This window comes from Panthera onca, chromosome C1, assembly GCF_046562875.1.
Source record: "Panthera onca isolate mPanOnc1 chromosome C1, mPanOnc1 haplotype 2, whole genome shotgun sequence".
NCBI classification, from domain to species: domain Eukaryota; kingdom Metazoa; phylum Chordata; class Mammalia; order Carnivora; family Felidae; genus Panthera; species Panthera onca.
The window spans coordinates 205,396,605-205,651,543 of NC_138346.1; the positions used below are offsets into that span (position 1 = coordinate 205,396,605).

General features: G+C 50.1%; 3 protein-coding genes across 17 annotated transcripts; 2 read left to right on the plus strand and 1 right to left on the minus strand.

The window, feature by feature from the left end:
- The first annotated feature begins 9,795 nt into the window (after nt 1-9,795).
- HSPG2 (heparan sulfate proteoglycan 2) lies at nt 9,796-109,846 on the plus strand. 8 transcript variants are annotated; one of them, XM_060622246.3, is made up of 102 exons: nt 9,796-9,962; nt 43,775-43,910; nt 44,502-44,546; nt 50,549-50,658; nt 50,755-50,813; nt 51,105-51,265; nt 52,601-52,651; nt 53,066-53,194; nt 53,424-53,678; nt 53,756-53,875; nt 55,609-55,740; nt 55,899-56,043; nt 56,137-56,288; nt 56,384-56,530; nt 58,932-59,095; nt 59,394-59,573; nt 59,673-59,869; nt 59,964-60,111; nt 60,774-60,901; nt 61,628-61,714; nt 61,805-61,863; nt 62,019-62,086; nt 62,941-63,102; nt 63,216-63,392; nt 63,546-63,725; nt 63,817-63,935; nt 64,563-64,674; nt 64,847-64,960; nt 65,044-65,171; nt 65,524-65,610; nt 66,058-66,107; nt 66,431-66,525; nt 66,844-66,984; nt 67,404-67,595; nt 68,653-68,691; nt 69,219-69,320; nt 69,845-70,084; nt 70,764-70,847; nt 72,758-72,850; nt 73,190-73,270; nt 73,478-73,708; nt 75,881-75,994; nt 76,562-76,689; nt 76,815-76,901; nt 77,886-77,944; nt 78,119-78,286; nt 78,438-78,548; nt 80,461-80,561; nt 80,666-80,846; nt 82,205-82,330; nt 82,471-82,623; nt 82,704-82,846; nt 83,165-83,300; nt 83,387-83,535; nt 83,782-83,932; nt 84,676-84,845; nt 84,929-85,076; nt 85,486-85,637; nt 85,816-85,951; nt 86,048-86,199; nt 87,094-87,229; nt 87,373-87,524; nt 87,956-88,094; nt 88,184-88,335; nt 88,922-89,057; nt 89,176-89,327; nt 89,582-89,720; nt 90,269-90,420; nt 90,653-90,800; nt 92,114-92,265; nt 92,678-92,819; nt 93,157-93,308; nt 93,688-93,829; nt 93,946-94,086; nt 94,463-94,597; nt 94,849-95,030; nt 95,641-95,836; nt 96,091-96,270; nt 96,573-96,833; nt 97,003-97,207; nt 97,732-97,829; nt 98,919-99,185; nt 99,707-99,816; nt 100,016-100,163; nt 100,246-100,362; nt 101,017-101,128; nt 101,795-101,939; nt 102,028-102,127; nt 102,268-102,377; nt 102,505-102,613; nt 103,216-103,314; nt 103,669-103,890; nt 104,154-104,398; nt 104,747-104,918; nt 105,010-105,132; nt 105,238-105,294; nt 107,289-107,364; nt 107,451-107,529; nt 107,676-107,746; nt 107,922-108,005; nt 108,357-108,460; nt 108,604-109,846. In XM_060622246.3, the coding sequence occupies exons 1-102, from the start codon at nt 9,900-9,902 to the stop codon at nt 108,774-108,776; spliced, it is 13,743 nt and encodes a 4,580-aa protein (XP_060478229.3). In that variant the 5' UTR covers nt 9,796-9,899; the 3' UTR covers nt 108,777-109,846. The 8 variants fall into 8 exon arrangements, with proteins under 8 accessions (XP_060478229.3, XP_060478230.3, XP_060478231.3 ...); XM_060622247.3 differs by having other exon boundaries at nt 78,122-78,286; XM_060622248.3 differs by having other exon boundaries at nt 62,962-63,102.
- A 620-nt stretch (nt 109,847-110,466) lies between these two features.
- Nucleotides 110,467-120,286, minus strand: LDLRAD2 (low density lipoprotein receptor class A domain containing 2). The gene is made up of 4 exons (XM_078452237.2): nt 120,205-120,286; nt 117,572-118,015; nt 113,840-113,971; nt 110,467-110,715 (listed from the first exon to the last, which is right to left on the minus strand). Exons 1-4 carry the CDS (start codon nt 120,284-120,286, stop codon nt 110,522-110,524), a joined length of 852 nt encoding a protein of 283 aa, XP_078308363.2. The 3' UTR covers nt 110,467-110,521.
- USP48 (ubiquitin specific peptidase 48) lies at nt 117,657-233,090 on the plus strand. 8 transcript variants are annotated; one of them, XM_060621767.2, is made up of 28 exons: nt 143,531-143,547; nt 143,834-144,052; nt 170,204-170,324; nt 171,286-171,442; nt 175,376-175,503; nt 176,172-176,296; nt 176,798-176,906; nt 179,391-179,524; nt 180,233-180,315; nt 187,182-187,361; nt 190,768-190,896; nt 192,390-192,539; nt 196,747-196,944; nt 198,563-198,677; nt 199,611-199,741; nt 200,903-200,974; nt 206,995-207,119; nt 207,283-207,405; nt 207,684-207,745; nt 208,381-208,491; nt 210,303-210,433; nt 210,774-210,880; nt 217,622-217,726; nt 222,487-222,642; nt 227,434-227,559; nt 228,940-228,988; nt 231,430-231,456; nt 232,543-233,090. In XM_060621767.2, exons 2-28 carry the CDS (start codon nt 143,919-143,921, stop codon nt 232,563-232,565), a joined length of 3,111 nt encoding a protein of 1,036 aa, XP_060477750.2. In that variant the 5' UTR covers nt 143,531-143,547; nt 143,834-143,918; the 3' UTR covers nt 232,566-233,090. The 8 variants fall into 8 exon arrangements, 7 of the variants coding, with proteins under 7 accessions (XP_060477756.2, XP_060477750.2, XP_060477751.2 ...); XM_060621773.3 differs by lacking the exons at nt 143,531-143,547; nt 143,834-144,052 and adding an exon at nt 117,657-118,086; XM_060621768.3 differs by lacking the exon at nt 143,531-143,547 and having other exon boundaries at nt 190,771-190,896.
- The last annotated feature ends 21,849 nt before the right edge of the window (nt 233,091-254,939 follow it).

Here is a 254,939-nt window from a genome sequence, read left to right on the forward strand (position 1 = left end):
AAGTTTCTTGCTGGAAATGTCCGAGAAAATGTTCCCTGAGCCACCAAGGGCTCCCTCCAAACCTTCAGAGACTCAACTGATTTGAGTGCTGAGAAGTGAGACCCCACAAGGCATCCAGGGACTGAGGGATCGTAGAGACTGGGATTCCAGCCTCGTTCTGCCACTAGCCTGCCCTGGGACTTTGGGTACACATCACTTTGTCTCCCCAGACCTGTTTCCCCTTCTGTAAATGATTAGGGTAGCTTCGATGGCCCCTAAAGGCCCCCGATTCTGATATTTCCAAATCTGTCTTCCTAGTCCCAAGCCAGGCCTGGGCTGAGAATTGAGAGTGCCCCCCTCCCCCCACTTGCCCCTCAACTCAGGCCTCCAGAGTTCTGAGCCAACTTCCCATTTTTGGCCTTGGGACCATTTCTGTGTGACTCTGAACTTCAGGCCCAGGCCCTTCTTGCTGGAGCTTTCCTGTCTCCTTGGAAATACAAGGGCCAGTGGCAGGTCAGCGTGTGGAATGGGGCTGACCTTAAAATAATGCAGAACCTGCAGTTCTACAAGATTCCATGACTCTTGGAGGGAGTGGCCTGCTCTGGCCTACCTAGCTGCATGGTCAAACAGAGAATGGCCAAGCCTGAATATCCCTATCATGAGGGCTCCATGATGGTGTCGGGATAGGAGGAAGGATAGGGGGAAGGATAGGAGGAGGGAAGGGCGTACCAGACCCCAGTTTACTGAATTCACCCCCACTTCTATTTCATCTCTGAGAAACAAGGGATATCCTCCCTGGGTCTAAAGCTCAGCAGTCCAGCACACTCCTTTCCTTGTCTCTGGGATCCTTTCCCTCCTGAGGGAGAAGACTCAATTGTCCAGTGACCCATTCCCCAGGTGGACATTTGTAGGAATACAGCTTATTAGAATCCATTTTGGCACAACTCGAGATAGTTCAAGATGTCCTGATTCCCAAATCCTCTGTCTGGCCACTCAAAGCCATCCCCTTCCTGCCCTAGGTCCATATTTGCATAAGATTTGTCCCTGATTCTCCTGGAGATGCCTGACTCCAAATCGGTTTAATTTCCCCTAAGCAGAATGTAAGACCCTTGCCTACGACACTGCCCTTGAGGCCTCCAGTGTCTAGCCCAGTTCTGGCTCACAATAGGGGCTCAGTTATTTTTTATTTTTTATTTTTTTTAATGTTTATTTTTGACAGAGACAGAGACAGAATGCGAGTGGGTTAGGGGCAGAGAGAGAGGGAGACACAGAATCCGAAGCAGGCTCCAGGCTCTGAGCTGTCAGCACAGAGCCCAGCGCGGTGCTCGAACTCACAAACCATGAGATCATGACCTGAGCTGAAGTCGGATGCTCAACCGACTGAGCCGCCCAGGCACCCCAATAGGGGCTCAGTTATTAATATCGATTACAGATCAGTGTGCCCAATAGGCGCTCAGCAATGGTAATTACTATTGTCTGGAGAATAGAGTGTCTTATATGCAATGGATGTTCAATAACTATTAATTATGCCCAACATTTATTAAGCTCTTAGCTATATACCAGGCATTGTTTTAAGAGCTTTATACATAATAACTCATTTAATCCCCATATCAGTCCTTCGAGGATGTTACTATTGTCCCTATTGTATGGATGAGGAAACTGAGGCACAGAGAGGTCAGGCATAAATGATTATGATAAAGATGATTACAGTGCATACAACACAGCGGCTCTTCAAAAACTGGTTGGCATTGTCATTATAGAGTATTATGTGCACAGTAGGTGTTCAATCATAATAACAATTATCTTCATGATTATGACATCTTGCAGATAGTAGGTGCCCTGCAAACGTACACAGTGGATGCCCAATGAAAGGCAAATATCATTACAGAGCCCAATACATAGTAGGTGCTCAAATGAAGTTTGACCACTGGTGGCGGATTGGATTATATGTTAAAGGGACAGGATCTCTGTGCTTGGCCCGACTGCTGCTCGGATACTCACTGCTCACGAATCCCTTTTCACCAGGCACTTAGCCCAAGTGCAGAGAAAATAAGGCTCTTAGCTAGAGAAGGCTGGCTGTTCCATGTGGCCAAGCAGAGACCACAGGAAGTCTTCTGTGTCCACCGTTCAAGCCATGGATCTGCAAGGTCTATGTAAACAGGAAGCAGCATGCTGGCTATAGAACAATGCCACAGCCTGGTGTGCTGCCCAGCTTGTATACGGAAGAAGCTAGGTGTCACCACAGCTGGGCGGGGGGGGTTGGGGGGGGGTCAGGGAAAGCCCTTCACGCCTGTAGAAGTAACCTCAACATTTATTGAGCACCCACACTGTTCCAGGCATGTGTCCGATGCCTGAAACATAGGGTCTCAGCCCTCTGTACTCTCAACGAGGCTAAGTTTTAGTACCTCATTTTGCAGAGGGGGAAACTGAGGCTCAGAGAGAAAAAGTGCCATCCCTAAGCTCCTGCAGCTGGAATGGAGCAGAGCTGGGATTCCAACCCAGCGCTCTGACCCTCAGCCATTGCCCTTTCCATCCAAATTGCAGGGGTTTTTCCTTCGTATTTATTGAATAGATCCCAAGAGAAAGAGGGGTAAATCTTGGTATCCAAAATATGCAGTAAACTAGACAAAGCAAGATGGTGTTTAACTCTAGGGGTCTGGGACGCGCCTCAACACCAGTGTTCTGAACAGGGCTGTGTTAACCTGAAATATGCTGTTTCTGGGAAACAGGAAACAAAGAGAGAAATTTCCTCGGAGGTCACCTGTGGTCTCAGTTGCCCAATTCACCGGTCCCTGCATCATTGGGTAACACTGGGGATAGGTGCATGACATTAGAATTATTTTTGTATATTAACAAAATCTGACATAGCCCTTTTCAAACAAATAATGTGATATCACCGTTCTATGATTCTAGAAAGTAAATGCCACTTTTTGTATTGACCAGGCGCACGTTGGAGCGACACATCATCCTATTCCCAACCCTCCCTGTCCCACCAGCCTTTCCTCGTTTCTGAACCTAAGTCTCTAAACCTTAGCCCACCACGCCCCCCAACCCCATTCCCGAGGCCCACCTTACCCCTCACTGTCTTTTCTGTCTGCACACGGCTGGTTCTGCTTACTCTACACACAAAGCAGAAAACTAGGAGTGGGGGTACCCTGTCCTCACCCCAACTGCATGCACGTAGCCCTCTTTTCAGTTGAAATCTCAGTAGAAGCAAAGAGCCTCAGACATGAGCCATGTCTGAGTTGGTACCACCATTTTTGGCAAACTTAACAGCCTCCTGGGCCCCTCCCAACAGGGCAGGAATTTATCGTGAACAATTGAACAAAGCCGGGAACTCGGAGGGAGAAGGCACAGGACATTCCAAAAGGATTTCTCTCAAGCTCCAAAAGACAACATGTGGGAACACTGCAGAAACCTCATAACCTAGCAAAGAAAAGCAGGAAAGGGACGGAAAATCTGCCCAGTGGGAAGGGAAGTGCGGGCTGGAGGAAGGAACAAGGGGCCTCAGGTCAGGAGGCCAGGGTGGGAGGCCTGCCTCTGCCATTCATGACCCCTCAGAGGCCACTCCACCTTTCTGGCCTCAGATTCGTGGCCCTTAAACACTGAGGGAACTGGAGAAGCAAACACACGGATGCATACGTATGCGTTCACGGCAATGCTTTATTAATCACAACGACGCGGAAACAGCCCGAATATCCACCGACAGGACAGGGTTGATGAACTGTGGCGTGTTGATGAGACACAATACCAAATCGTGATCACAAGTGTCGTGTGCAAAGCCAATACAAGTGCCGTGCAAAGAAGCTGGCCCACAGATTCCTAACAGGTGACATTTGCAGCAAGGAGCAGATGAATGGTATGCACATCCGGGTGCTGCTTGCGATACGGAGCAAGTATGGCAGGAAAAGATCGTCAGCTGAGTTAAACAGAGTGCTCACCAGTACGGTTGATTTACACTCTGTGCGAGTTTCTTATCTCAGACCGGTCATACACAGTCTGGGGACTGGCACCGATCCACGGAGCCATTTTTAAGTAGCGCTGGCCTTTGCTGGACACGCAGAACTGTGTTTAGGAGGAGACCGGTAGGCAAGAAAAGCGAACGTGAAACTACGCACATGCGCTGATGACATAACGTAAAATGCGTGCGTGCACAGTAACAGAGGAAGGGACGTGAGCATTTATGGGGCTCCGAATACGGGCCCTGCACAGAAGTCTTCTCCTGCTGAAGCAGGAGTGCGTGGGCAGGAATGTGAGGGAGTGTATGGAAGCCATAAGAATTCCAACCGGGCTGGAGGGGAGGGGGGGGGGCGGGGGCGGGCATGAGTGACAAATTCAAATTATAGAGACCATTTATGGTCAGCTCAGGAGCCAGGCTCTGCCGCAGTATTTGCAAAGCGTGTTCTGAGAAACGGCAGTCTTGTGAAATGTTAAAAGATTTTCTCACAAAAACAAATGGGCTCCTTTCTCGAGTATCTTGAGGAATGCTGGATTCGATAGAGTTGGGCAGGCGACTTTACTGGAGGCCTGCTCAGAAACGTTCCTGTGTCGGTGTCCCTCGAGATGGCCAAAGTGTAGGAAAGAACGCAGAGTTCCCAAACTTTGTGAGCAGGGAACCGCTTCGTGAAGGAGCATCTCAGAGGGCAGGTGCTCCGTGAGGCACAGGCTGGGAACCTGGCCCCAGGCCTGGGACCCAGAATGGGAGCTCAGCAAGAAAGTGATTGGTAAGGACGGGGGTGGGGAGATTTCTGGAGGGGGCAGAAGGGTCAAATCCACTCTATTTTCAGAAAAGTCACACTTCTACCTAGGCAGAGTTGGGAACAACCCAGAGAGAGGCAGAATTGGATGTGGTAGAGAATGTGGGTTCTAGAGTCAGACAGATGTGGCTGTGAATCCTGGCCCTACCTCATACTGACCATGTGCGATCTGGGCAAGCCACTCCGTGCTTTGGAGCCTCAGTTTCCTTGTCTGGAAAAGGGCAGTAATAAAATACACTGTCATGGGGCACCCGGGTGAGCGTCCGACTTCGGTTCAGGTCATGATCTCGCGGTTTATGAGTTCAAGCCCCACGTCCGGCTCTGTGCTGACAGCTCAGAGCCTGGAGCCTGCTTCAGATTCTGTGTCTTCCTCTCTCTCTGCCCCTCCGTTGCTTGCACTCTGTCTCTCTCTCTCCTTCAAAAATAAATAAACATTAAAAAAAACTTCTAAAATAAATAAAATAAAATAAAATAAAATAAAATACACTGTCATGCCAACTACCCAGAACTGTGGTAATAATTAAATGAGATCCAGTGGGGTTTTTGGTTTTGTTTTTGTTTTTTGAGAGGGAGGGAGAGAGAGAGAGAATCCCAAGCAGGCTCCACGCTGAGCCCCAATGTGGGGCTTGATCCCATGACACTGGGATCAATCAATGGAGCCACCCGGGCACCTGAGATTCCGTGTTAATCAAACAGTGAGGGGAATGTATCTGCTCCAAGTACAGACTAGAACGGGGACATTTACCAATTTGTTCCTTCATTCAAGTGAAATCATCCAAGTGCCAGCTCCCTGCCAGGCACTGTGCCCTTCACAGGGGATACAGTTGGGAACAAGACAGAAATCAGACCATCACGCTCCCTGCCTTTATTATGCCTCATAATATTAAACGATCTTCCAAATTATTGCAACTGTAAAAATGTTGAGAGAGAAGCTTGGGGGAGGCAGGTTGTGGGAAAGTACAGCAGGGGACATGACCTAGCCTGGGAGGTCAGGCAAGGCTTCGATGGTGGCACGATCTTCAAGCTAAACGCTAAAAGAGAGTAGGATGAAGAGGAGGGGGTATTGGGTGGGAAATGCACTCGGGGAGAGGGAAAAGCATGCGTAGAGACCATGTTGGGGGAAGGAGGTAGCTAGAGAAATGGGCAGGACTGTATCTTGCCAGGCCTTGTAGGGTCCTCTCCTTCTCATGGGAACTTTTACTGCCTGCTTAGAACTGTGTCCTCTGTCCGCCTCCTCCTCTTCTTCACATCACCCCCAGGTTTCCTCTCCTCCATCTCCACTCCCTTTTAATATCAATTTTCCTGTTCTATGTTATCACCCAAGGACATATCCTTACCCTGCCAGCATCTGTTTTCCCACACAGGTACTGGAACCTTTGCACAAAATAGGTATTCATTTCATTATTGAATGAATGCAGGTCCACAGTTAGCCCATACGGTGCTTTTGCTCATATGAACAAAAGGTACCCTCTCTGGGCAGATCTAGCCCCCAAGCAGGGCCCACTTGGCTGCATACTCTTGTTCGGTGAACAACCTGCCCCACCATTCACTGTAGCTCTGAATGAATGAACGAATAAAGGATTGTGAAACAAGTGAGAAGCTCCGAGGCAGAGAAAAGATTTGGAGTGGAAGTGCAAGCCAAAAAAAGCTGAGTCCTGTCAATTTTGGAGTGGCAGACAGGTCACCCACAAACTCTGGCTGCTGGTTCCAGAAGGCACCCAACTCCTCTTTCTCAGAAGCCAGATTGTTTGGCTACTATTACCTATCCAAACTCTCAGAGTCTCTCCTTATCTAAGGCACCTTGTGCAAGACTTGAATTGTTTCTCTCCAAGAGTATGACGAGCACCCTGAGCTATGAGTGCACATGGTGCGATTACAGGCGCCTCCCGGACTCAGCAAAGCCCCAAAGTTCTGCCTCTGCTTCCCTTTTAAGCCATATGAGGAGATAGCCAGGCCCTAGACAAAGCAACTTGAGAACATTTACTAAAGATATCAAGGACTGCAAAGGAAAACAGAGCTGGCCAGATCCTTTAGTGGGAAGGAAAGGATACAGAATAAATCGGTGGATGACCAATCCTCAGGGTGGGTGGAGTTATTCTGGAAGACTTTCCGGACAGGCCGTATTTTCCTGCCCTCTGCGTCAGCCCTGCTCCTTCCAGCCTCCAGTCGGCTTTACCGTCTCTAGCACGACCCCTCTGAGCCAGCAAGACTTATAGCTCGGGTTTAGTCTTAACCACACATCTACAAAGGGTTGCTTGTTCCGCCCATGAGCAAATCATCCAAGAAGCCAAAGCTCCGGGACTTAAGGGGCCCGAGATGGGGAAAAGACACCGGGGCAGTTCACAAAATGTGATTTGTCACAGACGCTGACCCTCCACAGACAGCAAAGGCCTTGGAAAAATCCCGCCACCAAGGCTGGCCACCTGCCAACTCTGAAGTCAGTGGAGTTTTGTAACTTTCTTCATCAGAGAGGGAGTGCTCCAATGCAAGGCTGTGCTCATCCATCATGCCGGAGGTCCTGGGGGTGAAGGCTATACCTAGTTTTCAGATTAGGAGCAACACACTGGGTGCAACACTGCTCCTCCATCAGACTAGAGCCCCTGAGGGCGGAATTGTGTCTCCCTCTTCGGATTGGGAGCTCATCCAGAGACAGCGATCAGAGAAAGAGTTACCATTTATTTAGTGCTTACTATGTGCCTGAAGCTGTTCTTTTTTAAGAAATAGATTCATTCATTCATTTTGACCCCCAACAGCACTGTGAGAGAGGTCTTAGTATTAGTCTCCTTTTCCTAATTTCTTTTTTTTAATTTTTAAAAAATATTTTTAAAGTGTATTTATTTTGATAGAGTGAGTGGGGGAGGGGCAGAGAGAGAGAGAGGGAGAGAGAGAATTCCAAGCAGGCTCTGCACTGTCAGTGTGGAGCCCAGCACGGGGCTCGAACTCATCAACGGTGAGATCATGACCTGAGATGAAACCAAGAGTCAGATGCTCAACCAACAGAGCCATCCAGGTGCCCCCTTTCCCTATTTTCTAGATGATGAAACTGAGGCCTCAAAAGGTTGACTAATTTGCTCAGGATTGCACAGTGAGGCGGGAGGGGTGGGATTCTCTATCAGACTGAGAACAGCATGAGGACAGGGGACTATATCCTCTTGCTTCCTGCCACCAGATTAGGGATTCACCAAGGGCCAAGATCAGACATCCCTCCTCGGTCTACCTGTATCTCCCTGTTTGGAGCAGTAACAGTCCTTCCTCGGTGTTGTGCCTGGCATCTGGGTTGGGGCCAGGGAGTTGACCAAAGCACTGCAGATGTAGTGTTTGTCCTTTACAGCTCTGAGCTGGTCCCCCAGAAATAGGCCCCACAGGGTGAAGAACCCAATCTTTTGGGGATGGAGCATCTGTCTGGGATGGGGGTCGGGACGCCAGCATTTTCTCAATCCCCCAGGCGCCTAGATGGGAGGCCACAGAGTGACCGGGAGCCTGCAGGCCCCTATCACAGGGAACATGCCTTCCGGAGCCAGGCCTGGTGCCGCCCGGTTAGCTGGGCATTTCCTTCTGTCCACAGCTCACCTCACTCCTGGCTGCAAACCCAGCCATGAGTCTCTGGAACCTAGCAACTCTCACAGGAAACAATGGAAACTTCAGTTTTTATTCTCCTCCCTCTATCATTACTCAAAAGGTTTTCCTCTACGCTACATGCTCACACGCACACACAGGTCGGTTTTCTCTCCACCCATGAGCCTGGGTTGCCCTGGAAATTTTCAGGCAGAAAGGAGACCCGAGCCAGGCAGAGAGGCCCAGTGGCATGGCCGAGTGTGCTGTCTGTGGGTCTGTGTCAGAGGTGGATCATCGGGGACTGGGACTTACCACCCAAGCATCTGTGACTAGGGCTTTGACAGGGTCTGTGTCTGGGCCTGCGTGTGGGACTCGGGGGTCTGTGGCGCCGGGGGCTGAGATTTACGTCCACGCAAGTGGGTCTGTGAGTGGTTGGTGGGGAAAATGGTGCGTGCGAGGGGCAATTCAGTTCGCTCTCTAGGGCGCACTGTAAAGCGCTGCGGTTAGGGGCGCCTGGGTGGCTCAGTCTAAGCAACCGACTTCGGCTTGGGACGTGATCTCGCGGTTTGTGGGTTCGAGCCCCGCGTCCGGCTCTGTGCTGACAGCTCAGAGCCTGGAGCCTGCTTCCTATTCTGTGTCTCCCTCTGTCTCTGTTCCTCCCCTGCTCATTCTCGGTCTCTCCCTGTCTCCCAAAAATAAATAAACGTTAAAAAAAATTAATAAATCGCTGCAGTTAGCGTAGGAGAAAAGGTAAAAAAGACGGGCCAGCATGTGTGCGAGCAAAAGGCCTGTGTGGCATTTGTGTACGAAAACACGTCCTTACACTTCGGGTCTGGGGATTCCCTTGTGAGTCCGTGTAAATGTGTGAATAGGGACGTGAGCGGCTGAGTGTGTGAAAGTCGTGTCCGCTATGTCACCTGCAGAGGTGACAGTTCTGAAAAGACCATGTGTGCGTCTGAGCGCGTGAAGATAGTCGGCCGGGGGGCCAGGGCGTGAACGTGCGCGAGTGTGAAAGGTGGGGGGGGAGGCCAGCTTGGCGTGTGTGTGAACGTGCCCGGGTGCGCGTGTGCAGGCGGCGTGTGTGAGAGCGCGCGGACTTCTGGGCGCGCGAGTGAGGAGTCCCGGCGCCGGGTGCGAAAGGGGGGTGTGTGGTCCGTGCTGGGGTCGCGTGCGCGAGGAGCCGCGGCCGGTGTCGGCGCGCAGGGCCCCGTCCCATCCCGCACTCCAGGCCGGGTTTGGCGGGGAGCCGGGCTGGGCCGCGGCTCGCGCCGAGGGGGCTGGGGGCCCAGACAAAGGCCCAGTTGGCTGCGCCGGGGGCTCGGGCTCCAGCGAGCGGCGCCCGCAGTCCGGGGGCGGTCCGGGGGCGGTCCGGGGGCGGTCCGGGGGCGGTCCGGGGGCGGGGCCTGGAGCGGCGGGGCGGGGCGGTCCGGGGTGGGGCCTGGCGCCCGGGGGCGGGGCGGCCGGCCGCGGGGCGGGGCGGGGCGGGCGAGCGGCGGGAGGGGTGGGGGCGGCGGGAGCGGGCCGCGCCGTCCCGAGGACTCCGCAGGCTGGAGAGCGGGCGGCTTCGGGCGGGCGCCGAGCGAGAGAGCGAGCGGAGCCGGCCGGGCCATGGGACAGCGGGCGGCGGGCGCGCTGTTGCTGGCGCTGCTGCTGCACGGGCGGCTGCTCGCGGTGAGTGTGCGGGGCGGGGGGCGCCCCGGGCCCCGCTCGCCGCGCCCGCCAACTTGGCTGGGACTCTGGCTCGGGATTGCGGCGCCCGCCAGGGACCCCGGGCAGGCACAGGCCGGCGCCACCCTCCGCGGTGGGGCAGTCCCGAGGGGCGTCCAGGGAACCTTGCGTGGGGTCGGGGGCGGGGCCGGCCCGCGGGAGAGCCCATGGGTCGCCCGGCCACGTTGCCGAGTCTCCCAGTCGCTCTAGGCATGGCCCGGCCTGCCATTCCTGAGGACCAGGCGGAGAAACTTCGAGCAGGGCGGGAACTTGGCAGGGCAAGGGCACCCCTCTCTGTGCCAACTTGGAAAGGGGGCACTCTCTGGTGATGGGGAGCCTATCAATCCTCACTGGAACTTTACCAGGCCGTCTGGCCCGTTGGGGAGCTAGTAACCAGGCAGGCACAAGTAAAGAACCACTTCGGACACAGCTGAGGTTTGTGTGAAACACCCACAGGCCTTGGAGTCCTGCAGCCCAGGGCTTGAATCCATCCCTGTCCTTTTCTGGAGTAGCTGTGTGACCTCCGGCAAGCTAGTTAACCTTTCTGAGACCAGCCTACAAGGCCAAAGGGAACTCAAAATGCATGACTGGCAGGACTGGATGGAAGGCGCATGAAAGTGCCTGGTGCTTGGCCTGTTAACTGGCGGATATTCAGTGGGTCTGTTTCCCACTGTCCTCTTCCTGGGTCCTCAGGTGCAGGGGAGGCCTGCCATTACAGCCCGGTTCCCGGCTCTGAGCTTGGATGGGCCCATGCAGAGGGAAAGAATGCTTGGCCAGAAGACGCTCTGAGGACCTGAGTGAACTCGAGAAGGGTGGGGCAGGGGCAGTGGGCAGGCCGCTGGTGGCAGATGTGGGTGGGGGCACTTTTGGGGAACTGGGCCTGCCCTGGTGAACCACAGAGCCACCCCCACCCTCTTTGAGGTGATCTTAGGTGGTCCCTGTCCCTGCCACTGCCCTCTTCCCTCCCCTTCTCAGAGCCAAGAGAGGGGCTTTTCTAAGCCGGTGTTCACCCAGTGACTGTATCCCTGCCACCTCTATCTCATGTCTGTGCTCAGCCCTCACCCCAGACCTGACCCCTCAGCTCTCTTGCCCTGCCCACCTAGCAACTCTCCTCCCCCACTCCCTGTCTGCAGGGCTTCCTTAATCCCCTCTCTCAGCCTCTCACCCCTGCACATCCAGCAGGGCCCGACCAGTTGCTTCCCAGTCCCCATCTGAACTTGATCTTTACTTTTCCAAAAAAGTAGGCACCAACCTAGCACATGGGGTGTCTTCCTTTTCTGAAACTCCCCCAGCTCTGCCTCTGCGGAGGGGCTCCTGAATGCTGGGTTCTACAGTGGTCAGAGTGAGGAGGAGGGTGGAGCTATTTGCTGTGTGGGGGAGGAATTTCAACAGAAATTCCAGATTGCAGCCAATCATCTCATTCACTTGTTCATTCAACATATCTTCATTGAGCAGCGTTCCATGACAGTCAGTGGGGGTTCAAGGGTTCATTCATTCGGCAGATATTGCTAAGCACCTACTGCATACCAGCGCATCTGGCTGGGGTTTACGGGTGAGCAAGAATAGGTCCTGTCTTTGCTTTCCCAGAACTGAGATGGGTAAATAGGCAGTTCCAATCCTGTGGGATTATGGTCTTGTCAGCAACCACACCGAGGTCTTCAGTGTCCCACCCCCCGGCTGATGGTGGAGAGCTGGAAAGATCTTGGCTTCTGGAGTCTCATGGACCCACAAAAGCTGAATCCCAGCTCTGTCATTTTCTAGCCTGTGATCTGAGGCAGTTTCTTCTTCCTGAGCATTCAGTTTCCGCATCTGTAAAATGGGGTAAGGAGTTCGTGGTACATTTTTTAAATGACATCAGGCTCCTGACCCAGTGCCCCAGCAAACCTTGGGCTCTTCTTCGCCCACTGCCCTTTATCTTTTCCGCCCTTTGGTTCACATCCACAAGCCAACAGTGCATGGGTGAGGATAGGACACAAGCGAAGGTAAGGTGGTCCTTAGGGAGCTCAAGACCTCCCTGGGGGCAGGAGACAGGAAGCGGTGGTCTGTGATTAAGTGTGGGAGTAATTTCAGTTCAGAGGAGGTGGAGAGGCTTGCTGGGGGTGGGGGCCAGGCCCGGGTGACTCAGCGCCTGCCTTGGCCTGCTGACCCCTTTTCTTCCTGCTGGGACCTTAGCCTTTCCTTTCTTGGGGCCAGTCCTGCCAGGAGACCGGAATCTTGAGGGGGCTGCCGTGATTACGGTGTTTTCCAGGGCTGCGGAGGGAAGTCACTGAGATACCTGTTTCCTGCCTCGCCTGGGTTTCCTCACCAGGGAGACTGTGGGCGGGCAGGAAATGGAGGAGCCTCCCCTTCCCTCAGGGGTAGCACCATCTCAGACTCCCCTGGACATAACTGGCATGCTCTGCATGCCCCCTCCCCTTGCCCCAGACTTGCTGGTGGGAAGGGGTTGTAACGAGTGTGCCTTGGGGATTTCCAGAGGGAGGGCTATAGGTCATAGAGGGAGGCGGAGGCTGGAAGGGGCAGAGATGGCCCCGCTCCCTGTGTGTGGGGAGTAGTGGCCCCCGCCTGGCTTGGCCCGGGCCTGTTCTCAGGCTGAACACAGGCAAGTTGGGATCCGTGGGTCTGAGGCGCAGCCTGGAAGACAGGGTGAAAGGAAGGTGGCAGAAGGTGACTGGGTTGAGGGCTTGAGGTGGTAGGGAGGGAGGTGCTAGGGTGCCAGGTCATATGATAACAAAATAATATGGATAGTTAACACTTGTCGAGTGCCTACGGTTTGCCAGGCACAAAGTTTCTCAACAAATTCTCCCATGTCATTCCCCTGCTCAGAATCTCCCAGCATTCCCCGCGTTGCTCACCATCAGACCCACGCCCCTGACCTGATATAGTCCACAAGGCCCTTTGGGATCTGGCCTCCCCCACTCCCTCTACAATCTCTCCTCTTGCCAACTTTCCCCTTGCTTACTCACTCTAGTGACACTGGTCTTTGTTTCCCGAATATGCCAAACACACTGCCACCTCAGGGCCTTTGCATCTGCTGTTCCTTCTACCTAGAACATTTGTCCCTCAAATATTTACATGACCCTCTGCCTGTCTTCCTTCAAGTCTCTGACTATTCTGCCCAACATACTCTGTCCCCTTACACTGCTTTTTCTTTCTTGTCACTATCTGACATGTATTTGTTTACTTAGTTCTCTCTCTCCTCCCTGCCCCCCATCACCAATTTAAGCTCCATGACAGCAGGACCTTGTGCGTTTTTGTTCTGCTGCTCTGTCTTTAGCACCTGGCAGGTAGTAAGTGCTCAGTCAATATATCTGTTGAATGCATTAAACCATAGCTAGTAGTGTGGTCCCCATTCTCTAAGCAGAGGACATCGAGGCACAGAGAGGTTGCATAACTTGCCCAGTGGCTCACAGTACACACATACTCAGTGGTACCATGAGCCAGGCTTTGACGCCAGACAAAGCTCTCCTCGCCACTCTGAGTCCTATCTCACTTGTTTGTAGCAGGCAGTAGTTGTGAATCAAACCGTTGTCACCGATGTTGATAAAAGTAAGAACTCAGGTCTGAGGTAGTGCAGAGTCTCCCTCAGACAAGGAGTATTCAGGTCTGGCTTTGGGGACAGAGGTACTCAGGATGAGCATGCCTCAGTATCCTGGGGCCTCCTGGGGATGCCTATCCTGGCAGGAGCCTAGAGAGACTTAACTCCAGGGCAGTCATTTATGGGACTACCCGTTCGTTTGTAGGTTTCTTAATTAGTCTCCTCGTCAAGTTTTCCCTGAGATCCTATAAACTGTCGAATTACTCCCAAAGCTTGAAGGCCCAAGTGGGCCAGGCTGGGCCCTACCCTGTGTGGGGAGTGAGGGGGAAGAAGGCTAGGTGCCTTGCATGGAGCCCTCACTGGGTTCCCTGGTTGGCGCCTGGGGGCCCAAGGTTTAGGGCGAGTCTGCAGAGGTTCCCAGGCTGCTTGGCCTTGGGGCGAGAATCTCAGGAGAGTCAGAAAGGCTGCCCAAGATGTGGAAAGATACAGAGCCATGATTCAGAGGCCACTTGGAAGCCAGACGTAGATTCTGGACCCTCAAGCCACTTGGGAGGTGCAGGAAGGGCTCTCAGCTCTGGCCTTTTGCCCCCCACCCCAGTCCATCCCAGATGTGAGAGGTCAGGCTAGAAGAAGAATGGGCGAACTTGACCCCATCCCCCAGCAGCTTCCCAAGGATATGGTGAGCACAATGCCCCCTCCCCCCAGGGCCGACCCTGGTCTTGCCCCCATCTCCCTCCTGCCGGGAAGAGGGAGGCTGGGCTGAGGATCCTACCCAGCTGGCATGTTGCCCCAATCCAGGCCTTGGCCCCTTTGGCCCTGCTGCCCCCTCCTGCTCCCAGGGCCTGGCCCTGGCCTGCTGGCCGCCCCAGCGCCCAGAGCTGGCTGACTGAAACCTAGAAGAATGTGTGGAACTCGCTTTGCGGGGAGACGCCAGCCTCACTGCTGGTGTTGGGTCCGTGTCAATAGTGGCCTTGAGAGGGGAGCGGCTCGTGGCTGCTGGGGGTGGCTGGGCTAGGGGCACCATCACGTAAGCCCTGGGAACAAGGCGGCTCTTTGAGGCCTGGGAATGTGAGGCTTTCAAGTGTCGGCGGCCCCCAGAACCCACCCTCCCCACCTTTCCCCACGCCCACCTGTGCCAGAGTCGCAGGGACCTAGGAACATCCCTGTGGCCTCCCTGACGTGTCCTTAGGACCAGCTCCCGACTACCTCCCGGAGCCCTTTCCCTGAGGTGTGGGGGAGGGCACCCTGCTTCTCTGTTCTCTGGATTTTAGGGGGGCGTCTATCTGGTGCACAAAGGCTTGCAGTGTGTGTTGAATGAATGAACGGACCGCTGATGTATGTGATTAAATATCCCATGAACTAAAGTCCCCTACAGGTGTGTGGTAGATGTAGAATGTATTCAACAAGGATTATCGAGTATCTTCTAAGTACCTGATGGGGTTCTAGGCGCCGAGGTTACAGCAGAGAACAAAAAGTCAAATTCCCTCCCCTCGTGTTACTTGCATTATAGCTCGTGTGGGAAGACAGATAATAAATATAATATGTCGGAGGGCAGTAAGCGCTCAGATGAAAAAAATAAAGCCGGGAAGAGGGTACAGAGTGATGAGGGATCAGGAAAAGCCTCTGATAAGATGACGCTTGAACAGAAGCATGCAGGTACCTAGGGAAAGGGCCGAGGGAATAGCTGATGGAAAGGCCTGGATGCGTCCAGCATACCTGCGGAAAACAAGGAGGCCGATGTGGCATGGGTCGGGGGGAGCGTGGCTGATGTGCCGAGCCCGGGCCACGAGAAGGCCTTTGCTTCTGAGTGAGATGAGGGGTCACTCTAGTTGCCGCGCAGAGAAGAGAATGCGGAGGGTCAAGGGCAAAAGCAAACAAGCCGAGATCCAGGCCAGAGACCATGGGAACTCCTACCAGAGCGATGGAGTTGGGACGAGGCGGCCGAATCCCGAGTGTATCTGGAAGGTAGGGCTGACAGGAAATTGCTGATGGATTGGGGAAGGGGCGGGACAGAAAGAGAGGAGTCTGGGAAGTCTCCACGGTCTTTGGCGTGAGCATCTCCAGAAGGAGCAGCCACTAATTGAGATGGGAAAACTCCAGGGTGTGTTGGAGGGGGCGGGCATAGGGATGGGGGCAGCAGGGGGCGGACTCAGAGCGGGGGCAGTCAGCAGCACCCCACGCACACCCAGCCCAAGCTGGGGCCTCTGCACTGGCCTGTGGGGCAGGTGTGTGTGTGTGGTGGGGGGGGGGGCGTCTTGCTGAGGATGCATCTAAGGAGCTGCCGGCTGGTTCCTTAGAACCCCACGGCCTGAGCTCATGCTTAGGTATTTGTCCGTTTATTTAGAATTTACCGCCTTCCCCCCAGTTTAGCATGGACGCTCCATGAGGACATAGACTCAGATTTTATTCAGTGCAATTTGCCCAGTGCCCGGCAATAGTAGGTGAACATTTATCCAGTGAATAAATCAATGGCCTTGGGAGAAGCCGGCCAGTCAATAAGGCCCAGGCTCCTTGCAGAGGATTGAGAAGGGGCTGCTTTGGCCCATGGGCACAGGGCAGCTGTCCTTCCCTGCCACTGCACTGTGCTGAGACCCGGAGCATGTGGGGCAGGCTGGGGTGCCCACACTGCCATCTTCCACCTGTCTGTGTCCTCACTGGACTTGGAACCCCTTTCTCTTGGGTCCTATGATCGAGGGAAAGTGTGGGCTCAAAGGGCCCTGCCTTCAAGTCTTAGTGCGGCCCAACTGGCTGTGTGACCTTGGGCAAGTTCCTTCATCTCTCTGAGCCTCGGGTCAGAAGTAGGGATCATGATGCTTGTTTCCCTGGTGGACACGAGACCCTGCAGACGCCCCTGGCTTGCTGTGCGCAGTGGAATTGGTGTTTGACAAATGGAGCTGTTGTGTTAGTATCGTTCCTGCTGAGGGCTAAGCCGGAGCGACATTTGACTGCGGGTTCCCGGTGCCCAGCAGGGCACACTTTTCCTGATCAGAACTGCTGCCAGCTGTTGACCCAGACCCCGCACTGACCAAGCAGATGGAAGCCATTGCTCCTCTCCTCTTTCTCAGTCCAGGAGCCCTGGATGGAACTGCATCTGATCTGTCACTGCCCCCCTTCCCCCACTGAGGCCGCAGCTGCAGGACAGAGTCCACCCTTCCACCCTGATTGTTCCTTCCTGGTGGGGGAGCAGGAGGGGGGCACACCCCGGGGTGTGGCCTGGGAAAGGCTGGGGCCTGTGGACGCGTTGTCCCCTTCCCAGATGTGTGCAGTTGGGCTCTGAGCAACCAGAGGCGTGGCCGTGTGGCTCCCATGGGTGCAGAGAGGATGTCCATGCATCTTAAAGGGAGTGGCCAGGGGGCTTCCCGGGACCCTGTCCCAGCCCCACTCTCCTTTGGGCCCGCACTCGAGGAGATAAGACCTTGCCCGGGGAGCCCCGAGGGAGCCTGCAGCAGGTCACTTGCCAGGGTTGTGGGGCTGCACAGCCCTAGTTCTGACCCCTTTGGGCTAAGGGAAAGAGACTCACAAGTGCATGGTGACCTCTCCCTCCACCCTGTGCCTTGGGCTGCTGAGACCTGCCCCTTCCCCACTAGGGTGCCTCACGTCCAGGTGTCTCATTTTGTCACGTCTGGCGTCTTTCCCCATCTTTTCCCCAGTCCCAGTTTGGGGAGGGGGAAGCAGCCTGGGGCTGGGCAGGGGGAGGACTTGAGAGGTGGCCTCGGGTGACCCCACAGATGGTCTCCTGGCACGGGGCTGGGAATTCCCAGCTGCCTCTGGCCCCTTCCCAGCCCACCTCTGGGTCTCTGCCCCCGCCTCTCCCTTCCCTGCCTTCCCCATGCTCACCCCCAAGGAGCCAGCTCTGGCCCCACATCCTGCTGCCGCTGGCTTCCCCCCCCCTCACCCCAGCTGACTCATCCCCTCTCCTTGTTTGGCGGTTCCAGTTTTCAAATAGTTGCGAACTGGGATCATGCCTCTTCTTGGATGCCTCACTGGGCTGGATGGATTGAAATTCTGGCTTCATAAATCCTAGCCCCAGTGGCCTCTGTCACTTAACAGGCTTTTCTCCCTCCTCTGCTGTTTGCTTTCCTGTGACCCTTGGGCCAGAAGAACAGAGACCTAGGAGTTTCCTGAGGACAGACCAGTGTCTACTCTGCCCTGGGTCCTCCAAGTTCTCCTCCCCAGTGACCTCAGGCACCTAGATTGTCAGCTAGTGCTCAGTGAGCACACATGCCTTCTCTTGATTAAAAACCGCCACCCTCTCTGGGTGCTTGGGTGGCTCAGTCGGTTAAGCGTCCGACTTTGGCTCAGGTCATGATCTCGCGGCTCATGAGTTCGAGCCCTGTTTTGGGCTCTGTGCTGACAGCTCAGAGCTTGGAGCCTGCTTCAAGTTCTGTGTGTGTCTCTCAGCCCTTCCCCCACTTGCACTCTCTCTCTGTCTCTCAAAAATAAATAAACACTAAAAAAAAAAAAAAAGCCATCCTCTCTTGAAACAAGCCACACACGGAGCTCTCTCCCTCCAGGCATTGTTGCGTATGATGCTCCCAGCAATCTTGAGGTTGGCCTTCTTATCTCCATTTTGCAGAGGGAGAAACTGAGGCACAGCAGGGGAACGGCTGGCTCAATTCATCCATCTAGTACGTGTCACAGCTGGGAGGGGAGCCCAGGTTGTCTGCCTCCAAAGTCGTCATCCCTCTCCCAGTGGATCCAGCCTGTTGGGTCTAGAGAAGGGGCAGTCTGGGAGGGCTAGTGTAGTCACGACAGGCTACATGGAGGAGGTGAACCGGGCTGGTCTTGGCGGAGGGTACAGAAAACCACGTATCTGCCATGTGGGCTTATCCAGCTCCTACTTCACAGATTTGGGTGCCTTTTGCCCCTTGGCCTCCATCCCAACTTAATGATAACATTCCGTCGGGAAATGGATTTGGCTTTCCCTGGGATTGAGACCCTTGAGAACCTGGATCCTTCTCAGTCACATCCCAAGCTCCTTATGGGGCCTGCAGGTTTTGCCATTTGGAGTTAAGTGAATTTTTGCCAAGTGGGGCCTGCTCTGAGCCATCCGTGTGCCCTCCTCAGTCCTGGTGAAACACAGGGCACAGAACCTCGTGCCCCGGCTGGGAGCGTAATCTACGTGTGAGTCCCAAACTGTGTCGTTTGAGCATCCTTGTGCAGTGGAAGAGTCAGGAATTCATTCATTCATTCATTCATTCATTCATTCATTGCCTGAGGACCTACTGTGTGCTAGACATTGTGTTATAGGTGTTTTATCTGCATTGTCTACTCTCCCATGTAGTTGGGATCTACTCTCCCATGTAGTTGGGAATATACCTCCATTTCTCATGGGAAACAGCTCAGTAGAGAGCAGTGACTTGCCCAAGATCACACAGCCATGTACAGAGGAAGGTAGGAGCTGAATCCACCTCTGTCCGTCCTCCTGCAAGAAATTAGAGGCAGGGTCCCTTCTCTCCAGGATCTCTAGGTCTTGGGGAGGCAGGACCCATGAACCATAAGCACCCAGTGCAACTCGCAGTGCAGGCAGGAGCAGACTGCCAGGGAAGGGGAAGATCAGTTCGGCCTGAGGTATCTGGAAGGCTTTCTGGAGGAAGCGGGGCTCGCAGAGCAAGCAGAGGATTTGGCTGGTGGAGCAAGAAGGCGTCTGGGGCAAGGGTCCAGAAGTCGTGCGTCCCCGTCGTCTCTAGATTCGCATTGTTGTCAAGTGTGTGGGCAGGAAGGCCCTGGCCTGCTGCTGGAGTCATTAACACGGAGGAAAAGAATGAGAGGAAGCCACCGAGATAGCTGATATCCATCCCAGTCCCCCACCCTTTACCTGGCCAGACCAGGAGGCAGGAGGTCAGGGCCTGGGCCTCCACTTAGCTGCCAGCCAACTACTGACCATCTTTCCTGGGCTTTGATTTTTCTACCCACAAAATGGACTCTGCTCTTTCTCTTCGGCCTCCTGCCAACTCAGAGGAACAGAACGTCGAGTTCTTGGAGAAAGCTGGTAGCTTCCCCTCAAGAGATGGTGGCATTCCATTCTTTGGAGCCTGGGGAGGTAGCCACCTTGCACAGCCTACCATGTTGCCAATCCCATGCCTTCCTTCATGGTTGCTACCAGCCCACGGGTGCCAGGCCCTGCAGCGGGGAGCCAGATGGAGGACATGGCTGCCTGCTCCCTTACACCTCCTAACCTGTCCTCTCCTGTGGGCCCGGGATCACACCTGCAGGGGTTTGTCCGCATCGGTTCACCCCTGTGCCCCTTGGGTACCTGCTGCTGAGCTAACATCTGGGGTGCTGTCCACATTTAGTGAATGGGCATTAGGTTCAGGGCCACAGATTCCTGGACCCCTCCTGGCCCTGCCTGTGTGATCCGGGGCAAGTCCTGTAACTTCCCTGAGCTTAATTTTCTCCAGATGCAAAAGGGGACCATTCACTGATTCGTTCATTCAGCAAACATTTATGGAGTGTCAGCTCTGCGCCAGGCCCTGGGTTAGGTATAACCAGCCACGGATTCATGGAGCTTATAGTCTGACAGGGAGACCAGCTGGGTGGTGGCCTAGTCGATAAAAGGCATGGGTTGTGGGGGAGGAGGCTACAAGAGCAGGTTTTCAGGGCCACTCAATCTCTGGGAGATAGCTGGACTCTTTGTGACTCTGTCTTAGCCCCCATCTGTTATTCCAGTTACTTCAGTCTGTTCCCCTTGAAATTAGCTTGTGGGAAGAGGGGACTGGGGGACACAGCTCCCCCTGGACTGGGGCAGGTGAGAAGACCCACAGGGCTGGAGAGGAGAGCAGGCCAGTTTTGTCGTGAGCCTCAGATGAGCTCATGGATGTGGAAAAGCACAGGGGCTATTTATGCTGTGTCTGGTGACTTTTTTTTTTAACTTAAAAAAAAATTTTTTTTTTAATGTTTTTATTTATTTTTGAGACAGAGAGAGACAGAGCCTGAGCAGGGGAGGGGCAGAGAGAGAGGGAGACACAGAATCTGAAGCAGGCTCCAGGCTCCGAGCTGTCAGCACAGAGCCCGACACGGGGCTCGAACTCACGGAGCGTGAGATCGTGACCCGAGCTGAAGTCAGAGATGCTTAACCGACTGAGCCACCCAGGTGCCCCTGGTGATTTTAATTTAGGAGAAATGAGAGCTGCACACAGAGTTCAGGTTTGGGGCTCTGTGACATTGAATGAGGAGGGTGGGTCTGAAGCTCCTGCTTTCCTCCTTGGTCCTCTTTTGCCCCTCCCGGGAGAGAGGAAGGGAGGCAGAGACCAGCTCTGGCCTGGATTTGGTTTTAGGAAGTGGGATGAAAGAGTTAAGTCAGCCTGGTTTTCCACCTCCTGGATGGGGGGTGGGGGTGGGGGGAGGTGGGGAGAAGGGAAGGGGTGGCTGGGGCAGGAATGTGTGATAAGATCAAAGCTTTCAGCCTGCCTGGGCCTCACCTTCGTTTCACCTGAGCAACTGAAGGGAATTCTCTAAACAGAGGAGGATGGAGAACAACTGGGGGAGGGGGGTGCAGGTTCCACCCCTCCCCCTTCACTGCTCCAGAGCCTCCTCACCACCCCCCACCATCCCGCCTCCTGCTGGCCTCAGGTACCTTGTCCAGATCCCATCTTCCAGAAGGCTCAGCTCTTGCCCTGGCAGGACTCACGGCTATGCTATGCCTCCTGCCCTAGTTCCATCGCTGACTGCTCTATGATGCTGGGCCGGTGGCTTAACCTCTCTGAGCCTCATCTGTCAGCTGGGATTGGTAATACCGTCTTCCACAGGGTTTTGGTGAAGACTAGAGATCATATAACTCTCCTGCAGCCAGAAGAGACAGTTGACAAATGACAGGAACCATTAGTTTGAAAATTGCCTCTGGTCCTTGGTACTAGGTAAACCTGGGGGCTCCATTTTGTTCCGCCCCCACCCTTTCAGAAGGCCCCAAGCCCCAGGGTCCATCCTCCCGTCTACAGCTCTTCACTTAGGGGTCTTCATACTGTTGGGAGGGGAGCGGGGCAGGACAGGCTGTGAGTGAAGAGAGACCTCGGGCTTCTGTAAGTGCCCCCACGGCACTGGCTGGACTGCCTGCCCTGGTGATACCAGGTTGAGCTTTCGTGGCCAGCTGAGGAAGTCAGGTGGTCCAAGCCACCCCCTCGAGCACCAGGGGCCTCAGCACCCCAGCCGCCGCCTGGGCTCCTGCCTCGGCTCTGTCACGGTTAATGATTATTCTGGGCAGCCGGGGACGGGGAGGCCCGCCCTTGCAGCTCGTTAACCACCGGTTGCGCCCAAGGTATGTCAGCTTGGGTGTTCCCTGCTTTAATGTGGTAGCCCAGCTCAAAGGCACACGGCGGCACATGGCGGGACGGGTGGGGAGCAGGAGGCAGGGTCCCGGAGACAGATTGACAGGCAAGCCTGTGCCCCTGGGGCCCTGGGGACAGACTTAGGGCCCATAGGATCTGGGTGAAATGTGAACTAGGCATAATAGGCCCCCGTGGTTTGGTGTCAGCCACGTAAGCAGACCCTACAGTAATATACCGGGTGAGCAAGCTCCTTCTGGCACGTAAGAACACGTGTGCTCCTTCTCTCCGAGGCTCGGACCCTGCAGGGGAGTCCCAGCTAGAAGGTAGTATGATGGCTGGGCCTTCGGGGCCGCCGGGCTTGGCTTCTCACCCCAACTCTGGCACTTTTGGGCTGTGTGACCCTGGGCGAGTCGCTTCACCTTTCTGAGCACCCCTTTCGTGACCTGAAACAAAAGAACGCTAATCCCAGCTTCCCGGGTGTCAGCAGGCCAACGTGCGAAAAGTAGGTGAATACCCGGTAATGAATACCCGGGGAATGGAAGAAATGGTTACTATTGTAGTTTTTGTTATTAGGAGAAAGTGAAAGTTGAATCCCAGTCTTGGGCAAAACCAGGGCAGCAACGACCCATGGATTTTGGGCCCATGACTGGGGGATATGAGGGGAGGCGGGGCATGGGGAGATCCCAGGAACATGTTTGAAGAGGGCATACGAGAGAGCTGGGTGGATGGAGAGAACAGGGCTTTGGCAGGCTCTCTGGGTCTCCCCCCGGCCCCCTCAGTCTCCGAGCCGCTGGTTCCCCACTCCCAGGGGCTGGGTCCTGAGGTTGGTGCAGACTAAGTGGGGGAGGAGGGAGAATTGTTTATTTTGATAACATTAGGGCGTATTCCCCGCTGGCAGCTGCTATTTTGAGAGTCCCGGAGAGCAGGGGCTATGGTTAAATTAGGTAATGTTGCTCCAGAAGGAATGTGTGAAGCAATGAGGCTAAGGGTGCAGCGAGATGACAGTGGATTCAGTCCATATAAAATTAACTGCAACTTGGAGAGGAGCAGCTCTGGCCACTTTATAAGGCGATGGAGGGGGTGACTGCTGGAAGTTGTCTGGGGTTGGGGGGAGGGAAAGTGATGGCCCGGGGCCTCTTTTGGGGGAGCCTGGGGCCCTGCCCGGAAGCCTGGCTGGCCCAGCAGGGGCTGGCGATGCGGCTGAGGGGCAGGGCTGCTGTGTCCTCAGCTCTGTGTGTCTGGCCACTGCTTATGGGTGGGGCTTGGGATGGCGTGATGCCTGGGAAAGATGGATCCCCGGACTTGATTTCTGCCTCTTTCTTGCCTCGTGAGGTGAGTCACTCAGTCTCAATGGACCTCAGTGTCATCAGTGGCAAAATAACGGTCCCAGCTCCCTAGAGATGTTTCTTAAGGATTAAATCTCTAGAAGAAAGAGCAGAGCTAACTTTTATCATAACCTATGCAAGGTGCTGTTCTCACTCAAAGAATGGTGCATGCTCCAGCAGTCGGGGCCTCGCCCAAACCTTCTGAATCGGAGCGTGTGTGTAAACAGGATCGCCAAGAGATCCTTGAGGAGATCCTTGGGGACAGTAAAGCTGGAGAACCTCTGCTTTACACACGTGGTCTCACCTGATCTTGAGAACCACCCCTGCGATGTGAGAATTACTGTCATTTGACAGTTGTGAAAATTGAGGCACAGAGAGAGAGCCAGCGTGGAAACTCCATCCGTGTTCATTCCCTTCCCAAATTCTATTCCTTCTTGCCCTCTTTTGGGCTGGGCTGGAGCTGGGGAGAGGAATGTCAAAGCCCCTGGCAGGACTGGAGGAAGTCAAGAGTATTCTGTGCCCTTGAGACTTAATCAGACTCTCTTATCTCCATTCACCCATGGGATTAGCACAGCTAGACAGAGGTCACTCCAAAGTCATTACCTACTTCCCATCCTTGGAGAAAGAAAGGGGCGGGAAAGGGGTTCTCTGAGCACGGATGTGCTCTGATGGTAAAGACAGTGGCCACTGCCTGACAGGTCAAGGGCTTTAGTTAGGGTCGTCCTGACCATTATTGGTACATTTGAGACTGAGTTCATCTAAGCAGCAAATATTTATTTATTTTATTTTTTAATTTTTTTTAAATTTTTTTTTTTAACATTTATTTATTTTTGAGACAGAGAGAGACAGAGCATGAACAGGGGAGGGGCAGAGAGAGAGGGAGACACAGAATCGGAAGCAGGCTCCAGGCTTTGAGCCGTCAGCCCAGAGCCCGACGCAGGGCTCTAACTCACGGACCGCGAGATCGTGACCTGAGCCGAAGTCGGACGCTCAACCGACTGAGCCACCCAGGCGCCCCAAGCAGCAAATATTTAGAGGAACACTTACTATGTGCCTGGCCCTGAGGAAATACCCTACATTTCCCCTGATTCTGTAGACCCTTTATTATACAGAAATGAACGTGTTACTGCCATATATTTAGCACGTACCCTGGGCCACACGCTTGCATTATCTCTTTTATCTATTAAATTCTCCTGCCCGTTTCTTCCTCTTCTATGAAACAGAGATAGTAATTATAATACCTATCTCATGGGGTTGTTACGAAGATGATATTTGTCCAGTGCCTGGCACATAGTGTTTGTTAAATAAATATAAGAAGTTCAAATAATCCCCCAATGAAACAGATACTATCACTGCCTTCCATTTTACAGATGTGAAAATCGAGGTCCAGAGTAAGAAAGGGACTTGCCTGTGGGGATCACAGGAGATGAGGGCCGAGCCATAAGAAATTGAGTCCCCAGACTTCTAAGCCACTATTATAATTCAATATATTTTAGTAAATGTCTAATTAATATCCTAGCTGCTGCTCAGCATTGGGACGTGTCTAAAGGTTAAAATATACATAAGGGGGGGAAACTCAGGCTGGTTTTTGTCCTGAAGGAGCTTTGGTTCAAGCAGGAGAGTAGAGACATTTACTCTCTTGGCTATAATTAAGACCAAATCTCTAGTCCTCTACAAGGTAGAAATTAAGTCGTATGAATGTGTGGGAGAGAAAGATGTCTTCGTGGGGGGTCCCGGAAGACTTCAAAGCGGAGGTGGTAATTTAGCCTGGCCTTGAAGGATGGATGCGTAGATTAGACTGGGAGGCATAGGAACAGCATCCTAGGAGGAGGGAACAGCATTTATGAAGGCCTAGAGACAGGAAATGTGCCCTGAGAGAGGGAGTGGCATTCAGGAGCCTGGGGCTGCTGGGGTCTGTGGTGATAAGGTCAGGGAGGCCAAGCCCAGCTTTCTTGTCATTGAAGGTTCCCAGTTTTCTCAAAGACTGGCTCCTCAACCGGCTGGGATTATTCTGTCATCGTTTTGCCTTTCCTTCATGTCAAGAAATCAAGGACTTTTATAAATGGCCTGTCTGAGCTTCTGGTCAACGTGTGATAACGGGGATAGCTGACAGAATTCGGGCCAAAAGCAAGAGACTTGGTGTCCTGATTAATTGGGCAGCCTTATCGCCCACACATGTACAATTTCCGCGAGTCCCTTCCAGCGTTGACAATAATAGCCCTGGGTGGGGAGTGTCATGAAAGGGCCAGGCCTCGGTTCTGATTTCCCCTCTGCCGCTTGCCAGCCGTGTGGCCTTGAGCAGGCCTCAGTTTCCTCCTTTGTAGAGTGGAGACAGCTGTACCTCCAGCCTTGCGTTAAGGATTGGTTGGGGTGCCTGGGTGGCTCAGTCGGTTAAGCATCTGACTCTTGATTTTGGCTCAAGTCATGATCTCACTTCGTGAGATCGAGCCCCACGTCAGTCTCTGCACTGACATCACAGAACCTGCTTGGGGTTCTGTCTCTCTCTCTGCCCCTCCCCTGCTTCTGCGCCCTTTCTCTCCCTCAAAATAAATAAATAAACATTTTTAAAGAAAATTTATGGGTTGATGATGGTGTAACCTGCACTATCCAGTATGATAGCTCTGGCCACCAGTGACTATGTAGTAAATTTAAGATTTAATTAAACATAATAAAAGTTAAAGTTTTGAATAACAATTTAGCTTCTCAGTTGCCTCAGCCACACTGCAAGTGCTCAGTAGCCACAAGTGGCCAGTGGCTACCTTATTGGACGGCTGTAAACAGAACATTTCCATCCCTGCACAAAGTTCTGCTGGGTGGCCTTGCACACTCAGTAAGGGGTGGCTGCTGTCATTGTTACCGGTTCCCCTGTCCCAGTTTGGAACCCGTGTGGTGCTGTGCCTTCCCCACTTTTCCCTCAGCCCCTGGGGGGCTCCGACTCTCCCTCCCCGACTCCGCCCATAATGTTAAAAAGGCCTCCCTTCCCCCCTTAATTTCCCACCCACTCCCCTCAGCTGTCTCTGCAGCTTTGCCTGCTCAGCTGCTGCATCTGGAATCTCCATGTCCAGCCTCTGAGATTCCCACTGCCCATTCCTGGGGCGTGGGGGTGGGGGAGGAGGCCTCCCTGGCAGTCCCCTGCTCCCAGCGGAGGTGCCTGGGCCCCTCGCGGCAGGACGGAGGTGATGGCTTGTTGTGACGGGGGCAGTGGGCAGCCTGCCCGCTCTAACGCTCCCGTATCTGGGCGCCAAGCATGTTGTTTGCACTTGGCCGGGCCTCAGGGTCTGGCCCGGTGCCCTCACCGGCTGGCCTACTTTGGCACCCCTGGTTACAAAGGCTGATCACGGGCCTCTGCCTGGTCGGGACGCCGGGAGCTGAGGGTGAGGGGCATGTCTGACACCTGGGGCTGGAGTGCAGGACGGGTTCCCGGCTGTGGTTGGGCCCCAGGTGCTGAGTGGGGACCAGGCCCCGGGCAGGCATAGGCAGGGTGCACGCTCTTGGGGGCCAGGCAGGAGGTCACCCTGGGCGGTCCAAGTTGGTAGGGGCTGCATGCAACATTCATACCTGTCTGGTGAGGAGCCTTGGGTCTGAGATGCCAGAGAAGCTCAGGGTCACCTCTGAGCATCATGTTTTCCCCTCCTCCTCCCTTTGGCCCCCTCCCTCATTAACTGGGAGGTGGACAAACAGGCATTTCAGGTCCATGAGTGCTGAGGCCACTGAGGCCCAGCAAGGAGATGTGACACCTGAGACCACACAGCCAGTCGGAAGGAGTCAGAACTCCACCTCGGACACTTGGGTACTTTTCCCCATCCTGCCCCTCCCCGTGGGAGCTCTGGGGACAGTCGCCCCTGGACATCTTGCTGAGAAGGAGGGAGCTCTGGGGACGGTCTCCCCTGGACATCTTGCTGAGAAGGACGGTTGGAATACTGGCCCTGCCACTTTTTCCGTGACCTTGGGCAAGCCTCTCTGAGCCTCGTGAGCCTTTGCTGGTGAATGGGGATAATTATACCTCACTCTCAGGGCAGTTAGTTGTGAGGTTAGGTAACTGGCCTCCTAGCTGTTTTCGGAACATTCTAAGGATATTCCTGCCTTGGGGCCTTTACAGCTGCTATTCCCTGTGCCCAGGGTGCCGTTCCTCCCCGCATGCCCCAGCTTCCTTCCCATCTCTGCCCCCTTCCCTAATCGACCTGTGTAAAATGGCAGCTCCCCTCCCCAAAACAGCCCCTGTCCCCCTCACCCTGCCCTGTTTTCTCTATAATGCTCTCACCGTTTGGCAAGTATTAGTTTGTGGTCCAGCTGACTCCAAGGCTCATGTCGGCTCCGTGAGTGCAGAAAACCTACATGTTACCTGCATACCTGCGCACGTTAACAATTACTGGTTATTTCCCCTTTTCTTCCCAGTACTTCTGATGACCACCGTTTATTGGGTCCTGGCTCTGTGCCCAGCCGTGTGCTAAGCAACTCACTGTCAGCTCCGTGAATTTCACAGGGTCCCCGTCACAGCTTTGTCACTGGTCAGAGATGAGCGGCCAGAGGTGCAGTGAGTTCCCCAAAGCCACCCTGCTGGAATGTGGCAGAGCCAGGCTTCCAACCAGGTTAGTCCTGTCGCAAGGCTCCCACGTGCTACCTCCTGTGTTTGGGCCAATGAGAGCAGAATGTTCACCCAAATTTGGGGTTCAGAATCTACATTTGACAAGAGTGAATGGGTGGCTTTCAATCTTCTGGGGGTGTCCCTTCCAACCGTCTCTTCTATGATCGGTCAATTACAACCATCCCCACTGCCTCAGAATGACAGGTACGCTTTGGCTGGGGAGCCCCACAGGTCAACCGGAGACCCCAGGAGTAGGGTGGGGATCACAGGGTGGGCCCAGGTCCTGGGCTGTCCCTTGGCTCTCTGGGGGCAAGTGGACAGGATGTTCCCTCAGGCAGCAGACATTCCTGGTCGGAGGTAGCAGGCAGTGGGAGATTTACCATTTCCGGTAACCCGAGCCCCTGGGAGATTGAGTTCTCCCTGCCAAGGACACGCACCCCTGGCTTGCCAGCCCTTCCTGCCCCATCCTCAGCCTTGGTCTGCCTGGAGCTTAGGACCCGCTGGAGGGACTAGCCTTAAGTCCCAGAGGTGGAGACTGGGGTCTCAGGCCCTGATCAGTCCCTGACAAAGACCCAGCCTAAATGCCACCCTCCCAGAGTCCTCATCTGTGTAGTCCCACACCCCGTACCCCAGCCATGGGGAAGGAGGGGAAGGAGGTGACGTGATGGCAGGAGAAGGAGCCTGTGTTAGGAGCCAGAGACCCGGGTCCTGCGTCTGCCTCCACCATCTGCTTGCTAGGACTTCTCTTCGTGGAGCGGCCATGACCTCTCTGAGTCCCTGGTGCTACTCTGCACACACGATCCATCTCATCCATCTCATCTCATAAAGGATGTAAATCCTTTATGTACATGATCCAGCTGGTCCTTACAACAACACTCGGGGGCAGGGGAGGGTCACTAAAATGAAGCTCCAAGTGGGAAAGTCACCCAGTGGGCAGTGTCACAGAATGGGATTTGAACTCTGGCTCTTCAACCCTGATGGATCTTCCTTGATGGCTTCCTTTTCCCCTCTCTGGGCTTTTTTTTGTTGGCTTCCCCTTCTGATAAGTGAGGGCTTCCCTGATAGCCCAGGACCCAGGGATCTGTTGGAGACCTCTCAGGCAGCTTTGTCTTATCTCACTTGTGGGGGGGGGGGGGTGGCGGGTGGCGCATAGCAGGAATTATTCTCCCCGGGGAAGGGGGGGCCTTCTGGAGAGCTCGCTCTCTTGGCACGTGAACTCTTGGGTGGGTGGAGGTGGGAGGGGAAGAAAGTGAAGAAGTGACAGGTTGTCTTGTTGAATCTCCATAGCAGCCTTGGGAGGTGGCCATTTTTGTTCCTGTTTTACAGATTAGGACACAGGGGCTCATTGCCCTTCCCCCGATCACGCTCTGTGTCTCTCTCTCTCAAAAATAAACATGGTGGGGGGGAAGGGACGGGGCAGCGCCTGCGTAGTCAGTCGGTTAAGCGTCTGACTTCAGCTCAGGTCACCATCTCGCAGTTCGTGGGTTCAAGCCCCGCGTCGGGCTCTGTGCTGACAGCTCAGAGCCTGGAGCCTGCTTCGGATTCTGTGTCTCCCTCGCTCTCTGCCCCTCCCCTACTCGCGCTCTGTCTCTCAAAAATAAATAAACATTTTTTAAAAAAAGGAAAGAAAAAGGGAGAAAGAGGCTCAGAGGGGTCAAGTGATTTATCCAGGGATGTGGACTGGCATGTGACCAACACATATTTCCTAGGATGGCTTTGATTTATTAATAAAATAGAATAGTTGTCTTCCTGAAAAACTGTGAACATGCCCCAGACTTAATACCTCTTCGTCCAGACTACATCTCCCAGGCTGCCTCTGACCCCTGGAAGCGGCCCAGGGATCCTTTGTTAAACCGTTTCTCCACATTTGCCTCGGAAAATATGGCTAGTCGTAATTATAGGCGTGCAAGAGTTCAGAGGAGCAAGAGCCGCGTGGGCTGGAACGGACTGGTTTGGCACTGAACTTGGAGCAGGACTGTGGGGCCGAGAGGAGCCTGGGGTGGGTCCGGGCAAGGCCAGGTTCACAGGCTCCAAGGAGGCTCCGTGAAGGGCTTGCAACCCCGGCCATCTGCCAGGAACACCGCAAGGCCTCTCCCAAGACCCCTGCCCTCTCGACCCTGCCCATCCACCACCCTCCCGGGGTCTCCGGGGCGCCCAGGCTCCAGGCAAGGCGTCTTGGGCCCACAGACCTTTGCTCCAGCCCCACCCCCTCCCCCTAGAGTTCCCCAGAAACTGGGTAAAGGGCTGCAGCAGTGAGGCCAGGGAACCCTGGGATTTGAGCAGTTGGCAGCACAAGGACTGAGATGACCCCAGCCAGCCTGCTCCCACCCACCTCCTGCGGTGGGGCCCTTGGCCCTGAGGCCCCAGCAGCTGTCAGCAGGAAAGGGTGACAGAGGAGGGCCAGAGGTGACTTCTCAGCTCGCCCCTTCTCGCCGTGCTTGGACCAGACCCAGAATTCTTACCAGCTGTTGTCAGCAGCTGCTGAGCTCTGTTCCAGAGCCAGCAGCAGGCACCCCCCCTCCTCCCCAAGGACATCTTCCCACCGTCCTTCATGGCCGCTGCCCCTGGGGAGAGGTTGGGGCTAATATGGAGAGCGCAGTCACATTCCCAAGTTCCTTTGATCCCACAACACCACGAAGGAATAGGAACTAATGCCCCCATCTGTATGGACGAGAAAACCGATCCAGAGAGGTCAAGTGACTTGCTTGAAATCGCACAGCTACTGAGTGGCTGCATCCAGATTCCTGGCTCCTGGTTCAGTGTCCATCCCGCTGCCTTTCTTCAGAGTGTGCTGTGCGGGACGACAGAGACTTTGAGGTTCCTGAGTTCGACTGCCACCGTAGCCACTTAGTAGTTTTAGGACCCCAGGCGAACCTTTTTATTTTTTTTATTTAAGTAATCTTTACACCCAGCATGGGGCTCAAACTCACAACCCCGAGATCACAAGTCACACACCCTACAAACTGAGCCAGCCAAGTGCCCCCTCTACCCGCCCCCCCCCCCCCCCAGACAAGCTCCTCAACCACTTGGAGGAGAACTCTCATTTTCTTGCTTATAAAAGGAGATTAGTGCCCACCTCTTGGGATTGTTGAGCAAATTAAATGAGAGAATCAGTGTTAAGTACTCTACATAAGGCCTGGAGTGTTCTAAGTACCCAAAATGAGATCTGGCGATGTTACCGTCAAAGAGTATTCGTATTAGCCACCTGTGCACCCAGAACAGTGGATGGCTCTATGGGGGTTATAGCCACGTTCCACAAATATATGTATCAATCAGTGAATATTTATTTGGTACCTACTGTGTGCCAGGTGCTAGAAAAAGAGCAGTGACAAAGCAGACAAAATTCCCGTCCCTGCTTACATTCTACCCCACATGGTGACTGGAGAGACACAACTTCATCCTTTTTTTTTTTTTTTTTTTAACATTTATTCATTTTTGAGGGACAGAGCACGAGTAGGGGAGGGGCAGAGAGAGAGGGAGACACAGAATCCCAAACAGGCTCCAGGCTCTGAGCTGACGGCGCAGAGCCCAATGAGGGGCTCGAACCCACAAACCATGAGATCATGACCTGAGCTGAAGTCGGACACTTAACCGACTGAGCCACCCAGGCACCCCAAGATACAACTTCATCTTAACCACAGAAGCTGCCAAGCACTTTTACACACACTGCTGTACTATCCACGTTTTCAGATGAGAAAACTCCAGTGACGGAGCAGAGCCCAGGACCCAGCTCTTCTGAGGGTTTTAGGCCCTGAGGGCTTCCTAGAGGAGGTGACACTCCAGGCCTCAAGACCTGGCAGGAGAGGTTGGGAAGCAGCTACCACAGTCTGGGCAGCAACAATTTCAGGAAGGTCTTGCCCAGGTCAAGGCCTCTTGTTCCCCAGGGAGGAGGCCCAGCCAGAGCTTTAAATACCCCATGCAGCCCAGAATAGCCCCCATTGTCTTGGCCTGCAGCTGGGGGACCTGGGAGGATGCTGAGGGAGGTCGATGCTGGAGCGGGAGGAGGTCTTCCCTGTATGGAATGGGTGGTTTTCTGCGAAGACTTTTCCATTTGGCTCCTGCAAGAAAGCCTGCCCGTGGCAGAAGGGCGGAGCCCTGCCTGGTTCTTCGTGAGCGTGAGCGTCGTGCTGGCTGAAGCGGGGAGCTCTGTGGGTGGGGGACTCCCAGGGAGGGCTGTGTGCCTGAGTTGAAGGTGCTCCTTTGTGTGCCAGGGATGTGTGTGCATTGGCCTGCTGGGCCCTGCACCGTGGGCAGGCCTAGCCATGTCCCCTCCCCGAGGCCTCCTGGCACCCTCTGGTGCTCTGGCTATTTTGGGCACTGGCTGTGTTCAGGTTTGTGGAGGGATGGGTAATCCTGTCCGTGCCAGGGATGCTGGGGGCACACTCTGGATGGCCATTCCAGCCCCCTGGATCTTTGATGGCTTTAGCCTCTGCCCATGACTTCAGCCTCAAGGGGTCATGGTCAGTGGACTCCTAGGGGAGGCCAGTCCCACTAGCAAGGGCAAAGAAGGGCGCCAGACAAGCCTTGCCCTTGGGACATTCCCTGCTCTCAGTATCAGGAATAGTTGTGCTTCCTCTAAGCAACGAGTTTGTTTTGACCTCATTGGGTCACAGAATCCAGGGACTGGTCAGGTTTCCTTCCTCCCATTGGCCACTGGAAAGCTCAGAGCCAAACGAATTGTTGCTTTCCCGGACCTCCAGAATTCGGCATGTATTTCTATCTACTCACCTCACTCCAGGCTGTCCGTCTGCTTCTGTGAGCTTTTCTTATGTACGTTCAGTTAGTTTTCTCTCGCTATCATGCGTGCATCTTTCTTTTTTAATGTTTATTTTTGAGAAACAGAGAGGGAGAGAACGAGTAGGAGAGGGGCAGAGAGAGAGAGGATCAGAGGGTCCAGAGTGGGCTCTGCATTGACAGCAGAGAGCCGGATGTGGGGCTCAAACTCACAAACCGTGAGATCATCACCTGAGCCAAAGTTAGATGCTCAACCCACTGAGCCTCCCAGGCGCCCCTACGTGTGCACCGTTGTAAACTGCTTTGAGTTTTTCTGGGAGAAGGTGGCAGGGGAAGTATAAATAGATGATGATGATGATGATGATGATGATGGTGGTGGTGGTGACCCTGTGCTGGGCAGTCCCCCGCAGTCTTGAGGCTTGGTCCTCACTTTGTGATGACCTCTGCCAGCCCCTCCCTCTTTGCCGGTGGGAGTCATGGCCTAGAATTCTAGAATCTTCAGGTTGCAGGGTTTCAGTGTCCTAAAATGTCAAAGCCAGAAGGAACCTTTGGGATCTTCTAAGTTGAGAGCTTTCAAACTTACTGTTCAGCAGTGAAACCCTTATGTCAATCAAAAAAATAGTAGTTTGGTTAAATCCTACACTATTTTGATAAGGGACAGCAAACACAGACCATTCACCACGGGTTAGTGCTGTTTGTAACATTTTACACTTTTATTTAATCCTTACGACAATCCTGTGAGGCAGATACTATTAATGTGAACTACATGCCCATTTTGCAGAAACGGAACAGAAAGGCACAGAGGGGTAAAGCGAGCTGCTCATGGCCTCTCAGCTAACCTGGGGCTGCACCAGATGTATGATGTAGGTCATACAATGGGAAAAGGTGGATTTGTTTTCAGTGAAGCAAGTATTTGGGGGAGGGGGCCCAACATCTATTCATCCCCCCCCCCCACTCTCTCACCCACTCTCCCAAGTGGCCCCCGAGGCTGCTGAGGACAGACTGGAAACCAGTGATCTAGGCCTGTTTCATCATTTGACAGAGGGAGCCTGAGGCTAGAGAGGGGAAGGGGCTTCCCCAAGACAGTGGGGGAGCTAGAAACCTTTCTCAGTCCCTTGGCCCGCCAGCCTCCTGGAACAGCAAACAGCTCGACCTCCCCCTTGGAACGCTCAGCTCCCTCCATCTCGTGGGCGCTGGGACCCTCTGACCTTCTGCATGGTCCTAGGGGACCAGGAGCAACCAGGCGCTGGGCCACCCTCTCTGTCCCCTCTGACGGGACTCCTCACCTAAGAGGACAGGCTAGTGACCAGGGAGGAAAGAAAGGGGCAGCTTCCTTCTGGGTTTTCTCAGACTCTGGCGGCGTTTCCCCCCCGGGGAGAGAACGTGCCCCTCGTGTCACCCAGCCTGCCTTTCCTCCACAACGCCTTCATTGCATGGGGCCTTGGGGCTTTCTGTCTTCAAGAGCTCCCTCTTCAGAACCCCAGTGGTGCTGCTGGGCCATATCTTACCTCCAAAGCCCCGCCAAGGGAGAGCTAGCTGGCGGCCAGCCGAGGGAAAGGGGTAGGTTTGTTGTGGGTGTTCCCGGTATGTGCTCTATGAAGCTCTAATCTTATGAGGTCTGCATGAAGAAAGGGTTCCCAGTTAAGCAAGTTTGGGAAATACTAAATAGTTGCTCCCTTCCCCGATCATGGTGTTCAAGACGTCTAGGACTTAGGGAACCAGCTCAGCTTTGTGCCACCAGCCTTTCCCAGATGTGTTTGTTTGCAGGACACCCACCCTGTCCAGAGCTGCTGTGCCCAGGATATTACTCATGAGCAAAGGGGAGAGGGGCACTTCAAGAGGAAGGGGCCCTTCCTTTTATTTCCAGCTCTGTTACCTCCCCTTTGGTCCTGGGTTCGGCCCTGCCTGCCCCTTCCTCCCCCTCCAGGAAGCAGATGAGGAAAGCCCTGGGGGCAGGGGGGGAGCTGGCCTCCTTGGCCGCAGCTGTTGGACTGTCATCCCAGCCTGTTTTTTCCTGTTGCCGATGCCCACGGGAGCAAGCAGGAGCAGAGTGACCGCGGCCTGGTGGCCTGGCCGCCTTAAGCAAGGCCCTGGAGCCGGAGCTGCGGCCCTGCTCGCTGCTGAGACCCCCACCCACTCCCTGAGATGCCAGTCCGCGCAGGGAGCAGGTGACCAAGGGCAGCTTCTTGTCCCCTCAGAGACGGGGCTCCCTGGCCGAAAAGCCCCATTTCTGCCATCAGAAATGGCAGGAGGAGGCCTCAGGTAGTACGGAGTTCCTGGTTGGAAACCAAGGGTCTGGCTCCCAGTCTCAGCTCTTCCAGCTCTGTGACTCTGGGCAAGCCGTCTTTCTGAGACTCGATCTCTTCATTTGTAAACTCCTTCCATTCATTAACTTAAAAAGTGTTATCGAGCTGCTGCCACATAATTTGTAGGTATTGGGGGTACAGCAGTGAGCACAATGGACAAAGTCTCTATCTTTGCGGAGCTGATGCTCCAGTGGGGGCGACAGATGATAAACAGATGAGCACGTAAACATAAGGTAGAGTGTAGATGGTGAGATGCTATGAAGCAGGGTAAGGGAGGTGACAGAGAGCCAACTAAGAGATTCTGGACCTGGGATGTGGTCAGGGTGGGTCTCTGTAAAGGTGACACTTGAGCAGAAACGAGAGGAAGAGGAGGGGTGGGCACATCCCACCTGGGGCGGTGTCCCAGGCAGAGGATGCAGCAAGTACAAAGGTCCTGAGGTAGGCGAGAGCTAGGTGTATTTGAGAACTATTGAGATAAATGTGGCAGGGAGTGGGGAGAGCACGGTAGGAGAGGAGGATAGAGAATTGCGTGTGTGTGTGTGTGTGTGTGTGTGTGTGTGTGTGTGTAGGTATGTAGGTCACATAGGACTGGTTACCCATAATAAGGGCTTTTCTTTGCATCCTTTGGTGAGTCAAGAGTAGTGGAAAGGCCTAACCCAGTAGGTTCAGGCGGTGGTCATTGTTGTAAGTGATGTCTCACTTCAACAAAAATTTGTAGAACGTTCCCCCACACCCCCGTAAGCCCGGCACTGTGCTAGGGGCTTCATTCCTGAAATCTAGGGGCAGCGACCCCAGAGGGCATGGGCAGGCCCAGCCGGGTTGGTGGGGGCCATGAAAGCCCACAGATGCTCCAGCACTCCATGGTAGCGGGGCCACCTGGGCGCCAGAGAATCCGAGAACCAAGCCGGGCTGCGGGCAGGAGGCAGGCACGTGAACACCGCCGGTGCTGTTGGCATGAACAGTGTTTGGCAGCTAATATTCAAGCCCTGGGGACCTTCTTGCCGGGCGGCCCAGCCCGGAAGCCATGCCCACTTGGCCACCCCTGCCGCCTTGGCGTCACCTGGCACGTGGGTGGGGCAGAGGCATTTCCCAGTGACTTCCTGCTTCTTCCCTCTGAGCTGGCGGACAGCTCATTGAACGCCAGGGGAGGCCCATTCTTGGGGTGTCTGTGGGGCAGGGACTCTGGGGGAGCTGGGCAAACTGGGGCTCTGTGACCAGCACAGCCAAGAGAGACTGCTCTTTTGGTGAAGAAGCCCACTCGGGGCTGTGCACAATCCCACCTCTGGGCCTAACCACGTGCCCTCCCTTCTGCCCGGTGCAAGCACTTTGCCCCTTCTCCACCCAAGACCGTCTTTCAGACCCAGCTGAATTGTCCTTTCTGCCGGGAAGCCTTCGCCAAGCTCGGTTAGTGAGGGGACCCTCCCCTGGGCCCTCCCAGCCCCTTGCCCTTCCTCTGCAGAGTGCTCCATGCACTGTGCTCTCATCACTCGGTTTAATAGTCTGTCTCCCCTAGGAAGACAGAGCTCTGTGTCTACTTCCCAGTTTTATCCTCAGGACCCAGCGCATAGTAGGTGCTCAGTAAGTAAAGGTCAAAGCGGCTTGAATTGAACCTTTTATGGCAGGTCAGATTGATTATCCCCTTTTTACAGGTGAGGAAGCTGAGGCTACCCATCGGGAAGGTGGCCACGGTGGCCTGAAATCAGGAATCTCTGAGCAGAGTCCACCTTCTGCCCCACTGGCCACATCTCTGAGACCCATAAGGTGCTCTTAGGTGGCTATGCTGGTAAAAGACCCATTCAGGTGCAACCCAGCTACCTGTATAGACAGAGACCATGTCAGGCCCACCCGAGAAAGGGCCACGCCTCCCAGAACAAGCCAGCCCCCACTCCCCTTGCCTCTCCCAACAGCCCTGGGAAAGAGTCGAACAAAGCAGGATGTTTCTGCGCCTACATTATCATTGCGGAAACTGAGGCCTGGAGGGATCATTAACCATGTCAGTGATCATGTGATTCGGTAACGTTTTCCCCTGGGATGAGGTATTAGTGGCCTCAATTTTAATGATGGGAAACCGAGGTTCAGAGATCATTCTGGCACTTTCTTGCTCTGTGATCTTGAGCAAGTCTCTACTTTCTCTTTCTGAACTTCACTTTCTTCTTGTGTCAGATGGCCTAATTCCCACCTCAGGGTTGTTGGGCAAGTTCACTTGTTTATTCATTCATTCATTCATTCATTCATTCAGTTGGTCATTCAGTCGGTCTGTGTCAGCAGATATTAATTGAGCACCTAGTCTGTGTTTTCTGTTTTGAAGATGCAGCAACGATAAAAACAGGAAAATCACTGCCCTCCTGGTACTTTTGTTCACAGCAGAGATGGCTGGTGTGCGGAAGGGGAGCGCACGTAGTGGGGATTTGCTGCAGTTTGCGAGAAGGGAAGGGTGTCAAGGGGCTTCGGCCACATGGTGAGTTCTGGGGCAGAGCTGGGACGAGGGACCCCAGACGTCAGGTTCTCGCTCCGCTGTTCTCTGTTGAACACGGCCCTGGCTGGAATGCAGACTTTCCAGGTCACAGGACTTGGGGTCAGAAGCAGGGGCCTGCAGGCTGCTACGCCTCTAAGGTAGCAGAGTACAGAAGAGGGAGTCCTGCTGTCAAACTGGATCTCCACTGCCTTAGCTGTGTGACCTCGGGTAGGTGACTTCACGTCTCTGAACTTCCCTTATCTGTAAACTGGCGGGGGTGGGGGTGTGGGGAAGCACCAGTATCTGCCTTCTGGAGCTGTGGTCTTGCACGAGATAAGCCTTGTAAAAACCTTATCTTGGCACCTGCGTGCAGTGAGCTCTTGATGTGCCTCCAGCATTCTCCTTATCTGGGGCATCTGGCCAACTCAGGCTGGAGAAGGTCCTGCACCTTGGGAGCCTGAGTGTGGGAAGCTGGCAGGCCTCCCGAGTGGCACGGGCAGTGTAGGCATGCCAGAGGAGGCTGTGGCCACCTCCTTTCCGGCCCGGCGCCCCTCTTAGCCTGCCAGGGGATTAAAGGCCTTTTGGCCTTTGTGTCAGGCTCACCCGCCCCTGGCAGTTTGCACAACAAAGTGCTGCCCCGACAGATTCCTTCCCTGTTGCCGTCTGCTGCCCATGGACAGGGCACTGGGCAGCCTGGGGGTGGGGCAGGGCACCTTGACCCTGTGTCTGGGGCCTAGGGTGTAGCAGAGCTGGGAGCATGTGTTATGGGGTTACGTGGGAGCCTGTATCATAACAGAGTAGGAGCGTGTCCTTCCCTGGAGATTCGGGGGCCATGGGTGGGGGAGGGGGCCCTGAGGCAGTCTGTGCCGGCAGGAGGCAGGTGGGCAGGCAGGGGCTCGTTCGTCCCCCGCCCCCACGCAGGCTCTGGATTTTGATGGAGTGAGCTCACTCCGGCCCAGATGCCTGGAGCCTTGCCCTGGGCAGCTGCAGCCCCCCTGGGGACTGCGGTGCTCAGACCTTCCTGCCCAGCTGCGTGGGTTGTGGTGGGCTCGGCCCAGCCCTGGTCACGGGGAGGGGGTGATGGGCTGGCTTCCCACGTCGCGGGAATAATGGCTCTGGAGCAGCCCCGAGTCCCCCTGTCAGCCCTGAGTCAGCCTCGGAGGAGGCAGATAACTCGAGCCTCGGCACCAAGCTCTGCCATCACCTCGAGCCTGGGCGCCACCCCTCCAGCAAGCCCAGAGCTGAGGCAGCAGGGCCGGGCCCTGTCCTTCTTCCCAGACCTGGAGGCTGACCCTGGGCCTGAGCCCATGCCCCCCCCCCCACCCCATGCATCACCTCTTGCCCATACCCACCCCTCACCTCTACTCTGTGCCCCAAGCATGGGACTAACTCTAACTGACGCTCAGTGAGCACTTACTGTATACAAGCCTTCAAGCGGAGCGCGCCATGTGCTTTTAATTTCATTTACACCGGTGACCCTCGGTGAGCCTCAGTTTTCTCATCTGCAAAATGGAAATAAAACCCGGGAGTGAAATGTGCATCGGCTTTCAGAAGTTTTCAGATTCGAGAAGGGTGCCATCGAACGTGTGAGGGCACAACTCAGAGGAGTCTGGAGCAACACCCCGTAATGAAACACACTAACATTTGCTGGGGCAAAACACTCCCGCTCACCCTAGGTGAAGTAAATAGGATACTGACCGCTTCCTGTCAGTTCAGGTCAAGACTTGGCACCAAATGAGCTTGTTGTAAACTTATTTTAAAAAACAAAGAAGAGGAAACACTCTTAGTTTTCAGAGCTCTTTGCGTTTCCCCTGCTGCAGATGAGGAATAGCGGCCCAGTAGCGCCGGCCCTCCCACGGTGGCTGCGAGGGTTATTGGAGGGGGTCCCCACAGCGTCGAGGAGAGGGCCTGGTGCGGAGACAGCCGCCGATGGAGTCTTCCAGCTCCTATTGTCATCCCTTCGCCGTGCCGTCGTCCTCCTGCAGCTTTGCTTTTAGCAGAAAACGCCAATCCTTTGAAACCCCCAAACCCTGTATCCTGTATCTGTTTCTGCACCTTCCCCTGCACCTCAGACTTTCTCTGCCTTCTCTACCCCTCTCGAATGGCTCGACCTTTCACCTCCAGCCTGGGTTCTTCTCAGCTAGCCTTGGATCCCTCGGCATCCACACCCAGGCCGGGAAAGGAGGTTTCTGGCCTCTGTCCCTTGTCCCAGAGGATCTCTGCGGGACTTGAACCTGGAGCCTCATGTGCATGCTCACGCCTACCAGGAAGGCCTGGACGCATGCAGCCTCAGGGAGCTGTCTCGCAAAAGTTCCCCGCCTGTCTGGGTTCCCCCACCTCCTGCCACCCGTTGGGGGGCCATTATGCCCACACCCCTGCCCTAGCAATTGTTCCCAGCACACTAGAACAGTCCTCTGGCCTTGGCCTGTATGAGTCAGCTGCCTCCACTTCCCCCACCAGGAACCTGTTGTGTCTGGAAAATCCCCCTGTCTGCTTGACTCTTTCCTCTCTGGCCCAGGTCTGCCTTCTGGACCCCTCCTTTCCAGTCCCGCCATCCGGCTCCAATGCCTGCCTGAATACTGGGTTCCTCTGGGAGGAAGCCAAGCTTTCTTATAGCCGGAGATGGGCTGGAGGGCAGGAAACCTGAGTTCTATTTCTGCTTTTGACCTTGGAGCCACCGATGGCTCTCCTTGAGGTGTTAGGCATATACTGCATGGGCTCAGGCCGCTGGCAGCTCAGGTGTCCTGTGGGCCATCCTGGGAGCTGGTTGGGTTGGGGATGGGAACCGGCCAGCCCTGGGTGTCCTGGCCCTGCCCCCTGTGTAGGCCTCAAGGCCAGCCTGGAGGCCCAGCCTCAGCCCTGCCTCTTTTCCTGGTCAGCAGGTACAGAACCCAGAGGTCCCCTGTGATCTTGGGCAAGTTACTTGGGCGGGGGAGAGGGGGCTGCTGTTACCTCCTCTGTGAAAGGGGGCCATTCATACCTGCTCAGCCACCTCAGGCAGTCATTGTCAGGGTCTAATGACCCCAAGTTTGAGGAAATGCTCTGTAAACTGTAAAATAGCACTGTGGTTGAAAGGTTTTGTGGGAGTGACTCTCAGTGACCTCGGTCAGTTCTGGCTCAGTGGCAAAAGCTTAGACATTGGAACCAAACCACCAGAGGTCAAGTCCCAGCTCTGCCACCTGCTAGATCTTCAAGCAGATGATCCGACTGCCCCATTTTCCCATCCCTACAGTGGCCTATTGAACACCTGTAACCTGGGTTAACATTTATAAAAATCCTCAAAGAAGTGCCTGGTATGTAGTAGGTGCTCAATAAATGTTAGGTCTTTCTATTCTCAAGTAAAGCCCAGACTTCCCAGATCTGAATCCAAGTTCTCTTCTATGGTCAAGTCTCAGGCTCCTTTGGGCTCTTTCCGGGAGCCTCATTCCGGTCTGGTTCCATCTCCCCTCCCAGATGTGAAATACAGCTGCTAGAACCTTTTGATCTTCAGCTTTACACAAATGAAGTCTCTGCTCTTGTTGGCTCAGCCCTTGCTACAGGCCCTGATCTGACCCCAGAGCCTCGGGCCCTGGGGAGGGGGCTGAAAGCAAGGGCAGGCTGGCATGTGGAAGGGCCCATTCCCTGGAGTCCCTGGGGTGGGAGGGCTTCTCTCCAGGCCCCGACATGCTCTGGATTCTCTCACCCCTCTCACTGCAGATGTGTGTTCCTGGCATTTTTTCCAAGTTGAGTCTCACTTTGCTATTTCCTGTCCGGTCTCAAGTCACCTCCCCCCCACCACCCCCGCCCTGGCCTGGGAGAAGCTTTGGACCTTGCTCACCACCAGAGTTTTCCTTTCCAGACAGCAGTGTCTAGGGGATGCTGGGAATCTCTGTGCCCCGTGCATGCCCCCCCTCCCATGGCCTGGCTTGCATGGGGAGGGGAAGGGTGTGGCAATGACACAGAGAGAGAGATAGCCCTCCCCAGGTGGGGAGGATCCAAGCCTGCCCCCTCTAACCTCTTCTGCCCAGTGTCTGTGCCCCTATGCCAGCCTTAGCCTCACACTCCCCTGAAGTCAGTCAGGGCCTGCTCTGGACCCATCTCCCACCTGGTGGGAACATTACCTTCTACCCATAGCCAGGGAAGGAGGGGGAAGCCTTTCACGGACTGATCTTGTGGTTCTTAGCCAGTGAGTGCTAGAGTTCTCTAAGCACATGCCAGTTCATCCCTCCCACCTGGCTGAGAAGGGGCCCAGGAATCTGAATTTCTCACCAGCTCCTGGAGATTGTGAAGCTCATTCCTGGATGCAGACCCTGTGGGCATGGTCTAGAGGTCTCCTGGCCGCCTAGGACTGGGATGGGCATTTGTCTAGAGAGAAGGTAGGGAAGGAAGAGGAACAGGAGGAGGTGTTTGCCCATGGGTTGGAGGGGAAGGGGCATTGGGCCATGGCAGAGAGTAAGGTGTGGGCAACGTAGACCTTATACTACGCTTCGTGGCGCTGCAGACGTGAAGGTGACCAAATGGCAACCAGTCGAGGAGGGAGCTGCCAGCCTAGGAAGGGAGATTGCATATAGACTCTGTGGGGGCAGGTGGTACGTCCAAAGCGAGTCAAGTTCAGGAAGCAGCTAGAGTTAATAGGTGATGACATTTTTGACCATTCGCTCATCCGTTCATTCATTTATTACTTCAGGTAGGTATCGAACATGGGGTGCTGAGAAGGTAGAGGTGAATTCATCACAGTCCCTGCCTCCATTCCAATGGAGGTACAGATGATCACAGCGTGAGCCCAGAAGCACCCAGAACCCAGCCTGGGTGGGGACAGAGGTGACCGTAAAGGGCAAGAGTGAGGAAAAAGTCTCCCAGAGGAGATTTTCTTTGTCTTTTTAATTTTAATTTAATCTTATTGAGATTTTCTTTTTAGGCATCTCTATTGAGGTATAAGTTATATACAGTAAAATGCACCCATTTTAAGGGTACCATTCAATAATGATAAGATGTATATACCCAGGGAACAGTCACTCCAAAAGTTTCCCTTGTGTCCCTTCCCAGTCAGCCTACCCCATCCCCGGTCCCAGGCAACTAGTGACATTTCTGTAACTGTAGATTAGAATCTCCCCCCCCCCCCTAGAGTTTCCTATAAATGAGGTCACGCGGTATGTAGACTTTTGTGTCTGGCCTCTTTCGCTCACTGTACTGTGACTGAGTTTCATCCGTGTGGCTGTGAATATCAGTTATTTGTTCCTTTTTCTCATTGATCAGTTGGAGGAGGTGATGTTTACGCGAATTTTGGAGGATGACTTAGCCAGATAAACAAAGCAAGGAAGGGCATTCCAGCAGAGGGACTAGCGTGAGAAAAGGCCAAGAGCTCCAGGACACGGGCTGGGTAAAGTTGGGGGGTGTAGGGAGGGAGAGAGACTGACCGTCTCTTTGTTTTTCTTCTCCTCCTTGGGCCTCTCTCCTGCTGCCATCACCTTGTCTAGCCAGTGAAGGCTGGGTTTTGTTTTCAAAAGCGAGACCGTTTCCTTCTGGCTGGGCTGGGCTCTCCAGAGAGAGCTGAGGCCAGACAGGGCCTGAGACTCTCAGGCCAGGCCATCTGGGGCTGGACGTGCATTACAGGGCCACAGCAAATCCATGCACACTTGTGCTTAGGGGCTCTGGGGTTTCCTTGGTCTCCTCCGGGTTTGTTTTTTCTCTACGGTAGCTGATAAAACTCCTTTGGCAACATTTCCATCTTGTCTAAGAGGAAAGAGGCATTCACTGCCCGTAGCCCGCCCTGAGAAAGGCAGGTGTTGTGGCCACTGGGGCCCTGCTATTCTGGCCTGCAAGGTGCAGGGTCTCAGCAGGCCCTCTGTGGAATGGGAGCTCGGGGTAGAACTTGTGCTGGGCTCAGCATCAGCCTGAGGTCATACAGAGTTGACACCACGCCTGTCCTGCCCCCCATTCAGCCCAGCTGTTGGGTCCACCCCATCGGCTGTGTGCACAGATGAGCTTGTCCGTGTGGCCACAGATGCCAGAGCCAGCTCTCCAACATGGCTGGAATGTGTTCCCCGTGGCTTGGAGCTTTGGAAGCCAGGCGGAGGCAGAGAGAAGTGGTTGAGATCGTGTGCGAGGGAGCGGCTATCACAGACGGCAGCTTCAGTGGACTCACCTGTGATTACTGCCTCTGTCCCCCACCCGTGCTTCCTCCTGCCTCTGTCCCCCTCTTTGCTGCTCCAGGCCACCCTTTACCTGTCTGTGTCCCCCCGTCTACTGCTGCGTATTCCGGATGACCCTTGCCTTCTCCAAAGGAAGAGAGGAGTCAGTCATCAGTTACCAAAGTGATTGTAACTTTATCATCTGTTTGAGGATTCATTCAGACTCAGTGAATGCGCATGGTTGGGCGCCGAGGCCTCCGGGGGCGAATGGAGCTTTCTTTGGCAAAACTGAGTCAAAAATAGTGGTTCAGCCCCAGCCTGACTCTCACGGCCAAACCACATCTGACTTAACCACTACAGGGCTTCGGGGTAGGACTCTGGGTCCCCCTTGAAGTGAGGGGAGGGATCCTTTGCATGGTGGAGGCTGGAGAATGTGACGGTCGGCTGTGTGATCTCCCACAGGTGACTCATGGGCTGCGGGCGTATGATGGCTTATCTCTGCCCGAGGACTCAGAGACAGTCACGGTGGGCCGGGCCGGCAGGAGCTACTCAGACATCTCTGATGACGAAGACTTGCTGGCTGACGATGCCTCTGGAGGTGAGCAGAGGGTTCTGGTGGTGCGGAGTGGAGGAGGTCAGGGGTGGAGCCAGGGTTCTCCCCCCACCCCCATCCCCTTAAAGAGGCCCCAGGAAGCTTGCCCAAGGGGGTGCCTCAAGAGATGGGATGAGAGCTGTGTGCATCCTACGCCCTGGTCCCAGTGACCCCAAGATCCTCCACTTAGAACCTGTGTGACCCTGGTGGCTCACAGGGCCGGTGGCTGCTCCTCTGCCACTGCTGTGTCCTCGTAGCACAGGATGATCGGGACTCGCAGGGAGGCGGGAGACGAGGCACAGTAGAGGACAGTTCCCGCCTCCCCTTACCGCACCTCCTCCTGGCCCCGTGGCGAAGGCCAGTGTGACGGGGCCCCTTCCATCCCAGCACAGACAGACCGTCAAGGCCCCGCACCGTGCAGCCTTGACCCACACCCTCTCTGATGGAGGCTTCCATGCTGACTTTCACAAGCCAGCATCCCTGGGCAGTGGGGAGGACGCAACAGCTCTGTGCTTCCATGCCCTTCCGCACGGCATGCGAGGTGCCCCAAACGGTGCCAAGAACTTGTTGCTGCATAAGTCTCTCTTCTGCTTGCAGATGGCCTGGGTAGTGGGGAACCAGGCAGCGGGGACTTTCAGATGGGTAAGTTGCTGAGGGCCCCCATCCTGCCCCCTGGGCAAGGCCTTCCCCGCCGCAGGGGTCCCGTCTCTGGGGCTGAGGGCCTCGAGGGCTTCGTGGGCCTGCCGTGCAGGTGGTTTTATACTTGCTGAGCAACAGTCGTGTGGACTGGTTGGCAGGTCCCTGCAAGGTTGGGGACAGCCAAGCTCTGTGGTCGTCTGCGCCACAGGGACAGGGCTGAGCGCAGCAGGCAGGAAGCGCCCACGTGTAACAGGTACCCAGAATAGCAAAATTCCCGTCTCCCAGCACAGCTCAGCTGTGGGGTCCCTTCCTAGATCCCTTCTTGGGGGTGTTGAGCTGGGGACCCCAGGCAGGGGTGGGCAGATGGAGGCACTCTGTGGCATAGGACATGTGGGCAGGCCGACGGAGCTGGCAGAGGGTGGAAGTATAGCCTCACCTTGGACCTGGGAGGGACCCTGCCTTCAGGTTGGGTCACCTCTGGGAAGCCAAGGGTTCCTGGGTTGGGGAAGAGGGCTGGGCTTTGTGGACAGAAAGAACCAGGCCTCCAACAGCTGCTCCTTCCATTAGCACTTGGTGCACAGTGGAGCCGGGGCCAGGCCAGCACTGGGACTCAGTCCCTGCCTCCTCCCAGCCCAGGATTCTGGGTAGAGAAGGAACTACCCAGTGACAAGTCCCCGAAGCTCCATATGGTTCCTGCTGCCTTCTCTGGAAGCCAGCGCTGAGCACTCTGCCGTCAGGGCCAAGGATGGAGCTCGGCTCAGGAGGACCACTGGGTGGCCTCACTGCATCCAGGGCCGCCTACGGTGACGCGCCTGTACTTCTGCAGGGGTGGGGGTCGCCTCCCTGTGTGACTGGTGCATCAGGGGCATCCAAATGCGAGGGGGTCGTGTCCTTCCTGCCAACGTGCAGACAGGAGGGTTGGCCCCTAGGTGTCCTGGTCCTGACTGTGACCTCCCAGCACCCGGGACTCAGAGGCTGCCTGAAGCTTTTCCACATGTAGGTCTTTCCAGAGCTGCAGGATGCCTGGGAGCTGGGCGGGGCCTGTGCACACATCCCACACCCTAGAATGGACTGTGCTGATGCATCGCTGGGAGCTGCCTCTTGCTAAGCCAGGCCTGTCTGCTGAGGCCCTGGTCCGGTCCGTACTGTCCATTTGGAAACATCCACGGCCCCTCCCCTGTCCACCAAGGCAGCTCTGCCCTCTCTGAGGGGTTCTTGCCAGCCCGCCTCCCCTGTGAGATGCAGCTGTGAGGACGGGGGGGTCAGAGGTAGGGGAAGGGGTAGGGATGGGGGAGCAGCAGCTGGGAAGGGCCCGTGCTTGCGAGTGGGGCCTCTCCGTGGGAAGACACAGGGCCTTAGACCCTCCAGGCCCAGCCCTGGCGCTGGCCTGCTGCCCTTGGGGCAGGTCCAGGCAGCTGGGCTGAGTCTAAGCCCTGGAGACAGCAAGTGAGTTTCCCAGCCTCTCCATGTGCCCACTTTGGCCTTGCCCAAGGGTAGTGCCTTCCCTGCGCTGGGAAGCAAGGGCCATCCTGACCGAGATGGGGCCACACCTGGCTATGCCCCTTGCCTGGGCTCTGGCCCAGCCCCACACCCTGGATCCCAGCCTCTGAGATAGTACCCCCCCGCCACTTCCCTCACGTAAGGCTGTGGCTGCTGCAGGCTCGCCCCAGCCCTGCCCCATCACCCCCCTTTTGTGTGCCGGTACCCCCACCCGAAAGACAAGCCCCTGGCTCTGACTCCTCCCTGCGACCCCTGCCCACCTCCCCTCTCCCAGTTTTTTCCATCTTCTGACCCATCTCTCTGTTTCCACTCTTGTCTGGCCTATCTCCTCGTCTCCTGCTCCCCTCCTCCCCTGCCTTGGGCTATCTCTCTCCTCTTTGTATCTCTCTCATCTGTGCATCATCCTGTCTCATTCTGTATCTCTCTCTCTCTCTTTCCCTCTCTCCGTTCTGCCTCTGTTTCACCCTTGCCCTCGTTCTTCCTCTGCTTCCTCTCTGCTTCTCTGTCATTTTCTTCCTCTGTCTCTTTCTGTCTCTTCATGTCTCCGTCTCTCCCTTTGGTTCCCTCCACCTCCCTTGCAGTCTCTGTCCCTCCTGGCCCCTCTCACTGTGGCTCTGCTCTGCAGGCCCCGGCCAGGCCACCCTCCTGTGGCTGGTGAGGAATCTCCTCCCAGTAAGTGAGGCCAGACAGCCTGGGGGGAGGCTCCCTCTGCCCCCCCTCCCCCCCCATTCCCTCTCCCGGCTCTCACTGCGCTGTCCTTTCTCCCTCTCCTCTTCCTCCTTAGCTTGCACTTTGTCATACGTGAGGCTCAGAGGCAACTTTCTTTTTGGGAGTGGGGACCTGGTCGGCCCCCGCCCAGGACACAGCCAGGCCCCATCTGGGCTTCCAGGCCTAAACACGATGGGCGGGGACCCTGGGATTCTCCACCTCCCGCCCCACCAGGCACTGCTTGGGCTGGGACGGGTACAGCAACCCCTCAGGGAGCAAGGCCCTAGAGGCTGGAGGTGACGGGTACCCGCCTCAGGACTGGCTGATGCTGGGCCCACCCAAGGGACCCAGGGCTCCCGGGCGTGGGGTTCAGGGGCCTGGGTGTATGGCGGACGAGTTCCATTGAGCAGGGAGTTGGTGAGATAGTCTGCCGCGGGGCTGGCGTGGTCAGGTGTGCGTTCCTCACCCCCACCTGGGTGCAGGCACTTCCTGGCCCCCTGCCCCTCCAGCCTGTGGCTCCAAGCGGGCTGTCTGGATGAGGTCAGAATGAGGGCCAGGAGGGAGAGTGCTGGCCGGGGCAGGCACCCAGAGCACACCCATCCCCAGGCAGCTTCACTCACTGACGGTACCTTCGGTTCTGGGGGCTGTTCCTAGAACAGAGCGGGCTTTACCTTCTGCCCCAACCCTCAGGCTCTGGCCACAGGGAGGCAGTTCAGGGTGGAAGAGGGAGGGTGCTCGCCCTGACCCACCCCTGGTCTTGGAGAAGGCGGGGGTGGGGTCAGGCAGGAGGGTCCGAGCCCTTCCCAGGGCCTAGGAGAAAGGGGCTTTGTGGCATCCCGGCCCCCTCCCCCAGGAACGGGCACATTCCTGGGCAGAGGCCCGGCCTCCTCGCCCGCGCTGGGCCATGGGGCTGAGGCCAGGGGCTGGGCTGGGGGACTCTCAATGGGCCTCTGTGCCTGCTCACAAGGGGCCTCTGTGGCTGAGCCCTCGGCCTCCACGCTCGGGCCCACAGAGCCCCACCCACCCGGCACCCAGGAGCCCAGCCCAGCACAGGGCAGCGCTGCCTTCACAAGCACCCTCTCTCGGTGTAGGAGCCCACTCCTGCCCCTTGCTCAACACCCCACCCCGACCCCGCAGGGCTTGCTTAGCCCAAGCCACAGAGGGAGAACATTCTTGCTGGGGGGTGGGGGTCGTGTACCCACATGCACCCAAGAGAGTGAAGTGGGAGGAGGACAGGCCTTGTAGTCTTGCACGAGGTCACAGGGCTGTGAATGGCAATTTTACTCCAGAAGCTAAGCTTTTAACCACTAAGCCACACTGCCTCTCATATAGTAATGGCTCGTGTTTTATTACACACCTACTATGTGCCAAGCTCTGTTCTAAAGCACTTACATATTTAACTCATTTGTAACTCATTATCTTGGCGCTTATAATTACCACCTAAGTTCATGAACGTTATTAAGATTTAATGCGTTAAAAATCTCGTACAGGGTTCAAATCTTGGCTCAGTCGGTTAAGCGTCCGACTTCGGTTCAGGTCATGATCTCACGGTTCGTGGGTTCAAGCCCCATGTCGGGCTGTGTGCTGACAGCTCAGAGCCTGGAGCCTGCTCTGGATTCTGTGTCTTGTTCTCTCTCTGCCCCTCCCTGGCTCGCACTCTGTCTCTCTCTCTCTCTCTCTCTCTCAAAATTAAACACTAAAAAAATAACGATAACAGGGGCGCCTGGGTGGCTCAATCTGTTAAGCGTCTGACTTCGGCTCAGGTCATGATCTCGCGGCTTGTGAGTTTGAGCCCCGCGTCGGGCTCTGTGCTGACAGCCCGGAGCCTGGAGCCCAACTTCAGATTCTGTCTCTCGCTCTATCTCTCCCCTGCTCACGCTCTGTCTCTCTCAAAAATAAACATTAAAAAAATTTTTTTTTTTAAATCTTGTATATAATGCTCAGGAAACTGTGTGTGCACGTGTGTGTGTTTGTGCGTGTACACACTAGTCTGTTTGTATCATAAGCATATGATGTGGATTGATTCAGCCATCATTGGTTCCATATCTACCACATGCCAGGCTTTGTTCTAAGTAGTGTGTGTGTGTGTGTGTGTGTGTGTGTGTGTGTGACTCATTTGCAGCTTGCATTAACTTGTACAACTTCCATATGAACTCACGAACGTGGGATTTAATACATATAAAACATCTTTGTACGGTAGGTGCTTAAGAAACAGTTGTATGTGTATGCTCACACCAATCTGATATGTGTTTATTGTCTGTCATTTAATAGGCACCTGCTATGTGCCAGACTCTGTTCTAAACACTTATACATATTTAAACTTATTTGTAACTCATTAACTTGGCATTTATAATTAATACCTAAGTTCATGAATGTTCTAAAATTTAATACATTAAAAATCTTGTACAGGGTGCCGGGGTGGCTCAGTCGGTTAAGCATCTGACTCTTTTTTTTTTTTTTTTAAGCATCTGACTCTTGATTTTGGCTCAGGTCATGATCTCGTGGTTTGTAGGATCGAGCCCCGTGTCAGGCTCTGCGCTGAGAGCATGGAGCCTGCTTGGGATTCTCTGTCTCCCTCTCTCCCTGCCCCTCCCCTGCTCACACTCTCTCTCTCTCTTTCTCAAAATAAATATTTTTTTAAAAATCTTGTACATAATAGGTGCTCAAGAAACAGTTTCTTTGTGTACGTGTAGCACACTAGTCTATGTGTACCATAGGCATATGATATGAATTGAACTCGTGTTCATATGAACTCATGAACATTATGAGATTTAATGTGAATAAAATGTCTTGTATATAGTGGGTTCTTAAGAACAGTTGTGTGTGTATGCTCACATCAATCTGCTATCCATCCCTCGTTTATTAGGCACCCACTGTGGGCCAAGCACTAACTCTGGGGATACAGAGGTGAATGAGATGCAGGTTGCCCTCTCATCAGGTTTATTCTAGGGGGTAGCGGAAGCGACCACAGCTTCTGATTCTCCGGCACTTGCCCTGTGCCAGGTGTCGCAACACTGTGCATGGGGAGATGTGCGTGTAAGCACGATGTCATTTATTCCCTACAGCCACCCGGGGTGGTAAATGTAATTAGCATCCTCATTTGACCGAGGAGGAAACAGAAGCTCAGAGAGGTGAGGTCAGTGCCTGTGGTGTGGCTGACCTCAGAACCCCTGGTTTTCACATGATACTCTACAGTCCGTGCGTGACCAGGCAGGATCGACGCGATGCAGGAGGGAAGGTGTTCTGATGGAGGAAGCACGGGGTGGGGGGTGGGGGGCGGTGGTCCTGAGCAGGGGTCTCTAACCCAGCCGGGGTTGGAGGGTGGAGGCCAGTTCAAGTGCTCTTCTTGGAGGAGGTGATGGCTGAGCTGAGAGCCCTGAGGGATGACTAGAACCAGCCAGGGAGGAGTGGGAGACATGTCTCGGTCCCTTGTGGGTGACCCCTGTGCCAGGCCAGCCTCCTCTGGAAGCCAGTTCTTCTTGTCCAACCTTCCTCTGTGCCGCCGGGAGTCTCTTCTGCACCATCACTTAGTTTCTGCGTCAGGCTACTTTCCCGTTGGTTGAGGCCCCTCACTTATGGGTGGGGCCTCGGCTTTGACCCTGGGCAGGCCTGCCACAGCCACTGTGACCGGTGCTCGTATGGGCAGTGCTGGGCATGGCTGTGGGCCCACGGGCGCGGGCTGGGCCAGAGGCCGCTGGAGACCATCCCCAAATCTCCACCCCCTGGCCCAGCGGCCCGGGGCCGCCATATGCCAGGCCGGACCCCTCCTGGTGACGACAGCCCGCTCCTCTCTGCAGTTTATTTCCGGGCCCTGGTAAACTTCACTCGCTCCATCCGCTACAGCCCTCAGCTGGAGGATGCGGGCTCCGAGGAGTTCCGGGAAGTGTCCGAGGCTGTGGTCGACACGGTGAGGTGAAGGGGCTTGGGCGCTCCCCGAGGGTGGGGGGCGGGACAGGATGGGGTGAACGTATCTGGAGGCTGACGGTGCCGTGTCACTCTGCAGCTTGAGTCGGAGTACTTGAAGATTCCCGGAGACCAGGTTGTCAGTGTGGTGTTCATCAAGTGAGAAGGGTCCCCTGGGGGGCCGGTCAGGGAAGCGGGGGGCGGGGGGGTGGCCTGGAGGGAGGTGACAAGGAGGGGAAGTAAGAGAGGCCTAATGAGGTAGATCTCGGTCGGTGGAAGGTCAGGAATTTGGGGAGATGGTTGAGACCTTAAATTGCCCCGCTTGGGTTCCAGGCTGTCTGGGAACAGAGTCAGGAGATCGGGCCTGAGCCTCAGGCAGGGGGCGGAGGGAGGAGCCGAGGCTGCAGGTGTCTTTCTCATCCTGCTCCCCTGCCCCATCCCCATCCCTAGGGAGCTGGACGGCTGGGTCTTCGTGGAGCTGGACGTGGGCTCCGAAGGGAACGCAGACGGGGCTCAGATTCAGGAAGTGCTTCATACCGTCATTTCCAGCGGCTCTGTTGCCTCCTACATCACCTCTCCCCAGGGATTCCAGTTCCGGCGCCTGGGCACAGGTAAGCCCATCCTGGGACCCAGAGCGCTTCTTCGTTCCTCCCAGTGTCCCCTCCGTGGGCTCTTCTGGCTTGGGGCCTGTATACCACTAGGGACAGGGAGCTCACTACCTGAGTCCGCCCCATCAGTCTCTGTGCAGTCCTGGCTTGGGTTGAGTATAACCTGTTTGTCCTCTAGCGTGTACCAAATTATGTTTTTTAATTAAAAAAAAATATGTTTTAAGTTTATTTATTTATTTTGAGAGAGAGCGAGCGAGAGCACAGGCAGGTGAGGGGCAGAGAGAGAGAGGGAGAGAGAGAGAATCCCAAGCAGGCTCCGTGCTGTCAGCGCAGAGCCTGATGGCACAGGGCTCGATCTCACAAACCGTGAGGTCATGACCTGAGCCGAGATCAAGAGTCGGGTGCTTAACCAACTGTGCCACCCAGGCGCCCCTAACACGTACCCGGTTAGATTTAATCTCCGCTCACTCTCTCTGTCTCTAGACCTCTGTACACTGACAATAGGTAATGATTCCTTTCTGCATATAGAACTTTCAGATCCAAACGCGTTTGCATTTAATAATAACCAACAAATGTTTACCGAGAGCTGACTATGTGCTGGGCGCTCAGTAAAGCCCTTGTATCCAGCCTCCGTCCAGCCTTCATAATTCCTGGGAAGTAGATATTCCTCTTATTTTAGACGTGAGGGGGCTGAGGCCCAGGAAGGACAAGTGGCTTGTCCCAATTCACATAGACATTGGTGGAAAAGCCAGAACTTCCACAAAGCCCCATGTCTGTGCCAGTCTTGCCAGAACCCATGATGACATGAGATGAGCACAGCACCTGAGGCTCAGCGAGAACAAGAGAACAGCCCCCAGTCACACAGCTATCGGATGCAAAGGCCTGGCCTTTGAGCTCTCGGTCAGCTCAGGTTTCTTTGCACGGCACCCCCCTGCCCCCAGGCTCCTACTTTGACTCCCTGAGCCTTGGCTTCTCCAAGCCAGGCAGGCCCCATTCATTCCCCCACAGGCTCCGTTTCTCAGAGCCGTCACCATCCCTGAGTCAGGAGACCCAGAGCTGAACAAGCGCTTTCCCTGTCATGGTGTAGCCAGATCGGAAGAAGACAGTGTAGCCATCGCCTCTGTCATTCGGCACATAAATCCCCAAAGAACGCACCCAGAGATCAAGTTTGCTCTTCCCCGGGCCCAGACCGGAAGATGGCTGGGGGCCCAGCCCTCTCCTCCCCACTTTTCAGTGAGCCTTCCTGGTTAGGGATGGTGGGATGGGCCTGGCTCAGCCCTGCAGCCCACGGCTCCCAGGTCCCAGACGGGACGGTGCTGATCACACCTTCCTTTCCAGCACAGACACCCCCGCCCCCTCCGGCCGCCGTGGCGGCCGCAGTGACACCAGGTGAGAGTGTAAGCCAGACCTGGGCCCGGCCAGGTACCTGGAGAAGTTCATGGACGGAGGGAAAGGAAGGATGAGGGCGAGATGGCTGGGCGTGGCCCACAAGCCGCCCTCTCTCCCCTTCCCCTCTGTCCTCACTGGGCCAGGCTGTGGCCTGCACGTGTGTGATGTGGTGGTTGCATGCGTGTGGCTTGCTAACCGTGTGTGGGGTTTATGGAAGGGATGGCTGAGGCCACCGCCACCCGTCCCCTGTCCCACGTGTGCCGTGACGTGTCCACCGTGTGCCCTCTGCCTCACTCGAGTCTGCCGGACACAGGGCGCTGAAGCCCCCTGCCAGCCACGCGGTGCCTGTGCTGCCCACGACACCTCCCGCCCCCCTTCCCACCCTGCCCCTCTGACACCCTCCAACCCCCACAGTGCCCCAGTTCTCAAGAGTCTGCACAGAGGCCGAGTTCGCCTGCCACAGCCATAACGAGTGTGTGGCTCTGGAGTATCGCTGTGACCAGAGGCCCGACTGCAGGGACATGTCTGACGAGCTCAATTGCGGTGAGGGGCAGGCCGGGGCCACAAGTGGCCTGAGACACCGGGCAGGGCCGGGGTACCCCTGGGCTTCCGTGTCAACCGTGAGGGTTTGGTGCAGGAGGGGGCACTGAGGGAGGTGGGTGGGAGGACAGGGTGGGGGCACCGTGTGTGGCAGGGAGGTACAGGGAGGGCCTGGGCGGTGTGGGGGCCGGGGCCGAGGACCGTGCCAACACCAGGAGGGCTCTGTCCACAGAGGAGGCGGTCCCAGCGGTCAGCTCCGTGTCCCCCACTCTGGTGGAGACCCCACCGCCGGTGCCCTGGCTGGAGGCAACCACCATTCAGCAGCTGCCGGGCACCCCCGCTCCGCAGCCTCTGCTCCCCGGGATAGCCAGGCCTGTGCCCTGCGGGCCCCACGAGGCCATGTGCCACGACGGGCAGTGCGTCCCCAAGGACTACATCTGCGACGGGCAGGAGGACTGCAAGAACGGCAGCGATGAGCTGAACTGCGGTGAGGACCCAGGGTGTGGGAGTCGGGGGGCTGGCGGGGGGGCAGGGCCGCTAGCTGAACCCGGCTTGGTCCCCCAGGTCCCCCCCCGCCATGCGAGCCCAATGAGTTCGCCTGTGGGAACGGGCACTGCGCCCTGAAGCTGTGGCACTGTGACGGCGACTTTGACTGTGAGGACCGCACCGATGAGGCCAACTGCCGTGAGTGTCCTGGGGTCCATCCGGGCCCTATTCCCCCTGCTCTCTCTGGCTGAGTGTGAAGGCCCTGGGGACAGACTGGAGGGTTTTTCTCTCTCTGACCCCAGCAGTGAGGGGTCTCGGCTCTGAGCTGAGCTTGGTAGGGAATCACTGTGGCCAGACTGCCTGTGGCTGATGGCTCCTTGTTTCTTTTCTTTAGTTCAGTACCATTAATCTTCTCTTGGTTATTTATGCTTGGGTATAGGTCAGACAAGTGGCTGAGAGGGCTTCATACCCCAATGTCCCCTGATGATCGGACTCTTGGCAGGTGAGGGAGTCAAAGCCTTTCCCGGACAAGTATAGGGATTCTTCACATAGAGCTAGTTCTGAGTTTTTTGGACATCCATCTGCCCAGCTCTCTGTCATCTCCCCATTCAGCCATCCATCCATCGTTCATTGGTCCATCCATCCATTCCCCCAACTGTCTGTCCCATCGGCTGTCTGTTCTCATAGCTCTTCATCCACCTGTCCGCCCGTCGACCCAACATCCTTCCTTTCTCTTATCCATCCGTCCAACCAACTGTCGGACACCCAACTATCCACCCAGCTGACGTCCATCCACCTAGTCAATGTTAAGGACATTATAACAGCTGATGGGTGAAGCTGGAGAGACAAGCACCCTATCGGGTAGCATCTGAGCGTCCTGTCCTGCTGGAGATTGTTAGTCTGAGATTGACGATAATCTTCAAACCATTTCTCTGTGATCCCGGATCGCATGTGGACATTCCTACGGTCCTGTCCACTGGTAGCTCCTCGCCTTCCTCTCTACCTTCCCTGCCCCACAGTCCGCGCTGGAAAGAAGCGGCAGCAGGCCACTTGTTAGGATGTCCTTCCTGTGGCTCGAAGCGTGTCTGACGAGACAGCCCCTTGGGAAAGAGAAGTAATTGAGGGCTTTAGTTGAAAAGCACTTCTCACCTGGGGAAAAGTCCCAGGAGACCCAAGTCCTGATTGTCAGAGCCCCGAACAGAGAACGTGAAAGCTAAGTGGCCTTGGGGGCTCAGAGAGCGTTGGGACAGAAACCCCAAGGTGGTCGGTAGATAGCTGCCTCCTGGCCTTCTCTCACTTCCTTCTCTGCAGATGTGTGGCCTCCTCTCTTACGCCACTCTGCCTTCTCTGTCCCCGTCCGTGTGTCTATCTTAAGGTCAGTCTCCCTGAGGAAGAGTGTCAGTCCCCCCCTACTACAGATGCCTCGGGCCCAGCCCTGGTGCCAGGCCGACTTCAGGCCAATGGCCAGTCCACAGGTGGCCGCCTCAGGTCAGGGGCCACCCAGGGCCAATCAGAGGGGACAGAGCAGTGAGGTTCGGGCTGTGGCAGGGTCCCTTGCCAGGCCTTTCTGATAGAACTGCACCAGGTCTCACCTGGTGTCTGGGGATCCGGCCACTTTGCCTGTGCCTTTGACAGAGGTCTTGTGCTTGTGAGGGTGGCTGGATGTGGGAGTTGCTGAATGACTCCAACGTGCCAGGTATGTCTCTGTTTTGGGGAATGCAGGTGGAGTGAGTGGTGAGGACAGGGAACCGTGATGAGCCATTTGATGGCCGACTAGTGACGGTGGGCAGTGTCAGGGCAGCTGTGTGTCACGAGGATGAGATGAGGGAGTGACCCTGGGGACACCAGGGAAGGTGGGCAGGTAGGGAGTGGGAGTGGTCCCCCCCTGAGGGCGGGGCCTGCTGCCCACACCCCCTGGCTCTGTCCCCTAGCTGCCAAGCGCCCCGAGGATGTGTGCGGGCCCACGCAGTTCCGCTGTGTCTCCACAAACACGTGCATCCCAGCCAGCTTCCACTGTGATGAGGAGAGTGACTGTCCCGACCGCAGTGATGAATTTGGCTGCAGTGAGCAGGGGCAGGGGGGTGGAGCCGTGGGGGGGCGGGGGTTGTTGGTGAACCAACGGCCCCAGCGCCCGCCGTCCACAGTCTCAGCCCTTCTCTCCTCCCCCACTCCTCCTCCCTGTGCCCTTCATTACCCCTCACTCCTGCTCTGGTCTCCCCAGTGCCCCCACAGGTGGTGACCCCTCCCCAGGAGTCCATCCAGGCTTCCCGGGGCCAGACAGTGACCTTCACCTGTGTGGCCATTGGCGTCCCCACCCCCATCATCAACTGGAGGCTTAACTGGGGCCACATCCCCTCTCATCCCAGGTATGCCTCTGAGCCCGGGCAGGCGCTGGAGATGTGGGGGGCGCTGGGCCAGTGGCCCCGGCCTGACCCCACCTCTGTCTCGGGGCCCTCCAGGGTGACAGTGACCAGCGAAGGAGGCCGTGGCACACTGACCATCCGTGATGTGAAGGAGGCAGACCAGGGCGCCTATACCTGTGAGGCCATGAATGCCCGGGGCATGGTGTTCGGCATTCCCGACGGGGTCCTGGAGCTCATTCCAAAGCGAGGTATGGCCAGCGGGCACACGGGCCCTGGGGGGGCTGGTGGGGCCAGGGCTGCTTGCTGGTGACCAGCCGCAGCCGATTACCATGCCGCCCGGCAGGGCCCTGCCCCGACGGGCACTTCTACCTGGAGCCCAGCGCCTCCTGCCTGCCCTGCTTCTGCTTTGGGGTCACCAGCATTTGCCAGAGCAGCCGCCGCTTCCGAGACCAGATCCGGCTCCGCTTTGACCAGCCCAATGACTTCAAGGGTGCGTTGGCGGGCACTGTGGTGGGCTTGGGGCGGGAGGCAAGAGGGCGGATATGGGAGCACAGCACGTGCGGGCAGATGGGGCCGGGTTCACGGAGGGGCGCAGGGTCTCTGAAGAAAGGCTGAGGCCTGTAAGAACAGCACTTGAGGGAAAACAAACGTTTTAGGAAAAGCCACACCCACACTTGACGTCTGCCCGCTTTGGGTTATGAAGAGGATGGGCTCTGGGGCCAGATTCCTTGTTTAAATTCTGATACTCCCTTACGAGCCGTGTGCCTGTGGTCAAGTTGCTGTCTCGTGTCTCAATGTTCTCATCTACGAAACGGGGATAAAATAAGGACTATCTACACCGCGTTGCTGTAAGGACTTAACGGGTTGATACAGACAAGCCATGCTCATCCATGGTCAGTGCCCCGTCCATGTGCCCTGGTGTCATCGTCACTATCCTCGTCATCCTCACCCTGAGAGACTGAGAGGTGCCGGTGTCCCCAGAGCCGAAGAACCAGGCTTTGGCATCTTCTTAGCCTGGGGCTGACCTCCAGCTGCCCCAATTACTGTCTGTGTGACTGTTGGCTTCTCTAGGCCTGTTTTCCCAAACATAAAGGCAGGAACGCAGTTGGCCTGTGTTCTCTCTGGCAGAATGGCCCGGGCCCAGAAATCACAAGGACCTGGGTTCAAGTCCCAGCCCTCATTTACCGCCTGACATCAGGCTGCCTCCCATATCATTAATCACAAAGGATTAAATGCAAGGAGGGGCTTAGATGCCCACCTAGTAAGCACTCGGTCAGTGCTGTGGCTTGACAGTCATTGGACAGCCACTAGCCCTTGCGTGGTCAGAGCTGTTCTCACTCTCCTAAGATGACGACCCTGAGGTCCTCTGAGAGACGGTGGGACCTCCCTAGGGTTACACACAGCTGTTTAGAGGAGAACCGGAACCCAGGCCTGTCTGACTGGAATCAGAATGGTCAGGGTGGGCAGGGATTCCAGCGTGAGCAGGTTGGCCTGTGCGTGGATGGTGACTAGAGGGCAGGAGCTCTGAAAACATCCCTGGAAGGGAGAGAGGAAAGCAGGCCAGGGGGAAATGTGGTCTGGTCTTGAGGGTTATGTATGGTCATTCTGCAGGTAAGGGTCTGGATTCATCCGTGGGTACAGGGAGTTCATTTGTGATCGAGGGGAGAAGCTGCTTCCAGACAGATGTAGAGTTAGCACAAGGAAGGAATTTCTTTTCTTTTTTTTTAATTTTTTTTTTAACGTTTATTCATTGTCTGATAGAGAGAGAGAGAGAGAGAGACAGAGCGTGGGTGGGGGAGGGACAGAGAGAGAGAGAGACCCAGAATCCGAAGCAGGCTCCAGGCCCCGAGCTGTCAGCACAGAGCCCATCGCGGGGCTCGAACTCACGGACCGTGAGATCATGACCTGAGCCGAAGTTGGACGCCTGACCGACTGCGTCACCCAGGCGCCCCACAAGGAAGGGATTTCTAAGAGTCAGAACTGTCCAGGGTTGGGAGGGACTGCCTGTGGAGGTAATGAGCCCCCCATCCATTAGAGCTGCTCAATGTGGTAGTCACTAACAACATGTGGCTCTTTAAATTAAAATTAATTAATTCGCTTTCTCGGCCACACTCGCCACATTTCAAGTGCCCACAATGTACCATATTGGAGAATACAAGTGTAGAACATTTCTGTCCTCACAAAAATTTCTCTTGGATAGTTAGTGCTGCACTAGAGATCTGGAAGGATGCTGTAGAGAGAAATCGCACGTGTGTGTGTGGGGGGGGGGGGCAGGGGGGCAATTGGACTAGATGACCCATCATAATAGTAACAATAACAACAGCTAATTGTTTTTGAGAACTTCTTTTGTGCCACACTCTGTTTTATAAGCATTTCATATCAATTTGCTCAGTTTCTCTTCCTAATAACCTTATGAAGCAAACCAGTATTATGTCCATTTTACACATAAGGAAACTGAGGCCTTTTTTCAAACTCCTACATCTGGGGAGGGTGGTTGAACCAGGACTTGGCATCTGTTCTTCAGCCCCGGGTAACTCTCTACTGCCCCCTGAGGGCCGTTCCAACGCTGACAGTCCACGGATCTGTCCTCAAAACCAAAGGCTCTGAGAAGTCCTGCTACAAAGAATCCATTCCCTTGACCTTTTTCTGACCCTGTGGTTCCCAGCTGTCATTCTTCAGCATTGACTTTCCCCAGAGCATGCTTTAGGAAGCACTGCTCCAAAACTGTAGGGAAGAGAAAAACATTTTTAACTTGGCGAAAGCAACCGAAGTTCTCTTTAAATCAGCTCTCTCCCAGAACCTTCCCGTCTTTCTGGCTAACTGCCTTTCAGGGTGGGTATCGCTGGCAGGCATGTGCTGCAGCCCTCAGCCCTCCCTCTTGCCGCCCGCAGGCGTGAACGTAACAATGCCCGCACAGCCCGGCATGCCGCCCCTCTCCTCCACCCAGCTGCAGATCGACCCCGCTGTGCAGGAGTTCCAGCTGGTCGACCTGTCCCGACGCTTCCTGGTGCATGACTCTTTCTGGGCTCTGCCCGAGCAGTTCCTGGGCAACAAGGTGAGGGACCGGCCTGCTGCTCCGGATGGGGAAACGGCCAAGCCTCCCTCACAGGCCCACAACCTGCCTGGGCTCCGCTCCCTCTGAAGCCGGTGGGCAGCAGGACAGACTCAGCTCTGGAGACCGAGCGTCCCAAAGGCAGAGCCGAGCCCCACCCAGCTCTGCCTCCCTGTGCCCAGCTCTGTGCCAGGCATACGGCGAGCACTAGACACGGAGGGGCGGAGGAAGGGGTGACTGGACACGCAGCAGGCAGCAGGCGTGCCCCCTTCCCTGCCCTGACCGGCCCTGTATCGGCCAGGTGGACTCCTACGGTGGCTCCCTGCGCTACAAGGTGCACTACGAGCTGGCCCGAGGCATGCTGGAGCCAGTGCAGCGGCCAGACGTGGTCCTCGTGGGAGCCGGATATCGCCTCCTCTCCCGAGGGCACGTGCCCACCCAGCCTGGCACGCTGAACCAGCGCCAGGTTCAGTTCTCGGAGGTAGGTGGTGCCCGAGCTCTCGGGGCTGGGCGTGAAGGGGCCGCGGGCTGGGCAGGTGCTAATGCGTGATGCCCCCCACGCACCTCTGTTCGTATCTAGGAGCACTGGGTCCATGAGTCTGGCCGGCCAGTGCAGCGGGCCGAGATGTTGCAGGTGCTGCAGAGCCTGGAGGCTGTGCTCATCCAGACAGTGTACAATGCCAAGATGGCCAGCGTGGGACTGAGTGACATTGCCATGGATACCACCGTCAGCCACGCCACCAGCCACGGCCGGGCCCACAGCGTGGAGGAGTGCAGGTGCCTGAGCTGGCAGAGTCCCCAGCCAGGATAGGGGGGAAGCGGCAGGGCCCTCACGGTTCCTGTGACCACTCTCTTGGTCCTGTCCCCACAGATGCCCCATTGGCTACTCTGGCTTATCCTGCGAGAGCTGTGATGCCCATTTCACCCGGGTGCCTGGTGGGCCCTACCTGGGCACCTGCTCTGGCTGCAACTGCAACGGGCATGCCAGCTCTTGTGACCCTGTGTATGGCCACTGCCTGGTGAGTGGGGCCAGTTGACACTCGGATGCTGGCTAGGGCCAGGGAGCATAGATAGGTGGGAGGCCCAAGCTGAAGCCTTTTTGGGCCCATAAGCTTAGCATGAGCCTCTAGAATGGCTGTCTTGGCTGCTAGCTAAACTATCGTGACCTCTGGTTGCATTAACAGAGATAAAATGTCCAGATAAGGGAGGTGAAAGTCCTACTCTCTTCCACCCTGCTCAGAGCATTCCTGGAGAGTACTGTGTTAAAGATCATCCTTAGCAGGGCAGCCCTAAGGGGAAGAAGCCTGGAAATCATATGCATTCCTAAGGAATAGTGGAGGGGGCTGGGATTTTGGAGCTGACCGAAGAGAAGGCTCAAGCTACCATCTTCAGATACCTCAGGAGGTCCGCAAGATAGAAGAAACCGATTCCAGAGGGTTGAAATAGCCAGTGGGTGCAGATTAGAAGAGGGAGGCGGATTTAGGTCAGTATAAAGCAGGCGCTTAGAACCTTCTATGGAACAGGCTGCCCGTGTGAAGTGATGAATTCCCCATGAGGATGCATGCTGGATGCTCCAGCACGATGGAGGAGGCTAGGCCAGCCTCAAAGGGCGACCCTCAGAATCCAGGGTGGGACAGAGGGACTGCTCTGTAGAACCTGAACCACTTCCCCTTCCTCCCAGAATTGCCAGCACAACACAGAGGGGCCACAGTGCGACAAGTGCAAGGCTGGTTTCTTCGGGGACGCCACAAAGGCCACAGCCACTGCCTGCCGACCCTGCCCTTGCCCATACATTGACGCCTCCCGCAGGTCAGACCCAGCTCAGGGTGGGGCAGATATGGTGGGGGGAGTGGGCAGTACAGCAGGCCAGGGGCATATTCTGGGCGGGGAGGTGGGATACCCGGGTTCAAATCCTCACCTCGTCACTGACTTCTTCCATGCCCCTTGACCTCTCTGGGCCTCAGCTTCCTTCCCTATATTACGGGCCCATCTGTCTTTCTAGTATCGCTATGAGGCTGCAGATCGAGAATAGGTGGACAGGGCACCTAGGTGGCTCAGTCGGTAGAGCATGTGAGTCTTGATCCGAGGGTTGTACGTTCAAGCCCCGTGTTAGGTGTAGAGATGACGTAAAAATAAAAAATTTTTAAAAATCTAGGGGCGCCTGGGTGGCTTCGTCAGCTAAGCGGCTGACTTCCGCTCAGGTCATGATCTCAAGGTTCGTGGGTTCAAGCCCCGCATCGGGTTCTGTGCTGACAGCTCGGAGCCTGGAGCCTGCTTTGGGTTCTGTGTCTCCCCCTCTCTCTGCTCCTCCCCTGCTCGTGCTCTGTTTCTCTGTCTCTCAAAAATACATAAACGCTAAAAAAAAAAAAAAAAAAGAAAAAAATTAAACGGGCAGGGAAATGGTGGGCAGGGAGATGACCTCACGTCTCATGGCATACTGTGCCATGTGGGTAGCAATCATTTCTTGGGGTGGGAGTGTCAACCCCAGCCCATTGTTGCAGCCCTGCCCCATGTCCTGCCGCCGGATACCCACAGGTTCTCAGACACCTGCTTCCTGGACACGGATGGCCAAGCCACATGTGATGCGTGTGCCCCAGGCTACACGGGCCGCCGCTGTGAGAGGTGAGGGAGAGCCGACCGGGACCGGGGGGAGCAGGCTGTACGGGGTGGGAACATAGAAGTGCCACTGAGGACCCTCCCTCCCTCCACCAGCTGTGCCCCTGGATATGAGGGCAACCCCATCCAGCCAGGCGGGAAGTGCAGGCCCACCAGTGAGTATCACGGCCATCCCCTGGCACTCCCCCAGGCTGCCCACCAGCCCAAACCCCACGATCCCTGGGAAGGCATCCCACCCTGCCACCTGCCTGGCCAGACTGGGTCCATCCCATTCCCACCCGCCTTGCCAACACCCACTTTGTGCTTCCAGACCAGGAGATCGTGCGCTGTGACGAGCGAGGCAGCGTGGGGAGCTCTGGGGAGGCCTGCCGCTGTAAGGTACGCGTGCCCTCCCCTCCCCCACCCCAGGGGACTCCGGCGGGCACCCAGCTGGGAGGGGGGGTGGCCCCCACAGCCCCTTGGCTGCTGGGGGGTGGCCTAGCCAGAGGCTGATGGGCCTCGCTGACAAGTCTTCCCCTTGTGAGAGGTGGCCTGGCATCGGGAAGGAGCCTTGGCTGGAGAGTCGGGTAACCTGGGTTCAAGTCCCGGATCTTTTGCCAGTCCTTCTTCATGCGACTGTTGTATCTGTGTTTGTTTTTGCATTCTCACACTGACATGACGATGGGGGTATTAGCATCCCCAATTTGCAGATGAGCAAATGGAGGCTCAGAGGAGGGGCATTATTTGCATTAAGACCGGGAGAATCGAGTGGCAGTGGAAAGAAGAGCTGGACAAACTTTGGAGTTAAGCACTCCTGGTCTTAAGTCCCAGAGGAGATTAGCAAGCTGAGTGACCTTGCGTAAATCATTTCCCGTTTCTGAGCCTCCGTTTCCTCGTGTGAAGCATGGAGGTATCACATACTTCTCAAAGTACTTAGAAGGATTAAATGAGATGATGGCTGCACAGGAACTAGCACAGTGCATGAAACACTCCATAAAGAGCAGCAGTGACAGTTTTAACCAAGTTGCTATATTTCAAACCTAAATGTATTTGTGAGCCCCCTAGCACCCAAAAAGAAAAGGGAAAAAAGATTGGTTGCGTACGCTCCCATTAATTGAGGATCATGGTTCACATGGTGGCAACCCTGCTTACCTGTGCTCTTTCCATGGCTCTGCCAGCCTCGGGTCCCCTTTAGAATGTGGGCAGATTAGGCTGGAAGCTCCAGGCAGCCCCTCCCGTGGGCCATCCTGCAGCTCCCAGCTCTGTGCCTGCAGAACAACGTGGTGGGGCGTCTGTGCAATGAGTGTGTCGCCGGCTCTTTCCACCTGAGTGCCCGCAACCCTGACGGCTGCCTCAAGTGCTTCTGCATGGGCGTCAGTCGCCAGTGCACCAGCTCCTCCTGGAGCCGCGCCCAGGTACCTACGCAGGGTGGCTGGGCAGGGAGACCGGTGGGTCCGCTGAGTCCAGGGTGGGCCACGTGCCGGTCCCAGACCTCAGCCCCCGTTCCGGCCTCTTCTCCCCCTCCCAGGTGCGTGGGGCTTCCGAGGAGCCCACTCAGTTCAGCCTGACCAACGCCGCAGGCACCCACACCACCAGCGAGGGCATCTCATCACCCACATCCGGAGAACTGGTCTTCTCCTCCTTCCACAACCTCCTCTCCGGACCCTACTTCTGGAGCCTCCCCTCACGCTTTCGCGGGGACAAGGTGGGCAGCGGGGGGAGGAAGAGAAAAGGAATTCCAGGCTTGGAAGCAAGAATGTCCTGGTGCCCTTGGAGGAAAGGTGGGAGACGCGGCTGGAGCAGTGGCATGTCAGGACTGTGGGGCCTCGGCTGAGCACCTGTCCCCCTTGTGTCCCAGGTGACCTCCTATGGGGGAGAGCTGCGCTTCACGGTGACCCAGCGGCCCCAGCCTGGCTCCACACCTCTGCACGGGCAGCCGATGGTTGTATTGCAGGGCAATGGCATCGTCTTAGAGCATCACACTTCCCAGCAGCCCAGCCCCGGCCAGCCCAGCACCTTCACGGTGCCCTTCCGGGAGGTGAGCAGCACTCCCTGAAGCCTTGCGTGGGGAGGGGCGTCGATACCCCGAGATGTCAGGGCTTGCAGCACACGTGTCCTTTCCTTGGCAGCAAGCATGGCAACGGCCTGATGGGCAGCCGGCCACACGGGAACACCTGCTGATGGCCCTGGCGGGCATCGACACCCTCCTGATCCAGGCGTCCTTCAGCCAGCGGCCAGCTGAGAGCAGGTGTGTGGGGCCAGGGCTGGAGGACAGAGGGGCCAGCTCTACCACATACAGGCTGGGTGGCCTTTTGTGCCTCAGTTTCCCCATCTGTAAAATGGAAATTATAACAGCGACTCTCTCATGGGGCTTGTTCTCAGGTTGGATTCCTTAGAAGCCAAACGTGAGATGGAGATTGGAGTGCACACGATTCACAGTGAAAACCTGGGAGGGAGGCAGAGGGGAGGGCAGACGGACAAAGGAAAGGAAGTGGCCAGGCCAGGAAGTGGTTTCAGATGAAAACTAGCCTCAGCCTCACCCCCCCGGGAGCTCTGCAGAGCCATTCTGCTTTGAGGCAAAGGGGCTTTTGTACCCTAGGTCCATCTGTCATTGGTCACCCTGGGGGAGCAGGGTGGTATGTTCGATCCAGGAACGGAAGGCTCATTCTCTGGAGAAGGTTGCAGGTAGAAGCCATCCGCCACAGCTCTTGCACCAGCTGGGGGGCGGACACCCAGCTGGGGATCCAGACGGGGCCCCAACAACATCAGCAGCAGGGCTGTTGGGAGGGTTGTAATCGACATGATCCCACTCGGGACTCCGGGCATGCCTGGCACAGAATGTGTGCTCATTTATAGCGGGTCTTGTCATTTCCAGGGTCTCTGGTATCAGCATGGACGTGGCTGTGCCCGAGGACACCGGCCAGGACCCCGCGCTGGAAGTAGAACAGTGTACCTGCCCACCCGGGTACCGCGGCCCATCCTGCCAGGTGAGTGCCAGGCTCCACCTCCTTGTCCTCCTTGGTGCTTCCTGGCTCCTCCTCCTTTAGCTCTCCCTTCCTCCCCAGGCCCCCTCCCCCAGCCCCACCACCACTCAGTGGGCGCTGCCCTGAATGGGTGGTGCCGAGGACTCCCCTCCCACTCCCGTCTTCTTGCCCCCAGGACTGTGACACGGGCTACACACGCATGCCCAGCGGACTCTACCTGGGCACCTGTGAACGTTGCAGCTGCCACGGCCACTCGGAGATCTGTGAGCCCGAAACAGGTGCCTGCCAGGTGAGTCCCGCCCTCCTTCCTACCTACCCCAGGGGTCTGCGGCCTCCAGGGGCTCAGCCTCAGCCCACGCTTTGCCTCTCCAGGGCTGCCAACACCACACGGAGGGCCCTCAGTGCGAGCGGTGCCAACCAGGATACTATGGGGACGCCCAGCGGGGGACGTCACAGGACTGCCAGCCGTGCCCATGCTATGGAGCCCCCGCTGGTGGCCAGTGCGTCCATTTCCTGCCTGTACCTGCCCTTTCCTGAAATGTCCATTGCCCCCTTCCGGACTCTCTTCCTCCCGGGCCCTCCTGAGAGGCAGCGGTTAGATCCTGGCCTTGCCGCTTCCTCACTGTGTCACTTTGTATAAGCTACGTTTCCCTCTCTGGGCCTCAGCTTCCCTGTCTGTGAGATGGGGATAAGACAACGATACACCCCACCTTGACCACTCGTGTGAGAGGTGGCTGAGAACCCTTAGCGCGGTGCCTGGCACATGGTTCACATGCCCACTCTTCCTCTCCCTGCTGCCCTGGTCCTCAAGGAAGGGCTGCTGACCTAACTGTTTGCCCCCCACACCGTCAGGGCTACCCATACTTGCTTTCTGGACACGGACGGCCACCCCACCTGTGATGCGTGCTCCCCAGGCCACAGCGGGCGTCACTGTGAGAGGTGAGGCGGGTGGTGGGCAGGAGGGGGACGGTGCAGGAGGGCTGCCCCAGAAGCCTCCCGCTGTCCCCTCACACAGGCCCCAAGGAGACCACCAGCTCTCCTTCCTGTGTGATCTAGGCCTGCAGTTCACCTCCAACTGCCAGCACCCCCTACCCCAGCCAGGCCAGTGACTTCCCAGAAAGCCCCTCGTTCTTGCTAAAGGTCCTGGGTTCAAGGCCTGATGATGCTCACTCACTGGCTCTGTGGCCTAGGGCATGTCCCTGCTCTTCTTGTCCCACCTGTTTCCCTGTCTGTAAAATGGGTGAGTTAGGCTGATTCCTTCCAACACCATGAGGTCTGGTTCCACTCTGAGTCCGACACAGGGCCCCCGGCACAGTCCTGGGCTCACAGCAGGCTCTCCAGGATTCTGTGGTTCTGCCCTCCCTTCCTCTAATGCTTTCTCCCTAGGTGTGCCCCAGGTTACTATGGCAACCCCAGCCAGGGCCAGCCGTGCCAAAGTGAGTAGGGTTGGGGAGGCCTTTGGGGTCGGGCTACCCTGTCTCCCCCAGGGGTGGAGCTAGGACAGAGCCTTTGTTCTCCTTCGACTTGCGGCAAGTGACTTTTTCTGAGCCTCAGCTTCTTGATCTGTAAAATGGGCATAGTAAAAAGCCCACCCACTCCAGAGGGCTGGTATAAATGCCTATGATGCCTACATATGGTGGGTGTTCAGAAATTAACACTCTCTCCCTCTCTTGGTGGTGAGTGAGATGGCCAGAGGGTGGGAAGTGAGGGCGCATGGAGGCGGGTTTGGGCCTCCAGCTGCGGCTTCCCTCCATCTCAGGAGACGGCCAACTGCCAGAGCCGATCGGCTGTGGCTGTGACCCCAAGGGCAGCATCGGTAGCCAGTGTGACGCCGCTGGCCAGTGCTATTGCAAGGTCAGTCCCAACCCCTGCTCTCTGTGAGGCCCGACATCACGGCCGTACTTGTTGCCTGGCATTCCTTCTCACTGTACCCTTGGGGCTGTCCCCGAGCCCCCACCACCCTTCCCCTGAGGGACCGCCTCTGCCCCGCTGCCCAGAGCCTGGTGGGAAATCAGGCAACACCCGATGGGAGCCGGGCCTCGGCATGGGGGCTGTGGGATCTTCCCCGGGACTGCCAGAAGTGGCTGGGAGGCCGGCCTCAAAGGCTGCTGGAGGTACAAGAGACCGCCCCCCACAGTCTCCCCACACCCTCCCTTCCATCTGTCCTCCCAGGCCCAGGTGGAAGGCCTCACCTGCAGTCACTGCCGGCCCCACCACTTCTACCTGAGCGCCAGCAACCCCGACGGCTGCGTGCCTTGCTTCTGCATGGGTGTCACCCAGCAGTGTGCCAGCTCCTCCTACAGCCGCCACCTGGTAAGTGCCCGGGCACAGCCCCTCTGAGTCATCACTGGGGCAAGTCAGGAACCCAGCCCGGCGGCGTCCCCTCTGCCTGTGAGGACACCCACCCCCGTGACCTGGTTATTGCTCATAGAAGCACAGATGCGAGCAACCCTCGCCCCTACCCTAACACTCGCCCCTACCCTAACACCCTCCCCGTGGCCCCATTATCGCCTGTGTCAGCACTGAGCCCAGCACCCCTTTCCTTTCCCAAGTGTCCTTCCCGCTCCCCCCACTCCCGCCGCTGCTTCTGTCCTAGTCCTGCTCTCAGAAACCCCCCATAACCCACCCAAATGCCTTCCCACACCCCTCCCCAACCGAGGTGCCTGCCCCTGCCCCCCCCCTCTCGCCCAGCCCTCGCCCAAGCTGACATCCCGTCTTCTTTCTGCTGCCAGATCTCCACCCACTTTGCCCCTGGGGACTTCCAAGGCTTTGCCCTGGTGAACCCGCAACGGAACAGCCGCCTGACAGGAGGCTTCACCGTGGAGCCCGTGCCTGAGGGTGCCCAGCTCTCTTTCGGCACCTTCGCCCAGCTTGGCCATGAGTCCTTCTACTGGCAGCTTCCGGAGGCGTACCAGGGAGACAAGGTGTGATGTGCAGGGACGGCTGGCAGGCCCTCCCTAGTCACCGGTTCTGAGCCAGCCCCTGCGGAGCCCTGGGGCCAGTGGGGCTCAGACACAAGGTGGCCTCAGGGCAGGCGTCAGCCGCTCAGCGGTTAAGCGTGCAGCCTTTGGGGTCAGATAGGCCTCGGCCTGAGCCCAGTTCTGCCATTTCCCAGATGACTGCCTTTTGATAAACTTCAGCCCCAGGCTGGCTGGCAGGATGAGAAGTCGTGCCTGGCACATAAGCACTCTCCTGTTAGTGGTTTTCAGCTTTCATGCAACAAATAGGTCCTAGGAGAGGCTCTAGAAACTCAAGGACAGATGTGACAGTTTCAGTTTCATCCCTTTGCTTATTCAGAGTTCCCTCATCTGTGCGGTGCTCTGTGCTCGGTGTCAGGCATGAGACTAACTCTGATTGTAAGTCACGTTTACGGAGCTCGCGCCGTGCTGGGCACTGTTCCAAGCACTTGTATGTGTCATAAATCGCCAGTACTGCCCCATTTCCTTCGAGGGAACAGAGATGACACCCAGAAGGTGGCAGTGCTGGCATTCAGCCCCGGGTCAGAGGCTTCCCTTGAATCCTACACTGGTCAGATGAGCCATGGTTTGCTGGGGTGGTGATGGTCATGCTGATGGTGGTGGCGTGGGGTGCAGGGTCTTAGGGGTGGACTGCAGAGCAGCCTGCCCAGACGTGTTCCTCAAGGAGTCAGTGCCATCTAATGACACCCAAGGAAAGATGGTCTTGGTACAGGAGTCCCCTGCTGGCTGAGGTCAGTGAGCGAGCAGGTGTGTCCCCTCACGCAGGATCTCAGGGAGGTCAGGGACACAGAAGGGGGAGTGCCCAAGCTGCCATGTCCTTCTTCCTTGGACAGACCCAAGTATCCCAGGCTCCTCCCAAGGCTGACCTTCCGGTCCCTTCCCCCTTCTCTGGGTTCCACTTCTTCCACTCCTGGCTTCCCTGTCTTCCTCCCTACTGCCCTGGCCCGCAGTTCTCAGACTTCTCTCTCTGCTCCCTCTTTTGGCGTTTCCTGGCGCCCCACAGAGGGAGGCGTATTTTGCACGGATGCGCCGGGCTCACCAGGTAGGCCCGTGATCTGAGTGGTGTGAAATGGATGTGACACAGCCGTGGTGTTTTCCGATGCCATCAGTCCCGCATGGGGAAATGCCCAGTGCCCAAGGAAATGTGGTCCGCATGAACCCCGGCAGGTGCCCGATGGCCCCGCCCTGCAGTACCAGGAATTGGAGTTGGGACGACCTGTGCCCCATCTGCTCTGTGGTCTGGTCCTGCTGCCTGCTGTCTGTGGCCAGAATGGTGGCCGAGGTGGCAGGGAAACTAACTCGATGCTAAACCACATGACTATACCCAGCCCACCGGGTTACCCTAGCACTGCCTTCCGAGCAACCTCCACTAACCCTCTGTGTGCGTATGCCCCTTCAGCAGCCTGGCGCTAACCCCCGGGTGCCAGCCTGGAGGGCGGAGTATGCATCTTCCTCCCCAGTCAGCATGGGCCTTTCTGGCCACCATATCCACGGGGAGAGGACACTCCCCAGGGCTCCAATGCTGGGGCCCTGGGAGGTCTGAGCTGGGCTCTGCCCTCCACCCATCAGAACCGCACGTCCCTCTCAGAGGAGCAGTTGAGGGCAGCTGTGACAGCTGAGAGGACCATGGGGCCCCCAGAGGGCAGGGGCCGGGCACAGCGGCTATCGGAGGTAACTCAGCACTTGGCTGGGACAGGCTGTATCTGGGGCCCCATGCAGAGCAGAGAGTATAGTTCAAGCAAGAGCCTTGAGCTGAGGCCCTGGCCTTCCTGGGCCATTTTCCCCCAAGCTAGGCCCCAGTCTCACACCCAGTCCACTCCAGTGTTGCCCATGGGAAACATTCCAGAGCCATCAATGTTTTGGGCTGGCACCATGGGCATGCATGGTAAGTGAGGCCCAAGGAACGGCCTCCCCTACCACAAGTGCCCCGGGGACCTGAGCTCAACAGAGAGGTGTCTTCTGTATGGGCTTCTGCCCATAGTCATCTGGGCCCATCCCAGGATCGCCCCACCAGGGTCATGAGGAGCAAGAGGACATCGGGTGCGAGGGCCAGAAGGTCAAGCACTTGTGAACAGATAGCACAGAAGTAGGTGGCTCGTGGGGCCTCTTGCCGCCTGATTGGAGGCAGAGCCTCACGGCGTCTTTTCTGTCCCTCTCTGCTCCTTTCCTCTGTCCTCCCTCTCCCGGTCCCCCAGGTGGATGAGGCCCAGAGGCGGATGGATGCCGAGATCTGGCAGCTCCTTTCCAGCTTTGCTGCCCACCCCCATCCCCCTGCCCCGGGGCTCTTGCCCCATCCCCAGCCTGCAGCTGCCCTGCAAGCAGCTCTCCCTTCCTCCTCCTCCCCCTCCTCCCCCTCCTCCTCCTCCTCCTCCCCCTCCTCCTCCCCTTCTTCCTCCTCCTCTTCAGCTTCTGCACCTTCCTCAGCAGGCTCTCAGGTATGTGCCAAGGCACCTGCCAAGAGACCCCACCACCACCATGTTTTCCAGACTTTAGCTGTTTGTGAACCAACTTCACAAATTCTGCCATTTCTGCACACTACCTGGGCTATGATTTACTTCAAATTTCCCTTGATTTTATTATTATTTTTAGACGTTTTTAAGTAATCTTTACACCCAACATGGGGCTCAAACCCACAAGCCCAAGATCAAGAGTTGCCCGCTCCGCCGACTGAGCCAGCCAGGCGCCCCTCAAAGTTCCCTTTAAGTCTATCACACAGCAGCTCATTTGCGCTGGTAATACATTTTCCAGTACATGTTAAAATACCTACTAAATTTCAAAATGTTTTCTGGTGTGCTGCATAAGTCATCGTGGGGTCCTCAAGAGGCACACACCAGACATGAGGAGACACCAACCCAACCACGCCCAGTGAGAACAGTTGGGGTCTCTGGATCCAGGGATGGGGCACAAGTTGTCCCAAGAGCAGGGCTAGGACTTGAGCTTTGGGCTAGGGGCTTCTATCCCTCCACAGCCCCCACCCCAGCCTTCCCTCCAGGGTTTGCGTGTGTGTGCGCGTGTGCATGCGTGCAAATGTGTCCCCGCTGGGACTGTAGCTGTGCTCTGGATCCCCCACCCCCGACCCCCCAGCAGCTCTCATCGCCTGTCCTTCTGTCCTAGTTCTCTCTCTCCTACGAAGGCTTCTCTCTACTTCCTGGGAGCCTCTATTATTGGCAGCTGCCCCAAGCCTTCCTGGGGAACAAGGTAACAAGGAGTTGGGGGTTAACAGGGTGTCATCAAAACCTAAAATATTCCAGAGCCCTTTGTCAAAGTCCTTTATGACACAGATGGGTAGGTAGATCAAGGCCCGGAGAGGGGAAGGGACTTGCCTGGTGTCCCATCAGTGGCTACAGGCCCTGGCGGGGAGCTGTCTCACCCAGGAGGCTTTACCCCATATCCAGCTCACTCACCTAGCTTTTGGCTCTGCATTCGTTCCTTCAGGAAGCATTATTTTAGCACTTCCTGTGTGCTGCGTTGTATCTGGGCAGAGGACGACCCTGGCCCTGGTCGTTCCTGTCATTGCCAGCATCATCAACGTCATCATCACCGTTGGCATTACTGTTAGGATTGACGTCAGCTCCGTCTTGTTCCAAAAACTATTTAGAATGCCTCTTAAGAATATGCATAATATGCCATGAAATAGCATTCAGAGAGGCAGCTGGGACGGAATTGGCATGGTCCAGGGGGAATAGGGACAAGAAAGATCTGCCGAAGCCGAGAGCACAGCCAGGTGTGTGAGGAGCTGGCAGGCAAGGAGGCCGTGCACTCTGGGGGCACTCTGCTCAGGGCAGTATTTTACAGAGCCTTTGTTACTTAATCTTTGTGCTACCCTTCAAGGTACATATTATTTTTATTGCTATTTCCGTAAGAGGAAAGTAAGACTCAGGTTAGGTGCCTTGTCCGGGGCTGTCCAGCCAGTACAGTTGGACTTGAACTCCAGTCTTAGACTGCAGAGTCTGCTCCCTGAGCAGACTCCCTGAGCCACCCTGCTGCACACGGCCTGCAGCTTGATCTGGAAGCGGTGATGAACCTGCTGGCATCCAAAGCAAGCAGGAAACTAAGTTGTTTCATGGTTATCCAGTTATGCCTTGGAGTTCCTTCCCTCACCCTGAGCTTGTGGAAAACATCCTCAGGACGGTATAGCTCAATTCCAGCATGTAGTCAGTAGGCATTGAATCAATGCTCACCAGCTGAATGAACACAAAAACGAACAGATGGGCTAGGCCTGATGCAGTGTGGTATTGATCCGAACATCTGCTGTGGGGGCAGAGGAGAGAAAGGAAAGTCCTGGGACAGAGCTGGGGCCTTGGCTGCCCCCGTGAAAGCCCCCAGCAGGAAGCCTAAGGACTCTCTCAGTTGTGAGCGATGGAAAACCCAAGTACAGCCAGCTCCTACAACTACAAAGTCCGAGGAAGCTGGTGTCAGGCATGGCTGGGTTCAGGGGCTCATTAGGACTTTTATCTCCATTGGCATCGTTCTCCGGCTTCCAATCTGACTAGTAAAGGGGGTATCTCTGTTCGTGGAAGGAGCAGAAGTGCCAGGTTTACGTGTCCATCCCCGACAGAGTGGAAGAGAATGGTGGAAAATGCACATTGGCCAGACCTGGCTCACGTCTGTCCTCAAACCACCTGGCCCGCACGTAGGACATAGTTTCCTTTAAAGGAAACCAGGGCCGTAGTTTGCAAAAAACCAGGGAAATGGATTCTAAGCAGACAAAAACCACCTGCCCAAGGGACAAGGCCTCTGAAGGCGCACCCTCAGCCCTACCCCCACGGCCGGGAACTTGTAAACCTTCTGGGGCTCGTGATGATCACCGTCAGTACCCCTGTCTACTTTATGGGAAATTTCTTCAAAGGGAAAGGGACTTGAAGCTTGTTTGCTGAGCTGTCAAGGCTGCTCAGGGTCACCACCAGCAGGTCCAAGACAACAAAGGAACTGACAGGTGCCTGTCTCCTTGGCAACCAGGGGCCAAGCGCACTGGCCTCCGGTTGAACGGAGGGGACAGCGCGGGTACAGAAAAGCCTTGAGAAGCTCCGCCCACTCACCGGTAGGGTCACACGCACCGTGGAGGAAGGCAGAGTCGGGCCGTGACTGCAGGGCTTGCCTCTTTGCAGGTGGCAGCCTATGGCGGGAAGCTGCGATATACCCTTTCCTACACGGCGGGGGCTCATGGCAGTCCGCTCTCTGACCCTGACGTCCAGATCACGGTGAGCACGTGACTTCCAGCTGGGCGGGCAGAAGGGGAGGGTGGAAACCAGCAGCCACCCTCGGTGTCCTTGTCCTATCGGCGCAGGGCTCAGCTGGCCTGGCACGAGCTGGGGTCCCGAGGCCCATGGCCCCCCACCCAGTCAGGTTAGACACTAGCCAGGCAGAGGCCCAGCTGCTGAGAAAGAGGCAGTGAGCGTGGACCTGATTCCTTTGGGCACATGAGCCTGGGCAATCAGAGACTGGAGGCTGGTGTCACAGAGAGGCCGGGACTGGTGGAGGACTCCTCTGTCCCCGAGGGCCCCTTGATTCCCCTCCCAATCCTGCCGGTGTCTCTCCAGGGCAACAACATCATGCTGGTGGCCTCCCAGCCGGCGCTGCAGGGCCCAGAGAGGAAGAGCTTCGAGATCATTTTCCGAGAGGTGAGATCACACTGTGTCTGACCCTCCCCCACTACCCACCCTGCTCTGGAGCCTGGCCTCGACGGTGCTTCCCCTGCCCATCCCCCATCCTCACCTCACGGTCCTCGGCCAGTGCCTGGAGGCCAGGGGCTGGGGTAGCGGTGCTGCAGGACTAGCACACGGGGCCTCACACCCCTCACCCACACTTGCTGTTGTCCCCCCACCCAGGAATTCTGGCGCCGGCCTGATGGGCAGCCGGCCACGCGCGAGCACCTCCTGATGGCGCTGGCCGACCTGGATGAGCTCCTGGTCCGGGCCACGTTCTCCTCCATGCCACGGGCAGCCAGCATCAGCTCCGTCAGCCTGGAGGTCGCCCAGCCTGGGCCCTCAGAGGGACCCCGGGCCATGGAGGTGGAGGAATGCCGCTGTCCCCCGGGCTACGTTGGCTTGTCATGCCAGGTGAGTGTGGCCAGCCCAGACACATCTGCTCTGGTACAGCTGGTCAGCAAGCTGTTCAACTGCCATGTCCATGGCCTGTCATTACTGCCGTAACTTTAATTTTTTAAAAGCCTTTCTTGCATCTGAATAGCAACTTTCTTTTTTTTTTTTTAAGTTTATTTTGAGAGAGAGAGAGAGAGAGAGAGAGAGAGCGTGGGGGAGGGTCAGAGAGAAAGGGAAAGAAAGAATCCCAAGCAGACTCCACACTGCCGGCCTGGAGCCCTACACAGATTTGAACTCATGAACCGTGAGATCGTGACCTGAGGCAAAATCAGGAGTCGCATGCCCAACAGAGCTACCCAGTTGCCCCTGCCATAACTTTAATGTACTGTGCAGTATCTGATTTATTCTTCCTAACACCCGTGAAAGATGTGTAATTATCCCCTCTTAACAGATTTTTAAAAAATATTTATTTACTTTTGAGAGAGGGAGACACTAAGTGTGAGCAGGGGAGGGGCAGAGAGAGAGGGAGATAAAGAATCCGAAGCAGGTTCCAGGCTCTGAGCTGTTAGCACAGAGCCTGATGTGGGGCTCGAACTCATGAACTGTGAGATCATAACCTGAGCCAAAGTCGAAGTTGGAGGCTTAACCGACTGAGCCACCCAGGCACCCCTAACAGATTTTTTTTAATAGAGGCTCTGAAGGCTAAGTGGCTTTCCCAAGGGGATACAACTATGGTCTCCCAAGACTAAGACCCAGCTCGTGCTCCCAGGGTGCCCCCTAGAGACAGGGAGGCAATACGGATACACGTATTTTTCTGGGCCAAAGCAGAACATAGAAATGCCTCGGAGAGGTAAACAGCGCGGAGCAGGGTAGGATTCTGGGCAGCTCACAAGGAGGACTGTATGGGGAAATAGCCCATGATGCAGAAGGGTCACCCCGGAAAGCTGAGGGGGCAGGGGCCACTTCCTTAGGCCTGGAACGAGGTTCTGCTCAGTAGGGAATGCCAAGCCGTGAAGGGAGTGTTGTGGTCTGCGCTGGGCGTCAGGAAAAGTCCTCTCTGCCCTGGTGAATGAGACAGGTCGGGGAGAGACGGGGACCCCTATTTACAGGGAGGGCACTGGGGGTGGAACAGAGGGCTGGCCGTTGCAGAGAACCCAAGAGCATCCGGAGGGTTTGGCTGGAGACCGTGAACTCCCTGAGGGCAGCGCCTGAGCTGACTGTCCACCACTGAGTCTCCAGACACGTTGGCAGGCCGCCAGTCAACACTGGACGAACTTGGAACTGAGGAAGGGGGAGGATGAAGGAAGGGGAGGGGGCAGAGCTGCAATGCCAGGTGGGCGGCAGGGAGGTCAAGTGTGGGAACAGCCAGCACCCAGATGCAGGAACTCCCCTGTGCAAAGTGCACATCTCCGCAATTTTACATCCGTGCACCTTTGCTATGGCCACAGACTTTCAAATCCAAACACATGAACTTCACCTCCTTTGAAGTTATCAAATTTAATAACACATTTTGAAGGAGAAGCCCTGGGGAGGGCAGAATAATCCTGTGTGCGCGCTTTCTGCAGTGAAGCAAAACAGATTTGTAAACATCCCTTTGAAATGGTTGGGGGGCAGGAGGGGCCTGGAGAAGTTTCAAAGGAGGGGTAGTGAATAGAAACTCTTTGTTTTCCAAACCCATGATTACTCACTCAGAATGTGTAAAAACATCCTCGATTGTGTGTGAGATGCCTGCCTCTTTCACTTTATTTAGTGACTGTGAGGTAGTTGTAAAGATCTCCAAGGGCTCATTCCAAATCTGGGTCTCCTGAACCTTGTTTTTCCGTCTAGGAATTCAGTTTTTCAATAGAGACCCTACCAGAAGAATTTTCAGGAACGAAAATGGGAAATGGAGAAGCGTTCTCCTCCATTAAGGGTGAACTATGATTTCAGTAAATTCAGAGTGGCTGGAGATGCCAGGCAGGATGGGGACAGACACTGTCCCAGCTTCCACAGTATTGAGAAACTGAGCACAAAGACAGGGAGGAAGGTTCCAAGAGAGGATGCTGGGGAGGAGGGCCGGGCCTGGGATTTCCCAACCAAGAGCCAGTGGGAGTCTAGATTGTGGAGAGAGGCTGGAGAGAGAGGGTTCTGGTCTATTGGCTCCAGATGGGACCACTTTAGAGATAGAAACCAGCCCTCCTCTCTCCCCAGGACTGTGCCCCAGGCTATACACGCACTGGCAGTGGGCTCTACCTCGGCCACTGTGAGCTGTGTGAATGCAACGGCCACTCAGACCTGTGCCACCCAGAGACCGGGGCCTGCTCGGTAAGACGCAAACAGGGCAGGGTCAGGGGTCAATTTCTCGGGGCCTGGGTGGGGCACCGGGGCTGCCTGGGAGGCAGGGAGAGGTGGGCTTGGTAAGGTGGGCCTAGGTCCAGGGGCAAGGTGGCAGGGCACGGACTGTGGGACAAAGTGCCTGAACCAGCAGTGGGCACTGTAGGCATTGTGGGATGGCCAGAACGGTAGAATAACATCCTTCTCTTTTTATTAAGTTTATTGGTTTGGGGAGAGAGAGAGAGAGAGAGAGAGAGAGAGAGCGCGTGCCAGTGGGGGAGGAACAGAGAGAGCGAGGGAGAGAGAGAATCCCAAGCAGACTCCATACAGTCAGCTCAGAGCCCCATTCAGGTCTCGAACCTACAAATCATGAGATCATGACCTGAGCCGGAATCAAGAGTCGGATGCTTACCCAACGGAGCCACCCAGACGCCCCTTCTACAATTATTTAAGATAGGCTCACAGATACAGAATTTCCAGCTCAAGGGATTACAAAACCGTACAGTTTGGGGTAGATTTTGCCAAATGGCGGGTGGCTGACATCCTTGTGCCCCACAGCACTGCCAGCACAACGCCGCTGGGGAATTCTGTGAGCTGTGTGCCCCTGGCTATTATGGAGATGCTACTGCCGGGACACCTGAGGACTGCCAGCCCTGTGCCTGCCCCCTGACCAACCCGGAGAACATGTGGGTGTCCCCGTTCGGGGCCCAAGGAAGAAGTCCCACTTGGGAGTGGAGGGCACTGCAGAAGTGGAGGGCACCGGGTGGAGGGTGGGCGTCCCCCGGCCTGACCTCTGCCTCCCCCATCCCAGGTTCTCCCGCACCTGTGAGAGCCTGGGAGCTGGCGGGTACCGATGCACAGCCTGTGAACCTGGCTACACTGGCCAGTACTGTGAGCAGTAAGTTTGCAAACAGGATGGGGGGGAGGAAGGGGGCATATGGCAGACTCCTAGGTGAGAGTCCGGGGGGGGTGTTGCTCAGAAAGGTCTCTGCCAGGATCACATCTTTCCCCTGCCCAAAACCCTTCCCAGATTCCCCGTTGCCCTTGGGCCAAGCCCAAGCTCGTTCCCCTTTTAACACCCGAATCTACCATAGCCGGGCCTAACCTCTTGACTTCTTGACGTTCTGGTCTTTGCACACGCTGTTCCCTCTACATGGAACATTCTTCACCCCCAAACCTCCCCTTTCTCGCTGACTCCTGTTTAGCCTTCAAAGCTCAGCTTCATTCGCTCCTTCAGCACGTTTTCCTTGAGCACCTACTGTGCGCCATGTGGTGCGCCAAGGTGTTGGAGATAAAGGGGTGAACGAAACAGATTCAGTCTCAGCCCTTAGGGAGTCTACCACCTGTCATGGGAGACGGGGCAGCAAGTAATCGTACAAACACATAATTATGAAGAGTGGTGAGTTCTCTAGAGTACAATCCGCTCCAAGGGAATATAACAAGCCAGCAGTGCGGTCCTCTGGGGAGCTTCTTGACTCTCAGGCCTGGGTTAGTGCCCCTCATGTGCGTCCCTCTCGTTTACGTAGTTCCTCGTTGGTTTCCCGACAAGCCAGGTCTGTAAGGGCGAGAGCTGCGTCATGCTCACTGTCACGATTCCACAAGCTAACGTAGTAGTTGCTTAATAAATGCTTGTTGAATGAATGTTTCCCTGGAGACTAAAGACCTTATTACCCCCGTTGTCCAATCTGCTAACATCGCCGTTCTTAGCTCCGTGAGGCCGTGTTGAGGCCTCTTTGGTCTCCAAAGGCCTTCCAGAGTTGTGAGCCTCCTCACCCCGCACTGAGCCCACCCCCGCTGGACTTCTGGCTCCGCAAGTCCACCATGAGGCACCGAGTCCCCTGGGGCCTGGGTCCTGACAGAGCTGGTCTGTTCCTCCTTACAGATGTGCCCCAGGCTACGTGGGTAACCCCAATGTGCGGGGGGGCCGGTGCCTGCCCCAAGGTAAGTGGGATCGTGGCGGGTCAGGGTGATGGAGAAGGCAGTGAGCCTAGGGAGTTTGAGAGTCACTACATCCGGGGGGCAGGGCACACCAGGGTTTGGGAAGACAGAGATACCTGAGACAGTGCTGCATGCTGGGAGCTCCTGCCTGAATGGCCTCTCCTGTCGTTCCTCCAGCAGATGCAGCCCCACTGGTGGTCCAGGTGCATCCGGCTCGGAGCGTAGTACCCCAAGGTGGCTCCCACTCCCTGTGGTGCCAGGTCAGTGGGAGCCCACCCCACTACTTTTACTGGTCTCGTGAGGATGGGCGTCCCTTGCCTAGCAGCACCCAGCAGCGACATCAAGGTACCCATGACCCCGGGCCCCTCAGCCCCATGAGCCACCCCAGAGGGAGGGGAATCACAGGCCTGTTTGCTGCAATCCTGTCCTTACACGCAGGGCCGGGTGGGAGACGGGGTGCATCTGCGCTGACGAGCTCCTGTCCGCTTCCCACCAGGCTCTGAGCTCCACTTCCCTAGCGTCCAGCCATCAGATGCTGGCGTCTATATCTGCACCTGTCGTAATCTCCATCGCGCCAATACCAGCCGGGCAGAGCTGCTGGTCACTGGTGAGTCCCTGCTCCACTCCGTCCCCAGCCCGTCTGTGCTGGGCTGGACTGTGGACGCAGGCAGTGGGCACGTCCCTCCGCTGGAGAGGGTGGTGGGGCACGGGGATGCTGGCCACGGAGATGGAGAGATAGTGGGGTCAAGGCTAGTTTTAGAGGCAAAATTGGCAGGTCTTGATTGTGGTCACTGAGAGAGAAAGAAAGGCTAAAATAATGCCCACGGGTCTGGACCCCAGCAGGCAGGCAAATGAGGCGCCATTTACCGAGGTGAGCAGGCTCAGCAGGCGGGTGTTTTCATTGGGAACCCCCACCCCTGAAGCTGAGTCTGGGATGAGGATTTTCATGCCAGCGGTTTCTGTAGGAAGTGAAGTGAGGCAGGAAAGAGAAGACATCCCATAGAGGGCGTGTTACCGAGCACATTCCCACCGGGGACAGTTGTTCACCGCAGCCAAAGAAATTCTGGGAAACTCTAGATTAAAATGTGCACCTCGGAGTCCCCCATCCCAGGGCCAGTTGATTGAGGCCTGTGCTCTAGGATCACCAGGGCCCCTGCGTTATATACCACCTCGGGCGCAGGCACGGCAGTCCCCAGTGGCCCGAGAAGGACCTCAGGCACAGAAATGCGGCGGCTGGCAGAAGTCAGGCAGGCGGGCTCTGAAGTGACAGGGGAAGGGGATGCGGGCGGGGCACCCACAGCACCTGCTACACACAGGTCAGGGGGCATCACGAGTCTGTAGCTCCAGCTTGAACATGTCAAGGTGAAGAGGGAAGACAGCATGAGGGACTAAGTGAGGACAGCCATTGAGATAGGAGGAGAGCAGGAGAGCAGGTGTGTTGGGGGTCATGTGGGGAGGGGGCTTCCTGGAAGGAGTGGTTGGCCTCACCACATGCCCCGGGGTAGTCAGATACGGGCAGAGAAGGGACCCGTGGAGGTCATCATCTTTGATGAGAGCCATACAGTGGAGAGAAGGGGTAGAAACCAGACTGGAGAGAGGCAAAGAATGGAGGGGAAGGCCAGGCGTAGACAGCAAGGACAGACAGCTCTTTCAAAAGTCTTGGCTCTAGGGTGGCTGCCTGGCTCAGTTGGTAGAGCACGTGACTCTTAATCTCAGGGTCATGAGTTCGAGCCCCACGTTGGATGCGGAGCCTCCTTAAAATAAATAAATAAAGAGTCTTGGCTCTGAAGGAAGGCCGATACATGTAGCAATAGCTGGGGGGAGTATAAGGTCAAGGGGGTGTTTTTGAAGGTAGAAAATTCTAGAACACATTTGTCTGTGGAGTAGAATGATCCGTGCAGAGGGAGAGGAGGGACTGATGTAGCAAGCTAATGCACGGCCCTGGGAGGAAGTCCTTGGGAGGGGTGGGGCAGGGCAGGGCAGGGCTGCGGTGATGGGTTGTGGGGGAAGGGTCTCGTCCTGTGAGACCAGGAAGGAGGGAGGGCAGGTGGGTGGATTTGGGAAGATGGGCAAAGTCCTGACTGGTAGTCTCGATTTCTTCAGCAAGCGTGAGCTGAAGCCCTCGGCTGTGGAAACGGAAGTGGGGTGCGGGTGGGTGGAGAGGCTGGGAGGTGTGAAACTGTTGGGGAGGATGGAGACCCAAACCAGACAGAGAAGCCCAGTGGAGTGAAGTGCAAAGTGTTAAGGGCAATTTCGTGGTCTGTGACCATGAATGGACGCCAGGTGGACTCGTGGCAGCGTGATGCTCTTTGATTGCAGCCTGTGGCTCTCGGTGCCAGCAGGAAGAAGCCGTGGGGTTGAGCCAGCGTGAGGGAGGGAGGCACCAGGGCACGCAGTGGAATCTAAGCTAGCCTGGGAAGGAAGTGACACCCAGACAGGACGATGGAGAGAGAGAGAAAGTGGCCCCAGGACGGGGCCTGGCCAGCACCTGGCTCAGGGGGTGCCTCCTGTCACCACAGAGGCTCCAAGCAAGCCCATCACGGTGACCGTGGAGGAGCAGCGGAGCCAGAGCGTGCGCCCCGGGGCTGATGTCACCTTCATCTGCACAGCCAAGAGCAAGGTGGGCAGAGCCGTGCGCGGACATCAGGGGAGGGCAGCTCTGGCTTCTAGTGTCTCTGAAGTTCGCCTCTGACCGCCATCCCACCCTCCTTACCCCGCCTGCAGTCTCCCGCTTACACCCTGGTTTGGACCCGCCTGCACAATGGGAAACTGCCAGCCCGAGCCATGGATTTCAACGGCATCCTGACCATTCGCAACGTACAGCCGAGCGACGCGGGCACCTACGTCTGCACTGGCTCCAACATGTTCGCCATGGACCAGGGCACAGCCACACTGCACGTGCAAGGTACACCATTCACTTCCACACCTGGCCCGCCCACCCACGGCCTTCCCCCGTGCCCACCGGGACTGGCGACCATTTCTTCATTCAGCTGACGGTTTGTGAACGGTCTGTGTGCCTGGGCCTGACTAGACTCTGAAGAAATGGGGGGGAGGACAAACAGGGGCTCTGGCCTCCTGCACCACGTGTTCTAATAGGGAGACAATAAGCATGGGAACACCATTTGCACCTACGTGGCTGGAACTGGAGGGGATCGTGCTAAGTGAAGTTAGTCAGAGAAAGACAAAAATCATAGGACTTCACTCATATGAGGACTTTAAGAGACAAAACAGATGAACATAAGGGAAGGGAAACAAAAATAATGTAAAAAAGGGAGGGGGACAAAACAGAAGAGACTTTTAAATATAGAGAACAAACAGAGGGTTGCTGGAGGGGTTGTGGGAGGAGGGATGGGCTAAATGGGGAGGGGGCATTAAGGAACCTACTCCTGAAATCATTGTTGCACTATATGCTAACTAACTCGGATGTAAATTTAAAAAAATAAAAAATAAAACAAGTTAAGATAAAATAAAAAAAAGTAAGCATGGGAACAAATGAACAAACAACGGAATTTCACACGGTGATGAGGACCGGGATAGGAACAGACAGTGAGGTAGGTGAAGGCTGGCTACTTTCCATGGCGTGGTCAGGGAGGGCCTCCGTGGGGAGGTGACGTCTGGGCTGAAAGCTGAAGGAAGAGGATGTGTTCAGCCACTTGAAGAGCTGGCAGAGGGTGTTCTCGGCAAAGGAACCGACACGTGCAAAGGCCCTGCAGCAGGAGCATGTTGATGTGTTTGAGGATCGGCAGGGTTAGCGTGGCTGGAGCTGTGGGAAGGGGGTAGGTAAAGAACGTGAAGCTGTGGGCAGAGGTGGATCACAGCACAGCAAGGAGTTCGGATTTTATTCGGAAAGCCCTGGGGAGCCACCAACAGGCCTTAAATGGGGAAGTATCAAGAACCATGGACATTTTTAAAAGTATTTTTTTAATGTCTGTTTATTTTTGAGAGCGAGAGGAACAGAGTGTGAATGGGGGAGGGGCAGGGAGAGAGGGAGACACAGAATCGGACGCAGGCTCCAGGCTCTGTGCTGTCAGCACAGAGCCCGACGCGGGGCTCGAATTCACGAACCGTGAGATCGTGACCAGAGCCAAAGTTAGATGCTTAACCATCTGAGCCACCCAGACGCCCCTGGCACCCGGGGACATTTTCAAATCTCCCTCTGGCCTCTGGGAACACATGGCCATGAGGGGCTGGAGTAGAACAGGGACCAACAGCAAGGGGGCGCTCCTCACCCTGACCACATACTGCTTCTTCCTCCCCCTTCAGCCTCGGGCACCCCGTCCGCCCCCGTGGTCTCCATCCATCCGCCGCAGCTCACCGTGCAGCCCGGACAGCTGGCCGAGTTCCGCTGCAGTGCCACTGGGAACCCCACGCCCACCCTCGAGTGGACAGGTGAAGCCGTGGCAGGACTGACGGCAGGGCCTCCCTCCCCTGGATGTGGGGGGCCAGGGGCGGGACTCCAGGCTGTGGGACCTACCACCCACAGGGCCTGGCGGTGCCCGGTGGGTGCTGATGCCACCGCTTTCCGTCAGGGGGCCCTGGCGGCCAGCTCCCTCAGAAGGCACAGATCCACGGCGGCATCCTGCGCCTGCCAGCCGTCGAGCCCTCGGATCAAGCCCAGTACCTGTGTCGTGCCCTTAACAGTGCCGGGCAGCACGTGGCCAGGGCCGTGCTCCACGTGCATGGTGAGGGGACACGGCTGAGGGTGGTGCTTGGGAGCCCGCGGGCAGTCCAGAGAGATGTCCTCACAGGCCTCTGTGTGCAGGGGGCAGCGGGCCCAGGGTCCAGGTGAGCCCAGAGAGGACTCAGGTACACGAAGGTCGCACCGTCAGGCTGTACTGCAGGGCCGCAGGGGTGCCCAGCGCCACCATCACCTGGAGGAAGGAAGGGGGCAGCCTCCCCCCACAGGTGAGGAACTCTGTCTGGGCCGGCCCGCGGGCTCAACAGGGTCACGGCACCTACCGCCTTCCTTTCCCGTCTCCCCTTCCTACCAAGTCTTCTCCCCCTTCCGGTTTCCTTCACTTCCGAAACGGCGGCCTGCTCAGACGTCCTGTGCGGCGCACCCGGGCAGGTAGCGGCTGTTGGCCTCTTGCTTAGCCAGCCGCCTGGCTCTGCCCTCCCTCGTGTCCAACTACCCTTTCTGCCCCCTTCCCCCATCCTCGCTGGCTAGCCCTTGCCAGGCTGCCTCGCCCCCTCGGGCGGCTGACCCTTCCCCCCGTGCGGCAGGCCCGGTCCGAGCGCACAGACATCGCCACGCTGCTCATCCCGGCCATCACAGCTGCCGACGCCGGCTTCTACCTCTGCGTGGCCAGCAGCCCCGCGGGCACCGCGCAGGCCCGGATCCAAGTGGTTGTCCTTCCAGGTGCGGGGCCTCTGGGGACTAAAGGAGCGGGGAGGGCAAGCCAGGGCTCCCCGAGGCCTACTCAGTCCGCCGCTGGTACCCCCCAGGTGCCAGCTCCCCGCCAGTCAGGATCGAGTCCTCATCGCCTTCGGTGACTGAAGGCCAGACGCTGGACCTCAACTGTGTGGTGGCCGGCCTGGCCCACACCTCCATCACGTGGTACAAGCGAGGGGGCAGCCTGCCTCCCCACAGCCAGGTATGAGGGCCCTGGAGCCTGTGGTGAGGGACCCGGGAGTGATCCTCCTAGGCAGAGGCTTCACACGGCCCGGACGCCCTCCACGAGCGACGGCCGGCCCTTATTTCTCCCCCTGTCCAGCTTCTGTCATGGGGCAGCCCAGAGCGGAGCCAGTGAGAGCCTGATGAGTGACTCACTAAGGCTCAGAGGAAGTGGCGACCGCAGCCCCTCCTTACCCTCACACACCTGCGTCCCAACCTGTCCCAGGTGCATGGCTCCCGGTTACGGCTTCCCCACGTTTCTCCAGCTGATTCTGGAGAATACGTCTGTCGAGTGGAGAACGAGTCAGGCCCCAAGGAGGCCTCCATCGTCGTCTCTGTCTTCCACAACACCCACCCAGGCCCTGGCTACACCCCAGGTGAGGAGCCAAGTGGGCCCGGGCAGAGGCCAAGCCCTAGGATCTCCCCACTGATCCCAGGGAAGGTGCCGGTGGTCTCTTCCATGACAACCAGACAAGAGGGGGTGCTCTAGGGGGGCTTTGGGGATGTGAGGGGACTAAGGGTGGGGATAAGGTTGATCTGGCTTACCTGGGACCCTACGACGAGGATACTGTTTCAGATTTTGTCAGGAAGCAGCAGAGTCAGGATTAAACACTGAGTCGGGAGTCAGGCTGACCTGGGTTCAAATCATGCCTCTACCCCTTATCAGCTTTGAACTGGTTATTTATTCCACTGAACTGGTTATTTATTCCACATTTTAGGGACTCAGTTTTCTCATCTGTGGAAGGGGGACAAGACCACTACCCTGTGGTGTGAGCAGATGACAAACACTCTCCAGGAGAGACTTGTAACATTGTTGTCTGCATCCCTCGGCCTGGCCTGGGCACTGAAGGGCTCTGGTTGCCTGTAGGCCATAGCAGCTTATCCTAATCAGGAAGTCATGGGTGGGCAAATGGGCCTCGAGTCCAAAGTTGGAGGTGAGGGTGACAGAAGGAGGGGCCTGACTGACCATGCTGAGGTAGAAAAGCATGGTCCCAGCCTTAGAAAGGCCTCCCATCTGCCCTCCCAAGCCAGGCCCTGGTCATGTCCCTGGGTGCTCTGCCCCAGGGCTGCAGGACTGGGGCTCGGGAGCCCCGGCCCCTTACCAGTTCCTCTGTGCCAGCTCCTGGAGGAGCCCCAGCTCCGGGCAGCACCCAGCTCATCCGCATCGAGTCCTCCTCCTCTCACGTGGCTGAAGGACAGACCCTGGACCTGAACTGCGTGGTGCCCGGGCAGGCCCACGCGCAGGTCACATGGCACAGGCGTGGGGGCAGCCTCCCCGCCCGGCACCAGGTACAGCCGTCCTCGGGACCAGCCTTCTGGAGGGGTAGATGGGGCCCCTCTGGCCCCCTGCCAACCCTCCCGTTTGCATTCAGACCCATGGCTCGCTGCTGCGGCTGCACCAGGTGTCTCCAGCCGACTCGGGCGAGTACATATGCCGCGTGGTCCTTGGCTCTGGGCCCCTGGAGGCCTCCGTCCTGGTCGACATCAAGGCCTCCGGCTCCCCTCCGGGCTCCATCCCTGGTGAGTAACTGCCCAAGGGCAGGGCAAGCGGAAGGGGCTGAGGGCCTTCCAAGGTGCTGAGGTCCTAGCGGCTCCTGCTGCCATTGGTGGGGGGGGAGGAGCCCCACGCTGGAGCTGGAAGACGCCATCTTCCTCACTTTTCTCTGGCCACACAGTGCCTCGTGTTTCTGCTCCAGCCTCTTCCTCCTCTCTCCCAGCCTCAACTACCCAGTTCTCCCCCACTTCCTTGCTCCCTTCCGCAAGGCTTGCCCCTGCCCTGGCCCTCCACTCAAGGTGAACCAAACCCAGGCCAGCAACCCCCAAACATAGGAGCCTGGCCTCAGAAGACCAGGCCTGTGTGGCTCTGAGGTGGACCGTTCTTGCCCTCTCTGCTGGGGATCATCTGCTACCTTTGCTTCGTTCCCCACAGCCCCAGGACCTGTCCCCCCTGTCAGGATCGAGTCCACATCCCCCACAGTGGCCGAGGGGCAGACCCTAGATCTGAGCTGTGTGGTGGCAGGGCAGGCCCATGCCCAGGTCACGTGGTACAAGCGTGGGGGCAGCCTCCCCGCCCGGCACCAGGTACACAGGGGCAGAAAGGTGGGAGGGGCTGGCCAGGCCGAGCTCTGGGCAGTAGGTTGAGGGGGTCTTGGCCCCTGAGCTGGGCGGCTGGCAGTTCCCAGCTCAGAGGAGCAGAGCAGGTGGGCGTCTGCTAGGCTGTGGGAAGCCTCGCTCTCACACCCCTGCCCTGGCTGCCCAGGTCCGCGGCTCCCGCCTGTACATCTTCCAGGCCTCGCCAGCCGACGCAGGCGAGTACGTTTGCCGGGCCAGCAATGGTATGGAGGCCTCTATCACAGTCACCGTAACCAGGACCCAGGGGGCCAACTTTGCCTACCGTGAGTGACACCACCAGGTTGGGCCGGGATGGAAGACGGGGCTGGGCCGGGGCAGCCCTAGCGAACTGAGTGACTGGTGACCCTCCTGTCCCCCAGCTCCGGGCAGCACCCAGCCCATCCGCATCGAGTCCTCCTCCTCCCACGTGGCTGAAGGACAGACCCTGGATCTGAACTGCATAGTGCCTGGGCAAGCCCACGCCCAGGTCACGTGGCATAAGCGTGGGGGCAGCCTCCCTGCCCGGCACCAGGTACAGGCCTGGAAGATGGACAGGCCAAGAAGGAGACAGGAGGGAGGCCCTGGGTGGTGGAGGTCAAGGATGGGGAGGGCTGAAGTCTCCTTGGAGACAGGGGAAGGCTTGGACCCCATTGCACAGGTGGATAGATAGTACAATGATCAGGGCCCAAACTCTAGGACTGGCCAGCCTAGGTGTGAATGCTGCTTCCCCCACTTACTAGCCTATGACCTTGGGCAAGTTACTTAAACTCTCTGTGCCATAGCTTCAACATCTGTAAAATGGTATCTATCCTACAGAACTGTCTTAAGGATGAAGTGACTTAGCGTATGTGCCAAGTGCTCAGAGCTCTGGCACACAGAAATTGCCGAGCTGTTGTTACCATAGTATCCTTCGCGATGATTAATATTACTGTATTTTATAGACTTTAGGATGCTATCGATTACAAGATGGAATATTAGTTTTTGTACATCTAAGGACAAAAAGCTGCCCTTTATCATTGTAAAGTTATTGACTGTAGAATGTGTCTTGATTTCAGAAACATTAAAAAGTGTGTTAGGGCACCTGGGTGGCTCAGTCAGTTAAGCATCTGACTTGATATCAGCTCAGGTCTTGATCTCAGGGTTGTGAGTTCAAGCCCCACATTGGACCCCATGCCGGGTGTGATGCCTACTTTAAAAAAAAAAAAAAAAAAAAGATGTGTCTTAGACTTGATGGAAGGTGGTATCAGGGTTTGCTCAGTTCACCCTGGCTTCTCCTGACCACCCTCTACCCTTGGGACGAGGCCTCCCCTAAGCAGGACAAAGCTGATGGCCAGGACTCAGAGGTCAGAGAGTGAGGCAGGGGGGCAGGTGATAGGTGCAAGGGTCCCATGAGAGCCCCCTCTGAGCTCACCTCCATTCCGACCAGACCCACGGCTCACTGCTGAGACTACACCAGGTGTCCCCAGTTGACTCGGGCGAGTATGTGTGCCGCGTGGTGGGTGGCTCGGTGCCCCTGGAGGCCTCTGTCCTGGTGACCATTGAGCCTGCAGGCTCTGTACCTGGTAAGCAGCACTGGGGGTAGGGCAGGGCTAGGGGCCCAGCCGCGGGAGACACTGGCAGGATCCCATGAGACCCCCCACCTTCACTCACATCCACCTCACCTCCCCTCTTAGCCAGGGATTGAACCTCTGCCTTCTGTCCCCAGCGCTGGGGGTCACTCCCCCAGTCCGGATCGAGTCATCCTCCTCCCATGTGGCTGAAGGGCAGACCTTGGATCTGAACTGCCTGGTTGCTGGGCAGGCCCATGCCCAGATCACGTGGCACAAGCGAGGGGGCAGCCTCCCCGCTCGGCACCAGGTAGGAGGAAGGGAGCTAAGGGGGAGCCTGAAAGCCCCTCATGACTACAGAAGAAAGTATACAGGCTTTGACTTTAGGCATATCTGAGTTTAGACACTGTTCTGCCACTTTGCCTGCTGTGTGACTTTAGGCCAGTCATCTGACTTCCTTGATCTTTAGTTTCCTCCTCTGTCAAACGGGCTCACACTGCCTACCTCACCTGCCCCATAGCACATTGACAAATGTTGACTGCTCTCTTCTTCTCATTGGACCCAGTCCCGATGTTGGGGCAGGGGAATTGAAGGGTCATGAATGGTGGTTTTTCCAGAAAGAGCTTCTCTCAAGTCCACTTGGCTGGACTGGCCTGGGAGGGGCGCCAGGGAAGGGAACAGGAGCCTGGCTGTGAGCCCCACAGCCTGACCCTGAGCCTGCCTTCCTCCTGGCCCTTCCAGGTGCATGGCTCGAGGCTGCGGCTGCCCCAGGTGACCCCAGCCGACTCTGGGGAGTACATATGCCGTGTGGTCAGCAGCTCGGGCACCCAAGAAGCCTCAGTCCTTGTCACTATCCAGCAGCGCCTTGGCCCCTCCCACCGTGAGTGTCTCAAGGGTCCTAACAAACAGTGGGGGAGCCACTCCAAACTCAGCGGCTCCCACACCCTGCCTCCTGTCTCACCCTCCCAGCCCAGGGCGTGGTATACCCCGTCCGCATCGAGTCCTCCTCAGCCTCCCTGGCCAATGGACATGTCCTGGACCTCAACTGCCTGGTGGCCAGCCAAGCCCCGCACACCATCACCTGGTATAAGCGTGGAGGTAGCCTACCCAGCCGGCACCAGGTATGGAGGCATTGGGTGGTGGCGGGAACACTGGCGCTGATAGGATTCAGGAGGGGTTCTCGACACCTTTCCTGCGCTCATTCAGTCATTCAGCAAACATGGAGTGTTCTTACTGGATGGGCCCTGGACCGATGCCGACAAAATATGTAGATCTCACTGACCTCAGTTGGATCCTATTTCAATAGGACATTCTATGATTTACTCACTCACTGGATGCCCCTGAGAATAGCTCCGGGCCAAGTCTGCACCTGGCACCAAGGATTCCAAGTGGAGTGAGGCAGACGCCTGCCCTCAGGGGGCTCACAGGCTAGTGAATGGGGTGGACATGCCCTGTGACAGCAGTGTCATAGAAGCCACAGCAGGGCACTGGGGACTCACCAGGAATGGCCTCAGCAGTCTTTTGGCACAGGGGACAGGTGAGAACAGTCCGAGGCTAGAGACACTGTCCACCCCGGCCTAGAGCCTCAGGAGGGCTGCTGAGGGAGTTCTGAAGGACGTCCAGGGGGAGGCCAGCCCAGACGAGGCAGGGAGGCTCCTGGAGCCCAGGGCAGCGGCCCCGGAGACACTGACACGTGTTCCCCCTCAGATCGTGGGCTCCCGACTGCGGATCCCCCAGGTGACACCTGCGGACTCTGGCGAGTACGTGTGTCACGTCAGTAACGGTGCCGGGTCCCAGGAGACCTCACTCATTGTTACCATCGAGGGCAGCGGCTCCTCCCATGGTGAGAGGGCCCAGGGCAGGGGATCCAGGCAAGCGGGCGCAGGGGGAGGCAGAGCGGTCCCTGGAGCCATCGCTGTTGTCTGACTCTGGCTGTGTGGTCTGTCCTTCTCTGTCTCCAGTGCCCAGTGTCTCCCCACCAATCAAGATCGAGTCCTCGTCCCCCACCGTGGTCGAAGGACAGACCTTGGATCTGAACTGCGTGGTCGCTGGGCAGCCCCAGGCCACCATCACGTGGTACAAGCGTGGGGGCAGCCTTCCTGCCCAACACCAGGTATGGAGTGGAGCTGTGACAGTGAGGCCAGAACCCCTACCTGCTGGGGCAGGCACTGCAGGGACAGTCCCAGTGGGCAAAGGACCGGAAGGGAAGCACTAGCTGGCAGTCCCGGGGCGGCCCTCCCTCTTGCCCTTGGTTGACGGAGGGTAGCCTCAGCCAGTCTGACGAGGGAGGCCTGGAAGGAGGCCTGAGCTAGCTGGTGACTTCTTGGCCCCTCTCCTCCTCTCCTCCTCCTTCCCCCTCCCCGCCAGGCCCATGGCTCCCGCCTACGGCTGCACCGCATGTCTGTGGCTGACTCCGGCGAGTACGTGTGCCGGGCCAACAACAACATCGATGCCCAGGAGGCCTCCATCGTGGTCTCAGTGTCCCCCGGCACTGGCAGCCCCTCTGGTGAGTCTGAGAAAGGACTGGAGACTCGAAAAACAGTGCTCCCTGGGGAGTCAGCGGTCAGAGCTCTCGGCTGAGGGTGGCAGTCCAGGGCAAAGGCTCTGCAGAAAAGCGCCTGGGTTCAAATCCTGCCTGCACCACTAAGAGACTTGAGTGAAGTCCTCTCCTCTCTCAGCTTCGTGTCCTCATCAGCGAAACGGGGATGCCCGTCATTCCAGCCTCACGCTGCTGTCCAATATGGTGGCCGCTACAGTTAAAGTTCACCATTCAGGTCACCGTGTTTCGAGTGCTCAGTGGCCACACGTAACATGGCTAGTAGCACAGTACTGGATGGTACAGAAGATAGAGTGTTTCCATTCTCACAGAGAGTTCATGAATTTTGCGAAGAGTTAAATGAGTTCTCACACACGAAGTGCCTGGAACAGCGCCTGGTATGCTCCCGGTGCTTAATAGGTGTTAACTGTTATTATTACCTTGAGCAACAGGGATTTTTATGGCTGCGGCTCCTACCAACCCAGTTGTTCCCAAATCTGCTGTTTCTGTGCCCGCAGTCCCTGGCGGTACGATGCCCGTCCGAATCGAGTCGTCTTCCTCCCATGTGGCCGAAGGGCAGACCGTGGATCTGAACTGCGTGGTCCCTGGCCAGCCCCACGCCCAGGTCACGTGGCACAAGCGCGGGGGCAGCCTCCCCACTCACCACCAGGTATGGGAGTTGGGGGCAGGAAATGGTGGGAGGGTTGTTGGATGGGGGGGACCCTGGTCAGAGTCTCTGCCCGCCCCCCGCCGCCCAGATCTACTGAGGAAGGAGGTCCGGAGCCTCTGTGGAGCACAGTGCCTGCCTAGGTCAGAGGTCAGACCTTGCCTCCAGCCTTCCAGGACTCCCGACTGCCATCTCACTCTGCTGCTCTGTTTCCCCACCCTGTCCCCCGGCTCAGGCCCATGGCTCACGGCTGAGGCTGTACCAGGTGTCCCCGGCTGACTCGGGCGAGTACGTGTGCCAGGTGGTGAGCAGCTCGGGCCCCCTGGAGGCCTCAGTCCTGGTCAACATCGAGGCCTCTGGCTCCAGTGCTGTTCCTGTCCCTGGTAAGGGTCCCTGTGGTGGGGGCTGGGAGGCTGGAGGAGGGAGGAAGGGAGAGGAACCAGCAAGCAGAGGTTGGGAGCTAGGTCAAGTGGGATTTATCTCTAGTGCCTGAGGACCAGACTTGGGAATCTGGCATATGTGGGCTTGAGTCCCAGCTCCTCTGTCCATGCTCTGAGATGTTGTGCAAGGGACTCTCACCGTGCTTCCCTTTCCTTATCCGTAACATGGGGATGGCAGAACTCTTGCGACAATCACACGAGTTCCCTAAAGGCTGGAACTACACCTCTGGGGGTATGTGAGGGAGACTGGCGTGGTACCCCGACAAAAATCTTTTATATTAGAGAAAACAGCAACACATGAAACCTGTCACGATTTCGGGGAAATCATTGCCTACAACAGTGCTAAGTATATAAAGGGTTTTGTTAAGTGAATCAATTGACAAGAAAATGTAAAGTAATTAACAGCACAAGTTATATGTGGCTATAGCAGATGTGATGGCAGAACATGAATTGCTAAGTAAAGAACATGATCTGGCACTTAACTAGGTGCTGGGCCCTGTTCTGTTTACACATTAACTCATTTCATCCTCATAGAAACTGTTTGAGGTAGGCATGATTGTTCTGTTCATTTTTATAGATGGGGAAACTGAAACACAGAGAGATGAAGTCGCTTTCCAAAGGTCACACAGCTAATAAGTGTCAGGGCTGGGTTGTCTGTGTGCGTTTTTAAGTTTATTTATTTTAAGAGAGAGAGAACGTGCACCTGCGCATGAGCAGGGGAGGGGCAGAGAGAAAGAGACAGAGAGGGAGAATCCCAAACAGGCTCCATGCTGTCAGCACAGAGCCTGACACAGGGCTTGATCTCACGAACTGTGCGATATCAAGAATTGGTTGCTTAACTGACTGAGCCACCCAGGTGCCCCCAGAGCTGGGTTTTGAACCCGGGCAGTCTGGCCTCAGAGCCTGGGTTCTTAGCCACACATTGTTCAAGTTTGAGAAAAATGAGTGATCTGTGTGGAGGTGCCTGGCCCTGAGCCCTGGCCACCCATGGTGCTAGGAGCACAAGAGGAGAGAGTGGGGCCATTGTCTGGGGCGGGGCCAAGAGAGTGATGAGCCATTTCCCCCAGGCCAGCCTGGCTGCCCCAGGCCTCCGGGGAATGGGCAGTGGGAGGGGAAGGGAGCAGGGGGGATGGATGGAGGCCACCTCTCAATATGTGGTCTGGCCTCTGGTCTGAAAATCTGGGCACCCAGGGGTAGTAGGGGTTGAGGGCAAAGGGGTGGGAGTCCCAGCTCACTGACCTCTTCCTGTGCCTCAGCCCCAGGCGGAGCCCCACCCATCCGCATTGAGACCTCCTCCTCCCATGTGGCCGAGGGGCAGACCCTGGATCTGAACTGCATAGTCCCTGGACAGGCCCACGCCCAGGTCACATGGCACAGGCGCGGGGGCAGCCTTCCTGCCCGGCACCAGGTACAGGAGCTGGAGGAAGTGGGATGTGGGCACTCCTCACCCCACCGCACCCCACCCCTGCCCAACAGTCCTGCCTCGATCTAGCCAGGAGGGAAAATGGTTCCAACATCCTGGGCTTTGGGAAGACTGCAGCAGGAGACCGCTGGGAGTCAGGAGGTCAAGAATAGGCTGGGCACAGCAGAGCCACCGCCAGCCTCCGAGCACACTAGTGCAATTACAAAAGGGCACGTGTTACTCAGGACACTAGACCACCTCCTACCATGAAAAGTCGTGCTCTGCAGCGTCTAAGGTCTTGGGGTTGCCTTGCATAGGAAGCAGCCTTCATAGCTATAGTACATGTTGGTCCTGGGGTGCGTGTACCGGGACCTGCTGGCTCCCCAGCTCACTCTTGCCTTGCCCTGACCTTGGCCAGGTCCACGGACCCCTGCTAAGGCTGAATCAGGTGTCCCCGGCTGACTCCGGAGAATACTACTGTCAAGTGACCAGCAGCTCAGGCACCTTGGAGGCTTCTGTTCTAGTCACGATTGAGGCCTCCAGCCCAAGCCCCATTCCCGGTGAGTGACAGCAGCAGTGGGTGACGCTGGGGCACAGGCGTGGGGAATCCCTTCCTCTCCCTGCTCCTCCCTGCTTTTCCAGCAGGGCTCTGGCTCTCAGTTCCGTGAATGTCCTCCAGCCCCTCCCCACAGCCACCGGGGACCAGCCTGGGTCCTCACCATGGCATCTTGTCCTCCCCCAAGGAATGGAGACCCTTCTTAGGTCAGTGGCACTGAGTCCTGTCGGTGACTCAAGCCACTGCACCTGCAGGATTAGTGGCATTCACTGCCACCACCTTCAGTCCCTGCCTTCATCCCCGGGAGCCTCACCCTTCTCACCCGCCCATTGTGCCCACAGCCCCAGGACTGGCCCAGCCCATCTATATCGAGGCCTCCTCCTCCCACGTGGCCGAAGGACAGACCCTGGACCTGAACTGCGTGGTGCCGGGGCAGGCCCACGCCCAGGTCACATGGTACAAGCGTGGGGGCAGCCTCCCCGCCCGGCACCAGGTACAGGGGCCTGATGGGCAGGATTCCAGGGCAGGCGGCGTTCAACCTGCGTTTGCTTTCCGCACCCCAAACCTCATGCCAACCCTAGCCTCCTCTGGCACCCCGGGGGATAGAGTAGTTTTGGGAGCAGAGCATGGGAGCGAGGGGCCTGGGCGTTCTGGCCCTGCTGCTGACTTGCTTCCTGAGGCAGCTTTCTCCTCTATAAATTGGGTCGGTTGGACATGTAGGATCCAGTAAATGAAGTTCCCTCACCCCTCCCAGCTGGAGCCCCGGCTTCCTGAGACCCGAGGGAGAACTCGGGTGCTGGTACAGTGGGCCTGGGCACTTGCCCTGCCCCAAGTGCTATGGCCTGATGGCTGTGCCCTCCTCGCTCCGACAGACCCACGGCTCCCGGCTGCGGCTCCACCACGTGTCCCCTGCTGACTCCGGCGAGTACGTGTGCCGCGTGGTTGGCGGCTCAGGCCCTGAGCAGGAGGCTTCCTTCACAGTCACTGTCCCACCCAGTGCGGGGTCCTCCTACCGTGAGTGTGGCAGATGCCACGGGCAGGGGGAGGAGGGGAGACCGTGGAGCTGAGGCAGGGAGGTCAAGCCAACCCGGCCCTCCTGAGCCCAGCCCTCTGCCCGCCTCGTCCCCCAGGCCTTAGGAGCCCCGTCATCTCTATCGACCCGCCCAGCAGCACTGTGCAGCAGGGCCAAGATGCCAGCTTCAAGTGCCTCATCCATGACGGGGCAGCCCCCATCAGCCTCGAGTGGAAAACTCGGAACCAAGACCTGGAGGGTGAGCCCGGGGAGGGCTGCAGGGTGGGGCGGGTGTGTGTGTGTGTGTGTGTGTGTGTGTGTGTGTGTGTGTGCGTGCTGGAGTCAGGTGCAAAGGCGTGGTGATCACCATCGCGGGTGGGGCAAAGGCACCAAACTCACCGTGTGGCTCTGGGTGAGGCCCCTCCCCTCTGGGGCCTCACCGTCTCCATCTGGATGGTGAAGGGGCTGGACCCGGTAGTCTCCAAGGACTCTCCTATCTTCCACCTGGGACCCTGTGAGTCATATACACCCAGGCTGGAGGGGTCGGGGAAGTGGGGCAGAGCTACGCGCACTGGCAGCACCAAGGCACGAAGACGACCTCACTGACCGTGCCCTGCCCAATGCCGACCCCACAGACAATGTCCACATCAGCCCCAACGGCTCCATCATCACCATCGTGGGCACCCGACCCAGCAACCACGGTGCTTACCGCTGCGTGGCCTCCAACGCCTACGGCGTGGCCCAAAGTGTCGTCAACCTCAGTGTGCACGGTGAGTGGTGTCTACCCCCTGGGCTCTGCCTTCCTGTTTCTAGCCCTGATTCTGAGCTCACAACCTCCTAAGTTTAAATTCTGCTTCTGCCAATGCCCCTCCCTCTCAGGCATTCTCCCTCTCGGAGCCTCCTGTTCTCCACGTTGGTGTAGAATAGTGCCCACCTGGCCGCTACTAAGACAGGGGCTGTGACAGTGCGTGTGGTGGGCAAAGCCCTGCATGAGTAACAGTGATGTCCTTCCTCTGGGCAGGGCCCCCTACTGTGTCTGTGCTCCCTGAGGGTCCCGTGCGGGTGAAGGTAGGAAAGTCCATCACCCTGGAATGTGTCAGTGCTGGGGAGCCCCGCTCTTCGGCTCACTGGACCCGGATTGGCGCCCCCACCAACCTAGAACAGCGGATGTATGGGGTCGTGGACAGCCATACGGTGTTGCAGGTGAGGCGAATCTTCCCCTGGCCAGGGCCATTTCATCTCTGGGTCTGAGGCCCAGTCAGGGCTCATCCTTGAACAGATGCTCGGAGGAAAGAGTAGTAAATGGGAAGTTGGGTGATGAATGGATGGAGAGAGAAAGGGGGGGGGGCATGAGATAAGTGGTTGGTGGGTAGATTGGAAGATGGTCAGGAAGAAAGAAAGGAAAAGAAGGGAAGGAAGAAAGAATGGCTGGAAGGATGGATGGGTGGGTGGGTAGATGGGTAGATGAGTGGATGGGTGGGTAGATGGGTGGATGGGTGGGTAGATGGGTGGATGGTTAGGTAGATGGGTGGATGAATGGATGTAAAGTGGATGGGTGTATAGATGGGTCAGCGAGCGGGTGGATAGGTAGGTGGGTGGGTGGATAGAGGATGGATAGGTGGGTTCATGGACAAGTGGATGGATGGACTAATGGGATAGATGTTTGAGTGTGAGTCCTCAAGCAGCTAGTCGAACAGGAGAACTAAAAGTCAAGGGAAGGAGAGAGGGAAGAGGTAAAAGCAAGCCAGAGCTGGGGGCTGATGCCAAGGTGCCTATCAGTGCCCACATAACCAGCATCCTTGCTTTCTTCCAGATTTCATCAGCTAAACCATCGGATGCAGGCACCTATGTATGCCTGGCTCGGAACGCACTAGGCACAGCACAGAAGCGGGTGGAGGTGATTGTGGACACAGGCACTGTGGCCCCAGGGGCCCCCCAGGTTCAAGTTGAAGAAGCCGAGCTGACTGTAGAGGCTGGACACACAGCCACCCTGCGCTGCTCAGCCACAGGTATGGACGGGGCTGGCACACAGTACAGAGGGCAGTGCTGCCCTGGGGCCTGAACTGTAGACACAAGACACCTGGAGATGTTATCGCACCCAAGGAGGGGACTTTGCTGCTGCTGGCGTCACCCAGTGATGGCTGAAATGCCCACTCAGTGACTCCCGTGAAGGGACGGGATCACCCGGTCGCTTCCTCACCAGCCTCACCCCCAGCTCATCCCCAGGGCAGCCCGGTGACCCCTGTGGTCTTCCACTCCACAGGCAGCCCCACGCCCACCATCCACTGGTCCAAGCTGCGCTCCCCACTGCCCTGGCAGCACCGGCTGGAAGGTGACACACTGATCATCCCCCGGGTGGCCCAGCAGGACTCAGGCCAGTACATCTGCAACGCCACCAGCCCTACCGGGCATGCCGAGGCCACCATCGCCCTGCATGTGGAGAGTAAGGAGCTTATCCGCCCTCATTGGGCTGTCCTCTCTGCCCTGTATGGAGCCCTGAGCCAGGCTACACCCTGGACAGAGCCCCAGGAACGCCATCGAGAGGGCCCCGTGCAGCTCAGGCCCCCAGAACCTGCCCTAGCCTGAGACCTGCATCCCCTCTTGGGACCCTTGCTTCCTTCATCCCCAGTCCTCTGCTTCACCAAGCAGCTTCCCTGGCCCTTTGGCAAGTCACCTGGGTCCAACACCCGCTCACATCCTGACCGCTGCTCTCCCCTGCCCCGACCTATCCGTCCCCCACCCCAGGCCCACCGTATGCCACCACAGTCCCGGAGCACGCTTCGGTGCGGGCAGGAGAGACGGTGCAGATCCAGTGCCTGGCGCATGGGACACCCCCGCTCACCTTCCAGTGGAGCCGTGTGGGTGGCAGCCTCCCTAGGAGGGCGACTGCCAGGAACGAGATGCTGCGCTTTGAGCCCGTGGCCCCCGAGGACTCAGGCCACTACCGTTGCCGGGTCACCAACAAGGTGGGCTCGGCTGAGGCCTTCGCCCAGGTGCTCGTTCAAGGTGAGCGGGGCAGCCCTGGACCAGGCTGGGCAGAAGGGGCTCCTGGGAAAAGAGCATCCCTTGAATGTTAGGATGGAGGTTTTGGGTCCTGGGAGGTGGAGGCGTTGGGAGTAACACACACACACACACACACACACACACACACACAACCCCGTGCATGTCCCCACAGGCCCCTCTGGCTCTGTCCCGGCCACCGCCATCCCAGCAGGATCCGCGCCCACCGTTCAGGTCACACCTCAGCTGGAGACCAAGAGTGTAGGGGCCAGCGTCGAGTTCCACTGTGCCGTGCCCAGTGACCAGGGCACCCAGCTCCGTTGGGTCAAGGAAGGGGGTCAGCTGCCTCCTGGCCACAGTGTGCAGGATGGGGTGCTCCGGTGAGTTGGGGGACAGGCCATACTGAACTTGAGCACCAAGGTACACACGGGGGCTGTTAGGATACCTGTCCTGTGGGGCTCAGCATGAAACAGTATCCTCAGGCAAGTCACTTCCATTCTCTGAGCCTGAATGTCCTCAGCCACACAATGACTTACATGGGGCCAAATGACATTATCTAAAGCATGGGAAAGGTCTTCAGTAAACAGGAGCTCATATTTGCATCCTTATTATTAGGGGAAAGAGAACAGTCTCTGAGGCCAGATGTATACACATGACCCAGATCTCAGCTCTGCTACTCTGTGTGCTCTTGAGCTCTGACCGTAAGGTCTTGGCCTAAAATGGATGTGGTGACATCTACCTGCCTGCCTGTCTGCCTCACTTACCTGCCTACCTCACGTGGTTAGCGAGAGACCAGAAGCTTATGCCATGTGCTAATCTCCAGTGGCTTTGAACTCACATGCCATTGCAAAGCCTTCTTATCAATTGTTTGTATTCACCGATGTCTTATTATTTTTCTGTACAGAATCCAGAACTTGGACCAGAGCTGCCAAGGGACATATGTTTGCCAGGCCTATGGACCATGGGGACAGGCCCAGGCCAGTGCCCAGCTGGTTGTCCAAGGTAGAATGGTAGCTTCCTCTCCTAAGAGTAGAGGATAGTAGGGCGCCTGCGTGGCTCAGTCAGTTGAGCATCTGACTTCAGCTCAGGTCACGATCTCACGGCTCGTGGGTTCGAGCCCCATGTCAGGCTCTGTGCTGAGCACTCAGAGCCTGGAGCCTGCTTCAGATTCTGTGTCTCCCGTTCTCTCTCCCCTCCTCTGCTCATTCTCTCTCTCTCTCTCTCCCTCTCTCTCTCTCTCTCTCTCTCTCTCTCTCAAAACTAATAAACATTGGGGAGCCTGGGTGGCTCAGTCAGTTAAGTGTCCAACTTCAGCTCAGGTCATGGTCTTGCATTCATGAGTTTGAGCCCCACGTCGGGCTCTGTGCTCGGAGCCTAGAGCCTGCTTCGGATTCTGTGTCTCCCTTTCTCTCTCCCCTCCTCTGCTTATTCTCTCTCTCTCTCTCTCAAAACTAATAAGCATTGGGGAGCCTGGGTGGCTCAGTCAGGTAAGTGTCCAACTTCAGCTCAGGTCATGGTCTTGCATTCATGAGTTTGAGCCCCACGTCGGGCTCTGTGCTCGGAGCCTGGAGCCTGCTTCGGATTCTGTGTCTCCCTCTCTCTCTGCCCCTCCCCTACTTGTGCTTTGTCTCTGTCTCTCAAAAATGAATAAACGTCTTAAAAAATTAAAATAATAATAATGATGATAAACATTAACAAATTTTTTTAAAAGCCTACAACAGAAATGAGGGGCACAGGGACTATATTCCCTGGGAAGCCCCTGAAATGTCTATGAACAAAGAGAATTATTCGATTGTTTCTTGCTTGTGTCTAGCACACCATAAGGGGGCCTAACAAATACTGCAAGGGAGGGAAGAAGGGAGATGGATGGAGTGGTGGGTGCTCAGACCAGCCAATGAAAAATGACAGCAGACACGCAAATGAGTAACCCTGTAAACAAGGGCAAACGAGTGAGTGTGTGCGTGAGTGGATGCACGAGAAAGCAAATGAAGAAAGGGGTGGCTGCCAAGGGCCCCGGTGTTCACCTCCTCGGGCCAAGCCTGCAGCAGGCTGGCCTCACTCTCACTCTACCTTTGCTCCCTGCCTCCCCAGCCCTGCCCTCGGTGCTCATCAACATTCGGACCTCCGTGCAGACCGTGGTGGTCGGCCATGCCGTGGAGTTCGAGTGCCTGGCCCTGGGTGACCCCAAGCCTCAGGTGATGTGGAGCAAAGTCGGGGGGCGCCTGCGGCCTGGCATCGTGCAGAGCGGGGGCATCGTCAGGATCGCCCACGTGGAGCTGGCCGACGCGGGGCAGTACCGCTGCACAGCCACCAACGCCGCTGGCACCACCCAGTCCCACGTGCTGCTGCTCGTGCAAGGTGAAGGCCGGCAGGGACCTCCCCGGGGACAGGGGGCAGGAGGAGGGAAACGGATATGTAGTCCTCGCCCACTGGAGCACCTGCTCTGACAATAGAGACCCACAGCCCGATCCGATGGCAGTGACGACGTGAGCACAAAACAGACGTAAAAGAGAGTGAAAAAGGGCAGTGGGTGCAGGGCAGACACAAATCTGTGTTGTCTTCAGAGGCAGCTCCTTTTCACCCCAAACCCTATGACTTGCCCCCAGACTTACTGATGCAAGCTGCCCTGGTACCCCCGTCTCAAGTCCCCAGAGGGCTGCACCACTTTCTGCCGGGGTGTGTTGAAGACTGTCGGGCTGTGGAACCAAGTGGACCTGCCCCTGAGCCCTGACTGCCCAGTGAGCCTCACCTGTAAAATGGGGACGCAGTGCCTCCCTTCAGGGGCTAGAGTGAGGATGAAATGAGTCCGGACACAGGCTGGGCTCTCTGGTGGCGGCTGTCATCATGTTGATGGCCTGTGTCTCCTTGCCCACTCTTAGCCTTGCCCCAGATCTCCACGCCCCCAGAGGTCCGTGTGCCTGCTGGTTCTGCAGCCGCCTTCCCCTGCATGGTCTCTGGCTACCCCACTCCCAAGATCACCTGGAGCAAGGTAAATGCTGGACAGGGGACGAGCGGGCATGCCCGAGGGGCAAGGTCAGGCCTTCACCATCTCAGTGCCCGCAGGCCCAGGCCCAGGCTTGGCACACAGTACGAGCCCAGTGTCTGAGGGTGGGCCTGAGGCAAGATGGGAGACAGAGCCGTGGAGGTGTGGGCCAAGGCCAGGGTCCCAAGTGTGGGTACATTTGCAGCTGGACGGTAACCTGCCACCTGACAGCCGCGTGGAGAACACCATGCTGCTGCTGCCCTCGGTCCGACCTCAGGACGCAGGCACTTACGTCTGCACTGCTACTAATCACCAGGGCAAGGTCAAAGCCTTTGCCCATCTGCAGGTGCCGGGTAAGACAACACCCTCTGGACCGGGCAGTGCCCTGCCCGCTGCCTGCTGGACAGTGTCTCTAGCCACATTCTCTGCCCACAGAGCGGGTGGTGCCCTACTTCACACAGACCCCCCACTCCTTCCTGCCACTGCCCACCATCAAAGATGCCTACAGGAAGTTCGAGATCAAGATCACCTTCCGTCCTGACTCAGCCGATGGTGAGCAGGAGAGGGGCTGCTTTGGGGGGCCTGGGGCAGGGATCTCTTGGAGGAACCACCATTACTGTCTGAGCCCTGGTGGCCCCCAGTCCTACCCACCTCCCTCAGATCCCTGTCCTGGGACCCCCAGGCCTGACCTCTGGGTCCTCTCTCGTGCTTCCTCCTGTCTCCATCCCCCACTCCGCAGTACCTCCTACCTCTGCCATGGCCTTACCCCCACCCATCCTCCTGTCTTGGCTTCCTGTTCTGCCTCTCCTCCTCCTTCCCTCTTTTGTCTCCATTTCTCAGCCTTTCCTCCTCTCTCTCTCTCTCTCTCTCTCTTCTCCATCTCCTATGGGTCTCTGACTTTCACTGTCCAGGCCTCCTCCTCTACTCGGGTGAGTCTCTGCCTTCCTCTCCTCCTTCAGGTAGGCCCTCCAGTGTGAGTGAAGCAAGCTCTATTTCTTTGTAGGGGCTCTGAGCCAGTCTCTGTATAGGGCACATCCGGAGACAGTGGGAAGGCCCCGGCTGCACAGGGTGTCCGTACAGAGGGAGGGATGGGAGCTAGAGAGTGAAGGGTCACAGGCTGGGGTCACTCACCCCTGGGGCTGGGCAGACAGGGAGCCCATAGCTGGGGAGCTGGAGGGAGGGCCTTACATGGCTGTGCCCTCCCAGGGATGCTGCTGTATAATGGGCAGAAGCGGATCCCAGGGAGCCCCACCAACCTGGCCAACAGGCAGCCTGACTTCATCTCCTTCGGCCTCGTGGGTGGAAGGCCTGAGTTCCGGTGAGACCCTCACCCTTCCCATTTACAGGGGAAGGGGGCTGGGGGACTGCGGGCTTTGGTCAGGCACACACCACCCTGGCTTGAGTTGGACGAAGGAGGAGGGAGGAGATGTGCCCATTACCTTCGGTGACCACCTGATCTGCTCGAGTGGACACAGTGTGTCAACCAAGCGGAGGAGGAAGCAGCCTTAGACTTGCCCAAAACTGCGGCAGAAATGCTCAGTGATGCTGAGCATGTCTTTACCCGGTGGGACTCCTGCAGACCAGGCTCATTCATTCATCACTCGGTAGCTATTTGCTGAACGTGGTGCCAGGCACGGACACGGACAGACCACATTCTGGCCCTCGGGGGAAGATATATTCTAGCTGGGGAAGACCCAGCCATAAAGGGAGAGCAACAAGGTGTAAGGTTGAGGGCAGCTGGCGCCCCAGGGGCTGCTCCGGATAAGCTCTGGGGAGGCGGAGCAAGGAGAAGACCTGAGGAAGGGGCAGGGATGTGGCGAGCTAGGGGTGGGCGATAGGGCGGGAGGACAGGGCAGGGACAGGAACTAGATCAGAACTGCAGGAAACAGTGACATCACCTCTGCCCAGGCTGGGCCCACCGCCCAGCCCTTCTGACAAGCCGCTTAAGTGCTTTCCTCCTGCCCGGCCCCACTCGGCGGAGCAGGTTTGACGCAGGCTCAGGCATGGCCACCATCCGCCACCCCACTCCGCTGGCACTGGGCCAGTTCCACAACGTGACCCTGCTGCGCAGCCTTACCCAGGGCTCCCTGATTGTGGGCGGCCTGGCCCCGGTCAACGGGACCTCTCAGGTGAGGCCCCACCGGTCCCCCCGTTTCCGGCCCCCTCCCCACCTCTGCCCAGCCCCTGTCCACCATCCCTGACTTCTCCACTGCCCAGGGCAAGTTCCAGGGCCTGGACCTAAACGAGGAGCTCTACCTGGGTGGCTACCCCGACTACGGCGCCATCCCCAAGGCGGGGCTGAGCGGCGGCTTCGTAGGTGAGCCCCCTCCCCGCCTCCGTCCCTGGCCGAGCCTCATCTGGCCGGTGGGCAGAGCCCACGGGAGCCCCGAAGAGCCCTACAGGGTACGGGCTGGGCCCAGCACTGCCGCCCTTCTCACTGTGCCTGCTGCCGCCCAGGCTGTGTCCGGGAGCTGCGCATCCAGGGCGAGGAGATCATCTTCCACGACCTCAACCTTACGGCGCACGGCATCTCCCACTGCCCCACCTGTCGGGACCAGCCCTGCCAGGTAACCCCACACTAGCGCACTCACCACCTAGCTGCCCCTGCCGCTGCCCGTGGCCGGGGCAGACCCCCGTGGGAAGCGGGGGACAGGCAGGAGGTTCCTGGCCTGACTTCTGGGGGCAACTTCGCAGAACGGGGGCCAATGTCAGGATTCAGAGAGCAGCAGTTACGTGTGCATCTGCCCGGCTGGCTTCACCGGGAGCCGCTGTGAGCACTCCCAGGCCCTGCACTGCCACCCAGGTGTGTGACCCACCCTTCCCGTCGCTGCCACCCCTGGGTGCTGGCCTCCGCCCGTTGCCGCCCCTCCAGATCCACCCGCCCCACTGCTAGCTGTACTTAGTGACCCTCTGTCACTCGTCCAGGTACTCGCCCCTCCTCCTAGATACTGACTTCGTCTCTGCCACCCCAGTACCCACTCTGCGCCCATCTCTGCTCCCCGAGTTCTCACCCCCAACTACCCATCCTGCCCCCATCACGGCTCCTGGGCGCTCCCCCCAGCCCCTCACCACCACGGGCACCTACCGCCTTCCCATCTCCCACCAAGGCACACACCCCGTTACCTGCCCCCTCGGTACCACCGCCCCTGCACTGTCACCAGGTACAGTCCTTCAAGAACACCACACTCACTCATTCACTGCCCCCTCATGTGTCCCCTGTCCAGCCTTCTCAGCACTGCCCCCCACTTTACCCCAGCTGTAATCCACTCCTCCTGCCCAGTCTCGGAGGCAGCCCTCTCAGGCTAGCCAAGGCCCCCTGGGTGCAATAGATGGGGCTTTGGCATCAGGACCCCACCCTCTCCCAGTCCAGTTCAATGCCTCCTTGCCGGTCCCTGTGTCCCCCAGAGGCCTGTGGGCCCGACGCCACCTGTGTGAACCGGCCTGACGGTCGAGGCTACACCTGTCGCTGCCATCTGGGACGCTCAGGGATGAGATGCGAGGAAGGTGAGTGGAGCCAGACCCGAGACCCCAGGGAATCCCAGAAGGATGGGGGGAAGCTGGGCAGGGACACTCTGAGGCCACCAAGGGCTCTGTGGTTGATAAAATTACTCCAGAGCCATAGGGCCTCAAAGGCACCTGGCCAACCAAGCCTCTGCCCAGTCTGAGTCACTTGCATGAGGGTCCCCGAAGCTCCCCCCCTCTTACCGGAGATTCTTCCAGGCTGGTCTGCAGGGCCCACGGTCTGGCGCTCCTGTGCTGCAGCTGTGACCCAATTGGTCCTGAGCCCCTGGGTCTGGAGGGGGGCAGGCAAGGGCGCCAGTATCCCCACTGCCCCCGGCTGAGCTGTGGCTGCTGCAGGTGTGACGGTGACCACCCCCTCCATGTCGGGCACTGGCTCCTACCTGGCACTGCCCGCCCTCACCAACACGCACCATGAACTGCGCCTGGACATTGAGTTCAAGCCGCTGGCGCCTGATGGCATCCTGCTGTTCAGCGGGGGGAAGAGCGGGCCTGTGGAGGACTTCGTGTCCCTGGCGATGGTTGGCGGCCACCTGGAGTTCCGATATGAGCTAGGGTCAGGTGAGCACCGGACGTGAAACACTGATGGGCTCTAGATGCCAAGTGCTGTGCCCCCCTCAACTCCCCAAGCCCCATGGGGGCTTGGAGGAGTAACTTCAGAAGTCAGACCAACCCAAGTCCCCTGTTCATTCACGTTCCTTCTCTCTGCGTGTGACTCGAGGCAAGTCCCCTAGATCTCTCGCGGATTCCACCCCAGGCCCTGTGAGGGGCGGGGGGAGGGGGGGTGCTCCCCGTATGCCATCCATGCCCGGCGTCCTCCCCAGGGCTGGCCGTGCTGCGGACCCCCGAGCCGCTGGCCCTGGGCCACTGGCACCGAGTATCTGCGGAACGTCTTAACAAGGACGGCAGCCTGCGTGTGAACAGCAGACGCCCCGTGCTGCGCTCCTCCCCCGGCAAGAGCCAGGGCCTCAACCTGCACACCCTCCTCTACCTCGGAGGCGTGGAGCCCTCCGTGCGTCTGCCCCCGGCCACCAACGTTAGCGCTCACTTCCGTGGCTGTGTGGGCGAGGTGAGGAGCGGCCTCCAGAGGACAAGAGGGGAGGGGAGGGGAGGGGAGGGGAGGGTGCAGACGGGGCCCCTCTGCCTGCAGCGAGCCCAGATGCTTCCCCTTGGGCCTCACTTCCCTCCTCTGTGGATCAGGGACAATCATGCCTCCCGCGAAGGGCCTCACGGAGCAGTGACTGCACCGATGGCGGTCCCTGGCGCACAGGAGGCGTTGGGCTTAGGTTCCTCCCTCGCCTGCGCTAGAGTCCCACCTTACCACTCGTGCTCCCGCTTGGGTCCCCTGCTGTCCCCTGGGTCACTTTGCCTCTGCCTCCCGCATGCCCAGAGCCCCTCCCCGTCCCTGTGCCTGCAGGTGTCAGTGAACGGGAAGCGGCTAGACCTCACCTACAGCTTCCTGGGCAGCCGGGGCATCGGGCAGTGCTACACCAGCTCCCCGTGTGAGCGCCAGCCTTGCCAGAACCGTGCCACGTGCATGCCTACCGGCGAGTACGAGTTCCAGTGCCTGTGTCCCGATGGCTTCAAAGGTGTGGGAGCCCGGCAGGTCCCGGCAGGGGGCGGTACGAGGTGGTCGCGGCCACTCCCACCCGTGCCCGCTCACTGCGCCCTGGCCCACAGGAGACCTCTGTGAGCACGAGGAGAACCCCTGCCGGCTCCGTGAGCCCTGTCTGCACGGGGGCGTCTGCCAGGGCACCCGCTGCCTCTGTCCCCCCGGCTTCTCTGGCCCACGCTGCCAACAAGGTAACTGTCCTGGCCTCTCCCCACCTCCCTCTTGGGGCCCTCTGGGGCTGGACGTGGCACCCACAGTGTCTGTGCTCACCGACTGCACCCCGCCTTTCCTCGTAGGCTCTGGACAAGGCACAGCCGAGTCTGATTGGCATCTGGAAGGCAGCGGGGGCAACGGTATGTATTTCCTGTGGCCAGAGAGGCTTGGCTCTTCCCTGGCTTCCGGTCTCTCAGCCCCTCTTCCGGGTACCCCACACCCTCAATTCTGGCCTATAAGCAGGACGAGCATGTGGGAGGCTCACTGGGCACAGAGGGACAGAACAAAAAAGAGCACAGCAACACAGAGCCGGGTCCTGCCCTGTACTTACTGGCTAGGTGACCTGGGCCAGGTCCTTGAGCCACTCTGACCCCAGTTTTCTCCTCTACATTCAAGCATTCTGTCAACAAATTATCGTGTGCCCATCCTTGCTCTGGAAGCAGGACATATAAGATGAACAAGGCAAGACCTTCATTCTCAAGGATTCCACAATCTAGTTTTTTTTAATTTTTTTTTAATGTTTATTTATTTTTGCGACAGAGAGAGACAGAGCATGAGCAGTGGAGGGGCAGAGAGAGAGGGAGACACAGAATCTGAAGCAGGCTCCAGGCTCTGAGCTGTCAGCACAGAGCCTGACGCGGGGCTCGAACTCACAGACCGTGAGATCATGACCTGAGCCGAAGTTGGACACTCAACCGACTGAGCCACCCAGGCGCCCCTCCACAATCTATTTAAAAGCAATCATAATTTTTTAAAAAAAATCAGTGTTTATTGGCCGTTCACAGACCCTGGGCTAACCGCTTAGTCCACACCCATCTTCTTATCTGTCACTAACACAATAGGAGAGGTAGCAGTAGAGTGGCTAAGAGCATGCTCAGAATCCAGCCTGCCTGGATTCAAATCTTAGCCCTGCCACCTCCTAGCTGTGTAACTTCGGGTGAGTCACTCAACCTTTCTGTGCCTCGGTTTCTTTATGTGTAAAATAAAGAGAAGTAACATCCTCCCACAAGGGTTGGATAAAACTTTGTGTCAGGTAAAATTATCTAGTGTATGTAAAATGCTGAGAACAATGTCTGGTCCGCTGTGGGGACAGAATGTTAGCATTGTTAGCATTTTGTCGAAGTCCTAGGATTGTTACAGAGATCCATTGAAATGAAATGGTGCTTGCAGCTGCCCGTGAAGCTCCTGGCACAGCAACTGGGACACAGTAGGTGCTCGGTAAATGTTAGCTGTTATCATCGTTCGGCAGAGGGTGGCAAAGTGTCCCCCACCCTCATAGGCCCTCAGGGACCAGCGCCGGCCTGTGGGGATGCGTCTGAGAGGGTGGGGCTAGGGATGCTGGAGCCACACACAGTATGGACGTTGGGGCCAAAAGGGTCCAAAGCAGGCTTCCCACTTCCTGGGCACGTCACTCGCCCGCCTGAGCCTGTCTTCCCGCCTGCAAGAAGGAGGGAACACAAAGATCCTGAACCTTTTATGTGCCACTGACCTAGGTGACCAGCTGTCCCGGCTTGCTCAGGACTAAGGGGTCCCTCGGGATGTGGACTTTCAGAGCTAAAAGCAGGACAGGACTCCGCAAATAGGGAACGACTGGTCACCCTATCTGGACCCTACTGACCACATAAAACAAAACGCATAGGATTTCAGAACAAACCAATTGTACTGAAATAAGGTTATCAAAATACTTAGAACTTTCAGATTTGTAACACAGGTGCTTCTTTAGTAACACATTAAATAACAAGACCTGGTGGTGGTCCCGACAGCTACCGCAGTTCCAACAAGCACAGACAACGTTCTGAAATATTTGCAACTACTGAAATGCAGTAAGGGTGTCCGCTAGTGACACATCACAGGTCCCACTGCGGCTCCTTTGGTTGGCTGCCTACATGGATACGGGAAGGAATTGCTACATTTCAGTGAGAAGTGAGCGAAGGTAGAGCTACAGGGCTTCCCCATCCAAGTTCACAGGCCCCTGACTTCTGTTCACAGCCCCCTGGGGTCTCCAGAGACTGCAGGTTCAGGGCCCCCATAGTAGCGCACACACGGGTGGAGGCGGGGGTCCTGGAGCCCGTGTGGTCGGTGGCCGCTCCACGCAGGCCGGCAGGTGTCTCACCAGCCCCACGTTGTCCCGCAGATGCCCCTGGGCAGTACGGAGCCTATTTCCACGATGACGGCTTCCTAGCTCTCCCCGGCCGCGTTTTCTCCAGGAGGTGAGATGGGTGTTAGGGGAGCCTGTGGGTCCAGGGAGGGGAACAGGAATCTGGGACTTCCCCCTCACCCGCGTCTCCACTCCCAGCCTGCCCGAGGTGCCAGAGACCATCGAGCTGGAGGTTCGGACCGGCACGGCCAATGGTCTCCTGCTCTGGCAGGGTGTGGTGAGTGTGGGCATCTGGCCCGGGGTCACAGGGTTCTCAGCCTCCTGGCGGGCAGGGCCGTGAGAGGAGGAGGGTGAAGGCCACCGCCGTCAGGGGCCTTGGCTCTCCGGGCTGGGAACCCCAGTGACCCTGTGCTTCCCGGGCAGGATGTGGGAGAGGCCGGCCGCGGCAAGGACTTCATCAGTCTCGGGCTTCAGGACGGGCACCTTGTCTTCAGGTGGGTGCGGGCACCTGGCCCTTCCTCCCCCTCCCTGGCCTCCCTCACCCCCTCAGTGACCCTCTGCTCGGTGCTACGGCTCCTCCCACGAGAAGCTGCGGCCCACGGCACCCCAGCCACACACACCACCACCGCCTGCCCCAGCTCACACTGTCTTGGGCCTGTGTGACCACAGCTACCAGCTGGGCAGCGGGGAGGCCCGCCTCGTCTCTGAGGACCCCATCAATGATGGCGAGTGGCATCGGGTGACGGCACTGCGGTAAGGGAGTCCACCTGGGCACGAGGGTGAGGGGCGCAGAGTTCTAGACTGGGACGGGACACCGCCCACCGTGTGCAGGGAGGCAAGCTTTGAGCTCTGGGAGACAGAACTTGAAGCCAGGGTCGGGGGAGGGCCCGTGAGCCGGAACAAACTTCCAGGGCAGGACGGAACTCCCCGGGGGGTGGCAGGCAAGCACCCTAAGGGATGAATGAAAGCCGGGTGGGGTGCTGGGAAGCTGTGTTTGTGGGGCCGGATCTCATCCAGTGCGGAAAGGAAAGAGCTCCGAGCAGGGGGCAGGCAGGGAGGGGACTTGGAACTGGTGGTGAGGAGCCTGCCCCCCGTTGACCACAGAGAGGGCCGGAGAGGCTCCATCCAGGTGGACGGCGAGGAGCTGGTCAGTGGCCAGTCCCCAGGCCCTAACGTGGCCGTCAACACCAAGGGCAGCATCTACATCGGTAAGTCCGGGCTGGGCGAGGCCTAGGGCACCCTCCTCAGGGCCAGGGAGGGAATGGGGCTCCTGCAGACCTAGAGCCTGCAGCCTCCCCCCGCCCGCCGGGCTCCCGGAGCTGACAAGCCCCGTCGCCTCTCATCCCCGAAGGTGGAGCTCCCAACGTGAGCACGCTGACCGGGGGCAGGTTCTCCACGGGCATCACCGGCTGTATCAAGAACCTGGTGCTGCACTCTGCCCGGCCCGGCGCCCCGCCCCCACAGCCGCTGGACCTGGAGCACCGCGCCCAGGCGGGGGCCAGCACGCGCCCCTGCCCCTCGTAGGCAGCCGCCCGCCCCACACGGACTCCCGGGCAGCATCCCAGCCCCACGACGTCGAGTATATTGTTATTAATATTATTATTATGAATATTTTGTAAGGAACCGAGGCAATGCCACGCTTTGCTGCTACTGCCCTGGGCCGGCCTGGAGGGTGGGCACACCACCCCCCACGCACAAACACACCTGGGCAGAGCCGCAGGCTGGCAGGTAGGGCAGGTTGGATGGGAGCTGGTGCCTCAGAGGACCACCAGGACTTGGGGTCAGACACCGTGGTGGCCGATTGGGCTCAGAACTGTCACCACCAACAGAGCCCAGCCCCCAAGTAGAGCCAGGCCGTCCAGTTCTGCAGCCCTCGGGCAGCCCCCCAGTCCTACAAGAGCCAACCGCGGCCTCCAGCTGGTGCCTCACCAGCTGCCTGGGGCGGGGGGCATCGCAATTGCCTTTGCCACCCGCCTCCGGGCGGGGAAAGCTCTTTAGTGCCAACTGTGGAACAAAAGGCAGCTCACTCCTGGGCAGGCAACCCCACCCCCTGCCGGCCCGTGTCTCAGCCCCCTCCACCTCCTCCCGGCCAGCCGGGCCACCTGCCCCGGCAGCCTCCCCCTCCCACCGAGTCCTCCTGGATCACCGCCCCCCCCCCCCCGCCCCCAACACCCGACACCTGCCCAGGGCCCCCGCCCTCAGGGGCTGCAAGGGAAAGTCCACCCCACCTCTCACCAGGAGCTGCTAAGGGCAGAACCCAGCACTGAGAGGGTCTCCCTGCCCACAGCAGGCCACATCCCCCCACTGATCTGGAAGTGAAGGCCCAGGGGACATGGGGGGAGGAGGGCATCGGTGGTTGAAAAGACTTAGTGCCTTGCGTGGGGGATGCCGGGACTCATGGCTGGGAGGGACAGGAAGGGGACACGACAGCCCTGCCCCGTCTGTGGAGGCCTGAGGGCCCAAATGGGAGCACGTGCCCTCCCCTCCAGCAGTCCACAGATGTGGGGTCAGGACACCTGGCCTCTGTGTCCTAGAAGGGACCCTCCTGTGGTCTGTGTCTTGATCTTTCTTAATAAACGGTGCTATCCCCGCCAGAGCGGTCTGCTGCGCCTCTGACTAGGGCTTGACTCGGTGGCACCCGAGGGTGGGCCGGGGTGGGGCAAAGCCGGGCAGGTGAGGTCTGGGAGTGGAGTGAAGCGGCTTCAGGGGAGTGAGGCCCCCCTGCTCCTTGCCCTTCACGGATCCAGCAGAGGGCCCGCCGGTAGCTCCTCACAACAACCATGTGAGGCAGGAATCCTCCCATTTTCCAGAGGAGCAGCCTGAGTCTGAGGGTTAGGCAACCTGCCCAAGGTCAGACGGCCCTCCTGGGGATGGGGTAGAACCCTAGGTCCGTCTGACCCCAGAGCCGGCTCTCTTTTCTCTGAAGCCACAGCCTCTAGGGACGTCCTCCCTGTCCCTGGAAGGTCGGCCTGCTCGGCTGCGGCCCCCCAGGAGCCACCTGGCCAGGACACATGTGACAGATGGTGCAGCTGGGACAGAGGCCACGGGCACCAGCCCGCCAGGCCAGCCAGCTGGAGAAGCAGCAGCACCAGGCGAGGCCCACAAGGAGGCCAGTGGAGGCTAGGACCAGCGAAGGGACCGGTGCCACGGCCCGGAGCCGGGGACCTGCAGAAGGAAAGGGAGAGTCCACTCAGGCTTCGGCCTGGGCCTGCTGCCCTATCCCTGTCACCTAGAGAGGGACAGGTGTGACCTTGGTGGGAGGAATGGGATCAGGTGGGAACCAAGAGCTGCATACCTCCCGGAGGAGCTGCTGTATCCCCCTCTTCGAGGGCCTGGCCTGCCAGGGGGCTCCTCTCGGCCGCCATCTGGAGGGGGCCTGCAGACCTGAGAGCTGGGGAGGGCGTCAGGGGCTGGGAGGTATGGCCATCTGTAACCCTCGCCTGGCTGGGCACCAGAGAGGGACCTGCAGCGGGAAATGATAGAGTAACAGAGAACTTCTGAGGACTCGACTCGGTCTCACTGAATCCTCCCTAAACCTCTCTTGTTACTATTAGTATTTCCGTTTTACCGATAGGGGAAGTGAGGCACAGACAGGTTGAGTAGCTTGTCTAGATCACAGAGCAGTGATAGGGGAGGACTGGAGCTCCAGTGCCTGGGGTTGACGGATGGAGCCACTTCCCAAGAAAGAGGGCGTATCGGGGAGCTCGAGTGGCTCAGTCAGTTAAGCTGCTGACTTTGGCTCAGGTCATGATCTCTCGGTCCGTGAGTTCGAGCCCCACATAGGGCTCTGTGCTGACAGCTCAGAGCCTGAAGCCTGCTTTGCAAAGTTTTGTTTTTTTTTGTTTTTTTTTTTTTTTTTTAATTTTTTTTTTTTTCAACGTTTTTTTTTTATTTATTTTTGGGACAGAGAGAGACAGAGCATGAATGGGGGAGGGGCAGAGAGAGAGGGAGACACAGAATCGGAAACAGGCTCCAGGCTCCGAGCCATCAGCCCAGAGCCTGACGCGGGGCTCGAACTCACGGACCGCGAGATCGTGACCTGGCTGAAGTCGGACGCTTAACCGACTGCGCCACCCAGATTCTATATCTCCCTCTCTCTCTGCCCTTCCCCCACTCATATTCTCTCTCTGTCTCTCAAATATGAATAAATGTTAAAAAAAAATTTTTTTTAAAGGAGGAGGATGTATCTGTCTTGAGCATTTTCTGGGCACCAAGCGCTGTACTAGGCGCTGAGCTCTTTACCTGCAGTATTGCACTTGGTTCATGACAATTCTGAGACCTTAGGTTTATCATCCCCATGTTACAGATAAGGAAAGTGAGGCAGAGAGAGGGCCATTCTTCCACTCATTTGACTACTATTTCTTGAGCATCTACTGCCCCCCAGGCGTTGCCCTGGGGACAGGAGGAACCGGCAGTGTGTGAAATGGACAAACCCGGTTTAGGGTGCCGAGACGGAGCACAAATTCTGTCGTGTCACATGGAGAGGTGCTGTGGAGACAGTAAGAGGGGGAAGGGACAGGGCAGGTTGGCTAGGGTCAGCGTTCTCTCCTCTTTCACTGTGGTGAAATATATACCACCATGAACCATTTTAGCCATTTTTAAGCATACAGTTCAGTGGCGTTAGCACATTCACATGGTTGTCCGACCATCACCACCATCTCCAGACGGTGCAAAACCGCAACTCTGTCCCCACGGGAACGCTGACTCCCCGTCCCCCTCCCTCCAGCCCCTGACAACCACCATTCTTTCTGTGTGTACAATCTGGCTACTCAGGGTGCCTCGTGTAAGTGGAATCCTGGTATTTATCCTTTCACATGGGCTTATTTCATTTCACACCGTGTCCTCAAGGTTCATTGCTGTGTTGCATGTTCGTGCATGTGTCCGAATCTCCTTCCTTTTTAGGACGGAAGAATACTCCGTTGTGCAGACATGTCCTATTGTATTCATCCATTCACCTGTCGGTGGACAGAGGGTACTATGTCAAATAAAGGGGCCAGGAAGGAACTCACTAAGATACTTAAGTGGAAACCCACAGGAGGCCAAGGTAAACCCCCGAAAACAAGGTTCAGGGCAGCGACAGCTCAGCCCAGGCCAGAAGGCGGGACGGGAAGGGAAGGGGGGGCTGGCGTGGAGGCGGGGAGGAAGCAAAAGGGAGGTGGGGAAGGGCCAGAGGAGCCACAGGACAAAAGGAACAGCGACTGTGGGCTTCGCGGGGCTTTGCAGGGCTTTGCTTCTGCTGACAGATGAGGCATGTGGAGGGTTCTGAGCGCTGGAGACACGTGGGCTGTTTTCAAAGGCCCCTCTGGCGGGGAGTGCACTCCCCACTCCAACGTGTGCGACCCACGGGGTGACTTCTTCCAAAGAGGACAGTAGAGAAAGGGGAGGCAGCAAAGGTAACAGTGGAGAAACCTTACAAACACCACCTGGTGCTGGCAGTATGTGCTTTGGATACGGGGTGATGAACGGGACACTTGGCCCGGGGTCTTCCTGCCAGTGACCCATAACTCCAGTCTCATCCCGAGCAGAACATCAAATTCTGATGATGTGGATGGCCTGGCTATGGGCTGAGAGGAAAGGAGGGAAGGTGACAGCAGTTTTGGTGAGCAGGGGATGCCGGTGAAGAGCAGGATGGGGGAGGGCTGTGCATCAGGTGTTCAGTTTGGGGCAAGTTAAGTTTGAGACGCCACCTACACAGCCACATGGAGAGATTGAGTAAGGAGGTCGGTGTGTCACTAGAGTTCAAAGACGAGTCCAGATGGCAATGTCACATAAAGGAGAGCACCAGAGGAATGGGCATGGAGAGGCTGGAGGAAAGGAGGGTATAGGAATGGGGCCTCCGGCACAAAGCACAGAGTGTCAGGCAGATAATGGTGAACCTGCAAAGTAGACTGAGGAGTGGCCTGGCAGGTAAGTGTGTGGGGTCCTGGGAAGCTGGCCTTCACCCTTCAGCTAAGTGGCATTTTGCAGTAAACAACCTGTTCAACGGGGCATGCCAGCCCTGTTTGCAGGAGGCGGCATCTTAGATTTGCAGGAAGGATCTTCCCGAGTGATCTATTTTGGTCCCCGCTCTGTCCACAGAGCTCATTCCTGGTTATGTTACTCCCTGACTCTATGACTTTGGGCAAGTCATTTCTCCTCCCCAGGCCTCAGTTTCCCCATACATAAAATGTGTGAGTCAGACTGGATCCGTGGTGTCCAGAGTAAGTCTTGAAGGTCCAACTCAGGTCCCTTGGTGAAACATCAGTCAGCCAGGGCCTGGGCCTCCATGTCCAGTTAAATAGAGCATCTCTCCTTTTGAGGCTTGGGCCTCTGGGCGAAATTCCACTTAGGAAAAGCTTCCACCACTAAGCAGCTGGATTTTGGAAGCAGCTGAATTAGATCCTCTCCAGCATCATTCCGGCCCTCGCTTGCTCTGATCCTCAGGTCGTCCCGTCTACACAGATTCCTCCCTACTGTGCTTCACCTTATTCTCTCCTGCCATGCCCCTGCCTCCGACCTCCCCGCTGATGCCCTGCCCCAGGGAAGGGCAGTCAGCCCCGCTCCCCTCCTAGCTGTTCAGTGGGGCCTAGGCCTCACCCATGACTGACCTCTGCAGTCGGCCGGTGGCCAGGATGCCTGGTCACTACCATCGCCACAGTTGTCCACACCCCAGCGATCGCACACCAGGCTCCACGGGATGCACCTGCCGGTCCGACAGCGGAAGTAGGCACCACAGGATCCTGGGGCCAAGAGGGGAGGCAGGAGGTGAGGACCCTGAGGCAGCCCATGACTCAAAGGGATGTGCAGCCCTGCAGTGAGGGAACGTGGGAGCTTCGAGCAGGAGAGAGCACGGGTGGGCGTTTCATGGGAGACAGGCGCCCGGTCACAGGGACGATGCCGACGGCTAACATTTATCGAGTCCCCATTGCATGGCGGGCGTGGTTCTAAGTACCCCACTCACACCCCAGCCCGTCAGCTTTTCACAATTACCCCGTGGGAGAAACACTGTTATGAACCCCATTTTAGGAATGAGAAGACAGGCCCGGGGAGGCTAGGTCATGTGACCGAGGCGACACAGCCCGTATCTAAGTAGCAGAGTAGAAACTCAGTCCCATGCTCTTAAACACTGTGGCACACAGAGGGTGTGCAGGTGTGTCTGCACATGTGCGTGCACATAGCCTGCGTCGTCCCGGCGAACGTGTATGTACGGGGCTGAATTGTATGGTTCGATGCACGGGGCGTTCGGAGAGGTTGGCTCACCCAGCATCCCATTTTGTGGAGAAAAGCTGGTTCAGGTGGGACTGACCAGCACCATGGCTCAGGGATGGGCGTGGGAATCAGAGCATTCCATTTCCTGGCCATGGGAATGGACACATGATTCACACGACTAATCCGATTTGGCCCTGGAACTTTTGCTAGAACCATTAAGAAAAGATGCTCGCTATTTCATTGAAGTTAGAGCTGTTAATGGTGACCATGGACTTGGAGCTACAGGGTCATCTTGCTGCCATGTACAAAGAGAAGCTGCCTGAGATGGAGGCCAAACAGACTCCCACAAGGCAAAGACAGAGAAGAGACAGAACCCAGGTGCCATTACTTAAACTGCTGGATCCAGCTACACCTGAACCAACACCTTAATATCCTGGTTATAGCACCCCCCCCCCCATTCTCCTTAGGCTAAACAAAGTTGAGTTGGGTTTTTTTCACCTACAAATGAAGGTGAATAATATATAGATAGATAGTAGATGTAAGAGTGAATATAAAAGAAAACACAAATAGTGCGGTTGTGTATGGGTGAGTGTCAGTGTAAGAGTGTGTGCGTGAACCCGATAGGGTGTGCCTGCAGGCGTGAGTGACTGGGACTGCGTGTGTGGCCTGAAGATGTGCAATGAGCCTTTCTTCATTCTGATGACAAGACTGATCTAAGGAAGCCAAAGCTGTGATAAGGCTTCACCACTGCCACCTGCTTTTGGGAGTCCAATGAGCAGCGGCAGCATTCCTGGGTCCTTGGCTGACAGTTGCATCTTGCAAGAAGGCAAGGCCACAGGGAGAAAGGGAGAAGTGAGAGGTTAATTCTCAACCAGCCAGTGACTGCTGTTTACAAAACGTCATAGGCCCCTGGGCATGCTACAGTCTACAGGAGCCAGAAAGGGGACCCCAGGCACCACCGGTCTTGTCCCTGAGGATTTAGACTACAAATTTCAGCGCGTTCAACTTCGGCTCAAGTCACGATCTCAAGGCTCATGAGTTCAAGCCCTGCATCGGGCTCTTTGTTGTCAGCACAGAGCCTGTTTCAGATTCTCTGTCCCCCTCTCTCTGTCCCCACCCCCACTCTCTCTCTCAGAAATAAATGAACATTAAAAAAAAAACCAGAGTGCAAATTTCATATAGTTCCTCCCAGAGCCAGAAACTCTAATGGGGAAGAGAGAGAGAATTTAAAATCCAAAATCAGACCAGGCATAAGGCCAGGGAAGAAGGAGGTGGGCCTGGGGACACCCCCCGACCAACTCGGTGTTACAGGCCCTCCAGGGCCTAGCACACAGAGATCAAGTTCTCGGTGAACCTGCACAGGCCCTCAGAGACCGCCACACTCTTTACTCAAAGCGCTCACATCCCATGTTTCATCCTCCAACCTGGGGGCATCTGGGTGGCTCACTGACTCTTGGTTTGGGCTCGGGTCATGATCTCATGGTTTGTGAGTTCTAGCCCCCCGTCAGACTCTGTACTGACAGCGCAGAGCCTGCTTAGGATTCTCTGTCTCTGTCTCTCTGTCTCTCTCTCTCTCTCTCAAAATAAATAAATAAATAAACAAAAAAACAAAAAACAAAAAACCTTTGAAAATCAATCAATCCTCCAGCCTGGATATTTTGCCAGAATTGGCAGTAAAGCTTCTCTGTGGTTCTGGAATCCTGAGGTTTGGCAATTCACCTGCTCACCATCACTGGACACAGCCTCTGCTGCGACGTAAGTGAGTGTCTCCAATCCGGGGTGGCCTGTCGGGACTAAGGTCTTGAATTCAGTTTGAGCAAGAGGACGTACTCTAGCCATAAAGCCCCGTCGCTCCGTGTGTGAGCAGGGAGACCTGGGCACTTGCCTTAACTTCCCCGGGCCCGTTTCCCATCCATAAACATGAGGACAAGAAGACGGGCATGGTGTTGCCGGGAGAAACAGATCTGGCACGCAAGGGGCAAAGGCAATGCTTAACAAATTACTATTAATTAAGATCAGTTCCGGGGCGCCTGGGTGGCGCAGTCGGTTAAGCGTCCGACTTCGGCTCAGGTCACGATCTCGCGGTCCGTGAGTTCGAGCCCCGCGTCAGGCTCTGGGCTGATGGCTCGGAGCCTGGAGCCTGCTTCCGATTCTGTGTCTCCCTCTCTCTCTGCCCCTCCCCCGTTCATGCTCTGTCTCCGTTCATGCTCTGTCTCTCTCTGTCCCAAAAATAAATAAAAAACGTTGAAAAAAAAAAAATTAAAAAAAAAAAAAAAAAAAAAAAAAAAGATCAGTTCCCTCTCCTTGCTTAAGCGGCTGTCACTCAGTCACGAGAGTCCCAACTCGGCCCCTCTGCAATCATCTGAAGCGCTGACCCAGGACACAGGAGCCTCGTGTGAACTTGAGAGCGTGTGAGTGAGTCATATCTAAGCGTGCAAAGTGGTACTGTGTGTGTGAGGTGTGTATGAGGGGAGCCACATGTGTGAGTGTGCAGCATGTGAGGCACGTGGGTGGGTGAGGTGTGTAAACGAGTGCAAAGTTGTGGGTTATATGCACACGTACAATGTGCGAGAATGTGGGTGTTGGGTGTGAGGGGTGGGGGGTCGTGTGAATGAGTGTGCAGGAGAGGGTCGCGTGAATGAATGTTGTGAGTGAGTGTGCAGGGTGCGTGCGTGTGGGTGTTGGGCGTAAGGCGTATGCTTGTGGGTCAAGTGAATGAGTGTGCAGGGTATGCGAGTGTGGGTGTGAGGTGTGGGATGTGGGAGAGTATGGGAGCCCTGTGGGAGTGAGAATTGTGAGCGGGTCAGTGTGTGTGTGTGTGTGTGTGTGTGTGTGTGTGTCAGGGGCTGGTAGGAGGTCTGCTGCACAAGTCCCTGGAAGTCAGATTTCTGGGGGGGTTCTTTGGGTCTGGAGCCCCCCTTACGGTGCGGACGCGAGCCCAGCCGCCAGTCCTCCTCCCCACCCCACCCCACAGGCCCCGCCCTGCTCCTAGGCCCCGCCCTGCTCCTAGGCCCCGCCCTCATCTTCTAGCGCCAAGCGCGCTGCCCCGGGTAGCAAACCCCCCCCCACCCCCCCGCCTTCAGCTGCCCCCAGCTTGGAGGTCCGGGTCCCGGCCCACAGCCCCAACCCACCCAACCGGAAAGAGGTGACTTCGCCCACGAAGTCCACGCGGGGCTGGCGGCCTCTGGTGAGCAGGCGGAGGCCCAGGAAGGGCCCGGAGGACGCCACCGGGGCGGGGATGGTCAGGCCGCAGAGAGGGGCCCCCAGCGCCCGGGGCGCCCCCGGCGGGCCCTCGTAGAACTGCAGGTAGGACCCGGGGGCGCACGGGTCGGCGGGCTCCGGGGAGGAGGCGTTGGACGCCGGAGGCCCCGGGGGCGCCCGCGGCGCCGCGGCCAAGCTGTAGACCAGGAAGAAGCGGAACTGGAAGCGGATCCTGTCGCCGGGGGCCGCCGCCCGCATCCAGAGCCCGCAGTCGGTGTCCGGGGCCACGAAGTAGAACCTGCGCGAGGCGGCGTGCGAGCGCAGCAGCAGCCCGTCCCCCTGCCACGTCTGCCCGCAGAGGTCCACCAGGTCGGCTGCAGGGAAAAGCACGGATTCGGGAACCGCGCGGCCTGGTTCTGAGCCCTGCCCGCTGTGTGACCCCCAAGTAAGTCACTCACCCTCTCCGAACCTCCGTTTCCCCATCGGTAAAATGGAATGATTGCGCAATCTCAGAATTTTTGTGAGGATTAAATAATTAAATTCAGGTCCTCAAGCTCTTATTCTTTTTTTTTTTTTTAAGTTTATTTATTTTGAGAGAGAGACAGAGCACGAGCAGGGGAGGGGCAGAGAGAGAGGGAGACACAGAATCCGAAGCAGGCTCCAGGCTCCGAGCTGTCAGTGCAGAGCCCGACGACGCAGGGCTGGAAATCAGGAACTGCGAGATCATGATGTGAGTTTAACCAGCTGAGCCACCCAGGCGCCCCCCTCAATTTCTTATTCAAAAACTCTAGGATTCATTTCAGAATTTTCCAGAGTTTAGAAAGATAAGGTGGTGTATATGCAGGATATTGACCTCCATGATCAAACGCATTTGCTAGAGCAGGTGTAGGGATACATAACCCTAAGCAGGGCAAATGAAGACAAGAAACAGCCCCCTGTCGGTTCGAGTCAGGAAGTCTCAGTAAATTAGTTAAGAAGGAATTTCAGTTTTCAGAGCTTTTCATAGTTTGGAATTGAAACTAAAGGACTGTGGACATGTAAGCATTCGGTGCTCAGGACAGTGCTTGGCATTTAATGAGTGTCACCCACGTTAGCTACAATTAGCATCTTATTGGAGGAGGGAGCAAACACAGACTTTTCCTGTTGCTCCTTGCTAGAAGAATCTTAGTATCTCTCAGCTGCCAAGGAGCAACGTCACAGCCTTCCTGGCCATTGGCCTAAACCAGGTTTTGTGATCCTAATTCTATTTGCAGGGTTTAGGGATTGGTATGTGACCTGATTCTGGCCAATGAGATTGAAGGTTTGCTGAGGGCTCCTGAGAAAGGATTTCCTCTCTGATTAAACAAAAAGAAGAAGAAAGAAAAGGGGCACCTGGGTGACTCAGTTGGTTAAGCGTCTGACTTCGGCCCAGGTCATGATCTCATGGTTCGTGGGTTTGAACCCCCCACGTTGGGCTCTGTGCTGACAGCTTGGAGCCTGGAGCCTGCTTCAGATTCTGCGTCTCCCTCTCTCTCTGCCCCTCCCCCCACTCTCACTCTGTCTCTCTCTCTCTCAGAAATAAATAAACATTAAAAAAAGAAAAAAAAGGAAAAGAAAAGGGAGAGCTGTGCGATGAGGACCCTCTTTCTTCCTGCTTGTGAAAGTGGTTGACTGAGAATGCAATGGCCAGCGCTGCAGCAGCCATTTTGCAAAGATGAGGTCATGAGAATTCTGCAGCATCACTGACTCGGTTGAGCTGCTAAATTAACCATTTCTGGAATTATCTATGGCCCCATGAGTGAAATAATAAATGTCCTTTTAAGGGCATTAGTTTGGTGTCTGTTTACTTACATTCCAAAACATCCTCATTGGTACAGAGTTGCTGTGAGGATTAAATGAGATCATGCGTAAATAATCAAACTAGCTCTGAGTTTTTGCAAAGATAGAGAAGAGGAGGTGGCTTTTCTGGTGCATCGCAGGGGCATGAGTGGGTCTTGAGGACCAGCCAGGACGTGGGTCTTTGGGGAAGCAATTCACCAGCAGGGCTCAGGATATGGGAGCATTTTCTCAAATCTGCGGGGACCTAGTAAAGCCAGAACGTGCCCCGGAGGCACGCAGGAGAGGAGGGAGTTTTCAAGAGTGAGTGAATTGAGTGTTTTTTTCTATGTGCCAGGCGCTAAGTGTCTCGCACATTTATCTCATATGCACAATAATAAAAGTCCCCTAAGGGGCCCTTATTCCCATTTTACTGTAGACACTGAGAGGTGAAACAGTGATCTCAGGGGTGGAAATGTGAGAAGAGGCGTGAGAGTGTGAACACACAGTGTCTGACCTCAAAGCCCATGGTGTTGTCCATTGCCCCCCCCCCACACACACACCCCTGACCCCTGCTTCTGGTGATTTGGAGTTCCAGCCTTCCGGAGGGATTTGGGGTGGACTTGGGGGGTACTAAGCAAGACCAGGCACAGGGGTTCCCAACCTCCTCCAAGTCAAGGGGTCCCAGCCCATCTTGGGGAAATACAGTCTCTAAGGGTGGTAGGACCCACATCTCCTGCCCGTCTGAGCCAAGGCCCCTCATGCTCACCTGTCTCCAGAGCAGATGCAGCCAGGGCAGCTGCCCCCAACAGGAGCAGCCTTTGGGGCAGCTGCGGGAGACAAGCCTCCATCCAGGCCCTGCTGTGCCCAGCAGTGGGGCAGACCTGCAGAATCTTCGGTTTGGGGTCTTTGGGGAGACCAGGTTGTGGGGACCTGGCTGGCAGGACACGAGGAGCAAGGGAGGTAAGTCCACCAGCTCTCTGGTCCCTTCACAGTGATCTTTGTGCTCTAGATCCTTCTTCAGATCAGGATTGTGTCCAGAGTTGCCATGGAGATTTGGGGCTGAGGCTGGAGCCTGGGGAAAGAAGGCGGGGAAGATGTCTGCTTACCCCATGCCAGATGGGAACCAGGAAACTCAGATCCGGTTCGGCCACAAGGCTTCTGGGAGGGGCACCCACAGCCTCAGAGACCTGCTCTCTGGACAAATCGGCATCTTAGGGCTGAGCTTGAGAGAAGCCCAGGACATCCAAGGGCCGCTCTGAGGGCTCTAAAAAGGCAGCAAATGATGAAGGAGTTCATTCTATTACCAAAAAGTATTTCTACCTCAGGGCCTTTGTACTCACAGTTCCCTCCCACCTGGAATGCTCTTCTGCCATAGCATTCCATGGCTGGCTTCTTCAGGTCACTCAGGTGTCAGCTCACATGTCACCTCCTGAGACCACACTTCCTAGACCAGCTCTCAATCTGAATTAGTGTTCTCCCTCCTTATCACTCAGTCACATCTCCCCACCTTTATTATCTCAGCACTCGAATTATTTGGCTTACTTATATCTTGTGTATATAATCCATTGGCCCCCGACTAAGATTGTGTTCCACAAGGGTCTTGTTGATCTCTGAAGCCCTAGGACATACATAGCACAGCGCCTGGCGCAGAGCAGGAATCCAGAAAATGAGAATAGGTGGGTAGTATTGTGCATATGATTTCCCTTTTGCTGGGTTTAACTTCCCCAGGTGTAAAAGAAAGAGCTTGGACCATTTCAGGTTTTTCCAAAATTTGTCATTAGAACCGTTTTTTTCATGGGGTGCCTGGCTGGCTCAGTCAATAGAATATGTGACTCTTGATCTCAGGATTGTAGATTTGAGCCCCATGTTGGGTGTAGAGATTACTTAAAAATAAAATCTTAAAGAAAAACAATAAATTTTTTCAGAACGTATGTTACATGGAACATTAATATATAAAACTGGAACTTTTTGAGTCTGTTTCCTTACCTGTAAACTAGGGTAATGATAGTTCCAACTTCCTAGGTTTGTTGTAAGAGTTCAGTAAGTTGATACAGGGGGAGTACTTAGAATCGTGTCTGGGGGCGCCTGGGTGGCTCAGTCAGTCAATCATCCAACTTTGGCTCAGGTCATGATCCCACAGTTCATAAGTGTGAGTCCTGCATTGGGCTGTCTGCTGTCAGCCCACTTTGGATCCTTTGTCCCCCTCTGTCTGTGCCCCTCCCCTGCTTTCTCTCTCTCTCAAAAATAAATAAACTTAAAAAAAAAAAAAAAAAAAGAATAGTGTCTTTTACATAGTAAAGTGCCCAGTGCTGGGTGATGACGCTTAATGTCATTACTATTTAAACAAAGGTGCACCATGTTTGAAGAAGTCCCTAATTGAAGCCTTGAGACCCCACTTCAGAGTCCCAGGACTCTCTGAGAAAGTTAAAACCACTGTCCCCAAAGCTCTGTAACAGTTGTCCCTTCCAGAGCTGACATTCGATGCTACCTTTCTGCCCTACTGTGTATGTGCTGTCCAAGGCTGGGCCTGGGGGAGACTCTGAGAGGACCCAAGTCCACTTCAGCAGGAGCGGATGTACCACGAAGCCTGTGAAGCTGAAGATTTAGGACACATTATTTGCGTGGGGTTTTATGTTTTTGTAAAATTTGCAGAAGTAAGATGTTCTAACCGCAGTCAGTTCAGACCGCTCGCTGTCTCTTTCCACCCCATCTCCTCCATCACACCTCGCTTCAATGCCATGGGCATTTTTGTAATCTGGCTAAATGGAGGTTGGTTTGGGTTTGGGTTTGGAAGGATGTGTTAATGAGGTCCTAGCTTCTTCCAGGTAGGGTTGCATTATTTCTGGATGCTCGGAAGTAATTTCCAGGAATGCCCTTCACACCCGTTGTGCTGTCCCCCCCAGTGTTGTGATATGAAGGTACAGAATCAGAGGTCATTATCGTGCCTGGCCCGCCAGGTGTGAGGGTGTTAGAGGAGAAATCAGGTTTGAAATGTATGAAGCCAGAAGCTACTCTATGGAAAATCCTCCCAAATCTTTCAGCTCACAGTGGGTAGAGTTTATCCCAAGTTTGAGAGCAATCCTTAAGGGCACAAATAAGCATATCAATAATAAAATGCAAAGCTGAAGAAAAAAATGTAAATGATCACTAACAAAAACTAATTTTTTTGTTTATTTATTTTTAAACAGTCTGTATGCCCAACTTGGGGCTAGAACTTACAACTCCAAGATTGAGAGTCATATGCTCTTCTGAATGAGCCAGGCAGGTGCCCCAATAAAAAACTAACTTTGATCAATCATGCTAGAGGAAAGACTGAATTATCTTTCTAGTCCTGTTATAGAAAATATGGGGTGCCTGGGTGGCACACTGGGTTGAGCGCCTGACTTCAGCTCAGGTCATGATCTTACGGTTCATGGGTTCAAGACCCACATCGGGCTCTGTGCTGACAGCTGGGAGCCTGGAGGCTGCTTCAGATTCTGTGTCTCCCTCTCTCTCTGCCCCTTCCCTGCTCATGCTCTGTCTCTGTCTCAAAAATAAATAAAACATAAAAAAAAAAAGAAAGGGGCGCCTGGGTGGCTCAGTTGGTTAAGCGTCCGACTTCAGCTCAGGTCATGATCTCGCGGTCCGGGAGTTCGAGCCCCGCGTCGGGCTCTGTGCTGACAGCTCAGAGCCTGGAGCCTGTTTCGGATTCTGTGTCTCCCTCTCTCTGACCCTCCCCCGTTCATGCTTTGTCTCTCTCTGTCTCAAAAATAAATAAACGTTAAAAAAAAATTAAAAAAAAAAAAGAAAATGTCATACAGTTATCACACAAGTGACAAGAGTATGTAGCCAAAAAAGTAAAAGAGTATTACAGAACAGTGTTGGGCAGTCGATTAAGAAAAATTGTTACTGGGGCCTCTGGGTGGCTCAGTTGGTTAAGCGTCCGACTTTGGCTCAGGTCATGACCTCACGGTTCATGAGTTCAAGCCCCATGTCAGGCTCTGTGCTGACAGCTCGGAGCCTGGAGCCTGGAGCCTGCTTTGGATTCTGTGTCTCCCTCTCTCTGCCCCTCCCCCACTCATGCTCTGTCTCTCTCTGTCTTAAAAATAAACACTTAGGGGCACCTGGGTGGCTCAGTCGGCTAAGCGTCCGACTTCAGCTCAGGTCACAATCTCACAGTTCGTGGGTTCGAGCCCCGCGTCGGGCTCTGTGCTGACAGCTCAGAGCCTGGAGACTGTTTCAGATTCTGTGTCTCCCTCTCTTTCTGACCCTCCCCTGTTCATGCTCTATCTCTCTCTGTCTTAAAAATAAATAAACATTAAAAAAAAAAATTAAAAAAAAAAAGGACAAGAAAAATTATTATTGTTTTGGATTTATATTGTTTGTGCTATTTGTCAGTTATTTTAACCTTAAAAGTTGTCATGATTTTTTTCTCATTCTAAATATTCACTTTCAAATCTGGTTTTGTGTTTATAATTTATTTAAAAAAATTAACGTTTATTTTTGAGAAAGACAGAGACAGAACATGAGTGGGGGAGGGGCAGAAAGCAAGGCAGACACAGAATCCAAAGCAGGTTTCAGGCTCTGAGCTGTCAGCACAGGGCCCGACGTGGGGCTCGAACTCATGAACTGTGAGATCATGACCTGAGCCGAGATCAAGACGCTTAACCGCCTGAGCCACCCAGGCGCCCCTGTAAATTCCATATTTTTAAAGAGTGCCTTCAAATTTTCTATGCTTCAGCCCACAGAACCTGACCCTCAGGAATCTGATTGGTAGAGCCTTCAGATTAAGCACATCAATAAACAAACAAAAAGCAATCATTAAATAAGTTACAATCTTTACTACACCAGAATGTGAGGTACCTGGGGAAGTCAGGAAGGGCTTCCCAGAGGAGGGCATTCCCGAGTTGGGCCCTAAAGGACACAAAGGAGTTTCCATGCAGGAACTGTACTAAATATTCCAAGCAGAGGACTGAGTACATGTCATAGTCACAGGGAACTCGTTAGCTGGTGTGGCTAAGGCATGTTGCACAGAAAAACAGAGCGGAATGACCACAGTAGTGACATGTAACTTCCCAGGGCACCTGGGTGGCTCAGTAGGTTCGGCTTCCAACTCTTGATTTCTGTTCAGGTCAGGATCTCACATTTTCTGAGATCGAGCCCTGCATGGGGCTCTGTGATGACAGAGCGGAGCCTATTTGGGATTCTCTGTCTCCCTCCCTCTCTCTCTCTGCCCCTCTCCCACTAGCACGCACACACATGCACTCTGTCAAAAATAAATAAGCATTTAAAGCAAACAGGGGCGCCTGGGTGACTCAGTCGGTTAAACGTCAGACTTCAGGTCATGAACTTGTGGTTTGTGAGTTCAAGCCCCGTGTCGGGCTCTGTGCTGACAGCCTGGAGCCTGCTTTGGATTCTGTGTCTCCCTCTCTCTCCCTCCCTCCACCACTTGCGCTGTCTCCCTCTCTCTCTCTCAAAAATAAAGATTAAAAATTTTTTTTTAATTTAACAATTTTTTTTAAAATAAAGGAAACAAAAAAAAAAACAATGTAACTTCTCATCTCCTTGACCAGGCTTTGTGCAGAAAATATTCCTACCTTTCATGAACTAGGGACAAACTTAATGTAGGGACCACTTCTTAAGTGTTTACAACATTCCAGGTACTGGCTATAACCTTGTGGCACGCTTTATCACGCATAATCATCACAATGACCCCACAAAGAGGGCATTCTTATGGGCCTCATTTAAATGATGATAAATCTGAGTACAGATAATGGTCATAAATAAGGTTAGTAAGTAGAGAAGTAGAGTATTCCCCCTGGGTCCCACTTCCTAGCTCTGTGACCCTTGGGCAAGTGACTTAACCTCTCTGTGCCTCAGTTTTCTCATCTACAAAATGAAGACCATACTAAAGTATCTTATTGCCTATTGGGAAGACTAAATTAACAGAAAGACGTAAACTCCGTTTTCAAACATCACTAACCTCTATCTTAGGCATTGGAGATAGTTCAGAGAACAAAATAAACAAATAAGTTCTCTTGTGGAACTTGTACTCCAGTGGAGGATAAATGAGTAAAATGTGTGGTGTATGGAATAGTGATAAATATTAAGAAGAAAAAACAAAGCAAGACAGGGAAAAATGAAATGTCAGAGAGATGCTGAAATTTTGATAGAAAGGCTTCACAGAGGCCTCACAGAGAAGGGTCTTTTGAGTAAAGATCTGAAGGAAGTGAGGGAGCCAGCCATGTAGCCCTTTGAAGTAAGAAGATGCAAGGCAGAGGGAAGAGCAAGTGCAAAGGCCCTGAGGCAGGAGCATGCCTGACACAAGCAATAATAGCATGGAGTGAATGCCGTGATGGGGAGAGTGACAGGAGATGAGTTAGATCATTCAGGGCCCTAGTGACCATTGTAAGGACTTTGGCTTTCTCTCTGAGACAAGAACCACTGGGCAGGGCCAGATGCTGCAGGACCAGATAGGAGACTATTTTAATGAGTCTAGAAATGATGGTGGCTTGGACCACGATGGCAAGAGGTGGTCAAATTCTGGACATATTTTGAAGGTACAACCGATGGGATTTGCTGACATTGGATTTGGGTGTGAAGGAAAGAGGAGTTAAGGGTGGCATCCTGGGTTTCAGCCTGGCAGAGGGAAGGACGGCGTTGCCATAACTTGGGGATGGGGGAGGATGGGGAGATCAGCATTGGACACATCCCGATTGAGACCGTTAGAATTCCCCCCAGCGATGGCACGCGATTGTTGGATCTCTGAGTCTGGAGTTCGCTGGGGAAGTGTGGGTGGGGATATAATTTGGGGAGCAGTTGGCATGTGGATGTTATGTAAAGTCACAAGCCGGGGTGAGTGGACCATGGGAGTGAGCAGAGAGAAGAGGAGAGGGCCAGCAAGCTTGGACAGTACCCCAACCCTTTTGCTGGGGGAATGCAGCTGGTACCCAAGGATCTGGAGAAAAATGTCCCCTAGGGGGCAGTCAAAGCCAATATGAGCATGTGGAACCTTGCTGTGCATTCTAGAAACAGCCTCTGGGAGGCTCTGGGAGGCCCCTCAGCTTAGAGGCTGGAGATAGTGCAGCTCCTTGAAGAAGCCAAGCGTTTGCTGGGCATCTCAGCTCTGAGTCCTAGGTGTCTTCCCTACATGTTTGGGTAACTGGAGGAAACGACAGTTGTCCTACCCAGTTGATGTGCCTTTATTATTCTGTCCAATGGGTCAGCAGATTGGATCATCTCTAAGGGCTCTTTCCCTCAGACGCTCTCTGAGTCTGGAATATGGGCTGATGCTTCTGCACTTGGGGGTGTCACATCTCATCTGTCACATTCTTTCCTGCAACTTACAGTTTGATAAGCTACTGGTAAATAACTGTTCATGGATGCCAATTTCAAGCCTGGGGCCTTGAATACCTTCATTCCAGAAAAGCCCTGAGGCCGGTATGATCATCTCCTTTAATTTTTTTTATGAGATTTTTTAAAGTTTGTGTATTTTTGAGAGAGACAGAGACAGAGCAAGCAGGGAAGGGGCGGGGGGCGGGGAGAGAATCCCAAGCAGTCTCCACAGTATCAGCACAGAGCCCAATGTGGGGTTCAAACTCACGAACAGTGAGATCACGACCTGAGCCAAAATCAAGAGACAGTTGCTTAACTGACTGAGCCACCCAGGCGCCCCTAATCATCTCTTTTTAAAAATAAGTAAACATTAAAGACAAATGTCCTTTTTTTTTTTTTAACGTTTATTTATTTTTGAGAGAGAGAGAGCATGAGAGGGAGAGGGGCGGCGAGCCCAATGCAGGGCTCGAACCCATGAACTGTGAGTTAATGACCTGAGCCGAAGTCCGGTGCTCAACTGACTGAGCCACCCAGGTGCCCCCAAAGAACTTTTCTGATACAGAAAGTTAACCTGATAGAAAAAAAGGGGATGGGCACTTGGCTGGCTCAGTAGCCAGCAGCTCTTGATCTCGGGATTGTGAGTTCAATCCCCACCTTCGGTGTAGAAGTTACTTAAAAATGAAATCTTGGGGGCACCTGGGTGGCTCATACAGTTAAGCGCCTGACTTCGGCTCAGGTCATGATCTCATGGTTCTTGAGTTCAAACCTCACACCGGGTTCTTTGCTATCCTCACAAATCCCACTTCAGATCTTCTGTCCCACCCCCCACCCCTACCCCTCCCCAGCTTGCACACGCACGTTCTCTCTCTCAAAAATAAAAGAAATAAAAAATAAAATCTTTAAAAAAAGGAAAAAGGGGCATTGATTACATTCCTTGCATTACCAGACACAGAGGGACTGATGGGAGTCCCAAAACAAGAACCAAGTAACACGTCTTGGTATAAGCTAGATTCGGTGCAGACCACACAAAGTGGTCACCACAACATCTTATTCACCCAAATGGAAATGATATATAAGGGAAAGGACACGACAGCGTCCTCCATTGAGAAGGCAGTGTCTCAGTCTTTGCCAGACTTGCCCCATGAGCAAAGAGGGCATGGAAGACTTCATCCACCACCCTCCTGGTCTGAGCTGACACTAGGACACAGCTGATATGATGGCTCAAGGATAGGAGTGCCTCACTCATACCACAAGAGATCAAGGGCAAAGCAGCAGCCCTAAATACAACCACAGGAGGAACTCTGGTGGGTAGGGGACAGACAAGGCAGCTCAATATGATGAATTAAAATCAGTACCAGTGGGGCGCCTGGGTGGCTCAGTCGGTCAAGCATCTGACTTCGGCTCCAGTCATGATCTCATGGTTCGAAAGTTCGAGCCTGGCAGTGGGGTTCTCTGCTGTCAGCACAGAGCCTGCTTTGGATCTTTGTCCCTCTTGCTCTCTGCCCCTCCCACCCCCCTCAAAATTAAATAAACATGAAAATAAAATAAGTACAATTGCCAATAAGTCAGAACTTACACGAAGGAGATCCTGAAATTATCCTGAATTATGATCCATGGGCAGTAGCCAATGGCCTAATAATTTGGTGCTCCAAATGGAAAACAAATAATTGTCTCATGAATGGCTAATCAGTATGGAGAAAACCAATATGGGAGAACATACATCAGGTCTGACAGTCTGACACATTAGGAGATCATGTCTCAGCACCTAGAGAGGTAAAACTCAAGAAGCAAAATACAATCAAAAAGTAGATAAATTAACTGGAAAGATAACATCAAAAATGGTTAATTGACAAAATACTAGCTAGATGGGTCCCCAAGCAAATGGACAGATGGGGACAAACTTATCAATTAGATGATGATGGGAGAGAGTTAGTCCTAAAACAGCACATACTAAAACATTGCCAAATCTGCTAGTCTTTTCTATGTCACTTGACAATAGAAAAGGGGGCACACAATTTGAAGAGCTAGCAGAAAATGAATCTGGTAGATAGAACATGCTGGAGCCTTGATCGAGTCACTAGGAAAAAGGAAATGGCTGGGGTGGATACTTCCTCAGGACTGGGGTTTACATAGATGCGAAACCCATAATACCAGACATACAGACACTTAGTATCTGTGGAACCCCCTAGGCCACAGAATCAAGCCAGGAAACAAACATTACAATAATGACATGAGTCTAGGGCAGTAAGAAGAAAATCTTATGCCTCATAATCCTACAGAAGCAGGAATGGTAAGAAAGTTTAATGGGTTACTAAGGAAACACCTAAATCTAGCCTGGGGTGAAATAAATAGAAAATGGAACAGTGTTCTGGCAGAATAAATGGTCTAAATTACATAATAAGCAACTATCCTGACACCCTAGAGCTATTCAGACAACCAAAATACAGTCCTCTAGGGGCACCTGGCTGACTCAGTAGAGCACGCCACCCTTGATCTCAGGGTTGTGAAGTCAAACTCCACACTGGGTATGGAGCCTACTTAAAGAAAAAATATAGTCCTATAATCAAGCTGAAAGACATTAAAGATTATTGAGGAATAAAACTACAAGTACAAGATTCTTACGTTACCTCTTTCAGAATAAAAGCATTTACTTTGGGGCGCCTGAGTGGCTCAGTTGGTTAAGTGTGTGGCTCTTGATTTTGGCTCAGGTCATGATCTCATGGTTCGTGAGACTGAGCCCTGATTCCGGCTCTGCACTTACAGCATGGAACCTGCGTGGTATTCTCTCTCTCCCTCTCTCTCTGTCCTCCCCCTGCTCGTGCACGTGTGCACTCTCTGTCTTGCTCTCTCTCTCTCATAGTAAACTTAAAAACAACAAAGCATTTACACTGACCACCCTCAATGACTTCGTTATAACCATCCTATTTATCTGACACTGTGTACCCAGTTTACCTGTAAATAGACTGACCATAACCTATCAGATTGACTTCACAACTAATTGCTAAGGTGATGAACACCTCATTTGGATCAAACCAGGATCGGATATAGACCCATGGACATTTCACAATAACTAAAATACATCTTATTAGGGGCACCTGGATGGCTCAGTCCCTAGAGCATGCCAACTCTTGATCTTGGCATTGTGAGTTCAAGCCCCATGTTGGGTGTAGAGATTACTTTAAAAAATAAAATTAAAATACATCCTATTAGCCCAACTTCAGCCATCATGAGACAGAAATGGTCCAAGTCTGCATGGAAGTAAAGAAAGCTACACGACCCTTCAAGATGGCCCGAATGAGGCTGACATAATCACAAGGGATCTTGAATGGGGAGACTCACCCTATCAGAGAAATACCACCAAGAACAAAAGACCGGATATGGAGTTGGTGGGCCTGAGCCTCTGCTTAAAACCTCACCTCACCTGCATCTACGAAGAGTAGAGCCAACAGGAATGTTTATGCCTTCCTTAAGAGAGACAAGTGAACTAAGAGGTGAAGAAGATTTGTAGCAACATCATCAAAGGTTCCATGGGCCATTAGGAAGAACTGAAAACAGAACAGACGTAGGAGTGGGTATCACAAACGTTCATAGACACCGGGCATGGTACGTCGAAGAGAAACATGGTACAAAGACGCACTTGGGAGACCTGGCTGCTCAGTCAATGGAGCATGTGACTCTGGATCTTGGGGTAGTAAGTTGGAGCCACACGTCGGGTATAGAGATTAGTTAAAAATTAAAAAATAAAATGGGGGAGGTGCCTGGGTGGCTCAATTGGTTAAGAGTCTGACTTTTGATCTCTGTCTGGGTCATGATCCGGGGGTTGGGAGATTGAGCCCCGTGTGGGGCTCTGCTCTGAGTGTGGAGACTGCTTAAGATTCTCTCTCTCCCTCTAGCACTTGTGCACTCTCTCTCAAAAAAAAGTAAATAAATAAATCAAAATATAAATATAAATAAAATCTCTAATGATTAAATGGATGGAGCTTTCTCTCTCTCCCTGCGTGCCAAGACTCTGTGCTATGGACATTTTATGGGACTCTGGACATAACCTTGGGAATTGGATACATTGCAACATTAGCAAATACTTAAGGAATATGCTTGTTTGCTATGATTCTGTTTGTAATTTTTTTAAGCTTATTTATTTACTTTGAAAGAGAGAAAGAGTGAACTGGAGAGGGACAGAGAGAGGGAGAGAGAGACAATATCAAGCAGGCTCCACACTGCCAGCACAGAGCCCGATGCAGGGCTCAAACTCATGAACCATGAGATCATGACCTGAGCTGAAATCCAGAGGCAAACAGCTAACGAACTGAGCCACCCAGGCGCCCCGCTATGATTCTAATATTGGTTCAGGTCTGTTGTAAAGCATAACGGAGTCAGGGTGTGAACTGTAGAGCAACTATGTTTGTAAATTATGTCTCAGTTCTGGCCATAGCTTCTTTTTTGTTTATTTAAATATTTATTTAGTTTTGAGAGAGAGAGCGTGAGTGGGGAAGGAGCAGAGAGAGGATCCGAAGCAGGCTCTGCACTGACAGCAGAGAGCACGATGTGGGGCTCGAACCCACAAACCATGAGATCATGACCTGAGCCAAAGTCAGACGCCCAACTGACTGAGCTACCCAGGCACCCCTAGTCATTTTTTTAAGTAAACTCTATCCCCAATGTGGGGCTCAAACTCACGACCCCAAGATCAAGAGTTGCTCTATCTACTGAGCCAAGCAGGCACAGCTTTTTGTTTTATTTTATTTTATTATTTATTTTTATTTATTTTTTATTTTCTTATTTTATTTTATTTTTTTATAGCTTTTTATGAATTCCAGATGTCAAAGGCTGCCTGCATCCTGGTAAGGTCTAGCTCACATCTTAATAGTGTCAAAATAACCGTGTCACTTGCACTTCTCTAAAAACTTCTCTAAAACTTCTCTAAAACAGTCCAATGCTGAGGTGGCAAGAGCCAGTAGGTGCAGTAATCGTATCAAGGATCAACATATTCAGGTTTGCTAAATTGCCAATAACCAATCAGAGCCAAGAGTGTAAACAGCCACACACAAAGAGCACGATTATAAACAGCGTCGATTATAAACAGCGTCGTAAGTTGGACAGTGCCCACCCAAAAGTCATGCCCTCCCCCCGAATCTCAGAATCTGATTTTATTTGGAAATAAGATCTTGGGGCGCCTGGGTGGCTCAGTACACTAAGCATCTGACTTCGGCTTAGATCATGAGCTCACAGTTCCTGAGTTCGAGCCCTGCATCGGGCTCTGTGCTGACAGCTCATTATCTGGAGCTGCTTCGGATTCTGTCTCCCTCTCTCTCTGCCCCTCCCCTGCTCATGCTCTGTCTGTCTCTCTCAAAAAATAAATATTAAAAAAAAAAAAGGAAATTAGATCTTTCCAGATGTAATTAGTTAAGATGAGATACCGAATTAGGATGGGCCCTAAACCCAATGGCCAGTATCCATGTAAGAGGAGAAGGCCACACAGAGACATACACAGAGGGAAGATCCTGTGAAGGTGGAGGTGGAGAGTGGTGTTACCGCCACAAGCCAAGGAGCATCAGCAGTTACTTAAAGATGGGAAAGGCAAGGTCGACTTCGGAGACCTGAGCGGGGAGCGTGACCCTGCAGGGAGCTTGAATTTGGACTTCCAGACTCCAGAACGGTGAATGAGCAAATGTATTGTTTTTAAGACACTCAGTTGGTAGCAATTTATTATAACATCCTTAGTGGACGAACTACGTGCAGAAGCGGAGGTCTCCATTATAAGATTCCTGATCCTGGTGCCCCTTGCTCCCAAAGCAGGAGTACACACTGTCTGTCCTTCACTCTCCTAATGCTGGAGGGTCGGTCTCTAGGCAAAGGGTCATGCCGGATCCAATCCACTGTGACGGTCGAGGTAGTGGCCGAGGAGAAAGAGAAGGAACATTTGTACCGAGAAGGTGACCACCACTTACTACCTAGAATTTAAGGCACTGTGGCCTTTCACCCTACCTAGTGTGGTGTCTCTCCTGATTGGATGGGGGCCTCCAGATGTGGGGTGACTCCACTGGGTGGAAGCCAGTGGCGAGGACAGTGAAAGGATTCACCTGGGGTAGAACAAAAGCGATAGAAGTTTATTGGATACACCCATAAAGGGAGGCGCTGCAGGCAGGATGGCAAAGGAGAGACTCCGGGGCAGTGGAAGGAGGCTGTTTTTAAGGGGGGTGGAGGGGGGACGCAGAGTTGCCTGGGAGGCTCAGTCGGTTAAGGGTCCGACTTCGGCCCAGGTTATGATCTCACGGTTCACCAAGTTCGAGCCCTGCTTCAGGCTCTGCGCTGACAGCTTGGAATCTGGAGCCTGCTTTGGATTCTGTCTCTCCCTCTTTCTCAGCCCCTCCCCTGCTCTTACTCTGTCTCTCTCAAAAATAAAACATTTTAAAAAGGGGGAAGATGAGGAGATATTGGGACATACAGAATTTTCCCTTTTTTGGTAACTGTGCCTGGTTGTAAGTAGCCCATTGGTTGGTCAGGTCCTATAGATATTTTGAGGTGGGTTCCCCGATGGGCCTTGCTGTGTTTAGACAGATGGTCACTGTGGGCTCTTTCTACATTCCGTTGCTCAAGCCTGTTGACTAAAGGCAGCCTCTACACCCAGAAGGACTATGTGTGTGTGGGGGGGTGGTGTATTAATAGGGAGATTTATTCTAAGTGTCTAAGACATTGTATTAGGTAATCCCTTATTATATTAATTCTATAATAAATACGCTTTTCAGAAGGCTACCTGTGGTCAGATCCCACATTACATTTTAGCCAACGGAGTTCATGTGATATGGTTCACTGAAGGTCTCGTCTCCTCCCTCCACTATACTGGTCAGTGACTAACTCCTGGGTATGCCGATTCACACTGTAGATGTCAAAGGGAGACCCAACGCTAGAATGTGACCATATATGTTCAGATCCACAGTGGCGGCAAGGAAGCGTAGTAAAGCATCTTCAGTGTCCACATGAATGGTACTTCGTGGATGAGGCAGCCCTGACCCCACCCATCCTCAGGTGGTGACACATTCCACCCCTTCACTTCCCTTTTTGGCTTGGTGCTTTCCCCTTTCTTCCCGGTCTTGGAAAGATGGTGACATTAAAAATCTGCTTGTGCTTCATGCGTACTTTGTGAGTCTGCCCAGATTTCAAGCTCCTTTCATCTAGGCAAAAGAATCTACTTTCTGTTTGTTTATTTTGAGAGTGAGTGCGTGTGCACGCCCACATGAGCAGGGGAGGAGTGCAGAGAGAGAATCGCCAGCAGGCTCCTAACTATCAGTGTAGAGTGGGCTCGGGGCTCGATTCCATGACCCATGAGATCATGACCTGAGCTGAAATCAAAAGTCAGATGCTCAACCGACTGAGCCACCTAGGTGCCCCAGAAAAAGAATCTACTTTTAACCATACCTCTGGAACTAAAACGATAATCCTTATTCAGACTGATGCACATTCATTATTTAGCGATTTCTTTTTGCTGTTAAATTTGAGAGAGAAAGAGAGATTGAGCGTGAGAGTGGGGGAGAGGGGCAGAGGGAGAAGAGAATCTTAAGCAGGCTCCATGCCTAGTGTGGAGCCGGATGTGGGGCTCGATCCCATGACTCCGGGACTGTGACCTGAGCCGAAAACACCAAGCCAAAAAGAGTTGGCCGCTTAAGTGACTGAGCCTATAGTGTATTTTTTTTTAAGTTTATTTATTAAAAACGTTTTAAATTTTTATTTATTTTGAGAGAGAGAGAGAGCATGAGCAGGGTAGGGGCAGAGAGAGAGGGAGACACAGAATCCGAAGCAGGCTCCAGGCTCTGAGCTGTCAGCACAGAGCCGGATGCAGGGCTCGAACCCACGAGCCTTGAGGTCATGACCTGAGCCGAAGTCAGATGCTCAACCAACTGGAGCCACCCCGGCACCCCAATAAGTTTATTTATTTAAAGGGTGCTTGGGTGGCTCCGTCAGTGGTGAAATGAGAAAGTAATTTATTTCTGTGAAGCTGATGTCGGGAAGACTGCAGCCTGGCGTCTCCAAGACAGTCCCAAAGTGCTGAAAGTACTTGTATGTTTATACAAAGAAAATGTGAAACAAGGTCAGTGAGTACAGGCAGGTGGGCTGTGAAGGGCCAATCAGTCATTGCCTTGGGGTCAATCACTCCAGGTCTGGCTGGCTCAGGGCAGTCTTTGTTGCTTGAGGGGTAGTTTGGGCTCACGTCAGCGGATGCTTTGCCTGCGGGGTCTTTTGCCTAAATTGAGAGATAAGCTGGAAAGAAGAATTTAATCAAAAAAGTACAGACTGAGGTCAAAATGGAGGTAGTTGAAGTTCTCTTTCATTACTACTGTAACAAATCACCACACTCAGCAGCTTCAAACAATTTATAATTCTGGAGTTCAGATGTCTGGAGAGGGTTTCACTGAACCGAAATCAAGGTGTGGGCAGAGCTGCGTTCCTTGCGGAGAATCCAGGAGAGAATCCATTCTCCTTGCCTTTCCCAGCGTATAAGGGTGCCTACATTCCCTGGCTTGTGACTCCTTCCACTTTCAAGTCAGCAGGGTAACGTCGTTTCTGGCTCTGACCATTCTGTCTCCCACTTGGAAAGACCTTTGTGTTGGGGTGCCTGGGTGGCTCAGTTAAGCGTCCGACTTCGGCTCAGGTCATGATCTCATGGTCCGTGAGTTTGAGCCCCGCGTCGGGCTCTGTGCCGACAGCTCAGAGCCTGGAGCCTGCTTCAGATTCTGTGTCTCTCTCTCTCTGCCCCTCCCCTGCTCACGCTCTGTCTCTCTCAAAAAATAAACATTAAAAAAAAAAAAAGAAAGACCTTTGTGGTTACATTGGGTCTATTGAGGTAATCCAGGATAATATCCCCATTTTAAGATCTTTAATCAAATCACATCTGCAAAGCTACATCCTTTTGCTACATAACATATGCACAGATTTTGAGAATTAGGACATGGACATCTGTTTTAGTGTATTTGGGCTTCCATAACAAAAATACCATACTAAAATAAAATAAAAATTAAAAAAAATGCCATAGACTGGGTGGCTTATCAACAACAGAAATATTTCTTAGCAGTTCTAGAAGCTGGGAGGTTCAAGTTCAAAGTGCTCGCAGAAGCAGTGTCTGATGAGAACTTAGTCTCCTGGTTCATAGAAAGCTGTCTTTTCACTATGTCTTCATGTTGGTGGAAGAGGCAAGGGAGCTTTCTGGGGTCTCTTTTATGAGAGCACTAATCCTATTCATAAGGGCTCCACCCTCATGACCTAAGCACCCCCAAAGGCCCCACCTCCAAATACCATCACATTGGGCATTAGGATTTAACCTGTGAATTTCTGGGAAATGAGAACATTCAATCTATAGCAATATCTTCGGGGTGGGAGGGTGGGGCAATATTCTGCCTACCATAGCCCTATAGGTCATGAAAAGTAGTTTAGATTTTATTTAAAATGTGAAATGATGACAAAATGGAGTGACATAACCTAATTTATGTTTCTATTTCTTTTTTATTGACCTATATAAAAGAGGGCCCAGGATGAAGGCTGGCAAAACTTCAGCTGTGATGCTGTGATTTATAAAAAGCAATACATATTTGGGGGGTGCCTGGCTGGCTCCATCGGTTAAGCATCCGACTTCGGCTCAGGTCATGATCCTGCGGTTTGTGACTCCGAACCCCACGTTTGTCAGCAGGTCCGTGAGTCCAAACCCCGCATCTGCAGCATGGAGCCCACTGCAGATCCTCTGTCCCTCCTCCCCGCACCCCCCACCCTTACCACTCTGTGCACCTCCCCCGTTCACTCTCGCTCTCTCTCAAAAATAAACGTTAAAAAAATAAATACATACATGTTGGTCTTCCTTCATTCCTCCCAGAGTTCCTAAACCCTTGGAATTTCCTAAGTAACTGGAGTGATAAAGTTGTCTTTTGTTATAACAAGCCCCTTCCAACTACTCCAGGCTTTATGTTAATGAGATGACTTTTGGAAAGCCCCTGGGTAATTTAAGAATGGGGGCTAGTTGCCTGGAAAACCAATCATGATTAGAGGGCTGGAACTTTCAGCCTCAATCCCAGCCCCCGAACTCTGGGGAGTAGAGACTGAGATCAGTCATGAACAGTCGATGATTTAATCAACTCTGGCTGTGTAATGGAGCCTCCATAAAAACCTACAGGACTGGGGTTCAGAGAACTTCCAGGCTGGTGAACAGTGGGGTTGCTGGGAGTGTAGCGTGTCCAGAAAGGGCGTGTCCAGAAAGGCCATGAAAGCTCTGCGCCCCTTCTTACATTTCTTGCCCTACGCCCCTCTTCCGTCTGGTTGTTCCTAAGTTCCAGCCTTTCCTAATGAACCGTTCATTAGTAGGTAGAATGTTTTCCTGAGTTCTGTGAGCTGCTCTAGCGAATCAGTCAAACCTGAGGAAGAGGTGATGGGCGCCTCTGACTTGTAGCCAGTTGGTCAGAAACCTGGATTTGCAATTGACGTCCGAAGGAGTGTATGTGTGTGTGCAGTCTTGAAGGACTGAACCCTTAACTTGTGTGATCTGATAAGATCTCCAGGTAGATAGTGACAGAACTGAGTTAAATATGTAGGACATCTGGCTGGTGCCACAGAATTGCTGGCTGTATGGGAAACCCACACATCTGGCGTCAGAGTGAAGTGCAACTATAGTATAGAGGAGACACATAGGAGTGAGTTTTTATTTTAGACTAGCATTTAGGAAATCCGTGGAGGAGGAGGAAGAGGAGGAGGAGACAGCAAAGAAGACTGAGAAGGAGCAGTGACTGAGGGAAGTGGACAACCAGGAGCGGATACTGCCTAGAAACCAAGAGGACATTTCAAGATGGTAGGAGCAGTGACTGCAGCGAGCTGAGGGCTGAGAGAAGACTGCTGGGTTTGGTGACATGGGAGCCATGCGAACCTTGATGAGAGCAGCTGTAGGGGAATGAGAAGGTCGCAGGCCAGATTGGAGTTGTTTGAAGAGTGAACAGAAGATGAGTGGTAAGTCGAGAGAGTACAGACCTCGGCTGTCCACCGCGGTGGCACTCCCCACATGTGGCTAATGAGCACCTGAATAAGGCAAGTTTGAAATGTTTAAAAAAAAATTTTTTTTTTCTGAGAGAGAGAGAAAGGCAGAGCTTGAGCAGGGGAGGGGCAGAGAGAGAGGGAGACACAGAACCCAAAGCAGGCTCCGGGCTCTGAGCTGTCAGCACAGAGCCCGATGCCACACTTGAACTCATGAGCAGTGAGATCATGACCACAGCCAAAGTCAGAGGCTTAGCCAGCTGAGCCCCCGGGCGCCCCGAATGCGGCAAGTTTAAATTGAGATGACCTGCGAGTGTAAAACGCACACAGATTTCCAGAATATAGTGTGAAGAAAAGACGATCGAATATTTCGTTGATATTTTTTAAATATTGATTTCAGGTGGAAACGTACCCACTTTGGATATACTAGGTTAATTATATTGTTGAAATTAACTTCACCTGTTTCTTTTTACTTTTTAAAATGTGGCTACTAGAAAATTTTAAATTACCTATATGGCCTGTATTATATTTCTTTTGGAAAGTGCTAGGGATAGATAATTCTTTCGATAATTTTACTAAGGAGCTAAGAAATGGGGAGGAAAATAGATGGGAATTTAACATTGCTGACCATTCCCATCTTCTTGAAACTTTCCTCCCTAAGCTTCTCAGGTACCCAATTCTTCTGATTCTCCTTATATCTAACAATTGTTCCTTCTGGACCTTCTTTCTAGGGTCCTTCCCATTCCCGAAGCTTATTAGGTGAAGGAGCAAAACTGTACCATGTGGCTGTGCAGAAGAGTGTTCCAGGCAAAGGAAACCACAAATGCAAAGGCCCTGAGGCAGAAGTCGGCTTTGGTAGTTGTGCGCAGGGAGTAAGAAGATGGTGTTGCTGGCTCAAAATTGGGGGAAGGGAGAGTGATAGGAAATGAAGTCTAGGCAGTAAGGTGTCGGGGAGAGGGCCTTTGGAGGAAGACAGGAGACAGGAAGGAGGGAGAAAGGAAGTTTTTAGAGGTTTTTAAGGCAGGGAGTGTCCACTCAGTTTACATGCAGACTATAAAGAGACAAGGGTGAAACTTGGAGACCAGTTAGGAAGCTTTTGCAAAAATCCAGGTGGGATCAGGGTGGTGATGGTAACTGTAGGGTGGTTGTATTCTGCATATACTTTGAAGGCACAGTTGACAGGATTTGTTAGCTGTTTTTTTTTTTTTTAAGTTTTTATTTAATTATTTTGAGAGAGAGATTGCGCACACATGAGCGGGGAGGTCAGAGAAAGAGGGAGAGAGAGAATCCCAAGCAGTTTCTGCACTGTCACCACAGAGCCGGATGTGGGGCTCAAACTCACAAACCATATCATGACCTGAGCCGAGATCGAGAGTCAGACACTTAACCCACTGAGCCACCCGGGCACCCGACTGACAGGATTTGTAAAAGGACTGGATGGGGATGTAGGAGAAGGGTAGGTTAAACCTGCCTCTAAAGCTTCTGAAAGGATAGAGTTGCCATTTGTTGAGATGGCAAAGATTTAGAAGGATATTTGGGGGCAACTGGAAGTGGAATAAGGGTAGGTTTTGGACTTGTAAAGTGTATCGCACACCAGAGATGCCAGGTAAGCAGGACATACAAATCTGGCATCATAGGAGTGAGGTCAAGCCTGGAGATACGAATTTGGCAGTCAACACACAGCTGGTATTTAAAGCTACATAAGGAGATCAGATCACCCAGGGAGTAAATGTATTAGAGAAGGGTCCAGGGACAACCTTACGCCACTCAAGCTTACAAGTTAGAGATAAGAGCAAAGCAGCAAAGGGCACTAAAAAAGAATGGCCAGTGAATCGTGGGAAAAGCAGGAGAATGTGGTATCCTGCACCTTAAGAAAAGGAAGAGGTTCCAGAGAGAGATTGAATAATGGTTCAGATGCTTTGGATTGGTAGGACAAAATCAAGTGTGAGCTTACCAATGGATTTCACAGTGTGACCTTCATATGAGTGGTTTTGGGGGAGATAGAGACAAGAGCTTGATTTGGAATTAATTTAATGAGGATAGGAAGAGGGGAACTGGAGAAAACTATAGACAACTCTTTTCAGTTTTATTATAAAGAGGGAGCAGAAAAATGGGACAGTAGCTTGGGGTGGATGTGGGAGTCAAGAGAGAGTTTGTTGAACTTGGGAGAAATCAAATCACATTTGAATGCTGACGAGAATCATCCAGCATAGAATGAAAAATTAATGGTGCAGGACAATATATCCTGCAAGATTCAGATTCATGTCTGCTGTCTTGACATGTATGTCCCTTATGCATCTGAAACCACTTAAAAAACCAATAAAAATCAAAATGACTGCACCAACGCTTCAGCAAACCTGGATTTTAAAGTAACCTTTTCCCTCTCTTCAGCAAACTTGCCCTCCTCTCTTACCACCCTAAAGACAAGACTGGAAGCTGGTAGCACCACACAATGCCTGTCAAAACCAGCCAGATCCTGTATTTCCCTATAACCCTCCAGCCCCTTCCTCTGGGAGGGCTTGCAGTTTTGTTTTTTTTTAATATACGTATTAAAAAAATTTTTTTAATGTTTATTTACTTTTGAGAGGGGGAGGGGCAGAGAGAGAGGGAGAGACATAATCCAGAGCAGGCTCCAGGCGCTGAGCGGTCAGCACAGAGCCTGACGCGGGGCTTGAACTCATCAACTGTGAGATCATGACCTGAGCCGAAGTTGGACACTTAACTGATTGAGCCACCCAGGTGCCTACACACACACACACACACACACACACACACACACACACACACATATTTTAACTGTATTTGTAAGAGACAGCGAGCACAAGTAGGGGAGGGGAAGAGAGTGGGAGAAAGAAAATCTTAAGCAGGCTCCATGCTCAATGCAGACCCTGACGCGGGACTGGATCCCACGACCATGAGACCAGGACCTGAGCCAAAAACAAAGAGTTGAATGCTTAACTGAGCCATCCAGGTGTCCCAGGCCTTCAGGTTTTGAAGGTCAGCCTGCTGCAGCCTCCTTTGCCTGCAAAGCAATAAAGCTATTGTTCCTCCTTACCCCAAACTCTGTCTTCCTGTTATATTTTGGCTCTGAAGCATGGAAGCTGGTTTTCGACCGCACACCTAAAATGCAATACAGTCGACTCTTGAATAACACAGGCTCAGACTGTGTGGGCCCACTTGCACTTTTTCCGATATAGTACAGTACAGTAAATGTGTTTTTCTCTTCTTTATGATTTTCTTAGTAACATTTTCTTTAGCTTGCTTTAAGAATACAGTCTATAATACATAAAACATATAAAATGTGTTCATGGACTTATCGATAAGGCTCCTGCTCAACAGCAAGCTATCAGTAGCTAAGTTTTTGGGCAGTCAAGAATTATACCCAGACTTTCCATGCTGCTGGGGGTCAAGGTACAGCACATAGTTCAAGGGTCTACTGTATTTTAAAAATTGAAATCATCATCTCCCTTCTAAACTTGCTCCTTCTGTAATCCCTATCTCACTTGGTAGAAACTATTACCCAGGTTTGAAAACTGGCATATAGGGGCGCCTGGGTGGCTCAGTCGGTTGAGTGTCCGACTTCGGCTCAGGTCATTATCTCACCGTCCATGAGTTTGAGCCCCATGTCGGGCTCTGTGCTGACAGCTCAGAGCCTGGAGCCTGCTTCGGATTCTGTGTCTCCCTCTCTCTCTGACCCTCCCCCATTCATGCTCTGTCTCTCTCTGTCTCAAAAATAAATAAACATTAAAAAAAATTTTTTTTTAATTAAAAAAAAGAAAACTGGCATATAGCAGTGACAGCCTGGTGAATAATACAATTTCATCATTTGCTAAGTGAGACAATGGGTGGCACAGGGAGCTGTAAGCACCAAGGAAAGGGCTATGACCCAAACTTGAAGGTCAAATAACAGGTGAATAGACACTGGTTAGACCAACATCATCAAGTTGTAGCAATTCCACATCCTAGGTATCTTTCAAATTTGTCTCCTCAGGCGGTTATCTATTATGAAACAGGACAACCTCCATTTTGACCACATTATGTACTTTCTAATTGATTAAGTTCTTTCCAGCTTATCTCCTAATTCTGGCAAAAGACCCTGCAGGCAAAGCTTCCCCCCCCCCCCCCAATGTGAGCCAAAAGCACCCCCTGAAGCAACAAGGACTGCCCTGGGCCAGCCAGACCAGGAATGATTGAGGAAGACTGTCCTGACCTTCGCTGCTTACCTGCTAGTACCCAATGACCCTAGTCTCACATTTTCCTTATATAAATGTAAACGCATTTTCAGCCCTTTAGAGAAGTCTTTGAGATGCTAGTCCATGGTCTTCCCCGAGTCGGCCTCACGGAAATAAATTCCTTTCTCGTTTCACCACCACTACTGCCACTCATGCTCTGCCTTTGGATTTTGTCAGTGGCAAGTGGTTGAACCTGGTCTGTTTGGGAGCCCCAGGGCTGTGCTTTTATACCCCACCCCTGGTACAATTACATGGCCCCAGTTTAGGCCTTCATGATCTCTGGCCTGTTATTATTTCAGTAGTCTTCTAAGAGGTTTCTCTACTTTTGACCTTGACTCAAACTGAAAAAGCTATACAAAATGCAAATCTCCAATGTATGCCTCACCAGCTTTAAACATTTCAAGGAATCTCTGGGATAAAGGCAAAGTCGGCCTGCCTCTCAAGGCTTACCTCTAACCTAACCTCCCTCGGTCTCAGAATTTGTTTTCTCACACCAAGAAGTCTCTCTCTTCTGTGCCTTTGCTCCTTAGGGTTCCCTTTGTCTGTAATGGTGCCTTTTTTCTATCCTGGCTAAGTTCTACTGATTTTTTAAGATGTGTTTAGGAATTACCTCTTCTAGTAAGCCTTTTACCAAGTACTGCAAACCTTCCAAGGCTGGGAAGGGGATCTTTGTGTTTCTACCGCTCTCCCCTCACCGCCCCCAACCCACCCCCCCCCCCCCCCCCCCCCCCCCCGCCAAGGCCGGGACCACGTCTTATCTTCGTCTTGCTTTCAGCAAATGTTTATCTAATGAATGACTAGCACACTTTAAGCATCAAGTCCAAGGTTACCCAGCTGGTAAACTGCTGAGTCAGAAATTAGCGCTTAGACCCCTGGAGGGCTCTCATTCAAATGTAAAGTCCTCAAAACCTTCCCTCCAACAGTGCCCTTTACAGTTTGCAAAACATTATGATAAGGCTACTCTTTAGATCCTGGGGCAGGACTTGTAAAAAGGAAATGTTTTTAAACCCGGGAGCTAGAGAAGAGCCTCGGAAAAGGACTAAGTCCTCTAAAAGAGAGGACAGCAGTCAGGGGGTCAGCCAGCTGCCAGAAGACCCCCCCCCCAGCCAGAGAAACCCCACCCGAAGCCCACCTCACCCGAAGCCCCCCTCCACCTCGAGGACTACAAATCCCAGCATGCCTCGCATCCAGTGAGTGACAGCACGCTATGCATGCCGGGACATGTAGTCCAGTTCTACTTGAGGAAAGGCCCAGAACATCCCGTGACGTCGGGAGGGCTCGGGAAAGGAGTCGGAACCGGTCCAGGCTCAAGTTTAATCATCCTCTACAGAGCCGACCGTCGTTTTTTTGGTGACCTGGTTTCAGGTCCTACCCCGCAGTCCAGCGGCCCTATGATGTGCGTTGAGTAGCTTCTCGCGTGATTCCTTCAAGGTTAAGGGGAAGTACCAGAGAGCGAAAATAGGCAGCCTTTTGCCCTCGAGGTGCCAGCTTGTTAGGGTAGTGGCTCGCAGGACGCTACCCTGGACAGGTGCTCAGACGCTGCTTCCCCAGCAGCGCCGGTGAGGACGTGGCAACACTACCTCGAACAGGCTGCTTCCCCTTCCTCCACCCGTCGGGCTAGAGGCGCGGGGTGGCGCAAAGACTGCTGGGAACGCGCATGCGCCCACCGCGGCGGGGAGTATACCTCCAACGTCTGCGGGCGCGAGGGGTGTCGGGTGTCGGCGGCGGCGCTTTGCGGCTAGTCGTGCGGGTCGGGCGCGGGCGGGCGGGCGCGGCGGCAGTGGCGCGCACAGGTGATTGACTGGCCAGCTGGCTGAGGGATCGCCTGGTCCCCATTGCTGGCAGGTGGCGGAGCCCATTTGGGCGGCGGCAGCGGCAGCAGCAACAGCAGCGACGGCTCGGCTCGGGAGGCGCTCTTCGGGCCAAGGCCATGGCCCCGCGGCTGCAGCTGGAGAAGGCGGCCTGGCGCTGGGCGGAGACGGTGCGGCCCGAGGAGGTGTCGCAGGAGCACATCGAGACCGCGTACCGCATCTGGCTGGAGCCTTGCATCCGCGGCGTGTGCAGGTGAGGCCCGCGCACTGGGCCTTGCGCCCCCGGTTCGGACTTCGGAAAACCGGGCCGGGGGTCATATTGGGGGAAAGAGGACAGCAGCCAGCTGCGTGCATCTAGCAGGCGCGGAGAGGGGCAAGGTGGAGGCTTCCTCCTTAACGCCGTCTGGGCGACCTGAGTAACGCAGCCTTCCCGGGCTTTGCATGGAGGTGATGCTGCTGGAAGCCCTTTAGAAACGGTTCTAGGTTCTTATCTAGAAGATGGCGGTGGAAATGGTTGAAGGCAGGAGCTGAGAGCTTAGCAAACGTTTTTGGCTGTTGTATCTTGGCCACGGCTCGGCTTTTTCCATTGTAGAAAGGGAACTTCTTGGAAGTGAGTTTCATCACAGTATATCTTTTATTACTGGTGACGCTAAGCCTTGGTCATCTTAGTATTAGTTTCGGATAGGGCTGATTTAGAGAACCGTATGGGTAGTCTACGTCATCGACACCTTCACCCCCAGTTGACCTACCCTCTCGTTCATCTGTTTTAGCTTTTTCCCCCTCTTTTTTGGGGGGTCGTTTCGACCGTACCACTTTACCAAGTGCGAAGTTTGAGCTGTATAAGTTCTGTCCTTCACTTCTGCTTAGCCCTTGAATCTTGACTTTCCTTTTAGTTCGAATTCTTAGGCATTGTTCCTGTCTCTTCTGTTTTTCCACCTTTTAACGCGGGAACTATAGTTTTTGTTCTGGAATGTTGTTGAATTGAGTTGGCCAAACCGGGCATGCTCAGTAGCTTTACTTCAGCAGGCATTTAGTAAAGGCTTTCTGGAGTTTTTAAGCGGCGGGACCCGGAAGGAATGGAAGTCAAGGTCTCACTTTGGAATTTAAGTCTAGGTTGAGAAGTGATTCAGGTTAGGGAGCTTCCATAAGGCTAACGAATAATTCCAAGTTCTAGGGCATCTGGCTTGCAAGGAGGGGACATCTGACTCCAACAGTAAGCCCTGGAATGACAGAGGCTGTGTATAACAGAATTTATTAAGCTTCAGTTAGTTTCCCAAAATAATTAGATTCTAGAGAAGCAAAACAAAAACAAAAAAAAAAACCCACCACTCTTTCACTGTTAGAATTCTGATTTTAACGCAAATTAGGGAGTAGAAATTGACTGCGATCCTTATAAGGGGAATGTCCTAAGAGTTTTAAGTTGCAGGTAGCCTGGGTGGCTCAGTCCGTTAAGTTCCTGAGTTCAAGCCCTGCACCCAGCTCTTTGCTGACAGCTCAGAGCCTGGAGCCTGCTTCTGATTCTGTGTCTGCCTCTCTCTGCCCCTCCCCCACTCGTGCTCTCTATCTCTCTCTCAAAAACATTAAAAAAGTTCTTTTTAAGTTGCAATTGCAAGGTTTATATCCAGACAGGTGTTTTGTTTTGTTTTGTTTTTTTTAAAGCATCGAGATATAATTCACATATTGTATGATTCACCTATTTAAAATGTACTATTCAGTGGTTTCTGTTTGTATATTCAGGGCTGTTTAGCAATGCCCACAGTCTTGACTTTAGAACATTTTGCCCACCTCCCCACCTAGCCCTTTAGCCATTGGATTGGCACTCAGTCCTCTGTACATCACCACCCAAGCTCCAGGCAACCACCCATCAACTTTTCTGCTTCTAAATTTGCCTATCTTGGACATGTCATGTGAATAGAACCACAAAATATGTGGACTTTGTGACTGACTCCTTTCACTTAGTGTAATGTTTTCAGGAGTCATCATGTTGTAGCATGTGTCAGTATTTCATTTTAAAAAGTGTGCAAAAGACAACAAAATGTATTCTTTTAAAGTATACAGGGGTCCCTGGGTGGCTCAGCTGATTAAGCATTCGGCTCAGGTCATGATCTCACAGTTTGTGATTTTGAGACCAGCATCGGGCTCTCTGCAGTCACCAAGAGCTGGCTTCCGATCCTCTGTTTCCCTCTCTATCTGCCTCTTCCCTCCCACTACCTCCCCACATGTGTGCTCTCTTTCAAAAATAAGTAAACATAAAAAAAAAAAAAAATAAGTAAACATTAAAAAAAAATAGTATACAATTAAGTTGTACAACCATCACCATTGTCTAGTTCCTGAATCAAAGGGAGGCTTAACTGAATGAGCCACCCAGGAGTCCCCCCGCGTGTCCCCTGCCCCTGCCTTTTTTAATTTTAATTTTTAAAGTAGGCTCTACCCTCAATGTGGGGCTTGAACTCAAAACCCCAGTGATTGAGTCATGTGCTCTACCTACTGAGCCTGCCAGGTGCCCCCAGCTTTTTTCTGTTACCTTAAAAGGAGACTCCATATCCTTTAAACAGTCACTTCCCGTTTCCCCTTCATGCCACCTTCTGGCAACCACTGAACTTCCTGTCTTGTAGGTGTCTCTTCTAAATATTTCATGTAAATGGAATCAGACGATATGTGGCCTTTTTTTGTGTGGCTTTCAGGTAGCATGTTTTTCCAGTGTCTTCCATGTTGTAGCGTATATCAGTCCGTTATTCCTTTTTGTGGGCTGAATAATATTCCTTTGTTTGGATATATCATATTGTTGATGACCTTAGAAAATTTCCCCCCGACTTTATTGACAAATAATTGACAAATAGAATAACCTGTATTTGAAGTTTACAACGTGATGATTTGATAAACATGGTGGAATGATTACCAAGATCAAGGTAGTTAACACATCCGTCACTTCACCTAGCGTAGTTAACTTGATAAACGTTTTTGTTCTATCCACTTTTTGGCTGTTAGGAATAGTGCTGCTATGAACATTTGGGTACAGGTTTTTGTTAGAATACATGCTTTCAGTTCTTTTGAGTGTATACCTAGGAGTGAAATTGCTGGGTCATGGTAATTATGTTTAACGCACTGAGGAACCGCCACAGTTTTCTACAGCTGCTGTGCCGTTCATTTTACATTCCCACCAGGAATGCAGGAGGGTTTCGATTTCTTTCCATGCTTGTCAACACTTGCTACTTTCTGTTTGTTTTTATGCCATCCTAGTGTGTTTGAAGTGGCATCTTGTACTTTTGGTTTGCATTTTTGTAATGACTAATGAATTGAGCATCTTTTTCCATGTTTGTTGGCCAGTTTTCTTTTTGTTTGTTACTGAATAATATTCCATTTTATATGTACTACACGCTTATATATCCGCTCATCAGCTGACAGACATTTGGGTTTCTACTTTTTGGCTGCTACCAAGAACGTTTGTGTAGGGTTTTTGTGCAGTTGTATTCTTTTATCTTGGGTATATATGTAGGAGTGGAATTGCTGGGTCATAAAACTCTGTTTAACATTTTGAGGAGCTGACAAATTATTTTCCAAAGTGGCTGTGGGATTTTACATATTCATGGTTTAGATGAAGATTTCTCCACGTCCTTAACTCTTGTTTTTGGTTGTCTTTTTTTCTTCACAGCCATCCTAGTAGGTATAAATGGTATCCCTGTAGTCTTGATTTGCATTTCCCTGATGACTAAGGTTGAGCCTCTTTTCATATGCTTCTTGGCCATTCCTGTATCTTTGGAGAAATGTCTATTCACGTCCTTTGCCCATTTTAAAATTGGGTTATGTATTTTTTTATTGAGTTGGAAGAGTTCTTTATTGGATACACATCCCTTATATTGGCAAAAATTTTCTCATTTCTGTGGGTTTTCACATTTTTGATGTTATTTGTAGTGCAAAAGCAATAATGATGCAGTCCAGATCTTTCTTTCTCTTTCTTTCTTTCTTTCTTTCTTTCTTTCTTTCTTTCTTTCTTTCTTTCTTTGCTTGTGCTTTTGAGACCATGTATAATCTGAGGTCCAAGCATTTTTTATATAAATATCAAGTTTCTTTTCCACTAGGTGTCTCCTTTTTTTCTTTCCTTCTTTAAAGTTCATTTATTTTGAGAGAGCATGAGCTGGGGGAGGAGCAGAGAAAGAGAGAAAATCCCTGGTAGGCTCTACACCTCAGCACAGGGTCTGACGTGGGGCTCGAACCCACAAACTGCAAGACCATGACCTAAGCCGAAATCAAGAGTACAACACTTAAACCAACTGAGCTACGCAGGTGCTCCCATTTTCTCCTTTTGTTTAAGCGTTTCTTCGGACTCTTAGCAAGAATATTTTAAAGGATTAAACTAATGGTATCAATATCCTTTCTTTAAATGTTTATTTAAAGAGAGAAAACAAATGAGCAGGGGCAGAGTGAGAGGGAGAGAGAATCACAAGCAAGCTCCATCCTGTTAGGCTCACAACCCTGAGATCACGGCCTGAGCCAAAATATAGAGTGGGATGCTTTCTTTACCAGTTGAGCCACCTGGGTGCCCCATCAATATACTTTTTTTTTTTTTTTTTAAGTACTTTACACGATTGTTAGAGGAGATTCCAGAGCTGAAGCAGTGTTTAGATCTACTCAAAGACTAGGTGAATCAAGACTTTTATTTACATTTCTGAAACCGCTTAGTACAATCACAGATGAAAGCAATCTATAGTAAATCCTATATCCACAGAATTCTGAAAATACTGTGTCTTAATTCTTACAAGCAGAGGTTTTGCTAACAATGAGGGTGATAGTTAAGTTCCTTGCAGTAAATTGGTTGGGTGGGAGCTGTGGATTTTTCATTGTGATCCATATTGCCCATCAGAATGATGGTTCCACTTTACAGTCCTGTGTAAGAATGTCTCGTTTCCTCACACCATTCACTAACACAATGTTAATCATACTTTTTGATCTGATAGGTCTTGTGTGTTAATTTGTGCGTGTGTGTGTGTGTGTGTGTGTGTAACAGTTAAAATTTTGATATGGGTTTTCAGTCTGGACTAGTTTTATCCTTCTAGCTGTGTATATAGAAGTACAGTGTCCACTCTGTTCTCCTTAGAGAAACAGTACTGATGACTGTTACAAAATTAAAGCATTCTAGTAGGTCAGTATCATGCCAGTTTCAAAAACATTTCAATGACTTCTCATAGCTCTAGTCCAAAAACAAAGGTTTTATTTGTTAGTAATCTCTATACCCAACATGGCGCTCAAACTCACAACTCCGAGTAAGAGTTACATGTTCCTCCAACCAAGCAGCCTGGTGCCCCTGTAAGTTGTTGGTTTAAATAGGTGTCTGTGTTCCATGAAACACGTGTCCTTGTCTATTCTTGTTCATTGTTTTGCATCTTTCTGCTGTCTAGCCCTTGAACACTCAGAACACTTAATCCTTACCCAGTTTTTGTGTGAAAGCTCAGCTCCTCCTTAATTTCAGGCTCATAGCTACCCACCATTAACGTTGTATACATATCCTCTTTTTCTCTTTCTGCATATTTTTTAAATATGATACATATATTTAAACATGGTAAATACTTATTGAGTACCTGTTCTGTGCCTTGCTGGGGTAATATTCATTCTTTCATTCAACAGATGTTTTTGGTATCTACTATGTGAGCTTGGTGTAGTATTCTAGAGAGGCTCTGGGATAAAGCCCCAGAAGGTGAAGTTCCTTTCTTCATGTGCCATATGTTTTATAAATTTTTAAAGTTTTTTTTCTTTTTAAATTTATTTTTAGTTAATTAATTTTTTTTTTTAATTTTTTTTTTCAACATTTTTTATTTATTTATTTTTGGGACAGAGAGAGACAGAGCATGAACGGGGGAGGGGCAGAGAGAGAGGGAGACACAGAATCGGAAACAGGCTCCAGGCTCCGAGCCATCAGCCCAGAGCCTGACGCGGGGCTCGAACCCACGGACCGCGAGATCGTGACCTGGCTGAAGTCGGACGCTTAACCGACTGCGCCACCCAGGCGCCCCTTTAGTTAATTAATTTTTAACTTTACATCCAAGTTAGCATATAGTGCACCAATGATTTCAGGAACAGATTCCAGTGATTCATCCCCTCTAACACCCAGTGCCCATCCCACCAAGTGTTTTCCTTAATGCCCTTTGCCCGTTTAGCCCATCCTTCCTCCAGCAACCCTCTGTTTGTTCTCTATATTTAAGAGTCCTTGTGTTTTGTCCCCCTCCCTGTTTTTATTTTTGTTTCCCTTCCCTTATGTTCATCTGTTTTGAATCTTAAATTCCACATATGAGTGAAGTCCTAGATTTGTCTTTTTCTGACTAATTTCGCTTAGCATAATACCCTAGAGGGAACTAGAGTTCTATCCAGGTTGTTGCAAATGGCAAGATTTCGTTCTTTCCGATTGCCGAGCAATGCCCCAGTGCGTGCATGCGTGTGTGTATACCACATATATATACCACATCTTTATCCGTTTATCTGTCGATGGACATTTGGGCTCTTTCCATACTTTGGCTATTGTTGATAGTACTGCTATAAACATTGGGGATTTAAAGTTTTTATTTATTTATTTTGGAGAGAGAGAGACCCAGTGGGGAAGGGCAGAGAGAGGGAGAGAGAATCTCAAGCAGGCTCCGCACTGCCAGCACAGAGCCCTGATGTGAACCCTGAGATCTTGAGAGATGTTGACCCGAACCAAAATCAAGAGTCGGACTCTTAACCTACTGAGCCACCCAGGCACCCCTCATGTGCCATATATTTTACAGGTGAGACAGAATATAATCAAACAGCATGACTGTTATTTTAGAAGAAAAAGGGAGCAGCTCCTGGGTGGCTTAGTTGATTAGGCATCCAAGTCTTGGTTTCTGATAAGGTCAAGATCTCAGGGTCTTGTGATCTAGCCCTGCCACCTGTTCAGTGCTGGGTGGCACTTGGGGGCAGAACCTGCTTAAGAGTCTCTCCCTTGCTCTTCCCCTCCCTTCCTCCCTAGCTCACTATTTATTTATTTATTTATTTATTTATTTCCCTCCCTAGCTCTTTCTAAAATAAAAATAAATCAAAAAAAATTTTTAAAAGGGGAGGAATGTCCCACTGCATACTTTTTGCCAGTTATTTTTATTTGATAATGTACCTTTTTCCATATTAGTGCATCTAGAAAACTTACCTTACTCTTTTTAATAGCTATGTGATACTTCATTGTGTAGAGGTAGATGTGTTATAATTTAGCCATTTGCCTCCTGAAGGACCTTTGGGTTTCTGGGTTTTGCTGCTGTATAGATCCTGCTTCTGTAAACATCCCTCTATATGTATCTGGGTTGAGTGAGTGTTTTCACTTAGGTTGCAAGTTGAGAAACTGCTGAGTAGAGGGCATGATGACCATTTAAAATTTTGATTGGTGGTAAAAGTTCATACTATTTAATACTGCATCCTGTATTCACCCTATTTCACCCTGGGAAATAGGCATTCTTATTTCAAACATCAACGTCATTAGTGAAAAATACCATCTTATTTTCATATGCCTTTTTTTTTTTTTTTTTGCTAGTGGCTTTGGGCATCTTGTTATATATGGGTGTTCTGGATTGTTGATCATTTTCTTACTGATTTTCAAGAGCTCTTTGAGTATTTCTGCTGAAGGTACTTTGCCCCCAATTTTTTTTTTTTTTTGACTTTGTGGGTTTTGTTTCTCTTTTGGTACATTCAAACTCATGATATTTTTATGTGGTCATATTATCAATGCTTATCTTTATGGCTTCTGGATTTCCCAATTCCAATATTGTAGAAATATTCACCCATGTTTTGTTTTAGTACTGATGGTCTCATTTTATGTATTCAGTCTTTTTTTTTTTTTTTTTTTTTTTGTGTGTGTGTATTCATTCTTTGTCCTCTTCAGTTTCATTTGATTGAGGGAGTGAGATAAGGATCCATCTTTATTTTACTTTTTACCAAATGGCTACTCAATTTTTTCAAACCATTTATTGAGTAATCTAGTCTTTTCCTCCACGAGTTCAAAAGGCTACCTTTATTATATGACAAATTATTGGGTATACTTGGATTTATTTCTCATCCCTGTTCTAATGATTTGATTCATTGTATCTCTTAGGATCGCCGTTCCACTTACTGGGTAACAATTAAAAAATACCTGATAGGGTGAATCCTTCTTAATTACTCTTAGAATTTTTCTAGTGTTCTTTTTTAATTAAAATTTATTTTTTTACATACAGGAAAGTACACGAATCCTAAAAATTACACAGGATGAATTACCACAAAGGGAACATACCTATGTATCTGCCACCAATATTAAAATGGCACTAGCATTCCAGAACACACCCATGTTTCATTTGCTGCCTCTTAATTGGTCATTAGCCTCTTCCTGCTCCTTAAACGTAACCAAGCACTGCCCTTACTTTGGACACCACAGATTGTTTTGCCTATTTTGAACTTTGTGTATAATTAGTTATACCTTGTAGTTCTTTTTGTGTCTGGCTTCTTTTGTTCAGCATTGTGTGATTTGTCCACATTGTGGGTAATGGTAGTGTGTTCATTTTTAATGTGCAGTATTTCATTGTGTTACAATATACTTTATCCTTTCTGCTGCTAATGGTCATCTGGAATTTTTCCAGTATTTGGCTGTTATGAACAAAGCTGCAGTGAAAACTTTTGTATGTATCTTTTGGTGCCATACATACGCTTTTTTTCGTGTGTGTGTGTGTGTGTGTGTGTGTGTGTGTGTGTGTTTTATTTATTTATTTATTTATTGAGAGTGTGTGAGCCCGGGAGGTGCAGAAAGAGGCGGGCAGAGGATTCAAAGCGGGCTCCTTGCTGCAGGGAGCTCGATGTGGGGCTCAAACCCATGAACTGTGAGGTCATGACCTGAGCTGAAGTTGGAGCTTCAATCCATTGAGCCACCCACGTGCCCCTTTATGTATACATTTTTGATAAAAGGACTTGCTGGGTCATAGAAGTTTATTTACCTTACTAGATGATGCCAGAGACTGTTTTCCAAAATGGTCATACCACATTCTACTCTCATGAGTGCTCTGTGAGAGAATTCATTTGCTATATATCCTCACCATAATCATTTTAATTTTAGCCATTATGATGGATGTGTCATGACATCGAACTGTGGTTTTATTTTATTTTTTGGTTCATTGAGAGAGAGAAGCGGGGCTTGTGTTTTACCTGAAGTGGGACAGAAGCTCACCCAAGGTGGGGCTCGAGCTCACTCAGTGTGGGACTCGAACTCTCGAACTCCCAAATGGAGTTTAGCCTGAGCTGAAGTCTGGTGCTTAACAACTGAGCCACACCCAGGAGCCCTTATTTTACTTTTTTAAAGTTTATTTATTTTAGGGGTGCCTGGGTGGCTCACTTGGTTAAGCATCCGACTTCCCACTCAGGTCATGATCTCACAGTTTGTGAGTTCAAGTCTCATGTTGGGTTCTGTGCTGACAGCTCAGAGCCTGGAGCCTGCTTCCGATTCTGTCTCCCCCTCTCTCTCTGCCCCTCCCCTGCTTATGCTCATGCTCTGTCTCTCTCTCAAGAATAAATAAACATTTAAAAAAATTTTTAAAATAAAGTTTATTTATTTTGTGAGAGGGAGAGACCTGGCAAGGGGCGGAGAGAGAGAGAGACAGATCGACTGAGCCAGCCAGACACCCCAGGCCCCATTTTTCTATTTGGTTATTGTGTTGATTTGTAGTTCTTTATTTTGGATAAAATAAAGCTTTGTTGGGGTGTGTCTGGCTGGCACAGAGGAGCATGCAACTCTTGATCTCAGGGTCATTAGTTTGAGTCCTATGTTGAGTGTAGAAAACACTTGAAAGAAAGGTTTGAATATATAGCAAAAATCTTCCACTCTTGCCTTTTTATACTTTAAAAAAAAATCTTTTCATTTTTCAGAAATGTTTATTTTTGAGAGACAGCGAGAGAGAGCGCGCAAGTAGGGAAGGGGGGCCAGAGAGAAGGGAATGGAGGATCCAAAGCCGGTCTGCACCGACAGCAGAGCCTGATGCAGGGCTCAGACTCATGAACCATGAGATCATGACCTGAGCCAAAGTCGGAAGTCCACCACTGACCCACCCAGGTGGCCTTACTTTTTTTGTTTGTTTGTTTTAAGATTTTATTTTTAAGTAATCTCTGTCCCCAACCGGGGGCTTGAACTTAAAACCCTGAGATCAAAAGTCACATGCTCTAATGACCGAGCCACCCAGGTGCACCTACTTTTTACTGTCAGTAGCGTTTTTTAATGAACAGAAACACTAATTTCATTATAGCCCAATTTATCAATATTTTTCTTTATGGTTGTTACTTTCTTGTGTGTATTTAGTTTAAGAACTCTTCATCTTCCCTCAGGTCCTAAAGGTATTATCTTTACTGTCCTCTACAAGCTCTCTTCTATTGTCTTTCAGAATGAGATCTAGGTCCACATGGCGTTGATAACTTATTTTATTCTTGTGATTAGGGAAGTAAGGGCCTGGAAGAATTTAAGGGTTTCCTGTTTTTGTGACCTTGGCAATGTAGAAGAGAGTTGAATGACTGTCAGTGGTAAATAGCTTTGATGATAGAAGAAGGTTTAGAAGAGAGGGAGAGAGGGAGGGAGGGGGAAGGAGAGAAGGAGAGAGGGAGAGAGAGGACATACATGGGGGGGGGAATAAAAATTAGCTAAATGGGGCTTTCTTTTACAAATCCTCTGTACCTCATGTCTTTCTTGGCTTCCAAGGCAATGATCTAATTATTAAGAAAAAGTTATTCTTATATTTGGGACAATCTTACAAAGAAATGAATAAAAGAAAAATTCCTATTTGATCTAAAATTCTTTCCTGTGTAATATTAAAAAAAAAAAAAACACTCTTTCAACTTTGTGTAATAAAACTAATTGAAATTTAGATTCCAAGATGGCACAAGATGTTTTTCTTGTGGCTTTATTTATTATATATTCTTCTATGTGCACTCCAATTTGAGTACTGATGAGCTAAAGTGGAATGTAGTGACATTAGGCTTCTAAGGAGTCTGAGCTCGCTGGTGACTTGATGAAGTCATCAAAAATAAAGCTACCCCTCAGACAACAGGTTGTAATATTTTTGTACTATTCCTTCTGATTTTTTTATTCTTATTTTTTTAACGTTTTATTTATTTTTGAGACAGGGAGAGACAGCATGAACAGGGGAGGGTCAGAGAGAGGGAGACACAGAATCTGAAACAGGCTCCAGGCTCTGAGCTGTCAGCACAGAGCCTGATGCGGGGCTTGAACTCACGGACCGCGAGATCATGACCTGAGCCGAAGTTGGCTGCTTAACCGACTGAGCCACCCAGGCGCCCTTGGAAAGGTATTTTTTAAGTTAGTACTAAGAATGTATCCACAGGATGTTACAGAGTTTATAAAAGTACTAATTTCTAATCACTGCATCATAGTCCATTTTACATGCCCCAAAGTATTGAACTATTTTCTTACTGGGCATTTGTCTGCCTGCCTGCCTGCCTTTTACTGGCCTCCCCCACCCCTTCTTCTTTTGTTAAGGTCTTTTTTTGTTGTGCTCCTTCTGAGCATCCTTGTAAATAAATATTATCTACCTTTTTGATTATTTTCTTAGAAAAAAGTTGTAAACGTTACATGAACATTCTTAAGGCTTTTGAAATACATTATTATTGCAAGATTTGCTCCCGCTGTCTGTACAATACGTGAAATCTGTGTCTCTGTGTCCTTGACATCAACTGAGTATGAAATTTAAAAAATTTTTGCCAGTTTTATCAGTGAATGATGGTATCTTTTATGAGTGAAGTTGGAAGGTATTTTATTTAAGCACGAAGCCATTATTTCCCAAATCGTATAAAGCTTGAGAAATGTTTCAAATCCTCCTCCTTGGAGAACTGAGTCCCACTGTAGGAGGGAAAAAGAAAAAAATTCCAAGTCTTAAATAAGCCTATCCACACAGGGAAAGACTTTTGACTTGCCAGTTAGCACCTCCCTCCTACCTCCCACCTCCCAACATCTTTCCTTTAATACCAATTTGGTATTAGAAAGGAATTCACGTATTTCCCAGTAGGCTCACTTTTTAAATCCTTTTTGCTTGGTTAATCCCTTTCTCTAATAGAAATTTGAATTTCAGGCCAAGTGATTTAATATGCTAATTACAAGAGTTGGATATATTGATCATTTTTATGAGCTGCAGGTTTTGAATCTGGACTTAATGGGGCATAACTTGAGGTTTGGAAAAAGGAAGATATTTCACTTTTGCTAGGCGGCAGAACCTCAAAGGTTGATTGGATTCTTCAGCTTAAAAACATATACTTAACATTTTTTAAATATCCAATAAACTAAAGGATTGCCAACACTTTAGGATGGCGTCCATCCATGATATTTAACAAATTTGGTGTTTAATTTTATTGACTTTGTCAGCTGCTTCTCATATTTCTTTTGCGTAAAACTTTGTATGGCAGAAATCCTAGGAGAAGGGAAGGGGGGCATACATGTTAAGGGATCTGTTTGTTGCTGTTTTGTTTTTATGTCTGATTATATCTTGCATATCTAATACCTGAGACCTTGATACAATGAAGTTATGAAGAAAAACACTAGAATTTTCAATGACTAGAACCTAGAGTTCAGATCATCTTATTTCTCCTTTATGTTCACTTCTTCAGGAAAATAGGTGCTTTAGTAACTTAACAAGTTTCCTTTTCTTTAAAAAAAATTTATTTATTTATTTATTATTTTTTTTTTACATTTATTTCTTTTTGAGACAGAGAGACAGAGCATGAACGGGGGAGGGGCAGAGCCAGAGGGAGACACAGAATCTGAAGCAGGCTCCAGGCTCTGAGCTGTCAGCACAGAGCCCGACGTGGGGCTCGAACTCGCGCACCGCGAGATCGTGACCTGAGCCGAAGTCGGCCGCTTAACCGACAGAGCCACCCAGGCTCCCCTAAAAAAAATTTTTTTTAAATGTTTATTTATTTTTGAGAGAGAAAGAGAGACAGCATGAGTTGGGGAGGGGCAGAGAGAGAGGGAGACACAGAATCCAAAGCAGGTTCCAGGCTCTTGAGCTGTCAGTACAGAGCCCGATGCGGGGCTCAAACCCACAGACCATGGGATCATGACCTGAGCTGAAGCCGGACGCTTAACCAACTGAGCCACCCAGGTGCCCCAACAAGTTTCCTTTTCAATGAAAACTTAAATAGTTAAGGGTGAATAGTTGATAGTTATATGTTTTAAGTAGGGAAATGGTTTTTGTTTTTATTTGTATGTGTATATGTATATATATATGAAAATTATTTTTAAAAAGTATGCATTGAGAACATGTATTCCCACCTCTGCTCCCATTTCTTTCACATCCTCTGTAAAAACAACTTTTATATTCTTTAAAAAAATTTTTTTTGAATGTTTATTATTTATTTTTGAGAGAGAGAGACAGAGTGCCAGCTGGGGAAGGGCAGAGAGAAGGAGACATAGAATTTGAAACAGGCTCCAGGCTCTGAGCTGTTAGCACGGAGCCCGATGCGAGGCTTGAACTCACGAATGGCGGGATCGGGACCTGAGTTGAATTAAGTAGGATGCTTAACTGAGAGAGCACCCAGGAACCCCTATGCTTTTTTTCTGTTTAATTTTTTTAATGTTTATATTTGAAACAGAGAGAGAGACAGCACAAACAGGGGAGGGACAGAGAGAGAGACAGAGACAGAATCCAAGGCAGGCTGTAGGCTCTGAGTTGTCAGCACAGAGCCCAACGCGGGCTCCAACCCATGGAACTTCATGAGATCGTGACCTGAGTCAAGTCAGACACTTAACCCACTGAGCCACCAGGCACCTCTTTTCTATTCTAAGTTTATTTTGAGAGAGAGCCTGTGAAGTGGAGCAGGGGAGGGGCCAAGAGAATTCCAAGCAGGCTCTTAGCTCCACACAGGGCTTAAATCCAGGAACCACCCATGAACCTCGAGATGATGCCCTTGCATACGAGGGGCGGGGGTGCACTGAGAGAGAGAGAGAGGGAGAGAATCTTAAGCAGGCTCCACGCTCAGCGTGGAGCCCAACACAGGGCTCGAAATCACAATGGTGAGATCATGACCTGAGCCGAAAGTCTGAGTCTGACTTTGAACTGAGTCACCCTGGCACCCTAAGGAACAACTTTCATTACTTTCTGCAAGCACATTTTCTTATTCCTCCCCTTTCTGACACAGTGTTGCATACCGCATACAGTGTTTTCTTTGTTTAGTTTTGTTTTTAATGTGTGTTTATTTTGTGAGAGAGAGAGACATGGAGCCAGAATCCCAAGCAGGCTCTGCTCCGTCAGAGGAGAGCCTGAGGTGGGGCCGAACTTACGAACTGTGAGATCATGACCTGAGCCGAAATCAAGAGTCTGGTGCTGAACCAACTGAGCCACCCAGGCACCCCATTCCCCATACACTGTTTTATACCTGTAGACGTTTCTATGTCAGTAGTTAAAAGCTTCCTGGTTGGTTTTGTTTTTGAGAAGTCAAAAGCTTTAAAAAATTGAGGTAAAATTATATACATTGAAAGGTCCTGTTCATTTAGACTTTTTTCAGTAGATTTCATTTTTAGATTTTATATTTGGGTGCTGCTATTTGTTTTTTTGTTTGTTTTTTTAAGTAGGCTCCAAGCCCAATGTGGGGCTTGAACTCAAGATCTTACCCCAAGATGAAGAGTCCCCTGCTCCGCCCACTGAGCCAGTCAGGTGCCCCCTAGATTTTATTTTATGGAGTAGCTTTAGGGTCACAGCAAAATTGAGTACAAATCTGGAGGTTTCCCATGTACCTCTGAGCCCACATATGCATAGCCTTTCCCACTATCGCACCCCCCACCAGAGGATTACATCTGTTAACAGTCTCCATTCACACATCATTATCATCCAGTAGCTATAGTTTGTTTTTTGTTTTTAATTTAGGTTGATGTTCTTTTTCTCCTAAGAGGTTATTATTTATTTATAGCAACCTCTGTGCTCAAAGTGAGGCTGGAACTCACGACCCCAAGATCAAGAGTCACGTGCTCTTACCCGATGACCAGTCAGGTGCCCGTTTTTTTTTTTGGTTTTTTTTTTTTAAGTTTTAATTTAAATTCCATTTAGTGTAATATTAGTTTCAGGTGTATAATATAGTGAAACAAGTGTGCTCCTTAATCCCCATCACCCATTCTGCGCATCCCCCCACCCCCCTTCCCTCCTTTCTGGTAACCATCATAATGTTTATAGTTTACATTAGAGTTTGGATTCTGTGGGTTTGGACAAATGTATAATGACATATTCACCATTATAGTATCATATGGAATAATTCACTGGTTAAAAATCCTCTGCCCTGCCTATTCATCCTTCCACCCCTCCTAACATCCCCCCCAACTATACTTTTTACTATTTCCGTAGTTTTGTCTTTTTCAAAATGTAATATAATTAGAAATAGTACATGGCCTTTTCATATTGGCTTCTTTTTTTTTTTTTAATTTTTTAGTGTTTATTTTTGAGAGAGAGAGAGAGAGACAGAGTGTGAGTGGGGGAGGGGCAGAGAGACAGGGAGACACAGAATCTGAAAGCAGGCTCCAGGCTCTGAGCTGTCAGCACAGAGCCCGACGCAGGGCTCGAACTCGGGAACCATGAGATCATGACCTGAGCCAAAGTCAGATACTTGACCCACTGAGCCACCCAAGCTCCCCACACATTGGCTTCTTTTGATTAGTAGTATGTATTTAAGCTTTTTTCATCACTTGGTAGCTCATTTCTTTTTAGTGCTGTATAATATTTCATGTTTGGATATACCATGTATGGTTTATCCGTTCTTTATCACCTACTTATCCTTTATCAACTATTACCTACTTAAGGGCTTCTTAGTTGCTTCCAAGTTTTGGCAAATAAGTGCACAGCTGCTTTGTAAACATTTGTGTGCAGGGTTTTGTGTGGACAAGTTTTCAGCTGCTTTGGATACATGCTTAGGAGCCCAATGAGCATGATTGTTGTATGGTATAAGAGTATGTTTAATTTTGTAAAACAAAACACCAGACTGTCTTCCAAAGTGGCTGTAACCACTTTGAATTCCCACCAGCAACGAGAGTTCCTGTTGTTCCAGTCTCCAGTCTCACCATCATTTGTTATTATCAGACTTCTGGATTTTGGCTATTCTAATAAGTGTGTGGTGGTATTTCATTGTGGTTTTAATTTGCATTTCCCTGATGACATATGATGTGGAACATCTTTTCATATGCTCATATCTTTGATGATGTGTCTGTTGAGGGCTTTGGCTCATTTTTAAACACTGAGGTTGTTTTTCTTATTTTTGAGTTTTAAGAGTTCTCTGTAGGGGTACCTGAGTGGCTCAGTGTGTTAATAAGCCTCTGACTTCAGCTCAGGTCATGATCTTGCAGTTGGTGGGTTTCAGGCCCCACTGCAGGCTGCTTGGGAGTCTGTGTCTCCCTCTCTCTCTGATGCGTGCGTGCGCTCTCCCTCTTTCTCTCTCAACTTAAAAAAGAGTTCTGTATATATTTATTTATTTTTTAAAGTTCTTATTTTCAGAGAGAAAGCACAAGTTGGGGAGGGGGCAGCGAGAGAGAGGAGAAAGTGAGGACCTCAATGAGACTCTGAGCTGCCAGTCTGAGCCCAGTGCAGGGTTCGAACTCACAAACCCATGAGATCATGACCTGAGTTGAATTCAGATGCCCAACCGACTGAGACATACAGGTGCCCCTCTTTGTATATTTTAAAAGACAGCCCTTTATCAGTTGTCTTTTGCAAATATGTTTCTCCCAGTCTGAGGCTGGTCTTTTTATTCTCTTTACAGTGCCTTTCATAGCAGAAATTTTAATTTTAATGAAGTCCAGTTTATCAGTTCTTATCTTCATGGATTGTGTATTGTTGTATCGAAAAAGTCATCATTAAATCCAAGATCATTTAGATTTTTCTCCTAAGTTATCTTTGAGGAGTTTTATTGTCTTGTGTTGTTTTATATTTAGGTCTGTGATCCATTCTGAGTTAATTTCTGTGAAGGGAGTTCACTAAGTTTTTATAGGTAATCACCACCCCAGTCAATGTAGAGAACATTTCCAACATCCCAGAAAGTTCCTTCATACCCTCTTCCGCTTAGTTCCCATCTCCCTATAGGTAACCACTATTCTGATTTCTTTCTACATAGATTAGTTTTGTCTTTTCTTGAACTTTATATTAATGGACTGCTAACAGTCCATTATTTTTTTGTGTCTGGATTCTTTCGCTTTACATCATGCTTTTGAGAACCATCTATGTTGCATGTATCAGTTTTTTGGGGGGAGGCGGACTGAGTAGTAGTCTGTGGTATGAATTTACCCTAATTTGTTTATTCTATTGATGGATATTTGGATCATTTACAGCTTGTAAATAAAAATTTCCTATTAGCTTTCATGTACAGTCTTTGGATATTTGTATTCATTTCTCTTCTATATGGTTATATTTTATAGTACTGTATGGATTTTCCTTAGGTTATTCAACCAGTTCCCTGTAAATTAATTGATACTGGGCTTATTTTCAGTCTTTTGCTGTTACTAACAATGTTTCAAAATATAACATTTATTTTATTTATTTTTAATGTTTATTATTATTTTTTTAATGTTTGTTTATTTTTGAGAGAGAGGGAGACACAGAATCCAAAGCAGGCTGCAGGCTCCAGGCTCCAAGCTGTTAGCACAGAACCTGACACGGGGCTTGAGCCCGTGAGCCCATGAGATCGTGACCTGAGCCGTAGTTGGAGGCTTAACCAACTGAACCACTCAGGCTCCCCAAGAAGACTTAATGACATTGTTTGGTTTTATTTTATTTTTTTAACAACTGCTAATCAGTTTATTAAAAAGGTTGATTTAAGCATCTGCAATGGTGACTTCAGCCTTGACTCTCAGCTCAATACTGATGGAAGTAATCTGCTTACCAATCTTAGAAGGACTGTGCAAATCAATGAGTCACTTGTGGATCCTCATCTGAAAACGAGCCCACGTCTTAGAACCCTCACCACAAGGAGTTTTTTGATAGTGATTCTCATAGTCTTGGTAGGCTTCCCAACTGGTCCTTTCACTTTGAGACTCTTCCTTTGTGCCTCTGATCAAGTCATTCTAATCGAGGGAATCCCCACCTCTGGTTCCACCAGTGTCTTCCTGGTGTATTTAAAATTCTGACTGCAGCAAGATTTCCTGACCCCAACGCAGGGCTTGATCTCACAAACCATCAGATCCTGACCTCAACCAAAATCAAGTCAGAGGCTCAACAAACTGAGTCACCCAGGAGCCCCTTAAAGAGTGTTATTGACATTGTTTTGTTTTTCTTTAAAAAAATTTTTTTAATGTTTATTTTATTTTTGAGAGAGACAGAGTATGAGCGGGGGAGGGGCAGAGAGAGAGAGGGAGACACAATCTGAAGCAGGCTCCAGGTTCTGAGCTAGTCGGCATAGAGCCTGATGTGGGGCTCGAACTCACAAACTGTGAGATCATGACCTGAGCTGAAGTTGGGGACACTTAACCGACTGAGCCACGCAGGCGCCCCTGTTTTTCTTTTTTAAATGCTTATTTATTTAAGTACCTGAGACAGAGCACAGGTGGGGGAGGGGCAGAGAGAATGAGAGAGAGAGAGAGAGAGAGAGAGAGAGAGGGAGAGAGAGGGAGGGAGACACAGAATCTGAAACAGGCTCCAGGCTCTGAGCTGTCAGCACAGAGCCTGATGCAGGGCTCAAACCCATGAGCTGTGAGATCCTGACCTGAAGTCGGGCACTCAACCAAGGGCCACCCAGGTGCCCCTGACATTGTTTTAATAGTTAATTTGCTTTGGGGATTTTTTTTTTTTAACCTGACCTGAGAAATGGAAAACTTTAGATGGTCGTGCTTATTTTAACACTGCCAATGTTTCCGAGCAGGTTGGGTCTTAGAAGGATGGATGAAAAGATCCAACCTTGGAATCCCCTCAAAGAAGGCTGCTGTAGGGCCAGTCACCCTGCCTCAGAATGGTAACTGCACATTGTGAAACATGGTTAGCCAGGATCCTGAGGCCTCATCTGTCCCAAAGGCTACGTGCTGATGTTCTTTTGGATCCTCTTGGGCAGAATGCAGAATTTCAGATGAAATCAGGTTGTTGGATGAATGAACATTTTATGAATTTCTAGATGTATTTTCAAGGCATCTATTTTTTTGTGATTTCCAACCTTTAAAGAACATTTTTTAAAATGTCATTTCCACCCTTTAAAAAACATTTTTTTTAAAAAATGTTTTATGTATTTTTGAGAGAGCACAAGGGGGGGAGGGACAGAGGGGGGGGGGTGGACAGAGGATCTGAAGCTGGCTCTGGGCTGACAGCAGAGAGCCCAACTCAGGGGCTCGAACTCACCGCTTGAACTTCGAACTCCTGAACTGTGAGATCATGACCTGAGCTGAAGGTGATGCTTAGCTGACTGAGCCACCCAGGTGCACCAAAAAAATATTTTAAATGGAACCACATACATAAAAACCTGACTTCTTTTCCCCCCTCACTCACCACAAAAGTGATAATTAGTAAGTGCTGTTGATTTGAACTTGGTGCCAGCGGCATCTTCTGATCCTCATTTCTTGTCTCTTCGAACAGCATCCCTTTTAAATTTCACTGTCATTTCACTGTCATTCCCCTCCCCCGCCCCAACACACACACACACACACACACACACACACACACACACACACACACACACACACACAAACAAGAAGAGCCAGGATTTATTCTTTGAAAAATCTCCCATTAAAAAAACAAAAACAAAAACAAAAAAACCCTTAGAGGCTTAAAACTTGTCTTATTGAGAAGCAGGAGGAGCTTTATAAGAATGGCATTTGTTGAAAAAGCAAAACTTGTGGAATCTTCAGGTGATTCTTATAAGGCACTCTGGTAGAGAAGCACAATTAGAGGCTCTTTCTAAAGTGTAAATCCGATTATTTTTCTTTTAAATAGCTTATGGTGGCTCGTTGTTGTTGTTGTTGTTGTTGTTGTTGCTGCTGCTGCTTCTTGGATGAAGTCCAAGCTCTTATCTGTTCTGTGAGCTGATGTGGCCCCTGACTTCCCTGCAAAGCCTCCAGCTGTGCTGAGCTGGAAGGCCTCCTCCCCTCCGTAGCTTGGTGGAGCTGGGCGGGCTGCATTGATTTCCTCCTGCTTGATTCTCCAGCCTTCCGTCTCCATTTGCTCCCCTCTGCCTGGAATGCTCTGGAGTTTTCCCTCCCCCATGGAGTGAGTTCCTGAGCACCCTTGGAGACTCTCACCTCCACAGCACCGTGCCTCCCTTCCTGTGAGATCTCTGCTGTGGAGTCCAGAGTCCCTGCTTCATGCCATCACTGCATTGATGTCTCTGAAGTTATCCTTTTGCTTGCCCGTCGCCTCATGTGCTGCGAGCCCGTCTTTGATGCCTAGGACCTTGTCATTCCTTTCAGTATCCTCAGGTCACCCTTTGAAGTCTAGTTGCTTTTATAAGATGCTAGGTTCGGGTTACACAAAATGATACTGTTTACTGTTATGTGCGTGTTGTGATCTGTCTAGTGGACATGTATTGATTGATAGCAGTGTTGATAGTAGGCACCCTGAGGCTTTTTATATGTGTGTGTGTGTGTGTGTGTGTGTGTGTGTATAAACATATATATATGAACATTTAATGCTATAAATTCCCCTCTAAGCACTTAATTTAGTTCCATCTCACAACTTCTGGTATGCTTTATTCAATTCAAAGTATTTTCTTATTTTCCTTGTGATTTCTTCTCTTTTCAAAAGCTTTCTTTTGTGAAAAATATGTAAGGAACATCACGCCCTCCCCATTAGAAAAATTAGAGTCATAATGGGGCATCTAGGTGGTTTAGTCAGTTAAGCGTCCAGCTCTTGATTTCTGCTCAGGTTATGATCTCATGGTTCGTGAATTTGATCCCTGCATTTGGGCTCTGTGCTGATGGCATGGAAGGAGCCTGCTTGGGATTCCTGTCTCCCTCTCTCTCTCTGCCCCTCCCCTGCTCACCCTTTCTCTCTCTCTTTCTCAAAAGTAAATAAATACAGAGAAAAATTAGAGTCATAATGGATAACTTTGTATCCTGTTTATTGAGAATTCTGTTTGAGCATGGTCACATATCATTAAAGTATTGCTTGAAAAGAGTTTTAATGGCTGCATAATACTCCATGTCACTACCACAGTTCAACATCGTCCCTGTGTGGTTGGGCCAGTAGCTTGTTTCTAAACAGTTTTCTGGTATAAGCAACTCTGATTTTCCTGTGGTTGGGCAGGTAGCTTGTTGCTAAGTAGTGATGATAATCTTTGAAAGTATTTGTTGACATCTGTGTGTGCTTAAGATACGATCTGGTGGTTCTGAGTCAAAGTACCAGTAAGTCTTTATAATAATAATAATAATAATAATAATAATAATAATAATAAATAAATATATATATATGTATATATAAACATAATATACATATAGTCAAGTTGCTTTTCAGAAAAAGGCTGCATTAGGCGAAGCTTCAGTGTAGTCAGATTTTCACCAGGAGCAGGAAAGTTGGCATGCTGTCCTTCCTTCATTGACTTATGCCTGGGCCGTCTGTGACATGGTGTCCTAAGAGCTAAGAAGCAAAGATGATGAGAAAAACAAAGCAGTAATCCTTTTAATGACCATTCACAGGGACTGAGAGCTCCACCCCATTTCCCATCAAGCAGTGAATTTTCTTCCAAGTGCATAGCAACTATGAAATCATTGGCTATAAATTTTTGTTCGTTGTGTTGGAAGATACTCTTAAATGGCAGATCCTTGGAGATCTGTCGGAACAGCTGAAACTTCATCTCTTACCTGTGGCCAGTATCGAAGGCACTAGACATACGTAGCCTATTGTTTTTCCACTCTGCAGCCGAGCAGGTTTTGATCTGCGGAAAATTGATTTCCTTCTTCACAGTTTTGGGCACTATGCAGACATCTCTGTTCCCTTCTTACCTCGCTGTCTACGTGGTCCCCAAGTCCTGTTGATTCCCTCGCATCGATAAACTTGAATTCAGCTTTCCTGCGTTCCTGCTGCCACTAAACTGGTTTAGGACTTGATCCTCCATTAGGATTGCTGCCGAGGTGTTCTGCTGGCTTAAAATCACAGCAAGTCATGTCACAGCTGCTTAGCGAGTCAAACCAAACGTTTTGGAACCTATCCCCCGTCTACCACTTCAGCCACTTGGTGTCTTTCTGTCGCACAGTTCTGGAGAAAGTACCTATTGGGATTCATCGTTATGTTTCGTTGTCGCAGTGTTGTTGCATATTCTGTGGACCTGTGCACAGGGGTAGAATCCTTGAAACAAAATGTTGGTGTCATTTTATATTTGAGACATTTTCTCAAGTTTTCCCAAAAGAGTTGTGTTTGAGCTCCCGTTGCACAGCGGCTTGTGCTTGATACTGCTTCATCGTTGGGAACTTTTTGCTGATTGGGTAAGAGAAGACATCTTTCGTGGCTGTTTTAAGTTTGCATTTCCCTGGATTTGAGTATTTTCTCCTGTGTTTGTTAACTAGCTTTATAAGAAAGTTTAGAGACAGAGAGGCAACCCGTGTTTAAGAATTAGGTCTGTCAGAGACTGAAGTGGCTTTTAGAATGGTAATAACAGGAATAGCTTTATTTAGTTAGTTCATATTTGTTAGCACTCCTAGACACAGGTGAAAGAGCCTTGAAACTAGCTAGCCAGAAGGAAAATGACTAGGGAGGGCTTCTGTCTGTTAATTCAGGGAAATTTGGACAAATCACAGATAAGGCAGGGAGCCTTTTCATGAACCACCTGTTTCTGCTTCTCAGACAAATCAGCATGTTGGTTCCTCCCTAGGCCGCCAAGCTTTCCAGGTCCCATGCCATCCAGAAGTCTCTTGCCACCTCAGAGGGACGAATGTTTCTCCCCCTGTTCCTCACTTTGCCATTTGAAACATCTTGTGGGATTTTTGTGTTTCAGTGATGGATTGGAGCTGCATCTCAGCAGCTCTTGGTAGTGTAGCCGGGGTGCCTGAGCCTCTGGCTCCCGGGGTCCCACACGGACCAGGTTTGCCTGCTCACTGACAAACTCCAAAGGCAGAGACGCGAGTGGTAGTAAAACAAGAAAGGAATTTATTTCTGTTGACACCCTGGACTGGCATCTCCCAAGACTGTCTCCCAAGTGCCAAAAATACTTCCAGGTTTATGTAAGGAAAATGTGAGGCAAAGGCTGGTGGGTACATGCAGGGAAGCAGTGAAGGTCATTGTCCTGGGTGGGGTCTTGCTGGCTCTGGGCCGTTCTTATTGCTTGGGGTGGGTGGGGGAATGGCTCACGTCAGGGGACCTTTTGTCTGAGTTCAGAGATAAGCTGGAAAGAAGAATTTAATCAGTTAGAAAGTTCAAGGTCAAAATGGTGATCATTGAGGTCCTTTCATTAGAACTACAAGACCCAAGGAACAGTTTGTTCTCAGAAAAAAAGGCCTTATAGGGCAGCGGTAGATGAAGAAACTTGGCACATGCAGTTATACAGTAATAGATATCAGCCATACGAACAAAAGTAATGTCTTTAATCTCTAGACCCAACCTGGGGCACGAACTCATGACCCTGAGGTCAGGAGTCTCATGCTGTACCAACTGAGCCAGCCAGGTGCCCCCACAAACCTATTCTTAAGCCAGCTGATGTAGAAGTAAATGAGATGGGAGAGTAGGAAAGAACCAGGTTGACTGTTTTCTCATGCTGGGTTTTTGTGGTTTGGTTCTCTGATCACCCTGGAGACAGAAGGAAGGATTTCTGAAGTTAGTTATAAGGTTTGTAGAAGTTTATATTCAGAGAAGGTGAGTGGCATCACCCTGATTAAATCAGGGCTACTTGTGACCTTGAAAAGGTTACTTGATTTCTAAGCCAGCTTTAGCAAATCCTGCTTTCTAGGGCCAAGTAAGTAATATAAATGGGTCAAACTGGCTAGGGTGTTTACACAGTAGTAAACCAGTCTTTCCTGGAAAACATGTGTGCCTGTCTCCTATCTTGAGACACTCAGCCTTCTTGATCTCTTTTTACACTTTGATAGAAACAGGTATGCAAAAATATTTTTCTGCTATAAGAAAATTGGTACACATGTGATGATAAATGCTACGTGACACCCGTGGCCTACTCTTCCCGTGGATAAAATGAACTTCCAGGGCACTGGAGACTGAATGGAGAGGTTTCATCTGTAGGCATTCTAGCCTCTGATATTGGTATTCTGTTGTGCTGCTTAGGGTGGCTTGGGAGTAATCGCTTGTAGTTAGAAATGGTTTTACCATTTATGCTTTTTAAATAGATTCTCCACTTCTCCAAACAAGACAACAAACAAACCCAGAAAAGCCCCCACAAGACTGGGTTCATGGAGAAATGGTAGCCCCTATTTGGAAATCTTTATAATCTGTTAGCATAACTGCTTTTATTACTGCAAAGCGCTGCCATTGGCTTTTTGAGTTCTTACCTGCAGGTGTGGCCCTAGGGGCCCATAAGCCATAGGTTCTGCCTGGGGGTGGTGCTTCATCACTGCTTCAGCTCTGTGGTGATGGTGTTCTAGCTGATTGAACGCTTTGTCAGTAATACCTAGCCAGCAATTAATTTAAGAAGATGTGTACAAACAAAAAAAACAATACCAACACTCTAGGGCCAAATAATGCAAGTTGCTTTCAACTTCTCACATCTGTTTTGAAAGTTTTTTCAAAGTTCAACCGTGTTTCATCTAATTATCAGGCTGCAGCAAGGACCCAACTTTGGACCTGGTTGAAGAGTACAAGATTGCCCGGGGTGGTGGTGGGGGGGGGGGGGGGGGCTGGCAGTGAGGACAAGGATAGACTCTACTTTTTTTTTTTTTTTAAGTTTATTTATTTTGAGAGACTGCATGCACACATGTGTAAACCAGGGGAGAGGGGCAGAGAAAGAGGGAGAGAGAATCCTAAGCAGGCTCTGTGCTGTCAGCGCAGAGCTCAGACGTGGGGCTCAATCTCATGAACCATGAGATTATGACCTCAACCAGGGCACCCCTCTCCTCCATCATTCTTTTAGTACATCCCTACTTCTGGGTCACAGCAAGATGTTCCACGTTCCTCTTGTACTCTGTCCAGACTTGGAATCAGTCATTTCTCCAAGGAGCCGTGGGGAAGACTTAGAAATCAAGACCTGGTTGCTAGGAGTCTCACCTTATTGCTTCTACACCCTCAGCTGACAAAAGGCCATGTAGTTGGCCTGCCCAATTACATTTCGGATAAGACAACAGATGTTTTTTAATTTAAACATGTCATTTATCGGAAATTCAAATAACTACTGTTCTGTAGTTTATCTGGCAACCTTAATCTTCCTTCAAGTTTACACTTATTATTCCTGATCCAGTACTGCGGGGTTCATTTTATTCTTCCTCCCTTTTCTTATTTGTAACTTTCCAAAACTTGGTTTCCTTTATCCCCAGTATATTTACTTATTTATTCAAATAGAGAATATACGGAAAGTAGTTTTAGAATTGTTAACCTCTCTGTGAAAAGGAAGTCATTAAGATTTGGTATTTGTTCCTTTTTAGCCTGAAGACACCACTAAATGAGCTCGCTAATGAATGACCTTATTCAAGTTACTTGGGTTAGTTCCCCCTTCCCTTCATTGTGGATGTTATTTAGTTGGAATGTGTTTATGTTAGATTTAGGGTTCTCCCCATCCTTACTGATTTCTGTGTGTAACCCACACACAGCCCCCCAGTTCAGCAGTGTATTATAGAACAGTATGTTCAGAAAAGGGTCACATACCCCGCCATTTTTGTTTACCCTAAACCCACTCATATTCTAACCACTTTTATTAGTCTCTGGTTTATCCTTTTTGTATTTTTCTGTTCAAATAGATACATGTATATTTTCTTATTTCCCTATCTTTCTTACACAAGAAAGTGAATTCTATAGGTACTGTTTTGCACATTGCTTTCTTTACTCGCTAATATATCCTGGAAATTACTCCACATCCGTTCACAGAGGTTTGTTATGTGTTTTTCATTTTACAGTTGAATAGTACTCCATTGTGCAGATGTACAGTATCCCCTACGTTTGGCCGTTTGGGTTCCCAGTATTTCACAAACAGTGCTATAATGAATACCTGAGGTGGTGTTCGTGCTGGGTTTTCTTGCACTGTTGGGGCTGTATCTTCAGGGTGAATCCTTAGAAATGAATTACTGGGTCAAAAGGTAGCTATATGTATAGTTTTGTCAGATTGCAAAATTCCTCTCCCTCAAAGTCCTACTACCAGTTTGTATTTCTCAGCAGTAAAGGAGTTCTGTTTCAGCCTTACAAATTGAGTGTGGGGTTTATACCTTCTAAGTTTTCCTAATTTTTATAGAGGAGAGATATGATAAAATACTGTATAGCATTATAGTTTTAATCTGCATGTGTAATATGGAGCTGTGACATTTCTTAATTAAAAATAATATATTTATTATTACTTTTTTTTCTGTTAGACGAAACTGCAAAGGAAATCCGAATTGCTTGGTTGGGATTGGTGAGCATATTTGGTTAGGAGAAATAGATGAAAATAGTTTCCATAACATTGATGATCCCAACTGTGAGAGGAGAAAAAAGGTAAGCCATCATTTTTTAAGTTACTGCTATGTGGTATCCCTCTGGGTTTTTGTTGTTTTGTTTTGCATCTATGATCAGAAACTATAACGGACTTTATGGGAGCCTATGCAGCTTTAAGATGTAATGGAACTAAAAACCCTATAACTGCTTGAATTGCAACAGTTCTTATTGGTAGTAATACTTTAAAACAGGTGGCCATGTAATCCAGCAAGTCTTAAATGATAGTTTTAGTTTAAATGCTGATTCTGTGTTTGCTTTAATATTGTATATTTCATTTCAAACTCATTTTTAAGCCTCTTTAAAGAAAGTGGTGAATCCAGGGAACAAACTCACATAATGATTCTACCTCGCTTTTCTTGGGTTCATTGTGTTAGATATTACACGTGTAGCAGATAGTTTTACTTTTTTAAAAATACCCATTAATGTTTTCTAAACCCTAAAGCCCGGCATTCACAAAATAGTCAGCTGTATGGATACTCTGTTAAGAATGAATCTTCGTTAAGTTCAGGAATTCTCAGTCTTAGAAGAAGTTGTAATCAACTCTCCTTGTTCCACTTCTCCCAGATCTATAGGATTTCTGGAAGTTTAATTTCCTAAACATTTTACTCCTAAATGTTGACAGTTTAGGAATAGAGCAAATGAACAAACAGCCTATGTACACATGTTCAGAACAGACCTGTCCTTGAGCCCACCACTTTAATTTTAGATTGAAGGGGGCCAAAGAAGACCAGAAGACTGGAGTTGAGCTGTCCTAAGTCTTTTCCACTCCAGTAGCCACCCCAGAAGTGTCTTTCATGAAATTATGTCCTCGCCCTGGCCAAGAGAGCCTTATGGTGGTTATACCATGTTGACCTGGGTAGTTTTAGCAAATTTTTAATCTGAAATTAAATAGTTCCTCTTATAATTTTTGTGTGTGTGAAAGGAAATTGACTCTATGATTATAAATTTTGCATTTTTGTAGAACTCATTTGTGGGCCTCACTAACCTTGGAGCTACTTGTTATGTCAACACGTTTCTTCAAGTGTGGTTTCTCAACTTGGAGCTTCGGCAGGCACTATACTTATGTCCAAGTACCTGTAGCGACTACGTGATGGGAGATAGTATCCAAGAGGAGAAAGGTTAGTGGGGCGCATGTGGGGAGGGCTCACTTCGCAGATATTGCCAGCCAGAAAACCTTCCAAATGCAGGGAACTAATTTCTTAGTGCTCCGTATGTGCCGGGCGTGGTGGTATGTCCATAAACATTGTCAGGATTCAAAATAGTTTTCACTTTTCCGGTAAATTTGTTAATGGTGCACTGAAATTGTTCATATCCAAGTGAAGGAAATACATTTGATTGTTATTATATAGCTTACATCAATAATTGCTCTAGGTAATACACTGTGATTGTAGTTCATTGATTTTTAGTGATTGATGGAAATCAGTCAGTAAAGCAGACAAGATTACTCTCTTTAGTTTGAGAGATTTAATATTTCATTGTGACCACAGTCTTTTGTCCTGATTCCCAAATAGGCTGACTTAGATGATACCCCTAAGATTATCGTTAAATTCACTAACCTTGGCAAAATGAATTACCATTAGCAACTACTCACATTGTAAATTTAGAATCATTTTTTTTTGTGTTTTACACAGGTTCAGTTTCAAACTGTTTCTACTGGAATTATTTTATTTCATGAATAGCGTGTCGATTATTATTCTTGATTGATATGACTTTCTATTAGAGATTATTCTCTTTGAGAGGGAACTTTTCATGGAACAAACCAGATTTTTCTCTTTCTCAAAGCTGGGGGATGGAAGAAAATCACATGGGTCTGGGAGCTCCAAGTTGGGAACTTTGACTTTTGCTCCCATCTACATCCTGTGCCGTGTTTTGGATGCTCTTGGTTGGGCACATGGCTCGTGTCTTTGGCTCTGAGAGAGAAAAAATAGGATTTATAAGCCCCACCACTTCTGACAGCCCCGTCACATAACAGTAACACTTTTAGAGTCTCGATCTTTGTTAATTGTAATTTGTGCTTCAAAACACAGTGCTTAAGGGGTGCCTGGCTGGCCCAGTCCATAGACCATGAGACTCTTGATCTTGGGGTCCTTCACGAGTTCGACCCCCATGTTGGGCATGGAGCCTACTTAAAACAACCCCCTGCCCCAAAACATAGTGCTTAAAAACTCTTCGGATTATTTCTCCAAAGCTTTATTTTCATAGTTCTGAATATTTAAATCTAGATTAATAGTATACTGGGTGTTTTATTTTATTTTATTTGTTATTTTTTTTAAGTTTATTTTTGAGAGAGAGAGGGAGAGAGAGAGAGAGAGATAGCATGAGTTGGGGGAGGGGCAGAGAGAGAGGGAGACAGAAAATCTGAAGCAAGCTCCAGACTCGGAGCTGTCAGCCCAGAGCCTGATGCAGGGCTCAAACCAACAAACCATGAGATCGTGACCTGAGCCGAAGTCAGATGCTTAACCAACTGAGCCACCATGGATGGCATCCCAGGATATTGAGTGTTTAATAATGTATGGGACATCTGGGTGGCTTAGTCAGTTAAGCGTCCAACTCTTGATTTTTGCTCAGGTCATGATCTTATGGTTCATTAGATCAAGCCCTGCCTCTGCTCTGTTCTGACAGCACACAGACCCTGCTTAGGATTCTCTCTCTCTCTCTCTCTCTCTCTCTCTCTCTCTCCCTCCCTCCCTCCCTATCTCCCTATTTTTCTGCCCACCCCCCCCCCCGCCCCGTGTTGTGTGTGTGTGTGCTCTTTCTTCTCTCTCAAAATAAATTAAAAAAAAATAGGAATGTATGCAAAGGATGAGTAATGTTAAATGGATCCTTTTTGATAGTATTAGTTTGCTGAAATATAAATTTACCAGTGAGAGGTCAGTTAAATAACAAATGAAAACTAAATTTCTGTTTTATAAAATGATGTGTCATGGCCTTTAATGTGGCTTCAATGTGTATCTTCAAAAAAAAATTTTTTTTTTAAATTTCTAAGCACAGGAATTTTTATTTCACCAAAGTCTTCCCTGACCTTGTTTTCTGATAAGACTGTACATTTGTGGTACTGTCCTAGCTGATACAGTGCAGTGGAGTGCAAAGGCTTTACTTTGGAAATGATGGGATCTGGGTTCTGCTCCCAACTCAGCCATTCCCTCATTTTACAGATAAGAAAGCCAGCAGAGTATGAGTTATTTATGGAGTTATACAGATGGAGTACCTAACCTATAAAATAGGAGAGTTGGAGTATACACACACTTAACTTGAATCGCTTTTAACAGCCTTCAAAGCATTTGCACCCCAGGCACCCCAGGAAGTGAGATTTTTATCTTTGTTTTACAAATGAAACATTGACTTCCTGAGAGTCACAAGTGGTAGTAAAGAGATAAATTATTCAGGGTCCAAAGTAAAAGAAAGTACACAATAATTTGAATAGGGAAAGAATAAGGAATTATTGTTATATATATAATTTTTATGATATTTATTTTATGTAATCTCTGCACCCAATGTGGGGCTTGAACCCCAAGATCAAGAGTTGCACAGTCTACTGACTGAGCCAGCCAGGCACCCCGAATTATTATTATTATACAAGATAGACTTAATTTTTTTAATTTTCAAAGCATATTTTACTGGAAGGGTTTTTTGGAAGGGATTTTTTAATAGTTGACATTTTAGTTTCAGGTGTGCAGTGTAGTTATTTGACAATTCTATATGTTATGAAATGCACCCCAAGAATAGGGAATTAGTAACAGGAAATTAGAGTAATGGGGGAATTGGTTGGTAAGAATTAAAGAGGACTTAAAAAATATAAGAATAGCAGATACACAGAGCAGCCACTACTCCCAGGGCAAAAGAGAACACCTAGGGAGGGTGTCACCCCCCACTGCTCAGGCCCGAAATCTGGACCTCTGGACAACTCCCTGCGCGCGCTCACTAGGTGCCTGAGAAGGTGCTGAGCTGCTGCTTCAGTATGAACCCCTGCTTGAAACTGACCACAGGGAGGTCCTGGGCCTCAGAAACCCCTGCTAAGTCACCTGAGAGGGTGCCCAAGGGGTTGTTCAAGAGGAAGTCCCTCACTAGAGGCAGCCCCCTGTGACACACCAGAGGAGACACTGGGGGAAGCTGTTGGAAGCCATTTGGTGCTGGTTTGGCTGCAGGAGCCTGGTCGGATGCTTAACCAACCGAGCCACAGGTGGGTTGGGGGCAACTGAACCCTCCAGTACCTTCTGCTGACAAGACCTTGTGCAGGCTGGTAAAGGAGAGTTGTTTGCCAGGCTCATCTGTGTTATCACAGAGGAGGCAAAGAGGGTGGCAACTGGCACCCAAGATCATACTCACATCTTTCGGGGCTCTTGTTTTCTATTTACATACCTTCCCCAGATTCATTAAAACTAGCAACTCTAGGGGTGCTTGAGTGTCAGTCCGACTTCTACTCAGCATCCGAATTCTCAGTTCGTGATCTCACAGTTCCGTGGGTTCAAGCCCCATGTCTGGCCCTGTACCAACAGCTCAGAGCCTGGAGCCTCGACCCTGCTTTGGATTCTGTGTGTGTGTGTCTCTCTGCTCCTCCCCACCCCCCTCTTTCTTTCAAACAAAATGAAAAAACATCTTTGACAAAACCTAGCAACTCCAAAATTGTAAGATTTTTAAATACTACATCATTCATTGAAGTTTGAATCTTGTCACTTGCTTCACCTATGGCAAGTAAACATTAATGAGATTACAGTAAAGTGTTTGGCCATCTTATGCGAATGGTGAATATAGTCCATGGTTTTTATTACTGGAATGAACGTTTCAGTGTGATTTGACCGTTTGGAAAACTGTAGTCATGAATGCTGTTGTCATAATGCACATACAGTCCTTGCCTTTGGGGGCTGTATATGGATAGCTGTGGCTACCTCATTACTTCCAGAACAATTGTTTCTGTTAAAGTTGTAAAACTGTAATAAAACACTAATATACTTCGGATATAAGGGCGTTTAATCACATTCTCATGTGAAGAAGTACATATTTTAAAACAGGAAAGGAGTAGTTTTTAAAAGACAAACGTGTGTTTTTAATAGATTATGAACCTCAGACAATTTGTGAGCATCTCCAGTACCTGTTTGCCTTGTTGCAAAACAGTAACAGGCGATACATCGATCCATCGGGATTTGTTAAAGCCTTGGGCTTGGACACAGGACAACAGCAGGTAAATGTTTTTTAAATGTTTTTTTATTAAGTGAAACAATATGATATCTTTTTATTTTTTAAATTTTTTTTTATTAAGTGAAACAATATGATATCTTATTTTTTATTTATGTTGGTTTTTTTAGAAGAATGGCAAAAATAAATTTTCTTTTATGATAAATATATATTAATCCAAAATTCTCAACCATTGAGTAAGATGGAAGCTGGGAAGAAAAAGACTGCTTCCTAACAAGTTCCCCAATCCCACTCCCAGAAAATAACAAAGAACCTTAAAATTTTTTTTAATATGAAAAGGTACCCAGGTGTTCTTTAGAATGTTTGTAGGGGGAAATGAATTGAAATCCTTTTTAGAAATTAAGTGTTTTTGTTTTTGTTTTTTTTTCCTATTTGGAATTCCAGCATTTATTAGCTGTCCTGCATATTACACATTTTCCTTGATCTCATTTCTGAAAATTCATGCATGGGTACAAATTGATTCAACATAGCTCTAGTCCTTAGTTGAAAATGCTAACTTCAAAAATAGAGGTAGTTTCTGGAACATTTCACTTGTTGCTGCTTGTATCAGAAATTGAAAATCAAGATAATGATTTTTCTTTCGTTTTCATTTTCTGTTTCTTTTTCTTTTTTCTTTGTTTTTATTTTTTAAATTAACCCAAACTTGTGTTGTAGGATGCCCAAGAATTTTCAAAGCTATTTATGTCTCTTTTGGAAGATACTTTGTCTAAACAAAAGAATCCAGATGTGCGGAACATTGTCCAGCAGCAATTCTGTGGAGAATATGCTTATGTAACTGTGTAAGTGTGTTTCATCTTTCCCAGGGTACATTTTATTCTAAGACAGTTGCTCGTATGTGATGTGATTTTCAGTTCAGTTCCAAGTTATAGCCTTCGTGGGTTATCGCGGGACCTGAAATATTTCTAGTAATACATTTCCAGGGGGAACATGAAAGCAACTCACTTGGTAAATTCAGTTGGACTCATTCAGGTGTTGAGACCTACGTGTGGTCAAGCTCTTGCCATGGACTTTGTGGCTGTGGTGTGAGTTGAAAGAGTAAGATTGGAGCCACTCTTAAGAGTAAATGCAAAATGCCTCTGAAAATTTTTCCTAAGCATAAAATCCATGCTTCACCAATCACTTTCTGTTTTTATTTTTAACATACAGTGTAAATAATTTCTGTGAAAGAGAACCAAGGAAATAAGGTGGTAAATGCTTCTCTCCATGGTTCTAGAATGTAATACAATGGAACTTTATTGTTTTCCAACTCTGATCTTAACTTTCACTCTGTTTTATTATAGTTGCAACCAGTGTGGCAGAGAGTCTAAGCTTTTATCAAAGTTTTATGAACTGGAGTTAAATATCCAAGGCCATAAACAGTTAACAGATTGTATCTCGGAATTTTTGAAGGTATATAGTTGTTTCTGCTCATTAACAGTTAAATATTATTCTGAATTTGTAAAAATTTAATGGCTAAATTCATTACTTCAGACTTTTCCACATATGAAGTGTCTGTTTATGTCATAATCTATAAGAAACTTTATGAATTTTTGTTTCAATTTTTTTAAGTTTATCTATCCCCAGAGATATGAGAGCCTGAGCGGGGGAGAGGCACAGGGCAGGGGGCGGGGTGGGGGGTATTGGAGAGGGAGAGAGAGAATCGTAAGCAGGTACTCCGTACAGATGGAACACGAGGCAGGGCTTGAACGCACAAACCGCAAGATCGTGACCTGAGCCGAAGTCGGATGCTTAACCAACCGAGCCACTCAGTTGCCCTGAAACTTTGTAAATTTTAAGGTGTCAAAGCAGATTGTGTATTAAAATAATTTTTGGATATTTTCAGGTTATTTTACGTGTAAAGTTATGTGTAAAAACTTGTACGTTTCAGAGTGGTAGAGTGTTTTAAGGGAATCTAAGCTCTGTTACTACCAGGTTAGTTTGTCCTTTCATTTAATGAGAACTACAATGTGTGGAATACAGTTTTCTTTTTAAAATCACTGTGGTCATTCTTAAATCCCTCCACTGCGTATCTCTCCTTTCTGTATGTTTTGATTTATGTGGGAAAATGGAAGTGGGTCTCTTTTGCTCAGAGTTGAAAAGCTGCTAAGAGGAATCCTTTGTTACCAAGGAACAAGCGCTTAACATAGTAGATGAGCTGATCATATAGCTTCACATCTTAAAACGTTTTTGTGCCTTTCCTCCTTTTTAGCACAACCGTTAGCCTGCTTCAAACACTCATTTATTGAATTCATTCAGCTAAATATTGATCAAGCGATTACTGCTTTCACACACTGTTTTCAGCAGTTGGGGATAACCATAGTGAGCAAAAGAGACAACAGAGTTTTGCCTTATAATGTAGTGGTTTTGGGACCAGAGAAGGACAATTAAAATAAGGATAAGTATAATATATAGTGTGTCAACTATAATAGGTATTGTGGTGAAGAATAAATCAGGGAAGAGGGATGGAGAATGTGGTAGGAAGGAGGGTAGGTTGGTTGCAGTTCTAAATAAAATGATGGAACGTGAAGGAAGGAGCCATGTAGGAAAGAAGGAGGTGTAGAATGCGCCTGGTGGTTTGAGGAACAGCAGGTCAGTGTGCCTGAAGTGGATGAGCAAGGGGAGAAAGTTGGAAGTTGCGGAGATAACTAAGCATCGCCTAGGATACGCCTTTGCCAGAGGCTTGGACTGTCACTGTGAGTGCAGTGAGATGCCACCAGGGGGTGCTAGTCATAGGAGAGTCCTGATGTGTTTGAATCCTTAGCTCTGGGTGCCGTCTTGAGAACTGGCTGAAGGTGGGGCCGGGGAGACAGAAAGAGTTGACCGTGGCTTTGACCGAGGGTTAGGTGAAGAGGTGAGAAGTAGTGTTTGGATTTTCAGTGTGTTTTCAAAGTAGAGCTACCACAGTTGCAGACTGGATACGGAGAAGAGAGGAGTCCACGATGACTGAGGTTTTGGCCTGAGCTCCAGGAAGCATGGAGCTGCTAGAACCGCTGTGACAAGGGCTGTGGGAGGAGTAGGCTTGGGAGAGGAATTGGGAGTTTGCTTTGGGGTATGTTCAGGGGAGGGCATTGGGGGCTGGATAAAACTAACAAGGGGTTGAGAGAGATGAGGACATTCAGACATAGGGGATCAGGGAGGTAGGTGCAGCTGGCCAAGGATGCTGAGGAGGGGCACTGGACAGGGAGTTACGAGGACATGCGGGAACAATTTAAAAAGAAACCAGCATTAGCTATAACACTGAATTTCCTGCATTATTCTTTTCGCTTAATGTCATCAGTGTGGTTCAGTAATTTTAAGTGTGTGTGTGTGTGTGTGTGTGTATTCTGATGCCCATATGTAATTCCCACCCATTTCCCACTCTTATTAAATTAATTTTGTTGTATCAAAGTACATAGGATTTTTTTTAACTTAGAACCTACTTCCTTGGGGGCACCTGGGAGGCTCAGTGGGTTAGGCATCTTGGGTTTGGCCCAGGTCATGATCTCGCAGTTTTTGGGTTTGAGCCCTGCATCGAGCTCTGTGCCTGGAGTCTGCTTCAGATTCTGTGTCTCCCTTTCTCTCTGCCCCTCCCTCCCTCCCTCTTTCTTTCTCTCTCAAAAATAAATGAACATTAAAAACTTTTTTAAAAATCATACATTTTGGAAAGAGCCACATCAATTTTAAATTGTTGTATGCAAGTAAATAATATTCCTGCCGAGTAGTACCTTTTATTGTAGGTGTCCTTTTTTGTTACTTGTAGTGGCTTGACCTTCAACAGCTTGGGGGGGGGGGGGGGGACTGTTAATGAACATGAAATTATGCTTTCCATCAGAGATTTGATCAGTTTTTAAAAAAAACCTTTCCACCCTCTACTTTTTTTTTTTTTTTTAACTAATATGTCTTATTTCTGAGCAGGAAGAAAAATTAGAAGGAGACAATCGATACTTTTGTGAAAACTGTCAAAGTAAACAGAACGCAACAAGGAAGATCAGACTCCTCAGCCTTCCCTGCACCCTGAACTTACAGCTGATGCGCTTTGTCTTTGACAGGTAAGCATGTGCAGAGTAGCAGTGTTGGTTGTTCATTGTGGCCTGATGGGGACAGATTCTACCATAGACAGAGAAGGTAATACAATGCTTACAATTTGAAACTCTAGATTTGGGGGTGAAAGTTGTAGGTGGGGCCCGTCCTTTTGACTTGCAAATAATTCATGGTTTGATCACAAAATTCTTAGGTAAGCTGGACATATATGAGTTAAAGCTAGAAAGGTAGGGAGTCCTTATTTTTTATTCTATTATTAATTATTAAAAATTAGAAAAGGAAAACAAACATTTAGGTAAGGAGTGAATTGTCTTGCTGTTCCTGTATTTCTGTATAAGAAGTAGAGTAAATTTATAGTTAACGGTGCTCCAGCCCCCACGGGAATATATCTTTGATTTTATAATTACAATAAAGGCAGTGTTTGCGTATGCACATTACTTCTGTGCAGGAGCTTCGGTGGCTCTGTTGTGATTAAATTAAAACTTCCGGAAATAAGTTTAGAATCACCACTTTAAACTCATAATTTCAATCTATTATTTTACACCGATTACAAGACAGCATTATGTCGACTTCTAATCGTACAGGTTTTTGAGCAAGATTGCTAAATGAAGCCTACCTAGCTACCAATGCGTTTTTTATTAAACTAGGTGATAGAGCTTATACATTGTTTTATGATTGTTTTAAATATAAATATAATTAGCTTTCCTCTTGGTTAGGCAAACTGGACATAAGAAAAAGCTGAATACCTACATTGGCTTCTCAGAAATTTTGGATATGGAGCCTTATGTGGAACATAAAGGTAATATTTTTACCGAGCAGTGATAATTTTAATGCTCAGAGAATGTAACTTGTGATCTGCTTGTGATGAATACAGAACAGCAGTTGATTACTAAATTTTATTTGCTAACGTTAACGTCTGTCTGGGAACAAAGGCTTTTTAGGCAAGCCGAGATGTGTTACTTCCATTTTTCCGTGAGTAAGTACACAGCAAAGGTTAGATGGTTCGTCAAGATCTACATAATTAAGTGTACAAAAGAATAAAAACATGAGAAGGTGTTTTACTGTCTGAACCCACAAAGTGGTCCCTTAGTGTCAGAACTGTATCTCTAATCTTCATAAAGTGAAGTCTGTCTGAGCTGCCTCCATTCGTGTTTTATTTTTTTAACTTTTCATCAAAAACTTTAGGTGGCGTAATTTCAATATGTATGCTCTGATTCATATCAGTGATGAGTTCTATGATGATATGCCAAACGGTTTCCTACCCTTTTGTTTTGGTGGTCTTCACCTTACATACAGGGTGATTATTGATAGAGGAAGACTTCTTGCCCTTTTGTCCCTCTTGCCCTGACCTGACCGGAAGGACTGTTGCACTTCTCAGATCGATCTTCCTGTCCATTAAATTTTTAATAAAGAAATTAATATCATGAACTTTCTCTTTCCATAAAAAGCTTCTGGAGGCAACTTACAATAGAAACAAGCCATAAAATAAAACCTTTGAAAAAAACCATTGGATAGGTTGGGGAATGATGTATTAAATACTTAAACTTTAAAATGTGTGATGCTCTGTCACTGTTGCGGGTTTGAAATTTGCACCTTGGTGCAGGAAGAAAACAGCTGCAGACTTTGCACCTGGACTTTGTTACTTTTATATTTGGCTGAATGAGTAACTTAACTGTAGTCCACTTTGGTTAGTGGTTTGCTTCCTGCCTCCTTTGTTCCAGGTAGTTGTTTAAAATTAGAGATGTCTGATAGCCTGGTGGTTTCTCTGAGTCCAGAAACTTAGATGTAAAATTGGCACTTTCCTTGTCTCCACTGTATGATTTTGATAGTTTTTCTTACTAATGTTACTAAATATATTATGTATTTGTCTAATTTGTACTGTAAGGAGCACAAGATGATTATGAAATAGACTTGACGTGTCAAAAACTCTGTAGAAATATTTAAATTTAGTGTGTGCATTGACTAATCTTAGTATTTAAATAGAAGAATAAAAATTATTTCCTTATTTTAGAATTGTTAGCTAAGACTAGTAAAATTAATCCAGTAGTTTGTAGCTATAGACCTGTCTTTCACAGGCTCTTGTACTATTTGCTGTACAAACACACAACCTTCTAAATACTGAAAACATTACTTTTTGTTAAAATTGCACAGGGTTGGGTTCATTCTTGGTAATTTGGAAAATTTAGAAGGCATAAAGAATAAAAACTACCTGCAATTCTATAACTATATCACCAGTATTTGTTTTCCTGTATTATTTATATGTGTCTATGCATACCTATCCATATGAAGCTGAAAAAGTAGGTCTAAAAGATGGTCTTTTTAAGAGGAGAATTCACTTGTTTCCTTAAATAGTGGGCCCGCAGATGTGCAGAGATCTGTAAACCAAGGGGTCTCCATTCCTTGAACCTTTAGCCCTTGACTCTCTAACTGAACTTTTGCCATATTTCTTAGAGATTTTAACATACCTGTAGACCACCTTGAGGGTCTGGGGGCTGAATAAAATTCATAGAATTTCAGAAGTAACCAGTTACATTTCAATACAGTTAGCTGGGCACCTGGGGGGGCTCAGTCTGTTGAGTGACCAACTTCGGCTCAGGTCATGGTCTCACGGTTCGTGGGTTTGAGCTCTACGTCAGGCTCTCTGCTGTCAGTGCAGAGCCTGCTTCGGATCCTCTGTCCCCCTCTCTCTGCCTCTCCTGGCTCACACTCTCTCTTCTCAAAAATAAGTAAACATTTTAAGTAAACTAGTACAGTTAGCAAAACACGAAGACAGACTTGAGATCCAGTAATAAAGGTGCCCATTAAAGAACAGATTCCACTGGCTGTCCACAACTACCAGAATTCTGAAGCTGTTGAGAGCAATGAGTTGGTAAGTATAAATTCAGGCTGACAACGGTAATGTGATATGAAAATTTTTGTGTTGTTGTCTCTCGGTCACACAGTCATAGTTACTGCTTCTACTTGTATGGTGTATCATGATGATTTAATTTAGGGAATACTATGTGGAACTCCTATTAGAGGCGATCTCTCCCACTTCTCTCCCTCAGCCACCCTGAGGGGCACACCCTCCCTTGTCCTGCTGTTGTGTGCACCATACACGTCACTCTATTGACTTTCCTACCTTTTTAGAATAAAATATAACACATTCATAAAAGTCCAAAATACACGTTTGGCTTGAAGAATTGTCACAAAGTGGACATCTGCACGAGCAACATCCAGGCCAAGAAATAAAGCTTCCCAGTACTCTAGAGTCTTTTTTGTTGCCCCTCCCAGTAACACCCCCTTCTGTCCCCTCAAATCATAGGCACTGATCTGGCTTTTATGGTGCTTCATTTATTTTTTTACTTTTAATTTTTTAAATGTTTGTTTATTTGGGGAGAGAGCATGCATGCACGGAAGTGAGAGAGAATCCCAAGCGAGCTCTGGCCTGACGCCGGGCTCAGTATCACGAACCGTGAGCTTATGACCTGTGCCCGGATCACGAGACAGATGCTTAACTGACTGAGCACCCCAAGCACCCCTATTTTTTATTTTTATTTTTATTTTGCTTCAGTGCTTCACGATGTAAGTTTGCATCCCTGGACATTAGGCTTTAGTTTACCTTTTTTCCTCCTGGGATATTGCCAGGTGAAACCCAACCCATGATGAAATCTTGCACTGCCTGCCTCCCTGGCTCCTTTATCTGGGCTGTGGTTGAAGGTGGCTGGAGAAAAACACTGTCATAGCTGTGTGTCTGTCTGCGTCTCAACCCTTTTAATTTGGGGAATTGCAAGCTTATATGAAAAAACGGAATCCCAATCTGGATCTTTAAAAAAAAAAAAAAATTTTTTTTAATGTTTTTATTTTATTTTTGAGAGAGAGAGAGAGACACAATGCAAGCGGGGGAGGGGCAGAGAGAGAGGGAGACACAGAATCTGAAGCAGGCTCCAGGCTCTGAGCTGTCAAGGCAGAGCCCAATGCAGGGTTTAAACTCAAGGAGTGTAAGATCATGACCTGAGCCGAAGTCAGATGCCCAACCGACTGAACCACCCAGGCGCCCCCCAATCTGGATCTTTAACTGCATCGGTCCACTTACCCTTGTCCCCCCCACCCCCCACTTACCCTTAAGTACTGATCTTTCCTCTGGTTCAAATCTGTACCACGTTTTATGGCTCCCCGTTACTTGAATATGTTTTAAAGCTTCTCATTTCTTGAAACATAGCCTACTTTTATAGTCCATGACTGACTCTTAGAATGTTGTGCAGGCTTATTTTGGGGGTATCGGTAGGTTCTTTTGTTGTTGTCACGTTTCTTTTGTACTCGGTTATCTTTGATTGCATGCTGGTTATTGCACATGGAAAATCTGTGGGGATTCCCTTAGGGCTGGCATGACGCCACATCCTCCAGTGAGACCTTATTTCTGCCAGGCATCTGGAATCCCTGCTAGTTAGGTACCAGCACAACCTGAGTTCAATGCTGAGGTCCCCTTGTTCACCCAAGCTATAAGAACCTGATACAAAGGCCAGACTAACACCATGACATTCCCTTCCCACCCCACGTTCTCTTTCTCTTGCTCTCCTCAGGGGTAGTGGGTTTACTTTATGGTTTCCTGAGGTTGGGGAGATGGAGAGGCTTTTTCTGGTTCACTTTTACCATGAAGTAATGGGAGAGGGCAGTGTGGTAGAAAGAACAGTAGGTGGGGGAGTCCAGGTAAGCCCTAAAATATGGAGTGTGGACCAGCACACCAGGTAGACACAGCCTGAGCTGTCTGATATCACTATTCTCTACTTCCGTTAGTTAACACAGAAAATAACATGTGCACTTAACTCTGGACATAGTGTCTTTACCTCTGTAATCAGTACAAGTACCTTGGGGTGCCTGGCTGGCTCAGTTGGAAGAATGTAACTGTTGATCTTAGGATTACTTAAATAAAAATAACAAAAACCAAAAACACATTACAAGGACCTTAAACCATTAAGAAGTCGATCCTCTCTTAAATTGCTTATTTCTTGTGTTTGTTTTTTTTTTTTTTTAGTAATTTTTCCAAGTTTGTTTGTTTGTTTATTTATTTATTTATTTATTTTGAGAGAGAGAGAGAGAGAGCAAGCATGAACAGGAAAAGGACAGAGAGAGCAGGAGAGAGAGAATCCCAAGCAGACTCCACATTGTTAGCCTGGAACCCAGTGCGGGGCTCAAACTTATGAAATGTGAGATCATGACCTGAGCTGAAATCGAGAGTCAGACCCTTAACCACCTCAACCACCCAGGGGCTCCTGTTTTCTGTATGTATTTTAGTTCTGCTTTTTAAAAAACTCAAAGGGTGCCTTATTGTGTGTAGGACTGTTGGTGTTTTGTTTACCACTGTCTTTGGTTTATCATTCATTCCCTTCTGCATTCTAGACCTCCCCTCTGCAGTGGCTTTTTTTTTTTTTTTTTTTAATATGGAATAGAGCTTATAAAATTCCTTTTGAAACGGTCTGTCGATGGCAAATTGTTTTCACATATCATTGTCTGAAAATTGTCTGTATTTTGTTCTTGTGACATTTATTTTCCCTAACGTGGGCCGTTCTGTTCACGTGCAGTGCTTGTGTTGCCGGTGAGGGGTTGGGGCCTGTTTTGTCATCGTTAAGAGTTTTTTCTTTGGTTTGGGCATTCTGCAGTGTCACTGTGACCTGTTGGGCTAGATTCTAAGTGTATTTATCCTCCCTGCAAAAGGTATCAAACAATTCCTCAACCATCGTGTCTTAAAATGTCTCATCCCCACTCTTTCTTCTCCCCTCGAATCCCAATAGGTGTTTGTTAAGGTGTTCCCTGACTCTTCCATTGCTTTGTGCTGCGTGTCCCAGAATTTCTTTAGCCCCACCTTCTACTTTACTGATTCTCTGTTCAGGTGAACCTAATCCACCGTTAAGCCTTTCTGTAGAGTTTTGACTTTGAGTTATTATAATTTTCATTTCTAGAAGTTCAGTTTGGTTCTTTATCATATCTGATTTTTTTTTAATGTTTATTTTTTTTGAGAGAGACAGGAGCATGAGCAGGGGAGGGGCAGAGAGCGAGGGAGAGAGGGAGAGTCCTAAGCAGGCTCCATGCAGAACTCACGAAACCCTGAGATGACCTGAGCTGAAATCAAGAGTCAAGAACGCTTACCCGACTGAGATACCCAGGTGCCACTACAATGAGTTTTACGATGTTTAATGATATAGAAAGATGTTAATGATATATTTGTTAGAAAAAACTGCAGGTCTCAGTGTCAGTAGTGGTTCTGTCTGTATTATGGAGTTGCTAATTAGTTTTTTGTTTTCTAATTTTTAATAAAATAGATAGAAGTGATTTTTTTTTCCCCAGTACATATGTATTTCTCCCCATGATTGGTTTAAAAGATTTTCTTTAAAAAAAGCTTTAGAATATTGTATCTGAAAATGGCAATGTTCATTTGCCGATATTTGGATAAATGGGTAAAGCCTTCTCTTGCATAAACCATGTGCATAATATGCTTTTGTTTGTCTATTTATTGGTTTTCTTTAAAGTGAAATAGGAATTTAAAAATACTTCTGAAGAAACCTCAGTGCAGAATCATTTTGCATTTTTATTTATTTGAAGTTTTATTTATTTAAGTCATCTCTGCACTCAACATGGGGTTCAGATTCAGAACTTCGATTGAGAGTCGCACGCTCTTCTGTGATAGCCACATGCCCCTCATTCTAGATTTTTTAATTTAATTTTTTAACGTTTATTCATTTGTGAGAGACGGGGGGCGGGTGGTGGCAGGGGGAGAGAAAGAGAGAGTGAGATTCTAAAGTAGCCTCCAGGCTCTGGGCTGTCAGCACAGAGCCCGACGTGGGGCTTGAACCCGTGAACTGTGAGATCATGGCCTGAGCCGAAGTCAGCCGCTCAACCGACTGAGCCACCCAGGTGCCCCACCTCATTCTAAATTTTAATGTTTTCTCTCCTGTTTCCAGTTATCTTGGCCTATGCCTGTTTTGACAGCAGTTTTTCTTTTTTTTAATGTTTATTTATTCTTGAGACAGAGACAGAGCATGAACGGGGGAGGGTCAGAGAGAGGGAGACACAGAATCTGAAACAGGCTCTGGGCTCCGAGCTGTCAGCACAGAGCCCGATGCAGGGCTCGAACCCACGGACCGCGAGATCATGACCTGGGCCGAAGTCGGACGCTCAACCGACTGAGCCACCCAGGAGCCCCAACAGCAATTTTTCTTAATGGCTTATCTCTAATTTTTTCTAAAACATTTTTTCTTCTTGAAAAAAAATTTTTTGAATTTCACACTCCCATCTCATTAGTTTGTATAAGTAATTTGTGAGAAGAATATGATCACCTGATTCTTGGTAAGTATATAGGTGAGCCAATTCATGCAGAATAGCAAAGTGTACTACAGAATAGCTTTGTAACCCTGACCTGGGTGCCCAGAGTGCGATAGCTTTCCATCTGTATATTTTGCAAGGGAAATGGAGAGTCAGTACAGTCAGGTGCTTAAGATAGCATCTGCTATATTACTTTGTAAAACTAAATTTTTTGTAAAAAAAAAAAAAAAAAAAAAAAAAAGGTGCCATGTTTTGAATTCTATCAGATAGGAAAACAATTTTAATCATTACCGTTAAGGCTCAGGATATAAGAAGAAATATTGTTGTCCAAAACGTTTTTTACTTTCTCCCTTTCTCTTTCTCCAGGTGGGTCCTATGTGTATGAACTGAGTGCAGTCCTTATACACAGAGGAGTGAGTGCTTATTCTGGCCACTACATTGCCCATGTGAAAGATCCACAGTCCGGTGAATGGTATAAGTTTAATGACGAAGACATAGAAAAGATGGAGGGGAAGAAATTACAACTAGGGATTGAGGAAGATCTAGGTAAAACCTTTAAGTTGTGAGTGCCCTTTTAAAATATAAATTTTTTTTTACTGGAAATATTTTGATAAATTTTTATGGCCCAAGATTGGTATGGGTTATTAAGGGTATTTGCATGTCTTAAACACACGTAAAATCTCTGAACATCTTTTGTTAGCAATGCCTGAATTAAAAAAAAAAAAAAAAAAGATTTTCCTCCAGAGATGGTTTCCATGATGTTTTTCTTTGTGTTGGGAGATGTATGTTGGAGAAATAACTCTAGCAGGGGACCTTTGCTCTGAGAACAGTGCCTGCTCCTCCCTGTTAAGTATCTTATGCCATCCCCAGAGTGTGATGCAATGCCTCTGGGGAGTAAGCTGCTTGCGATTTTGTAGTGATGAGGTCTGCCTTCACAGTGCTTTGTGAATAGCACCTTACTCTGGAGCTGTCATCCTGTCCATTTTCTTGGGCCAGAAGACCCATCCCTTCCTAACGAAGTGCACAGTTTTTCCAGTAGAAGCCATCTCAGCTGAACTTTTCATTCCTCTGTCTCCGTGTTTGTCATTCTTGGATGCGGCTTGGACTTGGGAGTCTAAATAAGAGAAAAGGAATGGGAATGGGTGTGTGTCTCCTCCACAGTTCTTCGTGGATCAGAACCACTTGCCCAAGGTGTCAGGGAGGAGCATGGCCATTGGAGTTGGCTTTCCAGGCATGTGGGTAGATCTTTCTGCAGATATTTAAGTGGCAACGATATTCTTGTAATTGAGAGAGGTATTTTCTGCTTTTAAATAACAGGTGTTTATAGATATTCAGCAATGTTATTCCCATCCCATCTTAGTAACACTCAAGGTCTTAACCTTTGCTTATAATTTTTCTTTTTGTGAGAGTCTTTCTGGGAACAAAACTGAGATGTAGCTTTAAATTATGAATAATTGTGTCGTGGTTTTATTTGACTGTTCTTCACTGAAGTTTATTCGATTTGTCTTCATTTTAGTCAGAATTGTAGGAATAAAAGCATTGGTAAGGCTGTCCTATCTACTGTTTCTAAGCAGCCCTAAATTTTAGAGTAGTTCAAGAGAAAGAGACTCCACACCTATCAGGATTCCATTCCAGTGTTTTTTTGTTTGTTTCTAATGTTTATTTTTGAGAGATAGAGGGGGAGGTACAGAATCCAGAGCAGTCTCTAGCCTCTGAGCTGTCAGCACAGAGCCCGACCCCACAAACCGTGAGATCATGACCTGAACCGAAGTCAGGTGCTTAACCGACTGAGCCACCCAGGCGCCCCTCCATTCCAGTGTTTTAATGCCACTATGCAATGTTCGTTACAGCTTTCATCTGTTGTTTTCTTTTCATCAAAAACAGAAAATCCTTGTTTGTTAAATTCCACAAGTCATTTTCACCTGTGTTCTATTATGAACTTTTACGAATTGTTTTATATTCCCATCTTCTACAAAGAATTGAACATGTTAAATCATAATACTTTCTGGTTAGAAGTGCCCAACTGCCTCTTTACTGTATATGCTCCTGATGTTTTTAATTTACTGTTATGGTGGTCTTCAAACTTTTTGTTCCTGTATTCTCTATAAGAATATTGAACGAATTTGCGTTCCTTGCATGTTTTAAAACCCGACATTTTCGTCATAATTTTAAGTGCTCCAAATAATGTGATTTTCTGACATAGTGAAACTGGAACATCACTTTTAAGAGCGTCCAAATGAAATTAGTTAACAGTCAATACCCACTATTTCAGAGACATATGAATTGGTCTTTGTTTATAGCAGGACACTTTCAACCCTCCCCCTTTCTCCCATACTAGTATTTCCATCATTTCCATCTGACCCTGCAGAATTTTATTCTAATGGAATATACTTCAGATTTCTTTAACCATAAGGCTCTAAATAGTTAAAGTTCTTTTTGATTGAACTTTTTCTTTTTTCCCCCCAATATCCTTCTCCCTTTCCCCTTCTCCCTCCTGCCCGCCCCCCCTTGCCTCAGGATCTAGCTTTATCTTTTAAATTATAAATATCACCACATTGGTCAATCCCATATGAGTATGTTATAGAATACTCCTGAATCAAATAAAAAGCAAAATTTTATTGTAAACACATCTTTTAATGACATGGCTGAGAAATTTTTTTTAATCCCTGGGTGAGGTTATATCTTTCCTTTGTAAAGTGGGAGAGGGATGACTGAGAAAGGAGAGGCAGGAGCTATCAGTGGGACCTCAGCTTTGAGGCAGCTCGATTCTACAAAAGTATATAGTGAATTGGAGATCTGGTCATTGATTTCCTGAGAAGTAAGCATGATCTCATACCACCGGAAGGTTACCCCTGGATCCTAGGCACCAATCTGAAGATCACTTTCATGTGATCCACTTGCCATGCAGAACACTTAGGAATGAATGCCATGCTACTGAATTTGTAGAGATTAGTGGCTAATCTTTATGCTCATTAGCATTTCACTATTTTGAACATGCTGTTTTATTTCTTTGGGCAATTAAATCTGCGTATTTTTTTTTTTTTATAACTTATTGAATTTTGATTTTAATTCCAGTTAACATATAGTGAGTCAACAATTCATCTGCCAGTGTACTCCCTAATCCCCGTCATCTGTTTCACCCAGCTGCCTGCCCTCCTCTGCTCTGGGAACCATCAGTGTGTTCTCTGTCATAATCTGTATTTACTGTATTTTTTTTTTAATCCTTCAAAGAATATTCATTTTGGAGAGAGCTCGAGTGCGCAAATTGGGGGAGGGATGAGAGAGGGTGTGATCAGAGGATCCAAAGCTGTCTCTACACTGACAGCAGCAAGCCCAATGCAGGGCTCAAACTCCCGAACCCTGAGATCATGACCTGAGCTGAAGTCGGATGCCCAACTGACTGAGCCACCCAGGCGCCCTGATTTTTAAAATCTTTTTAAGTTTACTTATTTATTCTGAGGGAGAGGGAGAGAGAATCCCAAGCAGGCTCTGCGCTGTCAGCACAGAGCCTGACATCGGGCTCGATCTCACTAACTGCACCATCATGACCTAAGCCAAAATCAAGAGTCAGACTCTTTACCGATTGAGCCACCTAGGCGCCCCTGGACTTACTTTTGTAATTTAAGATCGACATTAAAATAAACTCATAGCAGTAGTACTTTTTATTTGGTTCTAGGTTTTTCTTCCTGAAAAATAGTACTTTCTTACCATCTTATAGAAATGGAATATGGCAGGCAAAGGGGGTAGGGTAGTAAGCTTGTTTAAATACTCAAGCATCTAAAGAGCATGCTGACTTTGTATTGCCTTTTAATGTTTCAGATCCCTGTTAAAGTATCTTGAATGTGTATTATAGAAATTTGTTTTCTGTGGCCCTCCTCCTTCCCCTCCCCTACAAAAGGATGAACATACTAGAGGCATTCTAATTTAGTTATCTTTTATCTCTCGACCTCAGCAGAACCTTCTAAGTCCCAGACACGTAAACCCAAGTGTGGCAAAGGAACTCACTGCTCTCGAAATGCATACATGTTGGTGTATAGACTACAAACTCAAGAAAAACCCAACACAATTGTTCAGGTACCAGGTAAGCAGTTTTCCAGGGTTACATAAGGCAAATATGTTAGAATACTGTGCTCAAAGGTCAGTGACAAGAACTTACTGCTTTAGCGGCATCTGGGTGGCTCAGTCGTTTGAGCGTCTGACTTCAGCTCAGGTCATGATCTCGTGGTTTGTGAGTTTGAGCCCCTCATCAGGCTTGCTGTGCTCATCACAGAGCCCGCTTCAAATCTTCTGTTCCCCCCTCTCTGTCCCTCGCCCGCTCACACTCTCCCTCAAGAATAAATAAAACATTTAAAGATAATTACAAAAATAAAAACTTCCTGTTTTAATTTATTAAGATAGGTTGATTGCAGATAGTAAGTGTTGGTGAAAGTAAATGTAATCACAAATTTGCTTTTAAAGTAGTGAATCTTGGGGGTGCCTGTCTGGCTCATTTGGTGGAGTGTGTGACTCGATCTCATGAGTAGTGGGTTTGAGCCCCGTGTTGGGTGTAGAGATTACTTAAAAATTACAAAATTTTGGGGTGCCTGGGTGGCTCAGTCGGTTGAATGCCCAACTTTGGCTCATGTCATGATCTCATGGGTCGTGGGTGGAGCCCCGGGTTGGGCTTCTGCTGTCAGCACAGAGCCCGCTTCAGATCCATAATAAAATCTTAATAAATAAATAAATAAAGTAGTGAGTTTTTTAAAATAAAGGTACCATTAAAAAAAAAGTTTATTTTGAGAGAGCAAGAATGAGAGATAGCCTGCACGAGTCAGGGAGAGCCAGAGAGAGAATCCCAGGGAGGCTCTGAGCACAGAGCCCGACATGGGGCTCAGTCTCAGGAACCCCAGGATTGTGACCTGAGCCGACATCAAGACTCGGAGGCCTAACTGAGCTACCCAAGCACCCAAAAAATAAAGGAACTTTTAACAGAACTGTTCCACTGACCCCTTCCCTCCCAAAGAAAACCACAAACAATTTTAAAAATTTTATAGGTAAGAAAACATGTATTTAAGGAACCATTTGGTTTAATTTGTAAAGCATACAAGTGGGTTTTACCCACTTAGCAAGGTGCCCGGCTGGCTCGGTTGGTAGAGTATGCAACTCTTGATCTCAGGGTCATGAGTTGAAGCCTCACCATGGGCATGGGCTTAGAGTTTACTTAATTAAGAAGGGGTGGGGGGTGGGGAAGAGTTGCTACAGGCCTGAGGGCAGTCTTAAATTGTCATCTTACCTACTACTGGACTGTGGTCTGTGGCATCATCTGTTTTTAAGTGGTATTTGTGAGCCATTTGATGGCTCCAGTTGTCTGGTGACATCATAGAGAACCAGATTGGGAATTACCTAGTATCATTCAAGTGGCTGTTTCCATTTTCACTCTTGTCTGCAGGTTATAGATCTCTTACAGAAAGGGAGACCGCAGTAGGAAGTTCCCGCTAGAATCCTAACCGATATTTGCTGTAATTTCGAGATTGGCATGGTTCTGTGTCTTTAAAAACAGGAAAACATTAGTTTTTGTCTTTCTGTTTTGAATAGCCTTTCTTCAAGAGCTGGTAGATCGGGATAATTCCAAGTTTGAGGAGTGGTGTATTGAAATGGCCGAGATGCGTAAGCAAAGTGTGGATAAAGGAAAAGCAAAGCACGAAGAGGTTAAGGAGCTGTACCAAAGGTTACCTGCTGGAGCTGGTCTGTAAGATATTCTGGGACAGCACTGCTGCCATTATGTGCCTTGTTTCTTTCGTGTTCACAAATGTATATGAACAAATTTTCCCCTGCCCTTTCTTATAACCCGCTAACGCCAGCTTAAGCACTATAAAATTACTATGTAAACGAGCAATAATTTGATGCATAGCATTCCATATAGTTTTCATTATCATGTACTTTTAAGAATGGGAAGCTCTTAACAAATTAAAAGGTTTAGGTCAGCATTCTGCATATGTATGAGTCTTACAGGCATTTCTATTTTGTGAGATACTAATTTGTTCTTAAAAATCTGATTGGGTTATGGAAGCAACTCACTGCCCTGACAGTCTTAACAGGCAGTCTTGTCTGTGTGCTATTTTTAATGATACTGTTATACTAATTTGAAATTTAATATCAAACATTATGCTAAGAATGGAGAGCTTTCTGCTGACCCTTAATTTTTTAAGAATTATCCCACACAAGCCAGCTCATCCCTTTACTGTGTATGTTTATTCAAGTTTACCTAGTGCCTTAGAAAATCCCAACTTTTTAAGCCTTCAGTACCATTGGTAACGATGTGTCTTTAACGTTTCCTAGGCAGACTTCCCCATGTCCAATTCCTACGTAAAGAAGAGAGGCAATTTAATCCTAAATTTTGAAGATAAATACTCAAGTATAATTGTACTTGTGGTTTTGTCTTTTTCATATCTTATTTTTCCATTACTGGTATACTCTTTTAAACAAAAGATGAATATAAATTGCTAAATCTGTAAGAGGGACTCTGAACAGTTCTTTCTAAACCACATCTTTATTTGATTCTGACTTTTTTTTGTAATGCGTTGGTCTCACTCTGTCCCAAGGGTTGGGATTATTCTAAAGAATGAGACTGACCCTGATGTTACTGAAAATGATTTGGACGTGAATATGATTCAAATACCGAAATTTATTCAAAGGAGTTGAGACCTAGAAATCTATTTTTTGAACTGTATTCCTAGTTTTCTGCATTCACTGGACAAGAGAATGGTTCAAAACTGCATTTTATGTTAGATGCAGTTAAGTCCCTCTCTTTTAAAACCACATTGTCCAAAGGCAGGATGTGTCTGGTTAGCACATACTTGGGCATCTCCTGGCTGTTTTCAGTCTCTAAGAAACTGCTCTTGTGTTCTTAGAATATCTCTCCGTTATCAATACTTTTACCAGTTAGGAACATCTTCCTCCCATTTGCAGTAAACATACATAGTAGAATATCTATGTCGTGTTAAGTGTTGAAAATCCAAAATCAGATGAATGTGGTTTTGTGCTGCCAATCCTAGTCTTTGTTATGCATTTTCTAACTCTTACTTGTGTTTGTGAACATTTATATAAAAGAAGAGTCATTTATCCTAAAACATATGCCTCATTGGGAACACAGACACTTTTGGCCCTTTTTATTGAAATTTAAATAAGGTATCTGCAAATAATGGTAAAGTATGTCTAGGTGAAGTGTTGCAAATATTTTTGAGGCCACAGTCTTTGTAGACTTTTATAATAACCCCCAAGGGATTTCCTTACGTTCAAAATTCAGGCATTAAAAAGAAAAAAAAAGTTACACATAACTTTAACCAAAATGTACATTTCTCTCTGGTAAATACTGTCACAAGTGCTTTCCTGTTTTGTGAAGTGGTGAGATGATAGACCGTTCAGTATTTCCACCTTGGCGATTAGAGTGCGCATTCCTTTTTCGGTGCTTGATTACCCATGCCTTCGGAAGACAGTGCTGAGCCGGTTTGCTAGATCACAAATCATAGGGAATCTGCCATGAGTCTTTCTCTAGGACAGAAACGTCAGTAGTGTAAAAACTCTCCAGAAGCAGATCTGCCTTAACTCTTGAGACTTGAGCTCGTCCCTGATTGTCTGGGAACTCTTGGCAGAGACTGATCCAACTCTTTATGGTAATCGAGATTGGGAATGGAAAGACAGACAGACCTATGTGAACCACAGCCCCTCTTCCTTCCATGGGTCCTCCAGCACACTAAAACTAGCACCCTGAATCTAGAAAATCAGTAGAATTAATAATACAGAATTCCATCAGAACCCCAGAACTGCTCTCTGCTCTCTCCCTTCCTCCTCTTACTGTAAAATCAGATGTGATTTTTCTGATCTTCATGACTTACTTTTAATTTGTATGTAACTGCTCAAAACCAAAACAATAACCTTCACTTGGAAGTTTTCTGTGGGATTCGAGTAGGGGATTGGGAAATCTTGTCTGAAGCAGATTGCCTTTGAGTCACATTATCATACGGGTCCGGGGTACAGCCACCCTGGGCTTTCAAATCCAGCAGCCGGCCCTTGGCACAGAGTGTTTTCTGTACTTCCTGGACTCCTTTTCTCGTGAGGGTCGGGATCCTTATGGTTTGTTTGCAGTTAGCAATAGTGGGCATTGTCTGCTCTTCCCTCCCCAGCACCTGGGGACATGAGAACACCTGGTGAATGGTTCTTGAATGTTCCTCTGTGTCACAGTTCAGTTTTCCCTCCTTTGATGGTCTTCAGATTAGTAAAAATTTTAATCTATGTGACTGTATTTGAGAAAGGATTAGATATGCCAAGAGTTTCATTTTGCTTTCTTGGACAGAGATCATGTATCTTAGTAAAATTCTGAAGATAACCAGGTGTACTCTGTCCCTGGCAGATTAAACTCGATAAATGCCAAATAAAATTGGGAAGTATTTTGAATTTAATTAGCTGTATCATTATATATTGTAGAGTGTCACAACCATGTTACCTATACTGAATCTTAAGGTCTCCACTTTATATATTGTGTGAATGTATGATTAACTTTTCTATATCTCTTTTCTTCCAAAAAGCTCAAAATGCTTCACATATCTTATCTTTTACATTCAACAACATCCCTGTGAGGTAGGTAGAAGGCAGGTATTATTACCTTCATTTTACAAATAAAAGACCTGAAGCATAGAGAGTTCAAGTGACTTGCTCAAGTTCAGTTTCTTGGTGGCAGAACTTGGATTAGACCTTGGTCTCAACTTGGCAGTCATGAGCTCTTTCTCCGCAGCTGCATTAGGGCTGACCAATCCATCAGAAAGCTCTCAGTTGACGATGTACAGTCTTAGAACAAATAATGGGATGCGATCATGCTGAATTTTGTTTTTGTAAAAATTGAAGTGTTTCACACTGAACTTAAATGGAAAGTAGTTTTCTAGACTTGTCACTAACTCTAAGAGAGGTATACAATTGGTCAAAATGGGCTTTGCATTAAATTGTCTATCCCTCAGATCTCATCAGAAGTAGTACATGATACAAATACGTAAATTCAATCTCTGTATGTTTTCTTCTATGTTTTATGCTGGGACTCACTGGAGATCTTTGTAAGTAATCAAAGCTGGCCCTTTGTCCTTAATTTTGACTTTTAGGGAACTCTGGGACTCTTGTTTTCCCAAATGAAAACTCATTTCGAGGTGGTTCAGTTTTGTCTAAATTTTTGCAACGTCAAAGTCGCTAACAATTCAATTCTAGTGTAATTCATACTGGAATTTGTATAAAATAGCTTACTTTCTTGATATACGTTATATAACAAGTAGCTCATGATACGGACTGGGGTGGGGAAATCAAATACGTTTTAAGTGACACCAGTATCCTCTCGGACGAAGAAAAAAAGTTCAGTGGTTAAAACTGGCTTATAAAAGTGTGGTTATGGCTGATGAGGTTAATTTGTAAAATTTTTTCTGAGGTTAATTTATAACTTGGAACTCAGTCTCTTCATTTTCATTTCCAGATGTATTTCACATTGGTGAGAAGTGTTTATGAAAATCGTTTATGAAATGAACATAGTAGGGAATGAGGGTATATGATTTGCGTGCCAATGTGTGGAGCATGGCTTCTAGTCGACAGTCATGGGTGTCCTGATCAGAACTCTGCTGTGCTGTCAAGCAAGACACTTCTCTCTGTGGATGCCTCTTTTGTAGAATGTGGTTAATAATACCAGCCGCTCTCATAGGGAACTGTGCAGTCTCCTATCGTGCACAGCTCCTTGACCTAGAAGAGGGTTAGTTAAATGGAGTTTTATGTCAAACTCCTCAACATTTTCCCTGAAGAGTGATTCTTCTGATTCTGCTAACTTTGGACAGAGTTTGTATTGTCTTTAGAGGAAAATGAGTATCACTTAGTCAAAAAGCTGTGAAAATACATAGATGCTTTCTTTTGCTTTTTCCCTCAGAGCCCTATGAATTTGTCTCTCTCGAGTGGCTACAGAAATGGTTGGATGAATCGACACCCACCAAGCCTATCGATAATCACGCTTGCCTGTGTTCCCATGACAAGCTTCATCCTGATAAGATATCAATTATGAAGAGAATATCTGAATATGCGGCTGACATTTTCTATAGTAGATATGGAGGAGGACCAAGACTAACTGGTAATTCGAGGTGTTTTCTCTGCTGAAAAAGTAATGCCTTAAGTCCTCAGCTTGTGGTCTCTGATCATCTCACCCAAACTGTGACAGCCAGAGCAAATGCTCCTTACGCTTTGCAGAAAGGGTTTGCTAATGAGAGAAGTTATGCAGCATTAGACCTTATAAGCTATTTTTATTTTATTTTTAAGGTTTATTTATTTATGTTTGAGAGAGAGAGAGCACACAAACGGGGGAAGGGCGGAGAGAGAGAGAATGAATGAATGAATGAATGAATGAATGAATCCCAAGCAGGCTCCGCACTGGCAGCACAGGATTTCCGACAGAGGGCTCCAACTCACGAACCGTGAGATCGTGACTTGAACCGAGATCAAGAGTTGGACGCTTACCCAGTGGAGTCACCCAGGTGCTCCTAGACCTCATATATTTGTAACGTTAGAATCTAAGAAACTGACACTTTTCTTTGAGTTTTAACGATGGATTTTGCCCTCTCAAAGACAAAATTTTCCTCTTTTGAGGAAACCACGTGGTAGTCTTTTATTAGTTTGTACAGTAGTCTTCAGAGTACTTGAACCTTGGTCTGGTAGATTGGACATCTGATTTGACTTCCGTAGATTGTTCACTTAGCTTATGAATGGAAGCTACTTGATGCCACCTTGAATGCAGAGGTATTTATAACCACGTAGTGTCCGTAGTCCGTTTGCTTCCGGTTGTCTCTCCTCAAAACACTTTCCTTTTAATGAGCTACTGGCCACACAAGGCCTCCCTCCAGTCTGTCGGTGAATCTAATAAAATTGTGCAACCACGTTCCCCCTTTCCGAAAACAGCATTTAATTTAGTAGAAAGGGGGAGCGTGGTCGTACAACTTACTGCATAAAAACTGGCATTTAACTGCAAGATTCAGACCTTCTCTTGTACACATCTGGAGTTTTGCTTTCCCAATTTGTTTTTGATTCACGATCAGTGAACTAAGCAGTGATTATATCATTCCAAGAATCACATTTCCGGGCTGCCTGGGTGGCTCAGTTGAGCCCCACGTCGGGCTCTGCACTGACAGTGCAGAGCTTGCTTGGGATTCTCTCTCCTCCTCTCTCTGCCCCTCTCCACCCTCCTCAACGTAAATAAATAAAGTAAAAAAACCAAAATCACATTTCGTGATTCCTGGAGCTGTGAGTTTGGGGCCTTGGTGGTGTTTTTCCCTGTAGTGTTCTGTGCTTTCTGTGCTTTGAAGTGTTCCAATATTTCATACCCCCACGAAGCTCTCATTTAACATTACGTTTATAGTTGTCAGATATGTTGACACTCCTCTGTGCCCTCCCCCCCCACCTGAGAGCCTCCATTATTAACTACAGTCTTGTAAAATAGGCATCTAAATCTTGTAAAATAGTAGATAGCATAGGTAGTTGTAGCGAATGGTGACATCTCGCCTCGCATTGTTCTTTATGTACAGAACAATATTGGTGTTTTGAAATCTGTATCGCCTAAGCAACGTAGGATATATGCTAATCTGCTCTGCTATCAAAACATGCAACTTTGATTGAGAATTCTGTGTTCTGTGTAGTACTGACACTTCCCTATCAGGAAATTAGTATGTGAATGAACCGTTTCCTTTCATTCCCTCTAGTGAAAGCCCTGTGTAAGGAGTGTGTGGTAGAACGTTGTCGTGTGTTACGTCTGAAGAATCAACTAAATGAAGACTATAAAACTGTCAATAATCTGCTAAAAGCAACAGTAAAGGGGTATGTTACACAGCGCATGCTGTTTATGACGAGCTGCAACAGTTGTAGAGGAAATCACGAAGCGGCTTATTAGTTCCAGACCATAGGAGTTAGGATGTTTTGAGGAAAGGGTGATGCGGTGGTTGACAGCTAGATTAAATGTCGCAATGGTTGCCACTGCGGCAAAGATAAGGAAAGCCAAGTGACACAGCCTTTGTGACTGCACTCCCTCTGTTAGAAAAGTAGAAGCAGAGGTGTGGGTCTGCAGTCCGACCAAACCAAGCAGCATGTTAGTGCGTTCGGGAGTGGAATTGTCAGTACTCCTGGCAGGCGTGGGGGTGCCCCCTTTAGAGAGCATGACGTGTATTAACAAATGGTCCCCCGTGGAGGGCCCTTGTCGAAAATACCCAGGGTACTTGTAGTATGTCGAGCATCACTCCACAGAGTATCTTGCACCCAGGAACCAACAAAATCAGGTGGCATTTAGTATGGCACCTGTTATGTCTGGGTTTAATTGAAGGTGCGTGTTTTCCAAATAAATATTATTCACTGTTTTTGATCATTCTGTAAACAGCCTAATGAGTTCTCAGATGTGTGTTTGCATATAGACGTGGATGTGTGTGAGAGTACCTACAGATGTCCTTGAAGGCACAGCTATATGTAGTTGTGCCTGGTAGTCACGTGAGAGAAAGTAGCCAGCTGAGTCGGGTCAAGCTTGAACGTAACTGAGGAAGCCGGACGAGATTTGGGATGGAACCAGAATGAATATGAGATCTGTGCTATTCAGTAGTGATGAGGAAAAATGGCCAGGATGCAGGAGGGGGATAAAAATGGTGTGGACAACAGAGTTTGAATGTTAGTAATTCGCTCTAGTTGTGGCCTTTACAGGTAAAGAGGGGATGGGGGCCTCAGGAAATACTACTTGCGTGACGTCACGTGCTCTCTGTTCCACAGCAATGACGGGTTTTGGGTAGGGAAATCTTCCTTGCGCAGCTGGCGCCAGCTGGCTCTCGAGCAATTAGACGAACAAGATGGGGACGTCGACCAAAGCAACGGGAAGATGAACGGCAACACCTTAAATAAAGGTAATGTTGAAAACTAGTGTGTCAGTGGTCATAAACTATACCGTGACACACCCATACGGAATTGCCATGTACCGACTCGTATTGGTAAATTTCCTTCAGAAAGTATGTTGGGGGCTTGTTTTCCAGTGCTTTTGTCAACATAAAGAGTATACCATTCACATCAGTTTTTACTAGTCTGATAGATGAAAAATGATAGAGCAGTGTCAAGACTGTGCCTTTCAAAATTATCACTGAGATTAACCATGGCCATTTATTTGAGAAGTTCATTGTGTTTGTGATGGGATGAGGAGACAGTTACCTGGTCAGTGTCCTTTCTTTTTCATTTTTTTACTGATTTGAGAGAGAAATCGCACACACGTGCACAAGTGAGGGAGGGGGGCAGAGAGGGAGACAGAATCTGAAGCAGGCTCCATGCTTGACTGCAGGACCCTGGGATCATGACCTGAGCTGAAACCAAGGTGTTCGACCAACTGAACCAACCAGGTGCCCTTCCACTTGAGTTTTTTAATGATTAATAAATATTCTTTACATATTATCTTAAGCGTATTAAAAATGTATACTTAACATAAAACCCCTACGTAGTTATTCTAATCTCCTTATGCTTAAGGATTGTGTTCCTGGTATACACAACTACAAATTCATGGTGACACAATGCAGACAAATAGTAAAAGCAGATGTTAGAAGAGAAATGTTAACAGGAAACGCACAGTTCTTATTATACGTTTTTGATGTTATCGGTTAAGTCCTTATTTCTCATTAGCCTTTTCTGAAGTTTTCCGTTCAACCCCTAAAAGAAGAGGTAGGTGAAAATAACGTGACATGTGGATGATTAACTTGGTTTAAGATCCTGTATTCTGAATAGCTTGACTAGAATTAATGGAAGGAGATGTAAAGTATTTTTCAACTTGAAAAAAAAAAAAAAAGAACATTTTCTTGCATAATCTAAATCTTTAAAAAGTAAAACTGCCATTCAGATATTTTTCTTTCCTTTTAAGGGAAAGAAACATAGCGCTTCTTAGCATAACCATGTACGAATCACTTGGGTCTAATTTTTGGAATGTTTCAAGTTTCCTTTGTTCGGAATTGTGCTCAGCGGTACTGCTGCTTTGACCTTCAAATATAACAGCTAGAATGATTATTATCTGTGTTTCTTTTGATTAGAGGAATCAAAAGAAGAAAGGAAAGAAGAGGAGGAGGAATTAAATTTTAATGAAGACATTCTGTGCCCACATGGTAAGCTAGAAGCATACATCTTTTTTTCTTAATGTTTTATTTTATTTTTGAGAGAGGGAGAGACAGAGAGACAGTGTGCGGGCAGTGGAGGGGAAAAGAGAGAGGGAGACACAGAATCCGAAAGCAGGCTCTGGGCTCTGAGCTGTCGGCACAGAGCCCGGCATGGGGCTCGAACTCTCGAACCACGAGATCATGACCTGAGCCAAAGTCGGATGCTCAACCGGCTGAGCCGTCCAGGCGCCCTAGAAGCATACATCTTGTGTTGTTAGTCTGACGTTAGTGTATCACAGATGTTTTGTTAAGTATTCTCCCCGGGTTTCTGAGAGAAGTAGGCCCTGATGTGGCTGTCATGGTGCAGTAAACCGGCTTTCTAATGTGCTTGACTTTTCCTATTTCTGTTCTCCCGTCCTTTTCCCCAGTTAACTTCTTACCGCCTGCTTTCGTGCCAGGGCCTCTCATATGTTCTTTCCTTGCAAACAATTTTTTTAAAAAAATACAAAATAGGATTTTACCATATTTAGAAAAGAAACTTTGTCGTGTGTCAATTGAAAGACTGAGTTTGAAGGCAGGAATGTCCGTTATGTCCCATGAGTGAGAGTCTTTGTTTGACTTGAATACTCTCAGAACAAAATTCATATATTTCTTATTCTTAGGGCTACTTCTGGTTTCATTTCTGAGATATCCATTGAGTAGCTACTGTGTGCTATGTTCTCTTAATGATAATTTCCAATTTTTTTAAATCAATCCTGTGTATTTGATTATCTCTTACTTGGTCTTAGTGCTCACTTCTAATAAGTAACTTTTTGCAAGGGACTCCTTGTATATGGCACACAGTTTCCCATTCTGTTAGCTGTCTGCACATCAAAGAGGCATCAACTAACTTCTCAAAGGCACTTACTGCATAAGTCTCCTTCCTCCTCTCTCATTTCTAACTGTATCCAATTCTTTTTTTTTTTTTTTCCTTTTTAAACATTGTTATTCAGTTATTCAGGGACAGAGAGAGACCGAGCATGAGCCGGGGAGGGGCAAAGAGGGAAAGAAGGAGACACAGAATCTGAGGCAGGCTCCAGGTTCTGAGCTGTGAGCCCAGATCTTGATGCGGGGCTCGAACCCATGAACCGTGAGATCGCGACCTGAGCCAAAGTCGGCCACTTAACCACCTGAGCCACCCGGGAGCCCCCTAACTGTATCCAATTCTTAATTCATTAGTTCATTCCGAATCAGCGCACGATAATCTCATATTTACCCTCATGCACCTTAGTGCTTTTGTATCAAGACTCCTTGAAGACACTAGTGACAGTAATTGTCAGGTGAGTGATGCTTGGCATGGTGATGTTGCTGACCATTATCACGCTGTGCTTTAGCTTGCTAGCTGAGTGGCTGAGCTCACTCGTTTGCTGACCATACCACGTGGAGGGGGTGTCATCGTGGGATGTGGATTTGGGTGTTTGTGGGTCATGGGTCCCAAGCCCATCTGTCTTTCCTGTCACATCACCCTTTCTCCCATTTTGCCCTTCCTTACACTAGGAACACACATGCGGGTTAGACATGCCCTCTGGAGTGCTTGACAGAACAAGCAGATAAAGGTGAAGCGAATAGCCAAGAGTGGATCAGTTTTTTTCCTCCTGCTGTGGTGTCAGCTTTTTTTTTTTTTTTTTTTTTTTTAAATCCATCATGGCATGGGTGTGGACAGTGGGGTAATTGTCTCCCTTTCGAGAGTTGAGGATTCTGTGGCTCATTGCTACTTTCCCTCGAGGTGCTGCCCAACTGCTGGAAAACGCGTCGCAAGTCGGATGTCATCTTAATCCTTAGCTCACTGACTTTTGCTCTGCCTTCCCACTTCTTGTCTCATCTTGTCATTTCAGGATTACAGTTTTGACAGAAAGCATGGCAGACCTGAGTGTGATTTCAGAACTTGGGCTGCACTCTTCAGCAGAAATTGAGCACAAGAGCTGGGGTTTTGTTTTGTTAAGATCTTTGGCTTGATCTCAGCTTCGTGGCATTTTGTTGCTGTACATTATCTAGTTTTGTTTTTGTTTTTTACTTTAACGCTTATTTATTTTGAGAGAGAGAGAGAGAGAGCATGAGCTGGGGACAGGCAGAGAGCAAAGGAGAGAATCCCAAGCAGGCTCCACCAGTGCAGAGTTCGATGCAGGGCCCGAGCCCACGAACTGTGAGATCATGACCTAAGCTGAAACCAAGAGTCGGACACTTAACCAACTGAGCCACCCAGGTGCTCTGAGATTAAGAGTGAGTGCTCCACTGATTGAGGCGGCCTGGCACCCCTATTTTACCTCATATTTCAAAAGTATGGTTCTCAACGACTGGATTTTGTGGACCTCACTTGTCAGTGTACTGTCTGCCCATGGATGCCAGGGTTTACAGGTGCAGCATATTGTACCTTAGAAACCCACTTCACTCATTAGATTTATATTAAAACTCCTTCCTGAGCTGTGGTGGTGGTGGTGGTGGTAATCGCACTAATAATAGTAAGATGATAGTGGACATTTATTGAATGTTTACCATGTGCCCAGTCGTTTTCTAAGCGTATAGGTATTAGCTCCTTTAATCTCTACAACAACGCTGAGAGGTATTACTGTCTTATCTGTCTTACTGATGAATAAGTAAAGTGAGGCACACAGAGGTGAGAATCACCTCAAGTTCACCACACTAGAAGGGTAGTTTTGCCAAGCGCGGGAAGAGTTGCTCTTTCAATGTACCATTTGTCCAGAGCCATTCTTTATAGGTATTTTTTTCCCTTCCATTTCTGGTAGCTTGTCAGATTTTTGTCCCCAGTGTTGTGACATCTCACCCGGGCCTGTCTTGGCGCAGGCCCTACCTCACGTACTGTGCAAGATGCTCTCTGGTTGCCGGGTGTGTGTGGCAGCAGCTGATGATGACGAGCTTTGCTGTTAGGGTGCTGTGGCTGGGCTGTTGTGCTCGGGAGTTCTCCTTGTTGGTGTCTGTTCTTGGGTGCTCGGATCTCTCCATCAGCATTTTCCATTTTCATGCCTGGACAATGCTGACTGCGCTGTCGCTGCTCTGGGGTTGTAAGAGAGAAGAGTGCTTGGGAGCCTTTGCCTTCTGTGTGAAACATTTACTGGTCCCCCTCTCAGCTCATGACCGCATTCATGTCTGCACTTTCTGTCCTCCAGTGCAGGGGGAAGCCTGTGGTCTTTTGTGGGTAGAGTGGCTTTTATCTGTAGGGCATTGAGGAAGGGCGTGAGAATTTTAACTGCCTCCTAAATAGAGACTTTTGGTCTATTCTCCTGTTTTGCAATCTCATCCCTACTTCTGTGTGCTTCTGATTCCTGGGTCGATGGGGGCTGTTCTGCTGTGTAGTAAATCTGGTTACTTCCTGACCTACACCACATTTAAATTAATTTTTCTTCTGTCTCATCCATTTGCTCTTAAGCTTCAGACATTTTTGTTGGCATTGCTCCCTCTGTGTTCTCTTTGTCACCATGATTTTATAAATTTTTTTAAAAATCCCTTTCCTCTGGTGTAATGATATTTGAGGAGGCACTGAAAGTACAGTTATAAATGTCATTTTTATCTGGAAGTCCTTCTTTTGAATTTGCATATTTGTATAGTAAAATCCTGATGTATTTCTAAAGCCCCGTGTATATTTAATACATCAGAGATTTATGTGAATTAATCACCAGATTATACTCCATTAGGAGATCGATTACTACCATAGAGTTCAGTATTTATTGCAGATACTTTCTATGTATTAAGTGTTCTTACCCAGTTCATTGTATATTCATTTAAGTGGATAACCTTCCCGTAACTTAAACCTCTTTTGTTATACAGATTGGTTAATAGTTGGACAGCATTGCGTTTTATTTTTATGTGTTTTTCAGGTGTTCTATGCCCCAAGTTACTGTAGTTTAACCTAGATTTTGTGGGTGAGGGTATTTACACACAATGTGTGAACTCATTGTTTACTACTAGATTTCTGTGTTTGTCAGAAGAATCTTTGGGAATTAGGCCATCCAAATGTGTTTGGTGAATTTAATCTTTCATGACTGGTTTGATCTGTATTGGGAGATGTTGGTCAAGAGTGAACTTAGTTGATAGGCTTTTTCCTTTCACGTTTTAGGAAACTTATTGCAGAATACAAGTCTAAAAAAAGTTGTTTATGACCTCATAATAACTCATATTCGGATACATTAAATCATCACAGCAGTTATTAAAATGATTTGTACCTAAGTATAGACACATCACAAGGAGCACAGGGGACAGTTAAACTGCAGCAAAATGAATGATTCATATACTCTTCTGACTTCAAAATAAATTTAGGTTGTTCTTTATACCCATCCCACATTAAAGTAAGTCATTACGTAAAAATAACCTCTTATTGGGGCTCCTGAGTGGCTCAGTCGGTTAAGCGTCTGACTTCAGGTCGGGTCATGATGTCACGATTTGTGAGTTCAAGCCCCACATCGGGCTCTGTGCTGACAGCTCAGAGCCTGGAGCCTGCTTGGGATTCCGTGTCTCCCTCTCTCTCTGCCCCTCCCCCACTTGTGCTCTGTCTTTCAAAAATAAATAAATGTAAAAAAAAATTCAAAATATATTAAAAAAAAATAATAACCTCTTATTAAAACAAGGGCAACACATCCATGGTTAACATGACATGCTATTAATGTGTGTGTGTGTTTGTATTATTTACTTTATTCACACTGCTTTTCTGAACCACACCGTGCGATACCATGCGCGTATATACATAGCATGTACGTCCTCTTTAGTCCTTTTTTGGGAGAAAGGAAAGAAACCCCTTTAAAATTGTAACTGCCTTGGAGTTTTTTTTCTAAATCGGTTGTGAAAACCTACTGTAATCTTTTTGATGGCTGCATCGTATTTCACCAAAAAAAGATGCACTAAATTAACATCTGATAAACCAGTTAACTTAAAAAAAATTCCCTGGTTGTGTCTGGGGATAGACATGTTGGAGTGGATCTTCATAGCCTCAGGAAATTTAACAGCCTGCTCAGAAAGTTAATTTTTGCAGTGTGACCTATTTTCTCTGGTCATGTTTTTTTAATGCAAAATAACCTTTTCTTGAGTATTCAAAGCTCAATAAGAGGTGTAAGGTAAGAAGATGCATTTTGAGGTGTTAGAAATTGTGGAGTTTGGATGAGACAGATCTGGGGTCATATCCCAGCTTCCTTGTAAACAACCTACAGTGAGTCTGTATACCAATTTCTCTGATTCTCCATTTATTTATTACATAGAATATGTAAAGCCAAAATGACAACACAGTATTTAGAAAGGTCACTGGCTTAATTACTCTTAGTTATGGGGGTAGAAGCAAATGTATGGCTTTCAGAACTTAACGGTAGTTTTTTTGGGTAATGACTAAAATGCAGTTTACTAATTTATCAACCGGGAGCAGCCAAACAATAGAAATTGGAACCACAGGGGCATCCGAGTGGCTCAGTCTGTTAAATTCCTGTTGATTTCAGCTCAGGTCATGATCTCGAGGTTTGTGGGTTCAAGCCCCACGCCGGGCTCTGCACTGACAGCGGGAAGCCTGTTTGGGATTCACTCTCCCTGTCTCTCTTCCCCTCCCTCTCACTCTCTGTAAATAAACATTAAAAATAAAAGCAAAGAAAAAACCTGTAGGGAAGCGTGGCATTTAACTGTGGGTGGAGATGCGTTTCTCTTGAACACCCTGCCTTGTCACAGGGGCACCAGGGTCCCTGCAGGCCCTATTAGTGCTTTCTTGCCCCGCCCTGGTCTCATCTATGTGATTTTATCACCTAATTTTTCAACCGCAGACCTAGATGAAGCATATACCGGAAAGGCTACCACCTTTAGAATTAAATGACCTTGAAGATGAAATCTACAGATTTTTGAAACGAGGGAAAGAGGGTGCAAATTACAGAAAATAAGGAAAAGAATACATACAAATTTTCCTAAAGTTTAAGTAATAGAAGATAGATTTGTTGAAGGGTGTGTATATTGACCTTTTAAAGCTGTTTTCCCCCAAATATAATTTTTTCATTTTTTTAACTCAGGGGAGTTATGCATATCTGAAAACGAAAGACGACTTGTTTCTAAAGACGCTTGGAACAAACTGCAACAGTACTTTCCAAAGGCTCCTGAGTTTCCAAGTTACAGAGAATGCTGCTCACAGTGCAAGGTACTGAATGTTGTGCTGGCATCTGTGGGGATCGCATGCCGCCTCCCTGGATTGACTTTTCAGAGCTGACATTGTACTTCTGATGGGGGTGTAGGGAGGAGGCAAGCCCTGTGCCGTCAGCAGGAGGTGGTTGATTACCTCTTGCTTCGTTCTCTTTTTTCAGATTTTAGAAAGAGAAGGGGAAGAAAATGAAGCCTTACATAAGATGATTGCAAACGAGCAAAAGACTTCTCTTCCGAATTTGTTCCAGGACAAAAACAGACCATGTCTCAGTAACTGGCCAGAGGTATAATGATCCCCACAAAGGATGGAATTCTTACCTTTTCAAAGCTCTTGACAAATTCCCAGTGAACTGTTTCAGAACAACCCAGGTTCTCATTTTTTGGTAGTCTAATCAGTGGGTTTATTCTAGCTTACGGTTCCTTGGCAGAGGGCTGTATTTACATTTTAGTTATAAAACTTGAGGAAGGAGAACCACAGTACATGGAAAAACATTATCCCTAAAGGGTTTCGGTTACGTGCGCACCGAGTTAACAGGCATTTGTGTGTGCTTCTCTGTTCCAGGATACAGATGTCCTGTACATTGTGTCACAGTTCTTTGTAGAAGAATGGCGGAAATTTGTCAGGTAGAACCCAACATTTTCTATTTCCTTTTGTTGTTGTTCACTTTAGTATTTTAAGAATAATGGATTCTAGGGGCGCCTGGGTGGCTCAAATCGGTTAAGGATCCGACTTTGGCTCAGGTCATGACCTCACAGTTCGTGGGTTCAAGCCCCGCGTCAGGCTCTGTGCTGACAGTTAAGCCTGCTTCAGATTGTGTCTCCCTCTCTTTCTGCCCACCACCCCCCACCCCCTTGTGCTCTGTCTCTTAAAAATAAATGTCAAAATTCCAATGACATTGAAAAAAAAAAAAAAAGAATTATGGGTTCTAGGGGTACCCGGCATGCTCCTACAGTAGAGTATGTGACTCTTGATCTCAGGGCCATGAGTTGAAGCCCCATGTTGGGCATAGAGCCTACTTAAAAAAGAAAATAAAAATTAAGAAGTATGAATTCTGATCATGGTACCATTGATGGTTACTTTTTTTTTTTTTTTTACACATATTAAAAGCTTTCTTTTGTTTAAGTTAAATAATCTTAAGAAAACATTTATTTAACTAGTATCCTTTTAAATGTGTGTCTAATTTTAAAATAATTACTTTAAAAATCTGAAGTCATTGCCATAGTGAAGTATGTTGATCCTCCTTGTCTCCTTTGAATAGAAAACCCACAAGATGTAGTCCCGTGTCATCAATTGGAAACAGTGCTCTTCTGTGCCCCCATGGGGGACTCATGTTTACATTTGCTTCCATGACCAAAGAAGATTCTAAACTGTGAGTTTCTTCTCTTCATGTGATTTTTATTTTTCTTTTCTTTTCTTTTTTTTAATGTTTATTTCTTTTTGAGAGAGAGAGAGAGAGAGAGACAGTGTGAATGGGGGAAGGGCAGAGAGAGAGGGAGACACAGAATCTGAAACAGTCTCCAGGCTCTGAGCAGTCAGCACAGCCTAACGCAGGGCTCGAACTCACAAACCGCGAGATCATGACCTGAGTCAAAGTTGGATGCTTAACCGACTGAGCCACCAAGGCACCTCCATGTGATTTTCTAACGACTAATAAAGTATATTTAGGTTATTTTTCCTCTGACATAAGCAGTCTGTTTGAAGAATCTGGGCCTTTGCTGAATTGTGGGGAGTGTTGTTTCATAAACTCCACCAGAGTGAGCACTTAACTTTTTTTTTTTTTTTTTTTTTAAAGAAAGCAAGACTGTCCTCCCTAACAGGCGAGAAGCCCCCTGAGGCTACCTTGTTCTTTTTCTGTGCTTTGTCCTTCCTGAAGCCCTGCCGCCTTCTTCCAGAAGCTTCGGGTACCAATACAGCCTCTCTAGCAGATGTCTTCCAGCATCCCAGAATCACCAGGGATCTTGATTGTAGTTGTTTTTCCTGCGGCCCCCAGGCTTCAGGAAACAGATGAGGAGGAGGAAGGCAGCATCGGGGCCACTGAACTGGTCGTCAGGAATTCTGGGGTCTTAAAATGGAAATTTTTGTGCCACCTGCCAAGTGCTTCCATAAGGGCTCTTAATATGAAACTCACTCCTGATGTTGCCATTTGATCTTTTCAAATAATTTTTAACTGTGTAAGAAAAGATAGAATGCCTCTGATATTCCTTATAAACCGTGAAAATTAGAACACACAAATAACAATTTCTTTGGCAGTAAGCTAGAGGCGGGGAGTTTGTTATTCGTGTTAATACTTTACCATCATTTATGGAAGCTTAGAGTTAATCTGTTTCTTCTTTTTCCTTCCTTCTTTTTCCTTCCTTCCTCTTTGCGGGGTGGGTGCTATAAATGTTGGACATCTGGAAAATGTCTGTAATAATAAAAGAAACGTGTGTATTAGCCAGCTTAAAAGTTAAACAATTCAGGAGTGCCTGTGTGGCTCTGTCAGTTGAGCGTTTGACTCTTGATTTCAGCTCAGGTCATGCATGTTACCAGGGTCGTGGGATCGAGCCTTGTTTTGAGCTTTGTGCTGATCATGGAACCTGCTTAAGAATCTCTGTCTCCCTCTGCTCCTTTGCCCCACTTGCCCCTTCTCTCTCTTTTAAATTGAAAATAAATAAATAAAATTGACTTTAAAAAAAAAAGAAAAACAGTTCAAATAAAATCTAAGGTCCCTCGGTACTTATCGTTTCTTCCATTCCCCCTTTTCTCTCTCTCTTCCTCCCTTGCGGTAACCACAGGCCTGATGCTGAGGGTTATCATCCTCAGAAATACTACTTAAACACACACACACACACACACACACACACACACACACACACACTAATATTTTGCATATTTAAAAATGTTTTATATAAATGGGCATTATATGATATCCCTCTGTAACTAACTTGTGTATTCAGTTTCAGGTTTTGAAATGTTGCCATATTGCTTTCTGTAACTATAGTCCCTTTACTTTCATTGCTGTAACACCATTGTTTTGTATGAGGAAATCTAGTGTTCATTGTTGAGGAAGATGTATCTTTTCCTTTTTAACTTCTTTGTATTAAATATTGCTTTTGATGTTTTGGTTTTGGGAGACTAATGGATTATGTTAGTTCCCTTCATTTCCATGTGTCTTAAGGCATGTTGGGTTCTTTTGCACAGTATAGCTCTCATATGGCCCGGCGAGTGGCAAATGATTCAAAAGCTCTTTGTCGTGGATCATGTAATTAAAATCACAAGAACTGAAGTGGGAGATGTAAACCCTTCAGAAACACAGTATATTTCTGAGCCAAGTAAGTTTTCATATTCATCTGTTTATGTTTCGTGTAGTTAAAATTTGACATTTTAAGAGGGAAGGAGGGGATGTCACTGCTGTATTCCCTACTTAAAATTAAAGAGCATGTGTTGGTCCAAACTAATACGCCCCAGGTGAGAATTATCCTATTCCCATTCCATTATTTGTGTCTTTATTTATTTGTTTATAGTAAATGCATTCAATGGAATACATTAATAGAAAATATGAGTAATAGTTATTTAATGAATGCTCCCTGGTAGCTTTGATGTTTGTTTTTATATTTTTTTTTTCTTTGACATTAATTCCTCAGCCACTTCTGATTTACTTTGTTTCTTTAGAACTCTGTCCAGAATGCAGAGAGGGCTTATTATGTCAACAGCAGAGGGACCTACGTGAATACACTCAAGCCACCATCTACGTCCATAAAGTTGTGGATAATAAAAAGGTACCAGTCCCTCTTGTGGCCATGACCAGTAATGATCAAGCTTGCTTTTTGACTTGCGGTTGGATTTTCACTGAGGCCTGCCTAGGATCACATTTTTCTTTCCTTGGAGCTATTTGGCATAAGAATAGAAATCGGATAAGGAGTGAAAATGAATAGTTACTTTGATTGTATGTGGATTTTGTTATTAATTTGTTCCACAAATAATTATTGGATGTCAGCTGTGTACCAGGAATGGTCTTGGCATGGAGGGAATACATGGTGAAAAAGACAGACAAGGTGTCTGCCCTCAAGAATATTTGTATCTCTTGTGGTGCCTGGGTGGCTCAGTCAGTTAGGCATCTGACTCTAGATCTCAGGTTTGTGAGTTCAAGTCCCGCCTTGGGCTCTGTGCTGGGGGTGAACAAAGAACATTTGTACCTCATGCAGAAGATCAGGACCAAACCCAGAAAGGGAGGAGGTTCAAGATGGAAGCATAGGAAGATCCTAAACTTAGCCTCCTCCTACAGATACAGCAAATATCCAGCTACATGTGGAATAATTCCCTTTGAAAGGAACTTGAGAACTAGGTGAACAGATGCTTCACAAAAGATAAAGGGGACACATCAAGATGGGTAGCAGAGATACCGTCTCCCCCAAAACACCACCTCCTTGCACAGCAACCCACTATGGGGGACGAATCTCACACATATGGAACTCCTCCCTGAGGAAAGAAGGACTTTGACCCACAGGTACCTCAGCCTTTGAGAACCATAAAGCTATGGGGAATGGATCCACAGAGGATGCCTGTTGGGCACTGGGCTCTCATGGCCAGAGGGGACTGCCTTTCTGTGCCCCCCAGTTCTGAAACAGTTTGACAAACTAGAAGTAAGAGAAAGTTAAATAGTAATACGCTTCAGTGTTAATGCAGGGCCACTCTTTCAAGACCAGGAGAGATAGTTCCACTTAACCCATAGAAACAGTCCTGCAAAATGAGGACACAGAAGAGTGGGTTCCAAATGAAAGAACAAGGTAAAACTCCCAAACAAAGAAGCAAAAAAACCTGTAACAAAACAGATAAGTAATTTACCTAAGAAAGTGTTCAAAGTAAAGGTCATAAAGATGCTCACAGAATTTGGGAGAATAATTGATGAACACAGAATTTCATTCAACCAAGAGGTAGAAAATACAAGAAAGTAACAAGTCACAGAGCCAAAGAATGCAATAACTCATCTGAAAAATATACTAGAAGATTTCCATAGGAGATTACATCAAATACAAGAAAGGTCAGTGATCTGGAAGACACTGCAGAATTCACCCAGAGCAGTTAAAAATTTTTTTTAAATATGAAGATAGCTTAAGGGGCCTATGGTACAACATGCAGCAGAAAAACATACGCATTGTAGAGGTCCCAGAAGACGGGAGATAGAGAAATGGGCAGAAAACTTCTCTGAAGAAATAACAGCTGAAAATTACCCTAATGTGGACAGGAAACATACACCTGAATCTAGGAAGCCCAGAGAATTCCAAGTAAATAAACCCAGAAAGTTCCACGCTATGATACATTAATGAAGATTTTCTCAAATGTTAGAGAATCTTAAATGCAGCAAGAGAAAAACAACTTGTTACATACAAGGGAATCTCCATAAGACTTACCAACAGATCTTGTCATGTCAGGAGTAACATGACCTATGCAAAGGGCTGAAGGAAAAACACTTTCAACCAAAAACACTATTCCTGGCAAGGATATCATTCAAAATTAAAGGAGAGATCAACAGTTTTCCTGGTAAGTACAAACTAAAAGTTTATCACCACTAAACCAGCCCTGTGAGAAATTAGAGGGACTTCTTTAAGCTGAAAGGAAGGAGACTAATTAGTTATAAGAAAATGTGAAAGTAAAAATCTCAGTGATAAGTATATAGTAAAGGAAGTGGATTAATCACTTGATAGAGCTAGTGTGAAGGTTAAAAGTAGTAGCAATTATAACTATCTGCAATAATTAAGGGATACAAAAAATAAAAAGATGTAGAAAATTGTATTAAAAACATAAAACATTGGGGGTGTTAAAAAACAGTTTTAGAATATGATTAAATTTAAGTTGCTGTATACCAGTATATTTTAAGTGTGACTCTTGTGTTAACCACAAAGCAAAAACCTATTGTAGATACACAAAACATAATGAGAAAAGAATCAAAGCATAGCACTAAACAAAGTCATCAGTGGACAGAAGAGGTGAGCAGGAGAAGAGAGGAACTAGAAAACAACAAATTGGCAATAAGTAAATGCCTATTAATAGTTAATTTAAATGTAAATGGATTAAATTCCCCAATGAAAAGACACAGAGTAGCTGAATGGACACAAAAAACAAGGCGAATCAGCCACTTATATGTTGCCTATAAGAGACTCATCTCAGATGTAAGGATACACAGAGACTGAACGTGAAGGGGTAGGAAAAGCTCTTTCGTGCAAATGGAAACCAAAAGAAGGCTATTTGTATCAGAGAAAATAGATTTTAAAACAAAGTGTAGTAAGACAAAGATGGTCATTACATAAGGATAAGTCAATCCAACAAGAACATAAACGTATATAACATTTGCCAATATGTACCCAACATAGTACCTAAGTATGTAAGGCAGATGTTAACAGAGCTAAAGGAGAAGTTGACAGCAATGCACTGACAGTGGGACATCAATGAATAGATCATCTAGACAAAAAAATCAATAAAGAAACATGGGCTTAAATGACCTGTAAGACCACATGAACTTAATAGATATATATATATATATCTATAGATGTAGAACACTCCATCCAACAACAGAAGAATGCACTGTCTCCTCAAATGGACATAGACCGTTCTCCAGCATAGGTCATGTGTTGTGCCACAAAATAAGTCAATAAATTGAAGGAGACGGAAATCATTATCAGGCATCTATTCCAATCACAATATATGAAACTGGAAATCAATTACAAGAAAACTAGAGAACTTTCAAGAAGTAGATGTATTTCTGGAAACATAATTTTCCAAGACTGAATCATGAAATAACAAACAAAAGTCCAAGACCTGATAGCTTCATTAGTGAATTCTACCAAACAAAGATTTAATACCTGTCCTTCTTAAATTCTTCCAAAAAGTAGAAGATGAGAGAATGCTCTCAGTTTTCAAGGCCAGCAAGGATGCCACATAAAAAGAAAATTAGAGGCAAGTATCTCTTGTGAACATTGGTGTGGAAACCCTCAACAAAATATTAGCAAACCAAATTTCACAGTATGTTAAAAGGAACCTACCCTGTGATCAAGTGGGGTTTATTCTAGGGAAGCAAGGATGATTCATCTGCAAATCAGTCAACATGAAATACCTCATTAATGAAAGGAAGGATAAAATAATATCACCTCAATGAATGCAGAAAAGCACTTGACAGAGTGTATTATCCATTTATAAGAAAAACTCAATAAAGTGGATAGAGTTGGATCATACTTCAACTTGATAGAGGTCGTGTATGACCAGCCCACAGCCAGTAGTAAAAAGGTGAAAGCTTTTCCCTTTAGATCAGGAACAAGGATGTCAATTGTCACCAATTTTATTCAACATAGTATTTGAAATCCTGGCAAGAGCAGTTAGGCAGGAAAGAGAAATAAAAACATGTCCAAACTGTAAAGGAAGAAGTAAACTATCACTCTTGACACATGACATGATTTTATATGTGGAAAACCCTAAAGGCTTCACCAAATAACTGTTAGAACTTACAAACAAATTTAATTATATTGCAAGGTGCAAAATCAATATAAAATCAGTTGATTCCAGGGCTATGAGTTCAAGCCCCATGTTGGGCGTAGAGCTTACTTAAAATCAGTTGCATTTTTTATACATCTAGCAACAAACTATCAGAAATTAAAGAAACCATCCCATTTACACTTCCATGAAAAGGAAAATAGAAATAAATTTAACCAATTGGGTAAATGATCTGTGCACTGAAAACTGTAAGATTGATGAAGTTGAAGAAGACACAAAATGAAGGCTATTCCTTGGTAATGAATTGGAACAATTAGTATCGTCAAAATAACGACATTACTCAAAGCCATCTACAGGTTGAGCGGAACCCCTATCAAAATTGAAATGGCATTTTTCCCAGAAGTAAAAACCAAGCAATCCTAAAATTTGTATGGAACCGCAGAACATTTTCAATAGCCCAAGCAATCTTGAGAAAGAAAAAAGCTGGAGGCAGCCCTCTTTGTGATTTCAATCTATATTACAAAACTACAATTACCTTGGGTCTCCTGGGTGGCTTAGTCAGTTAAGCGTCTGCCTCTTGACTTCGGCTCAGATCATGGTCTCCGGGTTTGAGCCCTGCTTCAGGCTCTGGGCTGACAGCATGAAGCCTGCTTGGGATTCTCTCCCTCTCTCCTTGTCTCCCCCTCCCTCTCTCTCCCTCTCTCTCCCCCTCCCCCTCCCCCCCCCCACTTGCGCTCTTGCTCTCTTCTCTCAAAATGATAAATCCGTAAATTAAAAAAAAAAAAAAAATGGGTGAAGGAGCACATGGGTGGCTCAGTCAGTTAAGCATCATGGTTTGTGAGTTCGAGCCCCCTGTCAGGCTCTGTGTGGACAGCTTGGGGTGGGGGTGGGCTGAAGCCTGCTTGGGATTCTGTGCCTCCCTCTCTCTCTCTGCCCCACCCCACTCACGCTCTGTCTCTCTCTTTCTCTCAAAAATGAATGAATGTTAAAAAAAATTAAATAAAAATAATTTAAAAAATTTTTAAATGGTTAAAGAAGGAGTGCAGTGGGTGAAGGGAATTAAGAGATCCAAACCTCTGGTTATGAAATAATGAAGTCACGGCTACCTAGAGTGTATAATGTATGTAGTGGTAACTGTAGTCAATGTTATATTGGAAATTTGTAATTTGCCAAAAAAGTAAATCTCAAACATACGATGGCAAAGGGAACGAGCGTTCTTGGACATTTCACAGTGTAATAAAAGTAATATAGTGTTGTATATCAAACATTTCAATTTAAAAAAAGATCTAGAACCCACAAATTAATAAGATAACGCAGGAACGAGTGTTTTTGAAGAAAATCGAGCAGGGTAAAGGGGGAAGTGGCAGGAGGTGGAGGTGGCGGTGTTAGATGGGAAATGGACGGGAAACCCATCTTGGTGGAGCACAGAGATCCAGCCTGTGAAGGGAGGAGCTTCAGGCAGAGGGTAAGCCTAATGTGCTTAAGCTGCAGAGTGAGTCATGTGTAGAGATTACTGCAGCGATAGAAACATTCTGTGTCGGTGCCGTATGTTTGCTATGGTAGCCACTATTCACATGTGACTGTGGCGGCTGTGGAACTGAATTTTTAATACATTTATATTTAAAGAGCCACATGTAGCCAGCCAGTGACTACCATAGTGGACAGGATGGGTCTAAAGTGAGGTTTCCTCTATCAATGTATAGTGGTATGGAGTGGGGGAGCAAATCCTATCACATTTTATACTTCCTACCAGGGATTTGGGATTTCATTCCAGGTATAGATGTAAGCTACTGGAGAGTTGTAAGCAAGGTCATAGTGTGATATGATTTATGCTTTAAAAAGGTTGCCGTGGCCATGGTCTTTGGAATTCGCAAGGGCAGAACGGGAATAAGGAGGGTCCATTTAGAGCCCCTTGCATTTATCTCTAAGAGAATGAAGTAGACAGATTGAGGTGTGTTTTGGGAACAGGAGTGTGAAAACTTGCTGTGCATTGGATTTGGAACATTTTTATTATATTAGGGATAGCTCTTAGGTAGATCCTGTCCCAGATCTCTGTGCATGTCATTAAGTTGATTGCAGGATTGCTGGAATTAAAGATGAAACTACTTTTTATTTGATGATAGCTACCAAACACATTGTTTTAGGAGGATACATTTACAAATTATGCTCTTTAGTTCTTGGGTTCTCCTTTACAAGTTGAACTAAGGCCTTTATTTCCTCATTTTGCTGAGAAAATGAAGTTAATGAGGGTAAATGTCTCTGGGTTCGTGCCTATTAGTCCCTGTATACAATTGTATCTACAGTAGTATCCATTTGGGGCGCCTGGGTGGCTCAGTGGGTTAAGCATCTGACTTAGGTTCACGTCAAGATCTCACGGTTCCTGAGTTTCAGCCTCTTAACGGGTTTGGGGCAGTCAGGGCATAATCTGTTTGGGATTTTTTCTCTCTGCTCCTCCCCCATGCTCTCTGTCTCTTTCAAAATAAATACATTAGAAAAAATGGTATCCAGTTTATCTAAAGCTTTATTGTTTGTTTGGAGTTTCACAACAGTATTTCACAATACAGAGGAGCACTTGCCCTTCCATCCTTCCCTCTCTCAATTGTAAGGAATATTGTCTGAGTGGTTTGACAGTCCCTGTGCTAGGGTCCAGGATAAGCTTAGAGCCTCTTTGAACTTCTGCAAAATCACATCATTGTAAAAGCCCGATAGTAGTAACTCTTGCAGATACTGCTTACTTACATTTATGATGAGCGCGTTATACAGAAGAGAGTAAGTCCTAGGATACAAACTAACATGTTAAAAGAGCACAAGAAACTTGAGTCTTGATCCTCTGCTTGGTCTGTTATCCCACTGTTGATAAAGCCCCCATACCATCCAAGGCTTGCCCTGCAAGGTTCTGACCATCTCTCTCTCTCTCTCTCTCTCTCTCTCTCTCTCTCTCTCTCTCCCCCCCCCCCCCCCCCCCCCCTTCTCTTCTCTTCTCTTCTCTTCTCTTCTCTTCTCTTCTCTCTCTCTCTTTCTGTGTTTGCATTCAGGTGATGAAGGATTCAGTTCCGGAGCTGAATGTGAGTAGTTCTGAAACAGAGGAGGATAAGGAAGAAGCTAAACCAGATGGAGAAAAAGATCCTGATTTTAATCAAGTACGTGTTGAAGCTGCTTTTCATTGTCCTACCTTCAGCTTTTCTGAAAGCAGCCTCTCCCTGCCCCTGGACATATGTCTGTACCCCGTGTGGGACATTGGTTTCTTGGCCTCCTTTTTTGCCCTCTTTTCCTCACTTTTGGTGGCACACAGTAGTGGCCCTGATTTCTCTCAAAATCCCATGAACTGCATTATTCCAGAATTAATGTATTTGTTGCTATTAAGTAACACAGGCTAAGATATAATGATCAAATCGTTAGCTGGAAAAGAAGACTAAAACAAGACACATATCTTGGTGTGTTGCTTAATCATCGAATCTTTAAGTATGAAAAAAATTAACTCCATTTCCCTCATTACAAACAAAATCAACCATGGTCTTAGTAATTGAATTTATAGAAGAGATTTCTGGGTTTCTAATTAAGGTGTTAGTAAAATGACCAGATCAGCGTTAGTCTTTCTTATTTCCTTGTGACGAATTTAATGTTTTTCTTTTAAAGTTTCCTGTTTTGTGTGTATTCTGTTATAATGTTCTATCCTGCTTATATTCTGCATGTTCATAGTGACATTGGAGAAAAGGGTATTAAGAACGGGGAATAACTTGGGAATATGGTTGATATAAGGTGTGGGTAAGTTTCAGCTTCCCAAAAAGTCAAGACTACTGAGTTCCAGGGTATTCTACAGATACCTTAAATTCATGGAATTTCTCCTTAATTACAATTAGTTGTATCAGCTGAGATATTCATTTTTATTTGTTTATTTTTTGCTGCTAAAATAGAGTAGCCAAACTATGTTTAACCTTCTCCCTAAAGGAATACAAGTGTTAGACTCTCCATCAGCTACATCTGCTAACAGAGTAGAAATATCTGGACACACTGATACTTAACTTCATTTTCACCATAAGAAAGTCAGAAAAGCCCTGTTGGCTGGAATTTTGGTCTCTTGCAGGGAATGTTACTTGTAGTTTTCCACCCGGCACAGAGAGAGATCCACATTTCCCCCTCCTTGCTCCCGCTCCTGAAATGCCGTCAATACCTGTCAGAGAACCGTACCGGGACCTTGGGTCCCACCCTGCTCACCTCGGTTAGCCATTCTGTGAGGCCAGTTTGTGTTTCATTCGGTCCACATCAGAGGGCCCCTTGCTTCAGAAGGAGCCAGACCCATACATTTTACAGGAACGCCGATTTGTTTTGTTTTGACGGGACATTGTAAACACTGTGCTTACTCGTATCTTTGTCGATGTAGGTCTTCTGTTTCTTGGGATGGCTTTTGAGATTATCTCTTGATTGGAGTTTGCAGACCTATCTTTGTGGTTAACTCCTAACCGTGTTTGTCATCAACTCTTCTCATGTCCCCATCGCCTCGTAGAATCCATCTTGCAAATCCCACACCCACAAACTAGTTTGTTTGCTCACTTTAGTTGATACATTAAAATTGCATGCTTGTGGAGGGCAGTGAACATCTCGATCCAGCCTTAGGACTCTAGTTTCTTTCATTGCTTGGCTGGCAGTACTATATCGTTTTAATGATTGTCTCTTGGAAGTGTGGTTTTCTAATCAGTTGGGAATCTCCTTCTTTCCCAAATCTGTTGTCGCAGACTCATTTTCTGAATAAAGAGATAAACTTTGTCAATTAGTTTGTAAAGATAGATATGTAAGTTCATATTGTCTTTAGTTTCTGTTATTTCAAGCTTTGCTCTTCAGCCTGAGTTAATTTCGAAATCTCTTTACATTTTCAAGTGATTTAGAATTTTGGGAAGCCAATGTTTCTGAATGTCTAGTTTTATTCATTGTGGTTGTAACCACAGCACTTTCTAAAGAGTGGATGTGGAATTACTCTTCTTAGTTGTGGATGACAGCGGATTTCGTATTTACAAATATGACAGAGAATGCTGGGAAACATCACTTTTTACGCTATAATTTTTTTTTATGTATACATTATAATTTTCTTCTGTCTTCCCTCTCCTTGTTTGGATATTGTCATACTCTAGAATGTTTTAAATATTTTTGACCCTCAAAAAAATGTAGCCTTCCTTTTGAAAAGAGGAGATGGTCCCAGAAGAATGGCAAGCTTTTCCAGACCTTCAGGGTCCTCAGACATTTTCTTTGTAATGTATTACAGTTCAGTACAGATAGCTTCTGTAATTACGGTTTTAAATCCCTGTAATAGGAAATGATGTATCTCTACTTGTCCTTAATGGGGAGGAACAAATCCTCTTTTTTCCCTCTCTAAGCTAGATCAACCCAGTCCCTTTGACTCTGACCTTTTCTACAGTTCAGGTTAATAATGCACCCAGTGTCAGATATCGCTTAGGTAATTGAAAGCCATCTAAAACCAGTGGGCTGGTTTTTGTCACATAGTTGGATTTAGACTCTTTTTTTTTTTTTTTTTTTTTTTTTTTTAAATAATTCTGGGAAAAGCTTTTGGACCCATTTAAAATCAGAGCCATTAAAAAATATATCTTGCCTAATGCCGAGGGATTTGTAATTTGGTTGTGTTTTGTATTTCTAAAGTAAAATTGGATACGTTGTAGATATTTTTATCCTTCCTAATTTGGAGAATTTAGGTCCACCTTCATCTTTCATTTCTGCGGATGAGATTAAGGAAAATGTTTCATCAACTTTTAAGTTATTATCTTTCAGTGTTTTTATTTATTTTGAGAGAGAGCATGTGCACACGTGAGCAGGGGAGGGCAGAGGGAAAGAGAGACAGAGACCCAAGCAGCCTCCGCACCGGCAGCACAGAGCCCCAGACACAGGGCTCGATCTCCGCAACCCTGAGACCATGACCTGAGCCAAAATCAAGAGTCAGATGCTTAGCCAACTGAGACGTCCCGGTGCTCCTCTTTTTCCTTAACTCCACTTGCCACATAACTTAAATGAACACTAGAAAACATTTTTTTTTTTTTTTTTTTGAGAGCCACAGAGCGTGTGCAGGGGAGGGGCAGAGACAGAAGGAGACGCAGAATCGGAAGCAGGCTCCAGGCTCTGAACTGTCAGCACAGAGCCCACCGCAGGGCTTGAACCCAGAACCGTGAGATCCTGACCTGAGCCAAAGTCAGACACTTAACCAGGCGTCCCCCACATAACTTGTTAACGAATGTTAGAACCACCTGTGTATCTCTGTAGCCTCGGGGCTAGAGCGAAACCTGGCTTTGCGTGGAGCCCAGCCAGCAGGTGTCACCCTGAGCCAGTGCTCTTATTTGCTTTGTAAATCCCTGGATCTCTGTTAGTAATGAGTGTGTGGCATCTGTGTCCATAATGGCCCCTGATCCACTCTGCTCATGCGCAGCTAACACTCAGTGACAACTGCAGAAACCAGAGCCAGGGCCTGGGGCTTACCTCATCCGCATTTAATTAAAGCGGGGGGAAAACTGTCTGAGGAATCTTGTGCCTCTCACTCCTTGGCCTGGTTAACAGAAGACTGTTGACTCTTAGCCTCCTTATGAAGTGTTCATGGGGGTGTCGTAGAAAGACATTTGGCTCTTATCTATCATTTTTCTCTTAAGACTGGCGCATTAGGAATTCTGGATCCATATATATGTATGTATGTATGCCTGCATATTTTGCCCAACTATCTTTCGGTAAATAGTATCTGTCATGCATTTTCACCCCTAAATACTTAAATCAGGGGTGCCTGGTTGGCTCAGTTTGTTGAGCATCTGACTCTTGATTTCAGCTCAGGCCATAATCCCAGGGTTGTGTGATTGAGCCCTGAGTCGGGCTCCATGCTGAGCATGGAGCCTATTGGTGATTCATATTCATTCTCTCTCTCTCTCTCTCTCTCTCTCTCTCTCTCTCTCTCTCTCTCTCTTTTCTCTCTCTTTCTCTCTCTTTCTCTCTCTCCCCCCACCCTCCCTTGCTCTCTCTAAAATTTAAAAATACATACATACTTAAAGCAGCATATAAGTAAGGCAGTGTCCTATTGCCCATACTCAGAATTTTCCAGGTATCCCAAAGATGTAAAATAGTATTTCCTCCTCCAAGCAACCGTCAGGGTGTATGTACATTGTATTATAGCTAGAAGGCCAGTCCTACCTCCTTACCCCCTTTCTTTTCCTCTTTGACCTTTAATGTCGTATAGATTGTCCCTGATCCTTGATCCAGCTGATCGCCCCCATACATTATTGATTTCAGTTTGTTTCTCTGGTCTCTGTAATTTTTGTACATTGGAAATCAGCTCTCAATGTTTGATTAGATTCAGGTCTAAAAATTTTCACAAAGATCTTTCACAGAGCTCTTTCTTGATCCCATCAAGAGGCACAGTGTGTCCCGTTTTTAGTCAAACCAAGTTGATGTCTTTGTTAATACTGTCTTTTCTTTTGAACGTTCTCAGCTGTTTATACTTAGCTTCCTCGCCTTCTCAAAAGAAATCGTGTAATACAAACATTACGATTCAGGTTGTTTCTGGATTAAATTTAGTAATCTTAACGTTTTTTAGTTTATCACATGTGTTTTTCTGATTGAAGGTTCAAACGTACCATTTTGCTTTTAAATGTTCTTATTGTAACTTTTTGAAGAAAAACAAAAACAAAAACCTGCCGCTTACGTGCAGTTACTGGTTTATCTCACACATCCTCTTTTCCAATTTTGTGTGAGCCTACTAAGTAAGGATTTGGTGAGTTTCTACTCATTGTTGACACTGAATTTCAAGTGGTTAAGGGACCAGTAAGTAAATTGCTTTTGTCTGTCTGATGAACTTTATGAGCATGGGTCACACAGAGCGGATCATCTCAGTGCTGTTTGTTCTGGATTTTTATTCTAGAGCAATGGAGGGACGAAGCGGCAAAAGATAACCCATCAGAATTACATAGCCTATCAAAAGCAAGTCATTCGGCGCAGTATGCGACATAGAAAAGTCCGTGGTGAGAAAGCACTTCTTGTTTCTGCTAATCAGACACTAAAAGAATTGAAAATTCAGGTGAGGAAAATACAAGGTTGGTTTAGAAGGGACCTTCCTGCGTTCCTGCTTTGCCCTGTGTTTATGTATGTCTCTGTTTTCTTTCAGGGTTGATCCTCCTGGTATTAATCCGTTGATTTTCTTTTGATTTCAGAATAACGCCTGAATAAATTGAATAATTGAATAATATATTCAATAAATTGAATAATAAATTTCAATAAATTGAAATAACTCTTTTAAAAAGTTTTCAAAATAGCCGAGGTTTGAAAAAAAAAAAAAAAAAAAGTTTTCAAAATAGCCGAGATCTGGTGCACCTGGCTCGCTCAGTTGGTGGAACATGGTAACTCTTGATCTCGGGCCATGAGTTCAAGCCCCCGTGTTGGGCGTAGAGATTACTTAAAAATAAGTTAAAATTTTTAAGAAGCCACACAAAATACCCAAGAATCTTTCTTTCTGTGAAGGTGAAAGTGGTTTGGATTCTGAAACCGTGGGCAAGTTCTGAGTAGCTTATGGGAAACACTGAGAGCCCTGTAATGTGCTGAACGCGGAGGTTGTTCAGGGGTAATTGTTCCCTCACTTTACTGTGCTGTATGTTTTCCTTTGACCACTTAATAAGTATTTGAGCCAGTTACCAGGATCTGCTGTGAAACTTAAGGGGAAATAAAAGGCAGCTACTGCATCGTTTATTCACTTGGGTGAGCCTGGAACTTTTTTACCACAATATTTTTGGTGTCAGATAAGTCTACTTGATAGAATTTTAAAGTTACCTCTCTTTATAGAGTGATGTTTTCCAAATGGGTTTTTAAAGATTTGTTTTAGATTGTTTTCGTCTCCGTCTCACTCCCTCGTGCCCCCCTCCCAAAAGCAAGCATTGTTGAGTGAATGCTGTGTAGGCATTTTGAAAATCCTAGATGATTTTGTTATTTCTTCGTATCAATACTAAAATACTGTAAATGAGTGGTATGTCCCAAAATCTAGTCAAGAGGCTCTGATAAGTTCAAGATGCCCGTGAAAAAAAAGAAAAAAAAGAAATCTGGCCCCTAATCGGTTTCAGACGCTGATATATATCCAGAAAGTCGACCAAATTTCCCTCTTTGCTGCTTTCATGTGGCATAGTTTACTGGTTCTGCATTTTTTCTTGCTGCTGATATTTATCATTGTAATTGAGGCAAAAATACAGGCTTCCTTTGAGGGTGTTATATGTTCCAGATTGTCCTGGGAACAGTATTTCCCTTAGTTGAACCCATGGCTCTGAAAATAAACGTGTTGGCATAATATCTTTACTCTGTTATTGTACCTTTTACATCTGAGAAAGCCTGTTTCTGTCACCGGCTTTTTGCCTGTCAGTGGTAAACCTCGAACATTCAAAACCTTTAAATTACAAAAAGAGCCCCTGTGGATAAAGACATTTAAAAAGCCTGTGCTGCTTTTATTATGGACTACCATTTTTGAAGAACAAATCAAAAGTCAGCAGAAATAACCTCTGTTTAGGAACATGTTACCTGCACGGAGGAGCTGTTAGAAGCCACCGGCGGTTCAGATGAAACCCCCAACGTGCTCTTCTCCGGTGGGTCCTTTGCAGTGTCCTTCCTCCCCCACCCGGGCTTTGAAGCCGCCGTGATCCAGAGTCAAAGGAAAGGGCAGTGAAATGTAATTTCCCCTTGCTGCTCAGTGGTGGTAGCTTTGAAAGCCTCCACTAGATGTGACCTTTTGCCTGGCAGCCTGGCCAGCACTGGGGTTTGTGGTGGGCACGAGTGTGGCCCTCAGTTAGTGGTGGTGGGTGTTTTGTTTTGTTTTTAAAGTATGTAATGCCTCTTTTACGTTTGATGGAGCCTTTCCTCATGGAGAGAGTACATTTCCAAGTTAATAGGATGGCATCATTTGTAAAATTGTAAATGTTTTATTCTAGACATCCGCATTTAGTGTTGCTTAAAACCTTAAGAAGTTTGTCTTGCCTGATGATTAATTCAGCCACCTCTGATACCGTAAAGTAAATGGAATTACAGTCGGTTCATCTCCCTTTGCAGAAGATGTTTGGTGTTCGATTGTATCATTTCATTTTCCTGCAGACACGTTTTGAGCAGTCGTGCTGCCTGCCTTAGTAAGGAGGAAACGGTGGTGCCGAGGATGGATGGCTGCCAGGTGAAGCCATCGCCCCTGCGTTTCCTTTAGGCCACACACCCTTGCGTCGTAGCAAGTAGCGCAGGGTGGCTTCCCCTTAGGACAGGGTTTGTTCCCCTTAGGACAGCATATGGTTGTTCCTCGTATGCTCCATAGATTAGGGATGCTGCACCTATGTAATATATGTTATATTTTAATGTTTATTCATTTTTGAGAGACAGCACAAATAGGGAAGGGGCAGAGAGAGAGATGGAGACACAGAACCCAAAGCAGGCTCCGGGCTCTGAGCTGTCAGCACAGAGCCTGACGCAGGGCTCAAACTCAAGAGCTGCGAGATCATGACCTGAGCTGAGACGCCTGAGCCACCGAGCTACCCAGGCATCCTGCACCTATATACTATTAAATTATACTCAGGCATTTTTACGGCTTGTGCATTATTGTGCCAAAGGCCTCCGTGCCCTTGATTGGCTTATTCCCTTCTTCTGAAGTAGAGTGTGCTCTTTTCACTAGCAAACACTTGCTCATCTTTCATGGCACCTCTCCTACAAACCTGCCTTGGCCTCCAGCTGTAGAACCGACTCTTCTTGTCCTCCATGCTCCCCAGATCTGACATGTACCTTCTGCCACCAGCCCCGCCATGTTCTGCCCTCACTCTCTGAACGCCTCCCATGTGGGGTTCCTCACTCAATGTTTGTTATTTCCCGCACTGAACGAAGCATTTGACTCATGGTGGCTTCTTAATAAAAGCTTCATTCGTTGTTAAGTGTCCTTGGCCATGTGCTCAATACATAAAGTCCTGAGCATCCACCCCTCAGTGAGGGTGCTCGTGTCTGGATGTGTTTGCTTTGTCCAACCTCACGGGGCTGGTGCAAAGACGCTCAGTATTCTGGAATACCAGCAGGCGTTCCTACAGTCGAGCAGCTGTAATGTTGCCCACATTAAGTTCGTAATGGACACCTCCATTGTAACTCTGCTTTCTTCCTCCCGATTCCTCTTTGGTAACCTGGTTACCTCTGCCTGATTCCTGTGTGCTGGGCTGGCTTCGGTAGAAGTGACCTATTAGTACTTCTTACAAGAAATAGGCTTATTGATTTAAAGGCAGTTGATTGATGATGTCAGTGCATGTTAGCCACAGAACCATCTGTGTTGTCTTTTTTTTGTTTATTTTGAGGGAGAGAGAGGGAGACAGAAAGAAGCCCAAGCAGGCTCCACGTTGGCAATGCAGAGCCCGACACGGGGCTCAAACTGACCAACCATGAGACCGTGACCTGAGCCTAAGTCAAGAGTTGGATGCTTAACCGACTGAGCCACTCAGGCACCCCACAGCCACCTGTTTCTCAGAAGCTTGTGTCCTTTTGAGAAGTCTAGTTAAGATTCAGGCCTAACATGGAGGAGGCCCGTGTTGTTATCCTTGTTCCTAATTTTCTGTATGCCATAATGAAAATCACTTTTCTAGTCACAGTTTTCTTGTCTTGGAATGCTCTTGGGCCCTATTATACACACAATTGTCTCAGGGCTTCTTCATCTTTCCAGATTCAGAGAGTAGAGTAGCGTGCATATAAAGGTTAGGATGGTTTTCCCTTACCATCGTTGATATTGGTAATAAACATACATATAATAAAACATTCACTTGAGTATATAAGTAAGCTACGAAGCATAATAAAATGAATACTCTTGAATGCACCCTCCAAGTTACAAATCAGAACATATCATTGAAGGTGCCCATGTGCTCCTGTCCAAGGCCAAAACTTCTTACCTGCCCACTGGTAATTACTACCCAGAAATGATAAAAAAAGAAGACATTTTTGTGAATTTGAAAAAATGTTTAAGTATTATGCATAGTAGTCTTTCTGAATTTATTTAATGTTTTAATTTTTTTTTTTTTTTTTTTTTTTTTTTAATTTTAGAGCGAAGGTTGGGGATGCACACAGGGCATGGGGGGAGAATCCCAAGCAGGCTCCACGCTCTGCACAGAGCCTGATGTGGGGCTTCATCTCACAACCCTGGTTATCATGACCTGAGCTGAAATCAAGACTCAGACATTCAACCAACTGAGCCATCCAGGGGCCTCTGAATGTACTTAATTTTTTAATAATTGGCTAGAATTATGAAGGGGTCCTTTCCCTTAAGAAATTCATATTTTGGTTCCTAGAGGCAAGACTATCTAAGAATATACAGCAGTCCCAAGGGTGAATTATGTAGTCCAGGCTTGCTAAAGAAATTAGGACAGAAGGAAGAATCCAGATGGCCTGCTGGTTAATTTAAAGATGGTCTTAGGAAAGAATTTTGACTTGACTGTTAAAAGGACGTGTGACCTGGGCATGAGGAGAGTGACTGTCACGTCCTGGCTGAGGCCTTAAAACCAGAGGAGCTACCAGCCTGGTCCACCTGCTCCTTTGATTTCCCCACTCCCCCTCCTTCGGGGAGGCGGCAATGCGCAGAACAAAAGGGTCCGTGGGTATAATTGTTCTCTACCAGGCTTCCTAAGGATGTTCTCAGATAGGCTAGGACTCTAGTCTTCGTAGGAGTGGAGCCCGTGGGCTGATTGCAAGGAGTAATATCTTTTGTACTGAGGACTTTTGTTTGTTTGTTTGTTTGTTTGTTTAAAGTATCCATGTATTCATTTATTCCAGTAGGGTGTAAGTCTCAGTATTATTTGCCTCATACACGCTTTCTTTTATATTGGCACAGATCATGCACGCGTTTTCAGTTGCTCCTTTTGACCAGAATCTGTCAATTGATGGAAAGATTTTAAGTGATGACTGTGCCACCCTCGGCACCCTTGGCGTCATTCCCGAATCTGTGATTTTGTTAAAGGTAGGTAACGGCTCCTTACGTGAGGAATTCTAGAAAACTTTGATGACCTGTCCCCACAAGCGACAGTGGTTAAGATCGCCTCTGGTCCTCGGGAGGCTGTGCCAGTAAGCGACTGGCCTCCAGACGCTCCCACTCTGGCTCAGCTGCACAAGACTGAGTGGAGATCAGAACATCGCTGGTTCTTGTGGGGTTTTCATCATTTTTGTTAAAAATAATATAGATTTAAGCCTCCACCCAGACTTCTGGATCAGCAGAATTACTTAACCATACTTGTATTAAACCATCCCCTCATTTCCTCTTGGCTCAAAAGTACCAGCCACTCAAGCAGAGAAGCAAATGTAACACATGAGGCTCGGCCACGATGGTCTAAATGCTTCTGGTTGACTTGGGATTTTTGTCCAGGGCATGGAAATTGGCTTCAGGTACAGTAGGTAGGAGAGGTGCAAAGTGTTTTGCAAAGGCAGGGTCCTGAAGAGTCCTTGAACTGCCTCATTAGCCCAGTTCTGTCCTTACCCTCCTCTAAGGGGTGGGTTTTGTCCTTTGCCTTTGCCCCTTTGGTTTCTCAGTGGCCAGAATCATCCCCACTGTGGCAAACAACCATTGCGTCACCCGGTAGAGTATTTGTATTTGTTCACTATTTTGAACTGTGAGATACATGCTTGTATCTGGAGCCTCAGTCCTGGTGAGATACACTTGGGCCCTGGAAATGAAGGAGCAGGCCCATAATACCCACTGCTCCACGCACTCCTACCGCCTGCCCATTCCCTGTTTCCTTTTTGCTTTTCTTTCAACTGTAGGTTCTGTGGAATTATTCTGAAAACCTAGAATTGCTGAGCCCTTAAGGACCCTAGGTCTAAAACCCTTGAAATGGCCCATCTTATCAGAGGACTTGTACCTTGGACGATCAGCTAGAGTCTGTGCTAGCCATCAGCCTCAGGGCTGGCTTCTGTCCTGAAAGGGGAATGGGTGATTTCTTCCTGCTGCCGAGGAGGAACAAAAATGTCTTTCTCAGCTAACTTATTTTTTGGAGGACCAGTCTGACCTGGTTTCCACCAGCTCCCTGTCACCATCACCACTGGCATCCTAACTCACATTCATTCATTTTGTGCTTAGTAACCACAGGGGAATAGATTTCCACATCAGAAGGTGTTTTTAAGAGCAGTTAACCAGTGTCACATATAATGTATGGTTTGGGAGTGATGAGTGTAGACCCATCGTCGGAGGCGGGGACATCCTTTGTTAGTCCTGGACATGGCCGCCTCTCTACCGGACAGCGCTTGTATCTGTGTCCTGTAGCAAAACACCGGTCGACACGTGGACCCGCCTTCCCTGTGGTGAGGATCTGCCCTGGTTTTCACTTGTCTTCGTTGGTTTTTCTAGGCCGATGAACCGATTGCAGATTATGCTGCAATGGATGATGTCATGCAAGGTAAAGACACATTTGTTTTAGGAATTTAAGTTGCTAGAAGGAGAGGTAATTACACCTGGTGAAGTTTCCATCTACACTGCTTTTACTTTTCACTTTGAAAAAGTTTTACGTGTTGTTAGGGTGGAATCTTACGTTCTTTCTCCTGGAAGATCATAGAGAAGGGCGTGTGCAAAAATTGGGCAAATGGAAAGCTGAGAACAGAGTAGTAATGATTTAGCTGAGCTGAGGAAACAGAAACACGGGTAAGCCTGGCAATAGAAAAGGTCAACCAGAAGCAAAGTTAATTCTGACTGTAGAGCCTCAGACAGATGCACAGGAGACCCCAGGCACTTCGACAGCGGGAGTGAGGTCAGAGCCTGAGAAGAGGAAACTATGTAAGAAGCAGTAAGACAGCGCAAGCCCCTCCTCTGGAGCCTTCCCCGCCGGGACGTCACGTGAGCAACGAGGATGTGTTTCTCAGCTCTTTGAAGGCGAGAATGAGGCTGTTACATAGCAGACAGGGAGAACACCCCTGTCTTTGTTCAGATGCTGGCAGCTGCCTCTGCCTCCCACACAGGAGCGATGAGCTAAATCGCACTCGGGGGACACTGGCCAATTCAAAAAATCACCTACAGATAGGTATTTTTTTTAAGTGCTTCATCTCCCAGTAACCCTTCAGTGAGGCCCACCAGTGTCCACTGACCAGCCCTCATATTTCACTAGGGATAAATGGGCACCTCCAGACCAGACAGTGGAAGAGTGAGGGTCTGGAACGAAACGGTGTCCATGAAGAGCCTCAAGAAAGGAAGCTAAATGAAGCAGTCCATGCAGGAAGCAGAAGAAAGCTCAAAAATTAACTATAAATAATACAGAGAGACCACATAGCTAGGGACTATATAAGAGAAACGTTGAGAGGACAGAAAGGGTTTCATGAAAATATAGAATGATCGTACCAAGGATCCGATGCAGTAAGTGAAATTCTAGGGACTCGTGAATCTAAAAGCATCCAGAGATACGGGAGGAAAACAAATCCCCTTCATAGAATAAAGAGTCATAAAGACCAGTGGATGGAGCTGTGCCCACAGGATTCTGAGGAAAAGTGAGTTCTGATCCAGAATTCCACAACTAGACAGATTTTGTTCTTCCCTCGCGTTTGAGGCCCCCAGATATTTCTCTCTCAAATATCGTTTGCCAATACACCGTGGACGGGTGTGCTCTTCGTAAACAAGAGTGCAAGTCAAGAACGAAGTCGGTGGTGGAACCAAAATCTAGGGATCCAACAGAGGAAGACAGCCCTAGAAGACGGGAAACCCCAGAAGAGAAGCCCTGCGGTCAGCGGCAAGCACCCCCCAGTCCAGATCGGAGCAGGGAACACAGCTCCGGCAGAGCGTGTCCACGGGGAAGAGTGGAAGTGACGGAGGGCTGTCTTGAGGTTTACAGGTCTTCCAGCGTCTGTATGCAGCAATTACCACCCCCAGAAAGGTAAAGTCATACCAGACAGGAAGTATGACCAAGGTGCACTGAGGGATTCAACCGTGAGCACTTGTTACTGGAGTGAAAGGTGATGTAAACACTGGACACTGACTGGCTTCACAACAAAAAATACCACTGTCAGGAGGGGACATGGGTTAGGGGGCAGGTGGTAGACCAACTAAATCTTTAGTGTTCATTGAGGAAGTTGTTATATATTGTTTAATGTTACGAAATAATAATACAGTTGACCTTGAACAACATGGGTCTGAAATGCCAGGTCCACTCCCACATGGGCATTTTTAAACAAGTGTATGTGCAGCACCATAAATGTATTTTCTCTGCTTTATGATTTTCTTAATGTTTTTTCTCTAGCTTACTTGATTGTAAGAATGCAGTATATAATGCATATAACATACAAAATATGTGTCGAGTGACTGTTTTGGGTGAAGCTATCAACAGAAAGCCGTTAGTAGTTAAGTTTTGGGGAGAGTGCAGAGCTCTGTGTAGATTTTCAGTCATGCTGTGGGTCAGTGCCCCTAACCACTAGTTGTTTAAGGGTCAACCGAATCAGCCTATCATCTGGAAATAGAGACCAGGAGAAAAGGCTACATGAGTCTGAAGTGGTTGCTTCTCGAGTGTGGGAATGGAGGGAAGGTGAGAGAGACACAGCATCTCTCCAAGGGCATCTGTCCCACGGTTTTCTCCAGGCCCCCCCTGGAGTCCTGCAAAACTTGGCTCTAGCTGCAGCCATTGTTCTACTGTATTTGACTTGTGTGTTGCTTTGATAAAAGTAAAAACAAAGAGAAAGATCATCATCTGATTATTCTCACCCAGAATTTCAAAGGTAATCATTATGGGTGAGTAAAGTAATTAAAAGTTATTTATAAACTTTTTTTTGTCTTTAGGCATTGCAATAATTTAGGCATTCTTGTCTGTCACGACCGTGTTTTCATTTTGGAATTCTTTTTTCTCTCTTTCTTTTTTTCTAGTGTGTATGCCAGAAGAAGGGTTTAAAGGTAAGTTACATTTGTCATGTTTTGTTCATGAATGTCAGAGTCCTACTGTAATTTTCTCTTAAAGCGAAGGCTGTAATTTGATTTTAAAATTTAATCCAATATAGTCTCATGACTGAAATTAATTTTAGTTAAATGCATTTTTTATTCGGGCTTCTTCATTATCTTTTTCAGCACTCAGGCCTCAGCTATGGCCTGTGTGTTCAAAGTCTGTAGTGCCAGATGTCCATTTTGCTTTCTCTTTCTCATTTGGAGGGGCGGGTGGGTGGGGAGGTTGGGGTAACGGTTAGCTGACGGCATTTATATTTACCTTTCCCCGTTCCTCCTCTCAGTCCCACCTTGGAGCAAAACATTTCGTGTGTGACTGATGAGAATTAGAGGGAAGGAATTTGCTGAATTCTATCCAGTTCAGTGAAAAGGTTTCATTCATCCATTTAGAATTCAGGCATTTCTTGGATTACGACTTTGGATGGAGACACAGCGGTGTCTTGTCACATCATGGCCACTGTTAGTTGTGTATATACCGATGGTATTTATTAATTCATCAAATACAGATCTTTGATATTTACAGATTGAGCCTTTGCCCTTCTGATTCCTTTTGGCCTACTCCAGAGGTCTGTGGCAGCTTGTGATTTTTTTTTTTTTTTTTTTTTTTGCCTCGGAGTGAGTTTAATCAAACACCAGGGGTCCTTTGCTGAAACAAATAAGTGAGCAAAGCTACTAGCCTTAGTAAAGCCTTTCTGTCAATGCAGCTTTGTTGTCTACACGTTACTACACAAAGAAGTGGTCAAAACAAAACAAAGCAAAAAATGTCTTTATGAGAAATGGCCATCAAATGAAAGCATCAATAAAATGTGATTAACTTGTGCGAAGATACCGCGTAGGAAACACATGGCTTTCAACTGAAACGTGGTTTAGCGGAAAGCCTGGAGTCTGCTGCTCTGTTCTTACCCTTCACCATCCAGGGGCTGCTGTGCTCACTCATTAAATTGGATATTCCCTGGTGATGATGCGTTCTTGGCAAATGGAATACCTGAACTCTTCATTTTCAGTTCACAGCTCTACCTCCACATGTGTTTCTTTTCCCAGGTACTGGTCTACTTGGACATTAATCTTTTGGACACTTGCTGACTTCTGAGAAATGACCAGGAGGGAAGAGAGACGTTTGACATATGTTAGGGCATTAACGAAAAGATGGATTTAAGAATTAAACCATCCTGTGACTCTTCCAAAAGGCAGAAAACTATTCTGAAGTGACTGTCCCAAATGCCTTATGTCAAATAAAGCAGATTGCACTGACGGACATCAGACTTGAAGGAAATGTTTCAAATTTTATATTTAAGAGAGGGTGGCGGGCGGGCGGGGCAAGTAAAGACGGAACCGGTTTAGTAGCAGTAACAGTAAATCATGTTTACATATGAGATTTATAGTCACGGGAGGGAATAAAGTTCTGTTATATTTCCCTGCTCGCACTTCATACCAGATGCATTGGTCCATAAAGGATTTGTATCACAGTAGGTGGGACAACATTCTGCTCTGAACTAAAAAGTAATTCTTTAGAGACATAACCTGCTTACCAATACCTGTCTTTGATTCATATTTTACTTTGAATAAAGCATGAAAGTGAAGAAACTTGCCTTCATTGTGGAAAAGTGTCTTCAGATTATCCTCCTCTGTGTCGGCTCCCACACTACCCGCTGCCCCCTGGTCTCTCTTAGTGTCGGGTCGAGGAGGAGGCACCTCCGTGTCTGCTGCAGTGAGCAAGGGATAGGGTCTCAGCTTTGGCTTCAGTGCCCTGGCTTTCGTGCACACAGAAAGGATGGCAAACGTTTGTTACCTGTGACAGCACCTTCCTCTGATCTTGCCGTCGTTCAGAATTTGGGCAGTCAAGTACATCTTGCACTTTAGAAAACTCTGACCACACCCTATCAGAAGAGTAAAGTACCATTTGGATAACGCAAGGTTTTTATAGAAATGTGTTCTTTCCGTTCTCCAAGTCTACTGTTTGTTTCTTGGATCTCGCTTCTCTTTTTGAAAGCATTCTTCCTGAAATGCCCAGAAAGGGCATTTAGATCATTTTGTTTAAATAAGACAAAAAAAGCCTATGGAGGGGATGTGTCGTTTCATCCATTTCCGGATTACTGTTATTAACTCATAACCAAAACAACATTCTTAAGAATATTGAGGGGTTTTAAAATGGGACTTAAGACAAGTTGGTTTCGCTGTTTTCTGTTGAGTTGTGTATGTGCGTGTTCGGGGCCAAGATGCTGACTCCTGCGTGTCTCTCACAAACACTTTTCGAGGCTTCGGTTCATGACAGGTACCCCCCCCCCCCCCTTTGTTTTACGCACAAAAATTTAAACTCAGATAATGGATGAGGGAGGCAGGTTTCAATTTGAGGACCAGCAACCTTGGCAGAGCCCTTATGAATAGCTCTTTTTATCGGAATAATATGGCTCTTTGGTCAAATTATAACTTCTTATTTTTCCCGTTTGCTGTGTCTCCAGTCTGTGCCCCCTGAAGAGGCGGGGGCATTTTAACGAGCCCGTGTGGGAGAGTGAGAGCTCCGCACAGGACCCTTGAAAGCCATCCTAGGAACCAGACGTCCCCGCGTTGAGCTCTGTCAGCACAGGGGCGGGACTCGGGGGTTGAGATCATGGGTAGCTAATTGGGTTTTAGATCCCAGTCTTTTATTTCACTCCAAAAGGGAAGCTGGAGCATCAGTGTATTAATACACAGAGCAACGTATTCTTTCCCAAGGTAAAGACTTGTCAACAAGTTCCCTTGGTGCCCAATGGGCCAGCTTCCCTTTTCCTACAAAGAAGCCACTCGGCCGGAAAAGGTTCTTTCTAGGGACTGACAAATATGTCTGTGGCTCCTAGAAATCAGATCTTTGTCCCGATTTCCTGTTAAAAACAGTTCTTAAATGTGTTACTCGAGTCTTTCCCCCTCATGCAATGGTAACAGCCTTTTGGAAATCTTTCAGTATGACAACCCAGTCCCTGCAGTGGCTCCTCTAAGAACTCTGCCCAGAGGTGGGAGTTCTCAGCCCAGCAGCTGTTTTCCTCCTGCCCTGACCAGTGCTACTCAGCGTTGGCCATGCACCCACCAGCAGCAGTGGGAGGCTGTATTAGAAATGCAGGAGCCGGGGGCGGCGCCTGGGTGTCTCAGTGGGTTAAGCATCCGACTTCGGCTCAGGTCATGATCTCCCGGTTCGTGGGTTTGAACCCCCCACCTCGGGCTCTGTGCTGACAGCCCGGAGCCCGCTTCAGACCGTGTCTCCCTCTCTCTTTGCCCCTCCCCTGCTCACACTCTCTCTCCCTCTCTCAAAAATAAGTAAAACATTAAAAAATTTAAAGAAATGCGGGGGCAGGGGGCACCTGGCTGGCCCCGTCGGAAGAGCCTGAGACTCTTGATCTCAGGTTATGGGTTGGAGCCCCACGTGGGATGTAGAGATTACTTAAATATTAAAAGAAAAATGCAGGAGCCCAGGCCCCAGACACATGAGATCCGCATCCACAGGATTCTCCAGCGCTTTCAGAGTTTGAGAAGCCTCTGGCTGAGACCTCTTTGTTACGCTCACTGCTTCGCATGGGGAAAACAGGTACACAGTAGATAAACTCAAACCCAATTCTTTGTCTCTATTTACAAATATGTAGAGACCAGTGGTCTTCTGGGCTGGGACCACATCGAAGCACAGAGACTCTCCGGTTTTTTTTATCCCATGCATGTGTATTTTTTATCAGAGCAGTCCTCTGTAGAGGGTATTAGGAAGCCTGAGACTTTCCCCCTTATGTTTCTGACCACTCCTTAATCCCACACTAACATGACTACATCCCGTGATGGTACAAATTGTTGACGTTACCTGAAGTTCAGGTTGCCATTTGGCCGTCTTCGTTTCCTGGGGAAATCTGTGTATTAATGAGCTTTGTTGTTTAGAATTACTCTTAATTTTCTGCCAAATTAAAAAGAGATGCGTGTCCCCTGATTTCCATGAAGTCATAATCCGGAGTGAGTATTTTTTGTTTACTTTAAATCTCCAGTTAGTGGTCTGTGTGGTCACGGACTGATTGATCAGACCCTGGTTAATATTTGAAGCTGATGTTGGTATTGAGTAACCTGTTTCAAATACCCGAGGCATGATTTATCTCTGTCTAAACAAACTGCCGAAATGAAATGAGCATTAAAGCCTGTCTTTCCTGTTACTGAGTCCTGGAGGAGCAGCCCATCCTTTCTCTTTGGCATTTTAATGTTTTATTTGCTCAGTGTTACAGGGGACTGTGAACAGAGTTCAGTCCGATGCAAAACCATTTTCATTTAAGAAGATTCTCACCCCTTTGCCAGTGCCCTGTGTCTCACACCCCACCTCCAAGGTGCAGGGTTTTGTCAGGAGCTACATTTGCGATTCTGAAGGCCAATAGTTCGCTGCCCCCAAAGCTCAGACCTCGTGTGGACACCAGTATGGCTGGGGATTTGATGAGCAACATTCCTGGTGTCCTTTGTTCGTTAAACTAGAAATTACAAACATTTGTACGTGGTACCACATACGTGATGGCTTTGTCACGGAGCAGCAGCTGTCATGCCAAAGGCCTGTGGACATACAAAACCACCTCTCCTACATCCCAGACCTCTGTTGTGTTTTTCGAGTCTGTCGAGTTCACTGGGCGAAGGAGTCTGCCAGCTGTTCAGATCACACATACATGTGTAGAGGAGTGTTGAGAAGTCAGGTCACCTGGTTCCAGATAATTCTACCGTTTACCTTGTAAGTAAGCAAAGTTGCTTTGCTTCGGCATGGTTTCCTCGTCTCTTAGAAGGGCAGTATTTGCCTTGTTTTCCCTCCCGCGCTGAAGATCGAGCAGTAATAAATGTTGGGGTAAATTGCTTTGTATTCTTTGTCATTAGGAAGACTCCAGCCTCTGTGAGGGAATGCCCCAGAATCTTTTCCGTAAGTCTTCAAATAGGGGTCATGTAACCACAAAGCCAAGCTACCCAGAACCCTTTCTCTTTAGCGTATACCTCATGCTGGAAGCCCTTAGGGCTGAAATCACGGCTGGACAGGTGTTCAGTCATCCTGTTACATAAATCTTTCCTCTTGGCCGGTAGAGAAAATGAAGCTAATGGCCAAATGGTAAGCTTCCTTGGTTCTCTGTTTATGTGCGGGGTTATGTTGAAAGGTATTTGAAACACGTTTAGAATGTGTGTTGAAGATTTATGTCTCTGTGATGGGCAGGTTCTGCCCTAGAGGGGAGCTTCCGATGTTTTGATTGTCATTGCCAAGATCATCAGAAACAGGTGTCGTGAGCTTCAGAGGCAGGGCTTGCAGGCACTGGGAAGCGCGATGCAATGCAGAATCACATGTTTGTCATTTTTTATTTACCTCTTGAGACTTAGTAATGTTATTCAAGAGTAGAGTATGTGGAACAGGTATTTCTTGTGCTTCCCCCTTCCCCAACAAATAAACCACAGGAACAGTTGTATCAAATCAGTACAGCATACTGCTTACCAAATCCTATCACCTTAAAAAAAAAAAATGCATACGTCTCAGACGAGTTGGTGACATTTCTTCATATGGTAAAATTTAAGTATCTTTTCGGAGCCTCATTAGATTTTGGGTAGAAGGAGGTTGCAGAATTCATCTTGTTGTGACTTGGCAGTTGAATGACCTCTTCTAGGTGACATTGGTCTGCCTTTAGAGCTGGGACCCGCCACCAGCTCATTCCTGCCCAAAGCCTTTGCTGCGTCCCACGCGGGACGCAAGATCGTGATCCCTGGAGGAGCGGATCCTGCCAAATGGCCTCTGTCCCACAAGCGTCAGTGACATGTTGGCTGGCTCTCCCCGTACGGTGTGTTCGCACTTTCTCATTCACGAGGCTGTCGGCATTTTCCATGAAGTTAGTCCCAAGAGCTTGCCCAACACAATTACTGTATTGATCCCAAATAGAGGGCATCATCTGTCCCCACCCCTCCCCACAACGTGCTTAAGGGAAAAAAACTCGCTGTCAAGGACTTGGCCAGGGCCTGTGGAGCGAAATCCTCAGAGCCAGAACGGGAGCCAGCCTTATACCAGCAGCCGGAACGGCAGCTTGAGTTCCAGATCTGTGTTCGTGCTGCCAGGGGAGGCAGGCCCTGGGCCCCGGGAAGTGAGGGGCACCCCCCAGGGAAGCCGGAAAGCCTAGCCAGCCGCTGCCTGGGTTAAATCATGGCTGGCTGGCACGCTGGCCTCGGCGCACTCGTATCTTGGTCCCCCTCCGTTCCCCTCTGATTTATTTGTGTCTATAACCAAGGAAACACTCAACTGCTACCAGCTCTTTTCTGTGTTCCCGGATAAGCGTGTTCCCCTTTGGGCCCAGGTTCTCTCTGAACGGAAGATGTGTAGAAGTCAGACATGAACTAGGTGGAAGGAAGCAATGGGGCCTCATCTCTTGGGCTCTGCCGTCTTGAGGAAGCTTCTAGAAAACCACCCAAGTGGGCTTCTCTTGTTTTATCAGTCTGTGAGTCGCCTCTCTGGTTGGCGTGTGCCCGCGGTATTTGCCCCATCTTCCATCTGTAGCATGCACTGCTGGTTCTCTGGATGAAGGAGGATCCAAGCGGTGCTAGACTGTCTAGAATTCCGGACGCAGAGCAAACTGGTTATTTTTGTCTTGCTGGGAGCCAGAGTTAGGGGTGGGCTGGATCTCACATCTGCACCAAAAACCACTCCAAACCCAGAAAATGAGTCAACCTAATTAGTGATGGACTGTTCTAGCTCCCTGAGTGCAGGGGCTCTGGCCATCTCATTCTTCACTGTTTCCACATGAGCCATATGTAGCCACGTGATAGATTCTTTTTTTTTTTTTTTTTCTTCCATATTTATTTTGAGAGAGAAAGAGCAGGGGAGGTGCAGAGAGAGGGAAACAAGAGAATCTGTCCATACGGGGCTCCAACCCACGAATGGTGAGATCATGACCTGAGCTGAAACCGAGTTGGACACAGCCTGCGGAGCCACCCAGGCACCTCCACATGATATGTTCTCAGCAAGGGAAAATGAACATTTCGGCATCCACTGGAAGCTCTTCTGTGACTAAGATTCCTGGGGGAGAGCCTTCTGTGGCTTTGGTATGACCAGGGCTGCCCCCACCTTTGGGCTTGTCTCTTTTTGTCCTCAAAATGGGGACTCCCTATCTACGTTCTCGTTCGTGATCCAAAGACTTCTGTAACCCGAGAGTGGGTCCCCCAGGGTGGCCTCCTTTGTGCCGAGTCTCCAACATCCGCCTGGCAGCTCCCTGTGCAGACACTGAGGCTGACTCCCGCCCATCCAGCTTGTTCTCACTGGGGCGGAGCTATCCTCCCAGCCACCCCTGCAGCCCACCCTCTGTGGTCTCCCAGCCCCTCCTAGACCTTACTCAGTGCTCCGTGGTTAGCACACCTCGGGCACCAACTGCTTTTGAGTTTTCTACCCCTCTTTTCCTGCTGGGCTGCCCCATCCCCATTTTCCTCTCCTTTGAACTGGTGTGGGGGGGAGGGAAGGGAGCAGAGTGTGGAGTTCCTTCCAGGAGGCTGTTCCCCATTTGAGGACCCCCTCATGCATTATTCTGAGTTTACTGTTGTGCCCGCTCACATTTTCATTCTCCAGTCTTCTTAGATGTCAGTTTTTTTGAAGCCAGCTTTCATTTTCAGCAGTCGGGAGGGCAGGGGTGACGGCTAGGTTGCAATGTATTAAGTGTTTGAAAAAGAAAAGCTTGTGCCCAGAGGCAGCCATGCGTGAGCGGTCAGTCCTGAGTGGTTTGGATTGAAATAGGCCAGGGAAAGCAAAGCTCTGGAGCCTTTGTCCAATCTTCCCCTTCCGTACCTAGGCTCCATGCCAGGCTGTGTGCCCAGCCCCCTACGGCACGTGTTGCCTTCTCCCCAGGGGCCCTGACGGTCTCAGAATGGTGCCCCCCCAGGATACACTGGAGATTATAAGCCTCTTGCATTGAGGTTTTCTGTAAAGACGAAAATGCTGTAATCGAAAGCTCCTTGATTATAAAGAAGGAATAGAGAGGCTTGGCACAGAAGAGCCTTCGTTCTTTGGCCTACCCAGCCAGGGTCGGGCACATTCAGTCCCCCAGAGCCAGTAGGACCTTAGGCTCTCGGGGACCTTGGAGTCTGCCAGTCCAGACCATGAAAGGTCACAGCTGCAACTGCTCACTTAGGGTGTTTCCGCACCACTGCTGCCTCTATCTGCCCCCTTGCTCTGGCTCAGGTGGGGCACCTTTGTCTCCGTTCACGGGCCGGAATGGCACCATTAGCCCTTAGCTAATTATCATTAGCCAGAGTTGGGAGCCTGGGATCTTTTTGTCTCACAGCATGGAGGGAGAGGGCTCTGAGGGGGCGTAGCTGAAACAGGAAGAGGCACTGGGATTGTGATCCGAATTGAATTCGAGGATCCATCTGACTCCCTGTACAAAAAAGCGAGAGGATGGCAGGAGATGTGGCGCTTCCAGGAGCTCTGGAATTTGTGCGTCCGCCCTGAGACGCGTGCGCCCAGCTCTGCTGCCGGCAAGCCAGCCGGGTGCCTGCTGCCCTGCGAGTCGCAAACAGGATTTTATTTCCCCAAGCATCTCCCGGGACCAGTGTCCCGTTGAACATCCCCGTCTGGGGCCACCACAGAATCCCCCTGCACCAGCCCAGAAGTGCCTTGACCCACCACGTTTAATGGTCTCTCATTCTAGCTTTGAAGGAACCACCTGGCCCCGGTGCATCCTGAGAAGGATCCAAGCCCCGGCCCCATGCTGGGCAGGAAGCCAAAGGGTCCCCAGGAGTGGGATGGGCCCAGGGGAAGCAGATGATGTTCCAGGCATCTGTCCTCTGTCCCGTCAGTTGCCTCCCTCCTATTCTGACCACCTCGTTCTACCAGCACTGCCAGAAGCTTTGTTAGAAATACAGGAGCTCAGGCCCCTGAGTGGCTCTGTCAGTTAAGCATCGGACTTCAGCTCAGGTCATGATCTCACTGTTGGTGAGTTCGAGCCCCACATTGGCTTCAGGCTGATAGTGTGGCATCTGCTTGGAATTCATTCTCCCTCTCTCTCTCTCTCTCCCTCTCCCTCTCAAAAATAAACTTAAAAAAAATAGAGGGGCGCCTGGGTGGGTCAGTCCCTTAAGTGTCTGACTTTGGCTCAGGTCGTGATCTCCCAGTCTGTGACTTCAAGCCCCATGTCGGGCTCTGTGCTGACAGCTCAGAACCTGGAGCCTGCTTCAGATTCTGTGTCTCCCTCTCTCTCTGCCCCTCCCCTGCTCCTGCTCTCTCTCTCAAAAGTAAATAAACGTGAAAAAAAAATTTTTTAAATAGAAAGAAATGCAGGAGCTCAAGCTCCAGACCCTGGTGCATCAGGTTCAGGCCACTCCTATGGTGTTCAGAGTTTGAGAAGCCCTGGGCTGGGGCCTCCTTCCCATCCATGGCTGTTGAGAGTGTGCCAGGAGGGAGTGTTCCAGGAGGGAGAACTTGACACAAGGACCACAGAGCTCTGGTGCCTGATGTGCACTTCCCCTCTGCCTTTTCGCATTTGCATGTGGCGGTGGGATGAGGTTGAGGCTCGCCCTCCTACTCACCATTAATTCAGATCATCTCTTCTTGGGTGAGGGTCTTGGTGGAGAAACATGGCCCCGGTCGCAGCCCCCATGGGACTGGAAGCTCAGGGTCCTGCATTTCTCAGCGCAGAGACTGATGCAAGGGTTGCTGAGGTCCCAGATCTTTTCCATAATGGAATGCGGTCTCCATGACTGGAAAGATGGGGACTGGGGACGGTGAGGAGAGAGGAAGTGGAGATGTGGAACTGACAGTCACTCTTGTTAAGCACAGCAGGTGGTCAATAAGTAAGTTGAATAAGTGGGGCTCCTGGGTGGCTCAGTAGGTTAAGTTCAGCTCAGGCTCAAGTCATGATCTCACGGTTTCATAAGATGGAACCCCGTGTCAGGCTCTGCGCTAACATTTCAGAGCCTGCTTGGGGTTCTCTCTCTCTTTCTGCCCCCCTCCCCCTTCCCCACCCCAGCCCACGCACTCTCTCTCAAAATAAATACAAATTTTTATTTACTTATTTTTTTGCCCCGCCCACCCTTTTTTTTTTACCCCTGTCCCCAAGAAATAAAAATAAAAAACAAATAAGTTGAGGGGCACCTGGGTGGCTCAGTCGGTAAGCATCAGACTCTTGGTTTCGGCTCAGGTCATGATCTCACGGTTGGTGGGTTTGAGCCCCACATCAGGCTCTGGGCTGACAGCTCGGAGCCCGGAGCCTGCTTCGGATTCTGTGTCTCCCTCTCTCTCTCTGCCCCTCCCCCACTCACGCTGGCTCTAGTTCTCAAAAGTAAACATTAAAAATTTTTTAAAAATTTTAAAAAGACCTCGGGGCGCCTGGGTGGCTCAGTTGGTTAAGCGTCTGACTTCGGCTCAGGTCATGATCTCACAGTTTGTGAGTTCGAGCCCCGCATCGGGCTCTGTGCTGACAGCTCGGAGCCTGGAGCCTGTTTCAGATTCTGTGTCTCCCTCTCTCTCTGACCCTCCCCCCGTTCATGCTCTGTCTCTGTCTCAAAAATAAATAAACATTAAAAAAAAAAAAAATTTAAAAAGACCAAAGGAGTGACATCCAGAGGTCTCAAAGATCTCCTCTAACATTAACGTTGTTTGTGACATGGGGCATGATCATGGGGCCACCAAGCATGCCCTCACTCATTGTCCCCCAGAGCTCCGGCCTTGTCGACACACTGCCTGTTCATTCATCTAGCCGTTACTCCCCGAAGAGTTGCCCCATGGAGAAGAGAGGGACATGTGTGACACAAATGGAGTCCCCTCCCTGAGGCCCAGGAGCTGCTGCTGACATGCATGTGACCTTGTGCAAATCTCTTACCCTTTCTGGGCCTCAGCAAGCAGACTAAAGTGAACCCCGCTCTGCCTGGGTTTTTAACTCTCGGCCCCAGCAGCCTCCTGCCGCTGTCCCTCCACTTCTTTAAAGGCCAGGGGCCCGCCTCCCCCGTTCTGGGTTAGGTTGGGAGTGGGGAGCGAGCTGCCGAGTCCGGGGAGGATGTCCAAGACCCGCTAACCCGCTGAGGGTGGGACGGTCACCACGAGGCTCCCGAAGGACTCACACCAAGCTCCTCTGTGCAGAGGACGTGCTGTCGGGGCACAGCCTCCTGGCCCACCTAACCCAGCGCCTTTTCCTTCCTCCCCAGTCCCCGCAGACACGCGGAGCCCTTGGGGGTCTAGGGCGTGTCCCGCACCTTTCCCATAGTCCCCACTTGCCCCAGAAGCTGTCCCTCTCCCCTCGGAGCACGGGCTATTGGCCAGAACGCTGGGCGCTCGCCCGGGGCCCTGCCACAGTCCAGCCACGTAACCTTGAGCCAGTCTTTGCGCTCGCCGGCCCTCAGTTTCCCCACCTGCGAAATGGGGGCACAGAGTGCCTGCCGCCGGGACCGGCCGCGAGGGGCGACGGGCGCGCCGGGGCCGGCAGGGCGGGGGCCTCCGCCGCTCCCGCTCCCTCGCCGGCGGCTCGGGCTCCGCAGTGACGGGGGGAGCGGCGCCGGGGAAGGAGCGCTCCGCGGTCACGTGACGCCCCCCCTCCCCGAACTGCGGCGGCGGCGGCGGCGGCGGCGGCGGCGGCGAACGCGAAGCCGCGTCCGAGCAGAGCTGCAGCTGCTGCCGCGGGCACCGGAGTGCCGAGCCCAGGACGCCCGGCCCAGGCCCGCGGGTGAGTCCGCCCCGCCCGGGTGCGGCCCGGGGACGGGGAAGGGACGGCCCCGGCTCCCCTCGGCCCGCCGCCAGGACCCTGCACCGGCGGGCGGGCGGGGACCCGGGGCCCGAGGGTCGGCGGGAGGGGGCGCGGGCCGGGTTGGCCGCGGCCGGAGGCGGGCGTGGGGGGCAGGCCTGGGCTGAGGCGGCTGAGCACCCCCCCACCCCAGCCTGCCGGGCAGGGTCCAGGCCGCCGCTGAGGGGGTGCGGGTCCCACCCCCCTGCGTGGGTGGGAGTCCCGCCTGCCCTCTACCTGGGGAGGGGGCGTCTTGGGTGCAGAGGAGGGGACGCGGAGAAGTGGGCGCGTTCCTTCGATCCCTGGGCAGGGGCCCCGGGCCTTAACGCTCCCCCCCCCCCGCCAGGAGGAGGCGCTCCGGTCCTCAAAGGAGGGAAGTGGGGGTCCTCAGGGGCAACGACCCTGAGCCCAGAGGGCGGTGATGTCCTTGCTTCCCCAGGGACAGAGCGCATTCCCTCCGCCCGTGTTCCCGACCCGCCGCGGAGCGGGGCACCCGCGTCACGCAGCCGGGCGCCCCCTCGCCGCCTCCCTCCCCTGGCTCCGCAGGATCAGAACACTCGGTGGGAATCCACAGGGCGGTCCCCGCGCCCCGCAGACGCTTTGGTGCCAGCCTTGGGGCGCCTGGGCTTGGGCTTGGGCTTGGGCGCGCGCGGGAGCGCGCGCGCGCGCGCGCACACACACACACACACACACACACACACACACCAGCTCAGGAGGCGAGCGCCCTCCTTCTGTGGTGGTTAGACCCCAACCTGTGCGTGACCCCCGAGTCCTTGCTGGGGTCATAGCACAGGCCTGGGGGTGGAATCAACAAGAACACCCCACCTCTCACACATGGCACATTGGCATCTGTCCCCGTTCTTCATTCTTTCCCTCGCTGTAGTCAGAGGCCAGCAGGAAGGGCCGAGGAGAGAAGCTGGGTCAGGACAGAGCCGGAGAGAAAGGCAGAGGAGAAATGAAGTAGGAGGTGTCATTTCCTCCCAAAAGGGAGCTGGGTCCCCAGCTCTTAGCCCACTCTGCCAGAGGGCAGTGGTCCCTCCTTCCTGAGGGTGTCTGGAAGAAGAAGCTGGGGGGAAGAGGGTCTGTTTTGTAGTAATGTCAGCCAAAGTTGACCCTGAATGGGGAGAAGACAGCAGCTGAGTGGGGGTGGGGTGGTCCTGCCCAGCTGGTCCCAGAGATCCCCCCCCCGCCCCCCCCCCCCCCCGCCACATTTCTCCATCCAGGACCTCAGCCTCAAGCGGGGGAGTGCCTTAATGGCTTCAGAAAGGATTCTAGGTAACAACTAATCCCCAGGTGGCGTGAGCACCTTCCCCATGCACAGTAGTGTTTCAGGTGGGAGTGTGTGTGTGTGTGTCTACGCATGCGTGCACACTGAGGTCTCCATTGCACAGATGAGGAAACTGAGGCTTAGAGAGGCTAAATAAACTGCCCAAACTCGTGGAGCCACCTTCTGCCAGGGCTGAAATCAACTCTCTGACTCCTGATCTAGATGGATTTGGGGAGGGGGCGGGGGTCTGTGATGTGTGCAGTGGTCCACAGGTGACCTGCTCCCTGTGCTGCTTGGGGGGGTGGATGTGCATCTGGATGGGGTGCGGAAGCTGGGTCAGGTTGAGGAGGACCCCTCCACCTTTCTTCGGGGTCCAGAACTCAGACCTTCTTCCTCTCCCAGAGCCCCGTGCTTGCTCTGCTGTCCCTTTCCACGGCCACGATGGTGTTCCCACCCTGGGACTCATAGCTTTCCTTGGGCAAAGCCTACTCCTCTTCCCTCTGTGCCAGGTTGCCTGCCTGGCAGGGGTCTCAAGAGACCCTCCACCCCCGTGAGACAAAAAGGATTCTTCCTTTGGCTTTTTGAAATGCAGAGGGGGTCTCTCTTTTTTGGCTCCAGATTGGGGGGGGGGCGTCTCTACTGCTTGAGCCTCAGGACCCTCAGCGTCTGCACAGGCCTGGGGTAAGGGAGTCCTGAGACCCTACTTTAGCCCCTTTTCACCTGGCCCCACCCCCTGCCCGGCTGTCGTGTCCCAGAGCTGAGAGGCCCTTTGAGGACTCCTGGGGCAGGTCTGTGTTCCACGACACCTGTCTGTCTATGGAGGCCTTTGTCCTGGCTGTCAGAGGCTGCTGAGCTGTCACACGGGCTGCACAAACAGCCGAGACCCGTGCACAGCCAGACACAAACAGACACATGGTGTGAGTCACAAACACCCCGAGACCCAAACCCGGGAACACACAGGCGCACCCAGGCCGAGACCCCCGCCTCCAACTCTGACCGACACCACAGACGCCAAGAGGCATGCCATCCAGCACATGTGCACACAGAGATGGAGGTCATTGTCAGCAAGGAGAGCTTCCTTCGAAGCCCCCATCGGACTGAGAGCTGCTTCTGTTAACCCCCGCTGGGCACATGCGTGGTCCATACACACACAGGAAAGAACACAAGAGAACCCCACGCCCTTAGAAATTAACCTGGCAGACGTGCACTTGCACCCACCCACACCCGGGCCACCACGGGCGCACACACGTGTGCATTACATCAGCTTCCTGTGTGTGGGACGTGAACTCCTCATCACCCCAGGAGGGGGTGGCAGAGGCCCCTCTGACCTCCCCCAGAAAAGCCTCACCTTCTTTTCTGTTTCACATGAACCCAGCTTGGCTGGCCCTAAGAACACTGGGAGTGTCTGGTGTTTCCCCCTCCACGTACTCCTCTCCTCTCCTCTCCTCCCCCTATACCTGCCCGGCTGCCGAAGGAACCTCTTCACCCTGCGGCCCCTCTGCTGTCCCTGAAGGCGCTGCTCCACAGGCCCCTCCTAACACAGAGCACACCCCAGCCCAAGCAGCCCCCCGGGGTTCCCTTTCCTTTGCCACTTAGCCAGGAAAGCTTGCCAAGTCCTGGTTTCGGCTTTGCCCTCCCGGCAAGGCCAGAGGCCAGCTGGGGTGAAGGGAGGGGAATCCTCTGAGATCCTCTGCCAGGCTGGGCCCTGGCACCCTGGCTGTACCCCTGCTCCTTGGAGAGCGGCTTTCTGAGAGGTGCTTCTGTGGGCTCTGATAAAGTCTCCGGGGCCGACCGATGCTAGGTGGGGGCAGCGAGGGGCTCTGGGCTTTGCCATTCTCATTTGGGCACTTGTCCTAGGCTTGCCAGAGTGCTGGTTCTGAGTCCAGGCCTGGCCATGCCTCTTGCTGGCCGTGCAGCCCAGGCAAATCATTTCACTTCTCTGGGCCCTTCTCCAGCTCTGGGAGCAGCTCAGCCTGGCCAGGGAGTGTGAGGGGTGAGGTGGTAGTCCGAATGCCAACGAGGAAAGGAAGTTTCACTCTGCTGGACATCACGGGGCAAAAGGGTGTTGCTGGCTAAGGCCTTCTGGCAGATTGAAAACTAGGTCCATACTAGGTTAGGCCGGGGTCATCAGTCCTGGGACCCCCTGGGATGGCCAACCTGGGGTCAACAGAGTAGGACCTGAGGGCAGGGGGCTGAAGCTATAGTTTACATCTGTAGGTATTTTTATGCCCCCAAACGTGCTCTATTTTTAGGGCTGAAGACTAGCAACTTGCAGGCAGTGACTCAGAGAAGGAGGAAGGGAGAAGAGGCACAGGGGTGCTCGTGGAGAGGCACCCCAAAACAGGGAGGTCCCACTGGAAGAAAGGAGCCAAACCTATGATGCACCTGCCGTGTGCTGGTACGACGGCAGGAACCTCATTGGCACACTTGGTAAGCATTTATTGAGCAGGGGGGGGGGTGTCCTAGGGGACTGGGACGGGCCCCAGGGACAACAGAGATGAGCTGGGTGTGGCATCATTCGGTCCCTCCCACAGCCCAGTGTGGTGTTACTGTGGCCACATTTCAGATGAGGAGGTAAGCCTCACAGAGGTAAAGTGCTGTGCCCACTCCACTAGTAAATACCTCTGCCAACATGAGCCACCCTCCCCCGGGGAAGCCCTTTGGAAGTCGAGGGCCTGAGGTCAAATTCTGACTGCCACTGAATAGCTGTACAACTTAGGGCAAGTCATTCCCTCTCTCTGGGCCTCCATTTCTTTATCTGTAAAGTACAGATCACCCACTCTGTTTGCCTGATGGGGTTGTTCCAAAGGTTAAGGAGACTAATATAGGCAAGTACCCAAGGCAGTGCCCAGCTCATGGTAGGTATTTGTTGGCGACTGAAAGGAGATGGGCTGGGCGTTGTCAGGAACCCAAGTCTGGTCTCTGCCGTGTGGCTTTGGACAAGTCACTTACTCTCTCTGTGCCTCCTTTCTTTCTCCATGGGACAGGGATGGTGAGCCCTTGTTTGCCTGCCTACCTGGGAGCATTGTTTGTGCAGATCAGACATGATGGCTGGGAGCTGCTTTGAAAATCACAGAGCCGCACTCAGAGATAGGAATGCACAGAAAAACAAACGCCAGAAAAACGTGAAGAAAGATCTATTTTAAAAAACTTCAAATATTTTACTACAGCAAGAAAAAACAAGCCTTTTCTTCAATGTTTTGGGATAGTGGGAATTTTTCCCGTAACTTCACATTGCCAAGGCAGTTGGCATTGCAATCACAGGAGATGGGTGGTCTCCCCACCTGGGGGAGTCAGTGCCTGGCACACAGTAGTCAGTCAGTGGTAATGGCAGCTATTAATGGAATTAGGAGTTGCATAGTGATAGGGGGTGGGGGTGTTCCTGGGGCGTGACTGGCTACGGTGTGAGAGGTGGACATCAGGTTTGGCGGAGTGGAAGGTGTGTGTAGGGATGAGCTGGAGTCTGGGTATGGAGGGCCTTGAATGCCAGACTGAGCAGTTTGCATTTCCCTGAAAGCCAGTGGGAAACCATCAGAGGGGCTGGCCGAACCTTCCGTGGGCAGGCCGTGGGTACCTGCTCACCAGTCAAGAAGGAGGAACTAGCCTGGCACCATTCTCTGCCCTGCCCACTGTGTAAGAACGGCTCCACTGCCTGGTTCCCTGCGTCTCATTTTCCTCGTGTGTGCCAGGGAGCATCGTCCATCCCCGGGACAGGCGAGAGGACCAAGGCACCGACTGCTCAGGGAGCTAGGGCATTGCCATCTGTGCTGGAAGTCAGCAGACCCATGTTCCCCCTCTGACCCCACCCCACTAGCTGAGTGATCTCAGGCAAGTCACTGACCCCTTCAGGCCCCCCTTTCCATCTGTAGAATGGGCGGATGCAGTTTCTGCCTTTCTAATGTGGCTCCAATGAGACTTGAGCGGGTGACCGTGCTATATGAGGCTCGGGTGTGTTGTGTCTCTTGGGGGAATTGTGCTGTTTCTTGTAACTACCTGTTCCTCAGGCTCCCCTGAGGATTTGGGGCAGCTGGGATTTGGGGTATACAGTGGGTGAGGACAGACTCCTGAGCCACCAGAGAGGCAGTGACCTGCTCAAGGCCACAGGAGCCACCTGCCTGTCACAGCCAGGCTGTTGTGGGAATGGAAGGGAGACACATGTGGGTCCAGCCCTCTGTTCTGCTCCTGAGTTGTGGCCCCAGGTCTGTGAGGGAAAGATACCCCGAACCCCTGCTCAGAGGACAGCCTTCTCCAAGGTCCTGATCCTCTAAGTTAGGGCTTTCTGGGTGGGATGGAGGCGGCTGATGGAAGGTGACCTTGGGAACTTTTCTCTTGTGCTGCCTGCACGCTCAGTGCCAGAACTGCTGAGGCAGACCCGATCCCTCCGTTCGCAAAACTAGGGTGTGTCATCTACCTGCAAGGTACTGCGAGGACAAGGCCAGCCTCGCACCCTCCTGCCCCTTCCTGATCTTGGAGGTCCAAAGAGAGGCCATCCGCTCCTGGCAAACTGCCGTGGGCTCCAGCCTCATCCCGTTCACCACCTGCTTCCACCTGAGATATTGGGGCTTTTCCAGGTGCATACGGGTGCCCTCTCAGCCCCTCCTCCAGGGCTTCAAGCTCCCAGAAACAAGACTGGACAGAGTCCCTGGGGCAGAGCCTTCACCTCTCCTAGTCACCAGGCAGGCCCCCAGACCTCCCTGGCTGGGGAGGTCTGGCCCTTTGTGGTCTTCTGATGGGCAGAGAAACCTGGGACCTGTCCCCTACCCCTGCCCTCATGCTACATTGTCGGGGCCTGCCCTGTGTCAGCCAGGGTGGGAACTAGCTGACTGGCTCAGGGATTCCAGGAAGGTTCTGGCAAGGGAGAAGCAGAATAGAGGCCGAGTGACAGAACACAGGTGGGGGGGATGCATTAATTGAGCACTTACAGATGTGGGGCTCAATGCTGAGCACTTTTCATGGATCTCATTTAATCCTCAGAGTAACCGTTATTGGGTCCACTGAGGCTCAGAGAAGTTAAATAGCCTGCCCAAGGTCACTCAGCTGGTGTGTGGCTGGAGCTGAGATTTGAATTAAGGGCTGTCTGACTCCACTCGTAACCACTTTGGCCTACTGCATGTAGAATTAGATGGGGCTAGGGGAAGGGTGCAGTAGAGAGGGGAAGGGATAGTTCTGGGATAGTTCTGGGCAGAGGCAGGGATGGGGTACAGACTCGGGCTGTCCCCACACTTTGAGAACATGGCCCTGAACCTCCCAGGTCCTCCTCCCTCTTTTTCCCTTTCCCTGTGGCCTGTAGCTGAGGCTCAGCACCCAGGCTGGGTTGGGAGAAGGGATGAATGAATGGGGAGATTTGTTTGCAGAGGCTCCTGGGGATGTACAATCCCGCAGACCCTGGCTTCTCCTGGCCTGTGTCTGCATGAATTCCCAGCTTGGAAACAGAAATCCTCAGCATCAGAGCTGGAGAGGAGCCCATGGGATCAGCTGGTCCAACCCCCTTGTTTTACAGATAATAATTATTATGATTATGCCTGATGGTAGCAATTCACAAAGGGCTTTCACATCTGGGTTGCCTCTTATGCACGCCAGAGCCCTTGAGGCCCGAGGAACTCGGTGGTGGTTGTTATTCACCTCCTTGCTTAGCGGCTGAGGAAACTGAGGTTTAGAGCAGCCAAGAGATGGGCCTGGGGGGAACAGAGCTAGCTATGCTACTGGACTCCAAACCCAGATCTCTTCTCCCCCGTTGCACCATCCTGGGACCCCTGAGGCCCAGAGCCCACCTGGTATCCCTCCAGGACCACCTCTGTGTTAGGGGCAGGGCAGGGGGCTGTGTCTTGGGGGGCTGGTTCCGTTCTGAGAAGTGTGGAGGTGGGCATAGGGCAGGTATCAGGGGAAGCTCTGGGTCTCCCAGTGATGCCCGTCTTTCTCCCTGTCTTGGGAACACACTTTCCTTCTCCATTCTGAGAGTGATAGACTGAGGGGCAGAGCTGTTCCCTGGAGGCCTCTTGCCTGACACACCAGGCTGCCCCAGAAAATCAGACTGAGAAGGTGCCTTGGAGAGCCCTCATTATACAGAGAAGGAAACCAGGCCCAGAGGGATGGGGACCTGCCCATCGTCACACTGAGCCAGTGATCCAGTGGCAGAGCTGGGCCTAGGACCGGGGTCTCATGACTGTGACTATATGGCTGTGCTAACACATGGCCAGTAACAGTACTAAAGACGGGCCCTAATTATTGAATGTCTACTGTGTGCCAGGGCTGAGCACTTGACGCTGAATCCTAAGAACAAGCCTATGAAGTACTATTATTATCATTACCATCCCTTTTACAGATGAAGAAACTGAGGTTCCAAGAAATTTATGAAAATTGTCAGAAGTCACAAACCAGGAAGTGACAGAGGTGAGGGTTCCAGCATAGGTCCGTCTGACTCGAACCCATGCCAGTGTTAACCCCTATGTGTAATGTGATAGGAATAAACTAGGTTTTATCTTTGTCTTTGCTCATAGCCAAACTGGGACATCATTCGTTCATTCATTCATTGCGCATTTATGGAGCACCTACCATGCTAAGGAAACCAGGGAGCTCATCCGGAGTCTGAGACGGGGAATTGAGAGTCACAGATGAGGCAGTGAGATTGTAGGTCTCCAAACATTCCTAAACTCCCCACCTCCACGGCTGCCTCTTCCCCCTCCTCCTGCCCCCAATCCAGCCACAGACTGTGCATTTTTCAACCTCTTTCCTTGTCCTGCAGCTTGCCTATGGTGTAGTTGCAGCCTGCTTTACGCTGTGGAAATGGGGGCATGACTCAGCAGGGGCTTCTGGATTTTGCACATCCCAAAGAAGACTCTGCTGACAATGGCATTGGCAACCACTAGCGTGCAAGCCTTCCGTGGGCATAAGGCACTGGGCTAAGTTCATTCTCTGTGCACATCACCTCTTTTAAGGCTCACCACTGCTCTGTGAGCTACCAGCTAGTGTATCTCCATTTTCCGGATGTGGGAACTGAGGCTTAGAGTCACACAGCTCAGGGATGAGCTGGAGCTCTGCTCTGTCCGGGTCTCATGCCTGAACCCTTACCTCGTGGCTCACTCTGCCCTGTTCTGTGTCCAGGCTCTGTGCTCAGGCTGTGTGGTTTTGCATTTAGAAACCTGGTTCTTGGAAGGCAGGGCTTCAGCCAAGCAGTAAGTGTATATTAAGCACCTACCGTGTGCCTTAGGGAAGTGCTTTGTGAGGCCAAATTTTGTAAGGATGGGGAGATAGGAGTTCCTCTGTGAGGGGTCAGGAGTCCGGTGCAACCGCCCCATCCCAGTCCTGAAGTACAGGAGGCTTTCAGGCCTCCAAGTCAGGGCAAGGCAGCATGTGCTGTTTGAAGGGTTTTCTTCTTGGCAGAGTGTCCCTGAGAGCGACTCACAGCAGAGTTAAGACCTCAGAGGGTCTTCACAATCACTTCTACTTCTACTACCCCTGGGGCAAGCTGCTTAGCCCCTCAGGGCCTCAGTTTCCTGCTCTGTGAACAGGGCGTGATAATTGCATCTAATTTGCAGGGTGATCATTAGAACTGAACCAACCGGAGTGCGTGGTACAGGGCCTCGGGAACTAGTCGTTGCTCTTACTGAGCTGGGGCATATGCGTGTGTGATGGTGGCTGAGGTCTTCAGGGGATGTCAGAAGCTGGCTCTGCTCTGTTTACAAGCCTCAGTTTCCCCATCGGTCATGGTTGCCGTATAACTCTTTCATGGTCTGCATCATGGGGCTTTTGTGGGGATCAAAGAGGTCCCAGAGCGTGTAGGTGCGGCCCTGTGATCTGCACATCGAGAGAACGGGTCCCGGGGAGAGGGGGCGGCGGGAACATGGTGGGCGGCGGCGGTACAGGTGCAGCCATTGTGGCGCGCAGGTGTGCCATTGTGGGTCGGGAGAGGCGCGGCAGTTCGCTCTGGGGAGAAGGGAGACGGCAGGCTCTAGGACCACCTCCGCACAAGAGAAAGAGTGAGGAGTGCGGGGGGCTGGTGGTGGCAAATGCACAGCCGAGAAAACAAGACGGTCCTTCCGGGCGCCCTCAGGGTCTCCACTCGCCCCAGGAGAGACGCCCGGGGCGCTGTCCCGGGGCGCTGTCCCTGGTGCTGGAGCCCGGCTGGCCCTCACCCTGAAGTTCCTGTGATGGCCAGCTGAGGGCGTCCGGGACCGCGGCGGACTCCTCAGGCCCGATTCAGAACACTATTTACAAGCGCATTCTTTACTTTCCTAACAGCATTCCTAGATAATAAGCCTACCTACACACCCATTTCAAAAGTCAAACAATATAATGCCCTAAGAGAAGTAAAAGCCCTCTACTTCCATAGCTAAATACCCTGGCATGATCACACCCCAGGACCTAATGGAGTAACCAAATGCTTGCACCTGTGTGACATGTATGTGTAACCTTTAGATTTAAGGGCAGAAAAATATTATAACTATACCTGATTTCTAGTTCAGAGTGGCTTCCAGTAGTTGCATATTTGGAAGACTCAGTATGTATTAAACCCACACTAAAAAATACTCGCATGTAAACCAGAGTTAGGTTCTAGGAAGGGATAAACAGGCCTTTCATCCACGTGAATGTCTGCAAGGATATTTGAGGCGTGGCAGGTCTTCTTCAGGTGGGACTCTCCTGACAAAGCTCTCCTGGCCTCTACCCACTGAACGACAGTGGTCCCTAGTAATTGCTAAAGAGCAAAACCACCCTCATGTATTTCTTTAATGCCCTTTAGGGGGCAGAACCACCCCTGTTGAGAACCACTGTCATGGTGAGGACCTTGGCCAGGTGAAGAGGGGTTCACAGAATCCCAGAGTGGCTGGGTGGGAAGGGCTGGCACTTTAGGGAATTGTCAGGGCATCCTGTCCCCCACCTTATTTTTTTTTTCTATTTTTTAAAAAGTTATTTATTTTTGAGAGACAGAGGGAGAGACAGAGCACGAGTGAGGAAGGAGCAGAGAGAGGGAGACACAGAATCCGAAGCAGGCTCCAGACTCTGAGCTGTCAGCACAGAGCCTGATGCGGGGCTTGAACTCACGAACCGTGAGATCATGACCTGAGCTGAAGTCGGCGTTTAACCGACAGAGCCACCCAGGCGGCTTTCCTGTCCCCCATCTTAAAGATGCACCAGCGGAGGCTCCAAGTGGGAAGGGTTTTGTGCTAGGACACATGAGTGACCAACAGAGCTCGGCGGGGGGAGGGGGGGGCTGCAACCCAAGTCTCCTGCCCCCAGTACAGGGTTTGGTCAGCCCAGCTGGCCTGGGTGGAGCTCTGGGCATCTAGCAGTCTTCCTTCCAGTTCAGCCTACCTGAAAATGGGCAGAGAGGGCCATGCCATTAGCAGGGGGGCAGGAGAGGGAGGCTGGCTGGAATCCAGCTTATAATATGTGAGAGGGGCCTCGGCCTCCCCTGTCCTTGGGGATGTAGCAGTTGCATGGACCACCCCCGTCCACCTCCCCCAAAGCCATCCTCTCTCCAACCTCTATTTCTTCCAATAGTTAGCTGGCCACACCGTGTGTGTGTGTGTGTGTGTGTGTGTGTGTGTGTGTGTGTGTGTGATATGTGTATGCACATGTGTCTGTGTGTGTATGTTGTGTGAGCATAGTGTACTCTAAGTGCGTGTGCATGTATCTGTTGTCATTGGTGTGTGTTCACAAACACACAGATGTGTATACAGATGCAGCCACAGTCAGTAGGTGAGTGCACACTGATTTGGGGCCTGTGTGTAAGCTCAATTTGACCTTTGTGTATATGTATGGAGGTGCTTTGCGATGTAGGGACTGACGTTTATGTAAGCATGTCTGCATGCATTTGATCTTGATATGATCTCTATAGGTGCACGCTAGACGTCTCTGGGCACAGTACAAGGGCGAGCGTACGTGTGGCCTGGTGGAATTTCTGTGCAGGTGTGCATGCAGCCGTGCCACCAGCATTGTCTCTCTCGTCCATCCCCTATCACTAGTGCCTGAACAGCGTCAGTAACACAGTAAGTGCTCAGTGTGTATTTGTGGAGTGACTGAAGGGAGAAAGAATTACCCTCATGGTTGTGTTTGTTTCCAGAATGGCTTTGCTCTCAGGGACCCTCCAGGCACACAGTCCATATGGTGAACAGAGACACATCCTCAATGGTGGGGGTCTGAGTGGAGGCATTTATTCTGGTCATTCTGGCCAGGCCAGGCCAGATTGTCCTGGTCTCTGGTGGGGACACTTTGAGTTCTCAGGAACCCACTGAATGAGACAGAGGTCCCAGAGCCAGGACAGGGCATGGCTAGGTCAATAACCTCACTAGGAAGCTGCTCTCCAAGCAGCTTCCTCCCTTCACAGGGCCTTGGGACTGCCCCAGGAGACTCCTCTGGGAATTCAGGGTTTATAGCATCTTGGGATTGGGTAGGTGTGGCTTGGCCAGAAAAGCCATGAGCTAAGGATAATGATGCCTTGAATCCATGGAATTCTCTAAAGGCAAGTA

Coding starts and splice junctions, on each gene's coding strand:
- HSPG2 (XM_060622246.3), top strand. CDS start 9,900: ATGGGACAGCGGGCGGCGGGCGCGCTGTTGCTGGCGCTGCTGCTGCAC. Junction 51,266..52,600: donor GTTCCGGCGCCTGGGCACAG/GTAAGCCCATCC, acceptor CTTCCTTTCCAG/CACAGACACCCCCGCCCCCT. Junction 87,230..87,372: donor GCCTGCAGGCTCTGTACCTG/GTAAGCAGCACT, acceptor TTCTGTCCCCAG/CGCTGGGGGTCACTCCCCCA.
- LDLRAD2 (XM_078452237.2), bottom strand. CDS start 120,286: ATGGAGGCTTGTCTCCCGCAGCTGCCCCAAAGGCTGCTCCTGTTGGGG. Junction 118,016..120,204: donor TGCATCTGCTCTGGAGACAG/GTGAGCATGAGG, acceptor TTTTCCCTGCAG/CCGACCTGGTGGACCTCTGC. Junction 113,972..117,571: donor AGTCACCTCTTTCCGGTTGG/GTGGGTTGGGGC, acceptor TCTTGGCCCCAG/GATCCTGTGGTGCCTACTTC.
- USP48 (XM_060621767.2), top strand. CDS start 143,919: ATGGCCCCGCGGCTGCAGCTGGAGAAGGCGGCCTGGCGCTGGGCGGAG. Junction 187,362..190,767: donor AGGGATTGAGGAAGATCTAG/GTAAAACCTTTA, acceptor TCTCGACCTCAG/CAGAACCTTCTAAGTCCCAG. Junction 190,897..192,389: donor CACAATTGTTCAGGTACCAG/GTAAGCAGTTTT, acceptor TGTTTTGAATAG/CCTTTCTTCAAGAGCTGGTA.